We start from the raw sequence: 284,669 nt of genomic DNA on the forward strand, positions 1-284,669 counted from the left end.
CTTCTATTCATTGATTGGACAGACGTTTTCAATTTTTTCATGTTATTTTGTACTTGTTTTATATTTTAAAAATGATATCACTAGTAGTTTCCTTTGATTTGCTTCCTTGTGTATTCCTTATGCTAAATAGGAAGTCTTATATTATTCTAGTTGTTCTCTTTGCAATTACAACTTTATAGAATGCCCCAATCCTCTATTTTTCAGACATTTCTATTTTCCTACCATAAGCATTGATTAATATTTTGTCTTCTACCTCCTACTTCTTTTCTATCACATACTTTTAAAATTATATTTATTCATTGACTTTTAGCTATTAAAAATAAGGAAATTAACTTTTATGTGCAATTTACTGTCTTTCCCCTTGCCCCTGGTAACCCTTGTTAGTTTTTCATTTTTGCATTGCCAAGCATATAAGATTTACATTTTGTTCTGTCACCCTGATTCCTGTAACTGTTTTATTATTAGATAAATATATTCATTGTTCCCTGACAGTCTTCTGTAGCAGTTTCTCAGGTCATCTCTTGTTTAGCCTGTTTGTCATCTGAATGAATCATTAAGTAGGCTCAAGGGAACGACATGCATGCTCAAAACATTGTTTTATGCATTTACACTTGAGCAATAATTAGATAGCATCTTTGGTTTACATCTTTTTTTTTCTTAAAGATTTTCTAGTGTTGAGTATTGCTATGGAGAAGTCTGTAGCTAGCTCTGTTTTTTCCTTATCTTTGAAATTCAGCAACTTTAGTAGGTTACATCTGGGTGACTTTCTCCTTGGACATATTGGGTCCTTTCAAGATGTAGGTTCAAGTATTCTTCCATTTGAGGAAAAAATTCTGTAATGATATTGTTAAGTATTATTTCATTACTTTTGTTTGTTTTCCTCACACTTCAGTGACGCATTTGGCTCTCCTTTGCTTGCCTTTTATATCTATCATTATTTTCTAATCCTTTAAAATTTTTCTTCATTTCCATTTCATGTTGCTCACTTCCTCATTTCCATCCAATATGTCTCTTTTTGCATTTTCAGCAGGACCTATTGGCCCACGTATTCTTCCCATTTTGCTTTCCCGGTGGTTACTTCTTTCTTCCACTCTTACATGTGCTCTATCAGTTCACATCTTGTTTCTTCCTGTTGTGTTAACATCTGTTACATGAGCTCTTCTATCTCTGCTTTATGGTTTTTCCTCATAGAGGAGATTCATTCATTCTGTTCTTAAGATTCATGGTAAAATGTTTGATCATAATTTTCAGCAGCTCTATGGAAACATTTTTCTGGTAAGTGTGCTTTATTAATCCTTTGTTTTTTTTTCTTTGTGTAGCACCTATGTATGGATACTGTGCATATTCCTTTTTGATTACTTATCTCTGAAGTAGCTGAGTTTTTCCTATACCACTATTTGCAAGAGGTTCATGTAGTGGAAAGAGTAGGGCCAGTCATAGGCTAGCTTAAATGTTTTTATAACCTTGATTTTGTGTAATTTGTTTAGCCTTTACTTCTCCTCAGCCAGTGGACTCAGGCAGTGGATTTTCACAATGCATTTTCCTGCTGTGCCATAGGGACAGACTGCTTCCTGTAAATGTAGCTTGTCGCTATATTTCCTCGTTCAGATCCTCTTTCCCTACTACTCAGAACCAAACAGGTCCTGGTTACTCCCATGGCCAGCATGTGTACCTTGTCCCTACTGTTATAAACAAGGGATTTCAATTTGGGAAATAAAGGTGTACCTGTCACCTTTAAGAGATTTTCTTTTCTTTTCTTTTCTTTTTTTTTTCAAATTGACATACAGGTTTAATGCATTTCCAATCAAAATTTTTGAAGATACAAACAAGATTTTTCTAAAATAAATATGGAAAGGCAAAAGATATAGAAGAGCTGATATATCTGAACAATACTGAAGTGGTTGGAATCACTCCACATGATAACAAGATTTATAATACAGTGACAGTAATCAAGACTGTATGGGATTAGTCAAGTGACAGACACACAGACCAATAGAACAGAATGAGGAAACCAGAAACAGCCCTACAGGAGTACAGTTAACCCTTGAACAACATGGGTTTAAGCTGTGTGGATTCACTTGTATGTGCATGTTTTCCAAAAAACACTACCACAGTACTACGAGGTCAGAAATTGCTTGAATCCAAGCATGCAGATCCACGGATATGGAAGGCCAATGTTTTGACTACTCAGGAGTCAACACCCCTAACTGCCTACACTGTTCAAGGGTCACTGTACTTCCAACAGATTTTTGATTAAGGTACCAAGGCAATTCAATGAACAAAGGATTTCCAAAACTGGTAGTAATTAATAACATGTTCACAATGGGGGAAAAAACTCCATTTAAACTTCATACCTGTACAAATATTAGCTCACAGTTAATCACAAGTGTAAAGGTAAAATTATAAAACTGAACAATAAGGCATTTAGTAAAAATGCTGCAGAATAAAATTTTGATACCCTGTGGTAAGAGGCGTTCTTTGCTGCCTCTAAGATTTGCATCCATGAACCGTCTCTCTGCTTTCTATAAGTGCACCCTTGAATGATCTCCCATGCTTTGGGGGAACTATTCCACTTTTCTTGTGGTTTGGGATTTCAGCTGTTTCCTTAGTATAATGGAAAATATGGCTTGTGAGTTTTTTCTGGCCTTCCGTTTTTCTTCTTCTTCTTCCTTTTCCCTTCCTTCCCCTCTCTCTCTCCTATCTTTCTTTCTTTCTTTCTTCTTTTCTTTCTTTCTTTCTTTCTTTTTTCCTTCCTTCCTTTCCTTTTCTTTCTTCTTGTTGCTTTTGTATGATTTCCAGTGAGAGAAGAGAGAAATGGCAACTTCACACTGACATCTTACATGTATTTCAAAGCTAAAACCAACGGGACTTAATGATTGATTAGATATGAGAAATGAGGTTTCTGACTTGAGCAATTAAGTGAAATGTGGTATCATTCACCAAGATGGGAAACCCTAGAGGTTTGGTAGGACAAAAATCATTGACTTCAGTCTTATACATGTTAAGCTTGAAATGCCTGTGAACCATTAAATGGAAATGTTTAGTAGCTAGTTGGAAAACAATGTCCATAACTCAGAGCATAGGTTTGGACTGGAGGAATTACCTAGAGAAGAGAAGTATTTGAGGCCCTGGATGACAGCTCCAAGAACCCCAGCATTTAGAAGTTGGTAGAAGGGGATTCATGATGAAATTGAGAGAGATGCAGCTAAAAGGTCCAGTAAGATGTGGCTAGAAAGGTGTGCATTGGATTTCACCACATGGAAGTCACTAAGAACAACCTATGGTACTTAATAAGAGCAGTTTTAGTGGACTGTAGGGCTGAAGCCAGATTGAAGAGTCCTGTGGAGGGAAGAGGAAGTGAAGAGAAATTTTGCTAGAAAAGGGAACAGAGAAATGTACAGTAGCTGGAGAGATGACAATAAGGTCAAGGGAGGCGTTTTAGAATGGACAACACTAGGGCATGTTTTTATATTGTTGGAAATGATTCCAGGGAGAAGGAGTGGAGGGGATAACCCAGGAGAGGGAGGGGATAACTCAAGGAGCAAAGTCCTTGAGGTCACTAGAGCAGCTGGGATCCAGAGCACATGTTGGGGTATTGGCTATGATAGGAGGGGGAATCAACATTTGTAGATGGGTAATAATGGAAAGCACAGGTTCCTGTTTGATGGTGTCTATTTTCTCAGCAAAGACTGTTGCAAGATTTTCAGCTGAGAGTTTTGAAGTGGCATAAGGTAGCAGATTTGAGGGTGGAGAAGAAAGCATGAAATAGTATTTTCGAGAGCTGAAAAAAGAAAGCTATAGGGAAAGTAGTGTGATGGCTGTGTTGTAGAAAGGGCACTTTTGAGGACTAAGATTCCAAAGGTAGAGTTTAAGCCAATGTGTCATATTCTCCATCAATGTTCAGCTGCTCAGATGTAGGACAAGGGAAGGTGGGGTAGCTGGGTTTCTACAGGTTTGGAATTTAGCTGATCAGAGAAAGCAGTACAGAAATGAAAGTTATTTTATTGGAGAATTATAGTGGTGGACTCGAATCAAAACTGGACAAAAAGGGTTATGAAGAACATTAGAGCACTAATGGATAGTGAGAAAGTTGTGGGATGGATGGAACTGGTAGCTTGTGTTGGCTTTGTTGGCGAGGCATCCTTCACCAGCAGTTGGGCACACATTTATTTTTTTCTTCTCTTAAACTCTGCTTACCTCCCTTTGGCAGCTAGGTGGCTGTAAACTGAACTTTGTATTTTCACTTCACCGTAGGCCTAAAATGGTTTTGCTGAATTCTACTTAAAATTGAGGGTGGAGGAGTAGAAGTCACATGAACATTCAAAATATGTTATAAAAATTGCTACGTCGGGCTTCCCTGGTGGCGCAGTGGTTGAGAGTCCGCCTGCCGATGCAGGAGACACGGGTTCGTGCCCCAGTCCGGGAAGATCCCACATGCTGGGAGTGGCTGGGTCCATGAGCCATGGCCGCTGAGCCTGTGCGTCCGGAGGCTGTGCTCCGCAACGGGAGGGGCCACAACAGTGAGAGGCCCGCGTACTGCAAAAAAACCCCCAAAAAACAAAAAACCTTGCTAAGTCATGGGGTGGGAGTGGGTGAGGCTTCAAAATTAATTGTGTTTGTGTATGTCTCTGTATAATTTGTGATTTCATTATTTAAGAAATGAAAATATATACTCTCCTGCTTCTTACACTGAATCAAATTCTGGGTGCTTCATCAAGAGCAGTCTAGTTCTGGAGCAGACTTGTGCCTATTCATCATCCTGCAGCAACAGGCTTATCAAATACACAGGAGGTAAACGGTTAACAACAACCAAAATATGACTAGTGATAGCCAGTCCTCAAAAGAATCAATTTCCCAGACTGAAACCTTTAGAAAGATGACTGAATTAACCAAATCCTATATATCTGAACAATACAACATAGGGAATATATATTTAAAGGTAATATAAATTAAAATAGAAGCAGGTAGCATCAAATGTAGGTCTCTCTGCTTTCTAATATGTCTTTATATTTTCTATTTGCTTTTTCATACCTTTAGTTTTCATAAAGAAAAATTCTTCATCTGTTTTTTTACCATCCTAGAATGCTCTCTGATATCACATGTCATTTTTCACTATATTCAATCTTACTGAGTAATTAAGCAAAATCATATGTAGCCAAAAAGACATGTACTGGGGTTCTGATATTAATTTAGAATTCTTTCTCGCTAATGAACTGGCCAGATCTCTTAGTCAGATATGGCTACTGAGACAATAATATCTTTTTTGGTCTAGTCTCAGTCTCTTTTTCCTGGTTCTGCCAATTCTCTCTTCTCTGTTCCACATAAATTGGTCTGCGTTGGGACTCCACTTCAGACTCATGATAGTTATTCTTACTCCTTGTTTATGCACTTTAAAATTCACTTTCAGCATAGATATTTTTCCTATCCATCGATTGTGGTGCTTTCTTCCAAAATGTTCTAAAACTTGGCACGTAGGGAACAAAAAAATCTTCCTTTTCTATCTGTGAGGGCTGCAGTTTTTAATCTTACTCCTGAGTGTTTCATGTTCTGCCCAAGACTGTGGTCACAGGGAAAACATTTTAAATTCTATTCCTTTTTAGTGGTAGGAACACCTTCTGAATCACCATTGTCCTATAGAACTTGCTGTGATGGTGGAAATGTTCCATTCTGTGTTGGCCAATAGAGTAGCCACAAGCCACATGTGGCTATTGAACATTTGAAATGTGGCTGGTGCAACTGTTGAATTCAATTTAAAAATTTTATTTAATTTTAATTAATATCAATAAAAATTTAAGTAGCTGTGTGTGACTAATGGCTACTATATTGATTAGTGCAGTTCTAAATTGTATTCCATTTTAAAAGGTGATCCTGATTGGTCAAAAAAGAGAGGGTTATTACATTTTCTTCATAATATTATTAAATGGCGACAACGATTGAGAGAATTTCCTTTTCTATTATTTTAAGCCAACACTCATTTGGGCTACATTATGATTACGCTGATGCTTGCACATGGTTCTGTGGTCAATATATCCCCATGGGGGCTGATAATGGATGAGTTCATTGCCCTGTTATTGCGGAAGGGAGAAAGGTCTCTTCTGAGTTCTTCAGCTGTGGAGAGAGCTGAACACTGAAGTTTATCTATTTATAAATCAACAGAACCCTCAGTTTTTCAAGAAACTTTTCTTTCCAACTGAAAACAGGGCCTCTGGGAGGGGATAAAAAGGAATCTATGAATATGCATCTGGGTATGTGATGCTCATCCACAGGACAGAACCAAATGGATGATTAAATTATTCCTGGTGAGCTGGGAAGATGAGATGGTAGGCAGAACCTCCACACACAACCCCACCCCCGCCCCTAGCCAAGAGAGAGGCAGGAAGCCCTTGGGGAAAGCTACCTGGAAAATTATAACCTATGGTGTTAAAATGTAGTTAATTAATTCAGAACCAGATACCTCATCTTAGAAATAAAGCCATAAAGTTACTTGTATTTTTGTCTAGTTACTTACTTTGCCCTTACTGTTTAGTGAACATAGTTTGGAAATGTCAGTGGGTATCAGCTCTGCTAAATGGAACCAAAGAAAAGAACTTTGTGTTTGGGCCAGAATTCCTGGGAGTCAGGTGTGGATAGGTCAGCAGAATCCAAATGAGGACACCTAAAGAAGTGTCTCAGTGAGACAGATCCAGCGCCCTCCCCTATCTTGACACTTAATTCTGGACCTACCCTTTAATAAAAGCTTGGAGGGTAGGGTATATTTTTTCATTCATCTATATACATTTAGCCTTCAGCTGTCAAGGCCCACATCCCTTTAGGGACATTGGTCTCCACCTGTTTAGTTTGTGAATTAGGTTTTGAAAAAAGAAAAAAGAAATCTAGATCTTATGAATTACTTTTGGCAATTTCCTCTCTGTATATTATGTTGATGAATTTGACTACCACTGTTTATTAACATCTCCAAACTAATTTAAAACAACAGGTTTTGTTTGTTTGTTTTGGAAGTTGAGACATATACAGTGACTTGAATATTTCTACAGTTCTGTGATTATGGAATGGAGTTTAATAATAAAGTAAGACGATTGTGAGGTTTCATATCTATGAGGCGACTGGTTTGACGGATTGTTTTCACCAGGAAATGCTGATGTTAAAAAGGTAAATATATGTAAAGATCAGAACTGTCCTTGTGTCAGATGAGGGAGCCATAGCTCTGGACCTTGTGCTTCAGAGGTCCTTTGTGGTCCTCCTCCAGCCATGCACTCTTCTTCAGGCATAGATATGCAGGACCCAGCTGGCATGCCCACCAGAGCCTTTGCTCCTCTTCTACACCAAGGACCCTGGTGCCAAGGGGCAGCTGTTTGAGAAAAGTATGGATGGAGCTTAGATGTGGGAGCTGGACTGTCCTCCTGTGTGAGCACGAAGACACTCCTGGGATGGGTGAGAGCTGGAAGCGGGGAGAGAAGAGATGTAGGACACAGGCGTGAGCCTGGGCGTATCTTCCTGCACTGCCAAGTCATCTGGTTAGACTACAAGGAATTTGAATATTCTGAATACATTCCAGGTCATTACAAAGAAACAATTGTCAAGGTAGACTAGAAAATATTTCATTCAACTGTTTGTTTGATTTACAACTTTTGATTATTTATACATATGGTGTGTGGGCCTCCATCTGTATACCTGCCCTGGTCTCCAGGGCAATGTACCTTGTCCAGGGAATGGGAAGGTGCTTGAGGCCGAGAACAGAGTTCTAGAGCTTCCATGAATCTATGTGACGGTGGGCAAGTCACAATCAGTGCCTCAGTTTCCTCTTATGTCAAATGAAAATCTTACCTGTGTATTTCACAAAGTGGCCACGTGATAAAATGAGAAAATGAACTTGAAATGTTATATCTAAATAATGCCACATGTAATTTGTGTAGCAGTACATACTGCTGCTGCTTTTGGTATTGCCCATACACCTAACACTAGTACCTAGCTCTTCTTTTCTATATTGTATATCACATAAGACATACTTACATCTCATGAGCTACTTTTTTTTTTTTTTTTTTTTTTTTTTTTGCTGTATGCGGGCCTCTCACTGTTGTGGCCTCTCCCGTTGCGGAGCACAGGCTCCGGACGCACAGGCTCAGCGGCCATGGCTCACGGGCCCAGCCGCTCCGCGGCATATGGGATCCTCCCAGACCGGGGCACGAACCCGTATCCCCTGCATCGGCAGGCGGACTCTCAACCACTGCGCCACCAGGGAGGCCCTCATGAGCTACTTTGATATTATCGTACAATCTTAAAAATCTTACCAACCTAATCCTATCCTGACACCAGCTTTGAGAGCATAAGCCAAGAGCAATATAATGCTTTTTTTTTTTTTTTTTTTTTTTTTTGTGGTACGTGGGCCTCTCACTGCTGTGGCCTCTCCCGTTGCGGAGCACAGGTTCCGGATGTGCAGGCTCAGCAGCCATGGCTCACGGGCCCAGCTGCTCCGCGGCATGTGGGATCTTCCCGGACCGGGGCATGAACCCATGTCCCCTGCATCAGGAGGCAGACTCTCAACCACTGCGTCACCAGGGAAGCCCAATATAATGCTTGTGAGGACCATTTAATCTAGTGTTTCCTAGCCACTTTCAGTGTAAAGACTCATAATATTAAAAGCAAACAAACAAATAAATAGTGGGCTAATTCATAAGAGAATTCCCTGAGAAGAAAATCATAACTAAAACCTACTATGATCTTAGTCATACTTTTAAATGAATTGTACTTTATTAATCACAAGAGCATCCACATACATTTGAAAAAGTGTAGGTCATATTACGTGTGAGGTGGTGATTCTGTTTAGGGCAGTACCTTCTGTGTGTACAGATTCTCAGACCATGCGTTGATGAGTCCCGGACCAGGGCACGAACCTGTGTCCCCTGCATCGGCAGGCGGACTCTCAACCACTGCGCCACCAGGGAAGCCCACCTTGTATGTTTTCAAATAGACTCTCTTTTTAAAAAATATTCTTAAATGAATGCATTTTATAAACAAATTTATACCACCAGCTACAAACAAAATAAAACTAAGTGTAGTGAAAACCAACAAACATAGAATGTCGTTAAATTCTGGAACCATCCTACTAGGATCAAAGGCTCTGAGCCTGGGGTCTGCTTGTTCTTTGTTAAAATGGGACATTTTCAAGTGTTAAAGGGAAATATTAAAAACATATAAGCACCATATTGAGCCTTGCTTCTTGAGGTAAATCAAAACCAAAAAAAAAAGGAAAAGAAAGAAAGAGAAAAAACTGAAAAGACTAACTCTGTAATGCAATGGCTTTAAAATACATGTCTGGGCACCACCTAAATCATCTCACCACACTTTTGTTACATGCCCTATTCTTTGTAGTAGAAGAAAGTCTAGAGATAAACACAGAAAAATGACCATTTCAGAGAATTGGAAGAAAGATATCAAGTGCCTCAGTTCAGCAGCATCCATCATTACGCTAATTATCCTTCAAGAGCTTTCAACTCCCTTAGCATCTTTGTCCATCAGGAAAGTTGGGTTTGTTCCCTTAGCCCCCCTGGAGGGAGGGAGGCCTGTACATGGAGGACTCAAGTAATAACAAGGGCACTTTAAGGATCTAGTCCTCCCAAAGGGCCTGTGGGCTGAGAAGGTATGTTCTGGGTCTGAGTTCACTTACAGGAAAGTTGTTTTTCAAATTAGGCTCTAGGCTATGAAGCACAGAGTGGATTCCGTTTTGCTGATTTTATTCAACAATTTTGGGGCGGGGACTTCATTTTCAATTTTTGTGGTCCTAAGGGGCTTGTCGTGTCTGTGCCCAAACAGTCTATTTTTCCACGTGGGCTAATCCTGTGTTTGAGTTTGTGTGTTTGTGTGTGTTTTATAAAAACCCAGAGAATGGAGCACGGTTGAGTTGCTGGTCAGCAAATGGTATGAGCATGGTGACGGTCAACCTCAGGCCTTAGGATCTGAACCCCTAATGCCTGGATGTCCGGAGGCAGCAAGGCCCATGTTCCCTCCCACAACCTTACCAGCAAGTGAGTATACAATGGAAATAAGTCTCAATCATAACTCATGCAAACACTTATCACTGAGTACATCAAAAATCCAGTTGGCTCTACCTTTAAAACACAGATTAAATTTAACAGCTGCTTACCTTCTGGCCTGTTTCAGCTTTATCACCCACCTGAACGATGGCACAGACTCTTACCTGCTTCCACACTTGACCCTCCATAGCCTATTCTTTTTTTTTTTTTTTTTTTTTTTTTTGCGGTACGCGGACCTCTCACTGTTGTGGCCTCTCCCGCTGCGGAGCACAGGCTCCGGACGCGCAGGCTCAGCGGCCATGGCTCACGGGCCCAGCCGCTCCACGGCATGTGGGATCTTCCCGGACCGGGGCACAAACCCATGTCCCCTGCATCGGCAGGCGGACTCTCAACCACTGTGCCACCAGGGAAGCCCTATAGCCTATTCTTGACACAGCAGCCAGAGTAGCTCTTTTAAAACAAGTCAGAGTATTTCACTCCACTGCATAGACCTGTGATTGATGCCCATCTCGCTCAGAATAAAACCAAAGTCCTCACAATGGCCTACAGGCTGTACATGATTTGGGCCCCATTCCCTCTCTCTCCTCATACTCCCTTCCAAGCTCATTCTGTTCCAGGCACTCTGGCCTCCTTTGCCCTTTCTGGAACACACCAGTCATGGTCACTCCCAAGGTTTTGCAGTGACTGGTCTCTCTGACTGGGATGGGAATCTCCCATCCCCATATATCTGCTTGACTAATTTCCTCATCCCCTTCAAGTCTTTCCTCAAATGTCATCTGCTCAATGAGGCCCAGATTGACCGCTTTATTTAATACAGTAAGTCCCCTACACATGAACAAGTTTCATTCTGAGAGCGTGTTCATAAGCCCAATTTGTTCGTAAGTCCAACAAAGTTAGCCTAGGTACCCAACTAATACAGTCGGCTGTATAGCACTGTACTGTAATAGATGTGTAATACTTTTCACACACATAATACATAAAAAACAAACAAACACAAAAAATAAAGAGAACATTTTTAATCTTACAGTACAGTACCTTGAAAAGTGCAGTAGTACAGTACAGCAGCTGGCATACAGGGGCTGGCATCGAGTGAACAGGCAAGAAGACCTACTGACTGGAGGAGGGAGAGGAGGTGGGAGATGGTAGAGCTGAAGGGTCGTCAGCAATAGGAGATGGAGGGCAAGCTGCAATTTCACTCACGCCTGACATTGATGGAAAGCACCTTTGCATCTTGGAAAGTTCGCACTTGAAGGTTCGTATGTAGAGGACTTACTATATTGCAACTTGGCTACCCACCTCCATTTATCTTAATGTGCTCGACTTAATGTGCTCATATCACTTACGACTTTCTAATACACCGTGTAATTTACTTACCTGTTAGGTTTATTGTGGATTGTCTGTCTCCGCCTGCTGGAACGTAAGCTTTACGAGGGCAGACTCTATGTTTTGCTCACTCCTATCTCAAGCACCCAGAATAATGCCTAACACAATAATGCCTAAGGCTCAATAATATTTAACGAATCAAATGAACGAAGCAGGTACCAAAACCACCTCAACTTCCACAACTTATAACCTCAACAAAATCCCAATTCTCAATCCTTTTAGGCACTCTGATAAGCACTCTGAATGAAAGGTTCACTCTGAAGCGGAGATAATATTCCGTGGGCTGGATCAGCAAGTCATCTGAGCAGATCGTGACAATGTGGGGAATAAGCGTATGGGACTAAATGGAGTTTGGGACATGGAGGTTAGGCTTCTGAATTTGTCGGATGTTTACACACTTTTTTTTTTTTTTCGGTACGCGGGCCTCTCACTGTTGTGGCCTCTCCCGTTGTGGAGCACAGGCTCCGGACGCGCAGGCTCAGCGGCCATGGCTCATGGGCCCAGCCGCTCCGCAGCATGTGGGATCTTCCCAGACCAGGGCAGGAACCCGTGTCTCCTGCATCGGCAGGCGGACTCCCAACCACTGCGCCACCAGGGAAGCCCCCATACTTTTCTTTTTAATTGAAGTACAGTTGATGTACAATAATACATAAGTTACAAATGTACAATAGAGTGATTCAAAATTTTTAAATGTTATTGTCCATTTGTAGTTATTATAAAATACTGACTGACTATTTTCCACACAGGAGTTCTTTTTTATTTTTTTTCCACACAGGAGTTCTTGATGGCAATATTCTTGGTAAGAAAAGATTCAACAATATGTGCGATTTTTATGAAGCATTGTAGGAATTATGGGGGGGGATGTATGCACATATTCAAAAACAGCACCAAGTCTGACAGACAAACAAGCTGCAGATAAGGATAGATCAAGACCCCTCACCCTAGAAGCACTAGGTAATATTGCACCCTTCCTGCAAGGACTCATTGTTTCAAAGAGTTTGCCTTTTGATTTTCTCCCTGTGTTCCTTTGGTATTGTGAAAATGGTAAATTTGTAAAAAACAAAAACAAAGAAGCAAACAAACAAAAAAACCCTTACTCTACAAAGAGTAAATTACAAAGGGAATGCTCATCTTTATACTCAACTTTACAACAAAATGAGAAACGCAGATAGGATGTTTCCATAGCTAGGGAAAGATACTAGTCATAATTTTCCAACTGAGATTTGATTTATTGTTTTCCATGCAAGGAGCCAAAATGATGTTTCAACAAACGTAAAATGAGTCATTGTTCATTTTGATAATATGGGAGTGATTCACTAAAGTAGGTTAATTTAGTAATAAAGTAGTGAATAATTAAGTAATAATAAAAATATTTTCAAGCCTGAAGACTCTTAACGGACAAATACTTAGCAAATTATGAATTTTTTTTTTTTTTTTTTTGCGGTACGCGGGCCTCTCACTGCTGTGGCCTCTCCCGTTGCCGAGCACAGGCTCCGGACACGCAGGCTCAGCGGCCATGGCTCACGGGCCCAGTCTCTCCACGGCATGTGGGATCTTCCCAGACCGGGGCACGAACTCGTGTCCCCTGCATCGGCAGACGGACTCTCAACCACTGCGCCACCAGGGAAGCCCTATGAATATTTTTGTTGCTTGTATAGGACACAGCTACAGTACCTCCTCCGCTTCTCTTGGCCTCATGTTTCTCTCGGTCTCTGAGCTACTTGCCCTGCCTCAATTGTCCCACAGGTGACTGACCCAGTGCAGGCCTCCTGGAGCAGATCAGCCGCAAGCTTATGCCCCTGGCCAGCGGGGTTCAGGGAAGCAGAAGCACTCTGAGTACGTTAAACAAGGAACTTATTAAAGGAATTAGATTTCCACATTTGCTGGAGGAGCTGGGGAAGTAAGAGTCTAAAAAGTGGTTGTTGAAAGATCAGAGACCATCCCTGACATAAGCGAAGGAGTCCGAGCTTGCAGGGAAATCTGGAAGCTAGGCACATCCAGCTACTGTGGCGGCACCACAAGGAGGGCTGGTGGAGATGCCTATGGAAGGTGCTGGGCTCTTTTTGACTACTACCTCTGAGTCTCTGTGAAGAGTCTGTTAGCCTGACTGTGGTCACAGTTATTCGACCAGGGGGAATGCAGGGCAGAGAAGAGTGAGAACAAGAACTCTCTTACATCCAGACATTTGTCTCTTGCCACATCTAACCAATGATGACTTTCAGAGTTTAATGGCTGCTGCTTCATTTTTGTTGAAATGAAACTCAAATCTCAGGCAACCTCAGTTTTATCCACCCAGACAAATACAGACCTTTAAGCATATAAGAAAGGGGATTCTGGAAAACATAGTTTCCAACATAACCAAGTTGCCTATAAATCTTGCACAAATACCATACCATGGCTGCAGGGTATGGGGTTTGTTTCTCTTTGCCAGAGGGATCAGATGACTCAACCTGGAAGTTGGGGGAGTTAACCACCAGTGGGGTAAATTTTGACCAGTGGGAGATACGAGATGGGAGGGAGCTTGCAGGTAAATTTCTTCTTTGGTCTTTGCTTTAATAGACTGTTGCTGGGCATGTTTTCTATAGAGCCTGTCCATAGACGCAGCACATGGCCAAGCAATTGGCTACGTCTCCTCAGGGTCATGAAGCATAGACCAGGTTGGTAATATATCGCCATGTATTTGCTTCCCATTCTTCCCTGTTGCACGTCTTTTTTCCTCACTCTTGATGCCCTGAGACTGCATCAGTCAACGAAGCATTAGCATTTCAGCCTTCCTAAGAAATCCCAGCTAAAACTGTACCCATAGAAAAATTGCAATGAAAATGAAGCGTGAGAGTTATATGAAAAGAATTGATGGTGAGAGCTATGATTCCTGTGAGGCTCAGTTTATTTCCATATGATAAAATTATAGCATTAGTAGTCGTATTTAAGAATATCTTTATCTTCCTTCACTGAAAAAGCCTATGAACAAGTATTTCTGAGATAAACTGAAGGACTGAATCAGGAAGCAGAGATCCTTCTAGCCAACATATGACTTGTGACCTAAACTCTCAGCAAGAATACACTTAATGAAAACATTGCTTTCTGGCAACCTCTGAGCAATTACCCTGCCATAGCTCAAAAAGCAGTGAAAAGCCTGTTATTCATTTTACATATGTATGCCAGTCTGTTTTCAAAATCTTGTGATACACAGAGTAGAAAAACTGCCTTGATGTTCCATGTCAGCTCACTTTATTCCACCCATTTCCTCAAATGGATGGGTGTAGTACCATCACATCTTCTATGATCATTAATCAATGAGACGTGTAGGAGACTTTCTCTCTGATATTGAAAACCTATTTTAAAAATAATAAAACAGGGAATTCCCTGGTAGTCTTGTGATTAGGACTCGGCGCTTTCACTGCTGAGGACCCAGGTTCAATCCCTGGTCGGGGAACTAAGATCCCGCAAGCCACGCAGCGTGCCACCCCCCCCCCAAATTAGTTAATTAATTACAAAAATAAAATAATAAAACAGACAGAGATACTATGGAATAGAGGGGAAGCATACAAGCATTCTTAAGGTAAAGCATGAGATTTAGGTTGTGGCAGTTCCTTTTCCCTCCCTAATAGTTTATGGTTCTCTGCTATTAGAGGTTTAGTGAAAAAATTTGAGAAACATTTCTTTAGGTTAAAGACTCTGTATGTGCTCTGTCATCTCCTTTCACACTCGTATTTTCTTGTATATGGGTTTTGGATTTTTTTTTTTTTTCTTTTTGGAGAGAGAGAGCAGTTTCAGTAGAGTTTCTCTCAGTGGAACCCAGATGGAAGGAGTGAAAAGGTGGTGATAGTCAAGTGAAGGTCAGAGCCCCAGTCGTTCCTTTGAGGAGATTTTCTCCACAGGGAAGGAGTTAAGGTGAAACTGTGACATGTCACAGGGTTCAGCATCTATTATTTTATGACAGGACGATATGAGAACGCTGTTAGTGAGGGTGGAAGTAGCTAATCCAAAAAGTGAGACTGGAGATTCAAGAGAAATTGTGTGTGGGAATGACTATGTTTCATAGCGAAGCAGGGTTTTTATCAGCACAGAGAACAGTGAAATGCCATCACAGTTGCCTCTGTGGGTACTAATATCTTCAATTTTTGAGGGCACCTCTCCCCCGACTCATCCATCCTGGACCCCTAGAGAGCCCACAAAGCACTACAGCGCTGTTTCTCTCTAGTAGCTCCTGTTACAATCCGTGTTCTCCGGATTTTTTTTCTCCTGAAGGTGGTGATGACAGAAATGTCTTGAGATACTTCCGACATTTCCCCAATCATCCCTTTACAGAAGAAACGACTGTGCAAAATTACCCCATCTTTCCCAGCAAATTTACCTTTAGATTAATCTGCCCTTGGGTATAGGCTGGGAACGGTTTAAGGGTAGAAGAGTTTAAGGGGCTGGTTAGGGTCGTAGTGAGGTGTGTCTCTGGGCCGGGGAAGTTTTTGCTCGGGAGCGTCAGGGCTGGCGGGGAGCAGGCACACACAGTCGCGTCTATTTATTGATCAGCCTGAGCGACGGCCTGAGACAGGGGCCGGGCGGCGCCTCCAGGGAGGTGGCCGGGCTGCTGTTCCCTTCTGAATCCGCTCTCCCACTGTGCTGGGAGCGGCTGCGCTACAGGCCCCGAGCGCTGAGACCATCTGGGGCCACCCCGTGCGGACCAGGGCTGGCCCACCTCCGCCGGCTGGAGCTAGGGCGAACGGGGTCGTTTCTACGGCGCTCAGGCCCGGGGATGTCCGGTCAGGGGCTCCACGGCTGTGATCTCTGGGCACCAGGGGTGTTCCCACGGGGCCCGGGCCGGGAGTGAGCCCAGGCAGTGAGACCCCACGCCTCGGAGGCTCGGCGCGCCCAGCCCGCGGCTCTCCGGGCAGCGCGGCGAGGTTGTCCAGCAGGTCCCGCGCGCAGCTAGAGCTCCGACCACCGCGGTTCTACTCCAGCCCAGCCAGCCAGCCAGCCAGCGGCAGCCGGGGGCGGGGAGCCCGGAGCGCCGCCCCGCCAGCGCGCCCCGCCCGTGGGAGAGGAGGGGCTGCGGCGCCGCGGACCACTGGAGGCGCAGCACCGCCGTCACCGCAGCTGTCGGCGCCGGAGACCGCGGATCTACGCAGGCGGCGCCCGCGCCCCCACTCCCCGGCTGGCCCTCGCGCCCTCTCGACTGCCGGGGCCGTCTGCAGCCTCCCGCCGCTGCCGCCGCAAGGTCGGCGGCGCCGCTGCTCGTCTTCCAGGTAGGTGTCCTAGCTGCGGAGGGAACCTCTGGAGCGGCACGACGGTGCCCGCACCCCGGCCCGGGGGCATTGTGCGCGGCCGGAGGGCCGAGGACCCTGAGGGACGCACGGCCGGGCAGCCCGGCTTGGGCCTCTGAGGCATCGAGCCCTCTGGGGGTTCCCCTGGCCAGAGAGCCCGGGGCGGCGGTGCCAGTCCCTCCCCGCGGCCGAGGTGGGAGGGGGCGTCTGGGTCCCGGTCCGCGCTCGCCGCCCTCCCCTCCCCCTCGTAGTGGGGAATTCCGGCCGCCCGGCTCTAGTTCCTGCATCCCCCCCGCGCAGCCCCGCGCCCCGGCTGCTGGGATGGAAGCTGGGGCAGGGACAGGGACAGGGACTGATATAATTGTCTGCGGAGAACCCGACCGGCGCGCCCGCTCCAGCTAACGCCTACGCCGCACCTTTCAAGGAAGCTGGGGAGCGGAGAGGAGCGGCTGGGGAAGTTGTGCATTGGGTTTTATTGTGCGCGTGCACTGCGGACTGCCTTCTCGGGGCACCCCTGCCCACAAGCTGCTGGCGCCCCTGCAGCCTTTCCTGCAGGCTTCGTCCACACCCCCGGCCAGGGCCGAGCCTGCCTTCTCTGGTTCAGACCGGGACAGGGTTTTCATTGCAGTCAAGACGTGCTTCCCCTGCATCCAGCGGGAGCTGCCTGCAAAACGTGGGGCCGGGGATGCTGGGCGAGGAGGGGATGGGAGACCTAGGCAGGAAGCCGGGAAGAAGTAATGACACCAGCACATTTAAAAAAAAAAAAAGCCTCTGCTGTATACAGACACATCTGCATGACACCTTTAAAGCTGTTTTTGAAAGTTATGACCAGATACTGATTTTGTGGCAATCAGTTATATACCTGAAGGTAGCTTAAACAGGGACCTAAAGCTGGGGAAAGCATTACATAAGGGACGTGAAGCAATTGACACGAAACTAAGTGAACCCCCTGGGTTGCCAGATTATTTCTTCCTCCTGGATGCAAAGTCCTATAGGCTTTTTCTCTATAAGAATTTCCATTTTTAAATCGCTGGATTAGTTTTAGCAAACTGTGCTTTCTTTCCCCAAATAACAAAATAATTTTTCTTGACTATCTTTTCTTAAATTTGAAAATTGCATGCCAATGGATAGTTGTATATCATAGAGCTGATTAGTATATGTGGTCTTTCTCCAGAGGTAAAAATTTTTAATATTCCTGCTCAATATCATTAACTTTGTTTTCCTCTTGGTTGTATTTTTTCTCCCTCCCTCATCCCCTTTTTGTTTTTTGGAAGCATTTCTACAGTTTTAGATACTGCGAGCTCACAATGTTGATATTCCTATCCAATGCTACAGCATTGCAGATACAAAGACTAATAATAAATGAAACAGAAGACCTCACAGTAACTCAGAGTGAGCAGGGTTCCCAAGGTCGAAGGGAAGCTGCAGTGTAACCGGGCCATAATCACCTACAGAGAATATGCATAGCCCTCCTTGGGTTATAAGGAAAGCCCTGATTGGTGAAATATTATTCCTATTTTATTATTTTACCCCTGGATTTTGTGTGTTTCCCCCTAAAACTAATCTTTTTTCTCCAAGTAGAAACACAATATTTTGAAATTAAAATCTTTGCTTTTAGAAAGCCTAAAAATCCAGGGTTTGCTCATATTTTCAGTTTTCACGTTGGTAACTCCATTTTACATTCAGCGGATGGATTCCTTTTGGGATATCTCAGTTTCAAATTATGATGGTTTATCAGATGTCTCTTGGTTATAATATAATGTGATCCTGTTAGACTTTTACAGGATCACTTAATATGTTTTCTTGTCCTTAGATGGCTTTAACTTTACGTTAGTTAACTTTATTCCAAGAAAAAAGGTAAAGTCCTTTCAAGAAGAAATATTTGTTTTTGGAGATCTGTAGCATCACTGCAGAAGTAGAATTAGGTTAATACCTAAGTAGATAAAAATTTTTTTTTAATTAATTTATTTTTGGCTGCGTTGGGTTTTCGTTGCTGCGCGCGGGCTTTCTCTGGTTGCAGCGAGCGGGGGCTACTCTTCATTGCGGTGTGCGGGCTCCTCATTGCGGTGCGCGGGCTTCAGTAGTTGTGGCACGTGGGCTCAGTAGTTGTGGCTTGCGGGCTCTAGAGCGCAGGCTCAGTAGTTGTGGTGCACGGGCTTAGTTGCTTCGCGGCATGTGGGATCCTCCTGGACCAGGGATCCAACCCGTGTCCCCTGCATTGGCAGGCGGATTCCTAACCACTGCTCCACCAGGGAAGTCCTAGATAAAAGTTTTATGTGACTTTATTCATAAAACCGTTGGACTAGGGAGAAGGTATAATTTTTATTAAAATGCCTTGGTTAAGTAACATGCAGTAATCATTCAGTGGATACTTACTTATTGAGCACCTGTCTGTTTAGGACATTGGTCTAGGCATGTGGGAGATACAAATAAGAATGAAAAGATGCCCCTCTGTCCTCAAGAGTTTGTTGTCTTGTTTGGAAGGATAAGGCATGAATTCTCAAAATAGGGACTTTTTTTTTTTTTACTTCAAAAGTTAAGTAATAATTCTAATACGTTTTTAAAGTTTGTTTTTAATTTTGAAAAAAAGGTCTCATACTATCTGTTGATGTCTGAGACTTTTTTTTTCCCACTCAACGTTATGTCACTAAGATTCATCCGTGTTGTATGCAGCTGTATTTCACTGACTTCCACTGCTGTACAATATTCCATCATTTGTCTGTAACACAATACGTTTCCCTGCTCTCTTACCAATGGCCTTTTTTTTTTTCATTTTTAAAAAGATTGCAAAGAGTGATGCTTTGATCATTCATGTTTCCTGGGGCACATGGGCAAGTGTTTCTCTTGGTATAGAATTGTTGATAGTGTAGGATGTGTGAATATGCAACTGAGAGATATTGCCAAATTATTTTCTAAAATTGTACTAATTTACACAAGCCAGGGAAACAAGCAAACACAAATAATCAAATACAAACAAACATAAGTGTGTGTGTGTGTGTGTGTGTGTGTGTGTGGTGTGTGTCAGATTGCCTTCCCTTGGCATAGTGATTTGGAGAACACGTTGCTGGTAATTCCAAAAGCAGTTGAATGACAACGTGGCAGCATCTTTAATACAAAAAAAAAAAAAGACCTCCTCAGGAAAAAAGCTTGTTGCTTACCAATAAAGTCAGAAGTTATCAAAAAAGCTCATAAGAAAGTAAAGGACTCTCTTTATTATTATTAATAATAATAATAATAAAGCCTCTGTTATTCAAGGATGACTATCCACATCCCTTCCTTCAGCTATACATTCCTTACATCCCGTGAATAGATGTGTGTTTATATGATTTGAAATCCAGAGTGAACTTAGTAGTTTTGATCAAGAAAATGAACTAAAATTAATTTTAGGGGTAACTGACATGATGTCCATCTCAGTTACTGAACTTAGTAGTCTGCCTTTCTAGTGTGGTTCTGAGTTTCCATGAACTTTGGAGGCAGTTCTACGTCCATCCATTCGATCACCCACCCCCTGGCTGGTCACTTCTGTGGGTCTCATGTGGCGGTGACACAGGCACATTGAGTGTCATTCTTCTTCATTCAGCCAGCGTTTATTGAACACCTAGTATGTGTCAAACACCATATTAGGTGCTGGGTCATAAACATGTCTGCCCTCAAGGATCTACCCAAAACAGACTCTACCAAAAACAAATCACTGTTGAATATGTATACGCGTGTGGGGGGTGGATCTGGCTTTGGTTTTAGAATTTGCATGAAGTATCTATTTTTTCTTTTGTTCCCTAAACTTTTTCCAGATTTATGTTTAGACCTCCTTGAGTTGGGAGTGCTTAAATATAGTTTTATTTTATTAGCTTTTTAAAAGCAGAAGCTTTAAAAGGACTTACTCATGGTAAATCTTTTTGTCATGTTTCAAATAGGAGAAAGACAGAGGTCAGGGAAGAGATATCTGGATGGGTGAATTCAGATTTGTTGGGAATGGACCATGACTTAGTGTCAAATTGATTTTTAAAGGGAAAAATAGAAAATAGACAAAGATGAATGGTTATTAAGAGATCCAACTTGGGTATTACAGGGAACTGAGTATATTGAGTCATTATGGTCTCAAGACGAAGTTCCTGGTGGGTATATGAACCCATTTTCTTGAAAGTTTGTATTCACTTACTTTGTGTATGTATGAATGTAGTTTTTATATTAAAATACATCATAATGCAAATGTTAAATATCTGTAAAAGGATTATGTTAATAGAGTGGTGAATTATGGGAAGCAGAAACGTCCAAGGACTCTTTCTTACAGTGGTTTGGCAGGTTACTTGAAAGTAAAAACTACCCTGTGTGAGGGAATTCCATCTGCTGGGGCCAGTGTCTCAGAAAATCTATATAGTAAGCTGACAAAAGGCAGAGCTTGAAAGGAGGTCACTCCAAGTAGTCGGATAGCCAGGACTTCCTAAGGGATAACTGGGTTAGAGGGAGCATTAAGTATGTAACTTTACTCCTAAAATAAGCTTAAGTACGTAAGTAAGTAAATAAATAAATAAGCTTAAGTACATAACAATAAGTTTAAATAGGTAAAAAACATTTAAGTAAAATATTGCCAGAGTATCATTTAATATGTTTCACCGGTGTTATGAGACTGAGTACAAAGAATTCATGATTAATACACAGAAGTTATCTTCTCCTTAGAGATGATGGATTATATGTTTTTCTGTTCAAGAAAAGCTAGACGTCAATTTGTAAAATATATGAAGAAAGCACCCAGACACTGGAGATACTTACATTTGCTTGATGTGCTGATGCTTGAATGACCTTTATATTAGATTCATGAGGTGTTAGAGGTGAAAGGACTTAACAAAATCTTTTATTCCAATTCCAACCTCTCCCATTTCCTAGGTGGAAAAACTGAGGCCCAGAGACTTGCCCATTGAGGTGCTAGCAGCATTAGCAGATAATGTGTCAAATAATTTACTTCTTCTGGTGGTAACAGGAAATAAAGCTCTTTCCTAAATTAGGAGTAGGTGAATAAGAAGATGAACCAATAGCGACCTCTGCAGTGGATTTTAAGCTTCTCTTCTGTCATTCTCTTTGAGTGGTTGGTGTAGGAAGTGAAATCAAGCATATGTTTTAAATTTTTCTTAGATTTTTAGAGAAAAGGCTTTGTTTTTGAGGGTATGATGAGAGAATAAACACTACAAATATGATTATTTAAAAATTTTTCATATTTGCTATTTTGATACCCATAGCTTTGTCTTTTAACTCAATGGACGGGAAAGGATAGAGAAAATTAAATTATCCTGTGCTTCTTTTCCTTTGTCATTCTCTTTCCATAAGCTAATATGAGACAAAATCAAAGTGTAGAGGGAATTGAGTCAGAAATAGAACATCAACTTTTATTTTTTTATCTTGCATCTTATTGAGGCAGTTCTCACTGTAGCTCTTGAGACAGACCTATCCACCTTTTGAAAAGAGTGTGGAAGTAGAAGGGAGAACCCAGCAGTATATTTTCAGAATCTTTTTTTCAAAAGTCTAATCTAAAATAAACCTGGCCTCAATTTCCAGCAATAGCTTTATTTCACAGCTCCTAAACCAGTACTTAAGTTTTACCATAAATTTGAAGAAGTTACCTTAATGTTTTTTATACATAATACATTGTTGCTACAAGTAACATACTGTGATCAACTACTAAAGTTTAAAGAATAAAGTATCTAAAAGAACCTTACAATTAAAAAAATTTTTGTTACATGTCATTTCTGTAGATAAAGTGGAAAGTCTGATTCTATTTTAAATTAAGATAACATTTTTGCTTTCTATTTGACTGTAGCAGCTAGACAAGCTTTTGCATATTCGCACCCCATCAGGCAACAATCTGAACAGTTTTTGTTGTATAATTTCCCTAGAATAGAAAAAGTAGCACAATTTGAATGGCATGTTGATTATGAAAAGACATCAATGAAATTCTTTTTGATCTCAATAAACCTCCAGTTGAAGCAAGAACTATAAAAAGAGTGTGATCTCCAAGGTAGGCCAAGCGAATGTAGGATCCATGTGAAACTTCAGGAAGATAGCAAGGGAAAGGAAGAGATCAAATTCCACAGGAACTCAGAATGATGGAACAGGAAGGTCAGGGAAGGAAGTAGATGGATATTATATCCCAGCTTGTCTTCCAGTTTTATTTCAAAAAGGGCCAACAGAGGAAATAAAAGTGTGAATCTAAAGGCTTATGGAGATCAGATATTATAGGAGATGTCTATTTCTACACTTAAAAAAACCTTTTTAAACATCTTAAAGAATACAGAAGGCATAAGATAAAAGATTGATAAATTAAACTTCATTTAAGAAAAGATAGTATGTGTAACAGGCAGGAGATAAACATCATCACACCAGGAAGAAACTATAACATGTTGTGGACTACTGGTAACTTCTTAATATCCAAAGAACTCCTATGTATCAATGAGAAAAAAATGACTTAATCTAATAGAAAAAGGGGCAGAGGAAATGAACAAACAGTTCACAGAAAAGGAATTACTAGTGGCACTTACAAATATGAAATTATGCTCAACTCATAAGAGAATTGCAGTTTTAAACTATTTAACCTGTTAAATTGGCAAAGATCTTAACGTTTGTTAATTCCTTGGGGTGACGAGGCTTTGGGGAAACTGACAGGCTCATACATTGTTGGTAAGGGTACAGAAGGACACAGCATCTACGGATAGCAATTCGGCAATATTGCCAAAATTAAAAATCCACCTGCCTTTTCATGCCAGGAAATCTAAGAAATTTTGCCACAGATATATTTGTACATCGCAAAATGAGTTTGCATCAAGACATCCACCATGGCATTGTCTGTAATGACAAAGATTTAGAGAGAACTAAAGATCCATCAATATGGGATTGGTTAAATAAGGAGCAGAAACAAAACTAGGTAGCTGTTAAAAAGAATGAGATCATTCTATATTTGCTCTTGTGGCATGATCTTTCAGATGTAAGAAGGGAACAGATCAAGTGCAGAGAAGTACGTGGCCATTGATGTTAAATATGAGTTTATAAATATGTTTATGGTTGTGACTGTGGAGACTGTCTCTTGAAGGTGACCCAATAAACTGGTAACAGTGACTGGCTCTGGGGAAGAGAGCTGGGTTTTTGGGGTGAGAATGGGAAGGACACTTATTTAGCACACTAATCTAGTACACCTTTTACTACTATTTGAATTCTAAAATATCTGAACATATTATGTAGTCAAACCAATATAATTTTAAAATTTCTTGAGGATCACTTGTATTGATCAAGAATGTTGAGTAGCTCTAACCATTAGCATTCCTTTGCAACTTTCGGTCCCATTCTGTGTTGATATAAGAATGTAGAAGTTGCCATAAAGACTCACCCTCACTACTACCCTGACAGGCTAAAGTTCAAAGAGGAGGGAAACTGGGGCTTCCCTGGTGGCGCAGTGGTTGAGAGTCCGCCTGCCGATGCAGGGGACACGGGTTCGTGCCCCGGTCCGGGAAGATCCCACATGCCGCGGAGCGGCTGGGCCCGTGAGCCATGGCCGCTGAGCCTGCGCGTCCGGAGCCTGTGCTCCGCAACGGGAGAGGCCACAACAGTGAGAGGCCCGCGTACCGCAAAAAAACCAAAAAAAAAAAAAAACAAAGAGGAGGGAAACTGGAAGCGGTTGCCATTTGGGACAGAGTTGGTGCACCTTGCTTCTCTGCAGTTGCCCTGCCTTTGCCACTGTGCCCCCAGCTAACTGGTTTTACTGGAAAGGAGACTCAAGGGAGTTGATTAGGACCAGGGTACAGATGAGAGTTCAGGGAGAACAGACATCGAAGAAGGTGGTGGCAGAAGCCTGAGGCTGGGAGAGCACAGAGAGTGAGATGGTAGTAATTGCTACCCCGACTCCAATAGAGGCAGCTTACAGTGCTAAAATAGAGAGAAATGTTATTTTATGGGCCACGGTCTTGAGGCCCTCTGCTGCCCCTGAGGTTTGGTATGGTGCCTAGGAATCTGCCCGTTCTGGGAATCACTATCTCTTTCACCCTCCTTGTTTTATAGCTAAGATGATCCCCTTCATCCCTTAAAATATCCATTCCATGGAGTATTTTTCTAATTAGTTCTGAAACCATTTATGATATTCTGCTCTTAAACACATACACTCATAGAGTGATTGTTTCATCATGCCTTTGCCCTCCTAGAGCCCACAAAAGGATATCTAATAACTAAGCTACAGGATAGTAAGAAGGAAAAAGCTGAGGAAACAACTGAACGGTTAGTGGGTCATAGCTTTGGGAAGAGTAATTATGTGCTGATATGAATTTTAAAAGCAATAATATGAATAGTTATGAGTTATACTGAAGAAAAGGAAAAACTTGGTAACAATCAGAGGTATTGTACTGCAAAATAATTTTCCTAAAAAGAAATAAAAAGTTTAATTGTCATCATTAATATATATTTATACAAAGTTAATAGACATGGCCTTCATTTGGAATTGGTCACTTTAATCAGGAAGGACACTCACCAGTTATACAGTGAGGAAATGTTACATCAGTCTCTTTCTTTTAACCTCTAGACATGAAGTTAGGATTAAGTGTGTATCCTAATAAATGAATCGAGTAAATAATGTATTCCTTTTCTCTGTGGAAGCTCTGATATTACAGTAGCTATATTCTTTTTCTTCTTGATGAAATTTTTAATTTTAATTTAAAATGATACAGAAAGTGAAATATATCATTTGGGTGCCTAATAGCCCTGTTAATTACCAGTAAAGCCATTTCTTCAAAGTGTCCTGACAAGGCATTTGCCCGATTTTCCACTGATGATTTCTCAGCATCCCAGCTTCAGGCAAGTCCGATGGGCAGTCAGTAGGTGAAAGGCACAAACCGACAAGGTGACCTGGATTTTGATTTCCGAAGATCTCCATTCTCTAAACTTAAGCACTGTCAGGATACCCACACTACTTGTAATACTAAAATGTGCCCATTTTACATATTTAGCTTTTATAAAGACACAAACTATTCATCATAAGCCAAAATGAGTAAACTTCTTGGAAACAAAGTGCTTACATAAACATGATAAAAGTAAATAGTTCTTCCATTACTTTAGGATTTTTAGGTTCCATTTCGTCAGTTACCTCTTCAGGGACATCAAGCTATATGTGGTGCCCTGACAGAGTTCATCAGCCTCACTCACAGACGCAAGGGATCTGAGAATTGTCTTGTTCTGACTCATACTTGAGAGAGAGAACATAGGAGGAGTGAAACACTAGAGCAGTATTTGGCTGCCCAGGGATGGCCTGCAACCCAGTCCCTGGGGTGCTTGTGGATAAACCACAGGAGTAGCTAAGTTCTTTTTAAGTTTGTTTAGAAACTAGGAGGAATAAGCAGCAGCCTCATAGTGGCATACCATGAGAAGCTTTGGGTGTCAAAGTGGGATGATTTGAAGAGCAAAGAATGATAGAGGTGGATGGGGAGAGGTCAGAGAAGCTCTTTATCACAGAAGAGGAAGCACTGGCAGGCTCTGTGGGTCGTGTGTGCCAGTATCTAGAAGACCCTTTCCATAACTTTCCAGGGCTGTTGAAATTTCAGGATGCATTTGATCCTTAATCGGTGTATCTAATGTGTCTTAATTCCTAATGGAATTTTAGGGGTAGGTTTAATCTGACCTGTTGTGGCATGATCTTTCAGATGTAAGAAGGGAACAGATCAAGTGAATCTGTTGAATGAACATGTATATTTCTTTAAGAGATTCAGTAGCATATGTTAAATACATGTGAACATGGTATTGTGCTAAACTGCTTCTTCTTGCCAGGCATTCAGCTTCTTTTTTTTCACTATATCCTTCTTTGAAAATAGTCTATCTTGTGGTGCTTGTTTTTTTTGTTTTGTTTGTTTGATTGTTTTTGCGGTACGCGGGCCTCTCACTGTTGTGGCCTCTCGCATTGCGGAGCACAGGCTCCGGACGTGCAGGCCCAGAGGCCATGGCTCACGGGCCCAGCCGCTCCGCGGCATGTGGGATCTTCCCGGACCGGGGCACGAACCCGTGTCCCCTGCATCGGCAGGCGGACTCTCAACCACTGCGCCACCAGGGAAGCCCAGTTTTGTTGTTTTTTAAGTGGTCAGCAGTCTGGTTCTTTGAAAATTAGTTGACTGTATGTGGGAAATCAAAGTAGAAAATCCCAATTTCTGACCAATCTGGGGGAAAGCAGGCATCAGTCACGAAGGTCAGTCCACCTCTGGCTCCTTCCGAGGGTGCCCTTCCCCCACTCCACCAGCGGCTTTTTGTCCCCTTGCAGCCTCAGTTCCCTTTCCACGCCCGGGGCTCTCTCTCCCCTTACGTCATGCCAGCCACCTCTTAACTCATTTTTCCTGAAACCCCTTGGCAGTCACTATTCCCTGCGGCCCTGCGGCTTCTCCATTCCCCGTGTTCCACTGTGCAACTTCTTTGGTTGCCTCCTTGTATATTTTGCTTTCCCAAGCAGAAGGGGGCTCCTTTTTTTTAGGACCAGGTCTCGTTACCATTCCTTTCTGTCTTTCAAGCTCCTTAGATGTCCACTCTCTGGGACATTTGGTTGCTTCCCTCTGAGCACACTTCCCTGCTCTGCGACTCTTCATTTTTCTGACATCATCAGTAAAAGAAGTGGTTCCCAAAAGTGACACCTCCATTAAACATGAACATCCCCCTCCCCTTAATTTTAAACCTTTTAAAAAAAATAGAAGTCTCTCTAGAATGTTTTATATGCTTCAGATAAAAACAATTGCACATAGAGAATGCAACAACAGAGCCCGTTAAAGTGACGCTAGTAACTCTAGACTAAGAGTGTCCATTTTTGTTCACGCCTGTAATATAGAGGACTTTGGCTGTGGGGCAGCACGAATTGCTCCTTTACCAAATAACCCTAGAATTCTTCTCCTTTGACTTTCAACTGACTTTTTTTTTCCCCGGAAGATTTTTTTTGCTTTCTTCTTCCATTAGCAGTCAGCCTTCTGACACCTGTGCATGCTGCCCTTTCACAAGATGACATACAGAAAGTACTGAAATAATTCTTCTTCAGCCACATCTTTGAAGTAGTAAGTAAGGAATACTTCTTACCCCTCATTTTTCTGAAGCTGTTTTCTTTTAGCTCAGAAGTTCATTTTCCAGATAGTACATGATAGTTAAGATGGTATGAAGTCTCTCTCAGTGCTAGATAGATCTGGTATTAGACTTTGTTATTAGATTATGGGAGGGTTTATAGTTTCTCTGAATATTGGCAATGAATTATCATTCTGACATTCTCTAATCCTATCGTGTTTCTAACAGGATCATTAATTTATTTGACAAAATATTTGTGCTTAGAAGTCAGAAAAGGCCCCTGCTCTCCTGGAACTGACATGATAATGAAGGGGGACAGTCAGTGAAAGTACATTGCTCTTTTAAATTCTATTGAGAACTCTAAGGACAATAAAAGTGACCGACGGGGCAAGAGCAGTTGTTTTTGGTGGGTGTATTACTTTCCTAGGGCTGCCATAACAAAGTACCATGAACTGGGTGGCTTAAAACAATAGAGACACATTCTCTCAGCGCTGGAGGCTAGAAGTCCAAAATCAAGATGGATCCTTCCTTGCCTCTTCCACCTTCTGGCAGCCCCAGGAATTCCTTCGCTTGTGTTTATACTTAAAGCTTTTAAGCCTCCTTCACATGGCCTTCTTTCCTGTGTCTCTGTCTCTGTCTCTCCTTTATATAAGGACACCAGTCATAATGGATTAAGGGCCACCCCTACACCAGTATGACCTCATCTTAACTAACTACATTGCAACAACCCTATTTCCATTTAAGGTCACAGTCTTAGGTATTGGGGGTTAGGACTTCAACATATCTTTTTTGGGAACATGATTCAGCCCATTACAGTGGGCTTCTTTGGGTGGACTGACCAGGCAAGGCCTTGCTAGGTAAAGACATTTGAGCTGAGCCTGAATGATGGGAAGAGGCAGGTTGTGAAAAAAGTCTGGGAACAGATCCTTTCCCGGCAGAGGGAACAGCAAGTTCAAGGACCTGGAGAGTGAGCCTGTTAGAGTGGAACGTAGGTACATTAGGTTTTACACTCTTAAAAGGGGCAAAAATATGTCTGGTTCAGGCAGGTTACTTTTAAGACAAAGGGATTTTACTTTTGAGCACTCTTGAGCACTTTTTGCTTTTGGTCAGGCAAAGACCAAAAAAATTTTTCTTTAAAACATTAAATGTTGAGAAATCAGGCCTTCCAGCAGTAGCTAATCACATATTAAGAATTTTGTTGATTAGAAGTTCACTTTGCATTTTAATAGTAGAATTCTCCATCACTATATTTGGGTTTATTTACCTAAAAGCTTTAAATATAACAACAACTGAGAATTAAGCAGACTTTGTAATAGTGAAGATTATTTTCTAGTGGTAGGAAATTAATTAAGGCTAAGTATACTCTTTAAAAACCTGACATCATATATTAAATTGTCATTTTTCAACAAGATTGTAACATTATTGTTGTCCTATGTGACATCTATGCAAAGTAGCATTAGTGTGATTTTTGTTACATATTTATGAAAAATCTTAGTTTTTTTGAATTTAAAAATAGATACAGAATCTAGAAAAATCTATGTGGAAACAGAAATTTCTTAAGATAGTCAAGAAGATGCCACATTAGACTGGCAATACCGTTAAGCATTCAGAAGTAGGATAAAGTAACTTAAAATATTGAAATATTTAATGCAAAGTTGACATTATGAAATATGCAGTAGTACATTGTATACGTGTACTTTTAGCCAGAACCTTGATGTCATTAATACAGATATATTTGTTTATATTACAGAGAAAATATATTACTTATGAATAGCAAGTTTCTATAAAAAGTTGTGAGTTAAAAAATGCTTATGTAAAACTAGATTTTTATGGTGAATGACTGTTTAGGTAGGGTTTAGGATTACAAGACCAGACTGGTGCCAAGGCTGTCTGGGTTCAAATCCTGACTTTGCTTCCTGCAGCTGTGTGACCTTGAGTAAGTCATTATGCCCTAGTTAACTCATATGTAAAAAGGGAAATATAAAATTAATAGCTAACTCAAAGCATTGTTGGGAGGATACAGTGAGTTAATGCATATATATTTCCTAGAAAGGGCAGATAGTAAGTGCTAGCTGTTATTATTTTTAGCATGTTAATTGAAAATTAGATATATTAATATTCATTAATTGGAGAACTTATGTAAAATGTAAATATAGTCAATGTCTCTTATGCCTTCTTACAAATCAGAAGCTAATTTGAGAGAGATAAGAAACCTGTCAACAGAATTTGCAAGGCTCTGTTTTAATGTTAATAATCTGTTAAAAGTATTTTAGGGCTTCCCTGGTGGTGCAGTGGTTGAGGGTCCACCTGCGGATGCAGGGGACACGGGTTCGTGCCCCGGTCTGGGAAGATCCCACATGCCGCGGAGCGGCTGGGCCCGTGAGCCATGGCCGCTGAGCCTGCACGTCCAGAGCCTGTGCTCCGCAACAGGAGAGGCCACAACAGTGAGAGGCCCGCGTACTGCAAAAAAAAAAAAAAAAAAAAAAAGTATTTTATATGCTTACTCATTTAGTTACTTATAGCAATGACTATGTTCAAGAGACTTTGTTAGGTCGTAAGGGAGAAGGAAAGACGATTAAGCTGTTGATCATGCTTTTAAGAACCTGCCTACCCAATAGGGGAGATAAGACATAATTTAGTATAACACAAAGTGTAATGCCAAGAAATGTGATTTCGTGCCGCAAGTATCTCTGGAGGTTGGGAATTATCTGAGGAGGTTTTGTGGGTAAGAGGGGCGTGGGTAAAAATGTAGGAACTGATGACATTTTTAAGGGATAGGAAGAATAGGAGAAATCTGAGGTAGAGAAGGAGCAGTTAGATAAATAGGCAAAAGACTGAGAGTCTTGTCCCCAAGTCAAGAGAGGAAGGAATTTCTAGGAAGAGAAATGGGCTATCACAAAGACTATAGAAAATTTAAGGGGAGTGAGGATTGAAAAAAGACCATGAAAAACATTCCCTCCTCATCTTCCTTTGGGCCAGAGAGACTTTTCTGGGGATTCATTGGCTTTTCTTGACAAAATAGCATGTAGTAGCAGAATTTCTGGGACATGACATATAACTGAAAAAGCATCAGGTCAGTTAAGGTGTAGTCTGTTTATACTGATGTGATTCAAACATAGTGAAATTTCTAGAAGGTTTTTGTTTTGTTTTGTTTTTAAATTCCTCACAGAGCACTTTTAAGACTACCTACCATTCGTTTAGCATTTTTGTTTGTTTGTTTGCCTTACATTGTCCTAAACATTTGTGATGATCATCCTCTCATTTAAAGCCTTGCAGCTGCTTTTGCAGTAGATATTGTTACTTCCATTTTACAGATATGGAGGCCATGGTCCAGAGAGGAGGTGACCAGTTCTCAATCCTTCCATCTATAATAAGTGAACAAGCTGGAATCGAACCCAGCCTGTCTGGCCCCAAAGCCTGGACTCTTAACCAATTTTAGATAATAATTGTTTAGTAACCTCAAGGCATTTTAGAGGGAGAGCTGTTAAGACCAACATTTACTGATGACCGGCCACACTGGCCTCCTTGCTGTTCTTTAAATAAACCTGGATTATTCCCACTTCAGGGCCTTGGCACTTGTTCTTTTCTTTCTTTAGAACTCTTTCCCCCCAGCTTTGCCTGATGGGCTCCTCCTCAGCTTTCATGTGTCAGCTTGAATGGCAGAGGGGCTTCCCCAGCACCCCACTGAAGTCCGTCCGTCACACCTGGTGCATCCCAACCTGAGAAAAACTCCCTCCTTAGGTGATTTTTTTTTAACATCTTTATTGGAGTATAATTGCTTTACATTGTTGTGTTAGTTTCTGCTGTATAACAAAGTGAATCAGCTATATGCATACATATATCCCCATATCCCTTCCCTCTTGCATCTCCCTCCCACCCTCCCTATCCCAGCCCTCTAGGTGGTCACAAAGCACTGAGCTGATCTCCCTGTGCTATGTGCCTACTTCCCACTAGCTATCTGTTTTACATTTGGTAGTGTACATATGTCCATGCCACTCTCTCACTTCGCCCCAGCTTACCCTTCCCCTTCCCCGTGTCCTCAAGTCCATTCTCTACGTCTGTGTCTTTATTCCTGTCCTGCCCCTAGGTTCTTCAGAACCTTTTTTTTTTTTAGATTCCATATATATATGTTAGCATATGGTATTTGTTTTTCTCTTTCTGACTTACTTCACTCTGTATGACAGACTCTAGGTCCATCCACCTCACTATAAATAACTCAATTTAGTTTCTTTTTATGGCTGAGTAATATTCCATTGTATATATGTACCACATCTTCTTTATCCATTCGTGTGTTGATGGACACTTAGGTTGCTTCCATGTCCTGGCTATTGTAAATAGAGCTGCAATGAACATTGTGGTACATGACTCTTTTTGAATTATGGTTTTCTCAGGGTATATGCCCAGTAGTGGATTGCTGGGTCATATGGTCATTCTATTTGTAGTTTTTTAAGGAACCTCCATACTGTTCTCCATAGTGGCTGTACCAATTTACATTCCTACCAACAGTGCAGGAGGGTTCCCTTTTTCTCCACACCCTCACCTCCTTAGGTGTTTGTTGTTGTTTGCCTCCCAATATTCAATGTCTAGCTTAGGTGCTGCTTTATTCCCAGGACCTAGTTCATATTTCAGTAAATATTTGTGGAATGAATGAATGCATAATATCTCAGAGTTATTGGATTTTAAGAACTTGGTGAGATTTTTTTGGTTGAAGGAAATGTTAGAAGTATCAATTCATCTCTGTGATTATTTCTTTCTTATTTAACCGTACATGCCTTTTTTTCAATAACTTTGAATTGAAAACTGCATGATATTTTAAAGGAAAGTCCTAAAAATTCCTTATGTATTGAAAGTGATACAAGTTCATTGTAGTAAAATTTGCAAACTGAGAAAAGTATATTTTATTTATTTATTTTTAAAATTTATTTATTTGTATATGGCTGCATTGGGTCTTTGTTGCTGTGCCTGGGCTTTTCTCTAGTTGCAGTGAGCAGGGGCTACTCTTTGTTGTGGTGCACGGGCTTCTCATTGTGGTGGCTTCTCTTGTTGCGGAGCATGGGTTCTAGGTGTGTGGGCTTCAGTGGTTGTGGCACACGGGCTCAGTAGTTGTGGCGCACGGGCTTAGTTGCTCTGCAGCACGTGGGATCTTCCCGGACCAGGGCTCGAACCCATGTCCCCTGCATTGGCAGGTGGATTCTTAACCACTGTGCCACAAGGGAAGTCCAGAAAAGTATATTTTAAAATCAGGTGTAATATTCCTTCTAGAAGCTGAATTGTAATATTTGGATATGTTCCTTTAATTCTTTACAAATTGCTTTCTTTTACTCAACAGTGTATCATGAGTATTTCTTGTGTCATTCATTATTCTCCTAAACTTCATTTTTAAAATAGAATTTCTTTTTTAGAACAATTTTAGGTTCACAGCAAAACTGAGCAGAAAGTACAGAGATTTCCCAAACGCCCACTTCCCCCAAACAAGCCCAGCCTCCCCTATCAATACCCCACACCAGAGCAGTACATTTGTCACAATCGACAAACCTACATTGCCACATCATTATTACCCAAAGTCCATAATTTACATTATGGTTTGCCCATGGTATGGGTTTTGACAAATATATAATGACATGTATCCACCATTATAGTATCATACAAAGTAGTTTCACTGCCTTAAAAATCATCTGTGCTCTGCCTATGCATCCCTCCCTCCCCCCAGCCCCTGGCAACCACTCATCTTTTTACTATCACCATAGCTAAATTTAATTTTTAATACATGCAGAATATTGCATTTTATGCACATACCATACTTAATTCTAGATAGGCAGTTAGGTCGTTTTTTGGCATTATAAGTAACCTGATAAATGGCCTTGTGTAAAGATCTTTGTGTACAACTCTGGTTATTCCCTAGAATGGTTAGATTAAGGATTAAGGGATGTGAACATTTTAAGGCCTTCGTTACATATCCTCTAGCAGTCTAGGCCTCCAGATTAAAAAAAAAAAAAAACATTTCTTGCTAAGAATGTATGAGAGGGCTTAGTAAAAAATAATTGTCCAAGCATGGTGAAAATGTAGACACAATCATAATAGCTGATATATATGCAGTTTACTATGTGTCAGACATTGTTTTAAGCACTTTATTTGAATTAACTCATTTAATAGTCACAGTAATGCTATTGATTACCGCTGTTATCAGCTCCATTTTAGAGATGAGAAAACTGAGGCACAAAAGGTTAAGTAACTTGGCCAATTAATCTCCTTAACTGTAATCATGGGAATACTGTTGGACCTAAGTCTTGAGTCGTTATGTTGTGTTGAGTGTTCTGTGCTCTTCTGGCCCGTTATCACCAGTAAAAACTAAACAGTTATCACCCGTAGTGTTAGGGAATCATCGCTGTTATAGAAGTGGCAGAATCAAAGACATGACAACTAAAATGACCATAGAGAATTTGTTAGCTCTTAGGTTTTCAGTTAATGAATAAATATTCAAGCAGAAAGTTTCCTTCAAAGTCAACTTTATCTAACTCACTCAACATTTAGTACATCATTGGTGTTTAGTGACTCTTATTTAATGACAGCTTATGAATTTTTTTCTTTTCTGAGAGGAAATTGGCTGTATCATATGTATTGGACACTTTGGATTCTTAACTCTGGTTTTGCTGACTTCAGTGTATAAATACTATCTGGCACGTAGTAAAATAGGACTACAATTGTTAATCCCAAGTGGTGATTAAAAGAAATATAAACTTAAAATCCTGTTTTCTAAATTCACATGAGAGCTTCCACGTGTCAGTATGTAAAGGCAGCATTTCAGTTTTTGACTTTACTGTGGAAATTCTGCTTTAAACAAATACAAATCAACATTCTTTTCCCTTCTCTCTGCTATTTCCCCCAATCCCCAACCATTACCCCTTCCACACACTTAATATTTCTGTTAATTTGCTCCTGAGGATGCTTGCATATTTGCTGCTAAGTTTTTCTGGGTCTTTTTAGAGGACAGACTGATTTTACTGCCTGGGTTTGGGGCTCCATCCTGTGGTTCCCTGGGTCGCAGAGATACTGAGTCTTCAACCTTTAGCTGCCTTTGAGTGACTGTTTAGATGTCATGGGAACCTCATTGGGACTGATAACTATCAAGGGTTGTTTTTTATTTTCACTTGTTAAATCCCCCAAACTAATGCTTTAAAGGGCTTTCAATAGAACTAGAAGGCGCTTTCTATTCATCTTTTTAACTCCCACGTCGTATAGCCTTATACATAGTGGGCATTCAGTAAGTTGTTGAATATGTAATTTTTGTTAATTGATTCATATAAAATTACACTGTACATTGTTTGCTGTTATAAATGCTAATTATAGGTTTGTTTAGTTTGTATTTACACTCTAATCTTCCGGAGAACTGAAGAAAAATCCTGTAGTTTTTCCTTTAAACTTTAAAAGGAAACACAACACGTATTTGGATAAAGCACTGCTGTACTTCTATTCTTTTTTTTTTTTTTTTTATTGCCGTATGTGGGCCTCTCACTGTTGTGGCCTCTCCCGTTGCAGAGCACAGGCTCTGGACGCGCAGGCTCAGCGGCCATGGCTCACGGGCCCAGCCGCTCCGCAGCATGTGGGATCTTCCTAGACCGGGGCACGAACCCGTGTCCCCTGCATCGGCAGGCGGACTCTCAAGCACTGCGCCACCAGGGAAGCCCCTGTACTTCTATTCTTAAATGTCCATTATAGGATAGCTAACTGACAGTTATTTGTTTCCCTATAGATAGAAGAAATATTTTAAAAAATATCTTGAGAAGAATGCCTAATTATTCTTTATGAGCAGATCATGTAATGAAATAACGAGGTTTAGGGATTACATTTTTCAAAGCCAGGAATAAAGTAAACAAAGGCTAAAATGGATTTCTTTAAGTTGGAGATACTAGAGTTTTTTACTTGATTCTTTTTGGTTTAAAACAGACCATTTGACATTTCTCTGCAAAGCAATAATTTATGAATTAAACACAAGCAAGGTTCTGTTTCTTCAGACACTTTAACAACTACCCACAAATCATAAGGTAACTTTCTTCATTTCTCTTCTGCTGGCATAGGTGTGATGACTGTACTTAAAACAGGAAATTAGTAATCTCTTTTTGAGGGTGGTGGTAGAATGTTATCCCTGACAGATTAGCTCGTGTATCTGCTCCTAGGTTTTAGTTTAAATATGCAACTCAGATGATAATATTACATCTAAAAGTGCTTTAGGTGACTTCCCTAGCAATCCAGTGGTTAAGCCTTCGCCTTCCAATGCAGGGGGTGTGGGTTCGATCCCTGGTCGGGGAGCTAGGATCCCACATGCCTCGCCGTCCAAAACCCAAGACATTAAAAACAGAAGCAAGGCACTTCCCTGGTGGCGCAGTGGTTAAGAATCCGCCTGCCAGTGCAGGGGACAAGAGTTCGAGCCCTGGTCTGGGAAGATCCCACATGCCGTGGAGCAACTAAGCCTGTGTGCCACAACTACTGAGCCTGCACTCTAGAGCCCACGAGCCACAACTGCCAAGCCCACGCTCTGTAACTACTGAAGCCCGCATGCTCTAGGGCCCACATGCCGCAACTAATTAAATAATAATTTAAAAAATCTTATATGCCTGGGCTTCCCTGGTGGCGCAGTGGTTGGGAGTCTGCCTGCCGATGCAGGGGACACGGGTTCGTGCCCCGGTCTGGGAGGATCCCACATGCCGTGGAGTGGCTGGGCCCGTGAGCCATGGCCGCTGAGCCTGTGCGTCCGGAGCCTATGCTCCGCCAAGGGAGAGGCCACAGCAGTGAGAGACCCACGTACCGCAAAAAAAAAAAAAAAAAATCTTATATGCCTATCCACGTATTTACCATTTATGTTCCTTTTATGCCTTTTTGTAGATCCATATTTTTATCTGGAATCAGTTGCCTTCAGCTCAAAGGACTTCCTTCAACGTTTCTTGTGTCTGATGGCGATTAATTCTTTTAGCTTTTGTGTTTCTGAAAATATCTTTACTTTGCCTTCTGTTTTGAAAGTTATTTTCACTGGATATGAAAATCTGAGTAGACAGTATTATATTCTTTCAGTACTTTAAAGATGTTGCTTCCCACTTGAATAGTTTCTAATGGAAAATCTGTTGTTACCCATATTTTGGTACATATTGTATATTTTTTTCCCCTTTGGCTGTTTTAGAGATTTTCTTTATCATTAGGGTTTTGAGCAATCTGATTATGATGTGCACTGATGTGGTTTTCTTCATGTATCTTGTGCTTGCGATTCATTGAGCTTCTTAGATCTGTGGGGTTTTCACTTTCAAGAAAGTTTGAAAAATTTCTGCCATTATTCAAAAGTTTTTTTCTATTCCTTCTTCACTTTCCCTTCTTTTGAGGTACTGTATTTGCCTGTATATTAGACCATTTGAAGTTGTCTTATAGCTCACTGATACTCTGTTCAATTAAAAAATTTCTCTTTTCTTTCTGTCTTACTTTGGATAGTTACTACTGATATGTCTTCACATTTAGTAATCTTTTCTTTAGCGGTGTCTAAAACATTTATCTCATCCAGTGTATTTTTCATCTCAGATTTTGTTTTTTTCATCTCTAGAAGTGGTACTTGGTGTTTTGAAATGTCTTCTGTCTCTCTATTTAACTTTTTGAGCATACAGTTATTATAACTGTTTTAAAGTCCTTGTCTGCTAATTCTAATATTTGAATCAGCTCTGAGTTGAGAGGATTGATTGATTTATCTCCTCATTATGAGTCATGTTTTCCTGCTTCTTTGTGTACCTGGTAATTTTTTATTGGATGCCAAACATTGTGAATTTTACTTTGTTGGGTACTGGATATTTTTGAATTTCTATAAATATTCTTGAACTTTGCTCTGTAATGCAGTTAATTTACTTGGAAATAATTTGATTCTTTTAGGTCTTGCTTTAAGGTTTTTTAGATGGGACTAAAACAGTGCTTAATTTAGGGCTAAGTATTCCACAGGACTGGACAAGACCCTTCTGTTTACTCTGTCCAGTGTCCTCTGAATCATGAGGTTTTCCAGTCTGGGAGATGGGACGAAATACTGTTTTTGATTCTGCATGACTTCAGGCACTACGCTGTAACCTCTGAGCCTTTCTGTTGCTTCTTTCTCCAGCTACCTTAGTTTCCTTACAGCTGTGAGAAGGAATCAGCTGCATTCTTGAGGGGGACTCTCTGCACATCTCCAGAATTCTCTCTCTGTGAAGCTCTGTCCTCTCCTTCGAACTATAGCTGCCTTGGTCTTCTCAGACTCTCAGCTCAGTAAGTCTGCTGATCCCTTCCTGGCTTCCCCTCCCTTTGCCACAGCTGGAAACTCGCAAGGCATAGGCTGGTACAACTTGGGGACTCACCTCACTTTCCCATCTTTCAGATCACTATTTTTGTCGTCTGATAATGTCTTGAAAACTGTTTCTTCGTGTGTTTGTCCACTTTATGGTTGTTTCAGATAGGAAGGTAAATCCTGTCCTTGTGATTTTATCTTGGCTAGGAGTGGAAGTTTTCCTGGGTTCTGTTGAAAGTGAGGAGACCGACAAAGGAGTAAAATAGAGAACTTCAGGAGTTGTGGTAGAAGTTTACGTGGTCAATGTGGTGAAGGAAAGCCTAGCTGAGGTGGTAAGAGTTTCTTCAGCAGTGTTCGAAGCAACTGAGTGAGTTGGCTGGTGGTTTTATTGATTTATTATTTATTGTTCTTTTTTAGATACTGTTTGTTTGTTTAGTGCCTGTTCTGTGCCAAGGTCTTGACATACATTATTTCTCACCCCTTCAGTAGGTCCAAAAGGTATTGTTATTGATAATCCTTCTCTACTCCCCACCCCCCTTCCCCCTAACCTCAGCCCCAGCCCTTCTCAATATTAAAAGGGGAAGTAGGATTGTCAAGTGACTGCTGAAGTCCGGCAGCTTATAAATTGTATAATCCTGTTTCAAACCCAGATCCTTGTAGCTTCAGAACCAATTGGTCCATAGTACTTTCTTCTTGCCAAGATTGAGATTTGTGCTGAGTGAGTGGGGAGTTGAGAGTGCTGGAAAGGGAGAGGTGGAAGGGACAGCTTATGATGAACTAGATCAGGAAAGGAGGGAGTCAAAGATGAAGGCTGATGTATGGGAAGAAAAACAGTTGCAGAGGCCTTAAGGTCTGCATTGTGTTCACAATGGCTGTAATGGCCTTAAAGAAATAAGGGAGCATGTACTTAGTCCTGGATGATGACAATGACAGTGAGGTGAGAGAAGGAAGGTCCCCAGAATTTTACCTGCTCTTCTAGTTAATCCTGGACCTTTAATAATAATTCCAGATAGATTATAGATCTAAGAAAGGTAAAACAAAAATATTCTAGAAAAAGTAAGCAAAGGCTTTTTTTGTTTGTTTGTTTGTTTGTTTTGCGGTATGCGGGCCTCTCACTGTTGGGGCTTCTCCCATTGCGGAGCACAGGCTCCAGATGCGCAGGCTCAGCGGCCATGGCTCACGGGCCCAGCCGCTCTGCAGCATGTGGGATCTTCCCGGACCGGGGCCCGAACCCATGTCCCCTGCATCGGCAGGCGGACTCTCAACCACCGCGCCACCAGGGAAGCCCAGCAAAGGTTTTTTAAACAAGATGTAAAGAGTACTCATCATAAAGAAAACACTGTATTAAAGTTCTTTTCATCAAAAACACTGACAGAGAGCAAAAAAGCAAGCAATAGAGTAGAAGATATTTTCAGTACATATATCCAAATCCTTTTTAGGTCAGTCACTTGGATGAATGAGAAGTTCCATGTAGTCATTTATTGAAACACTAAAATGTTTTATTCTTTCTATCAGAAATTCATTAACAAACACCATGGCTTTGTATATTTCCAGAATTGTTTGTCTAATCCTCTTAAGGGCATTATACCACTAAGCAGCACAGCTAAGTGTTTGACCAGTTTTAATTAGAACGATCATTTGTCACACTTCAGAAGCATTTGGCTCTTGGCTATGGAAGTATCAAGGCTGGGCAAAGAAGTATTAATTCTGCCATCTTTTAAGGTTACATTTCAAACTGTTAAAACTAGTCACACCCGAATCAGTATATAACCTTCAACTATTCAAGCCTATTCGGTATGCTGGTTAATAAGATTATGCATCTAATTTTTCCACAATATAATATATGAAGGCCATGTGATTAGGGTTTATCTTATTGGCTATTTTAAGAAAGTTAGCATCTATTTTTTGTCTTGTATGAAGAATTAAAGAGTTTTCCAATAGGTAGAATGAGATGAAATAGGATTCTTGGATTCTTGTATGGGTTAAAAGGCTATTGCACATTATGTCAACACAAAGAAATGTGAGAACTCACAGATTATGTAATATTTTGTGGTCAGGTATTACCAAGTAAGATGTAGCAATGAGACTGAGTCCACAGCTGCATGTGAAAGTCAGTGTCACTGCTTAACAGTTTTACAGTAGACCAATGGGACACAAAGTCAACACAAAACCATGAGGCCACAGTAGTATAACCTATATACTTAGTGATAGTATTATTTCTCCTCTGGTTTTCAAGGTGAGGAGAGAGTTAGAAATTTTGATTCACATTGAATCACTCTCAAAAGGATTTAATTCAGTTATCAAAGGCTTTAGTAAACCCTTTACCAACTCTCCTTTATAAGAGTTGGGTTTTTTAAATGAGAAAGTCTTCTAACGGGTGGGTCCCTGCTTATAAAGGTGGTGCTGAGTGAGTGCCTCTGTGTGTGTGGGTGTAGTGAGGTGGTATATTAGTATCCCATGGCTGCTATAACAAATTACCACAAACTTGGTGGCTGAAAACAACACAAATCTATTCTCTTATAGTTCTGAAGACCAGCAGTCCGGGCTGAAATCATGCAGTCGGTAGGGCCGCTGCCCCTCCAGAGGCCCCAGGGGAGAATCCATTCCTTGTCTCTTCCAGCTTCCAGTCTGCCAGCATTCTTTGGTGTTCCTTGGCTTGTGGCCTCATCTCTCCAAATCTCTATTTCATCTCTACATTGCCCTCTCTTCTGTGTCTGTATTTTCTGTTTGTTTCAAAACTCCCTCTGCCTCTCTCTTATAAGGATACACGTAATCGCATTTAGGGCCCACCTAGATAATCCAGGATAAGTACTTCTTCTTAATATCCTTAACTTAATCATATATATTTATATATTTTTACCATTTAAGGCAATAGTTTTTCTTTGGCTATAATAAAGGTAACATTCACAAGTTCTGGGGATTAGGAAGTGAATATATCTTTGGGGGGCCATTTTTCAGCCTACCACAGTTGGTTTTTCCAGCTGTGAGTACACCTGCCATCAGGAGATGCCTGCAGAGGTACATTAGCGAACATCTGGATGCCATGAGCATGCAGGGAAAGTCACTTGTAAGAACCCCAGGTGTGTTGGGCTGGAGTTACAGTTCCTGGGTGTGTGAGGAGGGGGAGAGATGGAGGTGGAGTGAGTATTGTGAAAGAATCTTGAGGAAAATATCAAACGTTCAGAGACCTTTCTAAAGCTAAGTAGTAAATGGTTTGAGAAAGTCTGAGAGGTAGTGACTTTCAGCTAATATTGAGAACATGTTTTTCCTTCTCAGCTATTTGTTGATTAACAAATATTAACCAAATTGTGGAGATGATTTTGGAGAACTTGTTTACCAAAGTGATGATTATTAAGGTTTTATTAGAAATGAAACATTGTCCAATAGAATACTTTCACTATTATTGCTCACCATTTGGTCTTAAACCTTTTTGTTTTTACCACACTCTTTAAAAAATGTGCAGGCTTCGTTCTAAGCACTTTTTATATTATTAATTAACTTTACATTTATTGTACTTTATTTCTTTTATTTATTTATTTACATTTAAAAATTCATAATAACTCTAGGAGATCAATAATGATCTCCTTACAGACTCATCTGTAAAGAAACTGAGGTACTGAGGAGTTAAGTAACTTGCTCGTGGTCACACAGTTAGTAGTGTATTACAGGATTTGAACTCAGAGTCTATACCCTTAATTGTGTGTCAGGGTTTGGCAAGCTTCTTTTCTTTTTTTTTTGTGGTACGCGGGCCTCTCACTGTTGTGGCCTCTTCCGTTGCGGAGCACAGGCTCCGGACACGCAGGCTCAGCAGCCATGGCTCACGGGCCCAGCTGCTCCGCGACATGTGGGATCTTCCCGGACCGGGGCACGAACCCGTGTCCCCTGCATCAGCAGGCGGACTCTCAACCACTGTGCCACCAGGGAAGCCCTGGCAAGCTTCTTGTATAAAGAGCTGGATGGTAATTACTTTAGGCTTTGCAGGCCGTAATGTCTCTGTTGCAGCCACTCAACTCTGCTGTTACAGTAGTGAAGCAGCCGTAGATAACATGTAAATGAATGGATGTGGCAGTGTTCCAGAAAAACTGTCACAAAACAGTGGCAGTGGGTCAGGTTTGGCCTGTCTGGTAGTTAATATTATTTTCTCTTTTTAAATACAAATTTTTCTGGGTACTTGGGCCAGTTCAGTCTGGAAAATTCAGGTCCTTAAGATCTGAAACATCTTGTTTAGTTTTGTTGATGATTTTCTCCTCTTACTGTGTTCTTTTTTTCTGGAATCTTTTTATTTGAATATTAGACTTCCAGGATTCACTAGTTCTCTAATTTTCTTACCTCTTCTCGTATTTCTTCATTTTTAATCTTCTTGCCCTACTTTCTGAGAAATTTCCTTAAGCCTTATTTTCCAGCCCTTCTCTTGATTTTTTCATGTCTGAATTTCCTTTTTTTTTTTTAAACATTTCTTTCTTGTTTTATGGATACAGTGTCTTCTCCTACTCCTTTAAGGATATTAATGTTTTCTGTTTCCTTTGTAACCTCTGTTTCCTTCCTCCATGTTGCTTCCCTTATGTTTGCTTGTTTTGGTCTGTCTTTCATGTTAGAGCTTTTCCTTAGATATTTAGTGATCCTTGATTGTTTACTTCTATTTAAGAGTGAGTCACCAGGGAGCTGACTGGGAAGCTCCCAGCACACAAGGGGGCTTCTAAGCTGAGGACTTCACAGACAGAGCCAGTTCCATGAGGAAGTCCACCCTCACTGCCACAGCAATATCTTTAGTTTTTTTTCCATTGGTTAGGAAAGATTTCACAGAGAACAATATTCCAAGCGTCTTCCTGAAGGCTACAGGCCTGGCTGCCATTTTTCTTACCTACTAAGTAACTTAAAAGGCTTTTTAAGAAAATGTCCTTTCCTCTTTTGTCCATATTATTGCTATATATTCTGAAAAAAATAAGACTATATTAAAAATAAAAGCTGTAGCTACATTAAAAATTTTTTTGAAGTCAATGAAGACTTTAAAATTCATCTTCCTCTGCAATTAGGATAGACCATATACTTTACCATTAGATGATTCAACCTATTTGATGGCCATCCTTTGAATATTGTGCCTTGAGGGCTTTTCAGGTTTGGATATCAATTTTGGAAGGCTAATGTAGTCTTGTACACTGGACATAAAAATGGCCACTCTCTCCTGGGATGGAGCAGGGGCTCAGACAAGGACTGGGGTGAAGATGGTCATCTGAAGCCAAGCTGCCAAGTCCAAATGGGGTGTGACTACATGGATAGACCAAGAGATGAAGTCAGGGAGGTGTCCTGAACCACCTAGAAAATCCTGGGAAGTTCAGGCAGAGAACCTATCTGTGTACAAATAGGGGAGTAGCTGCATGGCTTTTGATATGGTTTCAGAGACTTTGGAGAATAGTATGTCCTGAAGGGCCAAGGGCTCTCAGTCTTCGACTAATATCTGACCTTGCCTCTCAGGTTGTTGCTGGCCTCAGAACCACCTTTTCCCTCAGGGCTCCTGCCAGAACATAGTTGCTTCCAGCAACTGCTGCTTACTTCTGACCACGGCCTCACGTCATTTTTGGTAGGGAATCCCTAACCCTCCTCTATCCCTACAGCCCTGCTAGGGCTGAGTCTTTGCCCTACCCCCCTCTGATGTGTCCCCCACATCCTTATCTTTGGGTTTGGATCTGTCACATGGCAGCCACTGGCCCCGACTCCCAACTGCCGCCCCATCATTACCCCTCTGCCCACATTCCCAGCCTGGAGCCGGATGAGTCCTTTTCCTGCTGCTAGTAGGAATGGCATCTTTGGCCACTCTGGGACTGCTGCCGAGGAAAGATACATCTTTGGAATACTAAGTTGTGCCCAATGTATTTAATTCACAAAAGCATTGTTATAAGTGGTGGTCAGAAGCTCTAGTTAAACTCTTATGGTTTAGCATATGGCCTGCGCTCCACCATTTATAACACAACTTTTAAGGAAAAATGGGTTTCAGGTTCAGGTAGTAGACTTGGTACAAGTTCCCCTTGGTAAGATGGGGGCTGCCTTGCAGCAGCATGCAAAGGAGGAGAACTGTCATCATCAAATCTTCATTAAGGTCCTGCTGTGCATCATGCTGTTGTAACCGCTGGGTCTGTGGGCCTCCGCTGGGCCTGTTTTTCTAAGCCCTAATAAGGCACCTTACAGACTGCCCTCTGAACCTCAACACACTGTGCAGCTTTCTCTGACATATCTTGTATTGTACTAATGGGGAGGATTGCTAGTCTGAGAAAGTGCAATTTTAATTTAAATGCGTCCTTTCCTGGAGCCTAAGTTCTTTTAGTCACTGAGCCTGCACTAATTTGTGTGATTCTTTTGGGGGCTGGGGCACTCTTCTTAGAGCTTTATAAAATTAGTACTTCCTATTGGTTCAATGTTTTCTTTCAAGTGAGGCACTCTTAGAATTATGTGGCACATAGTGATTTTCAAAAGATTAAAGCAATGTGTTCTAATGTGAGCCTTGCAACTAATTGCCTCAACTAATTATACGTAAAGGACCGAGTCATTAGTGTTAATAAGAAGTGACTTCGGAAAGTACAGTTTGACCCAAAGACTGAATAACTATTGCAAACAGTAATCAGTGAGGTGATATCCATTGTAGAAAACACCTTAGCTGGATATTATTCATGTCAGTTCAAATTAGGTTTTCCCTAAGTTGTTACCATATTTTTAAAAAATTTATTTTATTATTATTATTATTTTTACATCTTTTTTGGAGTATAATTGCTTTACAATGGTGTGTTAGTTTCTGCTTTATAACAAAGTGAATCAGCTATACATATACATATATCCCCATATCTCCTCCCTTGGTTACTATTTCCTCTTCAGTGAAAAATGTACACCTTTTTGAATGTTGGAGGCTGAACTAAAATGGCTCCTGGAAAAGTGTTTTTTTTTTTTTTTTTTTTTTTTTGCGGTACGCAGGCCTCTCACTGTTGTGGCCTCTCCCGTTGCGGAGCACAGGCTCTGGACACGCAGGCTCAGCGGCCATGGCTCACGGGCCCAGCCACTCTGTGGCATGTGGGATCTTCCTAGACTGGGGCACGAACCCATGTCCCCTGCATCGGCAGGCGGACTCTCAACCACTGCGCCACCAGGGAAGCCCTGGAAAAGTTTTTTATATAAGTGAATGTGCACTCTGTGAACGTGGATCTTCTCGACTGCTCCTCTTCAGGATTTCCTTCCGCCCACTTAAAACGTCTTTGCTCCCAGGGCCCTGTCTTAGGTCTTCTTCCCTCCCTGTACTCCTTCCCTATTTGACCTCATCAGGTTCTGACTCTGTGCTAGCAAATCCCACATTTACTTATCTGGGCCAGGTATCTTCTGGATTCCAGATACACATTTCCATGTGGATATCTTACAGGAATTACAGACTTGTGCATGCCTGAAACAGAGCCGTGATCTTCTCTCCCAAATCTGCCCTCTGCCCCCGGCCCTGGCTTCTCAACTTTGGAAATGATCCAATGCAACTCCATGTCCTATTGGTTTCTTCCAACCATCTCTGTCCATCCCCATCACCTGGTCCTTGTCCATGCCCCCATTGTCTTTTTCCTGGACTGTAGCAAAAACAGTGTAACTGTTCTTTCCAAATCTGGTTTGCCTCCTTTCAAATTATACACAGCTGCTTGAAAAATATTAAAGTACAAACCTGATGATGTCACTGTCTGCTTTAAAGTGTGCAATGATTACCCCTTGCTCAAGATCAACATCTTTCATTACTGTTAGGCCATTTGATCTTGTATGCTCTTATCCCTAATTCACGACAGCTCAGACTCACTGGCCATCTTTCAGGTGCTTGAAAGATGCTAGGTGCTAGGTCCTTCCCTGCACAAGGCCTTTGTACAGATCATTCCCTGGACCTGGGATGCACTTCCTCTTATGCTCTGCCTGGCTACTGCCTACCTACCCTTCTAGTCTTAGCTGCAGTGTCATTCCTCAGTGACATTTCCAAAAGCCCTCCCCAACTGATTACATTCCCCTACTAAATATGCCAACAGTATCCTGTATTTCCTAGCACTCATCATAATTATAATTGAATGAGCATTTGTATAATTAACTGTTTTGATGCCTGATTCTCCTACTAGCCTGTAAACTCCCTGAGAGCAGGGACCATGCCTGTCTGGCTCACCATTCACTCCCCAGTGCCTCTCATTACAAATATTTGTCAAATGAATGTATAATGAATACGGTTGGACAGAAGCCATGGCGTATGTTATGTGTATTTGTACTTAGGTTTGAATATGGGGTATCTGATGTTCTAGGACTTGAACACTTCCCACTCTATATAACGAAGCAATACTGTGAAAGCCTTATTTAGATCTTGTTAACTGTTCCGCTGTTGCACTCTTTCCCCCTCTATTCTAGAAGTAGATTGTATCTGTCAGGGTTCTACCAGAGAAACAGAACCAGTAGGAGAGAAGAGATTTATTGCAGGAATCAGCCTTCTCACGTGATTGAAGGGGCCAGCTAGGCAAGTGCGACATCTGTAAGGCAGGAGGTCAGGAAGGGCAGGTTGGCATTCTTGGGCATAGGGCACAGGAAGGCTGCTGTTCACAGGCAGAATTTCTTCTTCAGGGAAGCCCCAGCTCCACTCTTCAGGCCTTTCAAGTGATTGAAGCAGGACCACCCAGATTATTTAGGATATCTCCCATACTTAAAGTCAGCTGATTATGGACTTCAATTACATCTTCAAAATACCTTCAGAGCAACACCCAGATTGAATTGAATAACTGGAAACTGTAGCCTGTAGCCAACTTGGCACATAAAGTTGACCATCAAAGAAAACTGTGATGCAAAGCACCAGTTTAAAAACATAATTAACTTAAAAAAAAAAACCCACCAAACTTGACAGTTCTGGGATGGAGAATGGTAATTAAGTATTTATTCAGTGGGCTTCTTATTTGCTCTGGAAATAATGCCTATTTTAAAGAGATTTTTACCTGTTCTGCTGAAATATTCCAAATAACCTCATTACCCTACTATCCAAAACAAATTTGTTACTACCTCAAGTGTGAATCCATAATAAAATTCTAGGAAAATTGGCTCTTTTGTGTGTCGTGCTTCTAACAAGTGGACAACCGTGTCTTCTCAGGTGACTTTTTATTTATTAACACAGCCAACATTTACTGAGCACAGGGCTGGGCAGTGGAGATACAAGAAGAGGCAGAATACCGCCCTATATTTTGAAGCCTTGTAGTGGATTTAAGTAGACAAATAGGTAATCAAATAATTGCAGGCCTGGAGTTCAGTGGGGTTGCAATATGGAGTGCTTTGTAGATGTGGTTTGGTGCCAGAGTGTGAAGTGCCCGGAGCGCCAGGCTTGGGGATCCATCTTTATTTGGCTGGATCCTCTCTGTTGAGGAAGGGCATGTTCATATTATTCAGGGAGAGGAATCTGGTGTGGAAGTGAGGGAAGGAGAGAATGTTAAGGGCAGGAGTCTAAACTAGAAGCTAGATTCTAGTACTATCAGTGTTTATCAACTGAGTGAGGGGGAGAGAAGATTTGAAGGCGACGTTGAGGTTTATTGCTCTGAAGATGGGGGCCACGACAAGATGAGTAATGGGGGTGGATGGTACCAGAGGAGGAATGGATATTTAGTGCTGAGGCAGGTAAAAAGAGGAAAGGTAACACCTGCCACCGACTGAGATTCTGTACTAGAATTATCTTATGTCAGTTGAGATGCCAGTGTGACTTCTAGCCTGTATGAGATCACCTAAGGAGCGTCCTGAACAAAGGAAGATGTTTGAAGAAGATGCTTGGTGTCTAAGATTCTTTTTTAGGTCTTCTGTCTTTTTATAGAGGATAATATAGGTACTCCATTTTGAAAGTTACCTGACAGTGGATTCTAAGAGGTCTGTTTATAATTTTTTTTTTTTTGTGGTACGTGGGCCTCTCACTGTTGTGGCCTGACCCGTTGCGGAGCACAGGCTCCGGACGCACAGGCTCAGCGGCCATGGCTCACGGGCCCCGCAGCGTGTGGGATCTTCCCGGACCGGGGCACAAAGCCGTGTCCCCTGCATCGGCAGGCGGACTCTCAACCACTGCGCCACCAGGGAAGCCCTATAATTAAAGATGAATGTCAGCTACTAGATATTGGAAAAGAAAAAAAAAAAGCTAACATTCATGAATGATTTCTGTGTTGTCTTATACCTCCCAAATCAAATTGAGAAAGCAGACTTTTTTTGGCACTGAACATACCTCTGGGTATGTGAAATTGTATTCACTAAATCTGCTTTCCAAAAAGGCAAGTACAAGGGGCTGTCACAGATCAAATCTGGAAAAATTGGAGCATTAAAATAAATAATGTGGTAATATAATATAAACCATGAACTGAAATAAGATTTAATGAATCTATATTGATCAGTAAATGAATGGGAATGGGGGAGGGTAAGCTCTTACTTACAGGAGAATGCCAACCAATAAATGTAGATGGGTAGAAAACAGGAAAATCATCATTTGGCAAACATCACAGTGATGATTGATGAAGGCAGGAATTGTCAATGGATGGATGGAGGTTTGATGAAGAACAGATATTGGCGTAGTCTCATAGTATTTTCCACAAAATACTCATTAATTACAAAGAAGGAAATGGTGACTTTATGGTGAAGACTGGCAGACACAAAGTTGTCCAGGTGATCAAGGTTAACACCGTCAATGATGGGGTGATCTGATATCTTGTGCCTCCTGCACTGAAAAGAGCACAGCATCATTTCAGTGGTCTTGCAAGGAATACATGGCCTGAATCCATAGTCACATTGAATCCTCACAATGTTTGGAGCAGGTGTTTTTAATCTGCATATTACAGAATAGGAAATTGAAGCACAGAAGTTGAACAATTTACCCAAAATCAAAAATGGTAAGTGGCAAAGCCAAGTTTCAAAATCCAAGGTGAATTTCTAAACTTGTGGTGTTTCAGTCCTACTATAAAGCCCATGGGTGTTAGTTCCATTAGCAATTGGGTTCTGCAGATAGTGCCTTAGGGTCCAAGGGTGACATTTAGATGAGTATCAATAGGGGGCCACAGATAATGAGTCTTGTATTGCTTATTATACTAGCAGTGGGGGGAGGGAAAGCTGAGTTTTATGTCAGCATCTGAATGGCTGGTTCTTAGTGAGTAATTATCTATAATCAGCGCATGTTGCTGCTGAAAGCCATCCCATCGGACCCCTTTCCGGCAAGATTCTCCATTTGGGGTGGAACAGGAACTAATTATGCACTATTAAATCCAAGACCCATTTCATATTCAGAGGTTCCAGTGGTAAACCTCACATGTCAGGAGCAATTAGTGACCTTGTGACATGTCATCTTCAGTATGCTGAACTGTGGACAATAAATCCTAGCAGGATGGATGGATTTAAATAACTACCTCCGCCATCACCCTAGTGCCATCTGAGCAATGCTATTTCAAGGCAGCAAATTCAGGACATTCTCCTAACTAGTATGAAGATTTCAGAAATGTGGGAATATAGTTAATTCTGAAAGTTTTCAGATTTTGAGTGCCTAGGAAAGGGGACAGAGATGTTGGGCAGAGGATGAAGTCACGCGATACGGTCTACGAGCTGATCATGGGGACACTGCTCCCATGCAGCTCCAATAGAATGACTGCCGTGTGCCGATGAAATCTGGGTGTACACCTAACCAAAAGCTCGGATGAACAGGCTTGGCCAAGACTTGGCCAAGAAACGAAGTTCTACTGTGCTAATTTACTATCTTGGATTAATGGGAAGTATTTAAGTTGAAAAATGAGCAAGCTTCTAACTGGAATTTGATACCTTTGTTTATAAATATATTTCATATTCTTATTCTATTTTATAGAGAAAAATGAAGAAATTAAAACATATTTTTTTAGAAGTAAAATGTGATGTTGCAGAAGCATCATCAGTTGAGTTGTACACACAGCCTTACTGTCACTTGTGGTTCTGCTTCTTTTGCTGACATTAGGATTATCTCCTGAAGTGGGATTTTCCTGTTGATTTTGGATTTTTGCATGCGGCTGAGACACTCCATGGGAAAATGCAGTTGCAGGAAGTTGCTAGTGTGTGTGGCTGAGCAGTGAAAGCATCTGAAAAAAAAATTGCTCTTGTGGGATAACTGGACCGTATCCATTAAGCCAGGTTCTGCCCCAGAATGTTGGCTCCGTTATGGGCTTAGGTCAGCGGTAATTGACTCTTCAGCCCACGGAGGCAGCTCGAGGAATCCCTGTGGTAAAGAACCTCTTTGTCTCCCCTCCATTCTGGGGCTTGGCTATTTCAACTAGACTATTCACATTGACTGTAAATTCTAACCACCACAAAACAAGCCTCTGGAAGTCCCGATTATGCACGGCTGAGAGATTGCCACTTAGCAAATGCCTAAGAAAACAAGAGAGAAAAGAAAAAGAGAAGAAAGAAGAAATATAAACCTGAATAAAAATAAAAATAAAGAATTTGAGGGGCATCGGTTCAATTTGGGTGGGTATGGAGTATTGTCAGCTATTTTAGTGCGGGGTAGAAGCATCACTAGGGAATACCTAATACGCACACAGTACTATTTGAAGGAATGCATTGTAAACTGAATACATAGCCTATTAATAAATGAGTCTGTCATTACTGAGTGAAACTGAAGAATGCACCCTGCATCTACCCTGCAAGGGTAGATGAAGCTATGAGTGTGCTTTCTTGGAAATGTAAATTCTAAGATTGTTTAGTCCTAAACCTGTTTGTTGGGTGTGTGTGTGTGTGTGTGTGTGTGTGTGTGTGTGTGTGTTATAAAATTTTCACTTTCCTTTTCCAAGTAATAAACTTCTAAATAGCCCCGTAATGACATTAGCTTATCTTCAGTTTAAGGATAAAAGTTAATACTGTCCATCAGTCAGGTACAGTGTATTCTTACAGAGATGTGGGTTGAGTTTGCAAAGGTGTGGCTTTGTTAGTGAGTGATACTCATAGGATGATTGATTCAGTCAGCCAGCCATGTTTTGGGGGGTGGAAGGGAGCTGGTCTCACAATTGATGATGCATGAAGTAGCAAACTTGAGATACTTTTACTTGGCAGAACAGGTGAAAATGAATGGTTTTGCTTTCCTGAGCCCAGATCTGTACTGTCAAGTGACCCCTCACAGGCACAGCATTTAAATTGTCCCCACTAGAGTAAACCACCACGGGGCCCTGGATGAAAAATCCTCTGTTAGATCCCACTCACAGGTCCCACGTTCTCTGTTACAGTGTTGGCTTTTTTCTGTTTTTCTATGGTGTGCATTGGGATTGGAGGGGAAGGAAGGAAGACATTTGCTAAGGAAGTCACCCTTATGGAGCCTGTAACCAGTGATGGTTTGTAGCATGTTCCCTTCTAACCCCACGAAGTTCTGATTCTGTGGTTATGTCAGGGAGCAACCCTAGGCTGCAGCTTTCCCAGGTACCATCTTGGCTTCTAGGAATTGATGCTGGTGATGTCATTTTAGTCTCTTGTCCATCCATCTACCTAAAATCCATAGATGTTTGAGCACCTTCTATATTCTAATTTGTAGAGACTCACATATTACGAAGAAATTTAATAATGCTGACCTAAAGCAAATTTGCTGAAAAAAATAAAACAATCTTAGTATGCATGAAAGGTAGTTACAATTTCCTTTTAACGTTTCAAACTAAATGTTATAGGAGGTAGTATTTTTCATGCCAGAAAAAAAAAATTAAGATAGAATCTCCCCCAGGAAATAAAAATCACTCATAATCCCACTCTCCAGATTTGGTGTTAAATACCCAGATAACATTTGGTGTTAAATACCCATATTTTCTTCCTTAGGATTTATTTTCCTATATATCATTTACTTATTTTCTACAAAAATGGACACATGCTACTTTATAAACCTCTCCCTTTCCTTACCCCTTGCTGCAACCAGAGAAAGTATTTGAACTACTGTTCAATATTGGTGACTATATTTACATCATCACTTAGAATGGCTGTGAAGCCTGCGCTGGTTGTGTCCTATTTTTTGCTATAATAAGCAATACTGGGCTTCCCTGGTGGCGCAGTGGTTGAGAGTCCGCCTGCCGATGCAGGGGACACGGGTTCGTGCCCCGATCCCGGAAGATCCCACATGCCGCGGAGCGGCTGGGCCCGCGAGCCATGGCCGCGGAGCCTGTGTGTCCGGAGCCTGTGCTCCGCAACGGGAGAGGCCACAGCAGTGAGAGGCCCGCGTACAGCAAAAAAAAAAAAAAAAAGCAATACTGTGATCAACATCTTTGTACACATGATTGGGCACTTGCCTGATTATATACTTAAGATAAACTCTTAAATATAGAATTTATTAGATCAAAGCAGAGCCTATGTTGAAGGCTTAGGAGACTTGTGACTAGAGTGCTTTCCCAAAAGTTTATTCTGATTCCTTATTAATCTGTTACATGAAAAGTGGTTTCTCATTGTTTTAAATTGCATCTTTGTTTTTCAGGCTGAGCATTTCTCTGTATTGTATTGGCCATTTGAATTTTGTGGTCAATTGGCTAGTTCGCTTTTCCCATTTTTCTATAGGAATATTCCTGTCTTGGCTACTGTTTTGTGAGAGCACTTCATGTATTAGGGACATGGATTTCTTCTCTGCATTGTAGGTATTTTCCCTGCTAAATTGGAATTTTGATTGAGATTTAGTCAAATGTAACATTAATTTGGTGGGTATGAGCATGCTTTTCAATGTTGAGTCTTGCTATTTGAGAATAATGTTTTAAACACTTCTGATCTAAGGGAATTATGAAAAGTAAAAGGGTACAGAGTGACTTTTTCCAGGCCCTTCCATTTATTGCCTTGCCTCAGGGTAGAACTCTTCCTAAATCATTTGAGAAACTGAGTAAAGTGTTTTCACCAGCTGAGTGATTGGATTCCATCTGGTTGGTTTTTTTTTTTTTTTTTTTTTTTTTTCTTTTTGCGGTATGCGGGCCTCTCACTGTTGTGGCCTCGCCCGTTGCGGAGCACAGGCTCCGGACGCGCAGGCCCAGCGGCCATGGCTCACGGGCCCAGCCGCTCCGCGGCATATGGGATCCTCCCAGACCGGGGCACGAACCCGTATCCCCTGCATCGGCAGGCGGACTCTCAACCACTTGCGCCACCAGGGAGGCCCTTCTGGTTGGTTTTTAAAGTGTTCTTTTCATGATTTTAGCACACTCACCTATTGTGTTCCTTCTCTAAGCTAGTATCTTTGGCTCTTTGAAATAGTCTGTTTGCGTGGGTCCTTGTGGCTTTGGGAGTCTGACAGTTTTATGATTATGCAAATGTTATTGAGATTATCTTGATGGATGCTCCCTGAGCCCTTGGCTGACTGCACAGAGACTGCGCCTTTAACTGTCATAGGGTTGGCTAGTGTGACCTTCACATCAGGCTGCGTAAAACATGCTTGCCAGGCATCCTAGGACAATTTGGAGCGGTTGCCTGGGTAACCTCACTTGCTTCTAATTGAATGCCCCAAGTCCCAGTGGGAATGCCACATCTGAAGGGAGGAACTCTGTCCTTAGAGTAGCAGCAGAAGTACATTTGTCTGTTTTAGGACACTCTACTAACGTTGAGGGCAGGTGAGGTTTATGCCATGATCTGATGATGAACTCGGGGAAGGGAGAGAATGAAGGAAAGAAAAAAGGGAATCAAGAGAACAGGGAAGAAGAGAGGCTGGAAGGAGAAGGTTGCATTGAAGTCAGTGGTAGAAATCAAATAATACATATGAGCAAATGGTTCATGCATAAGAAAACACTGTAGCCCAGAGTGAGCAGAAAGGCATTGAGAATGAAGACTGAAAAGTTATGCTTAGGAAGAAAATCCGTGGTCAATAAATGAATATCTGGGGAGACAAAAAGACTAGTGGAGGGACTTCCCTGGTGGCACAGTGGTTAAGAATCCGCCTGCCAATGCAGGGGACATGGGTTCGAGCCCTGGTCCAGGAAGATCCCACATGCCGTGGAGCAACTAAGCCCGTGTGCCACAACTACTGGGCCTGTGTTCCACAACTACTGAAGCCCGTGCACCTAGAGCCTGTGCTCTGCAACAAGGGAAACCACCACAATGAGAAGCCCGCACGTAGCAACAAAGAGTAGCCCCCACTCGCCGCAACTTGAGAAAGCCTGCGAGCAGCAACAAAGACCCAATGCAGCCAAAAAAAAATTTTTTTTAATTAAAAAAAGAATAGTGGAGACTTCTGAGAAGTATACAATAAAAATATTTTTTTCATTGAAACAGACTTGTATATATGATGTATTTGATCAACTCTGCTTTAAGGAACTAATATTGTTTTCTTTCCAGTACTCTCCATTGTAGCCTGAATAAATCATGAATGATTTTTCTGGAATCAGAATGACGCCACTCAAAATCATAGGACACACTTTTACTTGTTACTTTCATGAATCAAAACCATTATAAATTTGAAACTAGTATAGTTAAAGTCCTTTTTTTTTTTTTTAAACAAAACATGTACAGTATTCCAGGATGGTTATTATGACAGGAAGCAGTGTTTTAGCTGCTCAAATAAGCGGAACGCAGACTCAGGTAGAAAGGCATTGTGTGGTCCTGGGAAGAAAGCCTAGCTGGGGATACCAGTGAGCTGACCATTCTCTACTCTCAGAACCCTCAGTCAGGTGCTTAATTTGTCCTATTAAAAAAAAGTCTTTGACTCACTCCTGAAATACCCAGAACTGCTCTTAAGAGCCCCCCCTTTTTCAGATCTCAAGCCAGCTGCAAGAGAGATGCAAATTTTACTCCAGTTGAAACTGGCACATTTAACACTTGATACAATGTGCTGTCCAAGGTAGTCCTTCAGTCAGTGATGGACAGTGACAGTGTTGTCCAGATTTCAGGCCCTTGGAAAACTTAAGCTTTGCTCAGGTATTTTCTAGAGATTGGATTTTGTAGTTGCAGGTAATCATGGTTTCAGTCAGAGAACTGGCGGGTAAGGGATGGCGTATTCTAAAGGTTTAACTGAGAAGCATTTAGTGAAGGAAAGATTGAAAGAGGTGAGGACAGGATCCAGAGAACCCTCAAGTACCCTGGAGCTAGCAACTGTGGAAACCGTGACTGTCTTTAGGTCAGAAGGAACAATGAAGGAAGGAATCAGTGTTCCTGGGACGCAGTGAGTGAAAGCTCTGGCCATGGAGCTGTAAGTGTAGAAACAGCTATAGCCAGGACAGAAACAGGCAGGGAGATGGGGATGAGTGTAAATACCTTGACTCTCCTCTCCTCTCCTTTCTCTATCTCCTGCTGGTGTCTTCTGTTAGCCACATCCATCTGGAAACTAGAGGTAAGGGGTCTTGGGTGATGCAGTCTATAGAGGTCATCTTCCTGGAGCACAGAGAAGGGCAAGAGAAGGTTGGATAATGGTTCTGGAAGTGGGTGGCAAATGGAGAAGAACTAGTATGGTATGCAACTTTCTTCTGTTCTCTAAGGATCTCTTTTACCCTTTGAGAGTGTAAGCATTTAGAAGAGAAGTTATTTATAAAAGAATGCCATTTGTAGGAGCTGGCAGTAGAACAGGAACACCAATCAGTCTTACGATTTTCCCAGTTGACTCCTCCCTTGTTTGTGCTACGTCGAGTCTAGTGCATATTCTACAATTGCTGTTATTTCTTTAGGCGTGTCTCTCCCTCTCTAAACTTCAGGTCCTTTGGATTATGAACTTCCTTTCATTTGTCTTGGTCTCCCTAGCATCTAGCCAGGTGTCTGGCGTGTAGTAGGGAATTATGCCTTGAGTAAATGATGGAATGACTGCTCCTAGCCTCTTTCAAGATAAATTTGACTTCTATAGTGTTTTTCATAGTTAAACAGTTAATCCTCTTTCTCCAGTGCTGGGTCTTCTGCACTATTCTTTTTTAGTGAAAAGTAGGGAGAATTCAGGAATCTCAGCTCCCTACCAGCTGAAGCTCTGGCATTGTTAGTGGCCACGTAGAAATACTTCTGCTCTCACTGTGAACCATAAAATAACAGTTTCATTGAGTACCTCCTGTGTGACCAACACATTTACTGATCCTTATACTAGGTGTGAGACCATTACTCATAGAACATGTATGGGGAACAATCTAAAACTCAATGAAGCTTGAGCGTGGTGGTGCCAGTCAAATGCAAAAGGTTTAAAGAGAAGAGGGATCAGTGATACTCTGTTGTAGACTAAATTAATTCTGAGTTTGACCTTAAAAATATGTATAAGGTTAGAGGAAGGAGAATGAACTTGCCCTACCATATATCAAGACCTGTTATGAAGTTCTAGAAATTTAATGTGGTACTGGCACTAGGACAGGTAATTGACCGGTGGAATAAAATAAAAAGCCCAGAAACATGCTGTATTAGTCTGTTAGGGCTGCCATACAGAACACCACAGACTGAGTGGCTTAAACATTAGAAATTTATTTTCTCACAGATGTTGAGGCTGGAAGTTCAAGATCAAGGTAATGCCGGGGTTGGTTTCTGGCAAGAACTGTGTCCTTGGCTTGCAGATGACTGCCTTCATGCTGTGTCCTCACATGGCCTTTTCTCTGTGCATGTACTCCCCTGGTGTCTTTTATTCTTCTTATAAGGACACCAGTCCTATTGGATTAGGGCCACACCCTTATGACCTCATTTAACTTTACCTCCTTAAAGGCTGTATGTCTAATTACAGTCACATTGGGGGTTAGTGCGTCAACATATGAATTTTGAGAGAACACAGTTCAGACCATAACACATGCCTACACACAGGTTTAGAACTTTGGTATATGTCAGATCAGTAGGAAAGGGAAGGGCTATTCAGTAAATAGAGCTGAGAATAAATGGTTATCCTTAGGAGAAAAGATGAAAACAGATCCTTACTTCATACCCTATACCAAAAAAAAAAAAAAAAAAAAAAAAAAATCAACTCCAGAAGGATCAAAGTCTTAAATGCCAGAAAAAAACCCACAAAACTTTAAGACTTTAAACTTGGTCATAGGAAAGGATTTCCTCAGGTTGTTTTTTTTTTAGACTTTTAGTCTTCAAAGAAGGAGATTTCTTCAGACACAGAAAACATTTACTATAAAAGAAAGATTGACAAATTGGACTATATTAAAATTAAGAATTTTAAAAATCTAAACAAGCATTATTGAGATTATATGATGCCTGTTATTTGCTTCAATATAATTTGTTGGAACGGAGGGGAAATAGGGGTATAGACTGACCATGAATTGATCATTTTTGAAATTGGGTGATGGGTACATGGGGTTCATTATACTAGACATACAAAAGATGAAAGGATTAGTAGAATATACAAAGAAGTCCAACCAGTCAAGGAGAAAGTCATGAATAGCCCACTAGAAAAATGGACAAAGGATATGAATAGGTATTTTATAGATACAGACAAGGAAGTACATATGGCCAAGAAATATACCCAATATGTTCAATATCATTCATGATTTGGAGGGAAATACAACTCAGGGCCACAATGAGGTACCATTTTATACCCATTCAATTGGAAAAATTGAAAGGTGTGTTAATATCAAGTGCTAGGGTGGATGGGGATCTGGAGGATCTCATACCCTGCTAATAAATTGGTGCAGCTACCTTAGAAAATGGTTCTGGCATTATCTCATAAAGTTAACCACATTTCCAACATTTTGCTTCCAAGTATATATGTAAAAGAAATTCTTGCACATATGTACAGAAATATTTATGGTAGCACTGAACACAACATCAGAAACCTGGGAAACCCCCGATGTCTGTGGGCAAGAGAGTGGATGAGTAAACTGTAGTATATTCACCCAGTGGGAGATATGCCACAGTCAAAATAAAGTGTAATGAAAGAGTTGCAGCATAGATGTTTTAACAATATAAAATGAAAAAATTCTAAAAATATTACATATAGTGCTCTTTTCTCGAAATTTAAAAGCAACTAAAATCATAACCATAGTTTTTAGGAATACATGTAGATGAGATGATAATATATAGAAAGGAAAGCAGTAGAATATTGAGTGCGGGATTCAGGATGGTTGTTACCTCAAGTAGTGGGAACCAGGAGGATGAGACTGGGAGGGCTATTTGGGTAGATAAGTTATTGTCACAGTTATTGTTCATGGTTGCATATTACAATATTAGATATGAAGAATGAGTGAATGAGGGCAACGTGTTCCCCAGGGATGTGAATGTGTTCATATCAAAGATAGTGATTAATCCAATTCTGTGCAATTGAGGTTGAACAAAACAAGAAAAAGGATTAGGATGAGTAGAAAGGGAACAGTAGCATAGCACATTTACCACCAGAAATTTGGAAATTGTATATTTTGCATAGGAGGATAACAGGCTTCAGGCTAAGTAACTATTACAAAGAGACTGCAAACAAAGCTAACTGCTCATACAAGATAGAAGGTCTCTCTCCCACTCTCTCCCTCATTCACATAATAATTTAGATCATCGCCATTCAATAAAAATATAACGTGAGCCACTTACGTTACAATATTAAATTTCCTGGTAGCCACATTAAAAAAGAAAAAAGTGAAATTAATTTTAATAATATATTTTACTTAACTCAGTATAATCAAATATTATTCAGCACATAATCAATATAAAAATTATAAATGAAATATTTTATATTTTCATTTTAGTAAGTCTTCAAAGTCTTATATGTATTTTATACTTCTAGCGCATATCAACTCAGACACTAAATTTTCATCAGAAGTACTTGATCTGAGAGTTCATAAAATATACAGTTGAAAAAGTAGTTTCACATACCCAAGATGTTCTAAACATAGTTGAAAGTTTTCCATTAACTGAATCAAGCATTGGTATTTAAGATAATTAAAATTAAATAATATTAAAGATTCAGTTCCTCAGTCTCACTAGCCATCTTTCAAGGGCTTGGTAACCACATGTGGCTAGTGGCCATCCTAATGAAAGAACAGTTCTAGTTCATTAGTTAGCAGGATGTGCTCCCCCAGCCTCTCCCACCAGTTTGGCAGCCTTAATATCACCTTGAACTTGATAGAAATGCAAAGTGTAAGTCAGAAATTGGAGATGGGCCCACCACTCTGGGTTTAACAAGTCATGCAGGTGATTGTAATATACACTGAAGTTTGAAAACCGCAGATATAGAGGCCATTCAGAGACCAACTCTCTGTTACCTTGTTGCTGTCCAATCACTTATAGTATTGACTTCATCTACAGAGTAGAAGCTAGCTGATTAGGACCACTTTTGCATCCTACCTGTAGGAAGGTTGAGAGCTGGGGAGAGAGGAGTATAGTGGGCAAGCAATTTCCTTTTTTAAAGGCTGAATTGCACACATCCTTCTGCTCAGATCCCATTGAGTAGAGAGAGCTGAGTGTCCATACCTAGCTGCAAGGGAGGCTGGGCACTGTAGACTGGCTGGCTGATCCTGTGCCAAGCTAAAATTTGTGGAGGTGGGGTGGTGGAGGAAGTTCTGTTCCTGAAAGGAAGAAGGGGAGAATGGACACTGAGGACAGTTTGTAATCTCACCACAAAAGATGGGTGCAGTTGGATTTATTTTGCAACCTAGGGCTTAGGCTTGGTTTTAGTATTTCATTGGCATATTGGGTTCCTTGGAAAAGTCAAATAGGTGAAATATGGAATCATATAATGCCTAAGGAAGTGTTAAAGATGTTATGAAACATGTCTAAACTTGAAAGGTGCCAGAGAGAATTCGAGTTCCTCCTTTGAAGTGAAGAAGGCTTTGTGTGGCACATTTGTGGAAGGCAGGACTTACCCTTAGGTATGATTGTTCAAAGAATGAGTATATAACTGTCCCAATTCCATTCTACATAGATAATTTCCATTAACACTTTGATGTGTCTACTACCTAGACTATAAATATTTTTTAATGAAATTATACTTTCTTGCTCTTTTGTAGTCTGCCTTTCCTGTCTAACTTACAGCACAAATACATTTCATGTCAATAATATAGATCTGCATTGTTAAGGACTACATAGCATCCTGTAAGTTACCTGTAAATTAATCAGTTCCTGTTGTGGGGATATTTCCATTGCTTCTACTTTGTTTTATAATTAGCACCACAGTGAATATCTATGTACATTTCCACCCATAACAATTCATGAGTGGTCCTTTGCCCACATCCTCACCATCTATGACATCCTCTTAAATCCCTGACAATTGAATAAACATATTAATAAATTTAAACAAATAAGAGGTTAATCTTTGTTCAGATTTACGTCTTTGACATCCATTTTAGGGTTTCTTGAACTGTGCTCCCACCACCTACGACTGGACGCAGGTGTTCTGGGGTTCAGAGCCATAAACTGGGTAAAACAATAGTTAACTTTTCTCACTTCACAGACAAAATAAATTACAGTATAGCTTTCCTCTATTTGAAGTTTTTCTTGTCCGTTTTCCTTAAATGTTTACCATGTTTTGCTGTTTGCCTATTCTAGAATCTACCCTAAGATAACTTGATATCACATAAAGATATATATTACATTTAAATTTACAAAGTCAGTAATTTATGGTGCTTTCTCACGCATACCTTCACTTGAAAGAGGTAAGTTCGGACACCTCTAATCCAAGAGGCATAGGGCACTGTGGCTAAGGGCAGGGGAAGGCTCTGGATTCAAAGTGCTTGGATTTGAATTCTAGATTTGGCACTCCCAGCTGTATGATCTTGGAAGTTACTGAACCTATCAGAGCCTCAGTTTCCTCATATGTAAAATGGGATATAGTACCTGTGTTATAAGGCGGTTGTCATGGTTAAGTATGAAGGTTAGTAGTACCCTTGCCTCAGCTCACTAACTAATTATTAGCCACTCTTATGATTTTCTTATAGAGGAGGAAACTGAGTTACCTAGCTCGTTACTCTCAGGGTTTAAATAGCATGTTACATTTGCCTTTGTTTCTGTTGTCTTAAAATCACATGAGGTATTGTTCTTTATTTCCAGAACACTGAGTTTCCATTCAGCCCAATACTTTTTTCTGGATTAACAGCTCCAAACTGGTCTTGCAAAACTAGCCCCAGCAATACCCTTCCTTAGAACCTTTCCATTCAGTGTAGTGGTGCTAGGCCCTCCTCCTGGGCCTCAGGTCTTCTTGTTTGACTGCTGTGAGAAACATTTCACCGTGACTCACCACATCTGATGTTTTTTTCACGATCAGATAATTTGAAATTGCAACTGACATTGGATAACAAATCATTATATAAAAAAGATTTCCTAATGGCTTGACTAGAAACTGTCCATGGTGTGCTGCCTGGAATGTATTCGTTTTTATAATATTGGGAACTGTAAATTAATATTTTTCACATCTTACAATTCTTCAAGCACTTTCAAAACAGCTGATTGAAGAAACATGTTTAATATTCTGAGTGTAAGAGTAGCAAGATTTACTTCTTCAGTCTTTAAGTTTGGAATCAGGGCCTCCCCTTTCAGAGAAAAAAAAAAATTGGGAAAATACTCAACAGGAATCCTTGAATCGGCTTCAGAAACAAAATACTCAGTAAAAGTGAAATTAGAAATCAGATAACAACCACTTCGTTGATGAATTTCTAATTCCTGTTAAATGGCCTTGCTCTCCTGAAGCTTGGCCTGTCGGTTTTACTTGGCCTTATTTTATCATGGCTGCTTCCTCTGCATAGGTCGAGGCTTCTCAGTGGGCTGCGAGCAGGACACCTTCATTTCTGGCAATTCTGTTTTCACTGTTAATCCACCCACAGTAACTGGAATTACTGTGGACATTATTATTTACTCTAGTTGGTTGTTAAAATATTTGGTGTCAAATTAAAAACCTTATCAGAAGCCAGAGCCCTTAATTTCTCTGACATTTTCAGAGCAGACCTGGGGGGGATCCCTCATCCTCTGGGTGGTGATGACGTGGTGGGGGCAGTGACAGGGATTTCAGGTGGATGTTCAGTAGTTGTAGCATGAGTTCTAACATCATGGGAGATCTGGCCATGGACAAGCTATTTAATCTCCCTCTTTACCCATCTTTCACAACAGTACCTACCTCATGGGTTGTTGTGTGTATTAAGAAAGATGATCCACTTATGATGAGATTAGTAGCACAGTATCTGGCACGTAGTAATTCCCTTATGTTTACTAGTAATTAGTTAGTATTATTATTTACAATAATAGAGACACTGAATTCTAGAGACACTGAAAATACTCTTGCTGACACACTGCTTTATATATTGAGACAGTAACAGTTCTCTAGTGCCAGATTATAGTATTAGATTATAATACTAATCATAAAGTCTTAAAAACTAATGTTCACTCAGTATTACATTAGTAGGAGAAAATAGGAATATTTTCATAACAGTTCTTCATGTTAATTACCCTATACGTCTGAAGTCAGATAATTTACTCAGTTTCTATGGTACATGTCATAACACTACTTCAGAACGTGAAATGTTAATAATAATGACAACAGCAATAATAACTTTTGCACTTACATCTGAATTAATAAGGAGAGAATGCCTGTGCCATTCAGGTTAACATTGTTGAAGATTTCACAGTTGTAAATTACAAGCTTTCTGGACTACAGTTCTTTAAAATAAATAACATCTCAGGCTATAGTATAACCCACCAACTTGTTATCAGTGTGATAGATAGCTAGACAGACAGGTAGACAGTTTTAAAAAATTTTTTGTTTTGAGATGATTATGGACTTACAGGAAGTTGCCATGTACCCTTCACTCAGTTTTCCCCAAAGGGACCATCTTACATAACTATAGTATAAGGCAAAACCAGAAAATTGACATTGGTACAATCCACAGAGTTTATTCAGATATGCAGATACTTTTTTCAGTCTATAGCTTGTCTTTTCATCCTCTTCATGGGGTCTTTCATAGAGCAAACGTTTTTAATTTTGGTAAGGTCCAATGTATCCATTTTTCCTTTTTTTTTTTATTACTGGGTCATGTTTCTCAAAAGCTGGTCCACACAGCACCTGCTTTGGAATCATCTGAAGTGCTTGTTACAAAGCCCATTTGCTTGGGCCCCACCCCAAATATTCTGAATCAGATTCTCAGAGATGGGGTCTGGTAGACTGTTTAATTTAAGAAGCTTCTTAAAACCTGAGAACCACTGATTCACAGTTTGGCTTTGGGTTTTTTCCTTCTTGCTCTTCTTTGTCTATGGGTTGTCCTATTCGTTTCTACCCCTTGTATTATCAAATTTGTGTAGATAACTTCTATACAACCTCTGAGGAGCTCCGGAATAGCTGCCTTGCTGGATACTTTCTGCTACTGTACGTAGAAGGTCTTAATAAATAGATTATTGGTTAGATGTTACTTTTCTGGACCTCTATATATAAGATGTAGTAGAATAAAAACCATCCTAATTATTATTTATAGATTTCAGAAAGCCTAGACATTGGTCCTGATGCTTGAAATTACTTAATTACATAATATTTGGGGGGAGGGGGTTTAGTTATATAAAATATATGTAAATATACATTTAAATAGTCTTGGGGTTATTTGTATCTTTTTTGGTCTAATATTTGTACCTCTTCTTCCCTTTATTGGAGCAGATAATTTGATGGAATCTGTATTTGGAGAAGAATTTACAGCACTTGAATATCAGTTTTCCTGTGGCTTAACAACCTAATATTTAGATGTTTGGTTGCTCTTTTTAAATATTTGAAGTATTTTTTTTATTAGCATAAAGAATTCCTTGCATGTCTTTAATAACCCTCTGAAAAATCACAATTTCATATCTGGATGTTTGATTTTGGAACGTAATCAGAATATTATTAAAATGTCAATTTTAGGGCTTCCCTGGTGGGGCAGCGGTTGAGAGTCCACCTGCCGATGCAGGGGACACGGGTTCGTGCCCTGGTTTGGGAAGATCCCACATGCCTTGGAGCGGCTGGGCCCATGAGCCACGGCTGCTGAGCCTGCGCGTCCAGAGCCTGTGCTCCGCAATGGGAGAGGCCACAGTGGCGGCTGCGTACCACACACACACACACAAAAAAGAGCCAATTTTAGAATGTCTTAATTTTATATCATTTGTTTGAACTAGTTAGACTACTTTTTAAAATTTATTTTTACAAATTAAATTCTCATTTTTTGTTTTCTCCTGAGTCATTTGCTCTGTTCAATCCATGTTTCTAGCTGCTGCAGTCCCTTAAAAATTAAATTGTCCCTTTAAGATGATAGGGCATGCTGGAACAGGCCTTGTGCTAAAAGATAGCAGCTAAAATTATGATGCAATAAAACTGTGTTTCTTATATCTTCACCTTGGAAGAAAATGATACATTTAGGGAATAGTGCTTAATGTTGTTTGTGTCTTCAGACAGTACAATCAGTTAGAGTCCAAAAGGCAAGAAAGGAGAGCTAATTTTGTCTTGTTTGTAAAGTTGGATCCACTCATTACCACAGTAGAGAATAGCGATAGCTGTGGGTCATGATGTCCATCCTGTAATAAGGAATATTATGTGCTGTTCTATTATGATACCATCTTTCTACATGTGCAACTCTCAGGAGAGTTTGATGTCAGAGAGGTTCGAGTTCCATGTGGGCTAGCTAGGCCTGGTGACACAATCTCGACTAACTTCAGATGGCCATGTCACTAACGTGTGCTGTGGGATATACAAGATCCAGTGATAGTGAGATTGGTGTACCTAAACAGAGGCATATTGACAAGTAAGTGATCTCTAAAGACTGATGCTGGTAGGAATATATTAAGGATGGTGCAGTCTAGGATGGAATCCCCCCCCCCAATTGAATGTTAGAATTAGTCTACAGCCATGGCTTTGTCTTGGACCTCATCATAATTTGAAACAATTTATCCTCCAACATTTGAGACCCCAAAGAGTTACTGTCTTTGACCTTGGCTTCCTATCACTTTTTCTCCCCTCATTCTTCCTCCTGCCCAACATAGTATCTGTCCCTCCCATGGAACCCAGCCTCCTTTATGTCTTCTCAGTTCATCTGGTCTTGGCATCATTTCCATAGCTTGGACATCACGTAAGCTGACTCAGCAGGACTGCCTAGTTTTCCTTACCTCTTGTCCTTCACTGATCCACCTGGCCAATCCTGACCTTGAGAAAGCTCTGTCATTCTCTTACCTTTGGCTCCTAGGATAAATAACTTTTTTTGTTGTAGATATTCAGGGAACTGAGTTGATTTTTTTTTTTTTCCTCGTGCTGGGCCCTCATGGATACTTGGTAAACCTTTCATGTCCCTCTAATTGATTCCACTTCCACATGGGCTGTTCCAGGTGTTTTCTTCTCTCAAGACCCTAGTTCCATCCCCATATCTCTGCAGAATCCTTGCTGCTTACTTTTCTAAGGAGATCAACGTCATCAGATATGAGTTCCCCCAACTTTCATTTTGATCTCCAGTTCTCTGAATTTTTGGTCTTGCTTCTATTCCTCCTGTTTCAAACAACTTGAAAGGTCTTTTCCAATTCCCACCCACCTGCTTCTGCCCTTAATCATATACCATCCCATTCTTGTGGGACCCTATTTTGTCATTATCTCCTTCCTTTTTTGTAACTTAAATTTGGTAACTCCTCACCATATGAAAATGTTTGTATCTTTCTTGTTCTTTAGAATAGGATTTCTGAACTATCAACGTATTGATACTTGGGCAGTATCGACCTTGCATCGTAGGGTCTGTGCTGTGTATTGCAAGATGTTTAACAGCAACGCTTTACTCACCAGATGCCGGTAGCACTCTGGAGTTGTGACAACCGACAATGATTCCAGACGTTGCCAAATGCCCCTTGAGGGACAAAATTGCCCACAGCTGAGAACCACTACCTTAGAAAGTCTTCCTCCAACCACACCATTCCATCCATTACCATTCTCCCTTTCTTTTAATTTCCATTATCACCAAGTTTCCCTTGTGGCCTACTCACACTCCTTATCTCCCTTCACCATTCAGGCAGTCGTGAATCAGGCTTCTGACACCACCCATTACGGAAAATATTCTCAGAGGACCAAAGTGCCCTTCTGGCAGCCAAGTCCAGTGAGTGGCCTTTTCTCAGTGCCTTAATTTTTTGCAACTTATGACACTGCGGCCTCATTTTTATGGTATCTATCTTATGTATTCTTGTGCGTCTACTCCTATCTCCCTGTTTCCTTTAGATCTCCTTTCTCCTATACTTTGTAAATATGGGGACTGTCCTCTGTGTAGCCCTCAGCTGTGTTCTTTTTCACAGTTCTCATCCCTTCTCGTGTCTCTTCTGGTCCTTGCTGTGTAGGTGACTTCTAAATATAGATTCCATCTCAGCTGAACTCTAGGCTTATGTGTCCTTTTGCCTTTTGGCTATCTCTACTTGATCTTCTATATGACACATGAAACACAATATGTTTTTTACATATTTAAAAACAAACTCCTTCCCTTCCCTTCTTTCATTGATTCCTGTTAATGGGCTCACAGTCCTTTATTTCAATGGTTCCCAAACATTTTTAGTTGTATACCACAAAAGTAAAAAGTTTTGTGCATGTTATATCCAAAACATGATATTTATGAATAAATATTATGTATATGGTAGTATTGTTATAAAACATAGGAAATAGAAATTTTACAAAGATTAAGGAAAATGAAATTAATACTTAAAATTTTAACAGTAAAATTTTTGTTCTCTCTAAAATATTATCAGTAATATGCTTCATTTTTTAAAATCTGGATTTAGTACCCTGTTATACAGAAACTTGAGTACAGTTTATTTTGATTCTTGACTTTAGTGTTTTAGTTGAAAAAGGTACCCTACAAACACATGTGAATTCAAATAGAAGAAGTATATTTTTAGCTATGCTGGTGAAATTGTAATTCTTAAGTAGAATGGTTGTCAGGGGCTGAGGAGGAGGGAATGGGGGTTACTATTTAAGAGGTACAGAGTTTCAGGTTTGCAACATGAAAAGAGCCTAGAGGTAGATGGTTGCACAATAGTGTAAATGTCCTGAATGCCACTGTACACTTAAAAATAGTTTAGATGGTAAATTTTATGTTATGTGTATTTTACCACAATTAAAAACAATAATTTAAAAAGTGCTCAACTGAGAACCAGTCATATAATAATCACTTAATAAAAGTTAATGTTAATAATTGCTATTATTATTTCTATACCACTGTCCTTGCTAATTGTTTCCACAGGCCCATTCATACTTCTCAGTGTCCTAATTTTGATTCAATAATTGATCACCTTGCCCACTGGTTCAATAATTAATCACATAGTTCCTTATAATACGTAGTAGGCACTTAAGAAACAATTATTGAATAAATGATGTGACAACAATGGATTACAATCACTTCTTGCTTTTTTTTTTTTTTTTTTTTTTACTTGAGGGACTTAGTTCTGTGACCATGGGCATGGCTTATGATTAAATATTTATTTTGATCTGATACCTTAAATGTACTAATGGTATTCTGCACGGATACATACTCATGGCAGAAGTTTATATTTAAGGCAGTTAAGCACATATAGCACAGAGAGACTTTTTTACTCTAGAAATGATGTTGTTTCATATTGTGTATTGGTCATTTAAAAAGTTTTATTTTGTGACTTTAAAAAAGATGTCTTATAAAGTTATGCCAAATTAACATGATTGCCTTGGACAAGAGTGGCTTTAAGATGATTTTAACATATATCTTGTGAAAGAGTGAGAAGCTATGTTTTTAAGTAGGTTAGATATGGAAATTGTGCACTCAGAAGAAGAAAAGGGAACGCTTCAGTCTTAATCGTTCACAGCTAAAACTGTGTTTTACTTGCCTGCGTAACCAGTATTTGAGTCTTCCTATCTCATTTGACAAAGTACCTGCCTTTTCTTTCTTTCCTCACTGGCTACCGGTAACCGTTTTGAGCAGTTGCCTACCTCAGCAGCCACATTCCAGTAAAATGTAATCACAGTTCCCACGTCTCTATCGGTTTCACTGTCTCCTCCTCCTCTTTCCTCCCTCTCTGTGAATCAGCAGATGTGGATGACATCATCTTTTCGTTTGGCAGTCGGGCCGGTGTTAAACATCGCCGTGCCAGAAGTCAAGTGTGGCAAGCCTGCTTCAGCAGTTTTGGCTCTTATTTAAATTGGTGGAATTTTGATGAACAAAGAATTTGAATCATGGAAATTTGGTTAAAAAACCAAAAAGCAATCCAGGGATCAGATATGGGTTAGGAGTTTCTATAACCTGAAACCATGAATCAGTGATGGATGCCATCATTGATTTCATACCATCCTGTGGTGCTTTTCAAAATGCTACTAGCTGGCCAAAATGGGAGTAGGATATTAATGCCTTAAGTTTTTATCAAAGAAATGTTAGATGAGCTCACTTAATCATCTAAGCCCTGTCTTAAACATTAAAAAACTATCATTTTAATTTTTTTTTTACAATACAGCTGCGAAACAATATATAAATATATGTACACATAAAATCTTCAAAAATGTCCTTGTATTTTCAGATATAAAATTTATTTATAAAATATTATTTAAATTATATTTCATATATTTTATTAATATATTTATATAAGTATGTAATTTATAAGCTATATAAAATTGATAACCTATATAAAAATTTATAAAATCTATAACCCCATGTAGCTGGTATATTACAAAGACTTCTTTGCTTTCTCAGGATATAAATTACTCTACTTGAGACTGAGCACTGTTCACAGTTCTTAGAGAGGACCTGTGTTCCCCTCTCATTGGCCTGCTCCTTGGCAGGGAATGGACTGTATCTGGAGGTGAGTGAGAGGGTGGGAATGACTTCTTCAAAGAAGACTGGACAACCTTTACCTGGTTGAGCTACTAATCCAGTGAAGTGGCACATGCATTACATTTGTTTCATTTAATCCCAGCATTTACTTAACATTTCCACATGGAGATCTCACAGGTATCTTTAACTATTTAACATTTTGGTCAAAACCAACCTTTAGATCATCCCCTACTTACCAACTAAGCCTGTGCCTCCTGTCTTTGTGTGAGATATCTCCTCATTCAGTTAGTTGCTCCAGCCAGAAACCTGGGATCTCGTTTGATGCCTCTCTCGCTTACTGCTCTCCGCCCATATTGAACAGTCCTATCCATTCATCTCCAAAATATATCCCTGGCACATCCTCTTCTCTCATTTCCATTGCCCTAGCTTTCTCATTTCTTGTCCTCCTCCATTTATTCTTTTAAAAATACAAGTCCCATTCTGTCTGTACCGTGTTTGAAGCCTTTCACCACCTCCCATTGCACTAGGAAACAAAAACAACAAAGCAAATCCAAATCCTTTGTTTGGCGCTGAATTACTTGGTTGTTACCTACAAGCATCACTTCATTTCACTCCTTCCTCCCCTTGCTCACTCTGCTTAAACTCCACTGGTCTCTTTTCAGGTCCATAGTATGCCCAGCGCTTTCTTGCCTCAGAACCTTTGCACATGCTGTTCCTTCTGGCTGGAGTTTCCCCTCCCACTTTGGCCTTCAGTTTTTAGCTTAAATGCTGATTCCTCTGAGAAGCCTTCTCCTACTCTCAAGTTAAATTCGGTCCCTGTTATTATTTTTTCCCATAGTACCGTATCTTTCCTTCTAACATTTAATATTTGTAATCATATGCTTAGCTGTTTAATTTTTTAATCTGTCTCTCCCATCAGACCATAAGTCCAGGAGAGCAAGGGCAGGTCTGTTTGGTGTAACACCATACCCCCAATTCCTAGCACTGTCTGGCACATAAAAAAGGCATAATGGACTTCCCTGGTGGCGCAGTGGTTGAGAGTCCGCCTGCCAATGCAGGAGACACGGGTTTGTGCCCCGGTCGGGGAAGATCCCACATGCTGCAGAGCGGCTAGGCCCGTCAGCCATGGCCGCTGAGCCTGAGCGTCCGGAGCCTGTGCTCCACAACGGGAGAGGCCACAGCAGTGAGAGGCCCACGTACTGCAAAAAAAAAAAAAAAAAAAGAGGCACAATATACTGCATGAGTGAACAAATGAATGTCTTTTATAAAAAGAGAATAATAATATCACGTTCCTCACATTTCCCCCGTAGTGTTAAAGGTAGTAAGTAGATGGCTGTCTTGAATTGAAGGTATTCAATAGCTAGTGCTACTGCTCTCTGTGCTTTTACAGTTTCATGTGATCCTGAATATCCTGGTGTTTCTATTCAGAGGGAGACTACCGCTTATGCTTATTTCATGGTTCCTGACGCTTGGTTAACGATTTAATTTTAAATCACTACTGAGATTTGCCTTGAATGGAAAAACAGAATTTTATCTAGGTTGTTTAAAATGTATGAGCCTTGGACTTCCCTGGTGGCGCAGTGGTTGACAATCTGCCTGCTAAGGCAGGGGACATGGGTTTGAGCCCTGGTCTGGGAGGTTCCCACATGCCGCGGAGCAACTATGCCCGTGAGCCACAACTACCGAGCCTGCGTGTCTGGAGCCTGTGCTCCGCAACCAGAGAGGCCGCGATAGTGAGAGGCCCGCGCACCGCGATGAAGAGTGGCCCCCGCTTGTCACAACTAGAGAAAGCCCTCGCACAGAAACGATAGACCCAACACAGCAAAAATAAATAAATTAATTAAAATGTATGAGCCTTACTGTACTGTGTAGAACAGCAAAAATAATTTGCTGCTTTGGTCGTGAAAAAAAATGTATTTTCTCCACATGTGTTATTTTTTTCCCCCCTACAAAGTGCCAAGTAACAGATCCAGTATTATCTCTGTAATAAGAAGATTTTGATTGACTAGTAGGTAAGGCTCTAGCAGCCATAATTAAAACGTACTTTTCCAGAGTATGCTTTGTTTCAGGGGTAACGGGGATGCAAATATGAAATGACATGATGGATTTGACTGCAGCAACTTCTTACTTGGTGATTCGGCAGTGTGTCTTCCACTTCCAGTGGGTTTCTACCACCGGAGGGCTGTGTGGGGAGTGCCTTTCTCCTTGCTCAGCTGGGATGTGGTGGTTGATTTTTCTCTAGATGCCTTTTCTAGATCCAGTGGCTGAGTATGCTTGGAGTATGATTGCTTAGTGTTTTCTTCTTAATTTAAAAAAGTCACTGACTGTAATATATGGAAACCTTTTCATAATTGCACTTCTGCTAATTTGAAAATGCTGTTACAAAGCATTTTCTGTTGTTTGCTAGGAGTCTTACTGAAAACTCAGGTTGGGAACCAGGTTTAAGTATGGTGATGTCCCTGTGTAGTGGTGTGGGACATAGAAAACAATGCAGCCTCACGCTTTCATGAAGAGGAAGCTGGTTCTTAGTCCAAGTCAGTGCATGGTAAACACCTGGGTACAAAATACTCTGTTAGACCCTGTGTGGAATGCACACAGATTGAACTGATCCTCCTCTAGTGGGAAACAAGTGTATGTGGAATAACTAGAGCCAATGATTTATGCACAGGGCTGTTCTGTCTTCAAGGTGCATCCACATGTACACTGTGTTCTGGAGCCTCAAAGCAACCCTATGAAGTGGGTGGGAGCGTGTGTGACTGTTATCGTTCTACCTGATTTGCTGATGACAAAACTGAGCTTTGGATGACTTATGACATGTTCACGGGCATATACGTGGTAAGTGGCAAAACTGGCACACAAAGCTGTGTCTTAGACTCTAAGCTCCCAGCCTAAAACTCCATAGTACATGCTATAGGAATTCAAAGAAGGGGAGGATGTTCACACCGTTGGGGTGCTGGCTTGGGGCGCCCTACACAGCCCCTGCACTCCTTGCTCTCACAGTTTTGGAAGAGACCGTGAAAGCTGACCTCGTAGCCTCCAACCAGATGCTAGCCCCTTCCTCTCTCGCTCCATCAGTTCTATCCTCTTTTTGGTGTTTCTGCAGTTCTGACCTTACCACTGGTTCTCTCCTGTCTCTCTGCTCCCAGTTTTCCCATTGATCCAACTTCCCTTTCATGTCACCATCCTCTGTCTCCCTTCTGCCCTTCACTGCGAGAGCATTTCCTGAATCTCCTGTATGAATGCGATTCACCCCTCAACCTGAAACTTACTTATCAGTAAGATCCCCAACGGTGTCTGAGTTCCCATCTTGGTCCTTTCTCTCCTTGGTCTCCATGCAACCTTCCTCTGTGGACCAGCCATCATTTCTTGAATGTCTCCTCTTGCGGGTTGGATTCTGGGCACCTTCTCTTTTGGCTTCATTCCTGCTGCTGCTCTGTCTGCCAGTGCTCTTAAGTATTGACACCTCTAGAGTTCCATGGTCTTCTGAGGCATGAGAACTGAATTATCCAAGGCCATCTCTTCATGTCCAGTGGCTACCCTGTCACCAAAAGATGACCACCAGTTCCTGTGCTCTCCCGAGGTTCTGATCTCTACATATCATATCACACTGTGCCCAAATGGAACAGAAGTTCCTTCCATCTATTCTGGAATCATTCTCCAGTTTCCCAAAATAGAAGCCTTGGTGTCATCTTCATATGGGGTCATCAGGAAACCTTGATGCTTTTCTCTTAGAATTATTTATGTTGGCCTCCTAATTAGCCTCCCTTTCAGTCTCACCCCACTCCTGAAAGTCTTCCATTCCGCTTCTACAGTTACCTTCCTCTCAGTTTAGTCTCATTATATCACTCTCCTGATTAAAGGTCCCTGACTCCCATTTGTCTTCCCTAGAGGCAAGAGCCTATGCCATTCATAGTGAATGCAGTAAACACTCAAAAATATTTGTTGAGTGAATAAATCTGGTTCCAATCTCGCGTGTCAACTTTTATCTCCCTGTGACCTGCCCCCATGCTGTTGTGTACCCGACTTCTCACCATTTCCCAAACATCTCCAGTTCTTAACTGTTTCCTGCTTTTGTTGGTTTTATACTTCTATGTCCCTTATTAAATTTCAACTCAAACCTATTTTCTCTTGGGCACCTTATAAATTATTTTTCTGTTCTGAAGAAAGCATCCTTTTGTCTTTTTCTTCATTTTCTTTGTTGAATCCAATCAGCTTTCATTGCATCTCTTCCTTTTTTGTTCTTGTCTATTTCTGTTGTTAATTTTTGTATTTCTGATTCTAGGTGATTTTTAAAAAATTCTCCAAGTGCTCGTGTGAGGATATTTAATTCAGTTTGGAATGTGGTGTTAACGGTTTTCTTCTGCTTCGTGGTTTTTGGTGGGGAGAATTTTCAGCAGCTGTTTGATTTTATGCTGAAAGTTTTCTATCGCATTTCATGGGTGTGTTTCCTGGTTCAGGAACTCTTATTTCTGTCAGAGGGGCAGTTTCATCAAAGGATGATGATGGTGGTGGTGATGGACCATGAGGGTCTGAGGTGTTGCAGTATCCTTAATTTCTCCTTCTAAGGTCCTTCACTGTGATGGCACTAGTCCTTCCTTTATTTCTTTCTCATCCAGAAGCAGTACTTCTCTGAGGCCTGGGTCTCACCTTCAAGCCCTTTCTTGACATGTAGCTGGTACTGAGAACTACCAGCTCTCAGGCCTGTGTGTGGTACGTGAGCTCTTGGTGCAGGAGCTTCTTTCCCCCTTTGCAGGTGATTTTGTTTGTACTTCATCTCCGTGCCCCTGTTCTCCTTTTCACAGAGCTTCCCCACTCTTCACGCTCACTGGTTTCCGGCAGCACCAAAGCAGTAGCAGGAGCTGCATTGGAAATTGGTGTTTATTTCTCCACTCACAGGTAATTTGAAGTTTGTGGTATTCTCTGTCCCTAATAATGCTGAATGGCTTGGGTCTTATGATCATATTTGCCCTCTTGTTGATTTTGTGGTCTTTGGGGGAGGATGTGTAGAGTAATTTGGTCCCATGCAGCTGTCATTGTCCTCCAAACCTGAAAGTTCCTGCAAGGAAAGTTATATTCTCCCCACTTTTAGATGAGAAAACTAAGAAAAGCTAAATGACTTGGCTAAGATTACACAGATACTATGTACTGGGAGAAAAGGAGACCGTGTTCTTTTGCTTACCTCAGAAAACGTTTAATCTCCTGTTGTGAAGCTTATTTATGGTTTGGCAGAGGGTCATTGTAAACTTTCTTGATAAATTTTAAGAGTGCTATGGGGAAGTGAAGGTCCTCTGAAAATGTTTAGTGTTTCTCTCAAATTTCAGGTTTGGTTGTGGCTGTGAGGGTATGTAAATGTGTACAAACTGAAAGTTTGTGTGGCTTTCTCTTTTTGCAACGAAATGAAATTTTTTCTGGGATTTTCTCTCAGTGCATATTGTTGAAGATCAACAAAGAACGTAATCCAGTTTGTGACCCTGATGTTAGTTATGTTAGGGTTAGAAAAGGACAGCCACTGGTGGAAAACATGGTTCTGTTTCGCTAAGGAAGGATCAGGAAATACTGCTGTCTGTGCCTGCAACAGCGTCTGCTTCCTTTCACTGCAAGGAGGAGAATGGAGATGTTGTGTCATGTCTTCAGTCTCAGTGTTTCTCCTGCGCTTTGGTTGGGGGATTTGAGGTCTAAGAGTGTTGGGTATTTTCGTGGTTTGGGGATTTGAGGACTAAGAGTGTCGGGTATTTTCGAGGAAGAGATGAGAATGCTCTGGCTTGTTTCATTTTCTATCTATACGAGTATCATCTACTTATGCTGATATTTGAAAAATAAAAGAGTACTAAAAAAATCACCTCAAATCTTATTATCCAGAATTCACTTTTGTTGATTTTCTGGTATTGTTTGCCCTGTTGGTAGTTTTTTTGTTTTGTTTTGTTTTGTTTTATTGTGTATTTTTTTTAAAAATAAAATACTATATTGTGTGTGCTAGTTTGTAGCCTACTTTTTTGATGTACCGATAAAATGTGAACATTTTTCCAATAAATCATCTATGACATGATGTTTAATAGCTATACATTTAGTCCCTTATATAGATGTGCCATACTTTACCTAATCAGTCTGCTATTGTTGATTTAGGCTGCTTTAGGTCATTTTTGCTGTTACAGCATTATAGTGAATGTTCTTGCAAATGTATCTTTGTATACACTTCTGATATGTAAGGAGTTACTGATTCTCCTGTTAAGATTGATTGTCCTTTTTTAGTTTGGAGAAATAGAATTAAATGTACAGAACCTTTTTACGTCTATTTCCTTTGCTTCAACTTTTCAATCTTTGTTTTGTGTTTGAGTTTAAGGAACTCCCTGCAGGCTCATTCCTTGACCCTCAGTTTTTCTTCCTCCAGCCTCACTCTACATCAAATTATTCTATTTTCTACAACTTCGGGTGCCATCTCTATGCTGTTGGCACCCAGACACTGACCTTGTAGCCAATTTATAAGTAAATCTTCACTTGCTATTATAAAATCTCTAACTAGGTGTTTGATTCATAATCTGACAGCAGCGTACTCTAACCCTGAACATGCATGATACTTCCCACTATCTCCCAGCAGGAGAGTTCTGGGCTACAGAGCCGGGTTTTCTAACTGCCTGTTGGACATTTCACTAAGGTCACCGATAAGACATTTCAAACTTCAAATGCACCAGGGAAGCCCCTCTGATTTCATTTTAAATGTACTTCCACCGAGCAGAAGCCTTCTCAGGCCCCTGATATAAACGAGGATTCTCCCTTATGTCTCAGACTTCTCCTCCTCACCCTCACGGTACCGAATACGATTTATAGACTCATAATCTTAGACTTAGACTCATTTATAATATAATCTTGGACTCTGAGGGATTATTTATCTGATACCTTCCTCCCCGTGCCACCCCACCTGTCAGTGCCCTGAGAAGGCTGGGGCTGTGTCTATTTTGTTCACCTTTGAACCTCAACCCTAAGTACAATCCCTGGCAGATAGGAGACATTCAGCAAATATTTGAGTGAAAAAAGAAAGAATAAACATATTGAGCTCCTTCCAGGCTGTACCTGGAAGCGAGATGAGCTGAGACGTCTATTTCTCCGTACAGGGGTGAGGATGTGTATTTGATTCTCTGTTTGTCCAGGCGGAGCCCAAGGACTGAAGGCCTGGGACTCACGTTTAGGCAAACAAGGGAGTGGTGGGCTCAGGGAGTGAAAGATGGTCCATAGTGGGGGAGTAAGAATCAAAGGAGGGTAGAAAGAGCCACAGCTCTGCTTCCGTCCCAGTGGGAGAGCCCATTGTGATCCCTCATGGGGGTTGAAGGATTGAATTAGAGCCGGTTCTTAAAGGTTTTGTTTGGTACGCCCTCTACTCCGTCAATATTGTAAAGCCGAACTTAGCAACAGTTACTATGGGTTTCTTTTCTTCTTTTTTCCTGCTCCTCTCAACTAGTGGAATATCTGTGTTTAATTTTCTGTGGCATAAAATTTCAGTAACTGTGGATGTGCCATGTCTGCTTACAAGGGCTTGCCGTGGGAGCAGAAAGGAGGTTACAAGGGGCCTTCAGGGTTGATTACTGCAGAGGAGGGGGCGTTCAGCAAGGGCCTCTCAGAAACCATAATATGTCCTTCTGGCAATCCAGTCTGTCCTACGAGGCACCTGTGTGGGGATCTTTTGAGGCTTGCAGTAGTTTCGGTTTTGAAGGCAGTTTTTTCCGATCACGCACTCTTCCTGCCTAAGAAGCGGTGAAGCCACAGAAGAACTATGTTGAGTTAAATTCTAAATTTAATGACAGTACCCTCGTAGGCACTGGTGCCAAATGGAGACGATTTCTGTATTCCTGTTCTACTGCATTTCCCTCATCAGACTACAAATAATGGTGGCTGCAGCCACCCTACACATGTGGCTGTCATTGTGTAATTTCACCTTTTGAAATGCTGGACTCTGAGCAGAAAGAAATGTGCTTTCTCATATTTCCACGCCTGCGTGTTTATCCTTTGGATTCTTAAGAATATCTGAGACCAGAGAGCAGTGTTCTGTTGAAACTACACTTAACCATATGAGCTACTACATCAAAAATGTTCGCTGGGCACATTACAGATTGCAAAGACTGAGTTCTTGACTGCGTTGGAAATAACTCGTGCACTGGAAAGCTACCATGCATTTTTAGAAAATTGTTGCCCAAAAGGTGTAGAGCCTTGAATGTTATCACATCATTTCGCCTTTTTAAATATGGGGTTAACGTTAGTCATTTGCAACAGGGATTGGCACAATTTACAGCAGGGCCAGATAGTAAATATTAGGAGTTTCATGAGCCATACAGTCTGTTGCCAACCACTCAACTCTGCCCTTGCAGTGTGAAAGCAGCCATAGACACTACACAAGTAAATGGGCATGGCTGTAGGCCAATAAAAACTTTTATTACAAAATAAGCGGAGGGCAAGATTTGACCCATGGACCATAGTGTGTTGACATAATTAGCATAATTGCCCAAACCAAAACAATTAAAGCAGGGGAGATGACTTGAGTGAAACAAAAAATAGGAGACTTGCTCTCATATGGTCAGTGCCTCAACTCAGATTTTAGAGAGGAGCTCGAGAGTCTTTGTTAACTGTGACCAAGTTAGATGCCATCTGCATCACAGATAACAACATGGGTTACTTGAGGCCATTTGAATAGAACTAAATTTAGATATGCAGAGAGGCATAGTTCCTACGCCATTCCTTATGATCAGCGCTAATACTGTAGACTGTGTTTAGTCAGCATGAATTAGATGTCTACTATTCATTCCTTCCTGACTTGATGAATTCATGGCACAACTCTATCATAGAATAATTTTGGATCTTTACTAAAATAACATGAGCATTTGGTAGACAGTACATCAGGGATTACCATGTGTAATCATGGCCCCTGGTGAGATCAGTATGAGGGAGCGCTAGTTTCTCTGCAAGTCCTGAGCATTTCTGATATAGGGACTGTAGACAGAATCTATAGGAGGTGGCACATGTTAGAGAACATTCAAAACACTGTAAAAGAGGAGAAGTTGTCACCACCGATGAGTTGTGCAAAACTAGGTTTCAGGGGGCCTCCCTGGTGGCGCAGTGCTTGGGAGTCCGCCTGCTGATGCAGGGGACGCGGGTTTGTGCCCCGGTCCAGGAGGATCCCACATGCCGCGGAGCGGCTGGGCCCGTGAGCCATGGCCGCTGAGCCTGCGCGTCCGGAACCTGTGCTCCGCAACGTGAGAGGCCACGACAGTGAGAGGCCCGCGTATCGCCAAAAAAAAAAAAATAGGTTTCAGGAATTGCTTTTGAAGGAGAAGTAGAAATGGATGACAAATTGAGTCGGTTGGTTATTTGCTTTTGTAAAGAAACTTCTTCCAGGATTCATGAGAATTTCAGACATTGATGACAAAATTTGATATGGGTAAAGGTTTGTTAATAATTCAGTGGTTTAAAGGAATTTTAGATCTGGTCCAACTCTTTCGCAGTTGGGGAAATTGAGGCTATCTGAGTAATATTACCATACTCATTTTCTTATTTTGCTGTATTATCTACATGCTATATATTCTGAAGGGATAAATTCAGAGCTAGCAAATCAGAAGTGGATATAACAGTTAGTGTTATTTTTTTATGTGCATGTTTATTTATTTCTTTTATTTATTTTGCGGTACGTGGGCCTCTCACTGTTGTGGCCTCTCCCATTGCGGAGCACAGGCTCCGGACGCGCAGGCTCAGCGGCCATGGCTCACAGGCCCAGCCGCTCCGTGGCATGTGGGATCTTCCCGGACCGGGGCACGAACCCGTGTCCCCTGCATCGGCAGGCGGACTCTCAACCACTGCGCCACCAGGGAAGCCCATGTGCATGTTTATTTTATCCATCATTGTAGTGGAGGCGGGGCTACCAGTTGCCCTATTTAGCAAATAAAAATATAGGATACCAAGTTAAATTTGAACTTCAGACAAACAAGGGATCATTTTTTAGTATAAAATTGTAGTATTAAATGCAGTATTTGAGACATACTTATACTATACGATTCCATGTTTAATTGACATTCAGATTTAACTAGATGTCCTGTATTTTATTTGGCAACTCTACTGAGAGAACACAAGATGAAAATTGAGAAAGACTAGCCATGATGGCTACCCGAATTGGCTGGCTTGCAAATCCTAGCACCCACCTGGAGAGCTTATTAAAAATTCTAATTTCCAGGCCCATACCAGAGAGTCTCAATCAGTAGGACTGGGGGTTGAGGGGTGGGGTTCAGGTATTAATATTTCTAAACAGTGTCCCCAGGTGATTGTGCAAAGCTTTGGGGCCTGCTGTTTTGTAATGTGCACTCGCTGGTGTTCTCTGGAACAGAAGTTTTCAAGGAGGTAACTCTCTGGTCTGGACACCATTACTTTCCACTGGCTGAGACTCTTAAGAGTTTTGCTCCATCGATTGGGTATTTAGTACTACAGAGGTTGTCTTGAGGCTTACTTACCAAATTACTCAGCCCCTCACCTTCATTTCCTTCATTCACAGTGTGCTATTGGGGCCTGGGTTTAGGGGAAAAGTGGGGACAGATTCGATAAAGTGAACTAATTTGGAGGAGGGGGATGACAGAGGAATGGTTCAGTCTAAAGTCCTGTAGAGCTTCCTTTTCAAACACCCTGTTCTCACTAAATTCCTCTGTCCTTCCACTTGTCAGTGTTTCCTCCTATATGATAGGACTTAATTGTTAAAAATGACCTTTGAAGAAGTCATCTGGTCCAAAATCCTTGGGATGAATCTATTCAATCCTTGGTGTTCACATCGTCCTGAGGTTTGACCTTGATGTCTGGTTTCTCTGCTACAAGAGGTGGCAATCAGGATCTGGGTGAGCAGTTGAGAAGCGAAGCTCCTTGACTTGGTGGACCACACGGGCAGTTACATGGTTTTATGGACATTGGGAGGCTTTTCTCTTTGGCAGAAAAGCTGTACAGCCCTGTGATGTTTTAGAGAAAAAAAAAAAAGCAAAGAGCTGGTGTTTAGAGAAAGCAGCATAGCCTCTTAGAGAAAAGATCCTTTCTATGGATAGGAGATGTTAAACTGTAAGGGGAAATATAAACCTAGAACCTAACTTGAACTAGAATGTGAAGGTTTTGCTAACAGGGTGATAGCTGGAGGGGTGGGATTTAGCTTCAAGCCTTGGTTTTTCTTGAATCGACCAGCCCTTTAACAGAGGTGTTGTGCAATGTTCTTTACCATAACAAAGGAATAAGAAGTGGACAGTTTCAGTCATGATTTTGTTAAGTAATTTCATATTCAGCAGTTCAGAGGGTCTTCCTAGGACCATCCTGAAATCCAGAGGTTGGCAGGGTTAACAGGTACTTTTTTTTTTTTTAAAGATGATTTTTTGATGTGGACCAATTTTGAGAGTCTTTACTGAATTTGTTACAATATTGCTTCTGTGTTATGTTTTGGTTTTTGGCTGCGAGGCACATGGGATCTTAGCTCCCCAACCAGGGATTGAACCCGCATCCCCTGCATTGGAAGGCAAAGTCTTAATTAACCACTGGACCACCAGGGAAGTCCCTAGCTATCACTTTAGGGAAGTCATGGAAAAAAACAGCTGTGGCGTTTGAGGCCACCTGAGGAGCTCACCAGGTCACTTCATGCAGAACTAAAGGCCATGATGGAGAGCTGAACTGAAAGGAACATGTTCCCCTAAACCAGATCTTAAAAGACAGTGGCACACTGCAAATAGGCACTTGGTACATACATCTATTATTTGAAGATAAGATTAATGCAAAAGAATTTAAGTGATTTTCTTTTAACTATATTTTTGAACGAGAATGTGCTTATTTAAAACACCGCTTTGACATGCTTATTTACTTTGAAACTTGGTCCTACAACAGCACACCAGGCCAGCCTGTTTGTCTTCTCAGGGTACATCTTGGCTCTTGGAGATTAGCCTGGGATGTTAGAATAGAATCACACCGGGAAAACAAACACACTCCCTCTCTCCCCTGCCCCCTCTCTTTGAGTTCTATTTTGTGCTAGTTGTAAGGTTAGCCTAATAGACAGGTTTAAAAAAATAAATAAATGAAGCTGAGATGTCCACTGGGCTTCCTTGAGTTGAATATATATGTGCCTTAACATTGGAGAGCCAGAAGTTTAACGTCTAGCTTTCTAAGTATAATCAATTTGCATTAAGAATTTAATGTTTCTTATTCCTAATGCTGTGATTTTTATATGAACTAATGAGCATTGTTTTGGATGGGCAAGCTTCAGTGGATTTTATAAGAGTTGATTCTCAATTTTGAATTTGTGAATTATCGACATCATTTAAAATCCTAAACCATCTTCCTTCTGCGGTGTGGTTTTAGGCATCTTCTCTCAGCCATCAAGTTGATATGTGCACAAGACTTTACCTAAAGGCCTAAATTTTTGCATTATGATGCAAAATAAGTCATACAGTATATTTTGTAACCAAATATAAATAAGATTTGTGCTATCCTTTTTTTTTTTTTTCTTTGCGGTACGCGGGCCTCTCACTGCTGTGGCCTCTCCCGTTGCGGAGCACAGGCTCCGGACGCTTAGGCTCAGCGGCCATGGCTCACGGGCCCAGCCGCTCCACAGCACGCGGGATCCTCCTGGACTGGGGCATGAACCTGCGTCCCCTGCATCGGCAGGCGGACTCCCAACCACTGCGCCACCAGGGAAGCCCTATCCATATTTTTGACTTATCAGTTTTATTACTGTTTTTTTTAGGCAGGAATTATTGAAAAATGAGTGTCTACACCTCATGTTTCTGTTGAAAGAAATATGTTAGTGATCTCTTCAAACATTTCGGGATGGAATGTGGTCTGTTAGTAATTACAAATCTTCATTATTATTAATTTTCTATATTTATTTATTACCTTACAGTTTAGAAGTTACTTTTATATCCATTGCCTTGCTTGATACTTAGCAACAACCCAGGGTGGTTTTGAGTGAGGTGTGCAGGGCTTGTTATCTCCAGGTTATAGATGTCTAAAATGAGGTTCAGAAAAGGTCCAGAGACCCAATAGCTACTAAGTAGTGGAGAGGGGATTTAAGTTCTAATTTTTTTTAAAGACCTGTAGTCTTTTAAAAAAACATTGGAATGTTTCAACTGTGTACAAAGTAAACAGAATAGTGTGGTGAATCCCCATGTACACATCACCCCACCTCAACAATTAGCTGTATAGTTTTGACAAATGGATATACCTGTGTAATTTACAGCCCTATTATGATAATTCCATCTCCCAGAAGGTTCCTTCATGCCCCTTCTCAGTCAACTCCCCATCCATCGTAGGTAACCACTGTTCTGAATTTTTTTCCACCTGATATTAGTTTGCTTGTTCTTGAACTCTTCATAGGAGTAGGATCTCTCGGTCTGGCTTCTTTTGTTCAGCATCATAGCGGTGAAGCCCTAGTCTCACGACCTAGAGTTCAGTGCTGTCGGTTCAGATGGGAGCTATATCTTCACCTCATAGTTACAGAAAGATGATTCCCTGAATGATACCCTGAGAAAACCCAGGCTCTGGCCTCATCTCATTATTGTTTGAGCTCACGTAGAGACGTGAACAGTTTTTCTTTACATACGGAGGGTCCATCATTCTCTTCAGTGACAGCTGATTCTGTTCTGAGGGTTGGTACTGGAGGAGGTGCTCACCATGAAATAGTTTGCTAACTTAGTCATTTGCTTCTAAGGCATGCATCCTCACCCCTCAGGTCCTCAACTAATTTCTCCTAATGTATCTGCCTATATGTTCTTGGAGCCGTCTTGATCAAACTCCATTTGAGGCTGTGCTGATATTTTACAGTCAAGTGCTGATAATTGTAAGATCCAGAAAGTCATTTACCTGTCTCGTCATTTATAATTAGATTACTTAATGGTTCAGTTTTGCTAATTAAGTAGAAGAGAAATGATCAAAATAGTGTTTCAATTACTCTATCCAGATCTTGCTTTTCATTTCATTTTATTTAAAAGAAATCAGTGAGGACTCAGTAGAAGAATTAGATCCAAATGTGTTTTTCTTCTGTAGGGAATTTTCTTTGAATTCTTTAACTCAGTTATCTCTATTTTAGGTTAGAAAAGGCCAACACAGACCAAAAAAAAAAAAAAAGGCGGAATGACTCTTAGCTTTTAGGGAAGAAATGTTTAAGAATTTATATAGGGAAGGCTCATAAGTAGAGCAGTGAACTCAAGGAAGGACTAATTTATAGATGCCTCTGGCTCCTTTGACAGGCAGCAGTTTCTTTCCCAAAGTAAGTTTACATACTGATGTTGCTGAGTGATTCATACTTTCTTTAATTGATTGGAAAGAAGAGAGCCTGAAAGGTAAAAATAACTTTGACTTTATTCCCTTCGCTGTGTGTTTTAAGTTTGAGTCAATACTCGATGACTCGTTTCCCTGTATTAAACTTTTGAAGGATGTGACTGGCTTCTGGTAATCATGGCAGCCATTGATGATCATTGCTGAGGTCCCATTCATTCACTAGGAGATATAGAATGGCAGTCTTCTAATTCTAACATTTTTCTTCAATTATTAGCTGGAATAAATTATTAGCTTCTATAAAGAGAAACTGTTTTGTATCAAGGCCTCAATATCCTGAGGTATGGCTTGTAATAGAAAAGCAGGGTAACTGCTGATTCTTTCCCTTTATTTACCAGTTTCAAAATGAGTTGGTTAGCTGGCCTCCTCTAAAGGTGACCAATAATTTTTTTTTTAAGATCATAATGAACTTTGGGATTTAAACACATTTGATATGTTTCTATCCATTTGCAGTAATTATTTTATTTGATGATCAAATTGTCCAGTGTTTGGCCAGGGGAGCCTCTTCCGGTTGGCTTCTGAGCTGTATATATGGTATGTATGTATGTATCTATGCATGTATGCATCAATCAATCATCCATTTATCTATATTTCTATTTATTTATAATATGGTCCTGCCGGTCTTCAATAACAAGATGTTCCTAGCTCATTGTACCTTTTGTTTCCAGACCTGAAATCAGCCACTTCTCCAAGGAGTTCTGGTTCCTTTTAATGGAAATTGTATTTCAAGACACAATATTAACACTAGCGGTGGTGATTGCTACTTGGTTTGTCATTATTTGTAGGCCTTTTCAGAGGGTAAAGTTAGGAAATCTTACCTTTACGTAAACTGCTTCGTGAATTCATACTGATACTTCCAATTCAGATCGAAGATTGTTGAAAAATGATGATTAGGTGGAACAGAATGGGGTGAATAAGCAAGGGCTGTAAGACAATGTAAAAGGCGCTAAGGAAATAATTAATGAAATTATGGAAAATAGAACTGCAGAGGGATCTTAAAATAGACATGGTCTGTTTTTCTACCTATTCCTTTGCCCTTTCATAAAAGCTAAGTTGGAACCTGTCTGAGTGGAGAAGAGGTTCAGGAAGGTGAAGCTCAAATATTAGTTACTGGCTTCAGCAGTACAGAAATGGCTGGAGGCCTCGATGTGAAGTGATCTGTGTGAAGTGAAGAGATCAGAAAACAGATTACAGCAGTTCAAACAGAGAATTTTGTATTGAGCAAATTGCAACTTTAGTTGACCCTCCTGCAACTGTTTTCTCACTTTGAACTTTTTCTTGGAAAAAGGCTTTAATCTCTAGCAGTGAGAAATTTGGTATATGAAAACAGGGCAAAGTTAACTGCCGGCAAGCCCCTTACACGCATGGTGGTTCTGGTTTTCCTTTTTGGTCAAAAGAGCTCTTGGTCATCATTTTTGTCAGATTTCTCCTACTGATCTTAACTTTAATGTTGTTGCTGTTATTATTATTTAATAAGAGGCAATATGTAGGACATTTTGACTAGTATTTTGTATTATACAGGGTGGAGAAAGAAGCCCAGGCTTTAGCATCCCCAGTTTAGTCTGGAAGGCATATGTGTTGATGTATACAGTCAATATCTAAGGCAAAACGTTGCATGTATGCATGTTATCATAATTAGAGAAACTTGTATTAGTTTACTTACTCCATAGGGAGATTCAGAATTAAATGCAGAGGTAAATGTCTTCTTTTTGCTTTGCTAGAAAAACTCCACCCATACATGTTTAAAACGCCATTCTTGAAAGTGTGCCTGTTTTCAAATTGAATATCTACAATAAATGAAATAAATATGTTACATATCCCCGATCCTTTGAGCGTTAAATTTTCTTTAATGCATGTTGCAAAAGAGAATTGTTTTGGATGGGAAAAGAAATGCAAATGTTACCGGCTTTTAAGGTTAGTATCAAAATGTTAGCAAAACTCCTTGGAGAATCTGTCTCCAAGGGGAGCATTTCATGAATCAGGATACATAAATGAAGTGTTATTGTGTTTCTTTAAACATAGTATTCATTTTTAAAGAAGAAATGTTAATATTTTGAAGTAGACATCAGTGAAATGCAACCTTATAAGGACGGGTTTCCTTTCAATACTTCAACAAAAAATAACGTAATAGCCTCCCTCTCTAGGGCTATGGGATCCAATGGATTAAAGACGGAAGAGACTGGCCTTCATTAAAATTAAAACCTTCTACTCTGTGGAAGACAATGCCCAGAGAATGAGAAGACAAACCATAGATTGGGAGAAAATATTTGTAAGAGACGCTTCCGATAAAGTATTGTTATCCAAAATATACAAAGAATTCTTTACAAACTCAGCAATAAGAAAACAAACAACCTGATTAACAAGTGGGCCAAAGACTATAACAAACAGCTCACCAAAGAAGATACACAGATGGCAAATAAGATACAAAAAGATGCTCCACATCATATGTCCTCAGGGGAATGCAAATTAAGACAACAATGAGATACCTCTACACACCAGTTAGAAGGGCCAAAATCCAAAACACTGATAACACCAAATGCTGGTGAGGATGTAGAACAACAGGAACTCTAGGTCATTGCTGGTGGGAATACAGAAATGGTATCTGCCACTTTGGAAGACAGATTGGCAGTTTCTTACAAAACTAAACATACTCTTACCATACAATCCAGCAGTCACACTCCTTAGTATTTACCCAAAGGACTTGAAAACATATGTTCACACAAAAGCCTGCACAGGGATGTTTATAGCAGCTTTGTTCATAATTGCGAACACCTGGAAGCAACCAAGATGTCCTTCAGTAGGTGAATGGATAAATAAACTGGTATATCCAGACCATGGCATATCACTCAGCACTAAAAAAGAATGAGCTATCAAGTCATGAAAAGACATGGAGGAACCTTAAATGCATATTACTAAGTGAAAGAAGCCAATTTGAAAAGGTTACATACTGTATGATTCCAATCTTATGACATTCTGGAAAAAGCAAAATTATGAAGACAATAAAAAGAACAGTAGTTGCCAAGGGTTGGGAGGTGAAAAGGAATGAACGGGTGAACACAGAGGATTTTTAGGGCAGTGAAAATACTCTGTAAGATACTATAATGGTGGATACATGTCATACATTTGCCCAAACCCATAGAATGGACAGCAAGAGTGAACCATAATGTAAACTGTGGACTTTGGGTGATTATGAAGTGTCAGTGTAGGTTCATGAGTTGTAACAAAGGTACCAGTCTGGGGGAGCGGGGATGTTGATAATGGGGAGGCTCTGCCTGTGTAGCTGCAGGGGGTATATAGGAAATCTCTGTATTTTTTCCTCAGTTTTGTTGCGAACCTAAAACTGCTCTAAAAAATAAAGTCTTAATTTTTAAAAGTTCGTGGAAAAAGTGGTACAAAGAAATGAGAACTTTTGAGTTTCTGTATCTCTCACTGTTTCTTGGGATTAATGAATTGGGAAAATATAAAATAGAGGTGGAGAATCAAATACAGCTGAAATTCAGAGTTGGAGAAAGTATGTCTACATCCCATATAACACTCAATATACCCAGTACCTGGTACTTTATTATCCCTTGTTTTATCAGAAGTTCAAGATTCAGTATTTTGTAGATATAGTTCCAAACTTATAATGGAAATGGATTTTAAAAATTAGATTTATTTTTTAACCTTTTTAAAAAAGCTGTTATGAAATGATGGGTTTCTCCATCATTTCTCCAAAAGCAAAGTGTTAGTGTGATCCTGGACAAAAGTACACATAGAATAGTCTGTCAGAGCTGGAAGGAGCTTTGCCATCATCTGGTTGCCTCACATCCTCAGTTTATAAATAAAGAGACCAAGCCTCAGCAATGCTGCTCAGTGACTTGCACAGAGTGACACACTTTGAAGCAGCAGAGCTGTGACTAGGAACCCAGACATCCAATCCCTCCCTGGTCAGTGTGTTTTCAGCTGTATTGGGATGCTTGGTGATTGCATCTTTCTCTCTGTCTTCCACATCTTGGTTGGAAAGCTTAAGGGCTTGCAGAGATACTGAAATATATGTGTGTTTGCATTATTCAGAAGAGGCACAGAAAATTCTCAGTATCTTCTAAAATGATGATGATAAATTTAAACTTGGCTTCGGGATATCAGGAAGCCTCTGACAGTGTAGCCTTTTGGCAAGTGCTTTTACCTCTTTTGCTGGCCAGAGTCACACTAAGCCCATATTCAGAATAAAAAGGGGGACTGTGACATGGTAACATGATGCTCAGGGAGCTCTCCGGTGCAGGTGCAGGGCCTCCTTTCCTTATGACCAACAGTTGTGTTGGGACACAACTCACGCAGTCTTCTTTTTTTTTTTTGGGCCACACCGCATGGCTTGTGGGATCTTAGTTTTCCGACCACAGATTCAACCAGGCCACGGCAGTGAAAGTGCCGAGTCCTAACCACTGGACCTCCAGGGAACTACTTTTGTACTCTTCTAACTCATGAATGCCAGTTGCTTTGTTCCATAAGAGCTTCCAGTTATTCTTGAGTTTTGGAAATTATCTGACCGGGGGAAAGTAAAATCCATAAACATGAAAAAAAGTAAATTAAGTCCTTGAAATACTTGATTATTCTGTCATGTAAATGTCCAAACTGACCATCACATCAACTCTGTGGATTTATAGGACATCATCTCCTTTTAAGACCTTATAACAATTCACAAGTGTTGATTAGTGAGTACTGACCATATACCTCCTTGCATGTCTTGTGAATTCTGTAAGGAGATTGGAAACAGTTTTGGCTCAGAGTAGTAAGGGCACATTTCACAGGTGTATTTTTTCCATCAGTGCCATGGGGAACAGAACCGATTATACGTAATTTCTGAACTGTGTGACTGAACTATGTGGATTATGAGGACCCTTTAAACACACAGAATTTCATGGCTTTCAACATGGTAAGAATTGGGTTTAATATATTCAGTCTACAGGCAATACTTGTTCATAGGTGCATTTGTGAGGCCCTCCCCGCCCCGAAATAATTTCATAATCTCCAAGGGGTCCCTGGGCCTTCGGTTGGGAATCATTGGTGTAGACCTCCAGGGAGTGTGAAGAGTATTATCAGTGGGGCACAGTGTTTTGTTTTGTTTTGTTTTGTTTTTTTACTTTTTAGAGTTTTATACTGATTATTTGTTTCCTTTAAAAAAGTGTGTGTGTATATGTAAAATAACCAAATACAGCCCCAAAAGTTTGTACAGGACACTTTAATTTAGTTCATGCCGTTTTTCAAGTTCCAGGATTGAATAATTGTCCCACAGCTGTATTAGTGGTCATGGACTCTTTTCTGGTGGCTTTGACTTAGAAAATTTAGGCCAGCTTTTGTAAGCATAGCAACATTTTAGTGGCTAGTGTGACCTAGGTCAGCATTCTTTCCCCTACCATTGACCTAAATCTGACAAGACTGAAGCACGTATGCAGTAGGCTGAATGTGTCCCCCCCGAAATCCATATGTTGAAATCCTAACCTCCAAGGTGATTGGAAGGTGGGGCCTTCGGGAAATGCTTAGTTCATGAGGGTGGAGCCCTCATGAAAGGGATTAAGTTTCCTTATAAAAGGAACCCCAGAGAGCCCCTCACCCTTCGACCTTGTGAGGACACAGGGAGAGGATGGTGGTCCATGAATCAGGATGGGGGGTTTTCACCAGACACTGAATCTGCCCGCACCTTGATCTTGGCCTTTGCAGCCTTCAGAAGAACCATGAGGAATAAATGTTTTTTGTCCAAGCCCCGCAGTCTGGTATTTTGTTACAGCAGCCCGACAGACGTGGACAACGCTCTGTATTCTTAAACCTTTCTCTTCCCTTTTCTTTGTCTCTTGCTCTTCTTCCCTCCTTTATTCTTTTCCTCCCCTCTCTCCCTTCTTTTTTCCCTTCCTTCCCCACTTTGTTCTACAGATATTTGAGCACCGTGTAGTCTTGGGAAGCTTACAGATTAGTGGTTAAAACGTGCTTCAAAAGAAATCACAGAAATCTCTAATTGCAAACTGTGATAAAGTGCTGAAGCAAAAATGTGGGTGCTGTGAGACTGTGACAGAGAGATGCAGCCCTGCCTGCAGGATCAGAGAACACTTCCCTGGGGAGCTGACAGTTGGGCTGATTTGGGATTAACTAGATGATAAAGAAAGGGAAAGATGTGTTTTCCAGGCAGAGAAAACAGAATGTGCTTAAACAATTAAATGGAAGAGCAGTAGACATGCTGTGGGATGAGGCAAGGGCAAATCACACCAAGGTTTGTAGGGCCTGCCTGTTCAGAATTCTGGTTTCAATCCTAAGAGTGGGTCTTACGTGAAATGCTTTTGTATGCCCAAGTGATTCAAGGACCACATTGAGCCCAGTGAACCACTGTATACATGTTCTCTGATTTTCACGGGACAGTGCTAACCCCACAGCTCTTTACTGCTTCTATTAGTCTACCAGGGCTGCCATAACAGAATACCACAGACTGGATGGCTTAAACAACAGAAATTTATGTTCTCACAGTTCTAGAGGCTACAAGTTCAAGATCAAGGTGCCATCGGGGCTGCTTTCTTGTGAGGACGCTTTCCAGCTTGTAGACAGCTACCTTCTCACTGTATCCTTACATGGCTTCTGTGTGTGCTGGGGTGGGGGTGATTGATCTCTGGTATCTCTTCTCCTTATAAGGACACTAGTCCTATCAAATTAGAGCCCACCCTTTGACCTTAATTACCACCCTAAAGGCCCTGTCTCCAAATACAGTCACACCGGGGGTTAGAGCTTCAACATATGAACTGGGGGAGAGGGGAGCAGGGGAGACACAATTCAGCACATAACACCGACCCATCACAATCTGGAGTGTGACTTGTGATGATTGTCCCCAGGACCATACCTCATGATTTACATTGGGCAGGTGTCTTAGAAGAGGACAGACCTTAAAGCTCTGCAGCATTTGAGCTTCTCCCTTTGAATACCAGTGAAAGAACCAAACAGAAACAGATTCTGTCAAGTCACCATGCTCCATCACAGAAGCCCCACGGAAGCCACGAAGCTGGGGGTTGATCAACTCGCTGCGTCTCTAAAGTGGGCATAGCTCTTGTTGGGGGACAGATGGTGCTCAGTCACTGTGATGCTGCAGGTCGGCAGGAAAGTCAACATGAAACCGTAACACACAGAGGCTGAGACTTGTAGATGCAACCCTCAGTCTTGTGACTTCAGGTGATAACAGTTAGCTTCAAGAATCATGTGAGACCTGCTATATTTAACAAGACCACAGAGGAGAAAACTATGAAACTAAAGTAATCCACTGTTCTTGCCCTTTTTGTGAGAACAATGATAACTATTGTTAACTACATTCAGTTGTGTGGCTCATGCCTTTTCCTGGCTCTTTTAAATTAGTGATCCTTCGAAAAGTCACCTTTAGAAAAAGATCCTAGGGAAATGAATAAGCATGTCATTCTCAAGGGTATTTTCTCGGCATGTTGGTAGATATGGCATCGGCAGGGCCGTGAACACTCTAGAAAGGGGAAGCTAGAGAGAGGCATGGCTATTTTTGTTTTTGGCAGTGCATCGCAAGCTATCGGGGCAAGGCTTATCATCTTCTCCCCAGTGACATGAGTTTATTGATTATGTCTGTACTTTTCCCACTTTACCTCTTACATATTCTTATTATAAGATTCTATAATAGGATGAAATTATATAGGATGCATTTCAATCTATTATAGGTTGAAAGGGTCAATGAAAGAAAACTTAGAATAACAGAAGCCCTATCCTCCACTCTACTGGTAGGTATAGTATATGTAAGTATAAACAGTACTATCTTAAGTGTTTTGCAGCCCTTCAGGCTTCATAGGTGATGGAAAAAGCGAAAACCTGGAGAAAAGAACATTTGCCAGGAAACCTGAGGCAAAGACAGGTTCTATGATGTGATAGGCTAATAAATTATCAAACACTTGCTCTGTATAAGACTCTGTGCTAGGCATTAAAGGGCATAGCAAGATTAAAAAACAACCAAGGAATTTACATATTAAGTTAGATTAGCTGTAAATCTAAGCAAAATATAAAATGTCAAGTAACTGAAGAAAAGTCCAGATGAGATGTCAGAAGGTGGTATATGATTTATTGCCAGCTGATTAGTACTACCAGTGAAGAGACTTTCTGCACTAGCATCCAAACTCTGTAACAACGAGAACCATGCTTGCAGTGCTTGGCATAGTGGTAGGCGTTCATTGGAATGAATGAATGAGTGGTGTGTTTGCTTATTTGTTAAAGAGGTTATAACTTACGTATAGCAAAGTGTACACATTCTGAAAGTAGACTCAATTAATTTTCTATGTCTATGTCTATGCACAAAACTACCTCCAGATGAAGATATAGAACATTTTTGGCACACTGGAAGGTTCTTTCATGCCTCTCCCAGTCTGTACCACCCAACAGTAACCACCGTACTGATTGCTGTCACTGTGCATTAATTCAGCCTGTCCTTGAACTTCATATAGATGGAATCGTACAGTGGTTCTCTTTGGGTTGAGATTCACCCATGTTGTTGCTTTAGTAGTTGCAATAGCTTGCATCTGTAGTCGATTTTTTTTTCATTTCTGTGTATTGTTATTAATGGACACTTGGGTTTCAAGTTTGGGGCTACTATGAATAAAGCTGCTGTGAACATTCTCAGATTTGCCTTTTGATAGACATAAGCACTCACTTCTCTTGAACATATATCCATGAGTGGAATTTCTGTGTCACAGAGTATTATTACCTTTAGCAGACATTTTTTCTGAAGTGGTCATATCAATTTACATTCCCACCGGCAATGTAAGAGAATTTAAATACAGATTCTGAATTGTTTTATAGATTTCAGTAAAGTTTATTCAAAATGTATAAAGACTCTGGTCATTCTAACTTGAGGGAGGGAATGAGTTTTTCCCAATGTTAGTATTGCTTATATTTCCAGATTCTGAACCCTCATGGCCACACAATGTAGGCATTCAGTCAGTATCTGAGTGGGTCCTGAGATACGTCCATAGCTCAGGAAAGAAGACAAATATAACAGCAGAGCATCGTGGCAACTAGTTATTTAATTCTGACTTTTATAGTTATCAAGGCTCCCAGCTTTATCCCTCGTCAGTTTCATGATGCTATTCATTCCACAATCCTAATTGAGAGTCTGCTCTATGCCAAGAACTCTTGTCCTTCTGTTCCTGCTGAATAAAATTAAGGATGTCAGGCAAGGCCCATAATAACACAGGGGCTGGTGCCGGGATGGATTCATGACCAGAGCTTCCCTCCACTCCTTGCTTAGGACAGGTTGTGGACTGCACCATGAGAGGAATCTCTGATAGGGCCCTGCAGCAGGGTCGGGGGTGGGCTCAGGTCAGGTCTGCACCAAGTAGGACAGGAATTAAGCATGAATGCTTTCCAATAAATTCCTCAGTTTGTCTCTTATCAAGGAAGATCTCTTGTTTTCTTTTTGTGGGGAAGGGGATGAACAAGGAAAACCACAAAGCATGACCATGAGTTATTTGAGTCTGGATATATATGTAGTGTGACTGTTGGACAGACCTGCTTTAATAATAAAAACGGACATCAGGCAGCTTCTATGCACCAGCTATTCCTGTTCAGTCCTCAGCCCTATGAAATGCGTACTCTTAGTCACTCCATTTCACAGATAAGGAAACCAAAGAACAGAGAAAAGACATAACTCTCCCAAGGTCACACAGCTAGAGAGGGGCAGAGAGGAATTTGAACCTAGATGGTTCCAGAAACTGGACTCTTAGCCACTTACTGCCTGACAGTTACCTATTAGTTGTGATTCTTTGAACTCTTAAATTCATAGTCTTTATAAAGAGCCTCATAGAAGTTGGATATTTAACATGAACATTTCAATGATTTTTGCATGTAATTTCTCCCTGGGATGGCAAATTTGTAGTCTGAAGAAAGGACAGTCAGCCCTCATATCCGCAGGTTCTGCATCTGCAGATTTGACCAACCACAGATCGAAAATGTTCAAGGAAAAAAATTTTCAGAAGGTTTCAAGAGCAAAACATGAATTTGTGGCGTGCCGGCAACTACAGGCATACCTTGGAGGTATCGAGGATTTGGTTCCAGAGCACTGCAATGAAGTGAGTCACACAAATTTTTTTGGCTTCCCAGTGCATATAGAGATTATGTTTACACTACTGTAGTCTATTCAGTGTGTAACAGCATTATGTTTTAAAAAAACGATGTACATACCTTAATTTAAAAGTACTTTATTGCCAAAGACTGATAACCATCACCTGAGCCTTCAGTGAGTCGTAATCTTTCTTGCAATAGTAACATCAAAGATTGCTAATCACAGATCACCATAACAAATATTGTAATAATAATGAAAATGTTTGAAATATTGCGAGAATTACCAAAATGTGACACAGAGACACGAGGTGAGCAAATGTTGTTGGAAAAATGGCACCCATGGACTTGCTTGACAGAGGGTCGCCACAAACCTTCAATTTGCAAAAAACGCAGCATCTTCAAAGTGCGATAAAGTGAAGAGCAGTAAAACGAGGGAAGTCTGCTTGTATTTATGTAGCATTTACATTGTGTTAGATATTATAAGTAATCTAGAGATGATTTAAACTGTATAGGAGAATGTGCATAAGTTATATGCAAATACTACACCATTTTATATAAGGGACTTGAGCATCTTAGGATTTTGGTATTCGCAGAGAGTGGAACCAACGCCCCACAGGTATGGACGGATGACTGTATGACCTATAGAGGTATTAGAATAATCCATAGATCTCAATATTTTTGTGTGTGTGTGGTACGCGGGCCTCTCACTGTTGTGGCCTCTCCCGTTGCGGAGCACAGGCTCCAGACGCGCAGGCTCAGCAGCCATGGCTCACGGGCCCAGCCACTCCGCAGCATGTGGGATCTTCCTGGACCGGGGCACGAACCTGCGTCCCCTGCATCGGCAGGCGGACTCTCAACCACTGCGCCACCAGGGAAACCCCATAGATCTCAATTTTTAAAAAGAAAAAATTTAAATCTCATATCAGTTGGTCTGAATCAGAAGGTATGTAAACTGGCAGCCGAATATACTACTCAATAATGTCTGTGTATTTTTATGTAAATTATGTATGTCATGAGAACTAAAGAATATCTGAAGTCTGAAAATTTATGAGTTAAAAAATCTCTACATAATTAACATTTGGACACCTGTCATAGGATATGTGCAGTACTAGATCCTGAATATATATCATCTGTAATCCCCAAAGCAAGTCGAACTAGGTTTCGTTAGAGCCCAAATCCCCATTTCTCAGATGAGGAAGTTGAAGATCAGATAGGCTGAGTAACCTGCCCAGTTTCATAGCTAAAAAACATCATAGTTAAAACTGGCATTTAAACTAAGCCTGTTTAACTCCAAGCCCCATGCTCTTTCCATGATGCCACAGATTTCTACTTGTGCCCAAAGGAAGCACTCAATTTCAAAGAAAATTGCTGTTTATCTGATATCATAGTCTACCCTGCTTTCTCCATCCATTTTTTTAAATCCATCTATGACATCAAATTAAATTCCCAGAACAATTTTGAATTGTAATGGATGGCATTGTTCACTGTCTCAGCATTTTAAAATTTATTATGCTTTTACTGCCAGTATCATCTATCTAAATACAGGAAGCTTTAGTCATAAGAATGTTAATAGGCCTGATTTAGTTGTCAAATTTTTTTGTGGTCTAATGAGCAAACAAGTAAGTCACTGTGGAAACCACATAGAAATCTAGATGAATTGATACAGCAAGAGGCCTAAGAAATGGGCAACTTGAAATAATTCCATCAAAGTAGCATAGGAGGTAAAAGAGACTGACTCAAAGAGAAATTAGGCCAAGGTTATTCAGTTAAGCCATGTATGGAAAAAAGTACAGATTACATATACAAAACTTATACTTGTTTAGGGTCTATTTTATCATTTCAAACCACTGTATAATTTATGGTGATGCCACTGACAATGTGTACCTAATTTGTTAACAGATTTTAATATTATTTTGACCTCAGTGTGTATGTGGTGGACATATTTGTACTGTAAAAGAACATATAGTGATTTTATAGTTATTGTAAAAGTACTTAAGTTAAAAAAGAAGTCTCCTGCTACCTGCCCGAAGGATTCAGTTGCCATTCCAGTAATCTGAGAGACACCAGCAACGTGATATTGGAGACTGAATGTTCCAAATGTCATTGATATGAAAACCATCTCAGGGAGCACACTCAACAGAAAACTTCCTATTAGCACGACTCTGAATCCAGACATCCCTATAAAAATGTTCTTCATCTGGGTTTAGGACTTAAGTCATCTATTCTTTCAGGATTTGGGGTTTCGGAAAATTACTTATATTTAGGAGTGCATATTAAAACTCATGTATGTAACAGTTTGTGAACTGAGTTGGCAGAGAAGTGTCATCTGTGAATATAGGACAGTGGGCAGTTGTTCAGTGGTCTGACAGGAACATACCAACAAGCAGCACAGCCCTGGAGCATCACCCCAGAGTGAAGTCAGCCTCTCTCTTTTTTTTTTTTTACATCTTTATTGGAGTATAATTGCTTTACAATGGTGTGTTAGTTTCTGCTTTATAACAAAGTGAATCAGTTATACATATACATATGTTCCCATATCTCTTCCCTCTTGTGTCTCCCTTCCTCCCACCCTTCCTATCCCACCCCTCTAGGTGGTCACAAAGCACCGAGCTGATCTCCCTGTGCTATGCGGCTGCTTCCCACTAGCTATCGATTTTACATGTGGTAGTGTAGATATGTCCATGCTATGGAGAACAGTATGGAGGTTCCTTAAAAAACTACAAATAGAACTACCGTATGACCCAGCCTCTCTTTTGTGATCCAAATAAGTGTTTCCATTAGCACCATCCAAGTGACCTATTAGGACTAGTGAACTTCTGCCCAAGCTGTATCAGACTGCCAGGGTTTAGGGGTTCTTTTGTTAATCTTTCCCTGTCTTGGCACTTGTGGGTTCTGTTATTTATCAGATTCTCTGATTTTGGTCCTTGAATATTTAGAGTTTAAGGCACATTAGATGTGATGATTGAGCTTATCACTACGTACACAGGTCTCTAGGCCTCTTTTCCAAAGCCCAGAGGCAAGTAGTGTTTTGAGTCTATAGTAGGGGAAATACAGGACCAGCTGTCTTATGCTTTCTCTAACTTTGGAAGTGTATTATCAGTTATATAAGTGGGAGGGAAGCTTTTTAAGCACCACTGTTAGTAGTTGTTGACAGATCACCATTTGGTAAATGTTAATGGTGGTTTCTTTGCCCTGGGAGCAGCATTAAAATTCTCATCTCCCGGGACTACCCTGGTGGTCCAGTGGTTAAGACTTCGCCGCCCAGGGGGTGGCGGGTTCGATCCCTAGTTGGGGAGTCACATGCTAAGATCCCACATGGCCAAAAAACCAAAACATAGAACAGAAGCAATATTGTAACAAAACTCAATAAAGACTTTAAAAAAAAATTCTCATCTCAACTTGCTTCACAAGAAAACAAATCTTATTGCATATCTTTTTAACTGAAGCCTTTCTTCAGCAAAATTTGTGTGAATGCATGTTCTGTCCATCTGGTTTCAATGATCAGTCACAGCGAGCTTTAGCACACTTTAGCGTACTTCCGGTATACATTAGCGAAAAGTATGAGCACACTGCCATATGCAGGTGTGCCATGGTGCAGTTGTGCTTACAGAGATGGAGCAGGTGTGGATGTTGCCTGCAGAGGCCATCCATTCTAGGGAATGAAAGACATGTGTGTCCAAAACTCTGAACAAGATGGACTGAGGAAAGTCCAGGAGGTGCTGAGCAAGGATTATGAAAGTTAAGAACCTGGAGAATTGCCTCTAGCTGAGCCATAGGAAGTGGTTTCATGTCATGCACACAGGGTTTAGAAGGATGGGCTTTAGACTTTGGAGGTGTAAGGAAAACTATTTTTTTTAGAGGAAACACATAGAATAGGCAAAGAGTGGGTATATTGGGGGGAATTGCAAGGATTTGTGTTTAGTAGAAGGTTTCAAGGAGCCTGTCATGGAAGATGAAGTTGGAAAGTTGGTTGGAGTTAGATCATGGAGGACCTTTAATACTAGAATAAGGAAATTGGGTTTTATTCTCTCCTTCCTTAGTTTCAGATATTGACTCAAGTGTTTTACCTTAGGTCTGATTATCAAGTATGATTATTCATAAAGTATACAGTGATCCTTTTGGCAGTTTGCTGGAGAACAAAAAATACTGTTACACAACTGCAATATGTGTCTGGGTCAAATGGCTTTTTTTTGCTGAAAATTTTCCGCAGAGGCAGAGCCAAATATGTCACCTAATCCTGTCACTCAGATGAAAGTCAGCTACATCACTACAGCATGCACTTATTTTGATTCCTCCCTAGGTTCAATGATGTTAGGATTTACATTTCACACCTTTTTTTTTTTTTTTTTGACCAGGTGGGTGGTGCTAAAATGCCTAATACCCCATATGTCTGGCAGATAAGCTGGTTTGTTTGAAAGCTGAGTCATTAAGGCCCTTTATCTTTCTTCTCAATTTCCTACTTAGCATTTTCCCTTCATATTGGGCACTTCATAAGCAATGAGGTGGCTCATTAGTTTGCTGCCCAGGAAACAGCAACTCTTTTTTCTTTTCCTATTCAAAGGAATTATTTTAGTCTACTTGTGGTGTGCCTTGGAAATATTCTGAGCTGATAATTTTAGCTCTTGGAGGCAAAAGGAGAAACATCTGAATTTTATCGGGTAGACTTGGAACACTTTTCAGTTGATAAAAACATGAGTGAAAAGGGCCATTATTGTTAGTATTCTCTGGCTAATTAACTCAGTTGACTAAAGCTTGAGGCTTATGTGGCAAGGTCCATTAGTTTTGCTCTCTGATTATCTTTTAGAACCGCTAGTCCTGGCCATTGATTTAAAAAATAATTATAATAACAACAAGCACTTACATGGTACTATACACATGGACTCATTTACTCTTCAGAATAAACCTGAAGGGTAGGTACTGTTATTCTCTCCATCATTACAGATCATGAAACTGAGGCATTGAGAAGCTATGTCACTTGCCTGGGGCCCCATTACTGGTAATTGACTGAGCCAGGATTTTGAACCTAGGCACTTAGGTTCCAACGTCTTTACTCCTGACCTCATTAAAATCCAAGGATGTCCCTAGACTTAAGGAAACATAATGTGTGTCTAAATATTTAAGGCTATTTATTTTGTATAGTATGAAGCTTTGAATTTAAGAAATTTCAGACCAGTGTATGATATATAGACACCAGAAATCTATTTAGCATCTCGTTTGTTGTCCATGCAGTGTTGTGCACGTGGGCAAGGCTTCACAGAGGTGACATTTGAGACCTGAGCCAGGACTTAAAGGATGCTCAAGTGCTCAACAGGCAGAGAAGAGCATCGCAGGTAGAGGGAATAGCATGTGCAAAAGGCTTGAGGAGGTGAAATGGCATTTGATGTGCATGTTTGAAGGAAAGGATGATGTTCACTGTATCTAAAACAGGGTGGAACATGAAGAGAGTGACTAAGATGCAATTTAAGGTTGCAGATTGTACCCTGATGAACAGTTTAAAAATTGTCCTCTCAGACCATGACCTTTTTTTAAATCAAGGGCTCACAAATTTTTGTATCCAATTTCAAAAGGTTCCCAGGTGCTCTGAAACTCACCTTTAGGTCTGTAGAATCCTTCCCCCCAAGCAGTAGAGAATAATACGATCCAGTATATGTTTTAAGAAAGATGACTCTGGTGCCAATGAAAGATGGCCTGGAGGAGAGAATGATTGGAAGCAGAGAGATCACGGGGGTAGATATAAAAAATCTAGCTGAGATGGCAAAAAGAGAGGATGTCTCTGAAAGATACTTGGGAGATAGAAGTGAGAGGATCTGGGCTGAGTTGAATGGGAAAGTTGCACATAAAATAGTTAAAAGTAACTGTCGTTTCTAGCTTGGTTTAAGGATAGATAGTGATGTCATTAACAAAAACTAAAGGAGAGGAAAGGGGCAAGAGCAGAAAGATTATGGGCTTGATTTTTAGACCCACTGAGTTTCAGGTGCCCATGATATATTCCAATGGAAATGTCTGGTAGACAGTTGGAAATGCAGTCTGGAAAGGTAGTTAGCATTGGATAGAGAGAGATTCAGCTGTCTCTAGCAAATGGTAGGTTGAAGCCCTCCGGGTGGGTCAGGACCACCCAGGGGAGCCCAGAATGAGAAGACAAGGGCAGAGGAGGAATATCCGGTAAAGCTGGCTGCGGAGACAAGACTTGGGAGCAGCAGCAGCATTATAGCGTTTGAGCGCTTCCTGTTCTGAACACTGCATACATTAACTGGCCTAATCCTCAGATACCTCTGTGAAAGGGCTACATTTTACACATGAGGAACCCGAGGCACCAAGAAGTAAAGTAATTTGCACAAGGGCACAGAGCTAGTAAATCGCTTTCAATGTTAAATTAGCGGTAGCCTCATTACGTTGATGTAATTGAATTAAGATAGTTTTTGTCATAACTGTTTTACAGATTTAAATATAGATTGGTAAGCTTTGATGATAGTATTTCCTTAATTTTCCCCCTGCTCTATCAAGTAAATATAGTATGATCATCAGAATTCATGAAGAAAGTATGATCTGAGACTTTCATAAATTTCCAAATTCCTGGGCTTTTTCTCACACGAGTATTCTGTCAAGATACATGCATTTCTTAAACATATTTTTATCTAATAGGTGAAGTTTTCCCTGAAGTTTTCTCCCAATTAATAAGAATTTTGGGCATTAACTGGAGCACTTCCTGAAATGGTTTCATGAGTCATATTTTCATATTTCCACTTAGAATATACGTTGGACTCTCTTAGCAGTGATCTGAGACATCATCAAACTCTACATTCTTGTTTTAATTTACCCAAAACTTCTCTTGTCTCCTTGAATTCATCCCTTCCTTAGAATATCTTCATTTTATTTTCCCTTTTATCACTACACCAGCAGTGGAGATTTTTCTTGGAGCCCATTTTCTCAGTGATTTTTTTATTACTTCATCAGAGTTATGCACACCAAGGAGGAAAGAACAATGAAGCCACACCAGGTTGACACAGCTGGACTATCCGCTAAACTGGAGTCAGCAGACTACAGTCCATGGGCCAAATGTGACCCCTCACATTTTTGTAAATAAAGTTTTATTGGAAACAGCCATGCTCAATCATTTACGTATTATCTGTGGCTGCTTTCCTGCTACAAGGACAGAGTCGAGTAGTTGCATTAAGTGGTGCAGTGCATGACCCACGTAACCTAAAATATTTACTGATTTGGACCTTCACAGAGAAAAGTGCTGACTCTTTCTCTGTAGCATACTACTTTTGGAAGATTAGGCATTGTCCAAAGCATATTTATAGTGCTTTAGAGTTAAGGCGGTTCTCTTTTAAATAAAACTTTAAAGAAAATTTTACTCAGCTCAATAACATTGAATGGTTTCTGTAATATTTGTTCTTTGGGTCTAAAACAGGTACGGTCAAGGGAATAATGAAACTGAAGAGTCCTTTAAATAATCTATAATCAGAATTCTTAACTGTATAATCAGTCATCTGAGTTTTTGTCAGTTTTAACAGAACTGTTTAATTTGGAAGAATTTCTTTTTCTTTGAATGCTCAGTAGGTGTCAGGTCTTTCCTTGTGCTCAGCTTTTGGGATTTGCAGAAATATTACATTTCCCTACCCTCAGAGAAATATGTCTCAATTGGAACCAAGTTAAATACAAACCAAAAAAAATCTGGAAAAATTGACCTAGATCATAGATATGTAACAGAATGATAAAAATATGTTTTGTGTTGAGTACATTATTTTAGTTTATCAGCATGTTGACCATATCTTGTTATACTTCAATCACATTTCTGAAAAAATGGATGTGCTTTCTTTTCTTTTTTTTTAATTGAAGTATAGTCAACATACAGTGTTATGTAAGTTTCAGGTGTACAGCATAGCGATTCACAATTTTTAAAGGTTATATTTCATTTATAGTTATAAAATATTGGCTGTGTTTCCAGATGTGCTTTATTTGCCATTATTTTTGTTAAGACAAGAAGTATGTGAGGGCAAATGGGATCGCATTCTGCTCTGTCAGATACAAGTTTTTCACTTGTCCCTCGTGAATGGCCACTCTCCTCAGTAGTTCTCCCCTCCCTTTTATGCTGCTGTGGCTTCTGAGGTCCTCTCTTGCATCTGGGTTCTCTTTCCTGCAATTTGTTCTCCAGGATCTGCCTCCCTGGAGCATGATCACATGACTCCCCTGCTCTAAACTCCGCTCCTGTTCTCTGTAGCCCACCCAGCAAAATCTGGTGTTTCACCAGCATTGGAGACCTTCCACGCTGTTTCAAACCTTCTCTCTGCCTTTTCTTCCCCCACTGTCCTTTTTTGTACCCTGAACTCTGAGTACTGTGACTACAGTCTGCACTTTCCCATCTCTTGATTTTCATACACTTTTCCTCACCATTTGAAATGTCCTTTAACCTCTGTGATATATGATAGGACTAATGGGATTAGATAGATTTCCAGGTTAAAAGTCTGCTCTTCAGTTATTGACAAGAAAGCTATAATATGAAAGTACCTGGAGTTTGTGGTTTTCATCTTCAGGAAGTTACCTCAGCGCAGCACGTTTCCATAAACTCTGTTGGGCTGTAGCGCTACAACTGTGTTCTCCAGGGCTTTAGACACAGTGTAGAAATTCTCAGCATAATTGAGATTATCACAGGTAGGGAGAGAGAATTCAACTTTTTTGTATAAACCTTGCTGCCTGTGAGAATAGCAAAATAATTATCTCTTCACCAACTAAGGTATTTAGTGGAGACAGTAGACAAGTTAAGCAAGATAATGAAGAAAGGTCTTGGACCGTGTCTTGGGCTACAGTTTTCTGGGAAGGCAGTTTAGGATTTTTAACCCTAAATCAGGACCAAACTTTCTTCATGGAAGTGATGTGGGCATTGAATCAAAACCATGGGCCACATACTGTACAGAAAATAGTCAAAACTGTCTCATTTCTTATTTTGTTTCGAAATAGACTTTGCTATGTAGACTGCTAACTTTGTGTAAATATACTCTTCTGGTTATTCTGGTTGTCTTTACTGTTTTAAGAATCTTTTCTTTAGTATTTTACAGAGTGATGGAGCTTGCTTTATCTTGCCTCTCCATTTTGCATTCTCTGCATTGACTTACGCTACATGGGACAGTCTCGTCCTTGGTAGGATATATCATGTGCTCGGAGGGGCTTGAATAATGAGTGGAATGTGTGGGGAGTGTGCTGGACAAGAACATGGTGTCTAGTGGGCAAAATTCAGGCTGTGGGAGGATTAGTCACACGACTCACAGGAAAAATTCTGTTGCAAAGATAATGGATCATTTGCTTCCTGAATGAGCCATTTGGAAGGAACCTTTGCCAGATCCCTAAACTCCACTGATGAGATTTTGCAGAGACTCCTACTCAAGTACTGGCTCCTATAAAAGACTTTGTTCGAATCAACCTTTCCATCCTTTAATAGCTCAGGAGGTGGGGTGTCAGAAGTCTCTTTCATCTGCAGAGGGTATCATTAAGTTAGAACATGATTCCTTTTGTGTGTTTTGATAAAAACCAGATACAATACTTTCTTTTAAAGCATCAATTTTTATTATAGTTTAAAAAAGAAACTACCTCTTTCCTTCTCTGAGTTTATTTTTTAACGAGGGCTTTAAGAATTAATCTTCAATGTGTATTGTCACAAGGAGTAATCAGACTTGAACTTTATAAGCTTAGCACCTTTGGACTCCTGCCCCGTATGCAGTTGATGTGCAAGGTAAAACAAGATCTTTTACAGTTTCTAATTAAAATGAAGTTTAGTTGCCACTTGGTTAACTTCCTGGTTTTTGAATAAAACTTAATATATTAGTCACCTGGAAATTTGGAATTTGAATGCGACAATAGAAATCTTTCTGTCCTAGTCAAGTTTTTGAAGCTGTACTGAAATGAATATTCCTCATATTTCTGGCTTCAGTAACTATCAGGGATGATTGATTACATGTGAACCATGTATTGATAGATTGGTAATTTTTAATGCAGAGCGGTCAGCTCCCCTGAAGGTTATAGAAGGCACTAGACTTTATAATCATGGTTGTTGTCCTTTTGAAAATTTCACAGAATGTCCATATAAACATCAATTATAGTCTTAGAACCAGCCCAAACCCTTTACAAAGTACATATAAATAGAAACCTTGTAAAATTCACTTTTTAACTCTCACACTTACGTTGTGCAAGGAACTAAGGTCTGGTCCCTGTTTCCAGAGTCAACACAGTCTGTTAGGGGAGATAAGAGGTGTAAGCAGCCAGAAAGACCAGGACAACCTCACATTAGTTCGAATTGACCCAAGTACCAGATGTGATGAGAAGCTCCTTCTTTCTAGCTGGGAAAATGGATGAAAGAGTCAGAAGTTGTGGTTTTGAGCTGGGCTTTGAAAGATGTATAGGCAAAGACTGTGGGGAAAGAGATGAGTGAAGGGGAAAATGATCCCCAGGCCAAGGTCTGATTTACACAGGCTGGAGACAGGACACGCACACAGTGTGTGTCCTGTGGGAGGGGAGGGGGTCCTTAGGTGTGATTAGCAAGATTCACCCTCCCTCCTCCCTCCCCTCTGCTGCTGGATTGGAGGAAACCATTACCCCGTGGTCCTCTATTCTCCCTCACCTTCCCATTTGCTATTACAGGATGATAAGAAGTTATGGAGAATAAGACTAGGGAAGAGGAATGGGGGTGGGAGTGTGCACAAAGAACTGCAGTAGAGCACAGGAGGAGCTTTACCATATTCTTTTTTTTCCCCCCTCTTTCAGTGTTCTTCCTTTTCCTAAGCTTGGCAGAATTCATCATAGGGAAGAGCAAAGAAAAGGTGGATAGGGCAGTTTCTGTAGCTGGCTATTCATATTCAGTCTGCCTATAATTATATGAGATTAAAGAACGTGGATTGAGTAGTGTTTGCAGAAAATAAACATATAATGCTCAGCATACAGAAAAAATCTTGGTGGACCCTACGCCTAGTTTTCTATGTCATCATCGTAATCATCAATTTTATTTAGGAATTGTAAGATGCACAGAATTTTCTTACAACACGGTAGAGATCTTAAAAGCTTTTTTTGTAGAGGTAGAGGGGCATGTAGAACAAACTTTTTTTTTTTTTTTGCAGAAAAATGGCACTTAAAGAGCAGTCACAGCATAAAATACCTGGTAGACATAAATCTTTTGCACTTTTATTAAGTCATAATTTTTCAGAATGTGTGTGTGCTTTTTCTTCTCTATAAGTAGAAAGAGAAAAAACTAAAACAGAATGAAGCAGTAGGCTTGAAACATAATCAAACCTGGGGAGTAAGTTTTAACGCTCCCTCGTGAATGAACAAGGCTGCTAAAGAAAGGTCTATGGCTTGAAGGAAAAAACTTCTGCCACACTGCAGGGTCAGATTTTGTTTTCCTTTCTCTCATTGTTTTTTTTTTTAACTTAAAGTGAACATGTTTTGTCTTCCCGTAAAATATTGTTTCTTTGCCTTCTGAGAAATTCTGTCAGGTTGAACACTATGCTTTGCCAGTATAGTCAGCTCTTTGTGCTTGAGGATCGTCCTAGCAGTTTGGCAGTAATTCTGCTCTGTTAAGACAAATTAGAGACTAGTAATGGGTATTTATCTGGGTGTTGGTATTGTACATTTATACGCATGTGTGATGGAACCACTTCATAGTGACTGTTTTAAAAAACGTTTTGAGGTTTACATTTAATTAGAGGTTTAAACATGTTTCTGAAAAATATACTTCGTCTCCTTTTAGAAAATATTTGCTTTATCAATTGAGAGTTTTCTTACTCGCAGCTCTGGGTAAGATGTAAATTATACATGCTACTGATTGCTGAGGAGCTCAGTGGTTGTCTTTGAGATTACGTAGACTGAGCAAAGGAGGTAGAAAGCAGGGGGGCCATCCGTTACGAACTTTCTCCTCAGAAGATAAAGTGGAAGGAATTTTCTGTTGGCCACAGATGCTCGTGAAAGGTCTATGGAGATGTATCTGTACAACTGTAATCTCTTTTTTTCAGCCTCTGTGCCTTCCTGCAAAAGATCAAGAGAAGGAAATCAAGGAGCCACTCTTATAACTTACCAGATAACCCCAGCAGGCTCAGTAGACAAACGAAGTTCCCGGGAAAAAAGCTACAGGCACTTGAGGATAAATCAAAAGCAGGGTTAGATTAGGCAATGCTTAATGATAGCAAAAGATTAGTGAGATATTACCAAATCACAGGAACATGTTTCTATTTTTTATGTATATATCAGATGGAAAAATAAGACATGGTGATTCTGGTTATGTTTAGCCATCTTAATAAAAAGTTCTGCAATAATTTTTTTAAGGATAGGAAGTAAAAAAAAAAAAAGCCAAAATATTGAAACTTTTTCTGTCTGCAGTTTGGCATCATGTGAAAATAAAATGCCCCCCTTCCCTTCTGGAATAATAAACCTGTGCCTGAAAATGGCTGAAAGGTTATCCTCACTTTCATTATATATGCATGACACACACATTCTTAAAATGCATACAGTTTTTATAGTCTTTCATAGTAAACAGGTAGACAATTGATTGTGTTATTTTTGCACATGAGGCTGAAATAAATATAACAGCAGTGCTCACTGTGGGGTCCTTGTCATCCTTGACATTTGCAGTTATTATTTTCAGAGCCACTTCAGATATGCTGTTTGACATCTTAGGCCCAGTGAGGTTGGTCTTCACCGTCTGGACACATCCCTCCCAGTTATACGAAGCTTTCTACCTTCTGAGGTCAGTGACCCCCAGAGTGGGAGGATGTGCCATCAGAGCTCTTGGGGATCTTTTGCAACGTGTGTCCTCTACTCAAACCCTTATTTTCTCTGGGGCACAAGGGCAGCAGTGGTGGTGGTGGTGGTGATCGTTCAGACATCTGTAATTTGGAAAATACTCACAGGTGTTCTGATACCACTTCGACCTTTTCCTTGCATGGACTGCTCCCTCTTGGTAGAACAGAAACCATGGCTCACTAATTGAGTGTAATCACTGTTATGTCAGAAGATTTCTGCTTATTAGTGCATCATTTAAAGTTAAATTTTATTTATTTAGTTAGTTTATTTTTTTTGGCTGCATCGGGTCTTAACTGTGGCACGCGGGATCCTCGCTGCGGCATGTGGGATCTTTCGTTGAAGCTCCTGGGCTTCTCTCTAGTTGTGACGTGTGGGTTTTCTCTTCTCTAGTTGGGCGCGTGGGCTCCGGGGTGCGTGGGCTGTGTAGTTTGCGGCACGCGGCCTCTCTCGTTGAGGCGCGTGAGCTCAGTAGTTGTGGCGCACTGGCTTAGTTGCCCCGCGGCATATGGGATCTTAGTTCCCCGACCAGGGATCGAACCTGCATCCCCTGCATTAGAAAGCAAATTTCTTTACTACTGGACCACCAGGGAAGTCCCTTAAGGTTAAATTTTAAAGCACAGCTTGCAGACTGGTGGCCTACAGGCCAGATTTTAGACTGTAATTTTTTTAATATGTAAAAGTTTTCTTTTTTAAAATTGAGTTAATTGCCAACATCTCAGAAAGGAAACTTCACATAAAAAAAAGAAAAAAGAAAAAAAAAACCCAGCAAAACAGATACCTGGCTTCTCTTGAAAGATTAAAAATCTGGTCTTGTTACTATTTCAAGGCCTGAAGTTTGCTAGTCATTACCATTCCCTAAGTCTTTAACCCAACCAGCTATACAGATTTATGTTACCTGCCTGGCATCTGTAGACTTTTGAGGCCAAGATTCATGCTTTAAGCATCAATTTTGTCTCTCCTTACATGAAGTCACTCCCCTGTAGTTTACACATAACACTCTCTTAGTGTTTATTCTCTTTTGGCATTTTATTATTTTATATAAAATGTGTGCACTGTGAGAATGATGGCTTTCTGAGGTTAAACTAACACCTGCCAGGCTTGCCTATGAAGAAGGAAAACTTTTCCAAAACCAGGTGGCCCATGGTTCTTAGTTTGGAAAGCTGATTTGCAGAGTGATACAGTCCGAATCATTTTTTCCAGACCTTGAGGTCGTCATCTCAGAGTTTGATATGTCACAACCTAAGGGTTCCAGTGCCTGATCTGACTGTTTTGGTCCCAGGGAGGTAAAGTGATTCATTGGGTTAGCTTCTTTTTGAATGACACCTATAGGCATTTAGAGTCCATCTTTTATCCCCTTACTCATTCTGGACACCAGAGTGATTCAGTGAGCTGTGTGCTACATGCGCAGAACTTTTGACACTGAGAAATCTCACCATCAGAATCAGATATACCTTCAAGCATAGTGGGTTGTAGTTAATCACAAAACTTCTCTTGCCCCATCTTTGATCACTATATATTGTTGGGGACTGAACTACTTGCAGTAATGTTCCTTTTAATTTGATATTGAACCAAACTTTTATCTAATAATAAAGAGCCTTAACCATGAAAGCATTTTAAATCATAGAGCCCTATGGGCATAGCACTTCTCTGTCAACATCAGCTAAACTCAGCCATTAATTATTTGATCATAGTTTACAAATGGGGAGAAGCTGACTTGATCCCCAAACAGTGGTTCTTATCCCAACAACCCATTTTTCAAACGGATAGTGCCTGTTACTCAAGCAGATTTTAGGCCTCAGGATATTCATTTTTAATGTTGAAGCAAACTAGAAAGAAGCCCAACAGGATTGGATGTTGACTTCTGGTAGTTTACTGTCCTCTGGCTGCATTACTTTTGCTCCGTCTCATGGGATCTCTTAGGTCAGTATTGCCTAGGATCCCTTGATACTTGACCACACGTAAAGATGAAATGTACAGGGCTTCCCCGGTGGCGCAGTGGTTGAGAGTCCGCCTGCCGAGGCAGGGGATGCGGGTTTGTGCCCCGGTCCGGGAAGATCCCACATGCCGCGGAGCGGCTGGGCCCGTGAGCCATGGCCGCTGGGCCTGTGCGTCCGGAGCCTGTGCTCCGCAACAGGAGAGGCCACAACAGTGAGAGGCCCGCGTACCGCAAAAAAAAAAAAAAGATGAAATGTACATGAGTCCCTTTGACTATCAGGTTTACATTCATGGAAATGAAGTAACTAGAAATTTGTCTCCACACATTCGAGGAGTTGTGACTTGACTGTATGAGAAAGAATTTAAACTCTTCTGAAAAGGAAAAATCAGGTGATTGGCACCTCATTTCCTTAAGGAAATGTGTTTATTTTCATTTCTGTTTTGTCATAGGAATTAGTGTGTATGCATGTGTACTCAGAAATGCTTCCAGAAAGCCCTTTATCTCTTTTTTCCTTGGCATTCCCGTTACTGGCTCCACATTCCACTTCCCTTAACTCCCTGAGGAAAGGACAACTAGGACTGAAAAAATGAAACCAATGAGGGCCATTATTGACATATACAACAGGCTGAAATGTGGTGAAAAAGGTAAACCCAGTAAATCAGCTAGCCGGTCAGCAAATATGACATCGGCAAAAACTGGAAGAAGAGAAAGAGTATTCAAGCCTGGCATGGCATGAAAGCTGACGTTTGCTCCCTTTTACCTCTTATGAAGATCATGAGACTTCTCCCTCAGTAGTAGAAACGAAGAGAATATCCAGTGAGAAATGGCAGTGCTGACACCATTTTACTTGACCTCTTTCTTCAAAAGGTGATCAAATATATTTCTTTGTTCTTTTAGGGGGAGAGTTCCTTTATTTCTTGAGGATCATTGTAAACTCATGGATTTTGAAGATCTTTATGATTTGATTAGTTGCAGTGACTTTTTTTTCTGGATGCTCAAATAAAACCTTCTTTGTTCCTTGGGAGCCCCTTGAGATTTGTTCCTGTATATACATACAGAAAAGAGAACCTATCAGAAGTGAATCACAATGAATTTTCACAAACTGAACATTCCCATATAATCAGCACCCAAATCAAGATACAGAACATCCCAGAAGCATCCATGTCCCATTAGGTTTTTTTTTTTTTTTTTTTTTTTTGCGGTACGCGGGCCTCTCACTGTTGTGGCCTCTCCCGTTGTGGAGCACAGGCTCCGGACGCACAGGCTCAGCGGCCATGGCTCACGGGCCCAACTGCTCCACGGCATGTGGGATCTTCCCAGACCGGGGCACGAACCCGTGTCCCCTGCATCGGCAGGCGGACTCTCAACCACTGCACCACCAGGGAATCCCCCCATTAGTTTTTTTGACACTGCTTTTTGGTTCAACAGGATACTTTAAGCTCCTCTTGTTCATTTCACAGTCCAGTCTAAGAATCAGTTATTACAAGGAGCTCTGGTTCCTTTTAGTAGAAAATGGAATTTAAAAACTACAGTCTGGGCATTAAGGGTGCTCATTCTTTTTTTTTTTTTTTTTTTTTCCTGCGGTACGTGGGCCTCTCACTGCTGTGGCCTCTCTCTCGTTGTGGAGCACAGGCTCCGGATGTGCAGGCTCAGCAGCCATGGCTCTGCGGCATGTGGGATCTTCCTGGACCGGGGCTCGAACCCGTATCCCCTGCATCGGCAGGCAGACTCCCAACCACTGCGCCACCAGGGAAGCCCAAGTTGCTCATTCTTATCGGTTATCAGTGTTTCCAGACTTTTTCAGGGAACAGAGTTGGAAATAATTATATATTCAAAATAAAAAATTATGAGTTCACATTGAATTTTCAAAGTTAACTTTATGGAGTTTTAATATTATTTGATTTTATATTTGTATCTCGTTTCTCTTCAAATGAATAATCTCAGCATTACTACTACTAATTGTTCTATTTTTATAGAGAGAAAAAATGCAGAGTTTTTTATTTACCTTTTATTACTATCATTATTTTTGGTCTTTCAAAATTTATGTATGTGGTCAAAAATGAATTTCCCTCACCTCCATTTTTAGTGTTTAGTGTTGATATATTTCTATTAAATCTTTAGTTCACCAAATAATTTGAGTTATTTGCAATCCATTACATCATAAGCAGGAGATGTTCCAGAAGTGACAGTGGGATTATTGTACTGTTTGGATGGTGGATCAATTTGTGCTGCACTGAATGCATTTATTAGTGTCCACCCGTCATCACAGTGCAGGTCCAGAAACAGAAGAAAGATAAATGCTCTAAATGAAGCACAGAGCCTGAAAGTGCCCCAACGGTTTTGTCCATCTTGCTTCTTTTTATCTGATAAATGGATATTTTATGGATGCTTACCTTGGAATGACTTTCTTTTCCCTTGGTGAGTCAAGGGATCAAGTGCTTTGATTTTTGGATATAGTTTGTAATATTTGACCTTGGGAAAAATGTAGGTGTTCATAGAGAATATAGGAATAGGTGGTTTCCCCTCCCTCCGTCCCTCCTTCCCTCCGTCCCTCCCTTCCTTCCTTCCTTCCTTCCTTCCTTCTATCCTTCCTTTCTTTTTCCTACAACCAGGTGATTCCTTGAACTTGAAGCTGAGGGGTAGGCAGTGGGAGGGAAGAAGGAGAGCTGCATCTCTCCCACTTTCGTCTTTTAAGCTTTTCACCTGTCTTCTCAAAAGGTCTCATTTCCAAGCCTCCATAAGGTTGGAATCCAGTATTTTTGAGTCTTTTCCAAATATAGTTTTAGGTACAGAAAAATGATTAATTAGACTTTAATTAGTCTCACTTTAAGGGTGATTTAAATGTTTCTTTGGACTTCCCTGGTAACGCAGTGGTTAAGAATCCTCCTGCCAATGCAGGGGACACGGGTTCGAGCCCTGGTCTGGGAAGATCCCACATGCCGCAGAGCAACTAAGCTCGTGCACCACAACTACTGATCCTGCGCTCTAGAGCCTGCGCGTCACAACTACTGAGCCCACATGCCACAACTACTGAAGCCCGTGCACCTAGAGCCTGTGCTCCACAACAAGAGAAGGCACCGCAAAGAGAAGCCCACACACTGCAACGAAGGGTAGTCCCCTGTTGCCACAACTAGAGAAAGCCTGTGCGCAGCAACGAAGACCCAATGCAGCCAAAAATAAATAAATAATTTATTTTTAAAAAAAAGTTTCTTTGTTGACTTCTCACATCAAATGAATAATGCCAGGAAGTACTGAGTGCAGTAAATGAACAATACAGATCTACTTTGAAAGGTTTGGCTTTCAGAGTGCAAGGGTTTATTAGGAGTAACAATTCTAGACTTTGTCTCAGTAAGAAGTGATTACAAAGATGGTAGACTAACACATAGGTTCCCCAAAACTTCAACTGTGTATGGCTGGTGTTAAATGTTTGAAATTTCAGAAACAATGGCAGTTTAAATAGATGTCTTTTATCATGTGCCTTATATCACCCCTGTCATATCTAAGGTGTTTGCTCATTGATTCATCCAGCAAAGTCTATTGAATGTCTCTACTCAGTGCGTACCAGGCACTATTCTGGGTGCAAAGATTATAACAAGGAGAGCAGGAAACAGATGATGTCTCTAGGGATAGGCAATAAGCCGATAAACAAATAATGTAACTATTGAGTGAAATAAGTGCTGTGAAGGAAATGAAAAGAATATTGTGCAGAAAAGTGACGGGGCATGTGCCTATTTTGAGGCGACAGAAGCTGAGAACTGAAGGGGATTTGCTGACTGAATTTTCGTGTTTAGAAAACTAAATTTGAAAGTACTGTACAGTTTATTTAAACAATAAATACACGTTTGGCATTTGAATTTATTTTCAAATATCTAATTTTTTTTTCAAGTGGCATTATAAATTGTTGAACTTTAAAATCTCTTGTTTTGTCAGCTTCTGGAAACTGAAGGAAGTTCTGGGTGAGGGGTATATGGGAACTCTCTGTAGTAGATTTGTAACTTCTCTAAAAATCTAAAATTATTCTCGAATAAAACATTTAAAAGGAAAAACTGGCAAAGAAATGCCAAAATTTATACTAAATCAAATACAGTGTGGCAAAGATGAGGAATCCAGACTACGTAGGAGGGGTCTGCAGGGAGAATGGTGGGTGTTGAGAATTCATTACTTGGATGCTCTTATATAGACTTTTGTCTCATCACTCATTTTTGGACTAAATAAAATTTGCCCCTTTTCGTGCTTCTTTTCACCTTCTTAAATTTTATAAACTTAACAAACCTTACAAATAGAGTTAGGTTACATTTTTCCTTTTGTTAAAAAAGTTTATTCATTTTCTTAAAATAGTCTTGGACTACTTAGGATGTTATCCTTCAGGTGGAGATTAGCAAATCTTTTTTACATGTGGCTTTTAATAAAACTGGCATCATAAATAAAAGTTTTCTCTGATCAAAACAATCTTCTCTACCCTTTGTTTTATTAGTATTTTTCAATTCATGTATTTCTAAGCATAAAGTACCTTCTTTCACACATTAGAAGAAATAGAGAAACCTGAAGTTGGCAAGGAACCAGTAAATTCAGACTCTCCTTTGTAAATGCTTTGCCAACTGTAGCACAGATTAACAGACCTGCCATGGGAAGCTCTTTGGTAATCTATAATCTTTGAAAGTACTCTCCAGTATCTGGTTCCAAGAATGCTTCCTAATCTTTCGTTATCTAGTTTAGGAGTCAGCAAATGATAGCCTACAAGCTTGCAGTCTTGCTTTGTAAATAAAGTTTTATTGGAACATAGCTATGCTTATTCATGTACGTATTGTCTATGGCTCCTTTTCCACTACAGTAGTTCCCCTTTATCCATGGGGGATACGTTCCAAGACTCTCAGTGGATGCCTGAAACCGTAGATAGGACCGAACCCACTATATACTGTGTTTTTCCTATACATACATACCTATGATAAAGTTTAACTTATAAATTAAGCACAGTAAGAGATTAACAATAACTAATAATAAAATAGAACAGTTATAACAATATACTGTAATAAAAGTTTTGTGAATGTGGTCTTTCTCTCTCAAAATATCTTATTCAGACAAATTTAATGCCTTTTCCATCTTAAGTAAGCACTTATTATGTACTGTGGCCCTAACTTGCAGTTTGAGGAGTGATAGCAAAATTTCTTTTTCCTTCTTTACAATTGCACAGATAGATTCATTCTTACTGTAGATCTTACCAACCTCAGGATATGATTTTTTCTTTCCTTATTGAGTTGAGAACTTTCACCTTTTCACTTAAAGGAAAGACTTTATGGCTTCTCTTTCACAGATCTGAATTGCCAGCATCACTACTCTTGTGTTTTGGGGCCATTATTAAGTAAAGTAAGGGTTACTTGAACACAAGCACTGTGATATCGCAGCAGATGATCTGATAACCCAGACTACTATTACGTGACTAATGGGTGAGATATGCTGGACAAAGACATGATTCACGACCTGGGCAGGACCCAGCAGGACGGCAGAAAATTTCATCACGGTACTCAGAATGGCATGCAATTTAAGATGTATGAATTGTTTATTTCTGGAATTTTCCATTTAATATTTTTCAGACCACGGTTGATGTGGGTAACTGAAACTTGGAAATCAAAACCACAGATAAGGGGAAACTACTATAGAATGGTAGTGTTGAGTAGCTGCAGTGAGATGGTATGGCTCACAAAGCCTAGAAAGGTTTCTGCCAGGCCCCTTACATAAAAAGTTTGCTGACTTCTGGTCTAGACAAAAGCAGTGACTGGGTTATCTCCTTCTGTTTCTGAATCTGGGATCCAAGAAATTTTGCAATCCCAAGGATTAGTAGACAACAAAGTCCTGTTGGTTCATAGTAGAGCTTTCTGCTTTATTTTTTTAAATTCATAAATGGAGGTACTGTTTTTTTAGTAAAAGTTTTCCATGAGCTTTCTAAAGTTTTTAGAAATAATTTTGTAATATAAAGTTCATTTCTATAAACGTTAAAAGATAAATGCTTTAGTTATCACTTGAAATTCTTCTTACTATTTTTTTAATTTCTCAGGAAAAGTCTTAAAAATCATTTTATTTTTGAGGCTTTAGGTCTATTACTTGGGAGTGAATCTGTGTCTAATACTATATATTGTAATTATTCCCTGTGAAGAGCAGGGCCCCTTTGGCAATCATGGACACCTGCTACATAGTTAACAGGCTTGTTAAAACACAGAGTGTTGGGTCTCAGAGTGTTTGATTTGCTGGTATGGATGAGCTCAAAAATTTGCAATTGGAAATTCCACTCCTGGGTATATATCTGGGAAAAAAAACCCACTAATTCAAAGCATGCACTCCAATGTTCATAGCAGCACTGTTTATAATAGCCAAGACATAGAAGCAACCCAGATGCCCATCAACAGACAACTGGATTAAGAAGATGTGGTGTGTGTATTTTATATATAATATATATAAAATACACACACACACACACACACACACTGGAATAGTACTCAGCCATAAAAAAATGAAATGTTGCCATTTGCAGCAACATGGACAGACCTAGAGAATATTATGCTTAGTGAAATGTCATATGGAAAGACAAATACAGTATGATATCACTTCTATGTGAAATCTAAAAACTAATACACATGAATGTATATACAAAACAGAAGCAGACTCACAGATATGGAAAATAAACTTGGGTTACCAAAGGGGAGAGGGGAGAGGGAGAGGAACAAATTAGAGGTATGGGATTAACAGATACAAACTACTATATATAAAACAGATAAGCAAAAAGGATTTACTGCATAGAACAGAGAATTATATCCATTATACTGTAATAACCTAGAATGGAATACAATCTGCAAAACTACTGAATCACTATGCCGTACACCTGAAACTAACACATTATTGTAAATCAGCTGTACTTCAATTAAAAAAAAATGACTTTGCATTTGGAATAAGTCCCAGGTGACACGTTGTTCCTAATACCACCTTTCAAAACCTCTGTAGTAGACAGTGCTGGCATTTCCCAAGCTTGGAATTTGGGGGACAGTAGCTTTTTTTAATCACAATTCAATATCAAGTGACATTTTAGACCTTCCTTTATATTTCTTAAACTTCCACTCATCGTCTTTTTGACTAGATTCACTAATGACCCAAATATCATTTTTCCACTTTTATCTGTTTTCCAGTCCCCAAATTCTGTTGCTACTGTTCCCTGTCCTCACCACTCTTGTGGGGTTTTACTTAAAGGAAAAAAAAAAGTCACTTGTTTTCAGTGGCATTTTGGAGTGAAATAGACCCTGTATTCAATCTGCCAGCTTTACTCCAAGATGTGTATGTGTATTTTAAAGTAATTCTTTCTTTCTTGATTCTCATAAAATCCCATGAGGTAGGTTGGGCACAAAAGTATCTTCTCTGTGCAGAGGAAGAAAAGACCCTGAGATAAGAGATCACATGATCTGGTAAAAAAGGAATGCTCGAGGTCAGGCCTTTTGTCATCCATTTCTTTGTAAATTATAATGTAGCATGAGTTTGACATTATATGGACCTCAGACCATCAGGACTCCTATTCCTTCACTTTATATCAGTCTCTCAAGTATTTTTTTTAATTTTAGAATTCTATTTATTTTTTTATACAGCAGGTTCTTATTAGTCATCTATTTTATACACATCAGTATATACATGTCAATCCCAATCGCCCAATTCATCACACCCCCACCTCCACCCCCCTGCTGCTTTCCCTCTTTAGTGTCCAACGTTTGTTCTCTACATCTGTGTCTGTTTCTGCCCTGCAAACCAGTTCATCTGTACCATTTTTCTAGGTTCCACATATATGCGTTAATATACGATATTTGTTTTTCTCTTTCTGACTGACTTCACTCTGTATGACAGACTCTAGATCCATCCACGTCTCTACAAATGACCCAGTTTTGTTCCTTTTTATGGCTGAGTATTATTTCATTGTATATATGTACCACATCTTTATCTATTCATTTGTCTGTCTATGGGCATTTAGGTTGCTTCCATGACCTGGCTATTGTAAATAGCACTGCAATGAATATTGGGGTGCATGTGTCTTTTTGAATTATGGTTTTTCTGGGTGTATACCCAGTAATGGGATTGCTGGATCATATGGTAATTCTATATTTAGGTTTTTAAGGAACCTCCATACTGTTCTCCATAGTGACTGTATCAATTTGCATTCCTACCAACAGTGCAAGAGGGTTCCCTTTTCTCCACACTCTCTCCAGCATTTGTTGTTTGTAGATTTTCTGATGATGCCCATTCTAACTGGTGTGAGGTGATACCTCATTGTAGTTTTGATTTGCATTTCTCTAATAATTAGTGATGTTGAGCAGCTTTTCATGTGCTTCTTGGCCATCTGTATGTCTTCTTTGTAGAAATGTCTATTTAGGTCTTCTGCCCATTTTTGAATTGGTTGTTTGTTTCTTTAATATTGAGCTGCATGAACTGTTTATATATTTTGGAGATTAATCCATTGTCAATTGCTTCATTTGCAAATATTTTCTCCCATTCTGAGGGTTGTCTTTTTGTCTTGTTTGTAGTTTCCCTTGCTTTGCAAAAGCTTTTAAGTTTCATTAGGTCCCATTTGTTTATTTATTTATTTTTATTTCCATTACTCTAAGAGGTGGATCAAAAAAGATCTTGCTGTGATTTATGTCAAAGAGTGTTCTTCCTATGTTTTCCTCTAAGAATTTTATCATGTCCGGTCTTACATTTAGGTCTCTAATCCATTTTGAGTTTATTTTTGTGTGTGGTGTTAAGGGAATGTTCTAATTTCATTCTTTAACATATGGCTGTCCGGTTTTCTCAGCACCACTTATTGAAGAGCCTGTCTTTTCTCTATTGTATATCCTTGCCTCCTTTGTCATAGGTTAGTTGACCATAGGTGTGTGGGTTTATCGCTGGGCTTTCTCTCCTGTTCCATTGATCTGTATTTCTGTTTTTGTCCCAGTACCATATTGTCTTGAGTACTGTAGCTTGGTAGTATAGTCTGAAGTCAGGGAGTCTGATTCCTCCAGCTCTGTGTTTTTTTTGTTTTTTTTTTTTTTGCGGTATACAGGCCTCTCACTGTTGTGGCCTCTCCCGTTGCGGAGCACAGGCTCCGGACGCGCAGGTCCAGCGGCCATGGCTCACGGGCCCAGCCACTCCACGGCATGTGGGATCTTCCTGGACTGGGGCATGAACCCGTGTCCCCTGCATCGGCAGGCAGACTCTCAACCACTGCGCCACCAGGGAAGCCCCACTCTTTACTTTTAAGAGCAGTTAGGTTCACAGCAAAATTGTGGGGAAAGTACAGAGAGTTCCCCCATCCCCCCTCCTCCCACCACACACACATAGCCTCCCCCATTATCGACATCCCACACCAGAGTAGTATAACTGATGGATCCACACTGACAAGTCCATAGTTTACTTTAGAGTTTACTCCTGGTGTCGTACATTCTATGAGTTTTGACAAACGTGTGACTTATGTCCACCATTATAGCGTCATACGGAATAGTTTCACTCCCCTAAAAATCCTCCATGCTCCACCTAGTGCACCCAGTCTAGCCAATCTTTCTTCTGCCTCCATAGTTTTGCCTTTTCCAAAGTGTCATATAGCTGGAATTATGTAGTATGTAGCCTTTACAGATTGGCTTCTTTATCTTAAAAATGAAGAGATATATACATACACATACATACATATACATATATACTGTAACCAGGTACTGTAATGAAATCTTTTTTTTTCCTGTTTGATTTTCATTGGATTCTCACGTGCATTTCAGTTGGACAATGTTATTGTTCATTAGTTAGCACTCTGAGAACATAGTGTCAATAGGACGATAACGAGTGTTATTATTTTGTTGCTGGCATCAATAGAAATGGTAATAATCTTTCACCATTAAGCTTGATGCTGGATTGCTTTGTGTGTGTGTGTGTGTGTATGTACAGAACAGCACAAACATGTAAAGGCAGGTGTTCCAATATTTGTTAGGAGTTCATAAATATTTGGGAATGGATATTAAATGGATGGCGTACTTTTTAAGTCAGGATGATTGTAGAATATTCTGACTTTGACTTCTTATTAGCTTTAGTTTATTATGGATTGCAACAATTATCTCATAATTTAGTATCTTCTGTTCCTTGGCTATATACTTTTTATAACCTTATTTCTATATTTATGATTCCTGTTTTCTTACATATTTAAAAATGAAAATATAAGTAAATAAATAAAGTAAAATAGTTAAATTGGTAAATCCAAGAGTAATTATAGTTTCTTTCCTTATATTTATCTTTACTAATTTTATAAATTTATAAATGTTAATGCATTTGTTTTTATTCTTTTATATTTAGTAATGGAAATGATTAAGACCATGAATTTTCCTTTTATTATAGCTTTAGCTATATTCTACATTTCTAAATGTGTAATATTTTCATTACAATATTTTGAATGTTCTTCAGTTGCCTTTATCTTTAGTTTTTCACCCTGGAGTTAATTGGAGAATCCACTCTACCACTCAGAGAGAAAGAGAGGGGAGAGAGGGAGAGGCACAGGATCAAGTGCTTTTGGTTTCTACTTCTGTCTATTTTCAAATATTCTATGATATCAGTTTTATTTTTTCTTCAACCCAAGACATATTTAGGAAAGTGTATTTTTCAAAAATTTTCTAGAATTAACCCCTACTCTCTTCTTCTTTTTCATTAATATTTAATTTATTGAATTGCTTCAGAGAATGTTATCTAAATTCAGCAATTTCAGTAGGATCTATCTTATTTTGATTTGCTTTTTACTAATTTTACCTGATGAAGCCTTTTTTAAATTTGCCAGATAAAGATATTTATTTTTATTGATAAAGATTTCATTTTCCAAGTTGAAGTCTTCCTTATGTTCAGGAATATTTTTAAATGTTATTTCTTTTCTTTTTGCTTATTGTTTTCAGGGTCATTAGTATCTGTAGATCCAGGCTGCATTATCTGTTAACTTTTCCCTGCCCTTCTTTCTGTTTGCAAGCTGATTTCCTCAGCTTTATCTTTCTAATCTGTTTTTTTAATTAGTTTTTTTGTTTGGTTTTTTTTTTTTGGCCACACTGAAAGGCACGTGAGATCTTAGTTCCCTGACCAGGGATCGAACCCAGGCCCCCACAGTGAAAGCGCCGAGTCCTAATCACTGGACCGCCAGGGAATTTCCTCTCATTTATTTATTGACTGGATTTTTTTTCTACAGAATCTTTCTGTCCTTCATTAATATTTTAATTACTGCATTTAAATTATGGTGTCATTATATGTTTCCTTAATTTCCTACCTTTGCCAGTTCCCATTGCATCTGAGCCTGTCTTATCTCTTATTCAGAGACTCCATTTTTCTAAAAAGATGTTGTGAAAGTGTAAAGCAGTTGTGCTCTAAAGCTACCTCTCTTTTTTGCTAGAATTAACACTCCAAATAAACCCTCTATCCCTTGCACATAATAATTTTCTCTATCCGGGGAATAATTTTTCATAGTGTTTTATACACATACTTTTTAAAATATACTTTGTATAAAAGCTGCTCTTTGTCAAAAGGTTATTTGTGCCAAGTATCCTTGGCTCCCTTCACATTTACTTGGTTAGCATTCAAATCCTCTTAAAATTCACCTTGAAGGGCTGGGTGATATAGAACATAGGTTTGTCTTAGTCATTTACTTAGTGTAAAGAGCCTTAGGAGTTGTGGGGAGGGATTAGAGTCTCGGTTGGTCACAATCAGAGAACTTGTCTCTGTATACACTTTCCTCCTTAGTTTTGCAAACGACTCCACCAGAGGCCAGCTTGGGGATTGGAGGCTGTATTTTGAGGGTGCACTGGGACATGTCCATGATGCTTGTCCAAAGGCAAGATTGAGGAAAGCAACAAAGGGCAATCAAGGTACCTGTGGACTTGCCATGCCAGAGCTGTGCCTCCATGGCCTCTGAAAGCTATTAATCTGTGGCCACCCTTTTCCCTGTGCCTCTTGCCACCTGTCTTTCCAGTTTTGAGGAAACTGGCAGAGCTTCCCAGACTTTCTTCCTATAACACCACTTCACTTTCTTGAGAAGGGGAGTCATATGTTGGTTTCATACATCCTGGTTTGGTCCCGAATGAAGTGATTCCTTAGACTTTATGGCATGCGGTGGCCACTGTTCCCTAGAGTAAGTGCTAATGGTCTTTTTTTTTTTTTTTAATCCTTTTAGTCACTGCTGTTTAGTCAGTTTCTAGGAATATCCTTATCAGATCTTACACTGCCATCTTTCCTGGCAGTCTCCAGCTTACCTTCTTGAAATCAGTCCTTAATTTTCTTTTTCTCATCTGTGGCTTAATGACTTTAGAAATAAAAAAGATTTCCTACCCTTTCTATTTAAGGAAAAAAAACTTTACTATATAATGACATTGTAATGACTATAATATATAATGACAATAGGCATTTGTTGTTCTGGTGATGATCTTGATAGAAAACCAGTTTATTCCACCTAGCAGTACAAAGACATTCGCGTTTGTAAGGTCAGTTGATAGGAATGTCCTGCTCCAGGTGACTGGTGTCTAGGATTATCTAATGTGGCTCCTCCTAATTCTCTGTAAATAAGTGATGCAAATACTGGAAAAGGCAAACTATCACTAACCCGAACACTGACGTAAAACAGAATCTAATGTCAAAACTGTGGAGGACTAGGGCTTCCCTGGTGGCGCAGTGGTTGAGAGTCCGTCCGCCTGCCGATGCAGGGGACACGGGTTCGTGCCCCAGTCTGGGAAGATCCCACATGCCGCGGAGCGGCTGGGCCCGTGAGCCATGGCTGCTGAGCCTGTGTGTCCGGAGCCTGTGCTCCGCAGCGGGAGAGGCCACAACAGTGAGAGGCCCGCATACAGCAAAAAACAAAACAAAACAAAATAGAAAAAAAAAAAAACAGTGGAGGACTAGACCCCAATTCTATGATATCTCAAATTGAGGAAAGTCTAGCCAGGTCCTGTTTATGACAAACCTCAGCTGCACTTGAGGAGAAGGAGACTGCTTGAAAAGGGCAAAAAAAGGCTTTGCTTTTCTGAGTCTGTCCTCGTACTTAGAGGTCTCAGTTGGCCCCAAACAGAAAAAGTCATAGCGGCTCCTCGCTATTGCTCTAGAATCCTAAGCGTGATTCTGCAAAACTCCAGATTAAATCACCAAGTTGAGATGAAGGCTGAGAGGAGAAATTTTTGATTTTGGGGGGGGGGAGAGGGAAGGGAGGCTTATATTGCAAGTGAAGACTCGAAAGATACCATTTTACTCTTGACTTTGTCACTTACAGACTCCAGGTTCCAGCATGATTTAGAGAGACTTAAAGGAGAACATTAATAGAACTTTAAAGGGGGAATTTGTATCTTCCAAATTAATGGGAAATATAAAAGTCAATTAAAACCATGTAAAAATCAGTATTATAAGGAAAGGCAGATTATATAGGAAAAACCATCACCCATTAAAGGAAGCAAAGAAGAACCAAAAAATAGAAAGTGTAAAATGGTATGGCAGGGGTAAGGCCAACTATTAGTGAAACAGTAAATGGAAATGGGGAAAACTTTACTAAAATTAGATTTGTTTTGTTTTGTTTTTTTGCGTTACGCGGGCCTCTCACTGTTGTGGCCTCTCCCGTTGCAGAGCACAGCCTCCGGACGCGCAGGCTCAGCAGCCATGGCTCACGGGCCCAGCCACTCCGTGGCATGTGGGATCTTCCCAGACCAGGGCATGAACCCGTGTCCCCTGCATTGGCAGGTGGACTCTCAACCACTGTGCCACCAGGGAAGCCCTAAAATTAGATTTTTTAAAAACAACCCAACATGATCATTACTAGAAGAACACATAATACAAAAGAATAGAAATAGAAAGTTTAAATGTAAAAGCATGGACAAATTTCATTAATTACAACAGAAAGAAGGCAGATGATATCAAATAAAGCAAAACAGTGAAGTAAACAAAGCAGGTCATTTTATAATAATCAAAAGTGAATAATCATAATGAACTCTTCTGTGATAAATCTCATTGTTTCAGAATAAACTGAATACAATCTAATTGTCCCACTAGAAGAATGTGTTACATCTGTGTGGTGGCCTTATATATAGTGATTAAGAATGGTGATACTAAAGTTTTTTTGTTCACAAGGAAGGCTGTTACCAATGTATTGTTGATTGAAAAAAGCATATTGCAGAGAGTACGGACATTATTCTTCTACTTTGGTTAAAGTATAACCAAAATGTTAACCAGGATTATTTCTAGGTGATGAAACTAGAGTCAATTTAAATATTTTCATCTGTACTTTTAATCTTTTCCTGTGGTAAATGTAGTACATCATATTATTGTGCCCAAGTAATCACTACCTCTTCCTCTGGGAGGATTATACTTTCATGCCTCATGGACTTCAATTTGCCCATGTGACTTGCTTTGGCCAATAAAGCGTGAGTGTAAGTGGCATGTGCCGCCTACAAGCAAAAGCTCTAAGAACTGTCGAGTGGTCCTGCCATGGCTCTTTTCCTCTTTCACATGGGGGTTTCTCCTTTGGCCTGGAATGAAGAGGATATAGAGCAGGGCAGCAGCCGACCTCCAAAGGACATGTAAATGGGTAAGAAATAAACCTTTCTTGTAAGCCCTTGAGATTCTGGAGTTGTGTGTTACCACATCACAACTTAGCCCAGGCTAAGTAGTCCCCAGTTTCAGATGTTTTTCTGAACACACACAATGTACGATGCCTGTAAACAACAAGTTGTAGAAGTCTTTCCTGCCACTTGTTGCTTTAGTTAGGTCCCTAGGTCATAAATCTGAATTTTATGTCACTCAGTGTAAATGCAAATGTTACGGTACTTAGAAACAATTGTAGTGATCCCACTGATGCGAAGGAGGAATGAAACAGGGAAATTAGATGTTAGGCTCTCATATTGCTGTTTTCAGCCACAATACTTTTCTCATTGAGTAGAGGAATTATGTTGTGTTGACATTAAAATCTATGGTCTAAAATAGGTTTAGAATTTTGTTTCAGCGATTTCTGAAAATGTGCTTTGACAGAGATGAAATGTCTTTTTAAAAATGTCACAGCAATTCTTACATTCTAGGAATAATGAATAAATAGTTGCAACCTACTAACAGAGTTTAGACTTACTTTTGTAATGCATTTTGAAATAGAGCAGTGATCAGACACTTGATTTATAATCAAATTGGAATGATCTTTAAAGGTCATTTCATTCAACCTTATATTAGGTACCTGAAACTCTTTTTGTTAAAAGAGATTTTAAAAAATAATAGAAACAAAAACAGTAGCCTCAAAAACAATTCTTGGAATGAATTAAATTCTCTCACTCACCTTTTCCACATTTCTGATATTATTTAATATATTCATAATTATAATTCAGCCAAAATGCTGCCCTTTCTTCAAAGACAGATTGCCCTGAAAATATCATTTTAAATTAAAACCAAGGTGTTAGCATTGATGTTAATGAGGAAAGTGCAGGTGGATGCTGTTAGGGAAAAGAAAAAGTACATCAGAAGAAATGTTGGCCCTTGATGTAGCTTGGATTAAATTTACTTCCAAATGGATGACAGTTTGATGAGTTTGGTTGTCTCAGCCTCATCCCTTGGGGCACTTGGGCACATCACAGAACTTCCATACTTTTAGCTCAAGTATCAGCATATACTTGTAAAGCATCTTGGACCAGAAAGCAAAGTACTTCATCACATCAAGAATTTGAGCAGTGTTCTTGCTTTCTGTTTGCTGGCACCAGAGTTTGGCTTGAGAAACTTTACTTACGCTTATTAGACTGCCTTCATAAAACAGAAGGATTAGCTGACCACCTAGCAAGTGTCAGCTTATTACTGTCTCTTGCCAGTACTAAACAAAACCTGATCTCAAGCCAAAGAAAGAGCTCCACAGCTCTTTACATTTCTATTAGCCCAAACACTAGTTTTGTTTCAAGAGCAAGTCTTCTAATTTGGGAGTAAGTAGCTTTTATTTTTCCTGTGGTGACAGGTGATGTCAAAATCTTATGAAAGGAGCACAAGTTCTATTCACTAGAAAGTCCCAAGTTTTTCCAATTTATAGTCATTTGCCTTTTAATTATTGGGATTGTTCTTTCGAATATTCTCTATAACCTATTAACCATTAAAATCCTGATTATATTCAGGGTCACACACTCCGTTAACATAATGTTGCAGATTTTTAAAATATAACTATAGGCCTGTATAAAATTTAATTTGCTTGCACTTGCAGAGTTTACATGATCTATACATAAGTCATTCGATACAGTTGTACTGTTAACATAGTCTATTAAACATTTGTCTCCGGCCTAAATTCCTCAGAGCTCCAAACCCACCTCTCCATGTGTTTGTCCCCACTTGAATGCCTCCTTTGTACCTTAAAGTTAACACGTCTGAAACCATATTCATGACCTGCTGTCAGTAGTGGATTTCCTTTGGCCAGCCCTCGCTAGGAATACCAGAAACCTGGGAACCATCCTCAACACCGCTTTTCCTCCTCCATATCTACTCACAACTGACAGGACTAGCTGCTGAGTTTCTTGCCACCTCTCTAGTTCACTATCTCTTGTTTCCTGATCAGGCCTCCCTCATCTTCTTTACTTCCCCAGTTTGGTTCTCCTCATGGCTGCCAAAGTGATCTTTTAAACACACAAATCTGGTTATACCTCACCTCTTTATGGCCTCCTATGCTCATGGTAAAAGTCAAAATGCTCAACATGGACTACAAGGCCCTGTAGAAATTGACCTGTGCCTTTCTTTGACCATCATGGCACTGTCTCTGTGTGCTCTGATCTTATTGACCAGCATGAATTCCTTGATCACACCCAGCTGGACAACCAGACACCTGGTTAACTCTTTCGTATCCTTCAGATCTCAGCTCAAACCTGCTTGCACAGGGATACCTCTGACCTCCAGACCTAGTGAGTTGCCCTCGCCATGTGTCCTCCTAATACTCTATGCATCTTCATCCTTTTTTGATTTTTTTCATTGACTGTCTCTCCCTCTGGACGGAAAAGTTTAGGTCTCACTTTTCTTTGGCCTAAAGATTGATTTCTCTTCATCACCAGCAGCTTTCTTTTCTAATTTGTGCTGAAGTACTTACCCAAGGGTTCTATGCTTCCTTCAAGGTATTATGATTAAGATTGGGCCTGGAACTTAGCCTTCCACCTTCTTAGAAGAGGACAAGTTCACTTTAGTTGTCAGTGTTTTGGGACACAGATTGTTTGTTGTGTATGCTTTTCATCTTACACTATCATGCTTACCTTTAAAAAATTTTTTTTTCTAGCAACCTGTGTTGCCAATTGAACAATGCTTCTCTTGGGGACAAGCTTTTAGCCCTATTAGTTACAATGCAGACTTTCCTTATATGAATCGAAATGAAAAATGAAATGGTTCTTGGCTGTGGATAAGTGAAGCAACTCCATCATTACCCCAGTCCTGGGACATGCCTGTCAGTCTGTAGATACTTGCGAGCCTGCTGGTTGCTGCGAGTCCTATGTAGGTATGCTGTGGTCTTGAAGTACAGATAACAGTACATATGTGTATTCCTTGATCCTTCCCAAATGCTGGATCATATGATGCATAAAGTACATCAACTCTTTTGCCTTTTGTCACTGACTGCTTTTTGTCAGATTTAACCATCACATGCATGACATGACTGAACTAAGCTGATGACAAACATGGATGGAGCTCTTATTATAATCCACTGAGCAGGGGCAATTAAATTTCAAGGGAAGAAACTGATATACTTTGGCATGAGGGTCCAGAACATAGCATTGTAATCTGCTTTAAAATAACAACAATACAAGGGAAGAATATCACTTTAATGTGTGGTTTCTTCCTGTTTTCCATGTTGACAAACTTTTGTTACATACTAATGCTTTTATCCTCTACCTTAAAATCTAGAAGAAGAAATAGTATTTTGTAATGTGTCAGAGTTCTTCCTCTCACCTTTTAGTACTGTTGCCTAGAAAAAATGATTTTTAATTTAATGATTTTTAAATCATTCACATGAGGTTTTTTTGTTTGTTCATTTTGCTTTTAGGTGTTTTGGACACCCTCAATATTTGCCTCATCTTTTCTAGTCAAACCTGATTCATGAAATGGACTAAAGCTGAAAAATCATCTGCTTCTTTGTCTGTGAATTTGAGACACGATTGGGATGGTCTTCAGTGCATACAACTAGATTCAAACTGCAGCTATGAGTTCAGATGAGAAGGGCATATCCCCTGCTCATAGAACATCCACCCCCACCCATAGAAGTGCCTCCTCTTCGGCATCCTCTCAAAGGGACAGTAGGCAGGTAAGATAACAGTGTAAAGTGCATTTTGTTATGTTATGCAACTATAGTACCATTAGGGTATGATGGGATTGCTAATTAAGTCTGAAATTTTTGCTGTGAAGATTTTTATTCCACAGGAAAACTCGCTGTTTTCTGTAGAGCTACGTGATGATGTCGTGAAGATCCTGCTCTTGCTTTTCTGTGATTTAGAATCCTTTTTCAGAGTACAAACTACAGGAAGGGTAGCTAAGTGAAGCCCTGCAGTGCTCTCCTCACATCTGTACCTGGAGGCAAGAGGCAGCTTCTGGAACATGAATGTTCTGTTCTTCCCTCCTCATTCCTGGAGGTGGAAAGGGATCTGAACAGTCTTCTTCCTCCAAGTTTCTCACTGGTCTGCCAAGCCCTAACTTCTGTTTGGAGTTTCATGGAATCTGGTAACAGGCAGATTCAGGAATCAGGTTACAAATAAAATAGTAGAATCAGGGAATTAAGGGAATTAAAATCAATAGACAAAATAAATTATTGGTGCTTAATTATCCCATTGAGCCCATTCTTTAAGTTATTTTTGTTTACACAGTTACTTTATTACTACTTCAGTGCCTATTCTACAGACAGGGTTGTATGGGGATTAGGCATATGAATTCTCTTCATTGTCAAAACAGGTGATTGTTTTGCCCAGCACTTGTCTGAATATTATCATTTGCCATTATAATATTGAGAAGAATTTCTTGTGTAACTGGAAATGCACAATAAGCAGAGGTTAACTTTTTATGAAAACTTTCCTTTTGGGGGATATTCAATTACTGAACATTCTTGAAGAGTTTTTTCCCCCCATTTTATTTTATTTTATTTATTTATTTTTTAACATCTTTATTGGAGTATAATTGCTTTACAGTGGTGTGTTAGTTTCTGCTGTACAACAAAGTGAGTCAGTTATATATATACATATATCCCCACATCCCCTCCCTCTTGCATCTCCCTCCCACCCTCCCTATCCCACCCCTCTAGGTGGTCACAGAGCACCGAGCTGACATCCCTGTGCTATGTGGCTGCTTCCCACTAGCTATCTATTTTACGCTTGGTAGTGTATATACGTCAATGTTACTCTCTCACTTCATCTCAGCTTACCCTTCCCCCTCCCCATGTCCTCAAGTCCATTCTCTACGTCTGTGTCTTTAGTCCTGTCCTGCCCCTAGGTTCGTCAGAACCATTTTTTTTTTTTTTAGATTCCATATATGTGTTAGCATCCGGTATTTATTTCTCTCTTTCTGACTTACTTCACTCTGTATGATAGACTCTAGGTCCATCCACCTCACTACAAATAACTCAATTTCGTTTCTTTTTATAGCTGAGTAATATTCCATTGTATATGTGTGTCACATCTTTTTTATCCATTCATCTGTCAATGGACACTTATGTTGCTTCCATGTGCTGGCTATTGTAAATAGAGCTGCAGTGAACATTGTGGTACATGACTCTTTTTGAATTATTGTTATCTCAGGGTATATGCCCAGTAGTGGGATTGCTGGGTCATATGGTAGTTCTATTTTTAATTTTTTTTTTTTTTTTTTTTTTTTTTTTCCGGTATGTGGGCCTCTCACTGTTGTGGCCTCTCCCGTTGCGGAGCACAGGCTCCGGATGCGCAGGCCCAGCGGCCATGGCTCACGGGCCCAGCCGCTCCGCGGCATATGGGATCCTCCCAGACCGGGGCACGAACCCGTATCCCCTGCATCAGCAGGCGGACTCTCAACCACTGCGCCACCAGGGAGGCCCTATTTTTAGTTTTTTAAAGAACCTCTATATTGTTCTCCATAATGGCTGTATCAATTTACATTCCCACCAACAGTGCAAGAGGGTTCCCTTTTCTCCACACCCTCTCCAGCATTTACTGTTTGTAGATTTTTTGATGATGGCTATTCTGAGCAGTGTGAGGTGATACCTTGTACTTTTGATTTGCATTTCCCTAATGATTAGTAATTTTGAGCATCCTTTCATGTGTTTGTTGGCAATCTGTATATCTTCTTTGGAGAAATGTCTATTTAGGTCTTCTGCCCATTTTTGGATTGGTTTGTTTATTTGTTTCTTGGGGTTTTTTTTGCTGTACGCGGGCCTCTCACTGTTGTGGCCTCTCCCATTGCGGAGCACAGGCTCCGGACGCGCAGGCTCAGCGGCCATGGCTCACGGGCCCAGCCGCTCTGCGGCTTGTGGGATCCTCCTGGACTGGGGCACGAACCCGTGTCCCCTGCCTCGGCAGGCGGACTCTCAATCACTGCGCCACCTGGGAAGCCCTTGTTTCTTTTTTTGATATTGAGCGGCATGAGTTGCTTTTATATTTTACAGGTTAATCCTTTGTCAGTTGCTTCGTTTGCAAATATTTTCTCCCATTCTAAGGGTTGTCTTTTTGTCTTGTTTATGGTTTCCTTTGCTGTGCTAAGCTTTTAAGTTTCATTAGGTCCCATTTCTTTATTTTTGTTTTTATTTCCATTTCTCTAGGAGGTGGGTCAAAAAGGATCTTGCTGCGATTTAAGTCATAGAGTGTTCTGCCTATGTTTTCCTCTAAGAGTTTTATAGTGCCTGGCCTTACATTTAGGTCTTTAATCCATTTTGAGTTTATTTGTGTGTATGGTGTTAGGGAGTGTTCTAATTTCATTCTTTTTGATGTAGCTGTCCAGTTTTCACAGCACCACTTATTGAAGAGGCTGTCTTTTCTCCATTGTATATTCTTGCCTCCTTTATCAAACAAAAAGTGACCATATATGCATGGGTTTATCTCTGGGATTTCTCTCCTGTTCCATTGATCTATATTTCTGTTTTTGTGCCCATACCGTACTGTCTTGATTACTATAGCTTTGTAGTAGAGTTGGAAGTCAGGAAGCCTGATTCCTCCAGCTCTGTTTTTCTTTCTCAAGATGCTTTGGCTATGCGGGGTCTTCTGTGTTTCCATACAAATTGTGAAATTTTTTGTTCTAATTCTGTGAAGAATGCCATTGGTAGTTTCATGGGGATTGCATTGAATCTGTAGATTGCTTTGGATAGTATAGTCATTTTCACAATGTTGATTCTTCTAATCTAAGAACATGGTATATCTCTCCATCAGTTTGTATCATCTTTAATTTCTTTAATGAGTGTCTTATAGTTTTCTGCATACAGGTCTTTTGTCTCCTTAGGCAGGTTTATTCCTAGGTATTTTATTCTTTTTGTTGCAGTGGTAAATGGGAGTGTTTCCTTAATTTCTCTTTCAGATTTTTCACCATTAGTATATAGGAATGCAAGAGATTTCTGTGCATTAAAGTTGTATCCTTCTACTTTACCAGATTCACTGATTAGCTCTAGTAGTTTTCTGCTGGTATCTTTAGGATTTTTTGTGTATAGTATCATGTCATCTGCAAACAATGACAGTTTTACTTCTTCTTTTCTGATTTGTATTCCTTTTATTTCTTTTTCTTCTCTGATTGCAGTGGCTAAAACTTCCAAAAATATGTTGAATAATAGCGGTGAGAGTGGGCAACCTTGTCTTGTTCCTGATCTTAGAGAAAATGGTTTCAGATTTTCACCATTGAAAACGATGTTGGCTGTGGGTTTGTCATACAGGGCATTTATTATGTTGACTTAGTTTCCCTCTATGCCTACTTTCTGGAGAGTTTTTATCATAAATGGGTGTTGAATTTTGTCAGAAGCTTTTTCTGTGTCTGTTGAGATTATCGTATGGTTTTTCTCCTTCAATTTGTTAATATGGTGTATCACGTTGATTGATTTGCATATATTGAAGAATCCTTGCATTCCTGGAATAAACCCCACTTGATCATGGTGTATGATCCTTTTAATGTGCTGTTGGATTCTGTTTGCTGCTATTTTGTTGAGGATTTTTGCGTCTGTGTTCATCAGTGATAGTGACCTGTAGTTTTCTTTCTTTGTGACATCTTTGTCTGGTTTTGGTATCAGCATGACGGTGGCCTCGTAGAATGAGTTTGGGAGTGTTCCTCCCTCTGTTATATTTTTGAAGAGTTTGAGAAGGATAGGTGTCATCTGTTCTCTAAATGTTTGATAGAATTCACCTCTGAAGCTATCTGGTCCTGGACTTTTGTTTGTTCGGAAGATTTTAAATCACAGTTTCAATTTCAGTGCTTGTGATTGGGCTGTTTATATTTGCTATTTCTTCCTGGTTCAGTGTCAAAAGGTTGTGATTTTCTAAGAATTTGTCCATTTCTTCCAGGTTGTCCTTTTTATTGGCATATAGTTGCTTGTAGTAATCTCTCATGATACTTTGTTTTTCTGCAGTGTCAGTTGTAACTTCTCCTTTTTCATTTCTAATTCTATTGATTTGAGTCTTCTCCCTCATTTTCTTGATGAGTCTGACTAATGGTTTATCAATTTGGTTATCTTCTCAAAGAACCAGCTTTTACTTTTATTGATCTTTGCTATTGTTTCCTTCATTTCTTTTTCATTTATTTCTGATCTGATCTTTATGATTTCTTTCCTTCTGCTAACTCTGGGGTTTTTTTCTTCTTCTTTCTCTAATTGCTTTAGGTGTAAGGTTAGGTTGTTTATTTGAGATGTTTCTTGAGGTAGGATTTTATTGCTATAAACTTCCCTCTTAGAATTGCTTTTGCTGCAGCCCATAGGTTTTGGGCCATTGTGTTTTCATTGTCATTTGTTTGTAGGTATTTTTTGATTTCCTCTTGGATTTCTTCAGTGATCTCTTGATTATTTAGTAGCGTATTGTTTAGCTTCCATGTCTTTGCATTTTTTACAGTTTTTTTCCTGTAATTGATATCTAGTTTCATAGCATGTGATCAGAAAAGATGCTTGATATGATTTCAGTTTTCTTAAATTTACCAAGGCTTGATTTGTGACCCAGGATATGATCTATCCTGGAGAATGTTCCATAAGCACTTGAGAAGAAAGTGTTTTCTGTTGTTTTTGGATGGAATGTCCTATAAATATCAATTAAGTCCATCTTGTTTAATGTGTCATTTAAAGCTTGTGTTTCCTTATTTTCATTTTGGATGATCTGTCCCTTGGTGAAAGTGGGGTGTTAAAGTCCCCTACTATTATTGTGTTACTGTCGATTTCCCCTTTTATGGCTGTAGCATTTGCCTTATGTATTGAGGTGCTCCTATGTTGGGTGCATAAATATTTACAATTGTTATATCTTCTTCTTGGATTGATCCTTTAATCATTATGTAGTGTCCTTCTTTGTCTCTTGTAATAGTCTTTAAAGTGTATTTTGTCTGATATGAGAATTGCTACTCCAGTTTTCTTTTAATTTCCATTTGCATGGAATATCTTTTTCCCCTCACTTTCAGTCTGTATATGTCCCTAGGTCTGAATTGGGTCTCTTGTAGACAGCTTATGTCTGGGTATTGTTTTTGTATCCATTCAGCCAGTCTGTGTCTTTTGGTTGGAGCATTTAATCCATTTACATTTAAGGTAATTATTGATATGTTACCATTTTCTGAATTGTTTTGCGTTTGTTTTCGTAGGTCTTTTCCTTCTCTTGAGTTTCCTGCCTAGAGAAGTTCCTTTAGCATTTGTTGTAAAGCTGGTTTGGTGGTGCTGAATTCTCTTAGCTTTTGCTTGTCTGTAAAGCTTTTAATTTCTCCATGGAATCTGAATGAGGTCCTTGCTGGGTAGAGTAATCTTGGTTGTAGGTTTTTCCCTTTCATCACTTTCAATATGCTCTGCCACTCCCTTCTGGCTTGCAGAGTTTCTGCTGAAAGATCAGCTGTTAACCTTATGGGGATTCCCTTCTATGTTATTTGTTGCTTTTCCTTTGCTGCTTTTAATATTTTGTCTTTGTATTTAACTTTTGATAGTTTGATTAGTATGTGTCTTGGCATGTTTCTCGTTGGATTTATCCTGTATGGGACTCTCTGCGCTTCCTGGACTTGATTGACTCTTTCCTTTCCCATATTAGGGAAGTTTTCAACTATAATCTCTTCCAATATTTTCTCGGTCCCTTTCTTTTTCTCCTCTTCTTCTGGGACCCCTGTAATTCGAATGTTGGTACATTTAATGTTGTCCCAGAGTTCTCTGAGACTGTCCCAATTCTTTTCATTCATTTTTCTTTATTCTGCTCTGTGGTAGTTATTTCCACTCTTTCATCTTCCAGGTCACTTATCCGTTCTTCTGCCTCAGTTATTCTGCTATTGATTCCTTGTAGAGAATTATTAATTTCATTTATTGTGTTGTTCATCATAGTTTGTTTGCTCTTTAGTTCTCCTAGGTCCTTGTTAAACGGTTCTCGTATTTTCTCCATTCTGGTTCCAAGATTTTGGATCATCTTTACTATCATTACTCTGAATTCTTTTTCAGGTAGACTGCCTATTTCCCCTTCATTTGTTTGGTCTGGTGGGTTTTTACCTTGCTCCTTCATCTGCTGCATATTTCTCTGTCTTCTCATTTTGTTTAACTTGCTGGGTTTGGGGTCTCCTTTTCGCAGCCTGCACGTTCATAGTTCCTGTTGTTTTTGGTGTCTACCCCCACTGGGTGAGGTTGGTTCAATGGCTTGTGTAGGCTTCCTAGTGGAGGGGACTGGTGCCTCTGTTCTGGTGGGTGGGGCTGGATCTTGTCTTTATGGTGTGTGGGGCCACGTCCGGTGGTGTGTTTTGGGGTGTCTGTGAACTTAGTATGATTTTAGGCAGCCTCTCTGCTAATGGGTGGGGTTGTATTCCTATCTTGCTAGTTGTTTGGCATGGGACGTCCATTACTGGAGCTTGCTGGCCGTTGGGTGGAGCTGGGTCTTAGTGCTGAGACAGAGATCTGTGGGAGAGCTCTCGCGGATTGACATTATGTGGGGCCGGGAGGTCTCTGTTGGTCCAATGTTCTGAACTCGGCTTTCCCACCTCAGAGGCTCAGGCTTGACACCAGACCGGAGCATCAACACCCTGTCAGCCACACAGCTTAGAAGAAAAGGGAGAAAAAAAAGAAAAATAAATAAAAAATAAAAAAATAAAATTATTAAAAGAAAAAAATTGAAAAAGAATTAAAAAAAAGAAGAGAGCAACCAAACCAATAAACAAATCCACTAATGATAACAAGTGCTAAAAACTATACTAAGATAAACGTAAAAGTAAGAAAAAAATCAGTCACAGATAGCAAACCCCAAGTCTACAGTTGCTTCCAAAGTCCACCACCTCAATTTTGGGATGATATGTGCTCTGTTCAGATATTCCACAAATGTAGGTACATCAAGTTGACTGTGGAGATTTAATCTGCTGCTCCTGAGGCTGCTGGGAGAGATTTCCCTTTCTCTGCTTTGTTCGCAGAGCTCCTGGGGTTCAGCTTTGGATTTGGCCCCGCCTCTGCGTGTAGGTCGCCTGAGGGCATCTGTTCCCACTCAGACAGGACGGGGTTAAAGGAGCAGTTGATTAGGGGCTCTGGCTCACTTAGGCCAGTGGAAGGGAGGGGTACGGAATGCGGGGCAAGCCTGCAGCGGCAGAGGCCAGCATGATGTTGCAGCAGCCTGAGGTGTGCCACGTATTCTACTGGGGAAGTTGTCCCGGATCACAGGACCCTGGCAGTGGTGGGCTACACAGGCTCCCTGGAGGGGAGGTGTGGAGAGTGACCTGTGCTTGCACACAGGCTTCTTGGTGGCTGTAGCAGCAGCATTAGTGTTTCATGCCCGTCTCTGATGTCCGAGCTGATAACCGTAGCTTGCGCCCATCTCTGGAGCTCGTGTAGGCGGCACTCTGCCTTCTGTGGGCAAACAGGGAGGGAATCCCCTCTCCTTGTGCACCCTGAAACAATGGCCTTTTGTCTCTTAGGCAGGTCCAGACTTTTTCCCAGACTCCCTCCTGGCTAGCTGTGGTGCACTAGCCCCCTTCAGGCTGTGTTCACTCAGCCAACCCGAGTCCTCTCCCTGGGATCCGACCTCCGAAGCCCGAGCCTCAGCTCCCAGCCCCGACCTGTCCCGGTGGGTGAGCAAACTAGCCTCTCGGGCTGGTGAGTGCTGGTCGGCACCGATCCTCTGTGCGGGAATCTCTCCACTTTGCCCTCTGCACCCGTTACTGCACTCTCCTCCGTGGCTCCGAAGCTTCCCCCAACCTACCCCTGGTCTCCACCAGTGAAGGGGCTCCTAGTGTGTGGAAACCTTTCCTCCTTCACGGCTCCCTCCCAGAGGTGCAGGTCCCATCCCTATTCTTTTGTCTCTGTTTTTTCTTTTTTCTTTTGCCCTACCCAGGTACGTGGGGAGTTTCTTGCCTTTTGGGAAGTCTGAGGTCTTCTGCCAGCGTTCAGTAGGTGTTCTGTAGGAGTTGTTCCACATGTAGATGTATTTTTGATGTACTTGTGGGGAGGAAGGTGATCTCCACATCTTACTCCTCCACCATCTTGAAGGTCCCCCTCTCTTTCCCCCCGTTTTATATGTTGAAAGTATACTGCCTAGTTTCTAGAAGTACACACATCAGTTATCTGATATTCCATAGTACAGACTTGGGTCTTGAGACAGCCAGTTCCACATGAGAATTCATTCTTTTAGATGGTGGGAATGCATTTCTGGGGGTGTTTCTTAAGGAACCCTCAGTCTACAAACCCTGTCAGAACTCCCTCTCCTATTTCTAGCAGAGATTTTAAGGGAATCTGTAAGAATCAGGGTTTCCTTGTGTGTATATCTTTCACAGATTCTAGAGCAGATATTGCTCTCCTCAGGAATTTTTGACATTGGTGTTTTTGTTATAGAAATCAAAGAGGATATCTACATTCTGTTCATTAGAAGCAGTTACACCATTAACTATATCTGTGATTACACACAGCTATAATGTTTATTGCATTACATTTTTAGAGTTTAAAAAAATTAAGAGTACCATGAATGAAAACACATTTATGTTAAATTCCTACTGCATGCTGAGATGCTTTCTAAGTTTGCAGTTTTACTTTACCCTTCAACTTGCCTCTCTGTCCTTTCTCATTATGGCTTCTTCATTTTTCCCTTGCCCTGGGCATTTAAATTGAGAGACATTTTAAGCAGCATGGCCTTTCTGGCTGCTGAGGGAAGGAAGGGATGGACCCTGTTCACCCTGGAGAATTATGGCAAATGGAGAAGACTGCTGACTGCTGCAGAAACATCTGTCATGCACTGTTGAGCTGCTGTTGCACCTGAGCTCTGGGGTGAGCGTGCTAAACAACAGGGAGGAACTGAGATCCTGGTCTGCCAGAGGACGTGTAAAGGTGGAATGTGTGACTCCTGGCTGGCTTGTGGATGGAAAGTTTTATGATGGGAATAAAGGAGCACATCTGCAAATTGATAATGAATTCTGGAAAAGTAAGAGACACTGTTCAAATGGTTATTATTCTTTAAGGAGAGAGTTTACTTTCATTCTTGTTTATCTCAGCAGGTGGAAACTCTCCCAAATGCTTTCTCCTCTGGTTCCTTCCTGTCTCCTCGTTTGTGTCTGTTAATCCCCCTCAAGGGAGAGAAGAATAAAGAACAATTACAGTTCTTTTCTCTCCCTGTCTCATCACTTCTTAAAATCCAGTATTAACTTACGGAAATCAGAAATTCTAACTGATCTTGGGATATAATATGATGTAGTGTATTTTAATGCATCTATTTTTGTGTGATGGCTGTTTTCATAGTGAAGGGACATAGGGAAAGTGATGCAGTAGTCTTCATTGAATGTTACAATTCTCCTGATTTGACTGATATCTGTGTAGATGGTACCAAATTGCAAAGTCCATCCCTCTTTCTCTCCTAAGTTGATTATGTTGGTAAAGGATCTAGCACACAGCGCATACCATACAGTGGTAACTTACTGCACCTTTCTTGCCTGTCCTTCCCAAGTTCTAGTCCTAGATCACTGATTACTTGATTGGGCATCTCTCCTCGTTGTCACCTTAAATCAGTATGTATAGGGCTTCCCTAGTGGCGCAGTGGTTGAGAATCTGCCTGCCAATGCAGGGGACATGAGTTCGAGCCCTGGTCTGGGAAGATCCCACATGCCGCGGAGCAACTGGGCCCACGAGCCACAATTACCGAGCCTGCGTGTCTGGAGCCTGTGCTCCGTAACAAGAGAGGCCGCGATAGTGAGAGGCCCGCGCACCGTGATGAAGAGTGGCCCCCACTTGCTGCAACTAGAGAAAGCCCTCGCACAGAAACGAAGACCCAACACAGCCATAAATAAATAAAATTTTAAAAAAAATCAGTATGTATAAACCAGTTTGCTATGAGGGTAATCATTCTCTCACGGACCCAGGGTCAAAGCCATTCCTTTCTTCTTTGCCTCTCCTACATTCAATAGGTTAACAAGTCCTATTGATTATTTCCTCCTTCATATTATCATAATTTCTTTCTAATCCCACTGTCAGCTCCCCAGACCAGACTCTCGTCACCTCAGCCTGGGATCCTGCAGAGTGCTCTTGCCTCACTGGCTCCTTATGGCCTCCTGAGATCGAATTTCCTGAATCTGGCAGATTCATGCTCAAAATCCTTCAAAGACTTTCAGTTACCTACATGATTAAGGCCAGATTTCTTTACTTAGTATCCAGAGACCACCATGATCGGATCCAGCCTCAGTGTCCCATTTTCCTCCCAACCTGTACAGTCTTGTCTGCTTATGGTTCCCAAACCTGCCTTATCTCCGTCTCTGCCCTTGTCTTTCCTGCACGGAATTCCCACCACCCTCCTCTCAACCTGATACCTCCCTATGCTTCAAAGACCAGCTCATGTGACACTCTCACTGGCCGCTCAAACCCACGTTGAACTTTCCCTTCTCTAAACTTTATAGAACTTCTTGACAATATTTGACATTCATTATCTTTTTATATACTGATCTCCTCAACTGTATTGTGAGCTCCTTTAAACAGACTACGCGCTCTAATTCTTCAGAGACAAGCCTTGCCCCTCAAATATTTTAATGTATCCTAGAGGATATTTTTAAAGACCTGCAACAATATTAGTCTTGTCTTTTTTTTTTTTTTTTTTTTTTTTTTTTTTTTTTGCGGTATGCGGGCCTCTCACTGTTGTGGCCTCTCCCGCTGCGGAGCACAGGCTCCGGACGCACAGGCCCAGCGGCCATGGCTCACGGGCCCAGCCGCTCCGCGGCATATGGGATCCTCCCAGACCGGGGCACGAACCCGTATCCCCTGCATCGGCAGGCGGACTCTCAACCACTGCGCCACCAGGGAGGCCCAGTCTTGTCTTTTTATTACAGATTTTACATTCCGGGTTTATTTGTCCTCTCCCTTCTTCCTTCCTCATAGATAAGTAAAACAAAGAACATCTGTCAAGTGCATGGTAGGAATTGGCAGCCCTTCCTGTCACTAAATTATGTAGCCCAGCAGGTGAAAGAGGGAGAAGAGATGGGAAATGAAGTGATTCAGTGCCCCTGTGATTTCACTGTTTTTTCACCAAGGAGAGGGTCAAGGCCCCACTTAGTATTTAACAAGTTGGAAGATTTTAGTAATTGCTCCATTCACACTTTATTCAAGTCTGGTATTAGATGTTAGAATATCTAACAAAATTGGCTCTGTGTGTGTGTGTGTGTGTGTGTGTGATCAACTGTGACTCTTAAACTGCAAGGTATATACTCCCTACAATTTTCAAAGAGGAAATAGGTTGATTAGACATCTAGGACTTTTGCATAAACCAGCATTTCCCAAAGTATGTGCCAAGGAACGTTTGTCCCTTGACATGCTGCATGAATAGAGGGTCTGCTGTCAAGTAAATCGGAGAAATGCTGAACACAATCTTTTTTTGCAATTTTTTAAATTAATAAATTAAGGACACCGATAAATCCTGCAGTCAGAACTTGATTTAACTGAGCATTACTTGAATTTGATAGATCATGGAACTTTTTTATTTCCCTAAGGTTTGGTTGTTGAAAATCCCCGATTCTTCTTTCTATTTCAAAATGGGAAGGTAAAGGAACATGGGGCCCAGATTCCAAATGGCAACTAGACTGGGCTCAGGAGCAGCTTCCCCTTTAGATGGGGCATTTACTTTCTCATCAGCCACAGTCTCTACTTCTCCTTATTGTATTTCAATACTTCATGCTTCCTTCCTGGCCCTTGAAAGCATTTGAATTGACAAACCCTGATCCGGGGTGTCAGGAAGTCAGCCACAATAATATTTAAGTGACCAGGGGTGATCTCCACTTAGATGTTAAGAAGGCATCTTAAACTTAACATGTCCGGACTTCCCTGGTGGCGCAGAGGTTAAGAATCCGCCTGCCATTGCAGGGGACACGGGTTCAATCCCTGGTCCAGGAAGATCCGACATGCCGCAGAGCAGCTAAGCCCATGGCCCACAACTACTGAAGCCCGCACACTCCAGCGCCTGCGTGCCGCAACTACTGAGCCTGCGTGCTGCAACTAGAGCACACGTGCCTAGAGCCCGTGCTCCCCAACAAGAGAAGCCACCGCAATGAGAAGCCTGCGCACCGCAATGAAGAGTAGCCCCCGGCTCACTGCGACTAGAGAAAGCCTGTGCGCAGCAATGAAGACCCAGCATGGCCAAAAATAAAAACAAACAAACAGCAGCGACAACAACAAAGCTTTAACATGTCCAAAACTGAACTCTTAATTTCCCTCTCAGATCTACTCCTTCCCAGTCCCCCTTAGCTCAGTAAACAGCAACGCTGTCCTTTCATTTGGTAAGGCCAGAAACCTTACCAGGAGCCATCCTCGACTCCTCTCTTTTCCTCACACCCCACTTCCAGACCCTCAGCAAATCCTGTTGGTTCTGCCTTCGGGATGTCCCTGGAATCTGACCTCTGCTTCCCTCCTCCTCCCCCTCCACCCTGGTCTGAGCCACCTTATTTCTCACCCAAACTATGGCCATAGTCTTCTAACTGCTCTCTGTGCTTCTACCTTTGACCAACATACAGGTCATTTTTTACAAAGTAGTTAGAGTGATCCCTTTAAAACCTAAGTCAGGGCTTCCCTGGTGGCGCAGTGGTTGAGAGTCTGCCTGCCGATGCAGGGGACATGGGTTCGTGCCCTGGTCCGGGAAGATCCCGCATGCCGTAGAGCGGTGGGCCCGGCCCGTGAGCCATGGCTGCTGAGCCTGCGCGTCCAGAGCCTGTGCTCCGCAACGGGAGAGGCCACAACAGTGAGAGGCCCACGTACCACAAAAAAAAAAAAAAAAAAAAAAAAAAAACCTAAGTCAGATCAAGCCTCTCACCTGCTCCAAGGTCTCCAGTGGTTTCCCATCTCTCCTGAAATATTTGAATTGCTGACCATTGTCTACAATGTTATTTGTAACCTGGATCTGCATATAGCTCTCTGGTCCCATCTCCTACCACGTTCCACTTCACTTAGTTCTCCCCAGCATTTTCCTTCAATGTGCCAAGCAGGGTGCCACCTCAGGGCCTTTGCATTTTTGGCCCCCCTCAGACCAGCTCGCTTTTCTTCCAAGTATCCCCATGTGTGCTCACACATTTGAATCATTCTCCAAATGTACCCTTTTTGGGTAGCCTTCTCCTGCTCTCCCCTGTGTATCCACATCACTCACTGTACACTTAACCAGCTTTTATTTGTCTTCAGAGCATTAACCACCACCTGACATGTTACATATTTATCTGTTTTTATTTGTATCCTCTTCCTCTATTCCGTATCACTGCAGTGTAAACTCCCTGGAAACAAGGGTTTTATTTTGTTAATAATGTATCCCTAGCACCTCCTACAGTTCCTGGCATATGATATGGCTCAGAATATATTTGAATGAACAAATGAATGAGGAGTTGGCGTGGAGAGGAAGATTGTGGACCAGGTTCCAGAGGCCTTGGTAGCTGTGAAGGAATAATCATGCAGTTGGGAGATGATTAGTAGGAGAGAAAGTAGTATAGTTGGGAATTCTGAGTCTCTCCAGAACAGTGGATTTTGAGAGTAGAAGAGGGCTGGTCCAGAGGTGGCAGAAGGTACCAGGAGAGCACAGACCCTCCTGCTTGCTGATCACAGTGATTGTATGGTAGAATAAATGGCTGAGGCTTATGAAGGCAGTGATATCAAACAGAAGCAAAGCATTGGGAGCATTCTGCACAGATGTTAAAAATATTGGTGGGGAGGGAGATAACTCTATTTCAAAACAAGAGTTGTTTCCAGTCTCTCATAGTACTTATTTTACAGTAATGTTATGTAATTGGCTAAGTTTATGGCTGGCTGACAGGATTTTGTTTGTTTGTTTTGATAATTACCCTTATGATTACATATTTTAGAGAGTTTTTTACAATATACAAGACTGGGGCCACCCTGTAGAGACAGTTTCAGTAGTTTGGGATCAGCCAAGGATCTACATTTTTTAAAGTAAGGCCCCTGCTTAGAACCAGTGATTATTTTTATTTGTGTCACTATCAAGTCATTTCAGAAAATCAGATACTATTCCTCTAAGAACTTGGGATTTGGAACACATAATTACCAGGTGATAGTGTCCATTACTAGAGTGAATTGTTATAGCTCTACCGGGTTAGACATTGTAAATGCTCAAGTGACTCAGTCTTTTTTTTTTTTTTGCGGTACGCGGGCCTCTCACCGTTGTGGCCTCTCCCGTTGCGGGGCACAGGCTCCGGACGCGCAGGCTCAGCGGCCAGGGCTCATGGGCCCAGCCACTCCGCGGCATGTGGGATCTTCCCAGACTGGGACACGAACCCATGTCCCCTGCATCGGCAGGTGGACTCTCAACCACTGCGTCACCAGGGAATCCCTCAATCTTTTTGTTTAATGAAAAATCAAAGAAAAAAATACCAGCTATTCCTTATAATGATTTAAAGTTTACAGGAGCTCAGAGATCATAAAATAAAGAACTTTTTAAAGAAAAAATGATATTATTACTCAGTCATAAGAAGCTGGTAGTTAATCTTCTTGCCAGTTGTTAATAAAATATATATTCAGTATTATGGTCAATCATTCCAACTAATAGAAGATATCAATTACATGGGTATCTAAAAATGTTTCCTATACATAATCAACAATAGTTAACAAAACCAACCATGGCTCATTCAGTTAATGTCCTGACTGGTAACATGTGAAGGCTGGTAACATGTGAAGGCTGTCCCAAGCGGTGATTCAGTGAGACTTATGTAACCATGGGCTGGTTTACCACCATATAACCACCCGGTTCTGATATCAGCAGCATCTGCTATTTTTGCAATGTTCAGTATTAGTGAAGAAGGTATCTAGAAAACCAGAAAATAAAAATGTTCCTCATCAGTGACTATACTTTATGTACAGGGTTTTCATAACAAGTTTTCTTCTTGGACAAACAGGTATAAAAATATCCCCAGTATATATGTGAACTGACTTGAAATATTTTTCTTCCAATTGAACCTCTGAAGCATCTTCTTCAAAGAGCTTTGCTAAATGAAATAACCAAATTACTGCTTTGAAATACAGTATCTTTATTTTCTGAATATGAAACCTATTTCCATCTTTGGGTTGTGAAAAATATAATGATCCTCAAACAAAAATTTTCTCATTTCCAGAGAGAAGAATTCAAGCATTCTTGATTTATACCTAACCTCCAATTTAAATCATCCTCAGTCTTATCAGTGAAGAGGAATATAATTTGAAATCTGCCAGTATCTAAATAGAAAAATCGTAGAATTCAGTGGATCCAGGGATTTGCTGGATGACTCTGGGACCCAGCTCTCAGTTCAGAGAGAAATACTAACCTAACATGAAAATCTGCAGTGTCCTCACCATAGCGATGCTGGTAAATAAAGCCCTCGGTGCTATGTATGTTTAAATTCCTGACTTGCTTCCAATTTAGGCTTTTGGGGATTCCACTCATCCCAAGAAACCTAACTTTTAGGACTTAGGACCAGTGTCGATAGGCAAATAATATCCACTTGCAGAAACTCACACTGTGACCAACTTTTGTGACTTAGGTACATTTTGTAAATTGGGTGTTCTGAAAAGTCTAAATATTAGGGAAAGTTCATGAATAATAGAGCAACACCAGCAACAGCTGACATCTCATGAGTTCTCACTGTGGAAGGTTGAACTACCATCACCTTTTTCAGAAAACTAAACTCTGGCATAAAGTGGTGAAATATCTTGGCCACAGCTAACAAACAGCTAAGACAGGGTTTGCTCCCTGGAAGCCTGATTCTGGACCCCTTTTCTTGACCACTTCACTATTTGCTCTGTGGTAGGGCTTGACAAGCTGGAATGTCTAGGGGAGGAAAGGCCTTCTGTACTTGTCTAAGTGAACTTCGTAAGGCAGCATTTGTCAGTTATTTTGGAGTTATGCATTTCCTCCTCATTTTTTTTTTTCACTCAGCAATAACAGTGATTTTTCACAGCCTCATTGGCCTGGGAAACAATAGACCAGAAGGTACATAGACGAAAATGTTAATAATTATTGTGAAGTACTGGTATCAAAGGTGAATTTTATGTTTCTTGTGCATTCCTGAATTTTACATTTTCTGTACTTTAACTACATGTATTGCTTTTGGAATGAGAAATTCTGATCATTTATTTGTTTACTGAAACCTGCAATTAGCCTTTTCCATGAAACCAAATGAGCAGCCCCACAGATTTCTTGCTCTCCCCTCCATTTGGATATCGCTGCCACTTCTGCTTGGTGTTTACAGTATGTGTTCAGTCCATGTCAAATGTGCTGCAATTGAGACCACTGGAAGGAAATTTGCCACCTGGCACTCAGACGCTCATTACCCACAAGTGATTTAGAACTCAGCATTATCTGAGAAAGAATCTGTTCGCTGCTTGCCCTGGTATGTTTGCCAGAACACTTTGGCTCTCTTGGCCTGCCTTAGTTTCTCACTTAAGAAGTTATCTTATTACCTTGAGCTGGCTGGTTTGGGTCAGCATGTTTATAGCAGCAAGGTTGTGAACACCAGAGGGTCTCATTCGTAGGTCGTTGACAAGGTCTGGGAATCTGTTGTTTATAGAAGCTTCCGCAGGAGACTGTTATTCACCCAGGTTTGGACATCATTGCTATTACAGAGTACATTTTCAGGTGTTTCATTAGGACTATAAAAACATCATCCCAAAGGACCATAAGTTTACAAAACTGCTTTATTTGATTTTCGACTTGGACAAATAGAAAATTTTAATATCCCTCTGACTAGCATCCACGGAAACTCTCCTGGGCTGTAATTAAAATACTGCCACAAAAGTAAAAGTAAAGGAAAACCCCATGCATGTTATATACTTTAAAGTGCCAGACTTCTTGACCTCAAATCCTAATTAAGGGCAGATTTTGTAATAATGGCAATAGCCAGTGTTGGTGAGGTTTCAGGGAAATGGACACTCTCACACACTACTGCTAGGCATGTTAATTAATTCCACTTTTCTGGAGGGAAACTTTGCAGTGTGTATCTAAAGTCTTTTAAAAAGTCATTCCATAGGACCTGGTAACTCAGCTTCTAAGGAAACAACCAAAGATACATGTAAAGATTTCTGTGCAGAGATGTTTGTTAAAGTATGTTTATGGTATTAAAAAATTAGAAAAAAACCTAATATTCAACAAGAAGTTAATTTAATAACCTATAATAACCTATCTCATAGCCGTACAGTGGAATATTGCATAGCTGTTAAAAATGCTTTAGAAGAGGGCTTCCCTGGTGGCACAGTGGTTGAGAGTCCTCCTGATGATGCAGGGGACACGGGTTCGTGCCTGGTCCGGGAGGATCCCACATGCCGTGGAGCGGCTGGGTCCGTGAGCCATGGCCGCTGGACCTGCGCGTCCGGAGCCTGTGCTCCGCGACAGGAGAGGCCACAACAGTGAGAGGCCCGTGCACCGAAAAAAAAAAAAAAAAGCTTTAGAAGAATATTTAAAGCTGTGGGAAAATGATATATTATTAAATGAAAAACACCCAGCTATTAAATTGAAAATATAGTATAATTCCAATTTTGTTTTTAAGAATTGAGAGTATATATGCATTAAAAAAGCTGAAAGCAGATATACCAAGATATTGGAAGAGTTTATTGCTGGTGGTGGGTGGTTTTAATTTCTTTTTTTCTTTTCTGTCCGCTCCCCTCAAATCTCTGCAGTGGATATGTATTGCTTCTGTAGTCAAAAATGTATATTTTTAAAGGTCATATTTTATGAGTTAATGTGCATATGTATGTAGCTCTAAAACAGTATTTGGATATAGTAAGTACAGTTTAAGTGCCATTATTTTAATAATAAAATTGTAAGCCTTAATTCCATAAGCATAAGATTTAAAATTAAATGAATTTGAAGGATATGCCAGATGGGAAACTTAGAACAAATTTTTAAAACCATTTTTGAGGTGCTGAGGTAGAACGGGGGCCACCCTTTGCCCTCTTAACTATCTATATTTATCTCATAGTAATTTAAACATGTTGTCCAGAAAGTGGGAACTTAGACACTATGTATCTGATAGCAAATATTTGTTCATTCTTTCATTCAGCAAATATTTATGGGTACATACAGGCAAGTCATAGATATATCTGCTCTGAGTTTACAAGTGTAATCAAAGCAAACCCACTGTGCCTCAAATATACATACATAAGTGTTATATATGATTTTTTTTTTGCTTGTATTATTAGCAAAATCATGGGAATGATTATCACACTGAAAACCTTTGTCTGTTCTGGATCATTTTAATAGCCTTGTAGAGAATTACAAATTAACTTGACTTTAGTGTCCTTTTCAAGTCATACAGAACTGTTCTCCTGCCTTTTCTATTAACTCTACACGTTCCAGAGCCTTTGCTCTTGAAGTGGCTTTTAGTGTTTGTCCCTTTTATTTGCCATTCAGTTATAATCGCTGTAATGAAGTATGATCATATTTGCTGGGGTTTCCAGTAGCTTTGTTGCACGTTTGTGAGTACAACAGGTAAGGAGCAAGCCCACAGGTAAGTTCTGGTTCTAGTGTTGCTGAAAGGCAACCATGGGAATTAAAGAGCTGTTTTTTCATATGCCTTTTACCACGTCATAGTCAGGATTGCTCAACTACTCTTGGCTATAAATGGACCACTTGATGGGTCCTGACTGTATTTCTTACAATACAGGGTTTCCAGCAACAGACCGCTTCACTGTGGGGTCATAGTTGTTGGTTCTTAACGAGTTTCGTGTTTCTGTGCAGATACAGGAAGAGTGGAGAATTTGATGACTGCTGGTTCTCCCTTCAGGGTTTCCCAGGTGTGCTGTGTGGAATTTTCCCAGCCACTATTTCTAAAATTTTCTACTTTCATTCATTTTAGTGGTGCTTATATGGAGATTTATTATTAATGCAATTCTGCCATCTTTCAGTGAGAGTAAGATAACTGTTACTATAGAGAAAGTAGTAGAATTACTACTTCTTCAGTCATGGCCTTCTGGCTTCGGTGATTTTAATATTTTATGCTATTCCAAAAATAATAAAAGTAATTCCTTGAAGGACATTATTAAGAAGGCAGCAGGCAAGTCCGTGCACCACTTTTGCTGTAGACATTCAGAGGGATGCAGAATGTTCATTGCCATCCGCTGCTGTTGCTTTCCCACTGGCAGGTATCTAGGGCATCTGTCTCTACTCACTTTGTCAGCTTTCTCAGTAAATTCCGACGCTCTGGTCATGACATGGTGCTGACTATGGTTGCTAGATTGACCAAGTAACATAATGGCCATGTCAGGTATGGATTCTTTGCCTTCAAATGGGTACTCAGGTGTGGTACACCTGCGAGGTGTTTGAACACATCTTTCTGTGGAAATAAGAATGCACGATATTCCTGAACATTTATTCTTACAGCATTTATAACTGAGCTGTTAGCTACCATTTATGGAAAGCCTGCTGTGTGCCAGCATGTAGGCAGCACTGTCCATACACTGGGTGCCAACTCAGTGACTTGCAATGTTTTCCAAGCTAGACATTAACACCCCCATTTTACAGATGGAAAACATGGAGGCTGAGAAAGGTTCATGATCTGCCCAAGGCACATGGTAAATAGCAGCATGGGGGTTGGTATGCTTGTCTGTGTGACTGCAAAACTCATGTTCTTTTCTCTGCATCAGACACTGCATTCTTGAAGTAAAAGCTAGCTGACGTGCTCTTAGTTTTGAAACTTGGAAACAAACCTCCAGGTTGTACCATATTTAAGAGTGCTGTAACCTTTTTTGTTTGTTTGTTTTACTCACTTCTGCCCCTCTGTTTCCATGAAAGGTTGTGGTAGATGTGTTCAGTTAGTCTTGAGGTTAAACACTACTTGAAATTGCTGTAATTTTTTGTCATCTAACATTAGCTTTAACTTTAGTAGAGGGTAGTATTTAAAAGCTTGGAGTCCAGAGGAGAATCTTGATTTCCATTCCAACTCCAATACTTATTGACTCTGTGTCATTAACCTTACTGTGCCTCTCTCTGTTCAGTCAGCCATAAAATAAATTTAATAGTTAATTAGTTAAAGGCTTTTTATGAAGACAGAATGAAATAATCCATGGAAAGCATAGAGAGAGGGATATAGGAAGCAGTAAATATTAACTCTCACCACCATCATCATCATCAACACTATAAAGGTTACTAGTATCACTGAAATAGTGTTGCTATGTCAGAATTAGGTAGAACTAGAAGAGAGACAAGCCTAACAGCCAGAAGCTTGAATAAGAAAATACTTTAGAAGTTTATAAATCATTTTGGATATTTTTCTTTGAAACTATTTTATGTAATTCATGAATAGAAAAATAGCTTAGATAAAATAATGAGACAAACAATTTCAACGGAGTTAACATTCAGAGAGTAATGGTCCAGTTCTCCTTATTACATCTTAAATTTGTACGAAAAGTGAGTCTGTACAGAGGTTGGTAACCACAACCTAAAATATTTCCAGCAGTTCTTTTACATCTTTAAAATGAAATTAAAGTAAACGACAGGCTGGACAAACCAAGAGACTCATTCAGCAGTTCTGTGGACTTTCATTTTGAGAGTCATGTTTCTTTCTGCGGGAGTCGCAACTAAACTGTTCAGCTATTGTTAAATGTCTCATTGTCTGTTTACCCACATCTTTGACACCAGGTAAACCAGACTTTAGTCATGTTGGCAGATTTCCACTTGCTGCCGAGGAGGTATTGAGATCAGTGGATGCTACCTGGGGAACAAACTTTTACCAAATTAAAGAGCTGCAGTGAAATATGTGTGCTAGACTCCTGGTTTTAAGCTAAGTGTGCATCAGTTCTCTCTGAGCAGGGAGAACAAAGGACGGGTGGTACTTCCACCTTCTCTGTGTGTTCAAAGGTCCTTAAAAAACTGATCTGGAATGAACCTAAGTTCATCAATTGTCACAAATGGTACCACTCTGGTTGGAGGTGTTGATAATGGGGGAGAGCTATGCATGGGTGGGGGCAAAGGGTATATGGAACATCTCTGTACCTTCTCTCAGTTTTGTTGTGGAGTTAAAACTGCTCAAGGGACAAAAAAAAAAAGTCTTAAAGAAAAAACACTGACCTGGAAATTAAGTTGTAATTTTAGTATTTGAAAGAAAACTTGATTTTAAAAGAATAATTAACAGGTTTATGTAACCCTTTAGTTAACCTGCTTATATAATATGTATAACACCTTGAAGGTACGTGGCATGTGTTTCCAAGTCACCATGAAAGAATATGAAAATAGCCAGCTTGTGAACAAAGGTCCAAAGAAGTACAGCACAAATTTTGATATTAAAGGAAACGTTATGAAGATTTAATTTGTTACTGAAGATGTTGCCACATTACATTTTTTTGGGTTCTCCATTGACCAGTCACAGCTTTAAATCTAATAAACAAGAGCTCTGTGATTAATTCACCAGATGTTTCTATTTTAAAAGTCCTTATTTTAAAATGTTTTCAAAAGTTCTATTCTATTGGAGCTGTGATTTTGATATTTCCAAGATGAAGCTAGAAGGCAGTTTTATACCTGATCTTGTGTTAATGATTGCTGAGGGACTGTTCTCTACAAATTAATCAGAGAGCACCGAAAAATTCTAGAAATTGACTGGCTATGGTATGCAGGGCCTTGTGCTAGGGGTAAAGGGAGTGGGATACCAAGGTGAAGAAGAGCTGGTTCTTACTTTCATGGAGCATCCAGTTGAACTAGAATCCAAGACTGAGTATGACAGATTTGCAAACTGTCTTCTTCATATCTGCAGTATTAAAAACGTAGCATTCAGGTACTTAGATATTTCATTAAAAATAATGGGGCTTCCCTGGTGGCGCAGTGGTTGGGAGTCCGCCTGCCAATGCAGGGGACATGGGTTCGTGCCCCGGTCTGGGAAGATCCCACATGCCGCGGAGTGGCTGGGCCCATGAGCCATGGCCACTGAGCCGGCACGTCCGGAGCCTGTGCTCCGCAATGGGAGAGGCCACAACAGTGAGAGGCCCTCGTACCAAAAAAAAAAAAAAAAAAAAGAGTGGTTGTGTGTGTAATTACAAAACTTCAGGGATATACTTTTGGCTTTTATTTAAAAAACATGAGTTTGAAGCCAATTCTTAAGGTAGTGGATTAATTTTTTATTATTGGATAGATGATATGTTCGAATAATATACAAATATACAATATACTGCATAAGTTTGTATAAGAGCTTTTGGCTTCTTATCATTATGAAAATTAAATGAAATAGCTTATTTTTTGAAGCTAGTTACCTTTATAATAATAGGTATCAGCCGGTAGTTTTATAAATCATGCTTTACTCTTTCAGTAAAATATATACGTATGTTTGTGGTAATAAAAATATTCATGTACTTATTGTATCTTAGTAAACATTTTTATAATTCTCTGTTCCTTGGAAAATCAACAAAATTTGGGGTTTGGATTGTTCATTCAGTTTACATGTGTACTATATTATAAATGTTTGAAATGAATGAACCTCTTACTTTTCTTCCCTAATATGAACTTTTGTAAAATCGGGTGGAGAAAAGACTAATATTGTGTTTCTTGTGACAGGTACTGCAGTAGGTATTTTACAGATGCTGTCCTGGTTTGTTTGGTCACTAACCCTTCTGACCCACAAAATCCCACCAACATTTTAAGTATCCCCAGGTCTCTGTATAGAGACAAAACTCATTTTTTATCACACTTTAAATATCCTAAATTGATTTCTGTTTCTGTGGCTTGATTTGTAAATTAGGCGATTTACTTTCTTTCACCTGGCTGAGTTCCTGAGTTAATCCTTTATTTCTTGCCTGCATAGTTGCTAAGGTCAAGTTTCTTTCCAAGTTTTGCATTTCTTACCATGTTTATTTGTTGGGGGGAGGGGGAAGCCGGAGGCAATGTTATGTGTATTTTATTGCCTAGCCATCTGCAAGTGTGAAGATAGAGAAGGATCCTTATGTTATGTATCGTCTGAAAAACTCCACTATACATTAGTGAGAGAACGAGAGTAAAAAAGGCAAATAACATCTTGTTATTGTTATAAAAACAGTTTTCACCTTGCACATGCCCTGAAAGGGCCCTGGGGACCTCCAGGGCTCATGGACAACCTTTTGAGAAGCACTGCTGCAGAAGCTAGAGGGGTGGGGAGAGTAACAGTGGGGTGGGAACTTTGACTGCTTTTATATATTTCTGTGCTGTACTGGAATTTTTTATAATGAGCATATATATTACTTTTGTCTTTTTTTTTTTTTTTTTTTGTGCTGCGCGGGCCTCTCACTGTTGTGGCCTCTCCCATTGCGGAGCACAGGCTCCAGACGCGCAGGCTCAGCGGCCATGGCTTACGGGCCCAGCCGCTCCGTGGCATGTGGGATCTTCCCGGACCGGGGCACGAACCCGTGTCCCCTGCGTCGGCAGGTGGACTCTCAACCACTGCGCCACCAGGGAAGCCCACTATTGTCATTTTTAAACACAAAAAAGAAAATGAAGGGGTGTGAGGGGAGATGATTATATCCTAGAAAGTAATACAATTTTTGCTTCAACAACAATTTTCATTTTAGTTCCTAATTATATGATCTCAGACTAAATCTAAATTTCATATTCAGCTGCTATGTTTTAAATAGGATCCTATACAGAATATTAACATGAACAAGTAAATAATGTAAGTCCCAGGTCATTTGTTCCCATTGTCTTTTTTTTTTTATTGGAGTATAATTGCTTTACAATGTTCTGTTAGTTTCTACTGTATAGCAAAGTGAATCAGCTATACGTATACATATATCCCGTACTTTTTGGATTTCCTTCCCATTTAGGTCACCACAGAGCACTGAGTAGAGTTCCCTGTGCTATATAGTAGGTTCTTATTAGTTATCTATTTTATACATAGTATCAATAGTTTATATATGTCAATCCCAATCTCCCAATTCATCCCACCCCCTCCTTTCCCCCTTGGTATCCATACGTTTGTTCTCTATGTCTGTGTCTCTGTTTCTGCTTTGTAAATAAGATCGTCTATACCAATTTTTTTAGATTCCACATAGATGCATTAATATATGATATTTGTTTTTCTCTTTCTGACTTACTTCACTCTGTATGACAGTCTCGAGGTCCATCCACATTTCTACAAATGACCCAATTTTGTTCCTTTTTATGGCTGAGTAATATTCCATTGTATATGTGTACCACATCATTCAGAGTAATAATAGTAAAGATGATCCAAAATCTCAGAAATAGAATGGAGAAAATATAAGAAACATTTAACAAGAACCTAGAAGAACTAAAGAACAAACAAACAGTGATGAATAGCACAATAACTGAAATTAAAAATACACTAGAAGGAATCAGTAGCAGAATAACTGAGGCAGAAGAACGGATAAGTGAGCTGGAAGATAGAATGGTGGAAATAACTGCCACGGAGCAGAATAAAGAAAAAAGAATGAAAAGAGTTGAGGACAGGGGACTTCCCTGGTGGTCCAGTGGTTAAGAATCCGCCTTCCAATGCAGGGGACTAGGTTTCAATCCCTGGTCGGGGAACTAAGATCCCACATGCCACGGGGCAACTAAGCCTGTGCGCTGCAACTGCTGAGCCCAGAGCCGCAATGAAGGATCCCACATGCCGCAACAAAGTTCCCGTGTGCCTCAACTAGGACCCGACAGAACCAAATAAATACATAAAATAAATATTTTTAAAAAGAAAAGACTTGAGGACAGTCTCAGAGACCTCCGAGACAACATTAAATGCACCAACATTCAAATGATAGGGGTCCCATTGTCTGCTAAAGATCTGAACACACACTCCCTGCTTTTCTCTCTGTAGTATGCCTTTGCTTCTGAACCTCACACAAAAGGCGCTGGTGCGGAGTATGTCGAAGCTCAGTCCCTTGTATCATTTTTCCCTGCTAATTCAAGTGAGCCTGGGAATGGAAAGAGCGGAGTCCCATTTAATGCTTAAATTGTCCTTGGACACTTGAGCTGTCAGATTAGGAATTCTCGCTATCCCTGCCCAACTTTGTATTTGGCCCCAAAGTATCTGTTCTTATTTCTTCTGCTTCCTCACAAGTTGGAGAAATAGGAGCAATTCCTAAATCTTTCACTTCAGTTATTCTCTTTCTAATAAATGACTTAAAAAAGCATTCAGGTAGGATTTTTAAAATTTACGATCAGACTTCTTGTTTTCAAGGTAACAGAAATAACCAAAAGCTTGAAGAAATTAGAATAATTTGGCTCAGGTTAAAGTGTAATTTTCTTTATGAAAAAAGCAAACATTAATCTGATAGTTTTCCAGTGAGATACTAAAAAGAGACCTTAATAAGTAAATAAAATCCAACTTTGTCTATTGAAACAATGAAATGTTATAACTAGAGGAAAAATGTTACATTTTCAGCCTATATCTAAATATTAACTCCATTGAATTATTCCTTTAATGTCTTTCAGATTTATTCCTTCATAAAAAGTGCTTAATTTTTTCCAAATATAAAGTAATGTATATTTTTTGCACTAAAAAATTAGAAAAAAATTAAGAAAAAATTAAAAATCATCTATAATCCCACAACCTCTATACAGCTACTCTTAACATTCTGGAATATATTTTGATTATATGTTTACCATCATCATATTCTACATACTCCTTACAGCCTGATTTTTTAGTTGACAGAACATCATGACTATTTTTTCCATACCAATAAACAGAAATTCGCGTTGTCACTTTGATTCACTGCATGTTATATCCTTATAAGTCTGTACTATTCTCATATGTATTAGATTTTTTTAATTTTTTTATTTATTTTTGGCTGCGTTGGGTCTTCGTTGCTGCAGGCGGGCTTTCTCTAGTTGCAGCGAGCAGGAGCTACCTTTCGTTGCGGTGCGCAGGCTTCTCACTGCGGTGACTTCTCTTGTTGCAGAGCATGGGCTCTAGGCGCGTGGGCTTCAGTAGTTGTGGCACGCAGGCTCACTAGTTGTGGCTCACGGGCTCTAGAGTGCAGGCTCAGTAGTTGTGGCGCACAGGCTTAGTTGCTCCGTGGCATGTGGGATCTTCCTGGACCAGGGCTCGAACCTGTGTGCCCTGCCTTGGCAGGCAGATTCTTAACCACTGTGCCACCAGGAAAGCCCTAGATTTTTTTTTTACTGTAATAAAATAATGCTTTAGTAAGCACATCTGTTCCTATATCTTTCCATACCAATCTGATCATTTCCTTAGGGCAAAGACTTAGCTGTGGGATTGCTAGGTCATTGCGGCAGGTACTTTTTTTCCCAAAGACTTTTTAATACAATTGCAAAATTCCTCTTTAGAAAAACTGTACCCAGTTTATACTCCCTTTCCCCCAGCGCTGATCTATTCTTGAATGTAATGGGTTTTTAAAAAATCGTTATTATTTTGGTTTTCACTTCTTTGAAAACCTCTGTGGTTGAAGTTGAACATCTTTTCAAATGTTCTGCACAAGTTGCCTGTTCATGTACTTTGCCTCTTTTCCTGTTGGAATGTCATCTCACTGATCTGTGAATGCTCTTTATAGTCTTTGTAAAAGACATCTACTGCTTATTATATGTGATGAATTGTTTTCTTCTCTGTGCATTTAAGAATTGTCATATTATTATAATTATAATAATTATAATATTTTAATATATAATTATCCTATAAGGATTATAAAAAACTCTAGAGACTAAATGGTACTAAGGCTCTGGGCTTTTTGATGTAGACCTTTCTCTTTGTCTCCTGCCATTGGAGAGATGAGCAAATATTTCTATGTAAGGCTAATTGTCTAAGTAGTAGGTGTGCCACCATTCTCATAGTTATAAAAATGTTGAGACATATTCCATGTGTTTTTATTTTTAATATATGTGTTCTCTGACTCTTTCTCTAAGACTGAAACCAGGGTTGCAGCAGAAATTCACCAGCAGATCCATAAGGGGAGAAAACAAAATCCTTATCCTCGCATTTTTCTTACAGTTGCTGCTATCTTTGGTCCCCTCAGGAACTTGCGATGTTTAATATAGCTCACTGTTCTTACTGTGATCTGTGTGGTCTCACCCCCATGTCCATCGACATGAGAAATGGGTTCTCTAACCCTAGGCTGTATTTCCATGTATTTTCAGAGTATCCACATACTGGAGAGGACTTCTTCCTCTAGCACTGAACCCTCTGTAAGTCGGCAACTGCTGGAACCGGTCCCTCTCTCCAAGGTCAGTGACAGAATGTGTTGCTTTCTCAGATGGTAGGATGCCTGGCCTGTGGCCAGTTGAACAAATACCTCTTACACCTGACTCCCCTAGGGTAGCTGTGACGCCCATTGTAGAGCTGCTCCTTCACCTCTTTCCATCTCCAGGATGTAGGGTTGCTTTGCCCTGCGTAAGGAGGAAAGAGATGAAAGTGTATTTGCTGGGATGTGCATAGAAACGTCCAGAATTCTCTTTATTTTTAGGGAAAAGGGCAAGAGAAACTCTTTGTCATTCCCTGTTGGTAAGATGAGCTAATATTTCTATATCGAGGTTATAGAAAAAAATCACAACAACAACAGGTACAGGTGCTGGCCACGCACCGCACACCAGGTGCTATACTAAGTGCTTAGATGCATGATCGCATTTACTATAATCCTTATGAGCAGTTCCATGCAGTGTAGGTTTTTATTACATTTTACAAGTATGGAAACCAAGAGTTAGTAACTTGCCCAAAGTTAAAAAAGCTGCTAAGTAGCAGAGCAGGGATTCAAACTTAGACTTGTTTAAGCTCTACCCTACCTGCAGAGTAAAACAGTCCCTAGCCAGAGGGGCTGTTGTACATTCAGAGTTCCAGTCCCCTTCTCACATCTGGCCTTCCTAGCAGTGAGCTCTGAGGAGACCCCTGCAGACTACTAATGAAGACCTTTTCTGTTTCATGGAAGCCAGTGTCCCCTCCCCTTCAGCTTTCTGTTCCTCGGACTAGGAGAACATCTAAATTCATTTATGTCTAAAATGCAAAAATCACAAAGAAAAGTCACTCACCCCACCCCTTGCTTGATTCCCTGAGATTTTCGGTGGGTTGGCTCTCCTACTGAGAAACTCAGAAAATAGAACGCATGGGGATTTTGAATCCAAATATAAAAACAGCACTTTAATCTCCCCGAAAGGTTAACTTCTAAGTATGTATAAGTGATCCATCCATATTGCTTTTTCTATATTAAACAGAATCCTTTAGGAAAAGAATGCTCTACTACACTACTATATTGTAGAATACAGACATGTGTACCTCTTTACGCTTTGAAGGCATTACAAGCTATAAAGTTTATTCCGTCAGACAGGAGTAGACTGCTAAACTAAAAAAGGGGGAGTTATTAAACTATTTAAAAAAAACTTTGAAATGAAAAATGATCTTACTTCTATTTGAATGGCAAACAGAGAATGTCTACTTGGTAAATGTGACGACTAATCTCTTTGAAACCTCAGTTCTCTCTTATACACAGCTAAAGGACAGAGAGAATAAATATTGATTTAGGGGTGATGGAGAAGGCAGCTAACATTGAGCACCCACTTTGATCCAGGCACTGGATCATCCTCTCAGTCCCCAACTCGATGAAGTGAGTACCGATATCATTCTCATTTCGTTGATAAGGAAACTGAGACTTGGGGTATGTATGAGTAAGTTGTCCAGAGTCAGATAGCTGTGAAGTATGTGACATTTAGAGCACTGGAAACAGAGAAAGGAAGACTTGTAGAATGAGACACAGAAATGGAAAGGAGAGGTGCTGGTATTAAAACAACAAGTAGGGAGCGACACATACACATGACTTGCTCTGGCCACTGCTGGTCCACCAGCTACATCTCCAGCTTCTTGGGCATTTCACTTCATACTCCAGCTGCAGCCACCTGCATGCAGTTCCCTCCGGCCATGCTCTTTCTCTCCTCCACCGTTGGGCATCTGTTTCTTCCACCAGGCCTGCAGGAATGCTGTCCTGCTCCCTTCCCCTTTCTTCATTTAAATAAACTCCAACTTCTTTTAAATTAGGCCCACAGGAACCCTTTCTCAAGTGCTGGCCATTGTCTCCCTCAGCCCCAGGCTGTCTTGTGTAGCCCGTCTCTGTACTTACCACACTCATTACTTTATTTCACATTCTTCCTTTATGTCAGATTCCCTAGGACAACCTGAGACTGAGCTTAGGGTGCCTGTGATTTATGGAGGAAGAGCCCTTAGGAGGAAAGGGGTGAGCGAAGAGGTTAGGACAGGTGTCGGTGCTAAGCAAGAGGGGGTTCCAGCTGGAGTCCACCCTCAGCCTGATCCCACAGTGAGCTCTGGAGCATGAGTTACGTCACAGAGTTGGACTCACCCTGAGGCAAGAAGGACTTTTCATTCCCTCAGCTGTTTGTACCCTTGTGTCCTTCAGTCCTTGAGAGCCATGGGGGAGGGTCATGCTACAGCATAATTTCCCAGGTGAAGGCCCCAGCTTGGCCAAACAGCAATTCCTGGTAGAAGAAGGAAGCTGTTAGCCTTAGCAGTTCACAGTGCTCACAGCAGCTGGGACGTAGGTCAACTGGCCTGATACAGGGATCTGGGTAGGGCACCAACAGTATCCACTTCCCATTACTCCTCCGTGCAGCTGCCCGCTTGGACCTTGCTGTACAACTAATACTCTTGTTGTGTTTTTGTGTTAATAGATAACACATCTCTTGGGACCCGATGAAATCAGAGAATCCCATCCAATCCAGACACAATAGCATCTCACCATCTCTCAGCCCCTTTGAGAGAAGATGGGCTTCCTGGGCACTGGTTGGTGGTGGAAGAACATTGTTTGAAGTACACATACTCCTGTCTCAGGATTTTTCCAGTTTCTTTGTTTGGTGCTTTCACCTCCTAAAGCCTTCCATGTATCCCCCGCCCACTCACACATGCACAGAGAATATACCCTTGAGAAAGGAAGTGTCTCTGGTTTTTTCAAATGAACAGACTGGGGCTATAATTAGGTTACTTTCTGTTTTTAGGTATTGTTATTACATCAAAGGTCTTTTTAAAGCTTCTGTAATAGCAAAAATGTTTGTATAATCTGATTCAAGTACTGATGTGATCACATTAGGGCTTTTGACTCTGTTTCTAAGTAAACCTATGAAAGTTGGCTTTTAAGCAGAAAATTAATATCAATTGAAATTATGAAAAAATTATTCAATTTTCAGAAAGTAATTTTAGCTTTCTCAAGATAGACCTGGTCTACTAAGTATAGAGATGGATTGTACTAAGTCCTGGGATGGGATATTTCATTTCTTACACACCTTAGTTAGTATTTATTTGTTTGTTTGTTTGTTTGTTTTAAAATTTACTTTATTATTTTGGGCTGCATTGGGTCTTTGTTGCGGCGTGCGGACTTTCTCTAGTTGCGGCGAGCAGGGGCGGCTCCTCATTGCGGTGCGCAGGCTTATTGTGGTGGCTTCTCTTGTTGCGGAGCACAGGCTCTAGGTGCGGGCTTTAGTAGTTGTGGCACGCAAGCTCAGTAGTTGTGGCGCATGGGCTTAGTTGCTCTGTAGCATGTGGGATCTTCCCGGACCAGGGCTCGAACCCATGTCTCCTGCATTGGGAGGTGGATTCTTAAGCATTGCACCACCAGGGAAGTCCCCAGTATTTATAATTGAAGTAGAGAGAGTTGTTTGTTCTGGCTTTATCTTTTGCCTTTTTTTCTGTTTGACAGTTTATTTAACTCTAAGCTATGTTAGGATTCTTCCTAATTTCTTTTGCTGGGTTTAGTAATTCTGCATCAGAGTGAGTGGGATTATTTGTTCAGAGCTGCTGCATTTATGTTTAAAAAGTACATTTTAACTTCTTGCCTTTCCTATCTTGCTTATCTATACCCCCCCCATTTTTTTTCCCTCTGTGGTTAAATTCCCAAAGAAGAAAAAAACTGCTGTGATAGAGATCAGTAGTCATAGCTCCACAGGGACAAGCTACTACTACATTCTGATTTTAATTAGAAAAAAATTCAAAAAGCATTTGTACTTATTATTAAATGTTTCCATTTTCATTAGTAATCCAGAGTATTCGTCATATATGTACACACACACACACACACACACAAACACACACACACACACACACACAGTAAATCAAAGATGAACACTAGCCTTCAGATAAGATAAGATCTAGCCAAAAATAAAAATGCTATTCTTCTGGAGATATCTATGGATGGGGCTACTAAAAATAGAAATATCATTAAATACAGCTGATATCTCTCTAAGAACAGAGAGAGCACTAATGAATATACGTACACATATATAGAGAGTTATTCTTTTAATTTCTTGATTATACCAAGGTTTTCTAAAAGAAATCTATAGGAATCCATCACTTTTATGGAATAAAAATCCATCATTTTTATCTACTTCGCTGATGAGAGTAAAAAGCCAAAGATACTGGACTTTTTATGAGAACCTACTATTTTCTTCTATTATTCTAACATTATTTATAAGCAATGCTCACCTGAATTCAATTGCAATTCATTATTAAAAAACGAAAATTCCAAAACGCTCTGCTTTGTACTCCTGATGATAATCCCTTTTATTGTCCAAAAAACATAGTATAGAGCCTGAAACTGTCTCATCAGAAATATATATATATATATATATATATATTCTTTTTTTTAGGTAAGAAGTGGATTTATTTAGATACACATTCCATAGAGAAATATACATTTTAAAATTACTGTATCTAATTAACAGTTCAGACCAATCACAGTTTCTGACAGTATTCAAGTAGAAAATCACTTTGGGGGTTATTTTCTTATGTTAAGGAGAAATTTACAGCTCCTTCAAAGGGTTCTTAATGTTGCCAAATGAACACTGGTAGGTGCGTTTCTGTAAGGGCTGTAGTTCATTCACTAGGCACCCCTCAGGGATGACCAAGCAGATGGAGAAATAACACTGATCTCACATTAGTTCTCAGGGCAGTGGTGGTTGTAGGGTTGGGCTTAGATAGGGTAGAAGCACGATGCTGGCTTTAGAGGGCTCTTCAGAAGCCAGGAGTATCTCCTAGGCTTCATGATGTTTTGTATGAAGCAATGTTCAGCCACATCTCCTGGAAACAATTTTCGGTGAAAATCCCACTCTATTTACACATATTTGGGCTTAGATTTGACTCGACCATAGGGCAAGCAGCTTCTGAGATGAAAGGAGAAGACGGGGGAAAGAGGCGTGGATGGCAAATACACAGCCCTCTCCCCCCCTGCTCCTGTGGCCGACATCGGTAACCAATTACGGCCCCTTCGCCCCTGGGTCCTGTCAGAGCCTCACAGTCCTGCAGCAGGTTCTGGGCAGCCACCACCCAGACATTGGGCCAGCAAGTCTAGCGGTCCTGAAATGGAACCCACTGCCATTCCCGTTGAAGTCTTTGTGCTGTGGTCTAAAGATGATTTCTGATAGAACATGTCAGAAGGCAGCTTCCTGAGTCAGTTAGGGTTGGGGCGTTCTGCAGAGGGGCCCGCCCTGATGCGTGGAGCTGCATCCGTCTTTCCAGAGCTGAGGCAGCCGAGCAGGTTATGCTGAGAGATTTTGCTTCCTTGCACCGTGGGCGGGATTGCAGTGGTTGTGCATGGGATGTGACCTCGTTGTTCCTGCCTCTACTTTGCTTGATTGTGCCCCAAGCCTGAGATCTAGAATATGAGTGTTTGCCAGGTCAGCGGTTACTTTAGAATTGCGTGAGCCCTTAGAAATCACCTGGTCCAGGGATTTTAAAACCCAGGATGTTGCTAAGGGGCAGGTATCTAACATGGAAGCAGACCCAAGGGGGACTGTGGTAAACTGAAGACGGGCAGCCGTCCTTCAGGACAGGTCCAGCGTTGCCAGATCTTAGGCTTTCACAAAACACTAGAAATTTGGATTTTTAAAGCCTGAAATCCTCTGATGTTTAAAATGTTGACAATTCATTTTTAAAACTTTTTTTTAACACCATAGACGAACAAAACATGTCTCATGGAAGAGGAAACATGATTTAGTCTGTTTTTAACAGAGGAGGGTGATATGGACTCTAGAATCCCAGATTTCTGGCTCTTTCATGGGCTCCTAAGGGTATGTGTATCTCACGATGTACGTCTTTGCAGCACGGACTTCTTGGTGGGTGTTTGGCAAGCGGGGCATTTTATGCTGACTCTGAAATGCACGCAGCCTCACTGAGAGGAAACAGATGCCCACAGCGCTGCTCTTCAGCATAAGAAGTCATGAGCCACTTAAGCTGCTGCAGCCTTTTCATTTCTACAGAAAACCAGGCCCACACACTAATTGAACATGTTTCACCAAAATGATCTTATTTTAAAACTTTAAAGTACCTCTGTGCCCAGAGATGAACTGTCTGGAAAAATGCACTTTCAACCTTGTGAATGCAGGCAATCGAAAGTCCATTCTACCCCAGACTCCAACTCCATCCAGCTCATCTCTGATGGACCTGCATACCTCCAGGTGTACCTGGAAACTCGTTCTCACTTCAATTATAAGTGCATAGCTGGGTTTGAGGTTAGAATTTGCCCCAGAATGTTGTTCATACTTCTGGTGGGTTGAGTATTGCTTTAAAAGCAATTTCTACTTAAGAATCTGCTTTAAGTGCATCATCAAACACTGAGAAACATGTGATTTGTTTTTCTTTTCTCTCAGGAAGCTGACAGCTGGGAAATTATAGAAGGGCTGAAAATAGGCCAAACCAATGTCCAGAGACCAGACAAACATGAAGGCTTTATGCTAAAGAAGAGAAAATGGCCTTTAAAGGGCTGGCACAAGGTAACTTTTTCATCATATTCATCTTCAGATCATCTTCATAAATAGAGGCTCTTATTTGGAGTCATTAGGTGGGAAACCAAGAGTATAGTTGTATGTGTAAAGCTAGTCTTCAAGGCCTTGTTTTAACTGTACAGGCTGCAACCTATCATACCTATTTAAGTCTGAGATCTGTAATGTCTGTTTGCAGGGAAAAAATATTTTACACGATATTTAAAATCCAGTTTGGACATATTTTTGTTTACTCTGCTTTTTTTTAACTTAAATTAGTATAAATATGTTCTTATTAAATATTCTTCTAAATATGAGATTTTATAAAATGCAGGCATGGCTTCCATTGGATGGATTTATACTAATTCCATTATTGAACCAGTTCCCTATTGCTGAATATGTAGCATATGTCTAATTTTTTATTGTATGAAGTTGTGATGAACATTCTTATACATGAATTTCCATTTAAGTCCTCGGGATAAATTCCTAGAATTATTATTACCAGTGCAGACTAAAGATGGAAAGTCACTGATCTTGGAAGTTTGTTTACTGCCCTTTAACGTATATGGTTTATTCCTCTCTACCCAACTCCACATTCTTTTTCCATCTTCCAGTTTTAATTATGGAGAAAATATTTGACACTATATTGTTGCAGTTACCTGAGTAGCAGGAATTCTGGATGATTAGGAGAAGAAAGTTGTCCTCTATTTTCAATATAAGCCTTTTGGTAGACCACCAGTATCTTGTCTGAAATCACTGAAAGAACAGGTTCATTACTTGCCACATCTGCTGATGGATTTCATCTCAAGGCAGATGGATTTGTGGGCGCAAATGGCGGGCTGGTGGCTGCCCATTGACCCAAAAGGGGAAGTTATGGATTATAACATCCTTGAGGATGTTTGCAATTTAAGAGAAGGATTTAAAAATTAACAGTTGGGAAATGTTGCCCCAACCCCCTATCTCTGAGGGTGGAATAAAAACCGGTCAAAGAGTCTTCTTCCCTCTCACTTGTCAGAAACCTTGGCAGTCTCCCCTGCACCCATAATTTTATACCAGTGCCAGGAATCTCTCCCCACCCTTGTTCTTTCTTGGATTTTGGCCAACTGGCCACACTCCTTCCTGGAATCACCTTTGCCTTTCATTCTGACCTTACCACTTTGCAATTCCTCAAATCAGTGGCCTTGCTTATCTCTTTCCCTGTGACCATCCTATAGGTTATCCCTGCTAGAATTCTTTGATAGATAGGAATGGACAAACAGAAGAAAGGGGTCAAGAAACACATTTTATATAAATTGCTAACTTTGATTAAGCACTCTCAGTCCATGTTTCAGCAGCACTGGCTGTGGTTCAATAGCAACTCTTTCTGGACCTTCCCTTAGACATTTTGCTACATAAGCAGTAGGAGGTTCTCCCTTGCATTGCCTTTTCTCTTGGCCTCTAATACCATTAGATATTTATTCAAGCATCAGCCCATTTGATTGCCCAGGTCATAGGCAATCAAGTGTTTTTCAGCTATAGAGCTTCCTTCTTCCAGGGCTTACCTCTTCCCCCCGCCCAGAACCTCTAACAAAGGAGTTACAGTGACCTTCTGTGAGTTCTGTGTAGGGTGTCTCCAGGCCTGACTGCCTGTCACCTCAGCAGCTAAGAGTTCCTGAGTCACATAAAAACTTCCCAGCAGAGTAATTTACCAGCCACAGAAAGACTCCCTGCATCTGTAGAGACTAGAGGAGGGCACTGGACCCATTGTTTGATTGGGTCCTGGGAGCTGTTTGTTCTCCAGTCAATTGTCCACGGAAAGGAAATCAACAGCAGAGAGTTCCTGAGGTTTGTGGAGCAAAAATGGCTAGATTGGGCTTCCCTGGTGGCGCAGTGGTTGAGAGTCCGTCTGCCGATGCAGGGGACACGGGTTCGTGCCCCGGTCCGGGAAGATCCCACATGCCGCGGAGCAGCTGGGCCTGTGAGCCATGGCCGCTGAGCCTGCGCGTCCGGAGCCTGTGCTCCGCAATGGGAGAGGCCACAACAGTGAGAGGCCCACACACTGCAAAAAAAAAAAAAGGCTAGATTCATTTGGACTGGACCATGAGTATCTTGAAAGAGACAAAAACTGCCCCCAGTATATATATTTTCCCCTTAATATAGTTCAGAAATAACTTTTAATCTCTTTTACTAAGAGTGAACTGGAAGTATTTTGCTAAGTGGAGATGCAAGCATATTGATAAGGCTACTTTTTAAACTTTGCAGATAATTCATTATTCATAGGTCCAGTCCACTGGCTTCTGTTAACAGACATGGGCATTTTCAGAATTATCTATGGTAGTCAGGGAGATTCAGGAGTTTATCTTCAAGGTGGAAAATCCCCTGTAGACAAATTCCTCACAGAATCACTGTGACCTAACTCAGGTTATTTTCATTTCTCACTTTCAAAAACACCCCACCGTGATTCATTTAGAAAGTCTTAGTTGCAGGCCCTGGGATTCCTCCCTCCCCCCTCAACCCCTGACACCCCCATTAAGAAAAACCGTGGTAATGGGGGAGTTCCCTGGTGGTCTAGTGGTTAGGATTCAGGGCTTTCACTGCCGTGGCCTGGGTTCAATCCGTGGTCAGGAAACTGAGATTCCACAAGCTGTGCAGTACAGCCAAGAAAGAAAAGAAAGAAAAACGGAAAAGAAAAGAAAAACTGTGGTGAAAGATTTCATCCCCATTGGATTATGTATAAAAGAACCCTACTAGGTAAATAGTATGGAACTCGAGCTAAGATTTCCTTACCATTTAATGTGACTGACCGTGGCCAGGTCCACTGAATTCAAATATATGAAAATGATCAAACATACTGATAACTAAATGCCAAGCAATGTTAGACCCACACTTGTGAATGTTTTATATAATTCAAAATACTGACAATAACTGGGGATTGTTTGGTTCTTGCAGCGTTATTTTGTCCTGGATAATGGAATGTTAAAGTATTCAAAGGTACCACTTGATGTAAGTAGACACAAAGATTGGTTTAGAATTCTGCTTGAAGTGAGTAACCACCACAGTGTACAAGTGTTGTGCCATAGTTACCAGCTCTGTGCATTGCTGTGCCTGTAAGATTTAACAGATGTTGCATGGAAGGTGTGTTTTACGCTTATGCTCAAGCTAGCATAAAATCTCAAACTGGTGCACGAAGATTTAATTTAACTATTGTGATGTGTGTTGTTAAAAACAGAAGCTTAAAACCTAAAAGTCACCAACTAATAAAAATCACCCTTTCTGTCTTAGAAAACCCAAGTAGGCTTTTTTCCTGCATCTCTCAATAAACTATGCTGTATGTGCTTTTTTTGAGGTTTAAAGCAACATTTGTTATTTCTAAAGTCTTTTTGAGATCTATCTTATGAACTTCATTTCTGTTTCATACATTCTTTTATCTTGGGCATCCCAACTCTAAAATTATTCAAAATTATTTTTCTTTAATATAAAAAGACATTGTTTGCATGCAAAACTGGAAAATGCCTCCTTCTTATCATTGTATATAGGGTAAGTAACAGAGAGCTCAGATTTCAGTTGTCCCCAGCTCCTTCATTGAAACAGCTGTGTGTCTTTGACCAGATGAGGGCAGCCAGAAGGAAGAGCTGGCTGCTCCGTGCACTCTGTAGTAGCTGCCCAATTTTGCCTCAGCAGCAGTCTTCTAGCTGATTACTTGGGGATCTTCTGGGTTGTAGGTCAGAGATTGACCATAGTTATTTTAGGAACCAGTAAAGATATCTTTTTTAGGATATAAACTGTGCAATCTAGATTAGAAGTTATGCCAAAAACAGGAATGAGATGAATAGTCTTACTTATTGAAATTGGTATGAAGTCACTGCAACTTCAACTGTCCTCAGATTCAGGACCTTAACTTCAGAACCTTAGCCATTTCCTCTTTATAGAGGTGGTGTGATATTCCATCTCCTATAGATAAGTTAAATATTACATTAAGCTCACTTCAGTACAAAAGCACATCAAATCACATGTCCTTACAGCCTTTTTACCAGTCTTTTGATTTCAGATTCAAAAAGGGAAGGTCCACGGAAGCATCGATGTCGGACTCTCTGTCATGTCAATTAAAAAGAAAGCTCGGAGAATAGACCTTGACACAGAAGAACACATCTATCATTTGAAGGTAAAGTTGCCTTTCAACAGTTTCTCTGCCAATATCTGGGGAAATCACTTGCCTATATCAGTGGTAAATAGGAGATTGGTTTCACCATTACCTACTCCTGTTGTTTATTGTTTTAGGTGAAATCCCAGGACTGGTTTGATGCATGGGTCTCCAAGCTGCGCCATCATCGATTGTATCGGCAGAATGAAATTGTGAGATCACCACGAGATGCTAGTTTTCACATATTTCCTTCAACCTCCACAGCTGAATCCTCACCAGCTGCTAATGTTTCTGTTGTGGATGGAAAGGTATAACTTTGTTATATGAAAGTCAGCCCAGAAATTGCTTGGAAAATTATGCAAACATGTTAACTGTGTCTCATTTTACAAACCAGAAAGAGAAGGTTTGCTTTGTAAACTAACCCTCAGAAGACAGTAGTGATATTTACCATCAAAGTTAATTACAAGTATAGATTAGGTGGAAATGTGGACCAAGAGAATTAAGTTTTCCTTTCTATGAATGGAGTACATCTAAATTGTATGTGGCTTTGTAGGAATATTAGAAAGTAGAGTGAACATTTGGTTAATCAGCACCTAGAAATTGATGTCTTCCTGGGTGGTAATAAGAAGACCACCAAGTTTTTAAAGTGAAACTTGTTTTTTTGCCTTGAGCTGTAATATATACATGACCGTGAGAGAGCCAAGTGAATTTCCCCATGAGGTTAACTCAAGTGGGCTAGAGATTGTGACAGTAATATAATATATTTGAATATAATATATTGGAATGACTAGGCACTGTGTTTAAGCATTGGACATTCATTCATCTCTAGTCTTAAATATACCCAAAGCTCAGAGACAGTAAATAATTTTTCCAGAAGTTAAATAGACATTAAACAGCTAAGCCAAGATCAGAATCTTCATCTTTGTTTCCAAAATCAGTGCCTTTTTCATTATACCAGGTACCAGATTAAGGGAGGCTGAAGCTATTCTTTCGGCTGTATTAAGAGTTCTTTTTCTGTGTTGCTGAAAAGCTAGAGGTGTTGCCTGTTAAAAACCAAGGTTAAGACAATAGACAGGGAGACAGCTATTTCTGCCTTTGCCTCAATAATTAAGTTTTCTGAACCATAGCCACATTGTACTGCCCAAGGGTCTTCCGGTTTCTCACTTGGCACCTGATATTGAGAATAGAGACATCTGTGAATAACTAGCTGCCCCAAGGAGTTGAGTTCAAATGTGTTTCAGTGAAGACTCTGCTTTTCTCTGTTTTCCTACATAGGGATATATGGAATAACATATCCAAGTTTCCTCTGCAAAGCATTGAAAAACCTCATGGAGTAACTGCAAGACTCATCAAATCAGATTAAATGAAACACAGCTGTATTTAGTTTTTGCTATTTTGATGGAAATTACTTACCTAATTTTTGTTAAATCCCGTTAACTGTATTTCACAAGGCTCTCAAACCTTATTTCATTATGGAATATCTCTCTCCTAGGAACAGGGTATTGGGTTAACCCTAGTACTAACTGCTTCTGAAATCAAAGGAAATGAACCAGTAGGTCGGGGTCATTAGGAAGTAGGGCACTTACTGAATGACCCAACACAAGATGTGCAAGAGAGTCCCCAGGTTTCTCTGGGCCTCCTGTGTTCTCATCACAGAATAGAATGAATCCCAGAGTTAGTCCAAGTTAAACAAGAAATGTATCCCGGATGGATATTTTAAAAATATAAATGTTTAACCCTTTGGTTCTTCCAGCTTCTGCCTGTGTCTTTGGTACAGAGTGTCGATAAAAGACGTATTATTTTCATCCCTTGTGTGTTATTTATTAAATAACTTGGGTGACATCCGAGAACGGAGAACTGAAACCAAATCCTCCCCACTGTTTGCCTTGGAATAAGAGAGCTCTTCAACTCTGGTTTTCATAGATCTATTGCTCTAGTTACAAATGATATACCTCTGAGATCTAACTCAGTGAAAGATTTCTGTTACATTTATCAAAATGCAGTAAAGAGTGAAAAGAGCTTTTTATCACTTTGCTTGAATTCTAAGTATCAAATTATGAGACTCTTGAATGTTAATTGGTTTGTGGCCCTGTGAGGGTAATAAATGAGTCTGGGTTTGCTAAGTAGGTGCGTCCTTCACTTCATAATGATTTAGAAGAGACACAATCAGTTGTAACTGAATATTAAAGTCAAATATGGAGTTTTAAAGTTGTTTCAGCTTTGGGGAAAATAAGTTTCTACTTTTTTCACAGCGTCTACTGTACTCACTTTAGTATCTACATACTTCATACAACTTTTATTTCACATAAAATCCCTTTAATGGAAAGTCTATCAGCTATAGATAATAATAACTTGCCAAGACTGACATTTTATATGTTACAGTTTTCAATATGCATTCACAGCATGACAAGGTTGCTTGCTGGTGGGTAGTGTATTTAAGAATCACAGGTAGCTGATGAGACCATGAGTTGATCATAAAGGTACAGAGAGCTTTCGGAAAGGAAAGGCCTTCACTCATGAGCTGAGTACTGCAACAAGGACACTGTATCAGCTATAACTTAATGAGTAATGCAGAACTATTGAAAATTTGAGTTGGCATGTCCTTGCGAGTATGAGATATAACGTACTTGAATGTTGTCCCCTTTGTTTTTTAGTGGAGATGGCAGCTTAACGAGTGTCGTGTCATTATTGCTTAGAAATTTTGGCTCTACTGAGCTCATACCACATTTAGCCAAGAGGCTTCTTCCATATTTTGAGCGTGCCTTTTTGTTCCTCTCTTTTTTAATGTCACTTTGAGTATACTTGTGTTCTTTTTAGTAACTTAAATGTACTATTTCTGCCTAACCATACGCGTTTTTTTATTCATCGTAGGCGCAGCCAAACAGCTTTCCATGGCAGTCCCCTTTACCATGCGGTAGCAGCCTCCCTGCAACCTGCACGACCGGGCAGAGCAAAGTGGCAGCCTGGCTACAAGACTCGGAAGAAATGGACAGGTGTGCAGAAGGTTAGTTCTTGCCCATTGTGGGCTCTCAGGATGAGCCAAAGAAACAGCGCAAAAGGGGCAAATAGTGGGTGCTGTACCTTTCACCCCCAAGCCCCCTTGATTGCCTCCAGCTTTTTTTTTTTTTTTCTTATTTTTATATCCCAGATCTCCTCTTTGCCATGTCTCGGGCTTCTTACCTGTCCGTTCTCCTGCACCCTCACAACTCCTGAATCTGGTTTTTCCCTTACCCAGACTCCCACCCACTTCAACCCTCTCACTTCATCGCATTAGCAGTTCCCTCTGGCTTCGTTAGCCTCCGACACCCCGGACCCTGGTGGCGATCACCCAACTGAGTGCTGCCTTGGGAGCACCCTCCAGCCTCCCTGCTGACAGTCTACTAGGTCACTTACACAGCTGCCTTCTCTGCTGCTCCATCTGGCCCACAGAACAGTGTATGTTTCCCAACAACCAACAGTAAACAGCAAAATTATACTGATCTCAGATCCACAGTTACCTGGTAGTGGTGTTCCACTATGGATCAGTTATTAAATACTCCGAGCTAATACATGATTCTTCACTGTACCATCTCTCAGCCTCTTAATCTGCAGAAACTTTCTCCTTCCTTAAAATGAGCCTTAGCACATTGGTCCAAACTGGATCCACAGACCATTTCCAGTCTGTGAGACAGCTTTCATTTGACCTTCAAAAATGAACAAAACAAAACAACACAAAAACAACATAAAAAGTATTTAATACATCTAAATTGATTTAATTTTTAAATTATCTTGAGATGATGTTGGGCCTAACATTTTTTATATTAAATTTTTTTCTTTTATGAAGTTATGGTGAAAGGAGATGTTACGTTATTTTATGTCCTCACTTAGAAAAATTGAACTTTGGCAACCTGTGTTCATGCCCCAACCAGTTCTTTTTCTTTTTTTTTGCTTTACACATGTGTGAACTCAAAGTCTGCAGCATTTTTATTAGCCCTCTCCACATTCCAAACTTAATCTTTATGTGAAAATATGACTTTAAGGGGGATGTTATATTCATAAAGTGTGTCCAGCTAACATTCCATTAAAAGGGTTTTACTTGAGTATATTCACAAAACACACAGACGTTACTTTGCCTTTATGAACTTCAGGTTGGGGAAGAAGCTGACCTCACTGTCCTAGACACTGCAGGCTTGCCTCTGCGGTGGTTCTAGACAGTCAGCCTCTCCTCTAATTTCTGCCACTTTGCACACACTTGTGGAGTTTAACCTGGCCACCGACATTGCTGAAAAGATTGAGACTGTCTCCCGGGACAAAGTCCATTCATGTGACCAAAATAAATAGACATTGACCTTGATGCCAAGAAGCCCCTGGCTGGTGGGGGTTTGTCTTTGACTCCCTGTGTGCTTCAGATACTCTGTGGCCCATCCCTGTGCCCTCTCTCCAGTCTCGGGGGTGACCCTCCTTCTCTCCATCCTGAACTCTCTACCTGTGTCCTCGTCCTGCCATTCTGTTCTCCTTCAGGATTTAGTGTAGTAATGATCTCCTGTCTTGAGAACAACCTCAGCCTTTCCCACTTCAGTCATTCCTACCCATAGACTTCAGCTTCTCTCCCATAATTTGACTTTGCCCTTTTTGCTCTATAGAAGAAGCATTCTTGGCAGCAGGGTGCCATCTGCTTTCTGCTGTGTTTTCAAGCCTCATCCTCTGACCCGCCCTGCAAGACCTTCTTTAATGAGCCTCCTCTTTTAGGCCCCATGAAGTTTTCCTTTTTTTCCAACTGCTTCTTCTCTGTTTCATTGGGATTCTCCTCTGGCCAACCTTGGTTGCAGGGATGATCAAGATTCAGTATTCTGCTTTTAGCTTCAATAAGAGTAACTGTAGCTTGTTGAGTGCTCATATGGGCCAGGCACTGAACTAAGCACTTTACATATGTGGTATTTTATAGATTTTCACAATAGTACCAAGCAGGAATTTTGAACCATATTTTTACAGGTAGAGAAACTACAGCTCAGAGAGGTGAAGTAACTTGTCCAAGTTACACAGCAAGTACTTGACAGAGCTGCAGGGCTAACCCAGGCCAACTTGATCCTAATGACGGTGCTCTGTGCTTTGGAGATGACAGGCATGCTTCTGGTTTCAACTGCAGTCTCTGTTTTGATGATGGTAGCGGTGGTAGTGGCGGCAGCTGATAGGTATGGGGTGCCACAGGCACTGTTCTAGGTGTTTTAAGTGCGTCAACTCGTTTAATCCTCTCAACTCCACTTTACTCCACTAGGTGAGAAAACTTAGGTACAGAGAAGTTAACTCACTTGGACCCAGTTCACACAGCTAGTAATGGTGGAGCTGGGATTCAAACTTAGGCAGTCTGACTCCAGAGCATACGCTCTTAGTCACTGCACCATATTTCTCTCAAAAGGGCTGAAAACTCTCTTTAAATTTCAGACCTCTGTATCCAGCCTGTGCTACATTCCCACCCCCCTCCTTGCTGTGGACTCTCTCTGTCTGTACACTCGGTCACGCCTTCTCCTCAGCCTGTCTAAAACCAAATTCTCTGTCTCCTCTGTGAAAATGGTCCCAGTTCCTGGGCTCCCCTGTTTTTTTCAGTGCTGCTCTCATAACCACTCCTGAAACCTCTGTCATCTCTGACTCCCCCACCCTGTTCATCCAGCTGAAACTGAGTTCTGTTATTTCTTTGCAAACTTCCCCCTTCTCCCCTCCCCCTCACCTACCCTTCCTCTGGAATTCCATTTCTGCTGTTCTAACTCAGGCTCACCCTTTGCCCAGTCTCTGACTGGTACCCGCACCCTCAATCTCTTGCTCTGTGGATCCGTCGCTCTTAGAGGCTCCTGGGAAATTACTGTGTTTGGACATGTTTGCATCCAGTGCCAGCACTTAGCAGCCGTTATCCCATTGCCCTCTGCTATGAGACGTAGGTATTGCTACTCTCCCCACTTTGCAGATGAGGAAAGTGAAATGCACAGAGGCTAAGGAGCCTGCCCAAGATTACACAGCTGCCCCGACAGAGAGGCTGGGACTCCAGCCAACCCACATTTGACTAATCCCAAAGCCATTCTTTGTTCACTACATATAATAGTCCCTCATGACCACTATTTCATAAAATAACTTTTTTGCAAAAATCTCTTCAGGTGGTTCTCCGTGAGCTCTTGGGCTTTAGTCCAAACTACTTAGCCCAGCGTTTAACATCCAGCTTTCAGCTTTCTGGCCCTGCCTACCCTTTCAACCTTGCCTTCCATAGGCCTAATTAAACTTATTTGCTGTTTCCTGAACGTGCTTGCATGTTCCTGCCTCCATGCCTTTGCACAGGCTGTCTTCCCAACCTGCAGTGCCCTCTCTGCCCTCTCTGCCCTCCTCCACCTTCCTGTTTTGCTGAAGCCTTTTTATCAATCCTCCAGACCCACAAAAGCTTCTACTGTCTCTTATAAGTCTGCTCTGACGACCTCAAACCACAGTAACTGTCCCTTTCCTGAACTACCACAGCACTTTTTTTTGGCGGGGGGGGGGGGTCTATTTTGATCATTTCATAGTATCCCAGTATTGAGGTTGGTTGCATTTCAGAAGTTCATCAAGTAACATCTTCTTGAACCCATAACATAGCACATTTATAGTTCCAGTACTTAAAGAGGTTAGCTATTCATAGGTCTGGACTTCCGTCAGTCCAGATCTCAAGTATGTAAGGGAATTTCTTGGCTCTTGGAGAGCACTTTTTCCCATAGAAACAAAATATTAAATTAGTATTTTATATGCCATCCTTATGTACCAGTATATGCCGTCACTAAAATGGTACGTAATAGTTCAACATAGATTATTTATTGTGTACATTTTCTTTAAACCAGAATGTAAATTCCATGAATCTTATTTTATTGCTATATTCCCTGTGCTTAGAACTGTGCTGGGTGCATAGTGTTTTCCAAGTCAGTGATTCCTAAATGAAATAGTAAATGGATAACTTTGGATATACCTTAATTTATTTAACTATTCCGCAATTGGACGTTTCTTTTTCTTTTTTTTAATTTAATTTTAAATTTTATTGTGGAATAGAGTTGATTTACAACGCTGTGTTAGTTTCAGGCGTACAGCAAAGTGATTCAGTTATACATACACATATATCTATTCTTTTTTCAGATTCTTTTCTCATGTAGGTTATTACAGAATATTGAGTAGAGTTCTTTTAGAACAAGGTAGGGAAGATGAGAAGGTAAGTAAACTGCTAGATATTTAAGTTTAAAATTTTTTACTGTTATAAACTGTCTCAACAGTCCTTTCTTGGCATAATATTTCCTTTTTCCCAGATTCTAAAATTAGATCTAATTTAATGAAATTCTAGAGATTTCTTTTTTAAAGGTATTTTTATTGTCTTGGGCAAGTCCTTATAATCCTTACATACAACCAGGCACTTAAGCAAGGAGCAAAATTCTGCCAGGGGTTTCATTTCTTCCATGATAGAAGTGTCAAGGAATGGTGTGCTTGTTCCAAGTTAAGGCCCTAGAAGAATGATTAAACATAGTGCAGTTAATACTCCATAAAGACCATTTCTGGTTTTCATAGAATTTTCTCACCTCCCATCTCAGTTGCTACTTTCATTAGGAAGGTAAGAGAGTAAATAGTACTGTCACCACTTGACAGGTGAGAAAACTGCAGCTGAGAAGTGTAAAGTAAATCAATGTCTCCCGACCCTTAGTTTTGGATCCTTTTGCCTTGAATCGAGTTCATTCACCAAGTTCTCTTTCCATTCTGTTAGAAAGAATTTTAAGCCCCATTTCTATATCTCTACGCTGCCTACATACACCATTTGTGTAGAATAATCACAGTTATTTAGGAGAATTAATGTAATATTTACTGGATAGAAGCTTTAATGGATAGGTAGTGTTAGATAATGTCCCTACCAGCATGGTGCCTGTGATGTAGTTTTGTTCTTTAAAAGGCAAATTAAAATATAGGTCTCTTGGGCTTCCCTGGTGGCGCAGTGGTTGAGAGTCTGCCTGCCAATGCAGGGGACACGGGTTCGTGCCCCGGTCCAGGAAGATCCCACATGCCGCGGAGCGGCTGGGCCCGTGAGCCATGGCCGCTGAGCCTGCGCGTCCGGAGCCTGTGCTCCGCAACGGGAGAGGCCACAACAGTGAGAGGCCCGCGTAGCAAAAAAATATATATATATATATAGGTCTCTTCTAGCCAACTCCTTTCTCCTCTTCCCTCTAACCCCTGCCTTCTTTCTTTGTACTAATTTTCTCCCTCATTCCTTCCCGTTTATCTTCGGTATTTCCTACCCTTCCAAGTCACTCACTTTATTTCTTCGTGGGGCGCATGGGAGGAGTACAATGGTGCTGCCTCCCCTGAAATGGGGAGGGAGTGGTGGAAGGGTTCTAGCCCCCTCAGTACTCTCTTCCATCACCTGCATTGGGTGATTTCCTTTCTTGAGGAATTTAAAGGCCACTGATGGCCAAGAGTTCCCTGGAAGAACAACAGCAGGACTTGAACAGCTCACCTAGGGCTCCACCCTAGGGCAGATGCTGCTGAGAGGTGGGACCTGGGTGGGACCTGGCCCCCGATGGATTGCTGCTGCCCTGCTCTCTGTAGAGTGTGCAGAGATTCTGAGTCCTATATGAAGACCTTCATAGCAGGTAGACACATTCCTAACAACAGAACTGTACAACTGCTGAAGTTCCCTCAGCAGGAAAATGAGCACACCCAATTTCACTGGGATTTTAATGGCTTTCTACACTAATAACTGTTCATTTGTAAGAGTGGGTTTTGAGGTCATCCAATAAATAATCAGTGGTTGTATGGTTCTAAACCGGAGACCAGTTCTGTTTTCTTTCATTTGCCAGTATCATCATTCTATAAACATAGATCTGCCTCATCATATTTGCCATAATTTGGATAGAGTGCCTTTTATTATCATCACCACCATTCCCTGCCCAGTTGTAACATATTTTAATTTCTGATTTGTATTAGACCTTGCACACTGCCAGTCAAACCTTGTGGAACTTAGCAAGCTCCTGCAGAATTTGGAAATACTTCAGAGAACTCAGTCAGCGCCTAACTTTACTGACATGCAGGTAAACATTTACTGCTGCTGGTCAAAGGACCTTAAGATATTCACTCAGAATTTTTACTGGATTGTTCTATGAATATACAAGGTAACATTTAAAGGGAAATAACTACAATAAGGATTGGTTTATATTCTGGAGTTATTCTTAATACTTTTCAATCTTGGTGTCATTGTGGTAAGATATATTTTTGAAATGTTTTACATTTAAATACAAACTAACTGGAAGAAGTAAATATCTGAATCATTCTTTCATTTTTGTGTTGCATTAGAAATGATAGTTATGAAGACATAACTTAGATACTCTCAGAATTATTACTGTCTTTTCATGTAGCAAAAACGCTAATCCTGTTTTCATTTGGTATAGCAGAAAAATATGTTTTATGGTTAAGTTTTTATCTCTGCTTTTAATGCCCGCTGTGCATCAGATATACCTTTATCTCCTGGCTGGTTTGCTTTAGGTGTCTAACAATGATTCAGTACTAACTTGCTGTGCTCTCTTTGTCTATACCTGTATCATCTGTGTTAACTTAATAATGCTTTGTTGCTTTTAACTATTTGCGTAATGTAGGCTAACTGTGTAGATATTTCAAAGAAAGACAAGCGGGTCACAAGACGATGGAGAACAAAAAGTGTCAGCAAAGATACAAAAATACAGCTGCAGGTACAGACTTTACTTTTCCTTCATTTATACTTATATATATATATTTTAAAATATTAGTCTATATATATCAATTCATAGAAGTTGAAAAGCTTAAAGCAGCTTCTAACTGCTTTAAAGCTAGTGCTTTTCAGACTGAGCTATATTATCTAAAGTAGTGAGAAATCTATTCTTATTCTGGCATAAGTAAAAAGAAGTTAAGGTTAAAATTATGTAATATGTCTGTAAAGTGGCATTTTCATCCTCAATTATGGCCTTGGAACCATTAAAACATATTTTAACAAAAAGTCACCTTAAAAATCTAGACTGAAAATCAAATGGGTTGTAATGAACATTCATTTATATATACTAGATCTTAAAAGAGGCTTTTATGTGTTAACACTGTCCAAACTTGTATCTATCAATAAATGAGATGAGGACTGCAGTAGGTTAGAAAGTAACAAACTTGAGTTCTAATCTAATCACTGTGATTTCCTGGCAGTATAATCTCATGCATTTCTGTTAAATTTTCGGGGCTTCCATTAACTCCTGGGTAAAGTGATGGAGTTTACTTGATGATCTCTGAATTCCTTTTCAACTCTAAAATTCTATGATTCTACAAAAATATTATTGGCCATCAACAATCACTTTTAAAATTTGAACTAAAGTCTCCATGGCTTGTGATAAATTTACTTGAAATTCATTTAAAATAAGTTATTTAGTTGAAATTAATAGTTTAAAATTTTTAAAGTAAGATCCTTTTATGTCATTGTATTGCAATGATACAAAATATGGCAAATGCCTAAAATCTCTTATGTCAAAATTCATGTTACTTTCAGACCTTTAAGCTTGAATTTCTGCTACTCCAATTCTAGCTATATATTATAAAGGACTCTTGCCCTGCACAATCAAAATTAGACTTATGATTTTGTTTTTCTTTTTATTGCACTATAAATCAATCTGTATTCTAACACAGAGGTAAAAGGGACTGCTTTTTAGAATTCTTCAGTCTTTTAAGTAAGAAAAATAATTCTTCTTTAATTCTGGTTTTATTGATAACATTCTTTGTGTTTTAATTCTGAATGTATGAATAACAAACTCTTTGTTGCTTTGCTTGCTAATCTGATATATTTGAAAATAAATTTTCACAAGCACTAATGATCGGTGTTTTTTTTAGTTAGAATGTCCACATTCTATGAACACAATTTTTTGTGGTCTTTTGTTCAGTATGTTTCTGTGCGTTTTCCCTTCTTTTCAGAAAATTAATACTACAGGGACAAATGTGCCAAATGACTTCACAAGAAAATTGCCTAAAATTGCTTTTGAGCATATGATTGTCCAGTTTTGTGGTGATCATTTTTGTTGTTGTTGTTTTTTAAACGTGGTATCTATGGTTATCATAGCCAGGAAAAAATAACCTTAATTATAAATAAAATAATTGAAGAAGGCCAGCGTCATAAGAACATATACATTTGTGGATAGATATCATTTCAGTCTTGTTTTTATAAGGTATCCCATTGAACAAATTCCCATTCACAGCTGTGGTCTGCAATAGGTTGGTTCTCAACGTGTATGAGTGCAATGCCACTGGCTGTCCTACTGTGGTTACGAGGCCCACCATGGTCCCCATATCACTCAGTGTTTTCTGGAAGAAACAGAATGTAATTCTGAATAGCCCTCCTATTCACAGGCTGTGCTTTTCAATGTGTGGAGAGTTTATGCAGATTTTTTTCTGAGTCATCAAAAGAAGTTGTTCACAAAGCAGGAGAATATTCTCCATTTCATATTCCTGTCACATTTTGGGGTGGTTTGTTCTTAAATTTTCATTTATGCTCTTTTGCCTTGTTTCTGTTTTGGCAAAGAATAACAAAATGGCCCTTGTGATTCTAGTTTAATTATTTTGGGGGGAAATTGAAACCATCTCTTCCCATACTCAAAGAAAATGCTAAACTTTCGGAAGTAGATTTAGTTCCAACTCCAGTGGAAATAAATAGACTGAGAGGTGGCGGTAAGCTATTAATCATTCCCAGAGAAACCTCACTTCCACTTGATCTGGTAAAACAAAGGATCGTAGGGTGAATGCTACAGAATTTAGTACCATCCCTAGACATTTTCTGCTCACCCAAACCAACAGGCCTTCCAGAATCCCTCAGGATGCTCATTCTCTATCACTGAGAAGTTACTTGGAAGTTTCTTCACCATGCACACCTGACTGGGGAATCTTAAAATCAGCCAGGGATGACTATGACTAATATGAATGTCATTACTCATCAATATTTTACCTACAGAAAGTCATAGCATTTATTTTTACTGTAGTGGATTAAACATACCCACCACTTTGTCCCACCCTAATACACAGGTTTTTCCCTCCTGTTTTAAATGTTTCTTGACCATCAGAATCCCATCTCATGATACCAAGTATTTGTTTTGAGCCCATAATCATCTCACTACTTGAACCACTTTCTTCATTGTTGTGGCCAACTTGAGAGACTTTTTTGGTAGTGAGTGGCTCACTTTTCATCCCCTCTGTCGTTTGGAACTTCTAGTCCACCCGACATTTATGCAGGAACCTGGACTGCCTGGTGGTGGTGGTGGTTATTGTTCCTGCTGTTGTTGTTATGGATCTTGTTTTACTGAAGTTTGTATGCAGCATTCTACAGTAGTTGTAATTTTTGAAATAATTATAAAATAGATCATTTTAAAAATTGACCTTAGGGAAGTAAAAATGAAGAACATGTTACACTGCATGTTTGATTGCTTATTCTTAGGTAAGTTAGATTATGCTGTTGATATGAATGTGAATGTTAAAATTTGGACCATATTTCTCCTTGAAGCAACTGGGAAGCTAGCTCAAGAATCCATTGTGTAATTAATTGGAGGCAATAGTTGTCCTAGACGTCTCTGTGGAATTACCTGTTAGAAAAAATACTTCCTGTGTCCCAAAGCTCAAATTTCTCGTTCTCATAAAAATCTCAGTATCATCATCATGCAGTAAAACAGTTTGCTTGTGTTTTAAATGAGGTGGAGGAGGGCAAGAAGAGAATGGTTTTATAAGGGTTGCTGTAGAAGAGATGGCTGTTACATTTCCTGTGTTGCTAATAGCATGCATTAAATACTAGATCCGTAGATATTGGAGAGAATGAGGAATAGTAGGAGGTATGGGGTAGCAGATAAATGATCTTATGTCATTCATGTGCAGCTATCCTAGATCTCACAGATGCTCAAATTACACTGAAGAGTAAAAATGTATTCTTTCTCCTTTTTTTTTTCTTTTTTATTACAGTAGGCATAAAGGAATTTTGTATAGGAAATGTTTTGTCTAGAGCAGATTATGTGTGTGTGTTTCTGTTTAATAAACATATACATATATGTACACAGAAGATTTATGATGATTGAGAGAAATGTGAATATAATTTGGAAAATTAAAGAGAATTGGAGATACAAGAATTTAAAATATTTTTCTGTTATTCCAAAAAGACTAACACAGCCATGCTGGTTTTTTTCTCAGTCTGACTGTTAGGTGACCCTGAGAACATTTCACCTAATTGGAACTGAATTTATTGCTCACAACCTTGAAGAGTCAGGGTCTGTCAAATGCAGCAAAGTTGAGTTGATTAGAAGGCAGTGTTATTACCCTTTATCGTGTCCACCAAAAAGAGAAGAAAAAAAAGAAAGAAGGAAAGAAAGCGAGCTCTAAGATTCTTCTACTGGTTTATGCGTAGTTGCACATCACTAAATGAAGCCTATTCTTTCAGATTTTCATAGCTGATTTTTATAGGTGTCCCAGCACACTGAGGACATTGAAATTTTTTCCCTATATTATGGGGACTGGCTTCCTCCTTGGAAAATTCTTCAACCCGAAAATCAGTATCATTCTTAATACTGAATCTCAGAGACCTTTATAGTAGGAGAAAACATAGGGAGTTGAGGATTCCTGGTATCCTTCCCCTTACTTTTTCCTCCCAGCAAGAAACAAAAAATTCTTCCTGACCAACAGGAGGCTCTCATTACAACCTGTTTGCTTTAGCCTTTGCACATTATTTATTTAGTCACTTTTCCCTGAACTCATTTTTTTTTTGCTTTGATCTACTGAATGCCTTTTGGCTTCGTAGAACATGGCATTGCATGAATAAAACAAGTCGTACATTTATTTTACCTTGAAATCGTAAGCACTTCATCACTTCATAACTTTCCATCTCCTTTTGGGGTAGGGGTTATATTCAGCAAATAGATTTAAGTGTTTGGGTGTTCTACCATGAGAACAATAAACTTTTCTCACAGCATGAATGCCCCTCCAAGCTATTTTCAATGCTAAGATTTAGCAAAAGTCAACTTTCAGTTAAAAATTCTCCCTCTCCCTTGTCTGATTATCTTCCATCCTCCCATATCCTGCCTTCTCCCTCCCCCATCCCGTGTTTTCTCCTCCCTCCTCTTCTCTCATTCACTGTCAGGAAGGGCCATCTTCGAAGGGCCAGTTCAGCACAGCTCGGCGCCGGCAGAGGCTAGCAGCAGCAGTGGCTACAACAGTGAGTGGATTTCAATCTCAAGTGGATGTTTAATGAGAATGAGAAACTGTGTACTAGTGTCACCCTGCCCCGCGTTCCAGTGGTGCCGCTCGTGTGCGATGGCATCAAGCACAGCCCTCTCCTGTGTTGGCGGAGCTCTCGCGTGTTCTCTGGCTGTCTTTGCACTGCCGGCCTCGCACACAGGTGTTTGGGTTTGCAATGGAAAACTATCATGGGATCCAGATCTCTACTTCTACTCTCAGTGTGAGAAACAGTTTAAATTCAAGGATGCAAAACGGAGTGTGTGGGCGATTTCCTGAAACGATGTGGGTTTGGGGATTCTTCTTTTTGTTTTTTTTGCCATACTGATATTGGAACCGTTGCTAACTGATTTCTGTTTTTCTAAGAAAAGCCATGTTACTACAGACATAAATTGTGCTTTTTTGGTAGCAATGTGACTATTTGAAAAGGATGTGAGAATAAAGAAATGAGAGGGTAAGAAAAGGTGAATTTTTATATCATCTCTCAGAGGCTACCCAGACTTACACTTAGCAAAGGAAAGTTGTTTTCTGGAAAGAATATTGAGCTGGAAATCAGAAAATATAGTGTGGAAAGGAGAAAACCACAAAGTTAAATGGTGTTTAATTCACATCTAGATGTTGGTTTGGCTTTTTTTTTTTTTTTTTTTTTTGTGGTACGCGGGCCTCTCACTGTTGTGGCCTCTCCCGTTGCAGAGCACAGGCTCCGGACGCGCAGGCTCAGTGGCCATGGCTCACGGGCCCAGCCGCTCCGCGGCATGTGGGATCTTCCCGGTCCGGGGCACGAACCCGTGTCGCCTGCATCGGCAGGCGGACTCTCAACCTCTGCGCCACCAGGGAAGCCCTTGGCTTTTTTTTTTAAAGAGAAAATAGGATGGATGTTAGGAGGTTAGAGGGAGTATTAAGATATATAAGGCAAATAACTAAAACTTAAAATTGAATAGAAGGTGCTTAGAATAGTGAACTGCCACGTGGAATATAAAATAGAATATGTAAACCAAGAACCTTATGCTGGATAAAAATAAATCATAATATTTGTTTAATCATGACATCCTATCAACTTTTTATATACAGAGTACTGAGTTCATGGCAAACATTAATTTTTTGGCTATTACGTAAGAGTTCCTGAATTATCATAGTGTTGCTCTTGCTGCTGGTGGAATGTATTTTAAGACTAGAATTGCTGAAAAATATGAAAAGATTTTGGTTGCATTGTAGGAGAATGGATACAGGTGTATGGATTGTTGGTTTTCTACTTTATAACTAAGGACTGACTCTTGATTTATATCTGGGTACTTAGCTGGTTTGTTTGAGAGACAAATAATTTTGATTATGAAATGAACAAGTGACATGAAATTTATTAGGGACTGACTCTTAAACTCACAGTTTTGTGAACACTTGAACCAACAAATTTTTGAAATTGATTTCATGGTTAATGTCTATCTTATGCATATATTCAAATACAGATGAAAAAAGTATCTGATACTGACACGGTAACAGATTCTGACCATAAATTCATGTAAAATCAATTTTTAAATTCTTAAATGTAACCTTTCATTTACAAAATTCAGAAATCCAAATGATTATTAGAGAGAGAACAATATCTCAGTATGGAAAGGGAGGGTCAGTCATTTTATGAAAATACAAATGTTTCCTTAAATAATGTAATTCTAAGATGGCATGCAGGGAAGTGATTGTGTTTCTACTGTGTTCATTTTTTGATTGCAGATACATATAGTGAATATAATAAAACTGAGATTAGATCCTATTTGAATAGGTTGATTTTTTTTTTTAGTTGGGAGTACAAGAGAAAAAGCTTTTGAAAGATGGAGGTATTAATGCTCACCTCCTCCAGGGTAGCTGTGACCACAGAGGTTAAGAATAACTTAGAGCATCTAATGAATGAAGCTGGCAGCATTGAGTCATGTATTCAGGAATAATTAGAGGGAGTGGTTACTCTAAACCCTCTAGGATCTATAGCTTTTAACTCCATACCATAGCAGGACAACATCTAGCAGGACCTTCCGCTGGCTCCCTCAGCCCCCTTGCCCACATCTCAGTGACCTGTCGCTGGTGACTCAGCCCTCCTGTTTCTTTTAGTGCAGTGGTTCCCCTTAATTCCCTGCCTTTCCTCTTCCCAACAGTAAAGTTAGCCCACACATTTGGAGTCTGTCCTATCCTGCTAGTTGCCTTTTGTCTGGAATTCTTCCAAATGACTCCAGCTACTTGTTCTCCTTGCCCACTTAGGTGTGTAGGGCAGCTGAGATTGCTCCCAAAGACAGGTACACTCAGGATGTTTCAGAGATTTATTCTTGTTGATTCTTAGCACTAGCATCCATAATGGTCCACTTGCACCATCAGGCAGGCCCAACAGAATAGGGGGTTGGAAAGGAGAAACGCTGGCCCCTCCCCGTAGAAGGAACCCAAGAGTCCCAGTGCAATCAGTACTCCACACTAGCATCCCTGTACACGTGATGCAGAGTAACAGTAGCAGGTGACTTTTCATATTGGCTCCGTGAGTTGTATATATGCTCAATATCTTCCTTAGACTTGCTGTTGTGTGTTCTCTTTTTTATTCATGTTTACCACTGCTAAATTTCAGTGCCAGCAGTCCACTGTCAATCTGTTCCTCTTTTGGCTTCTTCATAGACAGGTGATAAAAGCATCTCCTAACAGCCCCCTTCCAAACTGCAGTTACTGGTACCAGAATATTCCAGGATCAGGCTTCCTCCCTGTCACAGGATTTGAAGGAAGCCTTGGATTTCTTTCCTAAGGAGGATGTGAAGTTGCATTTCCATCATTGAGGTTTCTCACATACAAACATTGAGAGCTGTAGACAGCCCTACTCCAGTCATCACTGACAGAGAACCTAGTTACCGTTTAAATTTTCAAATCCCATAATACTCAAATTGATAAATAAAAAAATGAGTAAATAAGCCCCCAGGCTGAAGAGCTATTCAGTTAGAGTTAGATTAATACATCTCAATTTGTATTCTCAATTTCATTTCATGAATTTTTCAATTAAAATGATCCATTCCACATACTTCTTTTAACCAAAAAAAAAAAAAAAATCAATATAAACGTTTTCAGTCAGAAGTATATAAATACTAGTTTTCAGTGTCCCAGGGAAGTGCTTGATTACAGTTTGAATAGAGCATTCCAAGTCCCTTTCCCTGTGGGTTATATACAAAATCATTTTTCCCGTTTTAATTGCCAATTTAAACTTCCATTATGTTCAAACTATAAATTTGTAACATGTTTTTCTTCTCAGTGTCTGATTCCAACTTTTAATAAAGAGCCCATTATCTCAGGAACAAGTCTGGGTCCTCACTGGACTCTCTGGGCCTCCACTGCACCCTGGCCTCCCATCACTACTGCTCCCCTAGCCTCCCTATCCACTCAAGGGAGGAGACCCCTCTCCTACACCATGCCCCTCCTCGGAGCATTGAGGGCACCTGAGTGCAGATAAAACCCTTTTGTTGATCCTCAACACATTTCATTCCCCACCACCGAACATGCACATTCCTTTTTCTCAAATGCTCTTCTAGTTCCTTGCATCCTGAAACCATATCCTTAAATCTGCAAACTCCTTGGTCTACCCATATCCTCAAGTCACAGTCTCTGCCCATGACCTCCTCATCACCAACCTTTCCATGGATTCTCTCTTTCCCTCCTAGAGGGCCTTGGGCTGACTGCTCTTTCTAGATTTAGCATCACCACAGGCAAGGACAGAAATTTTCTTTATCTATCTTTAAATATTCTTTCACATAAACCCCATTCCCTTATGGATATCCTAAAAAACCTCAGTCATTACTGTCACAAAGTTGCCTGGATAGGATTCCAGCAAATTACTGAACCCAAGAACTCCATTTTCTCAAATGGCTTATCTGCCACTTTTGTGTCTCTTCTCTGGAATAGCCAGGAATTCAGATCCTGACGAGATAAACAAGCTGTTGTCACCTCCCAGCCCAGTGTAGCCAAGGTCCCCATGGGGGATGAGGAAGAGTTACTTTGATGACTCCAGATACCAGATTCTTCCCATATCATATTAACATGCTTAGCTTAGCGGAATTGGGGAGAAAGCTTCATGCCCACTTTCTTTCCCAGTAAGCCTTGGATATCTTTTGAGATAAATAACTCCTTGCCAAGACAAAGCTACATCCTAAGGACCCTCTCCAGTCTCAACTGCCCTCACCCAGACCCACCAACTGCAGCTCAGGCTAGAGTTTTGGGGTGTCTCCATCTCCTCCATCCCTGTAACCTCCGTGCACAGGCACATGCTTGCTTGCTCCCTCCCTCCCCTCTTTTTCTGTCATGAGGTTTAAAGCTAAATAAAACAATGAAAAAAGGAAGTGGTTCTGACATACATGTACATCAAACAAGATATTGGTTCCTTCCTCCTACAGCATATTTTCTGTTAGGTAGAGGGTGTGAATTATCTTTTAATTTATACAAGATTCAGCATGTGGAGGAGTCTAAGATTCTGATTCTTGAAGGTAATTGAATGCATATCTGTGCAGTAAGACTTAGGGGACCTCCCCTGGTAATCTGATTTATAAGAGGAATTGGTATTCTCATTTTCCAAGAGTGTTTGGCTGACAGCATTTGTAATGGTCAGGTAGAACCTTCTAGAAGGAGAGGGAAAGGTGCTTTGCCTCCACCCATCAGAAGCCTAGCCCAGATCCAGCCTGGGCAAGGAAGTACCTCTAGCCATCTGGGGAAATCTATAGGAATATGACTTTTTTTACTTAATGCTTTTCAATGTTGGCCAGTTCATAAGCCATGTTTATATAACATACAAAGGTAAACTACAGGAACTTACATTTCATTTACAAATACATCTCGATAAATCAATTTCAAATTTAATTGTGAGTCCCTTTAAGCCATTATTATATTTAGTATTAAACTTACTTATGTTTTATCTAATGGCAATGGAGCAAGTGAATCTTTCTGTATACTCACCTCTTGAATTTTTACCTATTCAGTAAATTCCTGCTCCAGGCTCAGAAAGAAGTAGGCATAAAAAGTGCTCTGACTTGAGTACCCAGACTTTGTGAGAGAAGGTCAGCTACGTCACAGTTCAGACTGCTTTCTGCCAGCACTGTTTCCGTGGGTTCAGAGCTGAAGCTTATCTGGGATTGTGCCTGTTCTTCCTGTCATTGTATAGTCATCTCTCCCTGTGACAGTGAAAAGCCAGTGAGTCAGTGGCAGTACTAAATCAACTATGGGAAATGAGACTCCTTCCTACCCAGCCACCTGCAAAATAAATGAGTACTGTCTCCGAGTGTGTCCTCAGAGAGGAGTCTATTATACTGGAAGAGGTCTTTTCTATGTAAGAGAGGGTGGAACAATGTGCTGTTGTTCTCTAATAATTCGTGTCCTCCCCTTTCAGGTTCCTTTCAGTGCTACCATGTCCCCGGTTCGCTTGCATTCCTCCAACCCCAACCTTTGTGCAGATATTGAATTTCAGACTCCCCCTAGCCATCTCACAGACCCTCTGGAAAGTTCAATGGATTATACAAAGCTTCAAGAAGAATTTTGTCTAATTGCACAGAAAGGTAACAATAAATATAATGTGCCCTTTGAGAGAAGCTCTCTTTCTTGATGGGAAGCTGCCATTTATTCTCTTATCCTTGTTTAGGTGGTCATAGTAGAAAGGTCAAATGGTTTATATATTTATTGCAGTTCTATAAACATAATGCAGTGGGATATGATGCCCGCCTCCTGGGAGAACACACACCATAGGGTTACAGTTTTGACTGAGTAAAGAAAGTAGCATTGAGGGTGAGAAAAGGCAGAAAGGCAGAAAGACAAAAAGGGTGTTAACCTTTGATGACTGTTCTTCCTGTTGCTTTCAGGCCTGGCACTAGGATTGTAGGCCATCATAAATTAAAATTTGATTTTCTTCACTCAGAGAATATTAGGATAATGGGATTATCTATTTATTCTCTGAAATTTGCGGAAGCAAACACTTAGGGGAAAAAAAGGCATTATCCCCAGGCAGGTCAGCAGACATTACTACTCAACATCTGTTTTTCATCATTTAATACATACTTGTGAGTTAGCCTTAACAAGGGAAAAAAAGAAAAGAAACAGATTCTGTTTTGAAACTCTTTTTTTATTAAATGACCTAATAAGTTTTACTTTACAGTTTGCGGGTGAGGAATTCAGGAAGGCTCAGCTAAGCAGTTCTTCTGTGCCACGTGGCATTGGTTGGGCTCCCTCAACAGTATTCAGCAGGAAGCTGGGCTGAATTGTTCAAGGTGTCTTCACTGGCACTTTGGTTGGACCGCTGGGAGGCTGCACACAACTCTATCCCTCTCCTTCTCCCTCTCCGTGGCAGCTCAGGGCTCCACAAGAATGGAGTGGATTGGAACGGAAGCAGCCAGCTCTGGACCTGAAGCACTGTCCTTTCACTGCACTCTGCTGGTCAGAGCTTCACAAGCCAGTCCAGATTTGAGGGGAGCAGAAGTCCACCCCACCTTGGAGTCTCTTTTTTGATGTTAAGCTTTCAATAACGCATGTTGCAGAAGCTCAGTTGCTGTCATCAGGCACAGGGAGTAAGAGTATAATAAATAAGAAGCAGGAGAGTGGAGTGAAGGTGGACTGGGCCGTCTTGTCTGTGTTTACCAAGAAGAGCCTCAGCTCCCAGATGAACTCCCTCCCCTTATTGCTATAGCATTTAAATTTCAGCCACTGAAACTTTGTGTGTGTGTGTGTGTGCCTTATGATAGTACCTTCCCAGTCCCTTGGAGAAAGATACACATTATGTTGTTTTCAGTCACTAACATCTTATTATGAATTAATCACATTTATTTCCCCTGGGCCCGCTGGTAATAGGTTATAAAATATTCTTGGAAATGTGTGTTAAATGGAACATCTCAAGTACCCCCCATAATACTCAAGAGCCTAGTGACTCAGGAAAGAAGGGGCACACTCTGAGGACATCTCTGGGAATGCTGAAGTCAACAAAAATGTATAGTCTCCTTTTTTTTTTTTTTGTGGTACGCAGGCCTCTCACTCTTGTGGCCTCTCCCGTTGCGGAGCACAGGCTCCGGACGCGCAGGCTCAGCGGCCATGGCTCACGGGCCCAGCTGCTCCGCGGCATGCGGGATCCTCCCGGACCGGGGCACGAACTCGCGTCCCCTGCATCGGCAGGCGGACTCCCAACCACTGCGCCACCAGGGAAGCCCTATAGTCTTAAACCATCAGCAAAGACGTGCTAGGAGAGATTTCTTTAATTCCACAATCCTGAAGCAATTAAACTATATCATCTCCCCCACCTTTTTTTTCTATAGATTTTTCAGTTGAGATTCTGTAAGGCCACCTCTCTTTCACCTCCTGTTTTACTCCTTGCACATTTTTATTGCATATCTTAGCTGGATGCTAATCATGTCATTAAACTAGAGCAATGTTATTTTGTTTATGTAACAGCATAGATTTATGGCCAGGAAAGCCAGTAGCTTTTACTTCTAATGTGAGGTTATAGCAGCAGGTAAAATGAGACGGCAAATGTGTGAATTAACTATAGCACAGCTTCTAAAGGAAGATGGGTAAGTTTGAAGGTAGCCCTGGGAAAGCTTTGTGTATTTGGTTGCAATCCGGAGGCTTTCAGGAAATCCAAGTTTCAACAGAATTTTAAAACCTTTGTTGAAACAACATGTTTTCTTTTCAGTTGTGCTAGAAAAAAAGGGGGGGGGGGGCTTTTCTATGACTATTGAATGAGCTCTTTAGGAAGAATTATGGATTTTGAAATGAGTGAGAGTCTGCTTTTAGAGCTGCCAGTTGGGTTAACATATTTCAGCTATCAAGTTATTACCTTAAAATTGATAACTAGAATGTAGCACATAAATCAATAGATTGTGAGTCCCTTATGATCTCACCATTTTTCCCCTTTAATTCAGGCCACTGTTTTATGCTAAATTTTTCCACTTCTTTAAAAAAAATCCTTTCTCTTATAAGGAAATCCCTATTTTAGAAGACTTTGCATTTTATAGAAACTGTTATTGTAAAGATAGGAGTTGGAAATTCAACCTTTTTGTGTTTCAGAATTAAAGACTGCCTTGGATTTTTACCAATGTATGTTGTTAGGTATGCAGAAATGGCGGTGGAGGTTGTTTTTATTGTTGCTTTTATTTTGTTTTATTTTATTTCCAGCTCTATTGAGATATAATTGACATGTAATATTGTATAAGTTCAAGGTATACATGTTGATTTGATACACTTATATACTGAAAATAATTGTGATAGCTAACACCGTACTGTTTCTTTTTTTTTTTTTTTCATATTTATTTGGTTGTACTGGGTCTTTGTTGCAGCAGGCGGGCTCCTTAGTTGCAGCTCGCAGGCTCCTTAGTTGTGACTCACTGGCTCCTTAGTTGCAGCACATGGGCTCCTTAGTTACGGCTTGCTGGCTCCTTAGTTGCAGCAGGTGGGCTCCTAAGTTGCGGCATGCATGTGGGATCTAGTTCCCTGACCAGGGATTGAACTCGGGCCCCCTGCATTGGGAGTGTGGAGTCTTCACCACTGCGCCACCAGGGAAGTCCCACCATTTCTTTTTTGTGGTGCGAACATTTAAGACCTACTCTCTTAGGAACTTTCATGTAAATAATACAGTACTATTAACTATAACACTATACTGTACATTAGATCCCGAGAACTTATTCATCTTATAACTGGAAGTTTGTGCTCTTTAAAAACACTTCTGGGGCTTCCCTGGTGGCGCAGTGGTTGAGAGTCCGCCTGCCGATGCAGGGGACACGAGTTCGTGCCCCGGTCCGGGAAGATCCCACATGCCGCGGAGTGGCTAGGCCCGTGAGCCATGGCTGCTGAGCCTGCGCGTCTGGAGCCTGTGCCCCGCAATGGGAGAGGCCACAACAGTGAGAGGCCCGTGTACCGCAAAAAAAAAAAACAAAAAAAACAAAAAAAAAACCACTTCTGATATCATGATGTTCTTGGCTGAGAAAGTAATGCAAGTGCTCTTCTTAAGACCAAATCATTTCCTACCCCAAAGAGAACTAGTTAGAACTTCTAAAACAGCTGTCTTATTTATATTGGAAGGACTCATAAAATGCTCTTGTTTGGGTGCACACTTTGGGGAAATAATTTTTGATAGTTCTAAATGATTTGCATGAGGCTTCATTGTACACAGAACTGCTCAAATATTGCCTTCAAATATGGCAGAGTAAAACTTGTTCCCTTTTCCTTCTAGGAATTGTAGTTTAGTTTCTAAATACTGAAATTTAAAAATTGATAATTTTATATGCTGCTTCCAGGTCTTTGTTGGCTTATCTGGTTTGAAATGCTAAAACTTTCATCCTGATTAATTACCATTCCTGTATTTGTTTTGTGTATAGATATTCTGGTAGATTCCATTTTATGGCTGACTTTCAATTAGACTGTAACATAAACTTTCCAGAAAATATCTGTGCATGAGTTAAAGTACTGAGAAGTTTATAATTTTGTATATTCTTTCTGGATCCATTTGATCTTTGTCTCTTACTTTTCTCCCCACGCAGTGCATTCTCTTTTGAAGTCAGCGTTTAATAGCATAGCTATAGAGAAGGAGAAGCTTAAGCAGATGGTTTCTGAGCAGGATCACAATAAAGGCCACAGCACGCAGATGGCACGGCTCCGACAGTCACTGTCTCAGGTAAATGAGAGTGTTTGTTTCACTCTCATAATACATTCCTAACCCTGTAAGCCAAAGATGGGGGTGGAGGCAATCCATCATGGGGATGGCACATCATCTGAAATTCTCCCAAGACATTGCAGTGTCAGTATTACATTTTATTACTTTTCTTCCAACCAATATCAAGGTAAGAGTGAAAATCAACCAAACTTGCTTGCAAACATAATTGCTATTTTGGCTGATTGAATACTTTTAATGCCTCTCTGTAGTCATTATAAGGCAGTCCCCGGTTTAAAAAAAAAATCATGCATTTGTACATGATTTACATACACATTTAAACAGTTACGTTCCAGAATATGTTTGATCCAATGTCAAATAGACAAAATCTACCAGATCTTCCACACTTACTATTTTTTCCCACTTATATTTTAATCTGTTGAAAATTACTGATAACTATTACCTATTTTTTCTATTCTGATTTGCACTCTTAGGATTTTCTTCCTAAGTTACGCTCCCTGAAGCTAGACTCTTATATATATTTCAGTATATATTTTACACTATAATAAATATTACTCAATATATATTATATTGATCTTATTAATACTAATCAAGTCCCTGTGTATTTCAAGGTTGAAATTTCTGTTAAAAATCCTTTAAAACTGCCCTTATGCTTTCTTACACTTAGCACTTCCTCTGAAATATTTTCATTTAGTCTATAAATTAACCTTTAAAACTTCCTTTGAGACTTCAATGTTGTTATTGATTTTGTATGAGAACTCAGTGTTTATATAAAATATTGTTCACTTCCTGGTGCCTTGGATCAGAGCGAAGGAGCAAGCAAATCCTGGGTGAGTGGTTTTCCATGTGGATCAGCTCCTGCTTGAAGAGTTTCCCTCAGTTCCTGAAAATTAGACTTAAACTGGTCTCACCATGTTTTATGTACCTGAACTGTCAGCATCTTTTCAGCGTTAAGTTTCACATTATTGAATGCTTTTTTCTGGGCCACACTTTCTGCTGTTTGCCATCAAACACTGTCAGTTGAGGTGCATATGCTGCTTCCAGTGCAAAACTAGGGAACTCGAGAGCCTGAGCATTCAAAGCGGCAACTGTGTTCCAGTCTTCAGAGGGCTTCCTTCACAAGCACACTTTAACGGTTGCCCTGTACTGATTTCATGTCATGTATCTGTTGCATACCTAGTCCATGTTAATCAATCTTCTGAATCATGATCCTGAAAGGATCATGAATCAGAAAGATCAAAATAATGGTTAGTAAACATCTTGTATGTCATCTTGTAAATGTGTCAAATACACTTTTGTCCCCCTACATGTTGCAGTGTTTTTCTTCAGATGTATTGAGGATTGAAGTCTTAGTGGTATGAGATAAGCTTGTACTAAGAAAAATAAGAAAATATGCTTGTTTCCCGCTTGCTTGCCTTTATTTGCTTGTTGGTAAGACAGAGAATAGTAAACACATCTAAGTTTGGGAGGTCAGGTGAGATTAGAAATGGTGATAAAGAGAAATTTTAAAGCAGTCATTCATTTGTTCATTCATTTATTCATTGTGTTTCATTCAACTACTGTACTTTAGGTACAGTGCAAGGTATAGGACACCAAGTTAAAAGTAGCCCTGGCCATGTTCCCAGGAAGTTCATGATCTGACTACTGAGATGAGCAGTATTTACTCAGGAAACAGTTAAATGGACCACGCTGTAGTCCATTCCCAGTGGCACATGAGCGGTGCAGATTTCCAGGGCTCTGCGTGTTCAGAGAAATGAGAGATGCCTGAGCTGTGAGCAGACCCAGAGATCAGGTTTGTGGAAGAATTGGTCCTTGATGGACCTCAGGAGATAGCAGCAGCTGTTACCAACCTGATAAAAGTAAAATAAAGTGAAATTACATCACCTTGCGTGCTTTGGGTTAAATGTTTCCTTCTCTTGTCTAAACATTTATTTGCATCTAGACTTAGAGCCTCAATAGATTTTTGTTGGGTTATTTGCAAGGGGCAGGGCGTGTTATATTTACTTCATTTTTTTGAACTCAAAAAATGTGAAAATAATTTGGGACTATAAAGATAGTTATACCCTGTCCACTAGTGAATTCAGTGCTTCCAGTTCTGTGTTATCACAGCATCTTGGCTGCGTTCACATCCTTCTGTCTGTACATACCTTCCCATTGGGTGGGTTGTTTCCTCCTGAGCTCTAGGGCTCAGGAAAGAGGCCCTGGCAGAAAGATGTGGATACCCCCGTATATCGGTGAATTTATAGATGTTGATAAGTTGTGTTTTCAGTCAGAATAAAAGAGGCCAATGGAGCTGCCATAGAGAACATTAGTATTTAAAGGACAAAAATGAGGATCCTTTGATGGAAACCTAGGGGAAACAGCTGACAAATTTAGGTAGCTATGATCATTGAGATCAGGGTAAAGAGTTTTGATAATTTCAAGAACGAAAAGGTTAACAGGGTCTGACTTAGCAGCAAATGATATATGGACTGAAAGTCAACCTTGAATTTGGCAGTCATCTAAGTTTGTTTGTGTCATGAAGGGAAGGAACTAGCAGATAAGGAGACATTGAAGATGGGAAACAATTAACTGATGTAGCCATCCTGATTGGCTAATTCTATTATTTTCATTGTGCCTCTTTAAATATAGCACTAAGGATTGAACAAGATATGAAATAGCTTGAGTACATTGAGACAGCTGTTCTATGTATGTTTCTATGTTAATATAACTTCACATTATATATTTTAGGTAGCCTAAAGACATCTTTGATCCTTATTCAGGTATCATCAGTTAAAACCCAGATATTTTTTTAGTGAACAGTTACCAATCCAAGTCTCTCCCCAGAAAGGGAAGGAGAGAGAGAGACTGTTTAAATAACTTTTTAGATTAGTCTAACGTTTTTAAAGCTTATTTTTTATTTGACATACTGATTTGATATATGTCTAATGATTAAAATGCAGATTTTCAATAAAGCTTTTAAATATATCAACTTGGCAAATTCCATCATCCTTTTAGAAGGTACATAGCATAATAAAATAAGTAAAATTAGCATTCTTCACTGCACGCTCAGCATAAATTTTTACCTGCCTTGGGCATGTAATAATTTGCAAGGCTGAACAGTATAATAACTTTCTCTTCTAAAGTAGTATTTCATCCCTGATCTATATGTATATAAAAATGTACATAATTCTGTTATTTTACCCCATGAAACTTTAAAAGTAAACTTTTACACCTGAAAGGCAGCATAGATGTTGGATTTACACCCGTAGGACAAGGTATTTTGTGTGGCATGTATCCCTTTGTAAATGACTTTATTTCACAGCAGCTATAATTTTATGTACTGAACACCAAAATCAAATGGTATACAGTAAGACTATGGTAAACTCAGCACCCTAGATTACTATAACGAAAGATTCAACTTGCCTTGAGTCTGTCTGCAATACATTACACTCCGTCACTATTACCAGTTTGATTTCTGGCCCCAGAGTTTGTACACAGCTTGTGCTAAATGCATTGGGTGTTGAGTCCATGCAAATGTGAGCAGCAGAGTATGAGCCAGTGCTCGGTGTAGAGTTACTGAATTTCACTAGATCAGTACGGCATCCACTGTTAGATGTGCCATCATTCTGTGCATTACTAAGAAAGAAAAAACTGTCAATTAAACTGACCAGTGCTTCAGAGGTGTTAATGTTTGAGGACTTGTGCATATTAGAATCAGTGAAACGTGGTATGTTTGGGAATGTAAGCAAAAACATTGGCTTAAGGCACATAGCAGCGTAATTAATAGCAGCATAATTAAAATCCCAGTCATAGTGTTTACCGTCCTTCCTGTCTACAACATTTTATACATCCAAAATAAGTATTCTGTGTTGGGATAAATGTTCTAAGTGTATTTGTTCCTGAATTTCAGAGTTCCCTGAGACTTGGCCAAATTTGTTGTATATGAAGATATTCTTCATAGAATCCTTTACATCTTTTTTTTAGCCATCCAGTAACTTTAAATTGATGTCATTTTGGACATAATTTGGCAATATTTATTAAAAGCCATAAAAATATTTTACCCTTTGACCCTTTGGTCCATGGCTGATATGTATAATCTAAGGGGGTAATGCTGAATGTAGAAAGCCTGTATGCACATAAACGTTCATGGCAGCATTATTTATCCTAAGAAAAATCAGTAACAACGTAAGTGCCCAAGAGTAGAAAATAACTTGTTCCGCAGTTATTAAAATCACATTTGTGAAGAGTTTGAAACATAAAATAAATATCTGTGTACAAAGAATAAGTGGCAGACACAGGATGTAGAGTATGTTCCCATTAAATAATGTGGAAAATTCGTAAGAAAAAAAGCTAGAAAGAACTATACCAAGCTACCAGGCTTCCCTGGTGGTGCAGTGGTTAAGAATCCACCTGCCAATGCAGGGGACACAGGTTCAAGCCCTGGTCCAGGAAGATCCCACATGCCACGGAGCAACTAAGCCCGTGTGCCACAACTACTGAGCCTGCGCTCTAGAGCCCACAAGCCACAACTACTGAGCCCACATGCCACAACGACTGAAGTCCGCTCGCCTAGAGCCCGTGCTCCCCAACAAGAGAAGCCATCGCAATGAGAAGCCCGCGCACTGCAACAAAGAGTAGCCCCCGCTCACTGCAACTAGAGAGAAAGCCCGCGTGCAGCAACGAAGTCCCAATGCAGCCCAAAATAAATAAATTAAATAAATAAATTTTAAAAAAGAAAGTAAGAAAGAAATATACCAAGCTACCAGAAATTGGTTGATTGGGTAGTAAGGTATGAATTTTTAAAAATATTTTTCTAGTTTTTTGCATTTTCCAAATACACTATAATAGTATTTTTTTAATAAAAAACAAGGTGATTTTTAAGAGATACCCAGGTTCTTGATAGCTCTAGCTTTGACAGTTTGCATACTCATATTCTCACTCCTTTTCAACCAGTTTTGCTTTTATCTGAAGGGTTTAAGTCTTCTGGTGATCCCATATTGCCATATGTTTCATATCCTTCTCCAGCCTTCAGGCTTCTATGTGTCCTTCCCAGAACCCACAGTTCCATTCAGTAAAATGCATATGCTATGCCAGAGTCTCACCCAGTCTAAGGTAAATTCTCACCCATTGTCTGCCTACGAGGGTGAATGGTAGTTAATAGCCAAGGAGGTAAGGATTTGGGCAATTATTTCTGGCTCAGAACTTCAAGATGGTAACTTCTTTTATAGATGGGTCGGGAATTATGTGTTTCTTGGATATATTACACTTGAATGTGTATGAGGGACATGAGGTGTGGGGAAATGAGTATACTTTGCGGAGAGTTTGTAGTGCGGTCTGAACTCACTCATGAAAGCAAGTAGTGAGACTTCCTAAAGAATCTAGGCACAGTTCCTGAGCCTGAGGCTGCTTCCTGCCTGCTAGGCCTCGGCCCCGTCTGCTACTCCTGGAGCAATGTTATTACTCACAAGTTTCCGTGGCTTTTCTTGCTCATGAGCTGGTGCAAGTGGCTGGCGACATGCCTCCTTTTCCCTCGCTTCACCACTGTACAGACTCCTCGGGTGCATTCTGTATATTGTTTCTGCCATCAACTGGGCTCTTCTATGTTAATTATCACTGATAGTGTCATTTCACTGAAAATATCTGTATACCTCGACGTTCCCAAGGATGTTTCCATAATATCGTTGTAGAGAAAATAGGTGAGCTTCAGGGAGGGAAGTAACAAATGTGGTCCTGAGCACTCCCTAAACTCCCTAAGAGCGCTCATGGCGCTTGGTTGTAGCCAACTTCAAAACAGTGTGTGTGACTGAGGCAAAAGGAGGAGCCGTCCTGGCAAGACACACAGAAATGGGCTGTTGCATGCTCCGCATCTGCTTACACTTTCTGCCCTTGGGGTTGCCAGAGTTGGAATAGTATTTATTTCCACGCTTTTTTGTGCCACGTAACAACGTTTTTCTACCACTGCATATATATTATTCATACAATATTCCTTTAATTTTCAGCTCATTTCCTATTGATACTATCAGCTAGAGGCTACTTTGTGTGCCTTCACACACACCTGTAGGCAAGATTACATTTAATGAATACTGGATGAGATGAGAGCTTAAATGGGAATTTAACTTTCTTAAACATCCAGAGCAAACAATTCTCCACGTTTCCTTATAAATGGGAAACGTGTGTAAAACTCCCACCCTCTGAAAAAAACATTACTTATCCTTGCCCTTGAGTTTTTGTGGGGTTTGTTTTGTTAACTCTGTCCCAGGGGCAACAGAAGGTGCAGTCCCTCTGGAGGAACCCTTAGTTGAGGTTTGTGTGAAACCCTGAAGTCATGAATGTGATTCTTCAATTAAAACCGTCAAACAACCTACAACAAGGCCTCCTACTTCCTAGACAACAAAATATATCTGGTTCCAATTGTTTCAATAACTAAGACAGCTTTCAGCACACTCGTGGACAGAAAAATAATAAAAGAACAAATAAGCATATGTAGTCACAAAGAATATGAATGATACAGTATTTTTTTTTCAAATTTCAAGTGTTCGAGATTTTGCTCTAAGAAAAATGGTCCTGAGCACTTTTGCAGAATATAAAAATATTAGGAAGCACATGGTTTATTTACTAAAAAAGTAATCATCTTTTTTCTCACTAACACATCCCTGTTTTCTCAGAGAACTGGACACATATTTCCTCCTGTCTGCAATATGACTGTAGGATCTGTGTCCACCTTTAATCCATCAATACTTGACAGCCCGCAAGACCAAGTGTGTTCTATTTTACACATATTTTACAAACTGGTTCTAAAGACTTTAAACAAAAGCCAAAAGCTGTGAGTGAACAGTTTTCTTCTTAAAAAGCAAAAGCTGGGATGAAGGGAGAGGGGCTGTTCTGTGCTCCATGCCCAAGGATTCTGCACCACTCAATGCAAGTGTGAAGTTTAGCCACTGTGTAATTTATCCTGGGTGATATAATAGGTACAGAGTTATAGTTATGCTGTTATATTTGTATATGTATTGGTTTACCGTAGTCATCGACTCTTTACAAAGAAACGCAGAATCCTCACTCCCTGGGGCAGGTGTGCTCTTCAGTAAGTCCTGATATTTATCTTTCACTCTGAAACATTCACTTCCATCTTCTAATTGCTGGTTTCAATGGGAAGGAAAGGAGCTGTCCAGCTTTTCACTGGGCTTTGTCCTCACAAAGGTCTTTTACTTGAGACTTGGTGTAATCCAGTCAGCTACATGTGTCTTCAGTATATGGAACAGGTTCCCATGCACTCATGTGCTCCATGTGCCTCTGTCCACAGGGCCCCTGTTAGGGAGCCCATGCTTATGTAAAGCTGTTCTCTTCTTGCCCCACCCTCTAAACTGGGTTGTAGCTGATGGTGTTTTACTGATGCTGACTTAGGGTGTGTTAAAAGTCATGAGATGCAGGTAGCTTGGAGTTAGTTTCCTTTTTGTGATATGTCCTTTATTAGACTTGTCGATGTTTACACTGTTCAAGGAAGGCATCTTTGGTCTACGCTTGAGTTAGTTCTGTGGTACTGTCATAGGTATTAATTATGTGCTCCTAGAAAGTGGAAAGACAACTATTTTCTTTCACCAGACTAAAATATAGCTCTAAAATATAGCTCTAGATATAAAATAAAGCCAGTTCATTGTTCATTACATTTCCAAATAATTTTTAAGATATCTGGTTTTGAAACAACTCCCACATTTTAGAAACTAAAACCAAAAAAAAAAAAAAAAGGAAAGAATCAATCATTTTTAGCCTAGGGTGTAAAATGTGATATATATGTGGTGGTAGACTGGGCTTGGGTGTAACGGACCTGACTCTAAGGGAGAGAAAATTCCATGAATCATTTTTATGAAATCCATGAACTCTTTCAACCCACTAACCTACTAAGTAGTAGTCTTATATTGCAAAAAAATGAGTGCCTTAATTCTGAGCCATTTATTTCCTTCTTACCAGAGGGATCTGGCCTATGGTGGCTCCAAAAGTTTCAGCTAAGAACATCATAAGACTTTGTTGTCTAAAGTGTACCTGTGTGCTTGTTCTGCTTTGTGCTTGCTTAACAACTTGAAATTACATATGCGGTTTTTGTTATTTTAAGGCACTCAACCAGAATGCTGAACTAAGGAGTCGGTTGAACAGAATACATTCAGAATCTATTCTTTGTGATCAGGTTGTCAGTGTAAATATTATTCCTAGCCCTGATGAGGTAAGACTCATTTTTAATAGATGCAGAGTACTTATTTTATAGCATCTAAATCTACTGCCCATTTTTATTTATTTTTATACAGTTCTTTCACTGCTGATACGGTTCCCTGCATAAATATCGCGTTGCTGACAGTTCAGTGTTCTTTGGAGTGAAGGATGTACATGAGCTTGACATCACTGGTTATTGGTGATCAGTTGTCTCTTTTTATTTATTCCATCTCATGCTACTGAATATTTATTTGGTATATGCTCCAGCTTGTGAATTTTCTCTCACTCTTCATTTGAAATATTTCTTACCATCCATGGCCCATGAAATGTTGAAACACACTCTTTCCGCTGCGAAGGTGCTACGTGAAAGTGTGCCTAAGGTGTGTTTTCAACGTCCTGTCTCAGAAGAGAGGTCACCTGACCTTGCGGAGATGCTCCTGTTAGTGCTGCTACAGCTCCTACTGATGATGATGCTAATAATTAATCGTTAACACATGTCAGGTGAATGCTTACTGTGTGCTTGGCATCATGCTAACCCGCTTTATACATGTTATCTCAGTTCACACCCCCAGCGACTCTCTGAGGTAGGTGCTCTTACTCCATTTTTCAGAAGAATTTTCGAAGACATGGTTAGAGGATAGGAGAACATTCAGTACTGGGGCTAAACTTGAGTGTATAATTCTGTTTATAATCCTTTATAAAAGTATTATTTTTAGCCATGAGAATTTATACTTTTCAACAGCAATACATGTAACAAGGTGAGAGTTTTAACTAATACTAAGGCCACATTTGCACCAAAAATGTACATTTTTCTAGAAATCTGTGGGTGCAGGTGTTCTGCCATCTAACTGCTTAGGAAATACCATCCCCAGACAGCTTCTCTTTGATGTAAGTTACCCACCCCGCGTCCATCCACCTCCATGGGTCCCGTGATCTCTGATGACACTTATGCCTACTCAACTGCCCAGAATCTAGAGGTATTTCTAAAATGTTGTCATTCAAAAATTAGTCAACAATCTCAGTTTGAATCTTCTTTGCAACTTGAAATGTGTACTAGAATATATATATTTTAGTTCTCTTACATATTTTTCTGATTGAAGCTTAAATTGTATCCTTGGAAACAATATTTATTACTTACTGAATAAAAATACAATTTGAAGTAAGGTTCAATACTCTAATCATATGTTTCATTGGATAAAATTCATGATCAAACTGGAAAATGACTTTTATATATTCCGTCTCAAAAATTAGTCTTGTAGTCTGTTTTCTTAGCATATCTCTAGTGGTTTCTACAAATACTGCTTGAGGTGTAGTATACTGGTTAGAATATGGCTAGTTAATGACAAGCCTAAGCATATGACAAGGAACTTGTCTCCACAGTCAATTCAGGGTATTGATAGGGGCTCAACCTGTTACATTCCACTTAATATTAATTGAGCGTAGATTTAAAATCAACTCACCTTTCAGCTGCACCTTTTGGATTCTTTAGGCATATTGGAAGGAAACTTATGCAGTGGTCATTACTCAGTTGCAAGTGAAAATTAGCTGTGGTCACCACTCTTTTAACATATAGTGTGAATTTTTCTAGAAATCTGGCTAGTACGTCATGGTCTCATTTGAACAAATAGCCATTCTTACAGGGAAGAAAACGATTACACCATATACTTTTCTCTTCTGTAGGCTGGTGAGCAAATCCATGTCAGTCTCCCCCTGTCACAACCAGTAGCCAATGAGAGCCGCCTCTCCATGTCGGAGTCTGTCTCTGAGTTCTTCGATGCCCAAGAAGTGCTCCTCTCTGCAAGCTCATCAGAGAATGAGGTAAGGTTCCTTGATGCATCAACCCTAACTGCTTCTGACCATGAGTTTCGGTTAAAGAAAGTAAGACTGTGGAACTTTTTTTTTTTAATATTATAGTAAGATGTCCAAATAGTAGCAAAGCCAAAAGCATGCAAACTATATGGTTTCCATTTACTGAGCCCTTAACACTGGGCACCAACTCAATAGTCACAAATTTGATGAATAAAAAGAAAGAATCAAGATTTATTCTGACTTACCTGTACAGTTCATATTTCACGGTAAACAAATAGTTGATAACAGACTCCTTTATAGAAGAAGACTAGCTAATAAATATATTAAGCATGAGAAAATAAGAAAATTACCATTCATGTTTGTACATACACACACACACATCCATACGCATCTTTACCAGAGACAAGAATTTGAACTTAGAAGGATAATGTCTAGCGTATATCTAGTTGGCTAATTATCATTTTTGGAGGTTACCACTGGCTACCATAAAAGCTTTATTGGATTGCTTGTCATGCCTGTGAATCTTGGCAAGGTCTTGGAAACAAGAAATCTCTTCCTTGGTCAGGTTGCAGAAATTCTTTTACTGAAATTTAGTCAAGTACACTTAGAATTTTTTTTTTTCATTTTTGGCATGGGAGAAGCAGCCAAAATTCTTTTCCACACAGTTGTTTAAGAATTTTGTCATTTGAGATTACAAATCTGTACTGCATTTTTACAAAAAGGAGATGAAATAGTTGCTAAGTGTTATTTCCATAGAAATAGAAAATAGATTTCCATGCATAGAAAATAGATTGAAAGGAAAAATCTTGACAATTAGTAGTAGTTCTTTTTGGATGTTTGGAAATATGAGTGATTTTAGAAACAAAAATAAGTAGAAAATAGAAAGAAAGAATGAACACATCACTTTTCTAATGGAGAAAAGCTAAAACAGAATTCTTGTATCAGGTACTGAATTTGTTACCACGTCAAGCTAGGCACTTGCCTCTCAGATTCCAAGTCATACATTAAAAGATTCACAGAAACTCCCATTCACAAGCCAGAGAACTAGTTTAATGCTAGTTCTACACGCTACCAGCATTTTTTTCTCTGACTCTCCCTTTTCTGGGCTTCCATTGCTGACCCAGTTCTTTGTCCTTATTCAAGCAGACAAACGTAACTATACATTATCTGGGCTTTGACCCATCATCTGATAAGTTTATAGCATACCCCTATGAGAGCAACTTAATTTCCCTATTTCTAGTTCTTGGGGTCACATTCAACTGGGCACCCAGTTGCCACTTGCACCAGCCACTGGCAATGCAGAAATGAAGAGGATGTGAAGCAGGTTACATGCATGAGTCCAAGCAAGATGGTGGTGCTACCCCCATGAAAGAGTGGACCAAGTGGCCGATAGAGGGGCAAGGTCGTAGAGGACAGAGGCGCGTGGAGTTGATATCCTCACGTTAAGGCATTGCGAGTTTATCAGACCTCCCAGTGGAGTTATCTGGCAACCTTTTGGATATTCAAGTCTACAGCTCAGGGAGAAAGCAGGTCTAAAGAGAGAGCAAGAGTCAGCTCAGGATCCACCCAACCACCTGCCTGTGAGACATTGCCACCTGGGTGCTCCACAGACTCTCTAATTCAGCATGTCCAAATGAATGAATCAGCAGCCCCTTACACACACACACACACACCCCAAGGGGGAAAACTCAAACTTACCCATACTTCTCATATTGCTTTTCTAAGTGCTTTTCTCCCCAGTTGTTCACATCAAATACCTGAGTTGCCTCACTATTTCCCTTCACTACCACCCACCACCCATGTTGATTTACTCATCGGGTTCTGTAATTTCTGTTATCTAGATACTCTCAGATACATACATTTTCCTAAAGCTTCACTGCTGCTACTGCAGTTCAATCCTCCGTCAGCTCCCCTCCTAAATTACCCTGTCAATCTCCATAACTAGTTTGCCTGCCTCCTTTATTGCCCCCGCGAATCCATTTTCCACTGGGCAGCCTGGCTAATCTTTCCAAAATGCAAAGCTGATGATGTCCCTATTCCCCAGTGTCCTTAGGATGACAACATAAACTCCTTAGCTATCGTTCAAAGACTCATAATCTGGTCTCTGCTCTCAGCTGCAGCCTCTTGCAACCTCTCTTCTTCTGGTGCCTTCCAGAGGCCAATGGAGTGCTTCCTGCAGTTGTCAATTTGCTCCAGACACCCCTTGTCCCTTGCTGAAATAAGGAAAGTGACTCCTACAACCCACACTGGAAAGAACTAAGCTATACATCTATTCTTTGTGACCGTATCTTACAGGTTTTCATAAAATGTCTTGTGTTTTACTTAAATCTTTCCCCTTTATCACAACACTCAGTCTTAAGTATTTGAAGAGCCTGGACCAGGAAATAAACCCAAGTGACAGGCACCTCCATATTCTCAAGGTTGCTCTTCCCCTTAGGCTAAGACTTTGTTCCTGAGGCAACCTCATCTGCCCAAGTTTCCAAGTTCTCTTGTGATGAGATGCCCCCAGAAGTCTCCTTGAGTCTCTGGACAACAGACTTGGCAAGCCCACCTGATTGGTTTACCGTACATGTGAGAATCCCAGTAGCCGCTGCAGGATGGGCTCAACTGCATATTTGCATGACAGCTGCCAAAGGCTCTTGGGCCTCTGCATCGCTGCCCACCCTGGCTAAACATTTCTAGTGCCACGCGGTCAAATCGCTCACTCGCTTCAGTCTACTCAAAAGTCACCTTCTGAGAAGCCTACCCTGGATGCCCTACCTACAGTGTAGAGCTACCATTTCCTCCTCACCCCTGACCTTTCACATGCCTCTTCCCTTCTGATTTTTTTTCCATAATGCTTATCACTATCCAACAAAATATATATTTCGTATGTTTATTGTGTGTCTCCCCCCACTAGAGCGAGCGCAGAGATTTCACCACTCTGTCCCCAGCACTAGAACATTCTGGTGAACCAGGAACTCAGTAAATATTTGCTAACTGAATGAAGGAAAGAATGCTTATAGCTCATTACATATGATTAATCGGAGAAACATCTGGGCCTTAGCTGTCTTACATTAACATTTTCCATAACTGAGAGAAAAATCTTTATGTGCTTCACTTAATGAATGCACAACTTCTTTTAAAAAAAAACGCTCTTCTTACTTCCAGAATGATCTACTTCCTTGCCTCTACTTTTAAACTTGTTTCTGCAATGCTGCAGGCCTGGTCGCAGTTAGAAAAAAATATTTCATGAACTCTTTTGAATCCCAAACCTCTTAAAGAGAAGTATTTGGCTCCAAGACTTCTTGACCATGGGAGAGAAAACAAATATATATTAATTGTTTCATTATAATATGGCAGAGCCTTAACTTTATATACAGGATAACATGAGAGGACCATGGCCAGACTGCCCAGCCTTAGCTACTGCTCACACATACGATAATATAGATCTTATTCAGGGCCCACTGTCATTGTAGAGTTCTTTTATATTCTACACGGAACTTTCTACATGGGCATGGATATTGGACTGTTTCTATCATATATTAGTTTGGGTGAAATTAGAAATTGAAGAGGACTAGACTGTTTATAGCTTCTAAATGTTCATGTAATAAACATGCATGCAACATGAATTAGGTTCAGGCAGGCATTTGTCTTCTCTAACATAATTGGATGTGATTAGCTTTTTTCAGAGAAATCACATGGAAGAGTTTGATTTACGTTTTATTTCTATCAAGGTTTAGAATGTGGCTTTCATGGGCCTAAAGGTTTAGCCTTCCATTTAGTTGCAGTCAATGAGAACAGGAAGCCAGCTGCAGTGGGAAAATACAAATGAGAAAAAGACTTTATTCTCAATTTGCCATCTTTATAGCATTGCTCAGGGTGCAAAAGCAAAACTATCATTATTCATTTACATGAAATCATTCTGAGTATAACTCTATCTCCCTACATACATGAATTCTATTAAAAGCATCAGCAATAAATCCAGAAACCTTAAAGGCACAGGCTGATGGTTTTTATTACATACAAATTTAAAACTCTTACATGGCCAAAAAAGAGTGGCATAAACAACATTAAAAAATAAATTGCAAACTAGAAAAAAATGCAATTTATATGACAAGCTGAAAAATGTGTGAAAGATAAGACAGCAATTTCACTAAAGATGAAATTCAAACTAGAGATCTTTTATGTGTGTTAGGTAGATACATACTAATATAGATTGATAATGTATAGTGTTTAAGTGGGTGTGAGAGAGGGATGCTCTCATATACTGATGATGGGAACAAAGTAATACAGTACAATCTTCCAGGAGAGCAATTTGGCAACATACAGCTAAAGCCTAAAAGAGACTCATTTGACCCAGCAGTTTCACTTCTGGGAATAAACCTTAATGAAATTGCCAGACAGATTCACAGAAATATGTTTACAAGGATGTTCATCCAAGTAATGTCTATAAGTAATAAAAAATTGGAAGCCACGTGAATGCTGGTTAAATACCTTGTGTTATATAACTGTCTAATGAAGTACGCTGCCATTCCAAGTAAGGATGAAGAGCTATATTTATAAGAATGGAAGTATATTCAGAACACTATAAAATAGTATGTAAAACAATCCCCTTTTTCAGTATCTAAAGATAAACGTATCAGTGTGTTTACATAGGCATTTTGAAATTGGGGGTGGTACCTATGAAATGGTGAAAGTGATTTCTTTTAGGTCATAGAATGGATGATTTTCATATCATCTGTTTAGCTTCATGTAATTTCTAATTTTTTACGATAAGAATGTTTTGTTTTTATGTTCAGAAAAAATACAGCATATTTCCATCTTGAAGAAAGTAAATAAGTATCAACAGCTTTCTTGCCTATAGTAGAAACATTGGTTTTCCCATTCCTCTGAATGGCTCTACAGTACTTCTCTGTTTTCTTATCTGTTCTGTCTCTAAATCCCTTTAGTGCATATGTTGCCCCTTAATTTTATTCTTTTTTTTTTTTTAATTTATTTTGTCTGTGCTGGGCCTTCCTTGTGGTGCGCGGGCTTCTCTAGTTGCAGCACACGGACTCTAGGGCACGTGGGCTCAGTAGCTGCAGTGCTCATGCTTAGTTACAGTAGGTGGGATCTTAGTTCCCTGACCAGGGATCAGACCCGGGCCACCTACATTGGGAGCATGGAGTCTTAACCACTGGACCACCAAGGAAGTCCCTGCCCCTTAATTTTATTCTTATGTGAATTTTGGTTTCATTTTAGTTCCATGTTTCTCTCACGTAAAGAATGGCTTAATTCTCGATTTCTCCCTGTCCCTAAATCCTTCTCCCCTGCCCCCAGATAATCTGCCAAATTTTGTCCGTATACTTTAGATGTGGTTCCCAAATGCAGTTTTACTACTTGATCCTTACTGTGGCCATCTTAGTGTTATTGGTCAGTATTTCTTACCCAGATCTAGGTAGGATCCTATTTATTGTCTGGCCTCCCTAGGGAAAGCTGCTGAGTATCTTCCTGAGAACTAAATATGACTGTCATTTCCTTGCATTTAATAACTCATATGATTATATTGTGAACCCTTTATGTTGACATGAAAAGCCCTTCACAGTCGGACCTCATATCATTCGCCCTGTCCTCTGTTACAGCCACTCGACTTCTTAGCACTCCTAGAATAAATGTTTCTCTCGTGGTCCTTGCCGTTGCACACTATCCCTTCTTCTTGTGCTTCTCCCCCTTTTAACAACTGGGCAACTCCTGCATCCTCCAACACCCAGTTCAAATACTACTTCCTCCGGGCAGCCTCTCCTGACTCCTCTAGGGGGATCCATAGGGCCTCCTTTTTTGCACATTCTTACTGTGTTGAATTGAAACATTTCTGGTTATGCACTGGCCTCCCCCAGCGTCTCAGCCCAACTAAGACAGAAAGCTACTTAAAGACAGGGCTGCTTTCTGGCAATCCTACATTCTGGCTCACTGGAGACCCTCAAGTGTTCATTGCACATATGCCACATACAGTTCCCACTGTGACCTCTGCTTCTCATTTGGGCAATATCCTGTTGTTTTTCATTGTTTGATTTTTCTGAACTTTCAAGACTGAATGAGAATTCTGATCCTTTCTACGTTCTTCCCTTCCTTAGGCTTCAGATGATGAGTCATACATCAGTGATGTGAGTGATAATATATCTGAAGACAACACCAGTGTTGCAGACAACATTTCTCGGCAAAGTATGCATCCTTTGAGCTTCCAGGTGGTTCTATCTACATGCCAAGTTACAATGCTGATGGTTCAATGAACAATCATTTTGACCCCCTAGCTAATTTTTCCTTTTGCAGCTGATTGTTCAATAAATTTTTACTCATATAATCTGGTGAGGTAAATGGTTGAAAGTTTTGTTAGGTAGATGGTTAAAAGAAAAAGTTTCAATATCGTATATTAACGCATATATGTGAACCTAGAAAAATGGTACAGATGAACCGGTTTGCAGGGCAGAAGTTGAGACACAGAGGTAGAGAACAAACGTATGGACACCAAGCGGGGGAAGCGGTGGGGGGTGGGGTGTGTGTGTGTGATGAATTGGGAGATTGGGATTGACATGTATACACTGATGTGTATAAAATGGATGACTAATAAGGACCTGCTGTATAAAAAAATAAATAAAATAAAATTCAAAAATTAAATAATGAAGACATACAGAAAAAAAAGAAAAAGTTTAGTTCTTGGGCAAACCAAAATTTTGTGTCCTTCATATTAAATATATTTAATTTTTAGAAGTTTGACTTGTCTTTTATTGTGTAATACTTGAGTATATTTAACACTTTGTTTAAAAAAACTGTACGTTGATGTTTTGTGCATTTATCAGCAGCCTTGTATTGAAATGATTCTCTTCCCTCTTGAGAGAGTATAATGAAGGCTTAAGAAATGTATCACAATCAGAATTATTTGAAAGGGTTCCTACCCTCCCAGGTTCTGGGAAATAAGAAAAGCAAGATCTCTTTCACTGTGATTCTCATCTTTCTCCCTCTTCCAGTCTTGAACGGGGAGCTTACAGGAGGAGCCTTCCGAAACGGACGTCGAGCACGCCTGCCAGCTCCCTGTCCTGACACCAGTAACATTAACCTATGGAATATCTTAAGGAACAACATTGGTAAAGACCTGTCTAAAGTCTCCATGCCTGTGGAGCTAAACGAGCCACTCAACACTCTGCAGCATCTCTGCGAGGAAATGGAGTATAGTGAGCTTCTGGACAAGGCTTCGGAAACGGACAGTCCCTATGAGCGCATGGTAATAAATAACAGAGCAGCGCCCTTTGGAGATTTGCCAACCCTAGACCTGGGCTAAGGCAAAATTCATTATGATAGCATATTTGGTTGTTGCCTAATACTCTCACCGCATAGGTAAGAGGAATCCATTTGCATAAACCAGGCAGGGCCAAAAAGATCCAGATACCTCTACTGAAAGATACACACTTTATGACTTATTCTTGGTTCTGGGTGGTTCTAAAGTTAGAATGTAAAGGTATCACGCTCCTTAAAGGTTTAAGACATGCCTAGCCTTGCTTTATCAGCTTTTCCTGAATGCCAGGGGAGCCCATTTGTTCAGGAACTTAGGTCTGAGAAAGTAACCTCCTGTTTGTTCTTTGCCCTGGTCTCTACTCCATGTGATTGTGGAAAACCTGACCTGCCCTCTGAAAAGCACCGCCAGCCACAGCCCTCCTGCTAAGATTGTGCAAATGGCACAACCTATACACTGGCTTTCAGAACCTTTGAACTCTGTGATACTCAGCAAGTTGGACAGACAGATGAATGAAGAATATTTGGCTTCAGTTGTCTGCTGGTTCCCATGCAGAGAGTTTAACCTCATTTTCAATTATCTTTTTTTCCCTATGAGTATATGAAGAGTCTGTGCAAAAAATAGAAAATGCAAATGCCATCAAATGAGCACCCACTGATGGGGGTGTATAAAATCTAGAGGAATAAGAGACAAACAGACCTGGAAGTAGTCTCTCCTATATTATTTTCCTTTCTTAAATGTTTTAACAGGTTCTTATTGCTGCATTTGCAGTTTCAGGATATTGCTCCACCTATTTCAGAGCAGGAAGTAAGCCATTCAACCCTGTCCTTGGGGAGACTTATGAATGCATTAGAGAGGACAAAGGATTCCGTTTTTTCTCAGAACAGGTAAGTCCCACTGGACTCAGTGAGTTTCTGTGTAGAAACTGTAGGAGTGCTGTTTGATGATGAAAATAGCTTTTTGATAAACATCTGATTGAGGTGGGTTATAATACTAGTTAACAGAAAATTCACTTAGCCTATCTATATAACTACAACCTCTAAATGTGTTTAAGCATGAAGTTGTAAAAGTTAAAGATTCAGTAATTTACTTACACATTTTGAGAATAATTCACTAATAGAGATGGATGAGTTGAGTAGTTTTTATTTGGAGGTAGCCAATATACGTTGTAAAAAATTATCATTTATGGAAGTTTTAACACTGATGTCATTTTTTGTTTTTAATTCCCAGGTTAGCCATCATCCACCCATTTCTGCCTGTCACTGTGAATCCAAGAATTTTGTGTTTTGGCAAGGTTTGTGTTTCAATTATCACTTCAAAATCCAATTGATGAGCCTATGAGAAAGTTTCTAGTTTCCAAAGTACTCAGTTTAGATTTCTACTTTTAGAACTCAGAGAATATTGGTAGTTGGTGTGGAGTTCAGTTTGAGAAATTAGATTTCCTGATATAAAGATGGAACCATGTCATCTAGGAGATGGGATTATTTATTTAGGAAGCAAAGCCCTATGGGACAGCAGAGCTCTATGCTGACTATGCCAGCTCAGGGCTATTTCTTTACCTCATTCAACTCATTGTCTGCATCTTTAGCATGGAGGTTGTGTCTGCTGGCTTCTTGCTTCCTGAGGGTGTGCAAAGAGACCTTACTCCTCAAAGAAGGCTCTAGAACACGTCATATGTGGTCACAGTCTATTTAGGTATATATACATTGCAGTGATTTCTGGTCTTTAACTCATTGAGCCTTGGGGGTTTGAATTGAAGTCTCTACTAAATCAATACCCATTGTTCAATTAGAATGTTGCAAGCTCGCCTAGAATAAAAAGTTTCAAAACCCCTCTAGAAAGAAAAAAATATATATGTAAATTTACCATTAAGTGTGAATAGTTCCCTCACCTTCAGGGGAGGTCAAAAGGGTACTTGACTGATCGCAGTATGACTCTTCTCACATGTACTTCCTCAACCTAAAAAGGATATGAAATGATAGAGCAGTACTGTGACTGTACTTTATTGCAGGTTAAGAAAGTAAATCATTTCTTGTTCGTAACAAAGAGTCAGAAATTTTGTGGAGATAGCACTAAGCTCCCTTATTTCATCAGAATGAGACCGGGCAGTTATTACAAATGCACAGATACACCTGAGTGACCACAGGTAAAACATAAAGCCATCATGTGAGATGAAGTGCCGGGCCCTGGGTGGTATCTTAACAGCCAGCACAGGAACATGTTAATCCCACTTTCTCATAAATCTTACCTATCTGTGTTTAGAGGCATTATTTTTTTTACTGTTCTCCCAAGTCATGTAACTCTTTAAATATGTATATAAATCAGTCGTACTGCCATACCACAATCTGCAATTACTTTTTCTATACATCATACACACACACACATACACATACACACATATATACATATATATATATATATATAAAATATTTCCACCATTTAGTTAAAACTTAAAACAACATTTGTGGAGACGTTAACACCGAGTAGAGTCTGTGTGTGTATGTGAATATGCACACATACACACACAGGTTATTCCAAGACTTTACCAGTTTTATTTGTTGAAAACACATATAGAGCATATATTATGGAAAAATATACGTAGATATTTGGGGAGGGGTTTCACAGTTAATCTTCTCACCTTGGGCCATCCTCAGGCACTTGTCTTATTAAAGCAACACTATAGAATCAGTTGGGATTACAGAAGTTTCCTTTGCAAAATATAAAGTGTAATACAAAAGTTCATTTTTCTAGAGTAAATGATTAGATATGGAGTGTATATTTCTTGTCCTGTGCCTTATGTCGTTTAGATATCAGATGGAAAAACAAGTTCTGGGGGAAGTCGATGGAAATCCTGCCTGTGGGAACCCTGAATGCCATGCTTCCAAAGTAGGTTGCGCTTATCTTCCTTTTGATCTCTTATCTGCTTTTTTAAATCAAAAATGGGTATTTGAAACTCTAGAAGGTTCCAAGGGGCCATTTCCCTGTATGGCCAATGTTTCTGTTAACTTCACCGAAGTTTTGAGACTGGGCCCCGACAAAAGCTAATGAGAACTTTAGCAAATGTGTCGAAGCTTCCTTTTTATCTCTTCACATCCTGCAATCATCAGTCAGTGCCTACCTGTCCCAGTCACCACATTAGTTTGCATTTTATATGAAAATAAAATGCAAACTAAAATGGCTCCTTTTAGCCATTTCTTTTTTATATAATTTATACTTTCACTTTTGAGTTCATCTTAGATCCAGGCACTATTTTTAATGTTTAGTTCATTAAGGAAGTGATAGAATCCTTTTTTGGTTGTTTTCTAGAGGATATAGCCTATACATCTTAAAATTAATTGAAGTTTTCATTGAGGCCAAAGGCTTGATTGTTTTTCTTTCTTTCTTCATTTGGTTGATTTTTGTTCTGTTTTGTTTTTGTCTATTTGAATGACAGAATTTGCTGGTAGATTCAATATAGAGGATGGTGGGGAGAGGGAGGAATTCCCAGGACCACAAAATAAACTTTTAATATTTACAAACTCATGAGGAAGAGAGTTTTCCATAGTGCCTACATCATACCAATTCATAAATTTTTTAGAAACCCAGAAGCATTTCATTTTGAAACAGTGTTTTATTTGAACATATATGTAATGTGCAAATTTAAAGGTGAGTAGAAACTTTGTCATCGCCTTCCTTGGCAGAAACTCGGTAATCTTACTCTCCAGAATTTGTATTAGATTTATGCCATCTATGCTCATCAGTCTTTTCCCAAAGAATTATTCACATATTTGGCCTTAACTCACAGCGTGAAACCATGACCTCAGAGTAGCCTTTCTTGAACGCACACCCTACTCTCTCCTCCCTGGGACCCTACTGTGATGGCCCATTGCCTGTAGGGTAAATCCAGACTCTCTGGTGGGTCATTGAGGGCCTTGGCTGCTCTGCCCTGTCCCACCTTTCCAACCTAACCTCCCGTCACACCCACTCACCTGAAGTGTGCCACACACAGGTCTCCGGATGCATTGTGCCCCTCTGGCCTCTGTGGCTTCGTCTCTGCCTTTCCCAGCCTGTAGTACCTTCCTCTCCACCCTCCAAGCTTAGACCAGACCCAGCCTCCTCTGGAAAATCTTCCTTGCCCCTCGCCCCCCATTCCAGGCAGATCTAAGGACACTCCTCTGTGCTCTTCTAAGCGTCCGTCGATCCCTACCTTACTATTGGCTCCAGGAGAGCAGGAAACAGACCCTATTCAACTTGGTAGCTTTAGCACCTGGCCCATAGAAAGCACTGAAATGTTCCTTCAATGAATGAATCATGTCATAAATGGCCTTGACCACATAGAAACTTCCAAGAAAGAAAAAAGAGAAGGATGAGGGGAAAGGAAGCTATGGCTAAAGAATATTCTCATTGGTAGAAACAGTAATATTTATTTGTTACCTTCACTGTTTTTAATCAGTGCTGTATTCTTCACTAGGTATGGAGATTGCTATGTGTGGAATAAGGTCACCACATGCATACACAACATCCTGAGTGGGAGGAGATGGATAGAGCATTATGGAGAAGTAACCATTAGAAATACCAAAAGCAGTGTTTGCATTTGCAAACTCACATTTGTCAAGGTAAATAATCTTACAATAGCAAAGGAAAGATACATAAAATGCTTCCTAGGGAAGAAATAAAACAATTACCTTAAGCAGCAGCAAGTGAGTTAGTTCTGTATCATTGATCCTTACGGACGTTTTAGATAAGAAAGCAGAACCAACTGGTGGAGTTGCTCTGGGCATGCAGATGTCTGACGGTGTAGAGGTCAACAAAGGCACCATCTTGAAAGAGAAAAAAAAAATTCTTTGTAAAGAATTTTCTTTTTAAGCAGCCAGTTCATTAAGTAAAATTCCAGAGAGTACTTCTTGCCTATAACAAGTCTCCTGGTTTATATTCTATTTATATTCCTGCTTGATTACAACATATTCAAGTGATCTTATTTTAGGGAACTAAATATATCGCACTTGTCATTTTCTGAAGATGCATAGAGATGATAGCTTCCAGTCCCTATAAGCTTATCCAACTCTGCCATTATTATATATAATCTTAAATAAGTTCAACAAAAAGCAGTACCTTTATTAACAAGAAAAGATGTTAGATATTTTTCTTTTTTCCTTTTTCTCTTAATAGACTGATTAGGTGGCTCAGAACTGAAGAGCCAGGATCACCATTTGGGCTGACTGGGTCATGTGTGACAGTAACTGTGCGCACTTAGTTTTTTAGGCTAGGAGAAACTTCGATTTAGGCCTGCCCCTAATATTTGCCGAGCTCAGGGCAAGAGTACAAATGGCAGTCCCCATACCATATGTATAAATATTTAAAGTATGTAAATCAAGCCCACAAGCTGTCAAATAAAATAGGTTCTATCCTTTCACGCTGACAAAAGTACCTTTTTTGACAAAACCTGCAAGTCCAGGTTGGACACTTGGGAACACCGAGCTGGAAACCTGGCAGCACAAGAGAACCAGTCTGGCCCACGGCCTTCCCCACTTGCTTCCCACCCCCAGCTCTGCCCTGCACTGCAAGGGGCCGCAAACACATGTGTAGGCAGTCCAGTCCACACCCCCTCAAACAGCCACCCTTGGCCACCCCTCAGGCCTAACGATAAATCCAAGGAAAGGCCTGTGCAGGCTGTGGAATAAGCTTAGAACCATTTGTGGGGTTTTTGTTTTTGGCTGTGTTGGGTCTTCGTTGCTGCACGCGGGCTTTCTCTAGTTGTGGCGAGACGGGGCTACTCTTCGTTGCGGTGCACGGGCTTCTCATTGCGGTGGCTTCTCGTTGCGGAGCATGGGCTCTAGGCGTGTGGGCTTCAGTAGTTGTGGCACGTTGGCTCAGTAGTTGTGGCTCACGGGCTCTAGAGCGCTGGCTCAGTAGTTATGGCACACAGACTTAGTTGCTCCGTGGCATGTGGGATCTTCCCGGACCAGGGCTCAAACCCATGTCCCCTGCGTTGGCAGGTGGATTCTTAACCACTGCGCCACCAGGGAAGTCCCGCTTAGAGCCATTTGGACAAGGAACTCTAGGGTCTTGCATACTTGGGGCCTGATCTAGAATAGGGGCCAAGGGATCCAGATGGGTAAATTCCCGCAGACTTCTGACCCCTTGGGGAGGAGCATGGCTGGAAGAGAGCTAGAACAAGGTGTTCCTGATTAAATTTAGTCATTTACAGCTACTATGAAAATGATTTTACAAACTATTTCTCCAGTGTTGCCAATTGAAAATCATTAAAATCCATGAGCCAAGGGTAGTTCAAGACAGGACAATGGGAGGAAGAAGTTGCTTAACCTATAAATTAATATTCGGTTAAGATAGAAACTGAGCCTTCTCCGGGCTGTGCTCTCATGCTCTAACATGGAGTGGGGTCATCCCTTTCTTAAAAGTTAATCCAGCTAACACTTAGATAGCCATCCTTCCATGCAAAACATCTTGAGATAGATGCCTGGAAATGGTTTGCATGAGAAACTTCAAGGTTAAGAACATTTCCCATGTAGAAGTGACAGGGATTGGTGTTATTAAAGAGATGAGTGTTTTAACTGGAGTTTGGTTTCTCCAGGTGAATTATTGGAATTCTAATGTGAATGAAGTCCAGGGGGTTGTGATGGATCAGGAAGGGAAGGTGGTGCACCGGCTGTTTGGGAAGTGGCATGAAGGGCTGTACTGCGGTGTGGCCCCTTCCGCCAAGTGCATCTGGAGACCAGGTGAGACCGGCATGAGTGTCCTGCCTCAGGGGGGCGCCATGAGTGGCAGAAGGTAGGAAAGGTCAGATCATCCCATGCGGTACACATTATGTTTTCTTTTTTTTTTTCTTTTTTGCGGTACGCGGGCCTCTCACTGTTGTGGCCTCTCCTGTTGCGGAGCACAGGCTCCGGATGCGCAGCCTCAGTGGCCATGGCTCACGGGCCCAGCCGCTCCGTGGCATGTGGGATCCTCCCGGACCGGGGCACGAACCCGTGTCCCCTGCATCGGCAGGCGGACTCTCAACCACTGCGCCACCAGGGAAGCCCCTTACATTTTCTTTTAATAGATTAAAAACATAGATGCTTAAGACAATAATATTTACATTTATACTCAATCCACAAGTTAAATAAATTCCAATATTTGATAGTAAGGAGTTGTAAAATTGAGACCAAATCTGACGTGTGGTCAGAGATTGGGCTTCATGTAAAATCTTTCTAAATGTAATAACCGCATTTCAAAAGCTAGGTATACTTATTAAGCCATTTGAATAATTGAAATATACAAACTCAAATCCCTACTCGTGTTATTTATTCTCTGTTTTAGTAAAACAAAGGAAAGCCTGCAAACATCCATAGTCCACAAATTCAATAATTTAACCAGAATAAGTGATCTTTTTACTTGAGCATCAAAGAGCTGCAATATGCTGACATTTAATAAAAGACATCAAGAGAGTTCTGGTAATACACTAGCATATAATTGACTATCAAGTACAAATGGAGCAAGGCTCCACATGGCATTTATTTTCATTGGAATTTTGTCAGTTAATCCCTAACTTTAAAATTAGTTGTTGGTTTCCTCAATGAGTATTTAAATTCCCTGCTAGTAGAGTGGTTAGTTCATTCATTTGGCAATTATGTATTGAGTACTGACTAAGCATCAGGCTTTGTTCTAGGAGCTTGGAGCACATTAATGAGCAGAGCCTACAAAGATCTTGCCGTCGAATTTAGTTTGAAAGTGCCAGTAAACATTAATTTAGATCTGAATCTTTTTCTTTTCTAAATGGAAGTAAATTGTAAGTGTTTTGTGGTGAAATCTTAATGCTCATAGTTGGTCACCCAAGCATTTAGTTACCCAGTTGGGTACTTGAGAGAAAAATTAGCCAGTGAAGACTACTGTATGTACAAAGTTTTATTTTAAAAGCTGGATTTTATTAAATATATGAATCTATCAGTTCTGATAATCAACATAAAGTTTCCCATTTAGCAAAATAAAACCAATTTAGTTCACTTAAAAAATTTGTAGGGACTTCCCTGGAGATCCAGTGGTTAAGACTCCACACTTTCAGTGCAGGGGGAGCAGGTTCGATCCCTGGTTGGGGAACTAAGATCCTGCATGGCACGCAGCACGGCCAAAAAAAAAAAAAAACAAAAAAAACAACAACTTGATCCCAGGCCCTAAGAATTCCCACAGATGTAGATCCAAGGGACAAGAGCTCACAGTCAAAAATCACAAAACACAAAAGGAACCCAAGCAGAGTAAGACTTACCACACTCTGAAAATAAGAGCACTTGATATTTCAAGAAATAAGAGGCCTCTTTCAAAACTATGATTAAATATCAACATTTATAGAGAAAGAAAACAATATTTACCACAAACAGATCCTCACTAAATGAATTTCCAAAAGATGCACCTTTATCATCCCACATAAAATGTCAGAGGTACAAGAAGGAACAGTGAGCAACCATACTGGGTATATGTGGGTATATCTAAACAAAAAATGACTGCAAAATTAACAGTAATATCTAACCCGTCAGGGAATAAGAATAGCATTTACATTGGAAAGTGGTGATCTTCAAGTTATTTGAGAGGAGGGTGAAGATACTGATTACCTACCCAGTGTCTTAAATTAAGTGTGCAAATAATCATTAATCCTTTAAAAAATTGTAATCTAATGTTTATGACTATAAATTTGATGTTAATGTGAGTATTAGTTAAGCACTCGAGTTAAGTCAGCTTCTGCATGTTCTGTAAACCTCTTTGCCTCTCACAGTGGTTCCTTGGCCTCATTCCAGGTTCCATGCCGACCAACTATGAGCTCTACTATGGCTTCACAAGGTTCGCTATTGAGCTTAATGAGTTAGATCCTGTACTGAAAGATCTCCTTCCACCAACAGATGCCCGATTCCGGCCAGATCAGAGGTGAGCAGGGCAGTGGTATTTAAAATGAACACTAGGTCATGGCATGGTGCTTACAGAAGTCATCAAGACTTTCGCCACCATCATTTATTTATTCATGGAATCATTCATTCCCTTATTCACTCAGTAATAGCTGAGTCTTCTACCTAGGTAAAGAGCATTCAGAGGATGATCATAATAGAAGATTAGCTCAACACAAGTTCCCTGCAGAAGGTAACACAGATGTTTTTTAACAAAAAGTGCCCCCCCACCAATTTACCAAAGGTCTGCAAATTATTGAACTCTTCACACAATCACTCCTCATCTCGGTGTTTGTACTTCTATAGTTCTGTTACTCTATAACGTGGACTATCTTTTTAAAAAAATTTTTTATTGAAGTAACATTGGTGTTACATTATATAATTATAACATTACATATATAGTAACATTATATAATTTTCATGTATGCAACATTATATTTCTACTCCTGTATACCTGTGTATACCAAAAATTTCGTTTCTATCCATCACCATACAGTTGACCCCCTTTATCCATTTCAGTGAAGAATAAGAGGATAAGATACAGGGGTACCTAGAAATACTTTGAGTCAAAGTGTGGAGTTTTCCCAGCATGTTTTTGATCCCCTGGGGGTGTGAGATATACTCAAAATACAGTACCTTTAATACCTTCTGATTCTTTTTTTTTTTTTTTTTTTTTTTTTTTTTTGTGGTACCCGGGCCTCTCACTGTTGTGGCCTCTCCCGCTGCGGAGCACAGGCTCCGGACGCGCAGGCGCAGCGGCCATGGCTCACGGGCCTAGCCGCTCCGCGGCATGTGGGATCCTCCCGGACTGGGGCACGAACCCGTGTCCCCTGCATTGGCAGGTGGACTCTCAACCACTGCGCCACCAGGGAAGCCCCTGATTCTTTTTTTTTTAATTATTCTTACATTGTTCTGTACTCATGTTGTCCATTCCTACAGAATTAGTTTTACTTCTTACAAGAATTCTACATGTCATACAAATTGTATCCAAGATCATTTTCTGTTCCCAGTGTCTTTGTGGCTTTATCTGTCTTCCTCCGAAATGTTCCCTGTATTGAATGTTCTACTATTTAGTTCCCTCATATTCCCCCCTCTTTCTCTAGAACATGCAGTCTCACTATTTGACATTCAAACTTATCAGTAAGCTTCCTGTACAGTGTGTATCATATTGTATACCTCTTCTTTGCTCTCATTTTGGAATTTAAATATTTGCAAATCACCATTGGGTCTGCTTTTTTCTTCTCAATTCTATTTCAGTATTCCCTTTCTGAATTTCATTTACTATTCATTTCCTTTCTTTGGCCTTTTGTAATTTCCCCCAACTGTTACCTTATCCTTTTTCATCAGTTTTACTCTCTCCAATAAAACAGGAAGACTCCTTCCCTCTCAATCTGTTCTAAAAGTAGCTGGAGAACAGTCAGGTACCATCCTCCATGTTGTGGCCTTTAACAAGTACTTTATGATAACATGGAAAAGGAGCACAACTGGGGACTTCATGATGTCCTAACCCCAGACTCTCTAGTCAACCTGAAAATCTCAAGTTCTGGAACCCTAGACAGCACAGAAAAGTCTTCAAAGCCAACCACTTACTTTTCACTCCTCCCTTTTTTTTTTTGCTGTACACGGGCCTCTCACTGTTGTGGCCTCTCCCGTTGCAGAGCACAGGCTCCGGACGCGCAGGCTCAGCGGCCATGGCTCACGGGCCCAGCCGCTCCACGGCATGTGGGACCCTTCTGGACCGGGGCACGAACCCATGTCCTCTGCATCGGCAGGCGGACTCTCAACCACTGCGCCACCAGGGAAGCCCTCACTCCTCCCATTTTATTGCTGAATTCAATAATTCAGTTCACATACACAGGAAGTATGTTAGCTGGTGGCAGACAGAGAGAGTGTGGCCTAGGGAAGGGGCGAAGGGGCGTAATCAGAGCATTACTGTTCACTGTGTTATGTTCACAGCAACCAGAACTTAAGTTTATGCAAATGAGATTATCTGGTTCTCAGAGAAGAAGGTAACGTATTAAAAGATAAACTGCTTTCTGCTTAGATTTTTGGAAGAAGGAAATTTAGAAGCTGCAGCAGCAGAGAAGCAAAGAGTAGAGGAACTCCAGAGATCTCGAAGACGATACATGGAAGAAAACAACCTTGAACATATACCAAAATTTTTTAAGTAAGTCAGTTTTCATGTTTTGCAAATGGTTGCCACAAGCAATGAAAAACTCCAGGTAAAAAGAAAATGAGGGATAGTTTTATGTCCAGGAAACTTCGAGGTGGAAAATTAAACTGATTTTCATCACTGGTTTTGCCAGTGAAAATACTGAATCAGATTTTGGTCTTGTGAAAAGTTTGTAACCGTAAAAATAAATTTTCCTCGACATCTCTTTTCATGGACAGCAATACAGAGAGTGAGGGTCTTGCCCAGATGTTCTTTGTCTTCCAGCTATCCCCTTTCAAATGGTAGAAACTTGTTCCCACTCCCTCACCCAGAGGTAAGGTGGGACCCCACTGCCCACAAGGTCATCCTGGCTTCCTTAGTATTTAATTTTATTTCTATCACATGGAGCTTAGATCCGTTCAGATTTGATCCTCTGTGATGTGATCGTGGGTGATTATTACAGGATTAATTGCAGGATACATCACACAGACTAAGCTGTAGTTTACAGATCCATCTGTTGCCCTTCAGAGCCAGGAGAGATCAGCTCAGAATAACCTCATACCCTTTCTAGCTGCCATCTCCTGGCTGCGCTGGAGCAGAAATGCAGTCTTGCCCTTCAGATGTTGAAAGTGCCCTCTTTGGGCATGGACCCTGAGGAGGCTCTTACAGCTAATGAGGTTGCATACTTTCCCCACAAGTGAAGCAGAGAAAATTCTTGTGGGTCTGGGGTCTGAAGTTCTAGTTACAAGGTTTGTACATGCTTTGTTTGGGCCACTTCACTTTTTTTTTTTTTTTTTTTTTTTTTTTTTTGGCCATGCTGCACAGCATGTAGGATCTTAGTTTCCCCAACCAGAAATTGAACCTGCAACCTCTGCATTGGAAACATGGAGTCTTAATCACTGGACCACCAGGGAAGTCCCTGTTTGGGCCACTTCACTTTCTAGTCCTGCCTTGAGGTGATTTATTCCCACTCTTAGCCCCTCTCCCCATGACCCTACCCACTTCCATTTCAAACATTTCACAACAAAAGTGAGTTTATTTCTAGTCAAAATAGTCAAATCATCAATCAGCAGATAGGATGCTCACTGGCTTACCAAGTACTGCTTATATGTACACATCATATCTACAGGAGAGGGTCCAATTATCAGGTCACCTGAATGAGATTTGTGCCTAATGTTGATTTTTATACTTTCACAGAAAAGTGATTGATGCCAATCAAAGAGAAGCCTGGGTTTCTAAGGACACCTACTGGGAGCTGCGAAAGGACCCTGGGTTTAGCAAAGTAGACAGCCCTGTTCTTTGGTAAACTGGGAATATAGAGCTAGCCAACATAACACGCTCTGAATGAATAAATAACTATGCACAATTATGTTTCTTAGAGTTCCGCGTGGTTTCTGGGTCGACTGAAAACTGACCATTTGCTTTTCTATTCATCTTTATAATAGACTTTCAGAAGTGCATTAGACAAGGCCCCTAACCACTTTCAGATCCTTTCTGTTTTGCTGCAACCATATTCCTTAAAAAACATCCACACCCTCCTCGAAAAGCAGAATAAAAGGAGCAGAATATAAAATCCGAGGTCTGAAGAGTCTATAAAGAAAAACAAACTGTAACTGGTGCTTAAAGCTGATCCAGAGAGTTTAAAGCAACATGACATATGAACCACGCATTTGGTCCTTTTCTGGAAGCGCCATCCCCTCACTGCAGGAGCTCCTGGGCCACAGCAGTCAGCTCAGATGTCGAGTGTGTCTGTTTGATGTGGTGTACGTGTGCTGGCCTTGTCGAAAAGACGATGCTTTTTTGACATCGTGATGCTTCTCAGAACCTGTTCCATCTGTACGCCATTGTTCATGCCTTAAGAAATGCAAAGATGTACAATAAATCATTTTTTAAATGTGTGCTCCTAGGTTTATGTGAAGGACAGATCTTTTGAATCATGGCATGATTCACTTTCTGGGATCAGAAGAATTCTGAGATTAACTCAAATGGATTGAAAAAAGTAAACAACTTGTGCTTTACTTTGATATATTGGTTACTGTATCATATGTCTGAAGGGCAAGAAGGAAAAGGCGTGCTAGGTAGATCTCTGTATTCAGTTGCTCATCAGTTTCCTGTCCTGCCTACAGTTAATAAACCATCCCTCTTCCACCTAACCTCCCAGTGTGCCCTATTATTTGGCAATATCCGTATTTGATTTGAACACTCGGCATCAGTGTTAAAACTTTGGAAGGAAATAACAAAAAGCATATGGAATTTGTCTGTGGGCTTAGGAGTACTGTAAACATAACTAATTTTGAGTGAAACACAGGGTAACCCACATGTATCCTGTGCCCAACCCATTGGCACTGTTGGAATTGCACTGGGAACAGAAGCAAGACCACTAGAAGCTTATTTGCAATGTTTAAATGAGTTCTATGCAAATTCATATTTCATATTCTCATCAAGTGTTTCTGTATGATACATGACCACATATTAAACATTTACCTTGCTGTTGGCAGAGATATAAAACTTAAGCTAAGGAATTTATCCATCCCAACAAAAATGGGGGGAGGTGAGGGACAGAAATGAGTTTTGAGTACTTCAGGATTTGTTTTTTCCTCCACTAATATATAGAGGCTTTTGTAGTAACTTGCATCAGTATTCCTGAGTTTCTGCACATAGATAACAATTTAAATGCCTATATATTTTTTTAAAAATCTCTTTAGAGATTTTCCTAGAGAATTATAAAATCACGTATATTTTATTCTGTTACGTTTTTATTCTTAGACTCTTACCATCAGATTTTACGTGTTATTTTAAGCTCTGATAACAAGGTTACTAACATCTTACATTTTGTTATGAGGTGTTGATTTTAGTGTTGTTTCTCCCACTCAAAGCATTCCTAATGATGGCTATTCCACTATCAAACCAAGACTGCTGAGAGCATAAGGGAAAACTCTGAAGTCTCCACTAGGTGGAGCAAGTTTTAGTTATCCTGAAACTCATTCCTCCTTTTATCTTAGTCCATACGTTATGTGTACAGCATGCACTGGTTTAGAATGAAATTTCATTGTCAAGCAAACTCCCTAATCCATCACTAGCTCTGAGCATGTAAGCAACACCCTCCCTCGGTGTCTCAATGTCTTTAATTCCTATTTTAAGTTTTGGGTGCCTTCCCCCATAGTAGTAAAATTTCCCTTATTATCAGTTCTTTTCCTGCTCATTCATCTTGACGTTCTTTTATCTGCATCCTGAGATATACGCCTTTAATTAGAATTTAATTAGAATTTTGTTGACTTCCTCAGAGAAGTATGTTCTCCCATGATTGGTAAAACTTTAGATACTATTTACAGTGCTTCTTGTCTGTATTTACTAGCACTTCCCTGAAGAGTGTCCAGATTTTAGCCTAAAGATAAGGAAAGAATTCTGCAAATAAAGATACTACAAATAGGAAGACACCACAAGTAGGAAGGTAAGGCACCAGGTGACCAACGAGAATATCAATCAGGCAGCTGGAAGAGGACCCAGGAGGGAAGCAACTACTGTACCTCACAGTGAGTTTTAATTACGAAAGAGAATAACTAGTAGAATGGACCTTTACTACCTAATAAGTTAAACATACAAATCAGGTAGGTGAATGTTGGTCAGAGCTAACCTGAAACTCTGACTAGGATTTCACAATGAGAATGAGAAGAATGTTAAATTAATTAAAATCACCACATTCTTTATAATATCCCAGATTTATAATTTATTTTGAGATTCTGATATCCCGATTAGAATTCCAGTTCAAGTGAGCAATTAAGTTTTAGGTAACGCTCCTATAATACCTGATTCACAAATCTCCCCATCAAACATTCACACCAATGTAATGGCCCCATCCCCTATTTCTTTCTCACTTTTTTTTTATTTGATGGCTACAGAATTGTGACACTTATTCTGTTTGGAATTTTCATCTGCATAATTTGGGGGCTTTTGAAACTAGTTTAAACAGCAAAAGGATAGATATTAGGTCATTCTTGATAAAACATGACTTATTTCTTAGAATTTTATATAAACCTTTTTATTTCAGGGGCATTTTTTTTCCCCTAAAGCAATCTAGGATAGAAGTGGACTTAATATATCTTTATACCTCCCCTGTGATTTACTGTAAGCTCCTTCATGTTTTTGAGCTGGTCATTAAGGAAAGCAGTAAGTGATGATGGTCCTATGGTTGTGGCTAGGCAGAACAGCTCGATGGCACACACCAGCATGCATAGAGGCCGACCTCAAACTAATTATTTTGCTTCCATATGCTGCTACCCAGGGTGCAAATTTACTCTCAGATTTTACTGTATTTTATCGGGTTGTTTAATTAAGTCATTATTTTTCATGGGTTACTTTAAATTCCAGGCAGTCGTAAAAATAAACCTCATTTGAGATACCTTTTAATATTACATATCAATTATATGTGACATAAAAACTACCAAATGTATTTTGGTAAGAGAAACCAAGGAGTTTTTCACACAAGGGATGCCACGTTGTCGGTTTTCTAAACCTTTGCTGCTCTTCCTCATTCTGGCCCCAGGACTTTTAGCGATTCCACTAATCAATCATTACGTTAGGTCCTGCCCCTAAGGAGCACTGGAGGGCGGAGTTAAAGAGGAAACTGATCCGACTGTTTTGCTTAGTTCTGATTACAGCCTTGGCTGGAGAAGGGTTTATAATCATAATCGAATGTACATTTTGTTAGTACCTTGTGGATTATCCATTTTGTCTAATCTTGTTCTCTGTCATCCAGATAATGAAGTGTGGGAGCAGAACTCCTCACACACCAGGGGTTGTAATAAATGTTTGCACTTGACTGAGTTGGTATATTATGACTGTGGCAAAGTAAATAAAGTTTGTGTACAAAATATTTATTTCTATGGGAACCATTATATTCAGGATATATAAAGTGTATCTAATTAAACAATTATGAATCTATTTTGTGCTCTAGAAATATTCTTTTGGAGGAGAGATGGAAAAAATGTCACTGGAGCTAGGATTAAAATGTTTGGGTTTTTTTTTTTTTTTTCCCAAAAAGCTTCCCAGTCATTTAGAAATAGTGCTTATCAAACTAGGATTAGATTCTCTAAGTTTTAATTGAATTTCTTTTGTGAAATTGATACATCTAAAATATATATCACATGAAACATTCTGTTAAACCTGACTTTAATACATAATTATAAGAACATACATTTGTGACTGAATTGTTAAACCTTTGCTGCAGCCTTCGCTATTAGAGAAAATAGCAAATTGTTTAAGAAAGGACTAGCTTTAATTTTTACAAAATGATATCTAAAGAAGAATGAATTTTTCAAAAATTGCTGTGCTGAGTCAGCATTCCCAACATCTTAAGCAAATGAGCCCCACGATTAAGGCAGCTTACAGGTGGCAGTATGCTGCTACCCAGGGTGCAAATTTACTCTCAGATTTTGCTGGTTTTTAATTGGCTTTTTAAAAAATTAAGTCATTATTTCTCATGGGTTACTTAAAATACCCCATCATTTCCAGCTTACAGGCCTGTCAGTCATATGCATACTTTTGTTTTCCAAAACAACTATCTTACTTGATTCATTTTCTCTTTCCCTCTGGTCCTGAAATGGTGAGGGGCAGAGATACATGTGTCTGTTCTTTTGCACTATGTCATTGAGTGTTTATAAAATATGCAACATTTATGCACAGTTGCAGGGTAGTATATCAATATTAGAACCACTGCATTTAGCTCTGTGGAACACTATTAAATGTTCACGGATTTAAAATTACCCCATAATTATGTATTATTAGTTTCCTCGGTATCTCCAGATTGGTAGGAAAAAAACATAAAAAAGGAATGCTTTTATTTTCTGCAAAAAAATTTTTTTCTATCATTTCTTCTAAATATAATTTAGGGCAATTTTGGAAAGAGGAATATCAAGTTTTCATAAAGCAAAGTATAATCCTATTTGAGTTCTTCCTGTTTCTTCTTACTCTTAGTTAATGGGGTAAGCACAACTTAACACTGTTAAAGACAGAATAATGCTAAAACTATCACTTCTTTTATCCTAGGTAGCAATTCCCCACCCCCTTTAATTATCTTCATTCAGTTATTTCTTTAGGAAATAATGTGGCTGCTAGAAATTTTTTTTCAGTCATTTCAAGCTTATTTTAAAAGTTTTATTGAGGTGTCACTGACATACAATAAACTTTACATATCTGAACTGTACAATGTGATACCTTTTGACATATGCATATACTCTTGACACCAGCACCACAATTACAACAGTGGACATATCCATCATCACCGATCATTTCCTCTGCCCCTTTCTAATCCTTCCCTCCTCCCCCTCCCCATGCTTCACCCCGAGGCAATCATTGATCAGCTTTCATCACTTTTCAAAATCTGTGTATTTTCTTGTATTAATTGCATATGGAATTTTTCTAGAAGGCTGTATGCATATGGTAGAAGTATGCCTCCAAGCCCCTCCCATGCCCCTACCCCAGTATCCACCATCAAATAATAATATATTGCAAGAGATGCTCATTAAGTCCTAGGTTTGGTAACCCAGTAAAAACTTCAGATTTGAAATACTTAGAAAAGAATGAACTATTTTTCACATCAAAATAGCCATGTAAGTTAATTAATTCATTTCCATCTTTTAGGGGTCCAAAATAATGGTAACACTGAACTTGCCGGCAGTGCTGAGGAAGCCCTGGGAAGTGGTTTTCTCTTGTTTGTAATGAAAGAATACCTGACAAAGCCGTGGGAATCCAGAATGATGTGGCTCTTGAAATAACGTCATGTTGATGAGGAAGAGAAGGGAAGTAGCCTACGCTGTTACGTATTGTTGGCCTCCCCAGCCCCACTTTTAGGTCACAAACATTTGAAACTTCCAGTACTCAGGAAGGCTGCTTTTCCATCTCTTAAAATCTTCTCACTCCCCATCTGGAAATAAAGTTGCTAAACCTAATTTTGAAAAAGAAATGGCAGTGAAGTACCTGGAATCCAGTGAACTTCCTGCCGTAGGCTACTGTGCAAGTTAAAAGCTTATTCTTTATATCCTGCCCCCCAAAGCCTGTTGCCAAAAGTCAAACCTTCCCAGAGACTGTCAAATACAGGATGATTGACATTAAATGCGAATGAAGAGAAAAGGCAAGAATGAATAAAAGAGAAACGGAATCTAGGAAAGAAGAGTAGGTTCTCTAAGTGGGGCGGGGATCATGCTCCTTGGGGGCGGGTGGATGGATCAATCCCAGGGGGCCAAGTTATTATCTTGGATGTTGGTTTACACGCAGATTCCTGACCTTCCCTCGAAAGACTCTGAGTCCATACATCTAGGGTGTGGACCAAGAATCCGCATTTTAACAAGCACCCTCAGCCCCCAGGGAATCTTGCGGCTGATGGGGACCCTCCAATGAGGGTGCGCTGGCCTAACCTCCCACTCCCTCGCCCCTGTTTGTTGTTTTTCTCATAGTGACATTCAGGTAGTCGCCAAGAAAGTCTAATTCAAGAACCGGAAACTGCCTAGAGCTCAGTAACTTGTGACTCACTCTGCCATGTGTGGCTTCTCCTCACTTTTGTGACTTCTGTCCCTTTGCCAGGGCTGTCATATGAAGGTGAAGAGTGGGGAGGGCAGAACTCTGAAACCTACAAGGTGAGACTGTGTTAATCCAGAGCTCTACAAGTGTGTTCTGGAGGCATCTAACCAGCCCACGCAACCAGAATTTACTCTTCAAAGCCAAGGGTCAACCTCCCCTGCCCCACCTTCCACTCCCATTTACACCTGGTCTATGTCTCCAAGGGGAGTTTTGTTTTGTTTTTAATTTTCTTTGGCGGCGCTGCATGGCATGTGGGATTTTAGTTCCCATCGACCCCATGCCCCCTACAGTGGAAGCGCAGAGCCCTAACCACTGGACCACCAAGGAATGCCCTATTTATTTATTTTTATTTATTTATTTATTTTCGGTACGCAGTCCTCTCACTGTTGTGGCCTCTCCCGTTGCGGAGCACAGGCTCCGGACACGCAGGCTCAGCGGCCATGGCTCATGGGTCCAGCCGCTCCGCGGCATGTGGGATCTTCCTGGACCGGGGCACAAACCCGCGTCCCCTGCATCGGCAGACGGACTCTCAACCACTGCGCCACCAGGGAAGCCCCTATTTTTTTAATTTTATTGAAGTATAGTTGATTTACAATGTTGTGTTTAACTTCTGCTGTACAGCAAAGTGACTCAGTTAAACATATATATTTTTTCATATTCTTGTCCATTATGGTTTATCACAGGATACTGAATAAAATTCCCTGTGCTATACAGTAGGACCTTGTTGTTTAGCCATCCTATACATAATAGTTTGCATCTGCTAATCCCACACTCTCAATCCTTCCCTCCCCAACCCCGCTTCCTAAGAGGATTTTTTTAATTGGCTAATGGGGCCTGGCAGGTGGAAGCCACAGGGAAATTCTGTGGCAAAACATGCTTTGATCACCTGACTGATATTTTTATAATGAGGTCTAGCTGCAAATTCTTTTATCCAGATCAGCTTCTTCACTGAAAATAATATATTTTAAACTTTTCATTGGAAAAAACTTCACTGTGAAATTACTCTGCTTATAATTGAAGATATAAAGGCATTAGTCATGTAGTGTTCATTTGCATATGGTCATTTTGAGACAGAAAAATTAAATTTTATCATATATTAGTGATATAATTTCAGGCAACTATCTACAGAAAAATAGCTTGTAGTTAAATTTCCTAATGAAAGAGTAATTATCCACTGAAAAAAATTGTCGATTCTGTGCCACCTCAAAATAAGAGTTGTACTCTTCAATGCATGTTGTATACTAGAATGTTACATTTGTAAGAGCACAGAAAACAGTAAATTTGAAATAAACTATATGAAGAGGCTTGTTTTTTATGAATAGTATGTTCTAATGACCTTTCCACGGAAGTAGTAAATGTTTTTACCTCTAGCGAGACTTCAAGTAGCATGTAAAGAAGATTGAGTGCTTGTTCTGACTACATTTCAAGCTCTCTTTTTTCATGTAATAACAATGTAGAAACTGTTTTCAAATCAAACACCAAAACACAGGACTTTTCTCTGAATTTTGAACATATTTATATTAAGAGACTCAGAAAGCTGGTTTCAGTTTTCTATTTGTTTCTAGATTATAGGAGTAAAGCTGTAGTTCATGAGGACTGCAGGAAACCCAGTATCGCACAGATCAGGGTTTTCCATGGCTGGTCTCTGGGAAAAGCCCCTAGGGATTAGCTTTCGCTCATCCAAGTTCTCCCTTCAGAAAGAGAGTTTTCATAGGGAATATTTTCTTTCACAAGTGAAAGCACTTCCAATAAAGTAGTAATAGTGTATCCTGGTCTTTGTATGCATTGTAAGTAGAGGATTTATCAGTCTTGAGCTCCAAGTCTCTAATTTCTTATAAAGAAGTGTAGGAAGGGGCTTCCCTGGTGGTGCAGTGGTTGAGAGTCCGCCTGCTGATGCAGGGGACACGGGTTTGTGCCCCGGTCTGGGAGGATCCCACATGCCGCGGAGCGGCTGGGCCCGTGAGCCATGGCCGCTGAGCCTGCGCGTCCGGAGCCTGTGCTCCGCAACGGGAGAGGCCACAACAGTGAGAGGCCCGCATAAAAAAAACAAAACAAAAACTTCCTCTAGTCTTTTTTCCCCCATGTGGAATAAAGTACATTTATATTTATGTAATTAATATACTCTCTTCAAAATGTACTAGTCATTTTGTGAGGTCTCCGTGGTTAATTCTCTAAAGTATTCCAAAGGCATTTACCCTTGATGTACAGAGTAAAGGAAAATGACAGAAGAAGCTTCTTCATTAACCCTGCTACAATTCTGGGCAAATGATGTTCAAACTGAGATAGGCTTGGACCTGGGACCTGGGACCCTTTACTGGAGTGCCTCCACCTGGGCAAATGTCTCCTGCAGCAACAGAATACAAAGAAACTATAAGGGACTAAAAATAACTGCCTGCATGCACAGTTGGGGCAAATTATGAACAACGAGATACAAAAAGGCCAAAACCCAACTGACTTCTGAGGAGCCAGGAACAAAAGCCGGGTACTGCGAATGATCCCTGCTCACAGCACCACCAAGGGGGTAGGCGGACTACCTAAGCCACCCCTCTGGACCAACCCACCTATCTGCCCCCACCCTCATCACATTAAAGAACCAGGTGGACCCCCTTCAGGGAGCGAGCAAGGACACCTGTTCCTTGTTTTCACTCCTTCATGCTACAGCACGAGTCCCAATAAAGCCTTGCCTGAATTCCTTGTCTGGCCTCTTATGAATTTCTATTGATTAATAAGTCCAGGGTCCCTTGTCGGTAACAAAACCAAGACTGGGTTTCAGTGATGCTTTTAAATACCATCACTTGTGTCACCAGTGTAGGTGTGCACCAGCCTTTAGATTTTGTACATTTACTTCTAAGAGGTACCTGCATATGCAGGCACCTACCTAGGCGGCCACACAGGAGGATGGCATTCCCAGCATGGCTTCTTCCATCAGTAATGTTCAGATTCATGGTATCAGCCCCAAGAGGTCAGCTATTTTCTAAATTCCTCACAATTTTGCCAAACATAGTTCACGATACTTAGTGAAACATTCCAAACTTTTTTATTTTGTTCAGTGCAAAAGATGTTTTTCCACAGTCTAGCTGAATTGGTGAAATTGCCTAAAGCTAGTATTATGTGAGAAGCTGTATGATCAGGCCTCTCAAGATGGCTGTACTCTTGCTGTCAGTCTATCCCCTGCTCCACCAATGTCTGCTTCACCTACACCCAACTCACCTGATTGACCTTCCTACCCACTTGCCCCAGGCCCCAGCTAGTGATTGTTCTAATCTTTAGATCAGAGTCTCTACACCTGGAGAGCTTATCAAAGGCGTGGTGAGGGGCAGGCTCCTCTGCTAGTTTCCCTGGTAACCGATGAGCCAAGCTGACGTCAATTCCGCCTATAACAGGCAACCTCCCCCCACCCTCTGGGAGCAAAGATGGCCGCTACCTGCGCGCACGGTGGCGGGTCTCTCGGGGACGTCGTTTGAGGCAGGTAAGCAACCCCCCACCCCACCCCAACCCCCGTCCACTAAACCACTGGTTTCTCTGTCGCTGACCCCAGCTCTCCCTTCTGCCTTGAGTCTGGAGAAGTACAGGGCTTGCAGGCCTGTGAGGTGCAGCTCAACAGAAGCCCTGAGGTTATTGATTTAGATGCTTTATCTTTCATTTGTTAGCATCTGGGACAAATCCTGACAAATCCATGCAGGTATATTATGCGCGCTTCAAATTTGACAAATTCTGAAAAAGCCTGTCTGTCCCCAGTGTGCCGTCTCACATTGTATTGCCTTCTCAGTAGATTTGGGGAACCGTAAAGAAGAAATTTTCCTTTTTTCTAGTCAATGGGGGAAATTTGCAAAACTGCTATCTCATGGATGACATTAGTGCTTTTAGATACATCCTAGACTCCACTTCTATAAAGTACAATTATACTCAAAACCTAGGCCTGTACGTGTATTAGTTTCTTACTGGTGCTTTAACAAGTTACCACAGACTTAATGGCTTAATACAAAGATATTTATTCTTTACTACATTAGAGGCCAGAAGTCCAAAATCAGTCTTTACAAGGCTAAAATCAAGATGTTGACAGGGCCGGTTGCTTTTGGAAGCTCTGGGGTAGAATCTGTTCCTTGTCTCTTCCAGCTTCTGGTGGCTGTGTGCATTCTTTGGCTTGTGGCCACATCTCTCTAATCTCTGCTTCTGTAGTCAAATTTGCCCCCTTTCTTTTATTAGAATGCTGTGATTGCATTTAAGGCCCACCCAGATAATCCAGGATAATCTCCTCAACTCAAGATCCTTAATGTAATTATCCGCAAAGTCCCTTTTGCCATTTAAAGTAACATTCACAGATTCTGAGGAATAGGACAAGGACATCTTCGGGGGCCATTATTCAGCCTACCCCAGTGGTATTCACAAAGGAGGAGGAGGTGAGTTGCACAGTGCAGAGGTGGGGGAAGTTTAAATGCGGTCATTAAATAACATGGGATTGAATATTTAGACAGTTGCTAGAGCTGAGACATCTAACATGATTCTTACAAATCTGTCATCTTTACTTAAAACAGCGCTTGGCATATTGTACATACGCAAGAAATATTTATTGAATGAATAAACGAATACAGCTCCACTTGGAGCTTGCAGACAGAAGAAAATGAAAGTATCTGAAGAAAATAACTTTGAATTTTTTCATTACATTAAAATCATGCAAGCAAGTCTGTTTTGAAACTTTTTTAAATGAAGGTTTCCATGAAAATGATTAATTCAGTTAAATGGGAAAATACAACAGGTAACAACTGGAGGGGAAATCAGTTGTTTCCATTCCTCACAGACTCATCCAGTAAGGCATATACCTCTAAAGACAGAGAAAGCAGGAACATAGAAAACCACATAGATGGCCTGCCTCTAGCTTCTTCTTTAGGTTTTTCCATCACTCTGTACTGCATCTGGTCACTATTATAATGATGAGTGACTAAAGGTACCATTTAAATTTAGACTCATGTTAGTGCAATTACCTGGATGACTTCAGCAATTTCAGGTGGCCCTAAAATGATCTGATTTTGGAACAACAAAATCCTATCTCAGCTAAACCCTGGTTTAAAGCAGTATGAAAACCAGAATCCTCTAACATAACTTGAAAGGAGAAGAACATTTGTTTTCAATGGAAAAGTCCAGTTGTTTGTCAATCATAAAATCCTTCTCTCAACCCTCCTCTCTAAAAAACTCACCTTCTAGTCTCATTAGCACGTGAACTTGTTGCCTAAATGAGCCAATTGAGATTAAAAAAAAAAAAATGTTACCTTCTTGTCAATTTCATCCTTGGGGAGCAGGAGGAAAATGTCACAAAAAACCACAAAAGAGCCTGTATGAATCTGAAATAAAGCTCTTATTTAAGAGTGAGAATATAGAGATGTTATGGAAACTCCGTGGGAGCAAGTACATGCCTGTACATCCGGCTAACGACATTCTTACACAAATCGGAATTGACAGGGAATATGTCTCCTGTGCTGAGGCCAGAGCTGGGAATCGTTAGTGCTGAGTGAGTGGCATCTGTTGTCTACCACCAAGAGTAGAAATCTGAACACTTCTGCCAGTACAAGTGGGTTCTGTTGTGGGTTTTTTTTTTTGTTTTTTTTTTTTGCGGTACACGGGCCTCTCACTGCTGTGGCCTCTCCCGTTGCGGAGCCCAGGCTCCGGACGCGCAGGCTCAGCAGCCATGGCTCACGGGCTCAGCCGCTCTGCGACATGTGGGATCCTCCGGACTGGGGCACGAACCCGTGTCCCCTGCATCGGCAGGCGGACTCTCAACCACTGCGCCACCAGGGAAGCCCAAGTGGGTTCTGTTTTGATGACCTGTTAGTGAAACAAAAATACTGATGTTTAAAGATAGTGGGTTTTTATTTTTCTGTTACATGTTTTCCCTTGGCAAAAATCCAGACAACGCGAGAGTCTTCAAAAAGCGTTTCTAAATGATAACAGAGAATGTAAATCTGTATTTTTTGTCATCCACACTACCTTTACCACCTGTATATTACTGCTCATAGCCATTGTATTAATGCATTTGTCTGTGAGGGCTCTTTATTCCAAGCAGTTGTCTTTCCTTGATGAGTCGTCAAAGCATGAAATAGGAATTTTCTTGCCATGTTACATAACGAGACAGATTCTTCAGGTTCTGCTGTGACCACTTATCAATGTTTAGAGAAATTAGTAGGTACCATTCAATACTAGGAAGAAAATTTTACTATTAGGTGAAAAATCATTCATAGAATTCAAAGGTTGATAGAAAAGGATTTGTATAGCAGTAACCAGGACTAAAAGTTAAGTACTGAATTTCTGTTTCTCAGTAAAGTTAATGAAGAATATGTAACTTCGGGCCTCCCTGGTGGCGCAGTGGTTGAGAGTCCGCCTGCCGATGCAGGGGATACGGGTTCGTGCCCCGGTCTGGGAGGATCCCATATGCCGCGGAGCGGCTGGGCCCGTGAGCCATGGCCGCTGGGCCTGCGCATCCGGAGCCTGTGCTCCGCAACGGGAGAGGCCACAACAGTGAGAGGCCCGCATACCGCAAAAAGAAAAAAAAAAAAAAAAAAGAATATGTAACTTGCATAAAATGTTATCAACATTTACCATCCACCACTGGTAATTTCATCCACCATGACATCAGTGACCACACTGTGGAAATGGATGAAGACCATCCACATGAGCACAAAGGCTATTTATTCAGTGGTTGCTATATAGCAGGGAAGCCACCATCACTTGCCTTTGGCAGAAACCCAAAGGCAGATAGGAGGGTGGGAAAGTTCTATATTGAAAAAAATTTTTCAGATATGCTTGGATTGGAAACTGTTGACATGGGGAAGATGGAGGCATGCTAACTAGAAGCAGTATATCTTACACGTTTAGCTTGGGAAGTATATTTGGCTTTCTTTGGTTGGTCCTGAGTTGGAAATCGAGGCAAAAATGAGGAAGCTGGCAGCCATTGACTGAGTCCTGGCAGTTCTGGGCTGATTGCTGCAGAGGTTGTGGGCAAGAGTTCTGTTGTCATATATGGTATAGCCATAGTCTGTTTGTCCATTCAATCTCTTAACATGAAAACCAGAATATGAAAAAAAAAAGCCAGAAAATTCAAATCTGCTGAAAAGGCATCAGCATGCACTTGAAAAGTTAGTTGTTATTTAAGAACGTCATGCTTGAAGACAATGATTTAACACACGCAGCAGCAAAAGGTGCATTTTCACATCACTATGTGAAGCATAACTTTCATTCAGGTCACGTGTATCTACTTCTAAATTACTTTTGCTCATATTGAGTCCAACTTTCTTACGTGTACACTAACATGTACCAATAGCTGTTAGTGTGTTGGCTCCATTAGCAAAAGAATTTTGTATATAATTAAAATAATGTCAATTTTTAAAAATTGAAATATAGTTGATTTACAATGTTTCAGGTATACGGCAAAGTGAATCAGTTATACATCTATCTATGCATCTATCCTTTTTCAGATTACTTCCCATTATAGGTTATTACATAGTTCCCTGTGCTATACAGTAGGTCCTTGTTTATTTTATATATAGTAGTTTGTATATGTTAATATCAAACTCCTAATTTATTTCTCCCCCGCCCCCCCCTTCCTCTTTGGTAACCATAAGTTTGTTTTCTACGTCTGTGAGTCTATTTCTGTTTTGTAAATAAGTTCATTTGTATCATATTTTAGATTCCACATGTAAGTGATATCATATGGTATTTGTCTTCCTACTTCCTTGATTTAGTATGATAATCTCTAGGTCCATCCATGTTGACGCAAATGGCATTATTTCATTCTTTTTTATGGATGAGTAATATTCCATTGTGTGTGTATGTGTGCGTGCGTGTGTGTGTGTGTGTGTGTGTATCACATCGTCTTTATCCATTCATTTGTCGATGGACACTTAGGTTGTTCCATGCCTTGGCTATTGTAAATAGTGCAAAATAATGACAACTTCATACCAGTGTCATAAGACGCTTCACATAGAAAATCAATTGAAATAATTCCAAAAGTAGTTCAATTTTTCCTCCAACTCGTGTAATTGAAGTAAAGCATTTAGGAGTTAATTATGTCAAAACTGAAATATCTGACCCCATTTTTGTGAATGATACTATAAATTCAGTTTAAAAATTCAACTTTGCTATGAAAATGAAAATATTGGAGGGTACAGTATTGTGATAAAAACAAAGTTCTCAATAAATTACAAAACCTCCAGAGTAGAAATATACAAAGAATTGGCTATAGTTCAAAACTAGTTCATAACGTGTTCAAACAAGCTGAGAAATCTTACTAATAAAACAATTATCAAATTTAACAAATATTATATAGAATCTAAAAAAAAATGGTTCTGAAGAACCTAGGAGCAGGACAGGAATAAAGATGCAGACGTAGAGAATGGACTTGAGGACACGGGGAAGGGGAAGCGGGGACGAAGTGAGAGAGTGGCATGGACATATATACACTACCAAATGTAAAATAGATAGCTAGTGGGAAGCAGCCACATAGCACAGGGAGATCAGCTCAGTGCTTTGTGACCACCTAGAAGGGTGGGATAGGGAGGGTGGGAAGGAGACACAAGAGGGAGGAGATATGGGGATATATGTATATGTATAGCTGATTCACTTTGATATACAGCAGAAGCTAACACACCATTGTAAAGCAATTATACTCCAGTAAAGATGTTAAAAAAAAATTTAACAGGGGCTTCCCTGGTGGCGCAGTGGTTGAGAGTCCGCCTGCCGATGCAGGAGATACGGGTTCGTGTCCCGGTCCGGGAAGATCCCACATGCCGCAGAGCGGCTGGGCCTGTGAGCCATGGCCACTGAGCCTGCGCATCCGGAGCCTGTGCTCCGCAATGGGAGAGGCCACAACAGTGAGAGGCCCGAGTAAAGCAAAAAAAAAAAAAAAATTTAACAAATATTTATATATACCCAGTTAAAGTACCTGAATTACAAAATTGTAGCACAACTGATGTTGAATAAAAAATTCACAGTTTTGGGCTTCCCTGGTGGCACAGTGGTTGAGAATCCACCTGCCGATGCAGGGGACACGGGTTCATGCCCCAGTCCGGGAAGATCCCACATGCAGCGGAGCGGATAGGCCTGTGAGCATGGCCGCTAGGCCTGTGCTCCACAACGGGAGAGGCCACATCAGTGAGAGGCTCGCATACCGCAAAAAAAAAAAAAAAATCACAGTTTTCCAATGGTTACATTCTACTTTTACTATATATCATCATTTGAATTTTAATATTTTTGAGTAGTACTTTGAAGTACTACTTTTTAAATCATTCTAGGTATCTTGCAATGGTATCAAACATTTTTATAACAAGTTCTCTAAATTTTGGTTTCACTTTGCTCAAAATCAATTGGAAATTGTTAATCTAAATATTCAATGAGTAGAGTGCTAAAAACTTCAGCTTTTGAAGTTTTCAGTGAATTGCAATTATTGAAAAGAAAACTTCCAAACAGGAAGACACTGAATTTTATCCCTTCAAGCACAAGGAAGGAACTAAACAAATTGAATGCTGAGAGCTCAAACAATGTAGATGTAACTTTTAAATTCTCTAACTGAGCTTTGGAGCATCTGGACTTGTAAGAAGAACTTTTACATTTTTTTATCTGAATGGAATGAACGAGAACAACCAATGGTTTTGCAGCATTTAAATCTGGCAAAATTTTCTAAAGAATTATAGGGACCATTTACTGGACACATTTTGTCTTATAAATCCTTTTTGTTGCTTAAGGCACTAGGATCGATAACAAAGGGACAGTACCTGTGAAAATATTGTGCTGAAATTTTACACATTTCACAACAAAAACAGTGTTAGATTTTAGAATATCCTCCATTTAGAATTTGCCCCAAATTACCAAGTACCTCAGCACTTGCAGAGAAAGTAGTTTCTCAATTGAAAATATTATGGTCTATGAGGAAGAAGCAATTGAAGATGTCAACAATCTAAATGTACTTATTGTAAACTGCAACTTCAAAGAATATTGTAGGCAATTTTAAGAAAAAAGAATGAAAAATATTAAGACCATACTAAAAAGTATACATTTCAGAAAATGTCTCTCAGTGTGTCCAAAGTTCCTTTTTATAAGGAAACCAGCCAGATTGGAATAGATTTCACTTTTTTTTTTTTTTTTTTTTGCGGTGCGCGGGCCTCTCACTGTTGTGGCCTCTCCCGTTGCGGAGCACAGGCTCCGGACGTGCAGGCTCAGCGGCCATGGCTCACGGGCCTAGCTGCTCCGCGGCATGTGGGATCCTCCCGGACCAGGGCACGAATCCGTGTCCCCTGCATCGGCAGGCGGACTCTCAACCACTGTGCCACCAGGGAAGCCCCAGATTTCACTTTTAACTTACCTCTTAAAAGGAATTATCTTCAAATACAGTCACATTCTGATATTCTGGGGGTTAGGACTTTAACATGAATTTAAGAGGGACACAATTCAGCCCCTAACAGTACCCAGAGTAGTTGAAATTAGGGTCTCAAAGATATTTGTACACCCATGTTCATAGCAATATTACTCACAATAGCCAAAAGGTGGAAGCAACCCAAGTGCCCATCAGCAGATTAATAGATAAACAAAATGGAGTATGTATGTGCAATGGAATATTATTCAGCCTTAAAAAGGAAATACATTCTGATACGTGGTACAGCATGGATGAACCTTGGGAACATTATGCTAAGTGATTAAAACAGCCACAAAAAGACAAATACTGTCTGATTCTACTTACATAAGTCATCTGTACAATTTATAGAAACAGAAAGTACAAGGTTGGTTCCCAGAGGCTGTGGGGAGGGAGGAATGGGGAGTTAGTGTTTTGTTTGTTTGTTTTGTTTTGTTTTTAAACATCTTTATTGGAGTATAATTGCTTTACAATGGTGTGTTAGTTTCTGCTGTATAACAAAGTGAATCAGCTATACATATACATATATCCCCATATCTCCTCCCTCTTGTGTCTCCCTCCCACCCTCCCTATCCCACCCTTCTAGGTGGTCACAAAGCACTGAGCTGATCTCCCTGTGCTATGAGGCTGCTTCCCACTAGCTATCTATGGAGTTAGAGTTTAATGGGTACAGAATTTCAGTTTTGCAAGGTGAAAAGAGTTCTGGAGATTGGTTGCACAACAATGTGAATGTACTTAACACTACTGAACTATATACCTAAAAATGGTTAAGATGGTAAATTTTATGTTGTGTATACTTTAAATTTAAAAATTAGATGTATGCACAAGTTGAACCATTGTTAATTTCCTTGTTCTGATAATGTACTATATTTATGTAAGATGTAACTATTTAGGGACACTGAGTGAAAGGTCCAGGGGACCTCTCTGTACTATCTTTGCAATTTCCTGTGAATCTATAATTACTTCAAAGCAAAAGTTTTCTTAAAATTATATTCTTGTGTTTAAAAAAAGGTGAGGAAGTTAGAGATTGCCAATTCAATCTCTTGGACTAGGATAATAGAACTTCATGGAGACAGAGATTAAAACGTTTAATCACAGCCTACCCATGGGGGTAACTTTGATCAGGAAGAAGCTTATATGCTGGGACCCAGCAGGACCAAGTAACCCATATAATGACTATTAGAAGTTATTAGCCATCAAGGAAAGCTGAATTAACAAGCTTTCTCTTTGGCATCGAGGCTTTGGTAATGATGGCTTCCTATTGAGCCAAGTTCCAAACAATATTCCCCTGCCTGCCAAATGCCTAATTTGCCCAACCGTAAACCATAAAACATAGCTCAGATTCTCTCCATGCATATCACCCACTATCACGCTGTGAGGGCATAACTGGTATTATTGCCTGTGGCCAAGGCCAGATTGCATCAGCAGGCTTTTCCCTCCAAATTCAGATAGAAGATTTACACTTCCCTTGGGAAAAAGTTAGTCTCCTCACCCTCAAACTGGTATCTAAAAACATCTAAAAGTTATGGCTGCAGTGTGTCTCAACTACCAACTCTTTTTTTCCTTTAAAAAAAAAACACTTAAAAAAAAAATCCTCTACCCATATCTTGCCCTTCCCCCTACCCACTGGTAACCACTAGTTTGTTCTCTATATCTGTGAGTCTGCTTCTTTTTTGTTATAGTCACTAGTTTTTTGTATTTTTTAGATTATACATGTAAGTGACATCATGCAGTATTTGTCTTTCTCTGTCTGACTTATTTCACTTAGCATAATGCCCTCCAGTGTTCTTACTGACATTTTGTTAAATGTTTTTTTGTTTGTTTTTTTTGGAAGAAAAATTAAGTCTTATTTATTTTTAAAACCAAACCACTAGGAAAATATATCACAGTCTTGAAGCAGCAAACAGACAGGCTATATTATCAAGTAATAAGCTGGTAAAAACACAAGGTCCTTAATAACACGATAAGGTGCCAGAACTGGGGCAAGAACAGTGCATGCCGCACAAGTGGTGTTTGGTAACGGAGGGCTGTCCCACTTTTTGCTCTGAAGGAGTCACAGCTTGCCCCTGAGTTGCTGACTTTTTCTCCTTTGACCTTTGTGTTGCCAAGGGATTGTTTCAACAGAGCTCTGTTATTACAGGCGGCAAAGTAAGCAATACTGGGTTTAGGCTTTCATTCTACTTGTTTTATGAAAACCAGATTTTTCCAAAGCCAGTACTTCATAACTCTTAATTAAGCAGCTAACAATGCCTCTTTTGCTGTTCATTCCTGAATACTGGCGTATCGCACAATCACAATCCCCTTTCCCTTCAAGGCTGAGTGTCACTGCAAGATTGTCTTCTCACTCAGCTGACTCTGCTGCAGTCAGCCTCAGGGCTCATCATGGCTGCCAGTTAGAGGGAAGGTTTGCTTCCCCTACCAGTATGATAGCACTTCTTATATTTTTGCAGGGTCTCCAGGCTGAAAAATGTCATGTGTGAGAATTTTAAGAAATGTGCATCCACATTTTAACGGCAGAAATGAATATCCGCAAGGACTCTTTCAAAGTTTTTATCCAAACGACCTCTCCCAACTCTACATCTTAAAAGTAACGTCATGCCCTTGTATATAAAACAAAACCAAGCAAAACAAATCCCCAGAAGCCCCCTTTCCCCTTCTAAATTAGTGACCTCATGGATTTTGTTTTATTTCCAGTTTGTGGAAAATGTTGTCGTGATCCTTCTGGTAAACAGGAGATTGGCAACAAATAGAAACACCTCTCCTCACATTCCACCAGCTCATAAGCAGGTCAGGTGAACCTGCCAGCCTGCTGGTATCTGTGTACTAAGAGGATCTGGTACCTTGGAGGGCTCTGGTTTGGTACAAGGGAGGCTCCCTGTTGCCAGGAAAAACACTTGAAATTCAAGCTCATGAAATTCAGGCTCACAAAAACTCTCCTGTGCTATCTCTGACCCAAATTTCAGCACCAGGTTTTTTCACTTTGTAGGATTCAAACACAAAGGAACCAGTGTCCAGAGGCAAGTGACATAGGCCTTAAACTTGCTGCCATCCTTAATTTCCTCATTCATAAACTTTCCTTAGAAAACCCAAATCCCCATTCCTCTTTTTAAATACATTCCTGCCTTCAGCCCCGATGGCCAATAGCAAACATCTGTTTCCCAATGGATGAGAGAGACTCCTTCATCTTCTTGGTCATGACTGGGATGAGGTTTATGTGGTCATCCACACACTTGGTCACGCAACTCTCCAGCCGCTGCTTCACCTGAAGCTCTTTACTCCCCACATCTACTGAATCTTTGGCTTTGTCGTTGCAATGCATAGTGCACCATTCCAGGCGGTCCTGGAACTTCTCCAACTCGCTGGTCACCAGGGCCTGGCTTTGAGCCAGAGGTGCATGGCAGCGCTCAGTGAACTGGTGCACTTGCTGCATGGTGGCCTGGCTGTCCTCACAACAGCTGGTGCCGCACCGGAACATGAGGCCCTGCATCTTCCAATGTTCTCTCTCTCCAGCCTCTTCACCATAGAGTCCAATGCTTCCTGCACCCGGAGCTGCTGCAGCTCCGCCATGACGACCCCACGCTGCTACCTGCCGCGCCGGCGCCCACGTGGACTCCCCTTGTTAAATGTTTTGAGTTTGTAGGGTTTTTGTGTGTGTGTGTGCCTTCTTTTGTTCTCTTTCTTTAAATAAATTGTTTATTTAATAAATAATATATTAAATAAGTAAATTATACATAAGGTTTCAGGCTTCAAAGAGTTGATAAATGTTATGGACTGTCACAAGATGGGCAGTTTGAAAATAGTGATATTTAGACCAGTAGGTCTACTGGTTTGTCCCGTGGAATATGTTTTTTCTGATCTGGCTAATCAGTATTGTGCCATCTTGTTTGGGAGGGTTTTATGTGATATTATTGCTACCCAGTGCATCGTAGTCCATTTCTATTAAGACTACCACCAACATGCCTGACACAAGTGAAGAAAGTTGCATGAATTAAATTCTATAAATTTTAATTCTGAGCCATATTCTACGCCTTGAATCCTGAATCAAAGTCTAGAACTTTAAGAGACTTGGATTTATTAGAAGAGTGTGGTGAGAGAAGGACTTCCTACCTTTTTTTTTTAACCTTTCTTCTTTTGTTCTCTTGTGATTTAATGACTATCTTAATGTTAAGTTTGGATTAATTTTTCTTTTTGTGTGTATATGTACGACAGATTTTTGGTTTGTGGTTACCATGAGGTTTTTATATAGCAATCTATATATACATGATTGTTTTAAGTTGCTGATCTCTTAATTTCAAATGCATTTTTAAACTCTGCATTTGTACTTTCCTCCCCTCTTGATTACTGTTTTTTTATATTGTATTTTACATTTAATTGTTTTGTGTATCCCTTAACTGCTTATTGTGGATATAGGTGATTTTACTACTTTTAACTTTCCTACTAGCTTTGTGTGTGGATGGTTTCCTGTCTTTACTGGTGAGCTCACCTCTACTGGTGAGTTTTTCATTTTGTAATTTTCTTGTTTCTAGTTGTGGCCTTTTCTTTTTCACCTAGAGAAATTCCTTTAACATTTGTTGTAAAACTGGTTTGGTGGTGCTAAACTCTTTTAGCTTTTGTGTGTCTGTAAAGCTTTTGATTTCTCCATCAAATCTGAATGAGAACCCTGATGGGTAGAGTATTCTTGTTGTAGGCTTTTCCCTTTTATCACTTTAACTATATCATGCCACTCCCTTCTGGCCTGCAGATTTTCTGCTGAAAAATCAGCTGATAGCCTGTGGGTGTTCCCTTGTATGTTATTTGTTGCTTTTCCCTCACTGCTTTTAATATTCTCTCTTTATCTTTAATTTTTGTAATTTTAATTACAGTGTGTCTTGGTGTGTTTCTCACTGGGTACAGAGGTACAGTCCCATACTGTATGGGACTCTGCACTTCCTGGACTTGGGTGACTCTTTTCCTTCCCAGGTTAGGGAAGTTTTCAGCTATTGTTTTCAAATATGTTCTCAGAAGGTTTCTCTCTCTCTTCATCTTCTGGGGCCCCAATAATGCAAATATTAGTGCACTTGATGTTGTCCCAGAGGTCTCTTAAACTGTCTTCCTTTCTTTTCATTCTTTTTTCGGTTCCGTGGCAGTGGTTTCCACTACTCTGTCTTCCAGCTCACTGATCCATTCCTCTGTATCATTTAGTCTACTGTTGATTCCTTCTAGTGTATTTTTCATTTCAGTTATTGTATTCTTCGTCTCTGTTTGGTTGTGCTTTATATTTTCTAACTCTTTGTTAAAAGCTTCTAACTTCTTGCTCTGTGCGTCCATTCTTCTCCTGAGTTCTTTCATCACCTTTAGTCTGAACTCTTTCTCTGGTAGATTGCCTATCTCCACTTCGCTTAGTTCTTTTTCTGGGGTTTTATGTTGTTCCTTCATCTTGAACATGTTCCTCTGTTGCCTCATTTTTTCTAAATTGCTATTTGTATTTTGATGTATGTGGTAGGTTAGTTATGTTTCTTGATCTTGGAGAAGGGGCCCTCTGTAGGAGACGTCCTGTGCATCCCAGCAGTGCTCTCCCCTCTCATCACCCAGGCTCTAGGGATGCCCCCAAGAGGGCTGCATGCGTCCTTCTGTTGTAGCGGGCTGACTATGTGGGTGGTGTGGTAGGGTTGGTTGGCACCTAACCCTGTTGATTGTCAGGCCCTGCCTTGTGCAGATGCTGCTGGTTAGGGGGGCCTTGTCATGAGGCAGCTGGTTGTGGAATCCTAGGGGGCCCTGGGGCTAGTGCTGGCTCACTGATGGGCAGAGTCAGGGTCCAGAACACTCCAGAGCTGTTGCCCCCGCCATTGGCAGGTGGAGCCAGGTCCTGGGGTTAGTGCTGGACACTGGCACACAGAGCCGGGTCCTAGAGCTGGCTTCAGCACCCAGCGATCCCATAGCTGCTGTCAGATTGCTGGTGGGGAGGTGTTGGTTCCTCCCACCAACACCTTGTTGGTTGGGTATGAGGTCCAGGGTGTCCTGAAGCTTGTATTGGCCTGCTAGTGGGCAGGGCCAGGGCCCAGCTGGTCCCAAGTAGGGTCTGGCCTTCTGTGGGCAGGCTGAGTCCATAGGCTGTGGGATTGTAGTCTTCTTGGGTCTAGTGTCTGCCCCCTGGTGGTTGAAGCTGGTCTAGAGGTTAGTGTAGGCTTCCTGGAGGGCAGGGCTGGTGCCTGTCCACTGGTGGGTGAAGCTGGGTCTTGGCCCTCTTGTGGGTAGGGCCGTGTCTAGGGGCATGTCTAGAGGCACCTACAGCCTGTTGGGTGAGGCAAGGTCTTGGCTCTAATGAGCTAGAGGGAGGATCTGAAGATGGCGGCCGCCAGCATCAGTGTTACCCAGTAGAATGTGTAACACAGCCAAATATGGCTGCTGCCAGTGTCTGTGTGCCCCAGGGTGAGCCACAGCCACCCCCATCCCCTCACTCCCACCCCCCACTGCTACCCGTCCAATCCCCCAGCCCCACCCCAGCCCACCTCTCTGGGAGACTCTCCAAGACCAGCAGGTAGGTCTGGCCCAGGCTCCTAGCAAATTATTGCTTTGCCCTGGATCTGTGAGATCTTGTGTGTACCCTTTAAGAGGTTAGTCTCTCTTTCCCCCAGTCCTATGGGTCTCCAAAAATCAAGCCCCACTGGCCTTCAAAGCCAAATGCTCTGGGGGCTCATCTTCCTGGTGCAGGATCCCTGGGCTGGGGAGCCTGGCATGGGGCTCAGAACTCTCACTCCTATGGGAGAACCTCTGTACTATAATTATTCTCCAGTTTGTAGGTTGCCCAGGAGTATGGGACTTGATTATATCATGAGTCCACCTCTCCTATCCAACTTGTTTTGGTTCCTTCTTTTTTGTCTTTAGTTGTAGAAGATCTTTCCTCTTTTAAGGACACCTGTGTTTACATTGGGCCCATCTGGATAATCCGGGATGTTGTCCTATTTTATTTTATTTTATTTTTTTATTATTATTTTAAATTTTATTTATTTATTTAAAAAATTAATTAATTTATTTATTTTTGGCTGCACTGGGACTTTATTGTTGCGTGCGGGCTTTCTCTAGTTGCAGAGAGCAGGGGCTACTCTTCATTGTGGTGCGCAGGCTTCTCATTGCGGTGGCTTCTCTTGTTGTGGAGCACGGGCTCCAGGCACGCGGGCTTCAGTGGTTGTGGTTTGCGGGCTCTACAGCATAGGCTCAGTAGTTGTGGTGCATGGGCCTAGTTGCTCCATGGCAAGTGGGATCTTCCTGGACCAGGGCTCGAACCCGTGTCTCCTGCACCGGCAGGTGGATTCTTTTTTTTTTTTTTTTTTCTTTTTGCGGTATGCAGGCCTCTCACTGTTGTGGCCTCCCCCGTTGCGGAGCACAGGCTCCGGATGTGCAGGCCCAGCGGCCATGGCTCACGGGCCCAGCCGCTCCGCGGCATATGGGATCCTCCCAGACCGGGGCACGAACCCGTATCCCCTGCATCGGCAGGCGGACTCTCAACCACTGCGCCACCAGGGAGGCCCCGGCAGGTGGATTCTTAACCACTGCGCCACCAGGGAAGCCCTATTTATTTTTATTTATTTATTTTTGTCTGTGTTGGGTCTCCATTGCTGCACATGGGCTTTCTCTAGTTGTGGTGAGCGGGGGCTACTCTTCATTGCAGTGTGTGGGCTTCTTATTGTGGTGGCTTCTCTTGTTGCGGAGCATTGGCCCTAGGCACGTGGACTTCAGTAGTTGCAGCACGTGGGCTCAGTAGTTGTGGCTCGCAGGCTTAGTAGTTGTGGCACATGGGCTTAGTTGCTCCACGGCATGTGGGATCTTCCCGGACCAGGGCTTGAACCTGTGTCCCCTGCATTGGGAGGCGGATTCTTTTTTTTTTTTTTTTAATTCGGTACTTGAGCCTCTCCCTGCTGTGGCCTCTCCCGTTGAGGAGCACAGGCTCCGGACGCACAGGCTCAGCGGCCATAGCTCACGGGCCCAGCCACTCCGCGGCATGTGGGATCCTCCTGGACCGGGGCATGAACCCGTGTCCCCTGCATCAGCAGGCGGACTCTCAACCACTGCGCCACCAGGGAAGCCCGGGAGGCGGATTCTTAACCACTGCATCACCAGGGAAGCCCTATTGTCCTATTTTAAAGTCAGCTGATTAGCAACCTTAATTCCCCTTTGCCATGTAACCTAACATATTCACAGGGTCAGGCCTGTGCACATCTTTGAGGGGCCATTATTCTACCTACCACAGACAAGTTTAAAGATTGTTGAATAAATTCATGCTAGTCAGAAAAGTGGGCCTTAGGAATTCACTTTTTCATTCTACCAGTATTTATTGAGTGCTTACAAATTATCAGGAACTGTTCCAGGTGCTGCCATTAAAATAGAAAGCAAGGTGGACTGGTCTTTGTCTTCACTGAGTTCACAGTATAGTGTCCATATAGTTATAATATATTTTTTAAAAACTCCTGTTAAAATGGAACAAGGGGCTTCCCTGGTGGCGCAGTGGTTGAGAGTCCGCCTGCCGATGCAGGGGACACGGGTTCGTGCCCCGGTCCCGGAGGATCCCACGTGCCGCGGAGCGGCTGGGCCCGCGAGCCATGGCCGCGGAGCCTGTGTGTCCGGAGCCTGTGCTCCGCAACGGGAGAGGCCACGGCAGTGAGAGGCCCGCGTACAGCAAAAAAAAAAAAAAAAAAAAAAAAAAAATGGAACAATACAGCAACATAATTAACTTTTACTGAAAATCTTTAGCCCCACTGTATTCATAAGAGGAATTGTCTAAAACTGTCTTTTCTTATACTGTCCTTATCTGGTTCAATTTCAAGGTTATATAATAGTAGTTGCTACAAAATAGTAGTTGAATTGTTTTCATTCCATCTATTTTTTGGAACAATTCATACAAAAGAGGAATCATCTGTTCTTTGAAACTTTGATTCAACTCATCTCTAAGATTGTTCAGTCCTGAGCTTTTTAATTTTTTTGGATGTTTCCATATCCAGTTCAATTACTTTAATGGTTAGTAGTCTATTCAGATGTCTGGGGTTACATGGGTTACACATTGTTGCTCATATTGGTTTACCTTTTCTTAAAATTTTCTGTGTCTGTAATTATTTTCCACTTTTTATTACACATTTTGCTTCTTTGCCTCCTCTCTCTCTAGGATGGTTTGTTTGTTTTTCTCTTAAATTCTGCCAGAGGTCTGTGTAGTAGGATTGTCTGTGGTTTCACTGATAATCCCCAATATTTTTGCTCTTTTTATTGATTTTTTTTGTTTGCCCTTATGTCCCTCCTTGTTCTCTTTGCTGTTTGGTAGCCTTTTGTAATCTCTGATTTCGGAGATTATTTTCCTTGTATTTTTATTCAAATATACTTAGAGTTATATTTCTCTTTAGGTACTGCTTGTTGTGTTGCGAAAAGTTTCACATGCGGTTTCATGTCATTCAGCACTAAATATTTGGGGATTTTGCTTATAATTTTGTCTTTAACCCAAATATTACATTGTTTATCTTATTTATTTTTTACCAGCCATACATTTTAAAAAAATATTTTCCCCTTTTCCTGTCTTCCATTGGACAAGTGCAAATCTATTTTGCTGGAATGAAGTTGTACATTTCTATTTCTAATCTTCTGGTGGTGTTCCCTAATTATTAAGACTCATTCTTTCCCCAGCAATTTCTAAACTGTGTACGTTTCCTCCCCGTGCCCTCTCCTCCCTCATCCCGCACCCCTTGCACATCTACTATCTTAGTTCCCCGAGGGGCTCACTGCTCCCAGCTCTTCATTTCCAAGCTGTTGCCACGCCCACTCCAATCCCTTGGGCCAGTCCTCTCGTTCTCGGTCCCAAAGCCCTCCCACCTCCCCACCTCCCAACCCGGCGACCCCGCCCCTCAAGGAGCAGTACTCTGGGGCTGCCTTCTCAAGGGTTGCTGTCGGCTAGGAGGGCGGAGTCTCCGGGCCCTGCTCCCGGTTCATGCCGCTGCTCCCTGTGGCTCGCCCTGGGACCTACTGCCCCCCAGACTCCCGCAGCTGCATGTCCTACCCGACCCCTCCCTTCCTAAAGGAGCTCTCGAGGGTCCCGATACATGGAAGCCCGGTCTGCCCCGCGCAGCCTCCCCCATCCCCAGCATGGCCGTCCTGGTCTCTGACATCTTTTGTTGAAAAAGGGAGAGAACGTCAGGCTCACACAAGGCAGGATTGAGCAGTGGTGGCTGAAGAAAGAGCGGCAGCTTGAATTTCAGTTTTCTTATGAGGAATTTTCCAGAAAAGGTATCTTCACTGTGAAATAGGTATAGTAAATATCGATCTCGTCCCGGTAGTAGCACTTGGCTATGGTTTTTCCTTCAGGTTTTACAATACTGTACAGAGGGGGCCAGTACCAATCCTTCAAACGGAAGGTGCTTTGTTGGTAAAGATACCGATTGCCTCCTCTTGGACTAACGGTCACACTGATGAATATGGGTGTTTTTAAAAAAAAAAGTCTGTTTCTCACATGAATGAAAAGGAAATTTCCTTTCGTCTATCTCAGGCTCCCTTCAAGAGTAAAGTCAAGGTTACTTAACTTGCAAAATTAAATACTGACCTCATTTCAAATGAAATAAAATTCATTGCTTGATCAGCATCCCCTTGGAGCAGTTTATATTAATGGAATTATCTTTTATTACCGCAGTAAATTGATTTAGGATGATACAGTTTACCTAAAAAGCAGTAATATTTACAGGTCCTGAAAGTAAATGCTAAGGGAAAACATGGTTTCTTTAAACCGGGTAGGGGGACAAGCCTAAGGGAGTTTTACTCTAATGTCTACCAAATTCAGTGGATCTTCAGCTTGATCTCGGCTTGATCATTCTTGCATGAGCTCTGCTTTGCCTGTGATTCCACTCTGAGCTCACTGACCGTGAGAACACGAAGCAGAAGGTAGCTCATATCTTCTACCTAAGACTGGGTGTGGTTTGTGAGTGGCTGGAATAGTAGTTTGGATGATTTGAGGGGTGGGATGGCCTAGTGCCGTGTGTCATCCCCTAGGGACCAATGTGCTGAAGTTCCTATGGTTCAAGGCAGTTGCTAAGTTTTAAATTATCAGCAACAAGGTAAAGCTCACTTATGTGAACACATCCTGTGTGTACAGCACCAATTCTAGAAGCTTGACTTGTGAAAAGATATGATACACTTTATACCCAGAAGGAGTAAGACAAGATCTTAGGAATAAGGTAGGAAAAAAATAAAAACAAAAGGTGCATATATTGTGTCAGAACTGTGCTATAAGCTAATAAGAATTATAAAAACTTACAGAATGAGGTAAAATTAGTGTTTTCCAAAGTGTGTGTTCCTCTCAGCTAATCCCACAAGGTGTTTAAAGGATTCTGACATCAAAATAAATTTGGAAAATGCTACTCACTGTATCCCAGCTGTGATATTTTAAAGGGACCTGATAAGACCTATCATAAATAAACTTGTTTAACCCAGAGTTTACCAAATGTATTTATATATGGAATCTTTAAAAATTATTATTAGTAGTATAAAAGCTATTAAAAATAAGCTGTGGAACACACTTTCTGAAACACTGTTCTAGAATTACCATTCTATATGGCAATGAGAAGCTCATGAGTGACCCTGAGGGAACCTGTCAGAATGGTAGGATTAAATCGTTATTAAGATGAAAGAATAAGGTGAGAAAGTGATAACAGTGATTATAACCTGTTAACTGGAGTCCCCAATGAAAGAAATAGATAAGATAAAATTCAAGGGGTTGTGAGGGTTGTTATGTGTCAACTTGGCTGGGCCATGGTACCCAGCTATTTGGTCAAACACTATTCTGGGTGTTTCTGTGGAGGTATTTTTTGGATGAGATTAACATTTAAGTCAGTGGACTTTGAATAAAGCAGATTATCCTCCATGAGCAATGTGTCTATTAGAACATTTATATATGTGATTTGCATTATGGCTTTTTTTTGGACAGTGCTGATCAAAACTGTTAAACAGCAACCAAAATTCTCAGTATCATTTAAGAAAAAAGGCCCATAATCAGACAATACAGTGCAGATGGTAAGAAGAGGAAGTGCTGCAGAGATTCAGAGAATGCCATAAATGACCTTGGGTCCTGTCCTTGGGCCAGACTTTTTTTTTTTTTTAGAAATTATTACTTTGTGTTTTTTTGTGGTTTTTTTTGGCTGTGTCAGGTCTTAGCTGCGGCACGCTGGATCTTCGTTGAGGCATGCAGGATCTTTAGCTGCGGCGCGCGGGCTCTTCATTTTGGCGTGCAGGTTTTCTCTTCTCTAGTTGTGGCGTGCGGGCTCCAGGGCGCGTAGGCTCTGTAGTTTGCCGCACCGCGTGCAGGCTCTATTGTTGAGGCGTGCGAGCTCAGTAGTTGTGGCTGTGGCACGTGGGCTTAGGTGCCCTGAAGCATGTGGGATTTTAGTTCCCTGACCAGGGATCGAACCCGCGTCCCCTGCATTGGAAGGCAAATTCTTTACCACTGGACCACCAGGGAAGTCCCTGGGCAGACTTTTTAATGTTTACTCTGCTGATCCCATAAGCCTGTACCTCAAGGCATAGTTGAAATGTTATAGAAGGAATTTATGTTTGAGTGAGTCATCCCAATTTCATAGCTTTGTAAGGAGAATGCCTTACACTGTGTGTATCTTCAAGGTTTTCAAAATACTTGCACATTCATTATCTCATTTAATCTTCCTAATGATCTGGGAGGAAGGTAGAGCAGGTTATCCCTATTTCACTGGTGAGGAAATTGAGGCTTGAAGAGTCTGTTTGATGCAAAAAACATTGGAATTAAGGATGCTGTGGAACAGTGACTCCGAGTGATCAGATACTATGAGGTCCTGGAAAGAACACTGGATTTGGAGTCAGAAGGCTCAGTTCTTCCCAGATTGATGGCTTTAGACGATATTCTTACCTGTCTACCTAAGTTTCATTTATTCAACTGTAAAATGGGATAATCAGAGTACCTATCCCGGAGGGTTGAGGTGAGCATTAATTGAGATAATCCACGTAAAACACTTGACACAGTAACTAAATCCCAGGAATCTCTTGGTAATTTAACTCTTAGTAGTAGTATGAAATTATATTTTAGTATCATTCAAATTAAGGGTAAACACCTAGGTGTAGCAAGGTTCTAATACCATCCTTTAGTACTCCAGTCTAGGAGGTTATCCTTCTAAATGCTTTGCAAAACACTGCTCTGTGTATCCCTTTAGTTGATAATAGAGGTTCCATTTAGAATTACAGGCATGTAATTTGCAGGCATGACAACAGGATTCAGAGAGTTATAAATGAATATGCCTCATTTTCTAAATGAGGAAATGGAACTTATTAAGATAAATTATCTAATACTTGGATATGAGGCAAAAAAAAAAAGTGGGTGGCCTGTCCTTTCAGTGACATGGGACTGAAGGCTATGCTAGGATTAGCCAGGGTAATGTACTTCACCTTGCTGCTTATCCTTGGTTTAAGTTTCCAGACTTAGTGATGATGCATGTTAACTTGTAGACTTTTTTTTTTTCCTGGTAGAAGTGTAGATTTCTGCCTAGTGGAACAGATAACCCCCAAAGTTATAGTTTAAACAGTTTTGTATCTCACCCAGCAATCTCATTCTCCTGTAAAGAAATACCCTAGCTCCACAAATGCTCTTTGAACTGGCCAGGACATCTTACTAGTTCCCTCATTATTGAATGAATTGAATAAAATCTTTGACATGCACTGTCTAGAATGTGCCCCTGGATTCACCCCCTCTCAGGTTCACAGTATGTGCTGTTGTCCAGTGTCTGATAACACCTGCCTTGTGTCTTTTGTCCAGTTTCATAGCTGTTTACAGAGGGAGGGCTGGCCCGGAAATCTGTTACTCCTTCATGCTGGAAGGGGATGTCAATTACTCTTATATTAGAGATGAGGAAACAGAGGAATGGAAAGGTTTAGCAACTTGTCCAGAATCACGCGGCAGTTTAAATGTTGGAGCTGGAATTCAAGCCTAGGCAGTCTGACTTCAGAGCTGCTCACTTAATTACTGTGCCCCGTAGCTTCTCAGAAAAATGGCTTTATATATACGTGTAAAATGTTTTGTCTGGTGTCAGGAAACAATAAGTTCTTAATAAAGTCTAGCTATATTATTCTTTAAAACTCTAAAGCTCAGTATAAATGTGTTCTTAGCCCAGTGCTCAGAAGCAGAAGATGGTGGATAGGACAAAAGTACCACCACATGAGTTGGTTTTCTTGATTAGTACTAATCTTTATTACTGTCCTACCGTTAGCAAATGAAAAGAGGGCATTTGCTTAAGTCCTTATTGCTTAAGTCCTTTTTATTTGCATGAACCAAATATTAAATCTTTAGTCTGCTTTTTTTGCCATTGAAATCTATCTTTATTCATTAGAAATATAGAGCAAAACGAAACAATCCAAGCAATAAGGCATAGATGGTACTCCTATCACTTTCTGAATTTCAAATCAATAAATACTGTGCAGTAACACACCCATCTGGCCGTGAAGCAGATTGCAGTGGAATGAAGGTACAAGCTCATGAATAGGAATGCAAATATTTGTAATAGCACCCAGCACTGAATCTACCATCTATTTATTTATTTGTTTATTTGTTTATTTATTTGTGTGTGTGTATGTATGTATGTATGGCTGTGCTGGGTGTTCGTTGCTGCGCGTGGGCCTCTCTCCAGTTGTGGTGAGCGGGGGGGCCACTCCTTGGCTCAGGGCGCGGGCTTCTCACCTTGGCGGCCCCTCCCGTCGCAGAGCACAGGCTCCAGGCGCGCGGGGCCCAGCAGTCGAGGTTTGCGTGCTCTAGAGCGCAGGCTCAATAGTTGTGGCACACGGGCTTCAGTAGTTGTGGCTCGTGGACTCCAGAGCACAGGCTCAGTAGTTGTGGCACAGGGGCTTAGTCGCTCCGCGGGATCGTCCCAGACCACGGCTCAAACCCGTGTCCCCTGAACTTGCAGGCGGATTCCCAGCCACTGCACCACCAGGGAAGACCCTACCATCTAATTTCCAATCTACTACCTAAATTTTTCATCTCATACAAAAATTTATAAGGGAGACATTTTTAAACCCATGCCTTTCTTTGGCTTTAGCCCATATACTTAAATATTTAGTTTGCCTCTGTCTTGTGCCTCTTTTTTCCTGAGATATATGTAAAATTTCCCCAAACTTCAGTTATATCTACTAGCACAAAATGCAACAGACACATTGCAGTTATCCACTCACACTGATTAGCATAGGAAGGAGAACTAGCTTGTTCTGGTCTCCTTCCCAGAACACCCGCTCTTACCTCATACCAGACAAGCAGACATGTATGCCATCCATCAGTTTTGACCTCTCTGAATAGCAGCTGGCAGATCTTCATTGCACGTTGTTCTCTGTAGATGGTTAGAATTGATAAGTTTGAACCTAAATAAATTTACAAAGGCAAATGCACAAATCAGGAAATGGTAAATTAAATAGAATAAGTGCAAGACTTGGTTTATTGTTATCTTCCCACAAGCCCAAACTTCCCTTTTCTGGTATCAGCTTTATCTGTGGCAGAAAGCCATCATTATCTCCTATCTGTCAATAATTCTGAATATGTTGTCAAGCTAGTAAAATGTTCAGAGTGGACCACATCGTCAGTAGTTCCACAAATTTACAGTTTTTCAGGTAAAGCTGTACTTTTTTTTTTTTTTGCGGTACGCGGGCCTCTCACTGTTGTGGCCTCTCCCGTGGTGGAGCACAGGCTCCGGACACGCAAGCTCAGCGGCCATGGCTCACGGGCCCAGCCGCTCCGCGGCATGTGGGATCTTCCCGGACCGGGGCACGAACCCGTGTCCCCTGCATCGCCAGGCGGACTCTCAACCACTGCGCCACCAGGGAAGCCCAAGCTGTACTTTAATGCATCAAAATAAGTTGATTTTTTTCCCCCTACTCTATTAAGAGCTGCTGCTTAGTTCTAATACTCAGAAGTGTTCAAGGTTGGAATCTGTACTTTTTAGAACTCATATTACAATGTGGCTTCTTCCCTGATTTTTAACTGTCCTTTGGCCCTTGAAGTGCAGTGTTATTCTAGATGTAGCCTTACTCATGATAGGCTTTGTCCTCAAATTAGGATCACTTCTATTTCATTTCCTGCATGTCCTTTGGATGTCAACAAGAATCTTTTCAAAATCCAAATGCGCCCTGCCACCGGAGCAATACACACACCAACCACACAGACCTACAAAAACATTTTTTTTTTAATAAAAGGCAAAAGACATATGATCTAAAGAGAAGTAAAAGTATCTTAGAGTTGTAATTTTTTTTGATAAGTAACATGATTTATCTGATTTTTCTTTTCACCCTAAACTATAACTGCATATCTCAGGTTGGGCTCTGCAGGGAACAGACTCTGAGGAAGAGACAGGGGCAGGACGTTTATTTAGGGAATGCTTTGGGGATCACCATCTTTGAAAGGAATAAAAAGAAATTGGGACTGGACAGGAGGAGAAGTTGGATTGTGATACAGTCTCAACAAACTTATCAGCTGGACCCCTAGGAAACTCTGAAGCTGATGGGCCCTTTGGAATTGTCCCAAGTTGGAGCAAGATGGTGAGGTCTTTGTTGACCAGTCAGTGGAAGCAGGCTGCCCAAAGAAGGGAAGGTGACCCTGGATGCAGTGACTCTTTTCAACTGAGGCAATTCTGAAGAGGGGTGATAGCCAGAACTGCCTTCACGTACGTGCAACTCATATGGTCACACAGGACCCACACTCAAAAAGACCCACACTTAGTTTAACACGCTGCTGTCTCTGTCCTAAAATTCTTAATAATTTTTGGCCAAGGAGTCCTAGATTTTCATTTGGCACCGGGCCCTACAAATTATGTAATTGGTCCTGCTGACCGCTGAGGACTGCCCACCTGCAGCACTCCCTGCAGCTGGGATGATTAAGTCCTTCAGCCCTTAAGTGGGATCTGGGTGATGGACCACAGTGATAGTCCACCCCTTGCATTGCTTGAATCCACTTCTTAGAATAAGTTCTGGGGGCTTCCCTGGTGGCGCAGTTGTTGAGAGTCCGCCTGCCGATGCAGGGGACACGGGTTCGTGCCCCGGTCCGGGAGGATCCCACATGCTGCAGAGTGGCTGGGCCCGTGAGCCATGGCCGCTGAGCCTGCGCATCCGGAGCCTGTGCTCCGCAGCGGGAGAGGCCACAGCAGTGAGAGACCCGCGTACCACAAAAAAAAAAGAAGAAGAAAAAAAAAAAGCCAGAGGTCACCCTAGCAGCATTAGAATAAGTTCTGGGAGCATTCTCCAGGATTCCAGCCTCTTTCCCTACGGGAAACGTAGAAGAAGTTAGTGAAATAAACTACAGTCCCCAACACTGAAACTAGTCTTGGGGCTACAGCTGATAATCATCTTTCTCCTGGGACCGCTGTAAGTTGACATGCCACCAAGTGGCTGATTGGTTTCCTGAAGGATTGGGGACTCAGCATTGGTCTCTGTTACTGGCAGGCTGAACATTCAGCAGTGAATGTAACTAGATCAGCCTTGGTATGTGGGCACCCATCCCTTTGGGTCCGCTGTAGCCTCCAATCCTGCTACAGTGGCAATTCCATCCCAGACACTGGATGATGTCATTTTGCCAACTTGGTTGTTCAGGGCCTCTTCCATCATGGATCCTTCATGGTATGGATCAACAGGCAGTACGAAGCTCTTCACACTTTGTGCCTGTCCATGTAGCTTTATCTCAGATCTCCTTGTCCCTAGTCTTCTAGTCTGTTACTTTTCAGGCCCCTGCCAGCTGGCCACACCAGTTGCCACTGCTCAAGTATATTCTAATCTTGGGCCACTTTCCACACAAATGGATGGCAAGGTGTACTGCCTGAAACTCTGCCCTTTGGGAGGATTTCCCCTCATCACTATCTTTCAAGGCCACCCCTTTGTGGGCTGTAGTATAGCCATTGGGTATTTTCATTTTGTGCCATGTACTGGCCTTACCTATCCATGAGTCAAATTCAGACATTTTCCTCTTCTATCAACTGGCCACACAGGATCACTGGCAACAGGTGTGAACTGAGGGAGAGGCACCGGTGCAACAGTGGCAGATGACTTGGGAGTCCAGGCTGCCTGCTTATGTAGCATACCGTGCCCTCTGGCCACATGTGTGTTTGCTCCTAGACGTATCTTCCATGTTACAAATGGTTTGCGACACGACTCAACCCAACCTTATGACTTTATGGGACTGAAAGAACCCAGCTCATTATTGGTGGTTTTGGCTACATGGCTACTAAGCATCCCATCATACGGTGCTACATCTCTACCAGGGCACACTAACACATCAGGAGTTGTTTGTTGAAAGGTGTTTACTTCTCCGCTATAGATGGCATGGTCTTGACCCAGAATCCTTGGCATCCACATTGTGATTTTCCCGTTGGAACTTGTCATAAACTCCACACGGCATATTTCCCCACTACTGATGCATCTAATGCAACAGGAATGGTTGCCTGTTCAGCCTATTTGAGTCACTCACCTAACATGGTTAACAGTATAACCAATTAGATTGGTTAAGAGCCTTGACAAAATGCTGTTAAAGAACACCTGATGGTGCAGGTAACTCCCTGGCACATCTGGACAGTCTGACAGAGGTGGCATTTGAACAGTATTTTTAAGAACACATGCTTCCTCCAGAGCCAGAAGTAGAGAAAGCACAGGCAGAAGGAAGAAGAACATGGCTTCTGGGTACCTTATACTCAGATCTCATCATTTTTCAATACATTTCAACTACTTAGAACCCAAGTACATTGTCCTTTCCCCCTGTTGGACCTCATCTTCTTCTTCCAACACCTTATGAAACCTCCCCCCAACTTATCCTCTTCACAGTGGGCATTTTACTGTGCAGAAGGGTCTGATGTCATCTCTAGAGTGAGTTCATTGTGCCCTGTCTGTATTCCAGAGCATTCATAAATACCCAAGGTTAATCCAATCTTAATGCTCCACTTTATGCCTAAACTTTGTTTCCAGTCTTTGTGTGTTCCTTAACCTCACCCCCAAAATAACTAAAATCCTGATTTAATTGACGTATATGGCTTATAACGTGAAACTAAGTTAAATGTTCTTTAAAGCTTTAAACAAGTTACACACACTGGTTTCCCTTTATTATGTAGGTTTATTATTCTCAAAGGATTGCACTCAGGTTATCTTTTTTGCAGACAGAAAAACATTTGTTACATACTTCCTGCTAGACTGACACTTGAGGTTGTCAACATCTACCTTTATCACTGAGAGCTCTCTTCCCTCTCTGAGGTATTCCCTGATCTACAGATGTAGCACTATCAGCTGGCACTGACAGATGGCAGACTTGAGGTGTTATGAGATGATATATGAAAACATAAAAGGCAAAATTTAAATTTGCTCATGAGACTTATTCCCTAACCTTTGAAGCACTCACTATTTTGTTTGAAACATTCTTGTACCTGAATTGAGTGCACTGGAAAGTTCTGTTTCAGTAATTCTAATGCTTTTTCAACTACTATTCATCCATGAATGGTTATGTCAAAGCATAAGACAACACTGCATACGCGTAGAGAAAATATGGAAGTGATTCATCACGTATACATTTGTAAATTTTTGCTTGTTTTTTTTTTTTTTTTTTACCTTTGACTCTAAGAAGTAAACTAGAGATATGTAAATAACACAGTATCCACATTGTAATGTTACTTACTCACAAGAATGGCTAAAAGGAACAGGGCCACAGTCGAGTCAGTAGCACTTTAATAAAGTGAACAGAACCCATTATAACAACAGCTCTTTATTACATGGATTCAAATACACAGCAGACCAATCACGTTCCCTGAAATTTAACAATCACGTTCAATTAAAACCTGTTAGTGCGTTCCTCAACGCTAATTCTAAAGGGCTTCCTTCGAAATCCCTTTACGAAGCCTTGCACAAAGAAGAGGTTAAGCACCAGTAGGAAAGCCTGTTGCTAGCAGTTTTACTTTATCCTCCTCCTCATCAACGACAACAATCATGCAGATTTTTCCTTCTGTGTACATGGCATTGTAAAATGGGTGCTACACTCTGCCTATGGTACAAAGTTTATAAATACAATATACCAATACAAAGTCGAAGCCATTAAAAACATCTTAATAACAACTACCAGGAGATAATTAAATCTGGAGTGTTGATGGAATCTATGAAGAGATTTAGAACCAACACACAAACTCAAACATATAGTAAATGTTTTACTTGGGAAGGGGGAGAAAGGGGAGCTTCTTATGTGCTACTGAAGGGTTTTCTAAGTTGTTCCAAGTTCACTTTCTTTCTGCTATTATCTTTAAATACTGCAGAGCATTGTGAGCTGCGTCACTCTGTGCACTGCCACAGGAGATCCCCGAGCCATGACAGACTGTGATGGGACTGGTGGACAATTCAGCGAGACATTGATACTGTCCGTTGGCACTCAGTTCTTCTGCAATGACACATTCAAACATGATGATTAATGCCACGTGCATAGAAAGCAGATCCTGGGCTTCCCTGGTGGTGCAGTGGCTGGGAGTCCGCCTGCCGATGCAGGGGACACAGGTTCGTGCCCCGGTCTGGGAAGATCCCACATGCCGCGGAGTGGCTGGGCCCGTGAGCCATGGCCGCTGGGCCTGCACGTCCGGAGCCTGTGCTCCGCAGCGGGAGAGGCCACAACAGTGAGAGGCCCACGTACCGCAAAAACAAACAAACAAACAAAAAAAACCAAACAGATCCTTTGTAAAAACAATACAATTGTTATTACCGTCTTTCTTCCTAAGCATCCATGGTATACTACTTCACTTATCATCTTTGTCATTCTTGTACAAACTGCCCAGCTACAGTGGTTCTCAAACACAGCTGTGCTTCATAATCACCTGGGGGAACTTTAAAGAAAACCAGGTGCCTGGGCCTCACTTAAGCCTTCTGTATCAGAAACGCAGGGTTAGGGGTTGGAGTGGCCACATTCCTGCATTTTCAAAGAGCTCCCAAAGCAATTTTAATGTGGTTAGTTTAACTGTTTGTAAATTACTGAACCACAGCGACTTTTTTAAAAGGGAAAAAAAAAAAACATTGCTAGAGAACTGGAGAGGCTGTATTTTCCACTCTGAAGTCTAGAGTTATTTTCAGTAGACACTGAACCAGGAAATACACGGTTCAGGGCAAAACCTCCCTTGTGATGTCATGTTCTTTGGTTATTAAGTCTCTGCAGAGAGTTTAATTCCATTTTGTATATTTGTTTAGGATGTTTTAAAACAACACTGAAACCCTGAAAACAAACGGTCTTAACATCTGATGAATCACTCTTACTAAAGATGGTTTATTGAGACAGGGAAAGGAGTAGAAACAGGTGAGTTGTTTGAAACTGTCATGATTAAATGTTATTTCAGCTAGAATCAATATAGTATAAAATATCCAGATACAATGGGATTATTTAATGTGTGAAGAGGCTTTCTAGTTCTAAAATCTAGGTTCTTTTTTTTTTTTTTTTTTTTTCGGCGGTACGCGGGCCTCTCACTGTTGTGGCCTCTCCCGTTGCGGAGCACAGGCTCCGGACGCGCAGGCTCAGCGGCCATGGCTCACGGGCCCAGCCGCTCTGCGGCATGTGGGATCTTCCCGGACCAGGGCACGAACCCATGTCCCCTGCATCGGCAGGCGGACTCTCAACCACTGCGCCACCAGGGAAGCCCTAGGTTCATTTTTAAATTGAGGTAAAAGTCATGTAACATAAAATTAACCATTTTAAAGTGAACTATTCAGTGGCATTTAGTAATTCACAATGTTGTGCAACCACCACCTCTATCCAGTTACAGAACATTCTCACCATTTCATCACCCCAAGGGAAAACACTATCCCCACCCATACCACCTAGCCCCTGGCAACTACCAATCTATGGATTAACCTATTCTGGATAGTTCATGGAAATGGAATCATATGTGACTTTTTTTGTCTGTCTTTCACTTAGTATATTTTTGAGGTTTATCCATGTTGTAGCATATATCAGAACTTCATTCTTTTTCGTGGCTGAATAATATTTCATGGCATGTATATACCACAATTGGTTTATACATTCATCTGTCAATGGACATTGGGCTGTTTCTGCTGTTTCTACCTCTTGGCTATTGTGAATAGTACTGCTATGAACATGTGTGTACAGGTATCTGTTGGAATACCAGCTTTCAATTCTTTTGGGTACATACTTAGCAGTAGAGTTGCTAAGTCATATGATAATTCATTTGAGGAGCAACAAAACTCCTCAAATTTTCCACAGCAGCTGAACTATTTTACATGTATTTTACATTCACTATGTAACATATGAGGGCTACAATTTCTCTATATCTTTACCAGCATTGGTTATTTTCTATTTTATTCACCATAGCCATCTTACTGGGTGTGAATTGGTACCTCACTATTGTTTTGATTTGCATGTCCCTGATGACTAATGATAGTGAGCATATTCTCACGTGCTTCTTGGCCATTTGTAGATCTTCTTTGGAGAACACTGAGTTTCTTTTGAAAGTAATTACATAGAAGTTAGTCAGATTGACTGTGGTTTTTAAACTGCTGTTCTATGTTAACAAGAACTATTTAGTTTTTAAAATTGCTAAGGAGCATTTCAAAGTCATCACTAATTTGTAATCTAAAAAACCATCTCAAGTTTCCTTCTTTTCCCAGACTCAAAACCTTCCATAGTCATATTCATGACATGGCTTATTCATCTGTGTCTCAAACACCCAACAATGCGTAGATACTTCAGACATCTTTTTTGAACGAATGGTCTCTCCATCAGCTGCGTTTTCTGATCATCTTTCTGCATTGATCCCCAGGTTCTGCACACTTCTCAGGATGCTGAGGCACTGCACCTGACCCATCACTCAATCCCGAAGTAGCAGAGAACGTCAGAAGTTCTTTCAGTCCTTAAACACCCTACCGTCTCAGTGCCAATAGCTCTGACAAGCTAGGTGCCCCCGGTCACTAAGGCTAGAAGAAGGGGTATCAGGTTCTTCACAGACTATACTGATGTGAAATCAAGACGCCAAAAACACACATGAACACACACATACAAACAAATCAGCCAGTGATAAACTGCATTAAAAGAAAATCCACACTGACTGCTTTCCAGTCTGTCTGCATTTGTCTATCTGAGTGATTGTGGGCTAGAAAACATATAGAAGTTCATGGCTGAGATGAGATAAAACTATAAATTGTCCCCATTTATCTCCCAGAAGTGGTACACAGTGATAAAGTGGAGAGAAGACGTCTGGCCTGACCCCCACAAACTTGCTACTTGTTCTAGAAATGTGGGTGCCGTTTTATGTGTCAAGCTGCCCATCAGGGCTGGTTTAATAGCTATTATATCAGCAGGGACTCTTCTAATCTGGCTCTACCACTGACTAGCAGCTATGTTATCTCAGGCAAGTTTCTCAACCTTTCTTTGTCTTACTTTCCTCACTTATATATAAGAATAATAGAATCTACTTCACAATTTGTGGGTTCCGTGGGTTGAAATATGTTATGTCCTTAGAACAGTATCTGGCACATAGTAACTCTATAACTCTTAGCTATTGTTGTTTTTATTATTATAACTGTATAGATGTTACCTCTGTTTTTATTGTTTATAAGAATGGGACATACCAATGATATATGTTACCGTTCTAGTAATTATATATAGTCAGAATCCCCAATCAATGAAAAAAATTATAATAGAGGTTTTGTTCCTCAAACATTTAAAAAAAATAAACAGGTTTTAGGATAAGCTAAAGAAAAAAAATCATACCTATATCCAAATATGTTATATTAAAACCTTGTTCCTTTGCAATTTCACTAAGCAGCTGGATGTAATCTGTGTTTGGAATACTGAGGAGGCTTCTTTTCAGTAAGTTGATCTTTTCACCAGGAGAATTCCTCAAGGAATGCCAAGTACAGCCTAAAGAATGTCCTACCACATTTGTCTGAAAAACAGAGATGAAAGTTAAGACTCTTGGACTGGGTTCCAACGCTATTATAAGTATTAATTAAGCACTCACATTTAATACTTTATAAAGCATGTTGAAATTTTCCGATTTTAACTAGATAGCACTAACAAGTACACACATTTAAAAAACACCACAATGTTAAAGAAAAAAGGATGTGCAATAATACACTGGAAGTATTTAAAAATACTTTTGTATAGTATAAAGGTCTCAGTCAAAATTTCTGATGGTCACGTCAAGATGTATAACATATTTAAGAGCACGATAAACAAGTCTGCGATACAGCTGACCCTTGAACAGCATGGGGGTTAAGGCAGCCGACGCTCCTCACAGTCAAAAGTCCATGTATAACTTATAGTCGGCCCTCCTCTGTATCCACGGTTCTGCATCCACAGAATCAACCAACCGTGGACTGTAGTATTTACTATGGAAACAAATCCGCATATAAGTGGACCTGAGCAGTTAAAACCTGTGTTGTTCAAGGGTCAGCTGTAATCGAGTCTGCCTAATGGAGCAATTTACAAATTAAAATATAAAGGAATTTTCATATCTTTATGGCTTCTTGTAGTAAATACCAGTCTCTGTAACTGACAGCTGTAAAGCAGAAAACAAAGAAACTGTAGACAAGGTGAAATGTGCAAGTTTGAGAACAAGACGTTCAAGTGAATGGCATGATGTCAAAAAATTCTTATCAGACTTATCCCAGAACCCAATTGAGTTTGTTTTTTTCTGTTTTCTTTTCTCCTTTTCCTCTTTCTTTATTTTCCCCTCTATCTTTACTTTTTCACTTCTGTTCTTAGAAACTTGGCAGTTCCATGTTAGTTTATGGTTTTTAAATTGCTTTCATATATTATGCCATTAGAAAAACCACAAAAAACTACTCTCTGAAGTAAGTAGGGCAACCTGTCCTTCGGTCGTATTTATCAATGAGCTTAACAGAGGTTAAGGGATTTTCAAAAGATCATAGGGATGGCCATGATAAAGAATTGGGTAACTTTTGCATAATTTGCAAAATTTACTAAGTAGAATTTTACATTCCTTGACTGGAACTTCAAAAAATGCTGTTTTTAAAAAAATCATAGGTCATCCATATAGTAAAAGGCTACCTGTAACAAGAACAAATACATACGAAGAACAGTCTCTTTTCCTTGCCGCCCCTTCCCCAGACTTCTGCTCCACTCCCCAGAGATACTTGCTATTGAACACCTCTTCAGTATACTTCCGTACGCATTCTGTGCACGTTTAAGCACATACACGTATAATCCTTTTAGACAAAAATGATAGCTTACTCTTCCACACCTGATACTGTTAAGTTTTCTCATATCACTGCACTGCACATACATGCACGACAGTTACCTTACCAGTCTCCAACTGTAGGTTTTAGGTTGTTTCTGGTTTCTGACTTTCACTAACAATGTTACAATGAAACTCTTTTGCACTTGGATGACTTGCTCGACAGAATAATTTCTAGAAGTAGAACTGCTGAGTCAAAGAACATGTATGCTTTTAATTTTGATAAATATTAATATTTCCAAACTGATTTATGAGCCAATTTATACTTCCATCAAGTGTCTTGGAGGGTGTTTGTTTTCTCACACCCTAGCCAATACCAGGTATTGTCAAACTCTGTAGGTTTTGTCAAACTAAAGGTGAAAATAGTATCTTGTTTAACATGCATGAATAAAGTTGAACATTTTTTTCCCCACCATTTGTATTTCTTCTGCTGGGTTGCCTTTTTTATTGATGTGTAAGCTTTATATTTGGTATTGAAAACAGTCCCTTTCTACTCATGTGTTCAAAACAGTTTCTTCATACTTTGTTTTTATTGGTTTTATTTACAGACATTTTGCTGTGCAGTAGGTTTTATGTAGTTAAATTTATGAATCTTACTTTACAGCTTCTATGTTTTAAGTTATGCTTAAAAACGCTTTTCCATGCTAAGAATTTTAAAAGGAAAGCTCTTCCATGTTTTCTCATACAGTTCCAATTTTTACGTTTAAATCTTTGATCCATTTGAAATTTATTTTAATGTAAGGAATAAGGTAGCAACCTAAACATATCATACACCTGTGTGCATGTGTATTCCGCCACCCCTCACCTCCCCCACAATGTGGCTCTAAGTTATTTCTATACTATTCATCCTCTCACCCACTGATGTTAAATCTCACTGTTGTCATATACTGTCTTCCTATATGGATTGGCATCTATACCTATCCTCTGTCTATTGAGATACAAAAGCTGTTTTAACTACTATAGTTTTATAGTATGTTTTATTCTCTGGTAGAGTATAACCCCACCTCCCGTACTCTTCCTTTTCAGTTTTCTTGGCTATTCTTGAGTTTATTTTTCCAGATAAACTCAGTAAAGTTGTATCAAGATCCAAAGTGAATTCTGGTAGATTTTGACTCAGACTATATTACTTTTTTTTTTTTTGCGGTACACGGGCCTCTCACCGCTGTGGCCCCTCCCACTGCAGAGCACAGGCTCCGGACGCGCAGGCCCAGCGGCCATGGCTCACGGGCCCAGCCGCTCCGCGGCACGTGGGATCCTCCCAGACCGGAGCACGAACCCGCGTCCCCCGCATCGGCAGGCGGACCCCCAACGACTGCGCCACCAGGGAAGCCCTATATTACATTTTTATATATTTACAGTATTGAGTCTTTCTATCAAAAATAGATAGCTTTACATTTATTCAGTTTCTCTTAAATCCCTCACTAGAATTTTAAAGTTTTTCTCATATGAGTCCTGCACATTTCTTTCTAAGTTTATTCCCTGTCATATTAACCTCTTTTCTACTATTGAGAATAGGATCTTCTATATTGCGTTTTGTAATATTCATAAATAGGGAAACTATTAATTTTTTCTAGTATGCTTTTTCAGGACAGATTTTCTATTTTGCTATAAAATGACCAATGTTATCAAGCTTCATACATTTTATTATTCAAAGTAATACACACATACAACAAAAAAATTAAATAGTACAGAATTATAAAAGCAACAATCCTCCTCCCTACCTTCAAGTCCTCTTTCCAGAAGCAATAATTTTCACCTATTTTTGATTATTCTGGTGGTTACCTTTGTAACAGAAATAATATGAGAAAGCTACTGATTCTGTATATTAATTTTATGATCAGTTACCTTGATGAATTCTCTTATTATATCTGGTAGTTTTTCTCTAGAGCTTTATAGGGATACAATTATATTATTTATAGTTAATGATCGTTTCTATCTCCTCTTTTCTTATTTCCAACCTCTTATTGTTTTCTGATTATGTTGGTTGATACTTCTAGAACAATGTTTTTTAAAAAAACGGTATCAGGAATTCCCAGGCAGTCCTGGGAAGAGGTGAGGACTCAGCGCTTTCACTGCTGAGGGCCTGGGTTCAAACCCTGGTTGGGGAACTAAGATCCCAAGAGCCGCATGGTGTGACCCAAAAGAAAAAAAAAGGTATCTGTGGGCATCCTTACCTTATTTCTGAAATTAATGGGAATGGATAAGACATGTAAACATGTACCCATGATTCTGATTTTTTTTCTGAGGTATATATTTTATTTTATTTATTTATTTATAACATCTTTATTGGAGTATAATTGCTTTACAGTGTTGTGTTAGTTTCTGCTGTATAACAAAGTGAATCAGCTATATGTATACATATATCCCCATATCCCCTCCCTCTTGCGTCTCCCTCACACCCTCCCTATCCTGCCCTGCTCTAGGTGGTGACAAAGCACCGAGCTGATCTCCCTGTGCTATGCAGCTGCTTCCCACTAGCTATTTTACACTTGGTAGTGTATATACTGTCAGTGCTACTCTTTCACTTTGTCCCAGCTTACCCTTCCCCCTCCCCATGTCCTCAAGTCCATTCTCTACGTCTGCATCTTTATTCCTGTCCTGCCCCTAGGTTCATCAGAACCTTTTTTTTTTTTTTTTAAGATTCCATATATATGTGTTAGCATAAGGTATTTGTTTTTCTCTTTCTGACTTACTTCACTCTGTATGACAGACTTTAGGTCCACTCACCTTACTACAAATAGTTCAATTTCGTTTCTTTTTATGGCTGAGTAATATTCCTTTGTATATCTGTGCCACATCTTCTTTATCCATTCATCTGTCAATGGACACTTAGGTTGCTTCCATGTCCTGGCTATAAAAATATGGAACGATTCACGAATTTGCATGTCATTCTTGTGCAGGCGCCATGCTAATCTTCTCTGTATCGTTCCAATTTTAGTTTATGTGCTGCTGAAGCGAGCACTGAGGTGTATATTTTAAATCACAATAGGGATATTTTAAGAGTTTATCAGTAATGACTGTCAAAATTTTTTTGGCATCTATTGAGAGGATAATGTTTTTCTCCTTTGACCCCTTAATGTGATTAGTTATAGTAATAGATTTACCAACACTGAAATACTCTTACAGTCCTAGAATAAACCCTACTTGTCTATGGTATATTATTCTTTTAATGTTCTACTGAATATAAAGGTGTTTCACCATAAGGGAGATTAATCCATAATTTTTGCCATTGGGATTTGCTATTGTCAGATTTTAGTGTTATGTTAGTTTTGGAAAATAAATTTAGAAGCTTCCCCTATGTTACGTATATTAACTGGAAGAGTTTAAATAGCATGGAAGATTCTCTCTTCCTTGATGATTTAACAGAATTCACCTGCAAACCTAACTGTGTTTTGTGATTATGGTTTCATCTCTGATCCAGTTTTAAAAGAAGTGAATGCAGTGTTTTATATTTTTCTATTAAAAAAGCAAAACCAAAATTATATTACTTATCCAGCTGTAGTCTTTTTTTCCCTACAGAATGAGCCCCCCCCCCCTTTTTTTTAATCAGAAGCTTAGGACACTCCTATAGTCTTCACTTCTCATTTCCTACCTAATATCCTACTCTCAGATAATGGACCACCATACATAACTATCTACAAATATCAGAATCTCAATTAATATATTATGTGTAGCCCGATCTCTTAAGTTCTCTATCTGAATGCCAGCTGCCTACTCAACATTTTCACTTAGCTATTCCACAAATATTTCAAATTCAGTATATCCTAAGTTTAGCTCATTATCTGCTCCCCCTCAAATCCTACTCATCTTCTGTGTTCCCCATATTATTGAATGGTACCACCATCTACTCAGTTGCCAAGCTAAAAATGTTTATTTCTTCCTTTTTCCTTACTCCCTACATGCAATCAGTTACCATGCCCCATTCACTTCAGTTTTCTAAATAATTTTTAAATCGATCATTTCAACTGCCACTACCTTAGTTTAGGCCACCATCATTTCTCATCTGCTTTTCTATAACAGCATTGTAGCAGGTCTCTTTGACTCTAATATTCATTCACTCACCATAATGCAGCCAGTGATTTCCCTTCTAATGTATAAATTAGATCTTGTCCTTTACATATGAAATGTATTTAATGACTTTGCACTACCCTCAGGATAAAGTTCAATCTCCTTAACATAGTAGTTCCTGCAAGATTCAATCCCTCTTTTCCTTTCTGGCCTCATTGTTTGAGACTCCCTCCCTCCAAATGTATGAATATGCTCCAGCCATCCCAAATTACTCTGCGGTCCTAGATCACGTAAAGTGTTTCACTCCTGGGTCTTTGTACATGGTCTTTCTTTTCTCTGGAATTCTTTTTTCCTGTTGTCAGCCTATAGGTCTCAGCTCAGCTATTACTTCCTCCAAGAAGTCTTCCTAAAACCCCGTCTTAGTTGGATCCTTCTTCTACGTTCCCAAGACGCCTCTGGAAGGACCAGTCTGTTGGGTTCTTTTCTCTTTCAGTAGGCTGGCTACAAACTCCTTAGGGCCAGAGACTATCTTATTCACCAAATGCCAGTACCTGGCATCAAGCTTGGCACATAATATGAGTTCCCTAAATGTTTGCTGAGTGGATAAATGAATGGATCAACCAAGAGATGGGAGTGAATTGTCAATCTGAAGGCAAAAGTGGCACTAGTGACTTACCATATTTAGATACCATCATATTATTCTGAATTTGACTGTGCCTCCCAAACTCTCTTACCTGGCCACGCCTGTGATCCTGGCTCACATACTGCAAGCAGCTAAAACTGGGGTAGTGTATTACTCAACAGTTAAGAGATTTGTTTAAAACTGCAACTCTGAAGTATCTATACAAAAAGAAATCTAGAGAAGTTTCCTACAGCAACAGATGTTTAATCACATTAACATCGTAGACCTCCGATCATTACTCACCAAAGAAATGTGGTTCTCTGGAGAGATATTACTGAATTTGGCAAGAAATTTCTCAGCAGCATTTCTCTTGGCTTGTTTCTTTGATGCCCCCTTTCCTAAATAAAGAAAAAGAAATAGTAGGTTTAGAAAATAAACTAGTGTCCATAGAGAATGACCAAATGTTTAATGTACTGTGTTTGGTCAGAGAACAATCTCATGGCTTTTGTATACTATTCTTTTACTGACCTGACATCTTTACTTGTTGTGCTTCATACAACTATTAATGGTTACATTTTTGAAGACGTTTCTTTAACAGTTTATCTTTAATAGTTACATCTGTTAAAGAAAAACAGAAAGTATATCTCCCTATGTCTAGCTTTTAATGAACCATATTTGGTTTAATTCTGACTAGATATTCAAATTTACCAAGGTACATTTGAATTACAACTCCTATCTCTCAATGTCTATTTCTTGCTTATAATCTCCTATACACTGATAGCTATGTGGAATTTCTTTCTTTAACATGAATAAGAAGGGCATAGGAGAGGCTGGAGTTGAAAGACACTATAAATATCATCTACTTCCATGTTTACAGATTTAAAAACTGAGATCCAGGGCTTCCCTGGTGGCGCAGTGGTTGAGAGTCCGCCTGCCGATGCAGGGGACATGGGTTCGTGCCCCGGTCCGGGAGGATCCCGCATGCCGCAGGGCGGCTGGGCCCGTGGGCCATGGCGCTGGGCCTGCGCGTCCGGAGCCTGTGCTCCGCGGCGGGAGAGGCCGCGGCGGTGCGGGGCCCGCGTACCGCAAAAAAAAAAACCAAAAAAACAAAAAACTGAGATCCAGGCAGGGAGATTAAGCAATTTACCTAACCTTGCAAATCAAGGACTGCATCAAGAACAGGAAGCTGAGGTTCCTGCTTCTGGCCTAGGGCTTTCTGCACTGGCCCACACTACCTCTCAAGGGCAAACAGCTGCTTATTACTTAAGACTAATATCTAACCAAGGTAAAGTTCCATTTCAAGCCACTCTACAAAAACATGCTAGAGAAGTTAAAATAGGAATCCTCAGGAGTACTTTATTAAGTGACTTTTTTCTCATAGTCTGGCCTTTACAACATAGAAGTTGTAATTTAAAAGGTTAATTTCTCCTATCTTCTAGAATAGCTATTGAAACTCCAAGAGATTTACTACTGCTTTTTTCTCCAAAATGATTTTTAAGTCGCTATTATATCAATGAAGACTGTTTAAAGAGTCATTTATTTGTTTCTCCATTACCAACCCATGATTTTAAAAAATATCAGATTAAGAAGTAAAGTATTCTTAAGCCAAATATTTATACTTAAATTCAACTGCAGAAGACTTCCCTGGTGGTGCAGTCGTTAAGAATCTGCCTGCCAATGCAGGGGACATGGGTTTGATCCCTGGTCCAGGAAGATCCCACATGCCGTGGAGCAACTAAGCCTGTGCGCCACAACTACTGAGCCTGTGCTCTAGAGCCTGCAAGCCACAACTACTGAGCCCGCATGCCACAACTACTGAAGCCCGCACGCCTAGAGCCCGTGCTCTGCAACAAGAGAAGCTACCACAATGAGAAGCCTGCGCACCGCAACAAAGAGTAGCCCCCGCTCACCGCAACTAGAGAAAGCCTGCGCGCAGCAATGAAAACCCAACGCAACCAAAAATAGATAATAAATTAAAAAAATTAAAAAAAAATTCAACTGCAGAAAGTTAGAAACAGTAGACTAGGAGTGTCAGTTTTTTTCCCCATAGAAATATTTGAAAAGAAATCACAACAGAAATTTCTATGGTCATTCATCTTCTCAAAATATTTCAAATGTCTTCAACTGTATGAGGGTAAAAAGGAATAAGTACCAGTTTCCATGAATGACTCTAGCCTGCAAATCGTGGTATATTCTCTCTTATGAGCAGGTCCTCCCTCCTGGGAAAGGGTATATTCAGGAAGTCTCCAGCCATGATGAATAGCCAATTCCTAGAAAATCGAGATGAGGCTTTATTAGTAATTTTTACTGTGCAGTGGCTCAATCACACAAATGATATTCTCTCATGATTTTGATCCCATATCTATTTATATGTTTGCAAAGAATAATGATATTCTGCAGTGAAAAAAATGAGAGAAGGCCCTCTATTTCCCAGAGATATTCCTGCATTTTATATCTTACAGGCCCACAATACCAAAATGGAAGCAGTTTCCTACTGTGAATGGTGCTCTTCCATTAAGCTGTAGTGAGTTGATATCAAACAGTTCAAACAGAAAGACAAGCTACTTTCAGCCTCTGGGAATGTCAGAGAGGACAGTTACAGGTCTCACAGCCATCAGTTCCTAAAGCCTCTCCCCTCCTAACTATAACTTTCCATACCCATGGCTGCCTAACCAACTACATTCGATTGAGAGCAGATGAGAAGCAGGCAGCAAACAAACACACTTGGACGAGGTTGAGGAAAGAAGGGGAAGAAAACTACAGAAAATCTCACAGAGGAGGAAAGAGACCAAAGGACTGGTTGGATAATAGGGAGGGGAGTTGTCCAACAGAGCACATGGATAGTCTGCAAGGAGGATATTCTGCACGCAGAAATTCAAAGCTGAATATATTTTTTTGGTAGCATAAGCAAATAAGCAAACGACTTCCCTTTTCTTGAGTTAGGTAACTCAGTTTGGGTTCTTATGTCTTCTGTCTTCTGTCTCAACAGAAGTAGAGATTTGTCACAAGAGTGGCAAGAAATATTCTTAAAATATGAAACACTCTACCCATGTGCACTGAGGTCCTGCTGATCTCAAATGAGAATTCCACAAACCAAAGGCAGATACTGTATATGGAAGAAAATCCAAAACATAAAAAAATAGGAAAATAATTTCAAGTTAGCACTTTAACATCTAATGATCATAACCTGGAACACAAAACGTTATATACCATCTTTAAAATATTAATTCCTTCTCTCAGCCCTTATGATATTATCAAAATTTATGGCATTTTTTTTCAGTAGACAAAAAGTTAAGTATGGAAAAACTGTGCCACTTACCTGTAATGAACCAATAGGATTAAGCTGGTTCTTTGGTTGCTTGGAAGGGTCAGGCATTAAGGGATCAGGAACTGCAAAGCTAAACATTTTTATAAAGTGTTGTAAAACAAAATAATCTCCCCCAAATTATTAAGTAAAGGACAAGCATTTTCAATTTAGCTTTCCATGCCTTTGCTGTTGCCTTTCCTTCTACATGGAATACCCTTCTCGCCCACCACTTCTATGAGAATCTGATCTATCCATCATCCAAGGTATACCTCAATTGCCACTTCCTCTCAGAAGCCTATTCTTTTACCCCAGTGGAACATAATTTCTCCCTTCTTTGAACCACTGTAACATTTGGTTTGACCCTTTCTTAAAGAACTTATTTTACCATAAGTTGTACACTCTTACAAATACATGTGATTTGTCTATCCCTCACCACACCTCTCCCCTGTTCAGACTATAAAATCCTTAGTGGTAGGGCCTATGTATTACTTACCCTCATAAGCCTTGCAGTGTTTTATATATAATAGATGCTCAATAAAAATGTATTTAAATAAAGCACACTATTGTTACAACTACAAAAAAACGGAAGACTAACAGTTAGGAAGTTTAGCCTGGCAATGTAAACCATACAGATCATAAATGTAGCTTTTTCATCCAGATAATTAGGGAAGAAAGACCTGGTTTGATCTATTATCTGCTCTATGCTAGGATAATCTTCCTAAGATTTATATGTATCCTGTATAAAATTGATGGCCAGAATGAATCTGATTTGAGCATGTGGGGACTGTGAGTAGAGAAAAAGAGAACAACCTCTTCTAAGTAGTGTGAACTTAGTAGTTACTTGGGTGATGGATGCCTAACGTGGAACAAGCTGCATTTCAAGGTTACTGCCACCTAGGCAGCTTAGAGTCATTTCTTCCATGACCAGTGAGGTTGTTATTGCCATCTCCTCAAGTTTCTTTTCTACCTGCCAGAATTTCAAGCTTTACATAAGCTGATGAGATACGAATATTCACTTACAATGCCGTATACTGAAGCTACCCAAGTAATTGTGATGGAGAAGTGAGAAAGTCTGTATCATATTAGGCCACTTTAAGCCTAATTTACAGCTTAGCAATTCCCATCTTATCTGTCAAGAAGCACAAATACATAGTAAGGTTTGTTAGCCTTTTTTGCTGACAAAGTGAAGTGCCCATGTGCAGAAAGGACACTCTGTATACTAATTTCTATGAATATATGCAACACTTTGGGTTGACCTTTGGGTTGCACAGAAATGGCATGGCCGTCACCAGCAAGGGGAAAATCCAAAACCCGCCATGCCATTTGGCATGTCCAGAAAGCTAGCATAAATCATTTATAATGTATGACCCTAGAGAATCAAGCATCACTTTGTGAGATCCAAGGCTTTTGCTGGTTGGTTCTAAACTACCTAAAAGGTTTAGAATTACTAAGTAAACGGGAGGAACGCTGCATGAGAACCTAAATATCCATATATCCCTAAGCCAGAAGTTCTTCTATGACTAGGAAACAAAAAACCCATCCTAAATTCCCATGGGCCTCTGCTCTCAGCTGTGAGCAGATATACCAGATTGTACTCCAGGTATACTTGAGTGCATGTAAAGGGAAGAATTTGCAGGCAAAATGTGCTCCTGGATGTGCCCATTAGAAATCAAAGGACACCAATTTACAATATATGAGATGCTCCAGGACTAGTGCTCCTTCCAAAAGCACCTAATGTGATAACAAATTTATTTTGGAAATATTTGTCAAGAATTAACATCCCAGGGGCTTCCCTGGTGGCACAGTGTTTAAGAATCCACCTGCCAATGCAGGGGACACAGGTTCGAGCCCTGGTCCGGGAAGATCCCACATGCCGTGGAGCAGCTAAGCCCGTGCGCCACAACTGAGCCTGCGCTCTAGAGCCCGCGAGCCACAACTACTGAAGCCTGCGCGCCTGCAGCCTGTGCTCCGCAACAAGAGAAGCCACCGCAATGAGAAGCCCTCGGCAACTAGGGAAAGCCCGTGCACAGACACAGAAGACCCAACGCAGCCAAAAAATCAATCAATCAATCAAATAAATCTACTTAAAAAAAAAGAATTAACATCCCATTTAGAAGGAAATCTCTTGTCTCCTTTCAAATTCAAATTTCTAAAAGAATACTTTTAGCTGATCTTTTTCTATCTCACACCTTGTTTTCTTCAGTGTAGAAACAAACTCTTAATCCAGTAAGATATTTGCCAGAAACACTCTGGTTTTCTAGTGTTGCACCTCATCTGGGAAAAAAAAGAAGAAAGCCTAGTTCATGAGAGCCTTCATCTACTAATTAATAGCTGGATTTAATTTCTTATGGATAAAGTTGTCTTTAGTGGATGACAGGTCTTCACAAGGAAACAGAATTTTAGAGCTAGATATTAACAACTGTTTACTTTGTTGCTTTTGTGAGCATGTTCAAACTTTTAATCTTACCTCAGCCATGATAATTTTGAGCTGCAGAATACAAAGAAATTTAGCTCACCAAATACTTGCATTGGCTTTCAAAATGTTTATGGCAGCCTCTGCAGCTCTATGTTTCGCCAGCTTCTTACTTGTACCTTCACCTGAATTAAGGTTAAAAAAAAAAAACCTCTTTACATGCTGTGAAAATGTGAGGCTTACATAGATGTTTGCATAATACAAAACAAAGTCACTACACATTTTATATATATACACACTAGCTAATAAAAACATACACTTGCATAGTTATACACTGAAATAAAATACCATATGAAGTTAATACATTAAAAAATCCCCGTGATTTAAAAAATTCTATGTATTTTTGTATACCTGTATAAAAATTGTTATACAGGTATACATTATACATGCTTATTACATAAAGTAATAAAGTAGACTATGTCGTTCCTTCTGAAGAAATGCAACTTATTCCATTATTCGTAGAAAGGAAATTCTTCTATAGCAAGAAGTTTCCTTTAAAGGAGCCACTTACAGCAACACCATTTGACAGCAAAATGTGCACACTTTCACTGTAACAACCCCTCCTATACTGAATTAAACCCCTCTGCTTGGCTAAGCAGTCATGACTACCTGTTGGATACAGTGGGGGAAGGTTTGTATAGGGAAGAAGTTGAGAGACTACATTAAGCGTCTTCCATATAATAATCTGTATCCCTTACATGGGTAGCTAAGGAGGCAGAAGGGACTAGGCCTGGCTAATCACTGAGATTGATGCCTAATTTTAGCAAGCAACCACACAAGTAAATTGTAAATTCAATCTTTTTCCTTCTGAGTTCAAACTAGGTGTTGAGAACCCTTCCAAAGTGATATCAGAATGCTGATGTCCATTCCTCCTGTGTGGAGGAAAGAAAAGGAACATGGAATAAATTTCAAGCATGGCTCTCAAGTGTCAGAGACCACATAAACCACACTTATTTACCCACTAACATAGGTATTAAGGATATACCCTTGACCAATGTGGGAGTTAGGGGTACCGACCCTCTGCGCTCTTGAAAATCTACCCATAATTTATAGTCAGCCCTCTGTATCTTTAGTTCCTCCATTTCTAGCTTCCTCGGTAACTGAGGAATCAACCAACCGTGGATTGTATGGTACTGTAGTATTTACTGCTGAAAAAGATCCTCGTATGAGTGGACTGCGTAATTCAAAACCGTGTTGTTCAAGGGTCAACCATAGTAGAGAACTAAGCAGGGTCCTTGCCCTTAAAGATTATACAGCCTAATGTGTGAGATTCTGTCTATAAAAAGACATCTGGGGGCTTCCCTGGTGACGCAGTGGTTGAGAGTCCGCCTGCCGATGCAGGGGACACGGGTTCGTGCCCCAGTCCGGGAAGATCCCACATGCCGCGGAGCAGCTGGGCCCGTGAGCCATGGCCGCTGAGCCTGCGTGTCCGGAGCTTGTGCTCCGCAGCGGGAGAGGCCACAACAGTGAGAGGCTCACGTACCGCAAAAAAAAAAAAAAAAAAAAAAAGACGTCTGAAATGTGGAGTATCACAGCAGGCCTAAGTGCAGGTTGTAGGGTAGCCTACAAAAGGGATAGCTCCCCTACTCTTGGTAAGGATTCAGAAAGGTTTCATGAAGGAGGAGGTAACTAAACAAGGACCTGAAAGATCAGTAAAAGTTAGGTGAAGAGAGCTGGGGGATTAGGAGAGCACTGTAGGCAGACGCAGAGCCTCAGAGGTAACACACAGCATGGTGTTCTCAGGCCCCAGGTTGTAGGGGACAGTAAGAGCTTGAGGAAAGGAACTTTGAGGTAAAAGCCTAGAGAGTTGAAGGGTAGGAGAGGTCAAAGAACGGTCTCCTAAATTTGTGCTTGTCAAATTTTAGGAGTTGCCTGGGAATTTGGTTAGAATGCATACTAACAGTAGGTGTTGGATGGGGCCTGATATTCTGCACTTCTTTCAAGTGCCCAGGTGATAGCAATGCTGCTGTCGACCACATTTGGAGAAGTAAGGTTGTCAATGATGTTAAATTTATATTCATCCAGAGGGTGATGGGAAAACCACTGAATGGATTTTAAAAAGAGGAAGTACATGCACAGATGTGAATGCCAGAAAAAACACTCTGGTTTTTGTGTGGAAAATGGACACAAGATAGAAGCTAAAAGAGCACCTATGAGGCTGCAACTATAATCCATGTGGCTTGGATAGTAGCAACAGAAAGATGAGAGAAGCAGACAGATTTGAGAGATATTTAGGAAGTAGGATTTGGTGGCAGACTGGACACCTAGGCAGAGGGAGAAGGGGTCAAGAAGGTGAAACCCAAATTTCTACTGTAAGCAGACGGGTGACGGTGGTGCCTTTACTGAGCTGGGGAATGCAGGGGAAATGGATTTGAGAGAGAAGATGGATTCAGTTTGGGACAGTGAGAGACTGAGGTGTCTTTGGGTCATCCAAGCAAAAATGCCTGGCAAGCACAGGCAGATACACTGTTCTGTAACTGCACCTGGGCTGAAGACAGAGATTTCAGAATTATCAGCCTTTAGATAGTATTTGAAGCCACGGAGGTAGATAAGCTTGCACAGGAAGACAGGACAGTGTGAGAAGAGTAGGGGGACTAAGCAGTTGCCACAGGTTGTTAATCTCTGATCTAAAACACTGAAGGGAAAAAGGCTACTTTTGAGTTTTCACTGAATATTTAAAAATAGACCAGCTAAAGCAGTAGTGCAAATGTTGATTCCATGGTTCATATGAGGAACCTTCTAGCTAGAATCTAGCTACAATCCACCTGCCCCACATAGACAAAAAAGCTTCAAAATTTTCTTAAAGTGGCTTCAATGAAAATAGCGGACTCCAGATTTTCAGGGACACAAACAAATGATGCCTTCAGATTACCAGATGGTGGAACTTCAGCCTTCTTGCTGAATTTTTTTCTTGGCATTCTTCCAAATTAAATTTAGTATTCAATATTTTTTGTGTTTGCAATTAAATAGATACATAAGGAATAAAATATCTACATTTACAAATGGGCTACTTCAGTTATCATTTGCTCAGGTTCAATGACCATAATAAGGTGAATCTTAATTTTGAAACTTCATTGCTGTGTGACCTTGGGCATGTTTCTTATCATCTCTCTGGACCTATTTCCTCATGTATAAAAAAGGTGATAACATCTTATTAAAATACTGTACAGTGCCAGGAACTAGAAGCTGCTATGCAATATAGTGTAGTTGAGCTTTCTGCCTTCCTCATTTTGCTTGGATACAGAACCGAGTGTGGTACAATGGGCCTAAAGTGCCAAATGAGTCCATACAGAGAGGGGAGCAGCTCAGAAAATTCTGGGGTCATGCCTCCTGGCATCTGCTATAACCTATGAAATTTGACAGCACCTACTGATTCAGCTATGGCTGCTCCAAGAGCCTTTCCTGCTTCTCCCTAATTCTTGGAAGATCACTAGGAGGATCCTAGGGTATGTTTCTGAGCTTCTCTTGGTGTCTGGGGAACAGAAAATTAGGGAGAATCAGGAAGCTGGAAAGTCCCAATGACCTGAGAAAGGTATCAGTTTTAAAAGCCTGCTCCTCACCGTTGTCTCTGGTAAAAAGGGTACTTTTCCGAACTAAGAAGCAATACCAAGTCTTGACCCGCCAACCCACATGGTCATCGGGGTTCATTGTGCATACAGACCTGTGCAGGTTATGTCACCAACGGTTACTCTGAAGGTGAAAGTGGGCACGTGTATTTGCACATCGGATCTTTCACATTCATAAACTGGGATGTTCTTGGTCTTCATGCCGTATTCATGTAATACCTGAATTGGTGTTTTCCCTGGCTTAGCTGTGATCATCTTCCCCAAACTGCAAAAAACAGAAAAAGCTGTGCTTTGCATGTCAAAGCGGGGAGGGAAGCAGAAGCAAATAAAGACTAGTTTTAACTGCCACCAACGGTGACGCCGGAGGCACCGAAGCTCCCCGTCGGCCAGGGCTAGAGCTGGCAAGGCGCGACAGTCTCGCCGCCCCGCTGCGGCGCGCGGCGGGCGGCGGGCAGGGTGAGGGAGGTCTTCAGGGAGATAACTTGAATGCGGGTAGGAGGAATTCGCGGGGGAATCGGGAGGTACGCACGGGCGCTGCAACCTCCCGGGACCAAGCCTACAAACCCCTTTCCCAGGCGGCGGCCGGGAACCACCTCCGGCCACCCCGCGCCTCCCGAGGCCGCAGGAGGGGCGGGGCCGGGCCGTAGACCCCGGCCCGCTCGCCGCCGAGAAGGCGGGGCCGAGCGCCCGCCCGCAGCCGCCAGGACGCGAGCGCCAGGAAGGGGCTTTACCCAGAATGCCGCTGGACAGCCGGCTCCCCCGCCCCCTCCTCTATTGCCCACCACTCCCGGCCCTGCCCCGCTCGGTCCCGACCGCCCGGGCGCTGACCTGAAGGTCCCACTGTCCTCGCGCTCCAGCGGCGGAGCTGCGGCGCGATGCCTGCTCTGAGACATGGCCAGAAGGGACGGCTTTGCGGCGGGAGGAAGAGCAGTGTGGAGCGACGTCTTCGCTCCGCGGGTCGTCGGTCCCCGAGAGAAGCGATCTAGAGCCGACGCCGCCACCTCCTCCCCTCCTCCGACTCCCCCTCTCCTGCCCTCTTGCGTCCCTCCAGGGGATGGGCGGGGGGCGGAGGCGGAGCCTCTGTGCGATAGCGCCGGTCCCGGCTCCAGGTAACGCCTCCTGCTGTCCCGGCTCGGGTAGAGCTCCTCGGCGGCCCCGCCCCCTTCGCAGCCCTGGCCCTCTACAGCTGCAGCCCGTGCGCCACCTTCGGCCCAGCGGCTAGTGGAGACCGCAGTTGTGTGTCCTCAAAAGGAGGCCGCTCCTTGCCCAGAAAGAGGCTTGTCGTCGGGCGGGCAAGCTTCAGCGTCTGTGAGGCCTGAAGCTCAGCCATTTTTGGGGGGGTGGGGGTTGCGGGGGACGGGGAAGAGGAGCCGTGCGTCACTTTAAGAAAATGATTTCAAAATTCCAAATGCAAAATTGCCGGAGAGCCTCCCTAGGCCTGGGCCCGAAGCCTGAGACTCGCGGTCTCCTGAGGGCTGCGGTGGGCTCCTGTCCTGGAGTCCTGCTTTTAGGTGCTCGCGGGAACGTCCGGACACCCACTCCTCTCACCCCCGGGTGGGCTCCATTGTCTTCTAGGCTTTCGTCGCCTGATGAGTGCTGGGCTAGCGGATCCCAGCAAGGCACGTTAGGTGTAAACGAAGGCTTTTCTGTGGACCCGATTCTAATTAAATGCTGTTTCTGCACACCTGTGTTGGTTGCAATGGCGTTTGCTTGGGATGCACCACCTTTGGTGGGGATCAGACAGCGACGTCAGATGTCGTATCGCTTCTAGGGGTTTTGCTTGCCAGTTGCAGGAATGACTCCTTGTGCTTTCTCGTTTCTGGAAGATTGCCTTGCACAATGCTATTCACAGGAAGGGTCCTTATTAGGAACTTTTTGTTTGTTTCTTTCGAACACTGGGTACTTGAAAGCAAATGAAAAAGCTGTCTGGAGTCTAATCAAAGTGATTTACATTATTTGAGGCTTGAATTAAGTCTGTTTTTTCTTCCTCCCTCTACCCCTCTATAAATGTTTGTATATCGATTACTATCCATTGCTGTTTTAATGAATATCTTATTTTAAGTACCACATAGCCACTATTTCAAAATTATGTTAACATCCACATAGCTATGACAGTACACTATTTCAGCACTCAGATTTGTTTCTAAGATTTACTGTTAGCCATAAAATCTCTTAAAAACAAGTCTAAACTTTATACAGCTCTCTTTAAAGGTTGAGTAACTGGATAGTAATGATGAAACAAAAAGAAAATAAATGCAGCAGTACTCTATATCAGAGAGACACTATGTGCCAGCTTCATAAGAAACCCCTAAGTCAGATTTTATGCAGTTACATGTAATATGGCTTTCATTTAGTATTTTATAAAGTTCTGCATACAATTGTTTCCTTATATTCTGTGAATTTATTTTTATATTAATCACTTGGTTTTGTAAACATACAAGGAAAGTGAATGAAATGTTCAAAGAATGAACTGTGTACCATAACACAGAAATAGTGCTTTTCTGTTGCCAAAATTGGCACAATGGACTTGTGAAGGAATTCCCTTTGGACTAGCTCCACTGTGGATGGCGTCCAGGGCTAATGTTAGTGGCTAACGTATTGTTGTTCCCTGTAGGGCTATATATGCTTCCTTCAAACCTGGCAAACCACTATCAGCTGTGACCGTCATCAAGGACATTGATAATATTTAAAGATTAGTAGTTTTCTGTGTATATTTTAGTGTTATAGACTGCAATTCCAAATTAGACTTGCTTTTAGTATATCATTTTACACCGTTAATCTATAATTCATTACCTGAGCACACCAGGGGAGGTAGTGTTGTAAACTGTACACTGGTAAGCTACTCAGTGAAACCATGCTTTGTATTTTTAACGTGTATAATTATATTTAAAATCAAGCAAGACTTAGTTTTATGCCTGATTTTTTTTTGAAAACATGGATTTGTTATCTGAGGGTTGCAGTTCATGACGTTTTATTACCGTATTAATATGTTTGCTGCGGCTACCAAGAGCTTTGTCAAACAAGTTGGAGATGGAGGGAGATTAGTTCCCGTTCCAAGCCTCAGTGAGGCTGACAAATACCAACCTCTAAGTCTGGTGGTAAAAAAGAAGAGATGTTTTCTATTTCCTAGATATAAATTTACTTCAACACCTTTTACACTGAAAGATATTCTTCTAGGAGACAGAGAAATTTCAGCTGGTAAGTTTAAATGTCTGTTTGGGAGTGACTACTCATTCAGCTATATTATTGGTAATCTAAACATAGGTTGTCTGTGCTACCTATGTTCATAATATTTATGTATTTTCATTGATAAAAGCAACTCTTATTACTGTGACAGTAATAATATTGTTAACAATGCCTAACATTTGTATAGTATCAAATCTCTTATTGGTTGAATAATTTCAAATGTATTTTATAAGATTATTTATTGTATAATTTAATTTCAGTTATTTTTAAATTGTTTTAACCAAATCAACTTAGAATATGACATAATAGTATATTTCTTCATCTATAAAATGGGGGTATTATTCAGTCTTGCCTATCTCACATGGTTAAATGCGATGAAAGTAATTTGTATTTATTTTTTGATTCAGTTACTACGGTTGGTAAGCTGAAATGTATTAACAGGCTAATATTGACATTTTAACAAATTTTTCTTATAAACACTTGTTTTTCTTTCAGCTAGCCAGTGGATCTTGATGCTTAAGTATGCTGTTGGCTGAAAGAGAATTTGAATTCATTTAAAGTACTCTGGATATTTATTTCTCTTGTTGTCAAATTAATTGAATTGCTCTTTTTAATCTTGGTTTAAGATGTTGCCATTCTCAACATTTGGGTAATCAAGTCTTAAATGGTAAATTAATGTGCTACTATACATATTTACAGTAGATGAATTCAAGACATTTAAAATATTGATTTCCTTTTCTTAAAGGTGTTTCATCTTATCAGTTACTGAATTATGAAGATGAATCAGACGTTTCACTGTATGGAAGGCGAGGCAACCATATTGTGAACGACGTTGGGATTAATGTTACTGGATCAGATTCAGTTGCAGTAAAAGCTTCATTTGGTGTAGTAACCAAACATGAAGTGGAAGTATCAACATTACTCAAGGAAATTACTACGCGGTCAGTATAATACTTCCATGTTTTTATTAAATATTTTAATTATATAAACGTCATTACAAAGAGTGCTTAAAACATTCGGGTTATATTTTACTAGAGTAATTTGTTTGATTTATTTGAAATACTGCAAATTAGTAACATGTCCAAGCTTTGGATAAGTGTAGATATCTGGAATCATTTGGTTTAAAAAATATTTAATTGTTCTGCAAAATCACTTTGGCTCTGCCGCATTTGCTAAATTATAAGATTACAAGACTTCAGGAATCTGCTTTCAGCAAATACACTAAGAGAGTCTCCTCCAGCAGACTCCTATAGTATGCATGTTTTAACAAAATAGAAAGGAGAGGCAGATTATTAAATTTCTTTTGAGCACACCTTCTGATTTGTATTAGGACTGCCTTGATTTACTTTTAATTAAGGTGGATCGTGAATAGTAACACATGATAATCAAAAAATGTACTTGATTATACATAGTTAGATGTTACAGATTCTTGTGAATGTCTGTCTTCTTGATTTTAGAAAAATTAATTTTGACCACAGTTTGATACGTCAGTCAAGGAGCAGCAGAAAGGCAGTATTGTGTGTGGTCATGGAAAGCATCCGAACCACACGACAGTGCTCACTGTCTGTGCACGCTGGAATTCGTGGGGAAGCCATGAGGGTAAACCATTAGACTCATTAGACTTCTCTTACTAAAAAGCTGCAATGGGAATTTTTTAAGTATTCAGTTTCTAATGAGCCTTGCGTATTTTGTCAAATGTTGAGATTAAAAAGCTGCTATTGTATATAGGGTTTTGCACACCAATGGTTTTGTTTTAGAATTTGAAAAAAATCCAAGAAAATTTGAATTATAAACATGTAAAATAATGTTAGAAAACACTAATCCTTGTGAAATAATGTGCACAATGGAGTCCCTCATATTACTATTATGCTGTTTTAAGAATACAAATTGAGTGGTTATGTTGAGTTCTTTGATTTTATTTTTAAGTGATACAGTTTTTACTTGAATTTTAAAAAGTTGAGTTTATATTTTTATATTAAATTAATTTTTCTAAAATAATATTGTTAATGGCCAAACATGCTTCATTCAATGTTAAGTCCTTTAAAAAATGTTGAAAGCTATTTGTGTTTAATGTTTAGCTCAATTATGGTATTATTTGTCCTTGTCATTCACCTAATAATGATGCATAATGACTTGATTTGTTTTATTAAAATGAATTATTAGAAAGATAGGGTACAATGATAATCGTTTCAAATCTTTGCAAATGAAGGTTCTGTTCAGTGGCTACATTTAGGTGCCCACCAAATTGTTTAACATTGGATCATTTTGGGGGCATGAACTGAGCGAAACATTTACTTAATTGTTGGTAATTGCTTTGGAACAGTGGACAGAACAGGCTAAAAACAACTGTAGCACTCAAAGGCAGTTGGTTTGCAGTTGAAAGAAAAAGGTTTCTATGCCAGAGAGCATTACCCATGTGTTAGCACTAATCATTGGCTCTGATACAAAGTAAATGAGAAAGTAGTGAGAGGTATTTCCTAATATAGATCACAAGTCTCCAATGGACCATTAATTTGGACCTCTGCTAGAAACAGTTGAATTCAAGTAGGAGAATTCTTTGCTTGTAGGGGTGGGGATGTTTGTTTTTGGTAGGATTGTAGGGAATGTTTTGTTTCTCCAAAAATATATCCTTATGTGTTGTGCTCCTTAACCATGTTACTTAATTTATTTAATATAGTTTCATTTTATGGATGAACAGAACCCCAAGGGAAGGGACAAAGCTATTGTTTTTCCAGCACACACAACCATAGCTTTCAGTGTTTTCGAACTCTTCATTTACTTGGATGGTGCCTTTGGTGAGTGATTTGCATGAAACACCGAAATGATCATATTTTTAAAGAAGGATTTAATGAGAATCTCTGTCTCTTTCTGAGTGTCTAATAATAGAAGACTGCTGCTCTCAGTACTGTCAATATTATGTTTGGGTGAAGTAACTGGGAAAGACCCTCCAGTCCTTACTTATTACCTCATCCTTGTTTCTTGGGGAAGGCTGTAGTCTTCCCACCACCCACTTACAATTATAGCTAAGTGAGAACACAATCCACTGACAGTATTTCCTTGACTTATATGGGAAAATAAAAAATTATCATCTAATAGGTAGCTTTTGGTGATGGCAAATAGAGTAGGTCGACAGTAAGATGTCGCAGGTGTCAAGGCATCCAAACTAGGGTACCCAAAGACAACCTTTCTTCCGGTTTTCCTTTCATAGACCCAGCTCCCCCAACTCTGGACTCTCCCTAAAACCTTAAAGTTACAAATAATTCCCCAAAATTGTCACCTTATATAATACTGCAGTGCAGCTCAGTTTAAATTTCTGCATTTCACAGGTTTTAAGATTATTAGACCAGCCAGCTCAAGTCTAGGTATAGCCCAAAGGACTAGGCAAGGGAGCTCCTTAGCCATGGTGATTTATGAACATTTTTAGACCTGTTTCTGTTTCTGCAGTTCTGTCGGAGGAGGGAGTAGGGAGTCCAGAAACAAATCATACTAATTAAATTCTATCTGGGACACTAAAGGGTGTAGGTGTTTTTTTTTTTTTTTTTTAAGATTTATTTATTTATTATTTATTTATTCTTTTGGCTGCATCGGGTCTTGGTTGCAGCATGTGGGATCTTCACTGAGGCATGTGGGATCTTTGTTGGGGCACGCGAGATCTTTTGTGTGGCGTGCGGGCTCTTCGTGTCAGCACGCGGGCTTCTCACTAGTTGTGGCCTGCGGGTTTTCTCTTTTCTCTTCTCTAGTCGTGGCATGCAGGCTCCAGGGCACGTGGGCTCTGTAGTTGTGGTGCTCGGGTTCCAGAGTGCATGGGCTACTAGAGTTTGCCGCACGCAGGCTCTCTAGTTGAGGTGCACGAGCTCAGTAGTTGTGGCTCATGGGCTTAGTTGCCCCGCAGCATGTGGGATCTTAGTTCCCTGACCAGGGATCAAAACTGCATCCCCTGTGTTGCAAGGCAGATTCTTTACCACTGGACCACCAGGGAAGTCCAAGGGTGTAGGTTGTTACAATAATATTGATCACTAGAAGTGTAAACTGATAGAACTGATGTGTCCATCAAAATTTTAAATTACATATATTTTAGCCTTATTTACACTTTTAGGAATTTATCCTATAGATATACATATATGAAATGATGGGGGTATAAGGATAGTCAGTTCATAATAGCAAAAGACTGGAAATAACCTTAAGGTATATTATCAGCAGCTAGTTTAATAATGGTTCATCCACATAATAGAATACTGTGAAGCCACTAGGAATTATGTAGCACTGAAGATCCTGACATGGAATAATCTCTATGATATTTTAAAGAAATGTGTATCTATTTGAGCCTAAACAGTTTTATATATATACATACTTACATACATATATACATATTCTTTATGCATGTAAAATATTTGGAGTATTTCTGGAAGTACACACAACAGTAGTTACCTTGGGGTATAAAACTGAGGCTGGGGTCAACGTAGAGACTTATTTGTCACCGTATCCTCTTTTTGTACTCTTTGAATTTTGTACCATGTAAATGTTACCTTTTCTAAAAATATGTAAAATTTAACTTAAAAAAATAAAATGAATGGCACATACCAGAATTCAACCACAATTAAAACTCCCAATAAAATATGAGTTGTTCAAATTATAACATCTTCTAAAATTTCTTTTATAGACCTTTGTGTCACTTCAGTGTCAAAAGGAGGATTTGAAATGGAAGAAACGGCAACATTTGCACTGCTCTACAGATTGAGAAATATACTATTTGAAAGAAGTATGTCCACTGAAGATTTTTTTCTTCTCAGATTAACACTTGAGGTTATCTCTTCAGTAATCCTGTCTTAAGAATTTAAATTTAAAAGCCAAATTTCATGACTGATGGTTTAGATTCACACATAGTTATAATTGCAGTTTGGCTATACATTTTTTATTTGACTTTTAACACATTTCTTTTTTTGTCCTTTTAGATAGAAGAGTGATGGATGCCATTTCTCGTTCACAGCTTTACTTAGATGATCTTTTTTCTGACTATTATGACAAATCTCTCAGCATGAGTGATATTTCACTCAAAGAAGGGACTCATATCCGAGTTAATTTACTTAATCACAGTATTCCAAAAGGACCTTGCATACTCTGTGGCATGGGGAGCTTTAAAAGGGAGACGGTTTATGGGTGCTTTCAGTGCTCTGTCGATGGGCAGAAGTATGTGAGACTTCACGCAGTTCCTTGTTTTGATATTTGGCACAAGAGAATGAAATAAAATGGAAAATCAATGTATCTTGCTGGTGCTTTGGTGCAACTGTGCCACACACCTTTCCAAAATTATCTAGGTTTGCTTTGATGAGTTGTAGCAAATTAAAGAGGTAGGGGAACAAGAAATTAATCTGTCTGGGCATCATTTTTCCCATCTATAACATAGAGATGATAATAGTGTCTACCTCATAAATTGTCATGAAGATTAATAATGTTTATATTGGAAAAGGTTTAAATATAAAATTCAGAATATAGATATTCCTTCGTAAAATCTGCCAGTCACTTTAGAAGTATATTTTGGGATTTAGTCTCATTTTACATAGAAATTTTCTAGATATCAATTTTATTTTTAGTTGGCTTTTAATTCAAAATCTAAGAATGACAAGAGTACACAAGTGGCAACTTTATGGTGCTTTAACTATTGCCCTGGGTCTGGTAAAATGAGAAAAATGTGTTAATAATTTAATGTAATCCTAAATGTTTAATTGTGGTATCAAATTAAAAGCACACTGAGCTCAGTGTGGGGTTTTGTGTACACAATTAAGGATGACTGATAGTAGTAATGGGCTGCCATTCTGTGATGTACATATATATGTGCTCGCCAGCTTTGTCTTTATAAAAACTCACTACAGTCATTTTAAAGTTAAGGCAGCTGGGACATGTTTATTTCTTTTCTCCTTTGAAAATGTTTAAAACATTTAACATATTTAGTTCTGTGAGATCTTTTGCATCTACTCTGTAAGACATCTGAAATTTTTTTATACACAAGCAACCTAAATTATTTACTATACACCATTTTAAAATAATTACAAAAATACTATGTTAAAGTTCCAGAAATCAAAGGGTATAGTACAACAGTCACTACTAGGCATATGCCTATGAAGTCATTAGGCAATTACGTAAATACAAAATACTTGTATACTATATGTATGTGGAAGGATTAACATTTTATCTTTTTAACTATTTAAATGTGATTAGAGTTTTAGAGTAAATCTCCATGTTCATTTACCATCATCTATAATTTTTTAAAACATAAGTTTAGGGACTTCCCTGGTGGTGCAGTGGTTAGGAATCCACCTGCCAATGCAGGAGACGCAGGTTCAAGCCCTGGTCTGGGAAGCTCCCACATGCCTTGGAGCAACTAAGCCTGTGCGCTACAACTACTGAGCCTGCACTCTAGGGCCTGCGAGCCACAACTACTGAGCCTGCATGCCACAACTACTGAAGCCCACACGCCTAGAGTCTGTGCTTCACGACAAGAGAATCCACTGCAATGCAAAGCCTGCACACCTCAAGGAAGAGTAGCCCCCGCTTACCGCAACTAGAGAAAGCCCGCGTGCAGCAACGAAGACCCAATGCAGCGAAAAATAAATAAATAAATTTAAAAGTGATTCAATCCATTTAGTGTTTTAAAAAAAGAACCCACCATGAGCTAGCACTAGGTATAGTAGAAGAATTCAAAATCTTCAAATTGCTAATAGTAAGCTTTGGCGAGCATGAAAAGCAACTGAAACTCTCATACTAGTTGAAAAACAAATTGGTACAATTACTTTGGTAAACAGTTTGGCATTATCTGAGACAGGAAGTCTCTCCTTGATCAAACTTGTCGGGCTCTTCTGAGCCCTCTGCTTGATTAGGCCCAATAGCCCCCACTCGCTGCAACTAGAGAAAGCCCATGCGCAGAAACGAAGATTCAAAGCAGCCAAAAATAAATAAATAAATAAATAAACGTAAATTTAGAAGCACTTGGTATGAAAACAATGGGACAGAAAGGTTAGAATTAGAAAGTTTGTATCATAGGATAATTTCCATATATAGCCTTCACAGTATTTTTGTTTGGGGCAGAGTATATGATTCAGGTGCAAATATGAGTATACTGATCAAAAAAACCTCTAGTAACTTTTATTAATATGGATATAGAGAATGGGGGCAGTTTCCAAACCAAAACATAATATTGTATTAGCAACTTAGTTTACTTGAACGGAGCACGTTTTTCTGAGGGAAGTAAAGGGATAAAAGTTGATGATTAAGTGAGGAGTTATAAAATTAGGGATAGGAATGAAGAAATATCGGGGGGAAAGAAAAGATAGTAAAGGTTTTTATTTTACAAAGTGTCTAACTGTGCTATGCATATGTGATATCCACTAATCTAGTGGTTTTTGTGTTGCCCTTATACTTTTAAATTATAGGATTTCTAGCAGTATATTTAAAGAGGTTAAAAGATGAACAGTGAACAATGGTTTGGAAAGAGCAAGTTTCAGAAAATGGAAAAAACTTTGTTTTGAACTCAATTGTTTTGAATAGAGCTATTTACTGCCTAACCACACATTTCTACATGCACAGTAAGTAAATCTTACATGTTCCAATAAATATGTGTCCTTTCTTGGGTACCAACATGATCTTCTACAGCATCTCTTACCTCTTAACATGTTGGACCACAATGATTTGACCATGACACAAAATTGCCATCGCACTTTATATCCTCATCTGCATCCTCATCTGATATCCTCGTGTGAAATAAGTTCTACATATTTATCAAAAACTTGATGGCATACCAGTTTGTAATGCTCGATCATGGTTAATAACAAGAACATTGTGAGAAGTGACATAGGCTAGAGATACCTAGAGAAAGGGAGACTAAGAAATAGCGTAGCATCAATTTAAAACTATCAAGACAAAAAGTTAGGGATGGTAGATATAAAGGCCTACGAGAAGGAAGAGCCGTATAATGATGTCTGAGGGAATGCAAGAGTCAGAGCAGTACAGACTTTATGATGCCTGCTCTAAGATAGAGGCACAAAGCCTTTGGTCTGATGAAA

The 284,669-nt window shown here is 40.4% G+C and overlaps 3 protein-coding genes and 1 pseudogene across 25 annotated transcripts; 2 read left to right on the forward strand and 2 right to left on the reverse strand.

Moving 5' to 3' along the window:
• Window positions 1-16,369: 16,369 nt before the first annotated feature.
• Window positions 16,370-218,412, forward strand: OSBPL6 (oxysterol binding protein like 6). Of its 20 annotated transcripts, none has more exons than XM_082630571.1 (26): window positions 16,383-16,657; window positions 71,304-71,452; window positions 125,779-126,036; window positions 153,347-153,433; window positions 159,845-159,967; window positions 162,884-162,937; window positions 163,983-164,096; window positions 164,213-164,383; window positions 166,947-167,079; window positions 173,028-173,131; window positions 173,693-173,785; window positions 178,213-178,287; window positions 183,697-183,862; window positions 187,823-187,956; window positions 196,043-196,150; window positions 197,818-197,955; window positions 204,042-204,129; window positions 204,933-205,186; window positions 205,945-206,082; window positions 206,426-206,489; window positions 208,003-208,081; window positions 209,646-209,790; window positions 211,767-211,911; window positions 213,964-214,090; window positions 216,152-216,274; window positions 217,457-218,412. In XM_082630571.1, the coding sequence occupies exons 3-26, from the start codon at window positions 125,935-125,937 to the stop codon at window positions 217,563-217,565; spliced, it is 2,874 nt and encodes a 957-aa protein (XP_082486697.1). In that variant the 5' UTR covers window positions 16,383-16,657; window positions 71,304-71,452; window positions 125,779-125,934; the 3' UTR covers window positions 217,566-218,412. The 20 variants fall into 20 exon arrangements, with proteins under 20 accessions (XP_082486695.1, XP_082486694.1, XP_082486693.1 ...); XM_082630573.1 differs by lacking the exons at window positions 71,304-71,452; window positions 178,213-178,287 and adding exons at window positions 38,226-38,350; window positions 68,537-68,645 and having other exon boundaries at window positions 16,384-16,657; XM_082630572.1 differs by lacking the exon at window positions 178,213-178,287 and adding an exon at window positions 125,020-125,235 and having other exon boundaries at window positions 16,384-16,657.
• An 18,942-nt stretch (window positions 218,413-237,354) lies between these two features.
• Window positions 237,355-237,797, reverse strand: LOC309809375 (protein FAM136A-like; annotated as a pseudogene). Its single transcript has one exon. The product of its transcript is annotated as a protein FAM136A-like (transcript).
• Window positions 237,798-253,952: 16,155 nt separating this feature from the next.
• On the reverse strand, window positions 253,953-274,469 carry PRKRA (protein activator of interferon induced protein kinase EIF2AK2). Its single transcript, XM_082629825.1, has 8 exons — window positions 274,255-274,469; window positions 273,522-273,691; window positions 269,904-269,985; window positions 267,400-267,478; window positions 266,233-266,350; window positions 264,384-264,478; window positions 257,962-258,136; window positions 253,953-254,634 (listed from the first exon to the last, which is right to left on the reverse strand). The coding sequence occupies exons 1-8, from the start codon at window positions 274,317-274,319 to the stop codon at window positions 254,477-254,479; spliced, it is 942 nt and encodes a 313-aa protein (XP_082485951.1). The 5' UTR covers window positions 274,320-274,469; the 3' UTR covers window positions 253,953-254,476.
• Window positions 274,470-274,480: 11 nt separating this feature from the next.
• Window positions 274,481-281,857, forward strand: PJVK (pejvakin; the record flags this gene model as incomplete). Of its 3 annotated transcripts, none has more annotated exons than XM_082629822.1 (6): window positions 274,481-274,535; window positions 277,358-277,553; window positions 278,070-278,211; window positions 279,290-279,407; window positions 281,273-281,371; window positions 281,565-281,857. In XM_082629822.1, the coding sequence occupies 6 exons, from the start codon at window positions 274,481-274,483 to the stop codon at window positions 281,855-281,857; spliced, it is 903 nt and encodes a 300-aa protein (XP_082485948.1). The 3 variants fall into 3 exon arrangements, with proteins under 3 accessions (XP_082485948.1, XP_082485949.1, XP_082485950.1); XM_082629823.1 differs by having other exon boundaries at window positions 278,091-278,211; XM_082629824.1 differs by lacking the exon at window positions 274,481-274,535 and adding an exon at window positions 276,414-276,624.
• Window positions 281,858-284,669: the final 2,812 nt, after the last annotated feature.

Source organism: Mesoplodon mirus (assembly GCF_964341445.2).
Source record: "Mesoplodon mirus genome assembly, chromosome: 8".
Classification (NCBI taxonomy): domain Eukaryota; kingdom Metazoa; phylum Chordata; class Mammalia; order Artiodactyla; family Ziphiidae; genus Mesoplodon; species Mesoplodon mirus.

What these genes read in the sequence shown, in the direction of transcription:
- OSBPL6 (XM_082630571.1), top strand. Translation starts at nt 125,935, where the DNA reads ATGAGTTCAGATGAGAAGGGCATATCCCCTGCTCATAGAACATCCACC. An exon ending in ATTCAAAGGTACCACTTGAT is followed by an intron (nt 162,938 to 163,982) that starts GTAAGTAGACAC and finishes TTTTGATTTCAG; the next exon opens with ATTCAAAAAGGGAAGGTCCA. An exon ending in CAAGCTCATCAGAGAATGAG is followed by an intron (nt 197,956 to 204,041) that starts GTAAGGTTCCTT and finishes TCCCTTCCTTAG; the next exon opens with GCTTCAGATGATGAGTCATA.
- PRKRA (XM_082629825.1), bottom strand. Translation starts at nt 274,319, where the DNA reads ATGTCTCAGAGCAGGCATCGCGCCGCAGCTCCGCCGCTGGAGCGCGAG. An exon ending in AAAGCCAATGCAAGTATTTG is followed by an intron (nt 267,479 to 269,903) that starts GTGAGCTAAATT and finishes AAAAATGTTTAG; the next exon opens with CTTTGCAGTTCCTGATCCCT. An exon ending in TATAACATATTTGGATATAG is followed by an intron (nt 254,635 to 257,961) that starts GTATGATTTTTT and finishes GTGTCATTGCAG; the next exon opens with AAGAACTGAGTGCCAACGGA.